General features: G+C 41.6%; 8 protein-coding genes and 1 non-coding gene across 9 annotated transcripts; 7 read left to right on the top strand and 2 right to left on the bottom strand.

Annotated features, from left to right (window-relative positions):
• Window positions 1-16,997: 16,997 nt before the first annotated feature.
• Window positions 16,998-160,863, bottom strand: LOC139452728 (uncharacterized). The gene is made up of 88 exons (XM_071234304.1): window positions 160,687-160,863; window positions 135,754-136,054; window positions 132,740-132,862; window positions 131,810-131,878; window positions 130,973-131,082; window positions 129,658-129,725; window positions 127,596-128,881; window positions 124,266-124,375; window positions 123,441-123,508; window positions 120,746-121,072; window positions 119,306-119,451; window positions 117,156-117,306; window positions 112,170-112,336; window positions 111,528-111,642; window positions 109,987-110,135; window positions 108,291-108,435; window positions 107,950-108,074; window positions 106,809-106,935; window positions 104,585-104,757; window positions 104,278-104,416; window positions 103,683-103,822; window positions 103,175-103,298; window positions 102,026-102,183; window positions 100,927-101,041; window positions 100,054-100,196; window positions 99,480-99,597; window positions 97,948-98,105; window positions 97,453-97,570; window positions 96,638-96,783; window positions 96,222-96,339; window positions 95,160-95,317; window positions 94,665-94,782; window positions 93,850-93,995; window positions 93,434-93,551; window positions 92,372-92,529; window positions 91,842-91,959; window positions 90,150-90,295; window positions 89,853-89,976; window positions 87,227-87,384; window positions 86,196-86,316; window positions 84,234-84,391; window positions 81,129-81,255; window positions 80,630-80,769; window positions 79,812-79,923; window positions 78,693-78,826; window positions 76,456-76,573; window positions 75,987-76,159; window positions 74,118-74,259; window positions 73,157-73,305; window positions 70,583-70,817; window positions 69,393-69,538; window positions 68,457-68,571; window positions 67,998-68,152; window positions 67,078-67,330; window positions 65,613-65,755; window positions 64,239-64,377; window positions 63,031-63,170; window positions 62,079-62,196; window positions 60,883-61,031; window positions 60,624-60,708; window positions 59,201-59,334; window positions 57,493-57,774; window positions 56,291-56,644; window positions 54,649-54,963; window positions 52,886-53,191; window positions 52,044-52,397; window positions 50,868-51,194; window positions 47,876-48,175; window positions 45,743-46,075; window positions 43,557-43,874; window positions 42,219-42,542; window positions 41,243-41,590; window positions 39,336-39,653; window positions 38,068-38,373; window positions 37,208-37,549; window positions 33,752-34,063; window positions 32,705-33,007; window positions 31,738-32,082; window positions 30,713-31,030; window positions 29,383-29,500; window positions 28,735-28,892; window positions 27,965-28,082; window positions 26,873-27,012; window positions 25,908-26,031; window positions 24,840-24,994; window positions 20,902-21,016; window positions 19,940-20,085; window positions 16,998-18,130 (listed from the first exon to the last, which is right to left on the bottom strand). Exons 2-87 carry the CDS (start codon window positions 135,908-135,910, stop codon window positions 19,941-19,943), a joined length of 16,401 nt encoding a protein of 5,466 aa, XP_071090405.1. The 5' UTR covers window positions 135,911-136,054; window positions 160,687-160,863; the 3' UTR covers window positions 16,998-18,130; window position 19,940.
• A 24,538-nt stretch (window positions 160,864-185,401) lies between these two features.
• On the top strand, window positions 185,402-190,471 carry LOC139452884 (uncharacterized). The gene is made up of 6 exons (XM_071234520.1): window positions 185,402-185,603; window positions 186,625-186,735; window positions 187,293-187,427; window positions 187,773-187,823; window positions 189,300-189,407; window positions 189,825-190,471. The coding sequence occupies exons 1-6, from the start codon at window positions 185,513-185,515 to the stop codon at window positions 189,947-189,949; spliced, it is 621 nt and encodes a 206-aa protein (XP_071090621.1). The 5' UTR covers window positions 185,402-185,512; the 3' UTR covers window positions 189,950-190,471.
• Window positions 190,472-193,068: 2,597 nt separating this feature from the next.
• Window positions 193,069-203,128, top strand: LOC139452767 (uncharacterized). Its single transcript, XM_071234377.1, has 7 exons — window positions 193,069-193,170; window positions 194,544-194,654; window positions 195,810-195,944; window positions 196,599-196,649; window positions 198,699-198,809; window positions 201,635-201,766; window positions 202,976-203,128. Exons 1-7 carry the CDS (start codon window positions 193,074-193,076, stop codon window positions 203,077-203,079), a joined length of 741 nt encoding a protein of 246 aa, XP_071090478.1. The 5' UTR covers window positions 193,069-193,073; the 3' UTR covers window positions 203,080-203,128.
• Window positions 203,129-206,969: 3,841 nt separating this feature from the next.
• On the top strand, window positions 206,970-215,561 carry LOC139453211 (uncharacterized). Its single transcript, XM_071234839.1, has 7 exons — window positions 206,970-207,103; window positions 208,163-208,273; window positions 210,179-210,313; window positions 211,935-211,985; window positions 213,490-213,597; window positions 214,335-214,469; window positions 215,376-215,561. The coding sequence occupies exons 1-7, from the start codon at window positions 207,043-207,045 to the stop codon at window positions 215,543-215,545; spliced, it is 771 nt and encodes a 256-aa protein (XP_071090940.1). The 5' UTR covers window positions 206,970-207,042; the 3' UTR covers window positions 215,546-215,561.
• A 3,225-nt stretch (window positions 215,562-218,786) lies between these two features.
• On the top strand, window positions 218,787-226,265 carry LOC139452858 (uncharacterized). The gene is made up of 7 exons (XM_071234496.1): window positions 218,787-218,920; window positions 221,900-222,007; window positions 223,015-223,137; window positions 223,776-223,826; window positions 224,567-224,671; window positions 225,448-225,585; window positions 226,045-226,265. The coding sequence occupies exons 1-7, from the start codon at window positions 218,857-218,859 to the stop codon at window positions 226,191-226,193; spliced, it is 738 nt and encodes a 245-aa protein (XP_071090597.1). The 5' UTR covers window positions 218,787-218,856; the 3' UTR covers window positions 226,194-226,265.
• Window positions 226,266-230,525: 4,260 nt separating this feature from the next.
• LOC139453137 (uncharacterized) lies at window positions 230,526-239,064 on the top strand. Its single transcript, XM_071234765.1, has 7 exons — window positions 230,526-230,609; window positions 233,188-233,298; window positions 234,482-234,616; window positions 235,034-235,078; window positions 235,621-235,728; window positions 237,472-237,609; window positions 238,773-239,064. Exons 1-7 carry the CDS (start codon window positions 230,558-230,560, stop codon window positions 238,844-238,846), a joined length of 663 nt encoding a protein of 220 aa, XP_071090866.1. The 5' UTR covers window positions 230,526-230,557; the 3' UTR covers window positions 238,847-239,064.
• Window positions 239,065-264,143: 25,079 nt separating this feature from the next.
• On the bottom strand, window positions 264,144-270,936 carry LOC139452826 (uncharacterized protein ZK673.1-like). The gene is made up of 6 exons (XM_071234451.1): window positions 270,814-270,936; window positions 267,180-267,290; window positions 266,168-266,305; window positions 265,218-265,265; window positions 264,779-264,907; window positions 264,144-264,263 (listed from the first exon to the last, which is right to left on the bottom strand). The coding sequence occupies exons 1-6, from the start codon at window positions 270,872-270,874 to the stop codon at window positions 264,244-264,246; spliced, it is 507 nt and encodes a 168-aa protein (XP_071090552.1). The 5' UTR covers window positions 270,875-270,936; the 3' UTR covers window positions 264,144-264,243.
• Window positions 270,937-271,151: 215 nt separating this feature from the next.
• Window positions 271,152-271,223, top strand: Trnas-gga (transfer RNA serine (anticodon GGA)). Its single transcript has one exon. It is a non-coding gene; the product is annotated as a tRNA-Ser (tRNA).
• A 2,832-nt stretch (window positions 271,224-274,055) lies between these two features.
• Window positions 274,056-276,624, top strand: LOC139452818 (galactose-3-O-sulfotransferase 2-like). Its single transcript, XM_071234442.1, has 2 exons — window positions 274,056-274,099; window positions 275,355-276,624. The coding sequence occupies exons 1-2, from the start codon at window positions 274,056-274,058 to the stop codon at window positions 276,622-276,624; spliced, it is 1,314 nt and encodes a 437-aa protein (XP_071090543.1).
• The last annotated feature ends 11,734 nt before the right edge of the window (window positions 276,625-288,358 follow it).

Consider the following 288,358-nt stretch of genomic DNA (forward strand, 5'->3'; position numbering starts at 1 on the left):
ACATCCTATGTGTGTCTGGTTACATGTACGTCCTGTGTGTGTCTGGTTACATGTACGTCCTCTATGTGTGTCTTGTTACATGTACGTCCTATGTGCGTCTGGTTACGTGTACGTCCTCTATGTGTCTGGTTACATGTACATCCTATGTGTGTCTGGTTACATGTACGTCCTGTGTGTGTCTGGTTACATGTACGTCCTCTATGTGTGTCTGGTTACATGTACGTCCTCTATGTGTGTCTGGTTACATGTACGTCCTGTGTGTGTCTGGTTACATGTACATCCTATGTGTGTCTGGTTACATGTACGACCTCTATGTGTCTGGTTACATGTACGTCGTCTATGTGTGTCTGGTTACATGTACGTCCTATGTGTGTCTGGTTACATGTACGTCGTCTATGTGTGGCTGGTTACATGTACGTCCTCTATGTGTGTCTGGTTACATGTATGTCGTCTATGTGTGGCTGGTTACATGTACGTCGTCTATGTGTGGCTGGTTACATGTACGTCCTATGTGTGTCTGGTTACATGTACGTCGTCTGTGTGTGTCTGGTTACATGTACGTCGTCTATGTGTGGCAGGTTACATGTACGTCGTCTATGTGTGGCTGGTTACATGTACGTCCTATGTGTGTCTGGTTAAATGTACGTCCTATGTGTGTCTGGTTACATGTACGTCCTATGTGTGTGTGTCTGGTTACATGTACGTCCTCTCTGTGTGTCTTGCTATATGTACATCCTCTATGTGTGTCTGGTTACATGTACGTCCTATGTGTGTCTGGTTACATGTACGTCCTCTCTGTGTGTCTTGCTATATGTACATCCTCTATGTGTGTCTGGTTACATGTACGTCCTGTGTGTGTGTCTGGTGACATGTACGTACTCTGTGCGTGTCTTGTTATATGTACATCCTCTATGTGTGTCTGGTTACATGTAACTATTTCTATTTCTGAGTAGGGTTCTCTTGCGAACACCAGAATTCAACCCTTCCTCTAAAACCCTTCTATTTGTAGGGCCCGCTGCGCTGATAATTGATATGACTTTGACATGCGCCAGGTATATCCGCTTGTGCAGAGAGTGTTAAATGTTGAATGTTGCACAAAGCGATGTGCTATGGAAGGCACTCGGGTCGCTGTTTGCAGACCAAACACACCGCCTCCATGAAAGTAGCGGATTCATGTTAACTCACACCTCAAATCGTGTGCGAAGCCCATGTTACGTTTGCGCGAATCTTCACAATTGTTTGTAAACAGTGTTTTCAAACCGTTTCAATAATATCTGCAAATGATACATATCGGCTTTACGTGAAAAGCATGTCAGACTTTTCAGCCAAGCGACACCAATCCCTGTAGAGCCAGGTATAATCTAAACTTCTTTCTGAAGTTAAGGTGAGGTGGGATGAGGTGAAATGGGGTTTAACGTCGCGTCCAAGGTTATTGCACTTATAAAGCGACGTGCATGCACGTGTGTGTGTTTGTGTGGCTGCTTGTACGAGTCCGGACCGATGCCGATATATAGTTCTAGCTCACTGAGATACCATGTCGCAGTTTAACATGAATACCCCACTCAGACACAGTATACTGACTCCGAGCCGACCAGTCCTTGTTTTAGCCCCTTAATGCCGAGCGCCAGACAGGGTAACAACAGGTACCATCTTTTAAAGTCTTTTGGTATGACGCGGTCGGGAATCGAACCCCGGACCTTCCGCTCTCCGGGCGGACGCTCTACCACTAGACCACGGAGGCGGTCTGGTCGCGGACAGTAGCTGGATGGGTGACCCTTTGCAAACTTGACTCCTGAGAGTTTCTAGAGCTCTGGCTCAACACTGAAACACATGTTCCATGTCACCTTCGGCAGAAAAGCCATCGGTCAGCATCAATTGAATTGGGATGAGATGGTGTTAAGGAAATTGAAGCATTATAATTATACATACTTTTATACTTATATTTTTTTTATAATGATATCAACAACTGGTTTGCCTGGCTTAGACTCATTCATTACAGGTCGTCGTGATATAGCTGGAATGTAACTGACTGCGGTTTAAAACAACATTCATTCACGCACGCTCTGATCGCTCACTGAAACGACGACTCACACAACGTCGCCCGAACGCACCACTTATCGCCAAGGCGGACACACCAAAACTATGTGATAATCACTCGCGTAAACATAGTCTTAGCAGGGGAGAACGTGACGTAGGAAAGCAAATTCTCCTTATATGGTGTCATGACGTAATAGTTGCATGACACTGGGAATGCCCTTTTCTATCTCGGTGAGGACAAAGTGAAAGAGTCAACATTAATGTAGCCTTCTTGTTGATTTCCACATGAATAAACACGTGGGGTGTTATATAAAACGATAAAGCTTAGTGGTATATTCGTGTTCTACCTTACTGCACTCGGGGTTTGGGATGGGTAAGGTCGTCGTGTCTGACAGAAAGGGTGGGACGAATTACATTCCGAATACACAATAGAATGTTCAGATACTTATTTACAAGTCACGTATTTTCTAGAAAGTTCGATAGAAAAACCGGATAAATTTACAGACAGCTCGTGTTGATCTATAGTTTTAATCCATATTTTGCATTAACGAAACTCCGATTATCCGGAAACCTCCTATTCCGGACGATGATGTATGCGAAGTGTTCAACTATAGGTGGAATCACTTCCTTTTGATTCGTTAATCTGGACACGTGTTAATCCGAAATATTTATCTTGAAACGATACCGTCCTGATTAACGAGGTTTTGTACAAATGTTCGGTCATCGTGACATCTTTTTACAAATAAGAAAACCATACTGGTATGAACACTATGTTCAGGGTGCGGTGCTCGACAATGTAACATCGACTTCATCTCGTGGCCTCATACAGGACCAGCGAGAATACGATCCGAACTGCTTATTCTCTGTCCAAATAAATAATCAACTTCTCACACAACTAAACGTTTTTGTTGCAACAAGGAGTTACCAATCGGGCGCCGCAATCCGCCCACACTTTAATGTCCGCTACACCAACCCAGCTAACTGACTGCTCCTAGAAATAGAGCTTTCTTTACAATTGTGCGCAAAACGCGTGACAAAGCCGACCAGTTATTCTCGTATCCGCGTACCTGTTCATAGGGAGTCACACTCCAAACATACCTCCGCGGGTCGTTGTGTCGTCTGCACGTTCTACCTTCTGACAGACGACAGCGAAGCAGACGATAGCTTTACCTAACGACGAATTGAATGACAAACGTTTGGATTTTGGCTATTAATCGGATTAACATCGTACATACCTAACCTTACTGTGTGTGGGAGAGGATACCTCAGTGGATTGAATAGTTTGGTGGCTGCATTTTCTTGCTGACTTCCGTGATTACATTGAACGCGATGAACGGAAATACAAGGTGTGACAGTAGAAAGAGATTGTTGTTAGAAAGAGAGTGTTAGACTACATCAAACAGGATACTTGAGTTCATTGTTTCTGTGGATAATACATCTTTATTTCACACAGTCTCGCCACGTGGTCGCGAGAAGACTTAGTGGATGTTCAGTAAAACATTGGATATGTTACAAAGTTATGATGGTTGATTGCGTGTCAAGACACTAAAATACCGACTTAGTGTATGAGTCCGATTGGATCAAAAACGTGGAGTTTACCTTCATACGTGGAGTAACATCGCGTCCTGTCATCAAGAAAATATACCAGCCCAGGGAAACGTCATAAACTTCCTTTGAGCGAGATTAAAATTGTAATTCTTTTTAAAATGCCGTACGGAAACATTACCCGACACCCATCGTACAACAACAGATTCCGCTCCTCAGGAGAGCCAGGGAGTCCCGAGGACAGGGAGACCAAAGACGAGCAGATCCTCAGCGTCAGCGAAATGGTTTCCCACGGAGATCAGAGTCCCAGATCTCCAGACCCCTTCATGGGCGCCAAAGCCAAACGAGCACGATACATTGAAACAAGGAGTTTCTCGAGCGCCAACCGACCGATGAACCAGTCTACAGACTCGTGTACGGATGAGGTGTTTCTTGACATGGGGGACGACATCATCACCAACCCAAGTGATATTATAAAGATTGTTGAGAAGAGGCAGCTGGGAGCAGTGTTGTCCAACTCGTCCACAGCCTCCATCCTCCCCAACCCGTACAACAGGATCAACCACAGGATCCATTCTTTCTTTTGGTGCACGTGCTGTTTGTATTTTGTGTTTATTTGTTGTTTACCCGGTGTACATTACATGCAGGAGTCTGACAAGGAGTTCCACCATGGCGAAGACAAGAAGGCACAGCGACTTGGTAAAATGGCAACTTTGATGTTCATTGCCGGGGCTCTCTTCTCTGTGGCCTGCTATGCCGCCATATTGTTTATTGTCATTTTTTTCACGACATATAACTGAACTTCTTGAATGAGAGACAATATCAGAGTGCCTGTTTGTTTAGTGGTGTGTTTCTTGGCTTAGAGACCACTGAACATCCTTTTATGACAAAGAAGTTTCGAATTGAAGTTGTTTCACATTCGAGATACCATCCTCTCGAATCCAGGGTGAATAATTCTGCCTCTTGTTTACATCAGCCATTAAAAACGACTGAAGGATCATCCTCTTGAATGAAGGGTGGTTAGTACTGTCATGTTGAAAACTCGATTCAAGGCGTGCATTCTACCATGTTTATATTTTATAAGTGTTTCCGTTGTCCAGGGTTGCGTCCCTTATGCGTGTCAGAATCCTATGATCGTTAGGACTATGTTATGTATTCGTGTTGCATTTACAACAATCACGTGTGATGGCGGATAAAGACAAGGAATACAGAGACACCTCGTTAGTCCAGACGTTTCTATAACATTTGTCTGGATAAATGAAACCCGGGCTATCAAGATTTCGATAGATGTCGATCATGACCCTTTAGGGTCAGATTTGTATCATTGCCTTATTTCCACTCTATGTTGCTGTTATATATTCCACAAATGTGCGAGCTGGAGACGACTGTTAAGTTAATTTGTGAGACAGATGTCGTACTCTTTAAGAAGATTGGTTAAGTTGTTCGACACATCCGTAGTATCAACAAAACCATCTGTGGAAGATTGTAATGTTCTTTCCTTGAGTCTCCACGGTTGTTTACTTTAATTTATTTTTTAAACATGATCATACAAACAAACGTAGGTATCTCGTACTGGGGAGGGATGTGCAAAAGGAAGTATACACCTAAAATTTGGATTTGAACAAATGTTTTGAAAACGTAGACACAAAATATTCGCCTGTACGCTGCAAACCACAACTGTGATACCCGTATCAAATACATCACCACTGACTAACCATTTCTGGTTTGTTTCAGTTTAACCGCCATCAAAGATGGGTGTATACTTTCTTTTGTCCGGCAGTTTACATCGAGTTATCCCTGGGGATTTAACCATAGTGCCGAAATGGTTTGATCGTCTAGAACGATTTGTCGAATGAGGGGTGTTCGGACTAGCAAGGTTTAACTGTTTTACTGATGTTGCACTTTTGTGCATGTTGTTGCTTTATGATCAAGTAATTAAAACAACTTAAAAAAATAAGTATCCGGAAACGAACCGTTTCTAAGGGAAATAAATGTTAAGTCTGGGGAAGATTAACTTTCATTAAAAAAACATAATTTTTAGTTCCGTGTGATTATGAGTTTTTTAAGTGAGCCAGATTTCTTTAAATTATATATCCGGGAACTAAATTTTTGGCTATTGAAAGAACACAGGTGAGATCGTCATGTTAACGAACCCCGACCCAGCCGTGAATATGTGCTTTTGTTTACATGCGAATCTAACGATTGTTACTTTGTATTTAATTGTATCTATTTCTTTCATCCAAATCAGTGTTTAACCCTCAGTACGTGACCGCCATATCCCTCGCTGTCCAATCCTGTAGTTGAACAATCCTGTCACGACAAACATACCTTTTCCTTGCCCAAAGTCTATTTTCGTTGCACTTGATGAATTATGCGTGACTTTAACTCTGAAAATGGATGTTGGTAAAGTGTCCTATTAATACACTGTTTTTTTTTCATTTTACAATATTCTGTATGCTTATTGTGTATAAGTTATTATGAAAACACATTTATGTCCCAGGCGAATCCATTTGTCTTATTTTTGGGGCGCTCCCTTATGGCTTCAAATGTGATATTTAACAGTCAGCACTTTTTGTAGGGCACATGCATTCATGTTCATAAATGTTCATCAAATTTTATTTTAATTTTGGAATGATTAATTAAGGCAACACAAGCAAATGAGCTGTCATGACATTTTTCCAGAAGTACCGTTATTTGTTATAATTTCAGCTATTTGTATAAAAGAGCGTTTTTCAGTTTGATATTATAATAATTCAAGTGGTGGTTCATACAACCGATGTTTGATTATGATGCTGATGATGGTGATGATGATGATGATGAGGAGGAGGAGGAGGATATCAACGATGATCAAATCAGTGTAATGTGCCCTTGTGCAGTCAGCGTCCATTTCTTGCTTTCATTGTTGCTATAACTGTTGATATTATTTTTTCGAATGCTGCAATAAAAGTATTATTTATTTATCAGTAATCTCTGATTGTATTATTTATGAGGTTACAATTTTAAGAAAACACCTCTCGAGTATCCCCCATGGGGATTCCTGGTTTAAACTGGTGCCTGACAACGTGGTCCCCGACAACGTGGTAGCTTGACTTACAAGTGTAGTTGTCGGCGGTCAGTCTCATCAAATACTCCTTTACTCCGATACGATACATTTCTGCTTCAAGATCTGACACCACCTCCACAGAAAGTCGCGTCAAGCGAACCCGGTCGAAATTGGACCGCCCAATCACAATGAAGGATATGTGGGCTCTTGGGCTAATCAGATGTCAGCTTTCTAAAACAATTCGGCTGCATTTCCGTACCCTATCAATACGAAAATTCGATATCTACCACAACCAAAATGCCACATAAAAAAACATACCCTGCATTTTGGGTGTAGATACCACGACGGTCACGGACAAACAGGCTGTATAACAAATACACAACACAATAATACCACAGTATTATTTTCTCGCATTCGGATTTTATCGATTACATTCGTATTCAAGATACAGAAATCAGATATGGTGATCTGAATTCATCGCTCACTCCAACCGAGAATTTTGAAGTCTCGACGCTGATTATCTGATTAGAAAGGTCACCATCCTCCTTTTTAATGTCGCCCGTTTTTAACACAGGGAGATACCGTACAGAGGTATAATATATTATTTTAATGAGACAGCGGTCAACTCACACACGCCAAACCCTTAGGACATACGATTGCTTTCACATTTTTTATTGGAAAAATAGGGAAGCACTTTACTGATGGGTTCTTTCTTGTAGTCGTGAAGATGCACATGTATATGTATAAGAATATGTTAATATTCTCTGCTGTCAAATGTCAATAACCCAAGAAATATTTACCCATGCACTTGGACGCCATAACACATAACACAACACAATCTTTCTTTGTTGTTTAATGTTCAGCAATATCCCAGCTGTATGCCGGCGGAATGTAAATAATCGAATCCGACTGTCCAGTGATTGATATCATGAGTATCGATTCACGCAATTGGGATAGGATGACATGCATCAACCAAGTCAGCGAGCCTGACCACCCGATCAGTTAGTCGCCTCGTACGGCAAGCATGTTGTGTTGAAGACCTACTCTAACCCGGATCTTCACAGGTGTTGTCAATGTATCTAAAAAGGCATCGTACAATTTACTCTGATAAACATCATCATAAGTGTTTCATTCAGTCAGCCTACAAAATATTCTGGATTATCGGATTCACTCGCGTAAGTGAGTGAAAGTTGTTTGATGCCACAGCCAGCAATATTCCATCTGTACTTCTCAATCCGATCCTTTAATATTACAACAGTTAAAGTATCTGTAGGCGACAGGTGTCGACAGAGGGACCCAGTCAGTTGTGTAAAAATTCTTGTTACTTCTCGCCATGCATAGACGAACGGATTACATAGGGAAGTAACGTTTATACTTGCATGTTAAAAATGGATTGGTTCAAATCTCAAAATGTTTTACTGATGCTGCGGAGGTTATTCAAGGTCAGAATAGGTTCGCTGTGTCTCATCCTTGTCGTCATGGTGAACTCGTGAGGACGGAGGCTGCTGTCTAAGAAGCACCTGTCTTGTTCGGCTATGTAATCCGTTCGTACATGCATGGAGAAAGGTAAAACGAACTTTTACACAACTGACTGGGTCCCTCTGTCGACACCTGTCACCTACAGATACTCGCCTACCAGCTGTTAGGAAAAGGCATGACACACTCACGCCTTCTTTAAACTATGGATAGGTACTTGAACATTGAAAATACGCGTCGCTTGTTAACCTGACCATTGAATGATTTTAGACTGGGTTTTCGGTGACTGGGTTGTTAGAGTGAACTGAGGTAGGGGTATTTGGCGGGAACACTTGAACATTGTGTTGAAGAACCGCTTTTTGGTTTTGTGTGTTAAAACTTGTGTTTTACCGATGTATAATGTTATGAAGCAGACATAAGTAAAACAACCGTGAAGTATAATTATTTAATTAAAACATTTGGTTGTATATACATTGAGTCTAATTTAACTAATTTCAACACAAGGTCTTTCGAAAGTCACACATATGATAATTTGTTAGTAGTCCAGTATTTATAACTCATCTGTTGATAGGAGATGGTGTTTGAAAGTTGTGTGTGTGTGTGTGTGTGTGTGTGGGGGGGGGGGGGGGGGGGGGAGAGGGGGGGGGTGTCTGGGGTTGTGGCATCCCATTGTCAAATGAATTAGTGTTCTGTCTTACAAAGCTGTCTGGTACAGAATATGACAGTTGACATAATACTTTACTCCGTGGGGATTCCAGGTTAGAATAGAATAGGAATGCTGGTCGTACGATGCGATTTAATGGATCGGGAGGTCAGGTGACGTGTTCGAGGCGAGGGACCCGTGAAGATTCGGAGTAGAATAGGTCTTCAGCAACCCATGCTTGCTATAAAAGGTGAGTATGCTTGTCGTAAGAGGCGACTAACGGGATTTGGTGGTCCGGCTCGTTGACTTGGTTGATGCATGTCATCGATCCCAATTGCGTGGATCGATGATCATGGTATCAATCACTGTATTGTCTGGTCCAGACTCGATTATTTACAGACCGTCGTCATATAGCTAGAATATTGCTGTTTGCGGCGTTATAGGGCGGACAAAACAAACAAGAACAAAACGATGGCGAGGATCGTTGCTCACAATATCAATCACTGGATTGTTTGGTCCAGACTTAATTATTTAGAGGCCGCCGTTATATAACTGAAATATTGCCGAGTGCGGCGTTACACAACACACACACACGTTTCAATGATTGTTGGTATTGATTTAATAATTATAACGAACGAACGCTATGTTCGACTTGTCACACCTGTGAGACGATGACAGGTGTGGTATTGGGAGTGCTCGTGTGGTGTTCTTGGAACTCTGTAGGAACGTCGCTAGATAACACAGAACCGAAATAATGACATAAGCGAGCGGGATGGTATGGGTTGGGTCTACAGTAATTCAGGTCTCGCTACTTCTATCAGTTGTTCTCGCAGCTTGAAATCAGTGCGAAGTCCGGTATTCAAGCGGACATTGGTGTGGTGGTGTTCGTCACGTATCTAAACAATCTCCGGATAACTTGTGCATCCGATGTCACTTATCGTACTGAATAACAAACATGCAATACATGTGGTATGATGGGACGAAGGAAACTTCCGCTGTTTACTAAAATAACGTTTAACGTTTTATGTACGGTACTTTTACATCTAGGTACGATAGATACAATTTTACCTTACAAAACCAGTAAAAGTGGTTTACAAATAAAAACCTCATGAGATGGCTGAATTGACACAATAATTGTTTTCTTTCGAACTTTTGCATAAGTTGGTGACAATACACAAAAACATTTATCGGAATTGACACAATAATTGTTTTCTTTCGAACTTTGGCATAAGTTGGTGACAATACACAAAAACATTTCTCGGAATTGACACAATAATTGTTTTCTTTCGAACTTTGGCATAAGTTGGTGACAATACACAAAAACATTTCTCGGAATTGACACAATAATTGTTTTCTTTCGAACTTTTGCATAAGTTGGTGACAATACACAAAAACATTTATCGGAATTGACACAATAATTGTTTTCTTTCGAACTTTGGCATAAGTTGGTGACAATACACAAAAACATTTCTCGGAATTGAGGAATGTTCACACAATCAAAAGAATAATAGAACAAATGGTGTATTGTGAATTTAATAAACTAAGACATTAGAATTGCTCATTTAGCCAGGGCACATTAAGAATACTGTTTGTACCGTGTTTACCTACTTATCCAATGGAGTCCAGGCTCGGTCAAAGACCTGCTGGTGATTAAATGTTTGAAAACGTTTTCTGAAAACCGTCAAATCCAATTAATTTGACTTTTGAAACTTATTTTGTTACCGTATACATTCAGAGAAACGGGTGCTATAATTTCAAAACACGCAAGTGTTGAAAAGATAGTCTGACTCAACAATAACACAATTAATCTGCCTTTTAAAACTATTTAGACATCGCATACATTCAGAGAAACGGATACTCTAAGTTCGAAACACGCATGTGCTGAAACGAAAGAGAAAGGACTCCACAATGACACATTATTCTTTAGAGCAATTTTTACACATCTTTTGTCTTAAAGTAAACAAAAATGGTTCTGCAGATTGGGCCCGCCACACATAAGCACAAATACCACGATTTGCTGATGCAACCTATCTGTCACATAACATCTAACTGAACTAGTTCGACTTGTCAGGGTAAGATTTATCTTCTTTTATTTTTTGAGACTTTAAATTAAGTTTGGGACACAGTTTCGACACATACGGGTAAATATAGAGACTATATCAGGACCGGACTATGAGTTCAACACAACCGGGGTTTTGACACATCCGATTTCGAGACAACGGGGTTAGACCGTATATGCTATGACCAATAGATGTATCTAATAAACCTACATCTGCTCGCTCACAGTTCCCACATCACCTAACATCCATGCACATCTTCCCACATCAACTTATATCTAGGAACACCTTCCAACATCACCTAACATCCATGCACATCTTCCAACATCACCTAACATCCATGCAAATCTTCCAACATCACCTAACATCCATGCACATCTTCCAACATCACATCACATCCATGCACTGTGACATCTTTCCACATCAGGGGCGGTCGAGTCGCCTAGTGGGTAAAGCCTTCGCCCGTCACGCCTAAGACTCGGGTTCGATACAATGTGTGAAGCCCATTTCTGGTGTTCCCCGCCGTGATATTGCTGGAATATTGCTAAAAGCGGCGTAAAACCATACTTACTCACTCACTCTTTCCGCATCACCATGCATACATTCCCACATCACCTAACTTTCCGCGCACGTATTTCAACATGATCCGACATCATGAACACACATCTACATTCAGTATATTTTACTATAAAGTCGATGTGGTCTGACCCTGGTTTAAGCCACCGAGCCTGACCACCCAATCCATTTAGTCGCCTCTTGCGACAAGCAAAGGTTAATAGGGACCTATTCAGCAGAATGTGTTCCCAGCTATGGCGAAGAACATACAAAACAAAATCCACATTTGTGATAGTTTGAGTGAGTAAATAAAACATGCATTCCTTGCTCTCTCCACCTGTATTGACATTCAAAACAGGTTTCAACGTACTCAACATTAGAAACATATATCAGGGCGTGCTTGATGAGGCGGAGTGTCGACGCACCCTCCAGTGCATGCGAAAACCACATCTGCAGTAGTGAGTGAGTGAGTTGGGTTTTAACGCCGCTTTTAACAGTATTCCAGTTATATCGCGGCGTGTCAGCTTAATGTGGGAGGAAAGCCCGAAGTGATACAGGTCTCAGACGTTTACCACTTCGGTGAAACCCACGAGCACGGGTATGGTGCTGACAAACCTAGAAACATAATCGGGGCCAACCGGGATTCGAACCCACAATCATAGGATTCTGGCATGCCCATGGGACGCAACTCTGCACAGCGAATCGCGGCGCCTTAGACGACTGGGCCACCCGTGCCCCCCACATCTGCAGTAGGTATTACGATAGGTGTCTTAACATTTAGCAGACTGGTGAAGACAAGTGTCATGCAACGGTTCACAAGGGGCACAGATGACCTTATCAGAGGTTCCGTTGTTATCTTTGCAGAGGTGTGTCCCTGAATCGTTCCAGAATCTGCTGGGCGGTCGGGTAGCCTAGTGGTTAAAGCGTTCGCTCGTCACGCTGAAGACCCGGGTTCGATTCCCGACATGGGTACAATGTGTGAAACCCATTTCTGGTGTCCCTCGCCGTGATATTGCTGGAATATTGCTAAAAGCGGCGTAAAAACAAACTCACTCACTCACTCCAGGATCTGCTGATTTTGGTTTCGACTCTCATATTCGCTGCGATTACGAACCTTGGTCTGTCAGGTCTTTACCCGTATACGTGGGTTTCGAGGACTGGGACCACTTTCATAATTCAACCTTAGCGCTAAGGTTCGCAGCTCCTTTATCAATTATGCTTACCTGGCTTCGCGAACATGGACCGTGGCTGCAAACACGCAAGAATCAGGAGAGCCCACTTCGTAGTCGTGGTCACTTTGTTAGTAGGTCACATCGGACTAAGTCTCATATTTGTCATGTAACGAAACACAGATAACTAAGCCAGGGAAACCATAACATGTACCGATTCCGTCAGTGAAAGATATCTTGTTCGTTTGCTTGTTTGTTGTTTAACGCCGCACTCATCAATATTCCAGCTGTATGACGGCGGTCTGTAAATAATCGAATAATCTGTAAATAAAATTGGACCAGACAATCCCGTGATTGACATCATGAGCATCGATCCACGTCATTGGGATACGATGACATGCATCAACCAAGTCAGCGAGCCTGACCGCCTGATCCCGTTAGTCGCCTCTTACGACAAGGGGGCATGGGTGGCCAAGTCGTCTAAAGCGTCGTAATTCGCTGTGCAGAGTTGCATCCCTTGGACACGCCAGAAACCTATGATTGTGGGTTCGAATTCAGGTCGTCCCGATTATGTTTCTAGGTTTGTCAGCACAATACCTGTGCTCGTGGGTTTCACCGAAGTGGTAAAGGCCTAAGACCTGAATCACTTCCGAGCTTTCCTCCCACATTGAGCTGACACGCTGCATATAACTGGAATACTGTTAAAAGCGGCGTTAAACCCAACTCGCTCACTCACTTACGACAAGCATAGTTGCCTTTCACGTCAAGCATGGGCTGACCTATTCTACCCCGGATCTTCACAGGTCTAAAGATATCTCACATGATCGTGATGTATGGGTGTGGATGTGGGTACTCGTACGGTTACGAAACAGCCTATCACGTTATAAACCTGCAAATGTGAAAGCATTAATTATTGCAGCCGACATGACGCGACAGCAAACAAGTGTACTCCGAGCCTTTGTTCCGGTTTTTATGGTTTGATATCTTGACCTTTTGAGACGCCATGTTTCTGTCTTCATAAGGCCGTGAACAGCGTCATAACAGTGATTTACAACTCGTGGACAATTACTGTAAACATCACCAACATACATGTCTGCCTTCTGCTCATGCAACTACCGTGCTGTCACCACGTTCTTCTCAGACATTCCAGGTGAAGCGTTTATAACCTGGGTCAAACAAGTTCCTGTTTGTTTTGTTTGTTAGTTGTTTAACGCCGCACTGAGCAATATTTCGGCTATATGACGGCGGTCTGTAAATCATCGAGTCTGGACCAGACAATACAGTGATTTACATCATGAGCACCGATCCACGCAATTGGGATAAGATGTCATGCAACAACCAAGTCAGCGAGCCCGACCACCCGATCCCGTTAGTCCCGCCTGTGCTATCACCGCATCAACAACTTCTCAGCCATTCTAGGTGAAGGGTTTATAACCTGGGCCAAACAAGTAACCCAATAGCATCGCGACGTTTGCTGCATTATCATAGGGTGGGACTAAAGTATTGGATTCACACGTTGTACTGAGTGAGTGTTATTTTACGCCGTCACTTCCAGCTTATAATTATTCCAATTTGGACCGAAAGCATCAACATCGACCAGCTGTTTGAGGACACTATGGCACAGTCAACAAACCTGTCCACCCAGTCAACTACTCTTTGCCAAAATGCTAGTGAGTGAGTGAGTGAGTTTGATTTTACGCCTTTAGCAATTTTCCAGCAATATCACGGTGGGGGACACCAGAAATGGGATCACACATTGTACCCATGTCGGGAATCGAACCCGGGTCTTCGGCGTGACGAGCGAACTCTTTAACCACTAGGCTACCCGACCGCCCAGCCCAAATGCTAACTTGGGAATCGAAACCGAATCTACCCTCGCATATGTCAGTTGTGTTTGTTATAGACGAAATGTTTCAGAAACATAAATTTCGTTTTGGCTCCGAGTTCCAAAATGTTACCACATGTATGCAGCATCTTACTTTCAAAAACCGATCCCACCAAATGATATGAGACTTAACATTTGTTTGTTTGTTGGTTGGTTAACGCCGTACTCGGTAATATTCAAGCTATATGACGGCGGGCTGTATATAATCGAGTCTGGACAAGACAATCCAGTGATTGACATCATGAGCATCGATCCACGCAATTGGGACATGCAACAACCAAGTCAGCGGAGCCTGACCACCCGATCCAGTCCGTCGCCTCTTACCACAAGCATAGTCACCTTTTACGGCAAGGGCCGGGGGGGGGGAAGAGAGAGACAAGCATGGATATTGCAGAAGACCTATTCTATCCCGCATATTTATGGGTCGAGACTTAACATGGCACCATCAATATTTCAGACATGAATCAACAATCGACACCTTTGAATACGGGCAACCAATGATCGCTGTTGTTTGACGTCTGATAGCGGTAAGTCCCCATGGAAAGACGTTAAAACGAGATCGGATCTTTCCACAATTGCACACTTCCATATAGTTCTTCACAATAGGCGGTTTATCGTCAAGGTCACCTTGAAACCCTTTTCACAAGAAGAGAGATTTACAAGACGATATCATCGCGGTAATCTGGTAGGTCTGGAAAACAACACGGCTTTAGGAACCTGTTTTCACAAAACCCCAGTTATTATTGTACACACCTGGCGGTCCCTTGCGTGAGGTTTATGAGGCGTATATCCCGGAGCTTGGTGTATATAAAGCCTGGCACAGACATACATGTTTTGTTAATGGTCCTCGATACCGCCGCAGCAGCAGTATTCAGCTGCTGCTGGTGAAATATCTGTCAAAAGTCAATACAAGACCCGTTTTTCACTTAGTTGGTTAACTGATGTGTTTCTCAAAATGTTGGTTAATACTGTTCGAATTAATATATAAGCTTATATTAATTTACTTTGATCCTTGTGAGAATATATGGTCACTTTGATGTGAAAGGTACACATATATGATTTTGTTTGTCAAATGGTCAAAAGGTCAGGAATGGCAACAATTTTCTTGCAGCGTTTACAAGGGAGTAAAGCCACACAGAAGTGCCGGTGAAGCTACAAATATTGTCGTTCAGCGTGTTATCCTTTTCATATATATAGGTATGGTATCAATTTGTAATAATATAAGTTTTTCACTTTCCATATTTTTGCGTCAAAGGGTCTGTAATTGAAAAATAAAATGCCTAAACAACAACCTTGAAATTGAAAAAAAGACATCAAAGAGAACTAGAACACATTCATTCTGGTACCTAGAGTGCTCTTGACATGTTGTATACTCGACACATTTACTGAAGAGTCACAGGGTCCGAGTTTGCACTATGCTAAGGGTTCTGCAGAAAATCTTAGGGCGGTAGATATGAATAGTAGTTCAATAACGTGTCACCTTAAGGTGCAGTTGATACTGGAACAGCCTTAAAACATTTCAATATGGTCAGAGAATACTAAACGTTCACTGTTATATTAGCCGCGTACCATAGAGCGATCTTGGCGCTACGTCGACCGTGACTCCCATACTTTAACATAGGCTTACGACAATCCCAGCCCTGAGATCGCTTTGTGGAACGGGGTCATGGCGGGGCAATGCAACAATTTGTGAACTATAACAATCACGTTAGGGGTGTTCGCAATGGTCGAAAGTCAAGTCAAGTTTTCACGCCAACATCGAGCTTTGTCGGCGAACCTTCAATTCTTGTGCTGAACATTTTGCTCAACTTGACAACCCTGGATATACACAATGTAACTTTATGAGCGGGTGAATTTAGCTTAATGTTTTGAACGGAATTGCAGTGCGAGGAGAGACGAAAATGAGGCAGGTCTTCAAGGTTTACCACATTGGTGCTCCCTACAAGCAGGTATAGTGCTGACAAAACAAGAATCATAATCAGAGTGAATCTGGTATTCAAACCAATAATTATAGGTTCCTGGGACGCCTAAGGGACGCAACTCTACCTATTAAATGTGTCACCTTAGACTGGCACCTGACCATGTAACTTCATGGTCCAGGTAGACTGCCACTAATATCTGTAATAATTACTCCAGTGTCACAAACTACCATTCTCACAAGTCAGTTCCAGTGTTTGTTGTTTAACACCGAACTCGGTAATATTCCAGCTATATGACTGTGGTCTGTAAATAATCGAGTCTGGACCAGACAATCCAGTGATTGACATCATGAGCATCGATGCACGCCATTGGGACACAATGACATGCATCAACCAAGTCAGCGTTCTACGTCAAGCATATCGCCATTCCTGGAATGTGAGGTTTCATGGTATCATGTCAGACATTATGTCCAGCACATCATCATCATAGTGGCTATATGGCTCGGAAAATGCTGATGCGATGTTAAATTTTAACTCACTCACTCACTTTAGGAAAGTGATGCTCTGATGAACATAAGTCACGTGTTCTTCATCTTGATACCACTAAGATGATCAGGCAAACATCGAATCACATAAAAACAAACAGAGAATTGTGTATAAAACCACTGTTTATTGTATAAAAATATATATAAAAGTTTGATCTTCATTGTACAATGATGCTTCTTCAAATAAAAGATTTCTTTTTTTGATACCCGGGCAATAAGTAATCCAAATAAAAACTAAAATCTGTTTCAATATATACATACAATACGTATATCACGGTTTTGTAACAATATTACAATCTTGAATACATAAAAGGACTTTTGGACACAGATATTTCAAAAATAAAGTTTCAATTCCCTAACACATATTAGTGTGTGTTACTAAACTGCAAAGAGCCACTCAGTAAAACCCATAAGTTGACCAGCAACATGGTAGAACAATAAAACCCGGCCAAACAATACTAACAGGCACAGTATGGGTAGTTTAAACATCTTATGTTACAGCTAGACCTGGCGGCAATGGAATTAATTCAGATTGAAACCATGCACATTGATAGGACAGGTGACACACGTGGAGCTGAGCCTTCAAAGGTAAAAGTTATACATGTCTTTACACCTCACCAAGTCCTTGGTGTAAAGCTTCTAGATTGTCAACGTTCTCAATTCAACAGCACTAACATGACACAAACAATACTAAGGTGAAATTAATGGATTTCATAATGTGTAAAAGTTGAGCAAACACATTTTCAAAGAGCTTCTTCAGTTACGACCTTAAACATGAAACACACAAAATTTTCAAAAAATGTCTAAACCTTAAATTGACACATAGACATATACTAGCGAATGGGTACCTTGCACAGTCACACCGGAGTCCAATCCCATGATCCCCACCCCCTTTCAATCTTTGTCACTATGGTAACACAGAAATCACTGTCACTATGGTAACACACAATAATCACTGCATCACCATGGCAACACAAATCACTATCACCATGGTAACAAATTCATTGTTGCTATTATCTTGTTCCTGGCAATAATTTGCAACACCAATGATTAGGCTCAATAACCTACTGACAGAATGCAACTGCACTCTACAAGAGCATGTGGGCTAACAGGATTGGAATGACCGATTGGCACACACAGGAGCCCCTAGTGTGTTTTCTGAATATACAACTATAATGATAGTCTATACAGTTATTTAAAGATCCCTTGCAACCGTTTTTAGTCTTTGTGCAAATTCTTCTTGAAGCAGGACTGTCCTGGAATAGAAATATGATATTAAAAGGTAGTTACAGTATATCTTCTGCCAATGATATTGTGTGAGAACTTACTTCCAAAATTTTCAAATGCTTTATCCATTGGTTCTATCCATCATTTGTGTTTGTTAGTTTGTTTGTCTGTTTATGTTTATCGCTGCATTCAGCAATATTCCAGCTGCTGTATTTGCCTTACTGTTCTATGAAACAGCCCCTGACCAACTTCTTGACCATTCTTGTTATTCATCTTTATTAGTGCCCCCCTAATAAGACCAAAAATGTTCATGACAGTCCATATTTTCTTTTGTAAATTACATATTTGTTTTTAAAATAACATCAAAAATAGCTCAGAAGGTGTATTTAATTGTCCAGTACTATTATTGAGTTTCTTTACGTTTCATCAACAGTTTGATCTTCTAAACAAAATTAAGTTGTGTATAATTTTAATAAGCACCCTCTCACCCTGTTTGTCATTTTTCTAGTGAGTGAGTATGGTTTTCCCCTGCTTTTAGAAATATTCCAGCAATATCATGGCTGGGGACATCAGAAATGGGCTGCACACAATGTAGTCTTGTGGGAAATCAAACCCCGGCATTCAGCGTGATGAGTGAACGCTTTATCCACAAGGCTATCCCAGAGCCCTTTGTCATTTTTCTAAGCACACATTGCACATGTAACTGCGAATACGGTATCTGATAGTGGCCTGTAAATGATCGAGTCTGGACAAAATATTCCAGTGATTGATAATGTGAGCAACGTTCACCGCCATCTGGGTGTGGTAACACGTCATCAACCAAGTCACCAAGCCTGACAACCCAATCACCTTTGTCAACTCTTAGGACCATCATTGGTTGTCCTGGGACAATTCTAACCCAGAAACACCACAGGCTTTCTATTAGTGGCCCGCTTATAACTAGCTCCAATCGGAGAGTGGAGGCATGGAACAAAACATGTGACCTTGCTACATGCAATATGCAAAGGTTCCATGAATGGTCTTTCATTATGGTCTTTCATTATTGTCATCATTTTAATAGTCACACAAAAGTTACCCCCCCCCCTTAAATTGTCTCCCTTTATCGTAAGTGTCTAGCCGGTACACAAACTGTTGACGTTCTTTTTACGATAGTTCCACATTGACAAGGCAAAATAATCATAGATGGTCATTTTTGGAGTTAATATCACTTCTTGCAGTTTGTTATTCTCTCAAAAATGCTTCCTTATAAACTGTAAATTTCTCATTTAACTCGTCAATCAAGACTCTTCGTTTTGCAAAGCGTCTTTTTAAGTTACTTGACCAGCATATAATCTTTCACTACCAACAGCAGTCTCCAAGTTTTCAAGAATATTTTTTTGTTAAAGTCGATTTTGTACATAATCATATCTACACGTAAGATAAAGAATTTTTATGACAAAAATACTTGTGAAAATATCTCCTTTCTCTCGTCACTTGATGAGAGAAACATGATATTTCACTGGATACATGATATGTCCTCTATATGTCCATGAAATGTTATGTATGTTAATGCCCTCCTTCCCACAGACGCCATGTTGATGTAGGATATCAGGGAAAGCTGCTTACTTGCTGTTCCTCCTTGTCTTTCCCTGTATTATCCTTAGCCTTGGCCTCGCTTCTCATCTAGTATACTTATACATGTTTACCATTGCTATTCATGAAGTATCTCTACCGATTTTGACCACTGTTTGTCATCAAGTGTCCTTATGAGAAACAGAAGTTTATTAATAATGTAGTTTCTTAATAATTTATTGTGAATCTAAAGCTATGTTTCTCAGAGAAATGTTCAAAGGTCTTACTTTATGGTTTAAGACAAGTTGACAAGTCCAATTTGAACGCAGTTTGAGCAATCTCACTGGTCACTTTCCTGATCCCATCTTCACTGCATGTCTTCCCCTTAGCAGATAGTGCAGACAGCGTGCAGCTGGTCATCGAACTCCACACACTGGAACCCATCATTGGTAGGAATCAATATACAATTTCTGTGGCGTTCATAAAAAGTAGTTACCAAAATTGGTGGCATGGAAAAGATGCACTTTTGTGGAAACAGACCCTCAGTGAAAAGAGATGATCAACTAAGGCTAGTGACACTGTGGAACTGTCAAGTCCTTTGTTTTATGGAGATGACATATAGACTTTACTTCTCAAAGTCTTGGATAGAGACTCAGTTAATTTTGGGGCTTGTTCAGCACCACATTCAGCACTATCCCAGCTATATGAATATTGCCAGTAAATAATCACAGGTGGATCTGAAAATCCAATGATTAATAATAGCAACAATCAAACCAAAATTCTCATTTCTGATGTTTAGGGTTAGTGAAACAGCAAAAGCTAAATTAACAAAATACAAACAGTTAAGTACGACTATTGGAAGCATTTCATTACATGTGCTAGGATATCTTTGACACTTTAATAACCCGATATATGCTATGACTTTTAGATTTTTACTTCAATTTTGAAATCATCCCTTTTGGGACTGCCACCAAATCTCATCATTTGGGCCATGTTTTCTCATATCAAAAAACCTTGCAGTTTCTAACATAAGTTCATTGTAACATCCAGATGATGTTATGAATGTCTATTTACTGCTTGGGAGAAATCCCCTGCATTGGTCAGGTGCTTGGGCCAAGGTTGAAGATAAGGCTATACTTGGCACCAACAAGAAGGAAATCTGGCAGCCATGGCCTAGGGTAAAAATCTGTAAAGTGAGCAGAGAAGGAAGGAGCCATGGAATATGAATGGTATGTCTGTGGACTATTACCTGCACTTTTGATCTAATGGCAGAAGGGCGAATTCCTCAGGTGTTCTGGGACTGCAGGCTTGGAGTTGGCAGGTGAGAATGTCCACATCTTCACAGACACCACTGTGAACCATGCCTAGGGAAACAGAAGTATACACTTGACATCTGAACAGACATTGCATGCAAGGGCCAGACATTGCAAACAAGGGCCAGACATTGCAAACAAGGACCAGGCATTGCATACAAGGACCATACATTGCATACAAGGGCCAGACATTGCATACAAGGACCAGACATTGCATACAAAGGCCAGACATTGCAAACAAGGACCAGACATTGCAAACAAGGACCAGACATTGCAAACAAGGACCAGACATTGCATACAAGGGCCAGACATTGCATACAAGGACCAGACATTGCATACAAGGATCAGACATTGCATACAAGGACCAGACATTGCAAACAAGGACCAGACATTGCATACAAGGGCCAGACATTGCAAACAAGGACCAGGCATTGCATACAAGGGCCAGACATTGCAAACAAGGACCAGACATTGCATACAAGGGCCAGACATTGCATACAAGGACCAGACATTGCATACAAGGACCAGACATTGCATACAAGGGCCAGACATTGCAAACAAGGACCAGGCATTGCATACAAGGGCCAGACATTGCAAACAAGGACCAGACATTGCAAACAAGGACCAGACATTGCATACATGGGTCAGACATTGCATACAAGGGCCAGACATTGCATACAAGGACCAGACATTGCATACAAGGACCAGACATTGCATACAAGGACCAGACATTGCATACAAGGACCAGACATTGCAAACAAGGGCCAGACATTGCATACAAGGACCAGACATTGCATACAAGGACCAGACATTGCATACAAGGATCAGACATTGCATACAAGGACCAGACATTGCATACAAGGACCAGACATTGCATACAAGGACCAGGCATTGCATACAAGGGCCAGACATTGCAAACAAGGACCAGACATTGCATACAAGGGCCAGACATTGCATACATGGGTCAGACATTGCAAACAAGGGCCAGACATTGCAAACAAGGACCAGACATTGCAAACAAGGGCCAGACATTGCAAACAAGGACCAGACATTGCATACATGGACCAGACATTGCATACAAGGACCAGACATTGCATACAAGGACCAGGCATTGCATACAAGGGCCAGACATTGCAAACAAGGACCAGACATTGCATACAAGGGCCAGACATTGCAAACAAGGACCAGACATTGCATACAAGGACCAGACATTGCATACAAGGACCAGACATTGCATACAAGGACCAGGCATTGCATACAAGGGCCAGACATTGCAAACAAGGACCAGACATTGCATACAAGGGCCAGACATTGCATACATGGGTCAGACATTGCAAACAAGGGCCAGACATTGCAAACAAGGACCAGGCATTGCATACAAGGGCCAGACATTGCAAACAAGGACCAGACATTGCATACAAGGGCCCGACATTGCATACATGGGTCAGACATTGCATACAAGGACCAGACATTGCATACAAGGACCAGACATTGCATACAAGGGCCAGACATTGCATACAAGGACCAGACATTGCAAACAAGGACCAGGCATTGCATACAAGGACCAGACATTGCATACAAGGGCCAGACATTGCATACAAGGACCAGACATTGCATACAAGGACCAGACATTGCAAACAAGGACCAGACATTGCAAACAAGGACCAGACATTGCATACAAGGGCCAGACATTGCATACAAGGACCAGACATTGCATACAAGGACCAGATATTGCATACAAGGAGCAGACATTGCATACAAGGACCAGACATTGCAAACAAGGACCAGACATTGCATACAAGGACCAGACATTGCAAACAAGGACCAGACATTGCATACAAGGGCCAGACATTGCAAACAAGGACCAGGCATTGCATACAAGGGCCAGACATTGCAAACAAGGACCAGACATTGCATACAAGGACCAGACATTGCATACAAGGACCAGACATTGCATACAAGGGCCAGACATTGCATACAAGGACCAGACATTGCATACAAGGACCAGACATTGCATACAAGGACCAGACATTGCATACAAGGGCCAGACATTGCATACAAGGGCCAGACATTGCATACAAGGACCAGACATTGCATACAAGGACCAGGCATTGCATACAAGGTCCAGACATTGCAAACAAGGACCAGACATTGCATACAAGGACCAGGCATTGCATACAAGAACCAGACATTGCATACAAGGGCCAGACATTGCATACAAGGGCCAGACATTGCATACAAGGACCAAACATTGCATACAAGGACCAGACATTGCAAACAAGGGCCAGACATTGCATACAAGGACCAGACATTGCATACAAGGGCCAGACATTGCATACAAGGGCCAGACATTGCATACAAGGACCAGACATTGCAAACCAGGACCAGACATTGCATACAAGGACCAGACATTGCATACAAGGACCAGACATTGCATACAAGGACCAGACATTGCAAACAAGGGCCAGAAATTGCATACAAGGACCAGACATTGCATACAAGGGCCAGACATTGCATACAAGGACCAGACATTGCATACAAGGACCAGACATTGCATACAAGGACCAGACATTGCATACAAGGACCAGACATTGCATACAAGGACCAGACATTGCAAACAAGGGCCAGACATTGCATACAAGGACCAGACATTGCATACAAGGGCCAGACATTGCATACAAGGGCCAGACATTGCATACAAGGACCAGACATTGCATACAAGGACCAGACATTGCATACAAGGATCAGACATTGCATACAAGGACCAGACATTGCATACAAGGACCAGACATTGCATACAAGGACCAGACATTGCATACAAGGACCAGGCATTGCATACAAGGGCCAGACATTGCAAACAAGGACCAGACATTGCATACAAGGACCAGACATTGCATACAAGGACCAGACATTGCAAACAAGGACCAGACATTGCATACAAGGGCCAGACATTGCATACATGGGTCAGACATTGCATACAAGGGCCAGACATTGCATACAAGGACCAGACATTGCAAACAAGGACCAGACTTTGCATACAAGGGCCAGACATTGCATACAAGGGCCAGACATTGCAAACAAGGATCAGACATTGCATACAAGGGCCAGACATTGCAAACAAGGATCAGACATTGCATACAAGGACCAGACATTGCATACAAGGATCAGACATTGCATACAAGGGCCAGACATTGCATACAAGGACCAGACATTGCATACAAGGACCAGACATTGCATACAAGGATCAGACATTGCATACAAGGACCAGACATTGCAAACAAGGATCAGACATTGCCTACAAGGGCCAGACATTGCATACAAGGGCAGGACACTGCACAAGAAACATTATCAGGACAAACTGGGATTCAAACCCGTGATCATGGTTTCTGCACGCCCAAGAGATTCAACTCCGCATAGAGAATTAAGATGACATTAGGCATTAACTTGTGAAACCCTGACAGTCAGATCCCAATTAATCCAGACACCAGCAACTGTCTGGAAAGTCTTGACATATATTCTAAAGGCAATATCACATAACATAACACTGATTTGAACAATTTCACTGGTAACAGTCCCGCCCTGATAACCAGGCTCACTGCAAATGACAACTATAGTTGTGACAATGTTTCTGCGGTGTTCTGTCATGTTTGTGTCAGGGCCCTGGAGTGAGTGAGTATGGTTTAACGCCGCTTTTAGCAATATTCTAGCAATATCACGGCGGGGGACACGAGAAATGGGCTTCACACATTGTACCCATGTCGGGAATCGAACCTGGGTCTTCTGCGTGACGAGCGAACGCTTTAACCACTAGGCTACCCGACTGCCCCGTCAGGGCCCTGGAGTCGATCCTGGGACACTTCACAATCCAACCTACCATCACATTTGTCTTTTGCACCATCCAGTCCAAGCCAGTCACGTGTGAAGTTTCCGTTATAGCGGAACGCCAGCATCATTTCGTCCTTGCCACACAAATGTGTTCCGTTTTCACACATGGCGCCGGACAGACATTTGGCAACGTTTGACAGTCCACTGCGAAAAATAAAATATTTTGAGTGTATTGCTATAAACAAGCTGTTGCATACTTATATGGAATATCTATCATTCATAAATGGAATGGAAGTGTCATTGCCCTGCTTGTGTAACCTGGTATAAAAACACCTTCAGTCAAACAAAGGCCTCTAAGTGGAGAGACTAAACTTAACATACATGCAGTCAAACTATGCCATGTCGTAACCCATACGAGTTGTGAAATGAAAACTTTTACAGTTCAGGCCAATGTAACATTGTTTTGATAAATATCACACCATGTGAATGAAAGCTTTATTGAAATAAAGTGGAATTAAGTTGAACAATGGTCCCCGTCTCTCTTAAAGAAGTCTATGTGAACTAATCTGATTAAGAAAATTGGGTTTGACGCTGCTTTTAACAGTATTCCAGTTGTATCACAGTGTGTCAGCTTAATACGGGAGGAAAGCCCGAAATGATGCAGATCTCAGACGTTTACCACTTCAGTGAAACCAATGAGCACGGGTATGGTGCTGACAAACCTAGAAACATAATTGGGGCAAACTGGGTTTCGAACCTACAATCATGGGTCTCTGGCGTGCCCAAGGGACGCAACTCGGCACAGCGAATCGCGCCACCTTAGACGACTCAGCCACTAGTACCCCCGGCCTGGTTTGGAGGCCTAGATGGGCACAATAAGTCAGGGACATTCTTGGTGTTGCAAGAGATAATGGGTAAGTTGCATAAACCTGCCACTTCGGTGAAACCAACGAGCATGGGTATGGTGCCGACAAACCTAGAAACATAATCCGGGCGAACCTGCATTAGAACCCACGATCCTAGGTTTCTATGTGGAAGGTTCATAAACTGAAGAAACTGTTATTTCCATGATAATGACACACAGGCCTTTAGGGGTTCCAGAGACAGGTATACTCACACACAGTCTGGTGATTTCTGCATTGCTGCGACTTCATCACTGCACTTCTGTTCAAAGTTCCTATACATCCTAACATCGGAGCAGTAGTTACCATCACTGGTTGGTGCAGGAGAAGAGGTTGATTCTTAAAACAATCCAAAGGACAGATTTGTAAAGTGGTATATAAATTCTGTCAACTACATAAAAAAGCACACTATCAGAACTTGCACCACTGGGTGACCAAGTCAATGACCCATAACCATGCCTACCCTGGAAAAGTAACGTATATGTTAAAGTATGGGAGTAATGAGAACTTTTGCTCTACGATAGCTTCCTGGTATGAACCCCTGGATGATAATGAACTTGAAATATGGATTGGCACCATTTCAAAGAGGTTGCTCTGGTGCAAGGGGCAATGTCCCAATATTCCAGGTGTCTGATGGTGCAAGGGGCAATGTCCCAATATTTCAGGTGTCTGATTGTGCAGGGGGCAATGTCCCAACATTCCAGGTGTCTGATGGTGCAGGGGGAAATGTCCCAATATTCCAGGTGTATGATGGTGCAAGGGCAATGTCCCAATAATCCAGGTGTCTGATGGTGCAAATGCAAAGTCCGATTATTCCAGGTGAACAATGGTGAAAGGGCATTGTCCCATTATTTCAGGTGTCTGATTGTGCAAGGGCAATGTCCCAATATTCCATACATTATTTTTATAACTCCCCCACCAAGTTCGTTTTTAGTAAAAAAAAGTATTGCCATAGACACAGGCCTATTTTTGAGGCCCATAACAAATGGTCTTGCATGCATGTATGCGTTGAGTGAGTTAATATTTACGAGCATGGATGTATGCATAAGTATTGGATAATGACAACATTCCTCGCATCAGTGGGAGTCAGAGAAAGTTATAGAATTTTGGGCAAATTAAATCATTGTGGTGATTAAGATTAACTGTATATTGTGATTATGATTCCTTTTGGAAAACTTACTTCCTGAGCACTGTTTCTCATCAAAGCCTGTGGTTTCCATCACCACCTTTGTCATGGTCGGCTGCATATCGTCCAAGCTGCAGCTCTGTCCCTGGTTCCTCAGTGAGGTCAGAACACAAGATGACATGTTGGCCAGGAAACTGAAATAATGAAGTCAGCGAGTGAGTGAGCATTTTTTACACCACTTTTAGACCTGTGAAGGTGCAGGGTAGAATAGGTCTTTAGCAGCCCATGCTTGCCGTAAAAGGTAACTATGCTTGTCGTAAGAGGCGACCATGGGATCGGGTGGTCACACTAGCTGACTTGGTTGATGCATGTCATCGTATCCAAATTGCATGGATCAATGCTCATGATGTCAATCACTGGATTGTCTCGTCCAGATTCGATTATTTACAGACTGCCATCATATAGCTGGAATATTGCTGAGTGCAGCGTTAAACAACAAACAAACAAACACCACTTTGAGTAATGTTCCAGCAATATGACAGCAGAGGACACCAGAAATGGGCTTCACATATTGTCCCCTATTGGGTAACTGAACCCAGGTCTTCGGCATGACGAGCAAACGCTTTAACAACTAAGCTACCTCACCGCCCCTAATGAAGTTAGTGTCACTCCGATGACAAGCAGAGCCATCACTATGTTGCATTCATACTGAGCTGCCATTGTGCATCTGACCCATCATCTCATCGTTTACAGGGAAAATGTCTGCTTATTAATTTTTATTTCCCATTTATAAAACCACTTCCAAACACAGTTTGGACCAGAGTCAGTTGTTTTAAAATTATGTCTATTACACTTTATAACCAGACAATGATTAGTTTGAGAACTTCAGTATGAATTTGTTGACCTGGTATTTCTGGTGTTAGGTGCTCACATTAATACATCTCTTGTGTGTGTGTGTGTGTGTGTGTGTGCGTGCGTGTGCGTGTGCATGTGCGTGTGCGTGTGCGACCCCCCTTGAAAGCCCTCTAATTCTTGGTACAAAAAAACTTGCCTTACACACAGATATATACGGTATATTGTACTGATAAGAGAAACATGAAGTGAGCAGTTGATTAACACAAGGAAGTCCTGTGTCACACCACCTACCTGCACTTTGTGGGCAGGTCTAGATTGACAAAGTCCCCCTCAGACCCGACAGCACATTTCCCCATGAGGCAGGTGAGGGCAGTCTTGTCTTCACACATGCTGCGGGGCGTCGCCATACCTGATGAACACAATGAATTATATGTGTTACATTCAAGCAATTTTCTTCCTTCTCCTCATCTGACAGACCCAATATGTCAAAAATGTGAATGTCTCCAATTTACTCATGGTAGCCATAATGGCCTATTCAGTTTTCATGAATATAGACAATGTCACCCGAGTGTCTTTTGTTATCAAATATATCAACACGAGTTGATAAAGTGGAAAAACTCTGAGGCTTGCTGAAGAGTTTTTCCACTTTTATCAACTCGTGTTGATATATTTGATATCAAAAGACACAATGGTTAGATTCTATTTATCATCCAATATCATTCTTCCAACTTTTTCATTTTGTAGACAGTAATAAGCAGTGTCTTAAGTGTAAAAAGTAGTGTAAACAGCTTCAGCAGTGGAGACATTAGGGATGTCATTTGATTGTGACGTCATGGTAACCAGTGACGTCACAATGGTCTGCAAAGCATTGTGATGTAATTTCATTGCAGCGATATCTACAGTGTAGATATCGCTTGATCTCATCCAAGCGATATCTCCTGTGGGAGCCAGTTTTGGATGATAAATTAATATCCTTACACTGAAGCCCTCTCCAAGGTTTACAGTTTGACAAGAACCATAATGACTTCACACTGATATGAAGGTGAGCTACAACAACATACCATCACAGGCATCCTTTGCATCCTGCAGGCCCAGCCAGTCTCTGGTGGCGTTCGAGTTATATCTGAAGGTCATCATGATGTCCCCTACAGAACACTTGTAGTATCCAGTCTGGTAACACAGATTGGTGGCCGCGCACTCAGCTACCTCCAGGAGTTGGCTGTTCAACAAGACATCATCATGCACAAGCTTAATGACACCAACACCACAGTGCATACAAAATGTAGGCCACTAGAGGACAAGGTATGATAGGGATGCTTTTTGGCTCACTGAATATGCACTATTTAAGAATTAAGCAAACCTTTTAAAAATTGTGAATACACAATAGAAAGTGGTCAAATGTAACACATGTTATATTTGGGATAACACTTTCTTAGTAAAGTACAGATTCAAGTACTTTTTTTTAAGTTAAAGTTACTTTTATAAATTGTTTTGAAAGTTTTCAGACTAATTCAAATATATTCTCATATATTTAAATGAGAGCTAGACTTTGGTCATTTCAATAATTGCATGTTTGGTACTAATGACAATACAATATTCATAGGTAAGTGTAAAGTGTGTGAAAATGGCTGATTTATATAGTACAAAATTATTAGTATCCTTATCAAGCAATGTGTCGTAATCTAACTGACCCATGACAGAAAACTTACTCGCATGATGGCTTAGTTTCATTCTGTATTGCGCTTATTTGAGAACCACATGTAGACGCCATGTTCCTAACATAATGGAAGTTGGAGCAGTCGTTTGCTGGGGCCACGCTGGTCGAGTCTGATAACAGGCAAAACAATGGATGACACAATCTCCTGGAACAACTGAGTCAGTTATCTTGACTTCACATGCACACTTCCAGAACAAGGAACAGGAGCCTCATGGTTAATGTCGTGGTCAGTTGGGCCAAAGGGCCTGGTTTGAGTGAGTGAGTGAGTGAATGAGTTGGGTTTAACGCTGCTCTTAACAGTATTCCAGTTATATCACAACATGTCAGCTTAATGTAGGAGGAAAGCCCCAAGTGATGTAGGTCTCACAAGTTTTCCACTTTGGTGAGACCCACGAGCACATGTATTGTGTTGACAAACCTAGAAACATAATCGGGGTGAACCAGGATTTGAACCCACAATCATAGGTTTCTGGCGTGCCCAAGGGACGCAACTCTGCACAGCAAATTGCAGCGCCTTAGACGACTGGGCCCCTCGTAACCTGGCCTGGTTTGTAGCCCCAGATGGGTACAATGAGTCAGGGACATTCTTGGTGTTGCAAGAGATAATGGGTAAGCACAACACTGTACACATTAGAGCAACAGTTCTCACTAAGTCAATTGTATCGTAAGGTGTTTTGGATTTTGTTCAGATGAAAGATCATGATTTCCAAGGGTTTGCATGTCTTACATGTCAACAAATTCCAAAAAGGGCATTCAAAGCCCAGTCCCATACAAAATCAGGCATTAAACAAAAGGTTGGTCATGACATGGCTGTTGGCATAGAACAGATTCATGAGAAGATGGATCAGCAACAATCTGTCCACACTGGGGCGGGTCGACAAACCAGACATGTCAAAAAGACACAGGCGACAGAAAAAGGGGGAATCAAGTAATACCCTAAAGTAATTATTAATATTATAATCATGATGTGCAGATTAAAATAAAAAATGCAGCAAAGAGGGTTTGGGTGATCCTGGCAGAGTCAGGCTGGTTAGGCTCATCATCAGGTCAGGGCCCTTGCTCCCTCTACACACAGCCCAATGGGACATCATCATCAATCATCAATCATCAATCATCATCAATCATCATCAATCATCATCATCATCATCATCATCATCACACATCATAGTCATCACACATAATTATCACACATTATAATTATCAATCATCATCATTATCCTCATTATTATCATCAATTATTATCAATTATCATCAATTATCATCAATTATCATCAATCATCATCAATCATCACCAATCATCAATCATATTCTTTTCTCCTGACCTGGTTGATTGCCCTTCTTGTAACAAGACACAGTTGCTTCTCTGTCATTGTTGCACATGGCGTAGGACTTGGTCATCTCTCCTGGGCAGTCTTTCAAGGACTTCTCTGCACCTGTGCACATGACATTTCTAAATTTGTTGGAGAATCCTGAAGCAGGGTAGCTTGATGTCATTACTCTCCCTCCAGCGTACCCCATCTCAACACAGGCAACCATAGCCGAGGTGTCCGTGAACCCATCCATGCAGACAGCGGTCCAGGCATTGTCGTTATTGATCACCAGGCTGCCCACAGAAGCCAGGCTATTGGGGTACAGACGCACTGGAAACAGAATTGTTTATCATCAAATACTTATCTCCCCAACAGTTACAAACTTGACATCAAGATCATCAATATTTAAGGCAATTGGGTTTAATGCCATGCTCAGCAGTATTTTACCCTGATACACTGTCAGCTGGAGTTTGGGAGTACCAGTCTAAAGAAGACAACAGGTAAGCAACAACATGAACATGTTTATAAGTATTTGGTAACACACCTAATACCTGTTGAAAAACTGACCACACCCATCTCAAACTTGTTGGAAAACTCTTAGGAGTGACTGAGTGAGGTACTATTTCACGTCACATCGGCAATATTTCAACCATATCGTGACGAGAAGTTATACGTTGAAAATGCATATATTTAGATTTAGTAATAAGAACCTGATGAACAGTAAAATAACTTGAATATCACAGATTAAACTTTAAAACTAGCATACAACCATAAAAAGATATCACTATATGTAACAATACATAATAAAAAAGGGCTATAGATCGCCAGCAGCTGAAGGTGGAACCCAATGCTGGGGACTTACAGTACCATCGCTTCCTGCATCATGTGCCGGACCCCAGCAGGATTTAAATCATCCCTTCAGGTGTTGGCAATTATTATCAAATTTAACCAAAGTTAAATGAACAAATATTCTACGATTACAATGGAGGGAGGGCAAAGATTAGAACATTGTGCCTGCAGGACAGACTAGTACTTACCCTCGCGGAAACATTCAACATGCACCGGTCGACAAGAAGTGGAATTTCTGTTTGAGTCTGACATGAGACTCCAGTGAGTGATGCAGATGTCGGCTTGTTTCTCCGTGCCACTACAAGCCATGGTGACTGACCAGTAGTAGTCGCTACTGCCAGTGATTGTCAGGTTCCCATAGTAGGGCTGGCCACCCACGAACCCTTGACCGAGACTCTTGCACACAGCGGAGGCGTCATCATTACTGAAATAATGGCTGAGACACATAGGTTGGGTCGTTCCATTCTTAGACACCACCACCTGACCCACACGGTCTTCACCTGCTGGCTGCTTAGTCAAGATGAATGTGGCAACTGAAAAGAAAAATATTGAAAGACCTGTGTTTCCAAACACTGTTTCATTGCGTATTTGACCAAAGTCTGCCACCTGATGTATGGAGTAATATTGAGAAAATATTAAAACGAGGGAATTATGATTTATTTTCTGATATCACTTTTGTCATGTCTTTTGTGACCATTCTATTCTAACAACTCCAATACATAATCAGACTGAATAAACAAGATAATTAATGCCAAAATACTCAACAATACCCAAGCTTGTAGACTAGTAGAGATCCAAAGAATTCAAACAATTGGTCAAAAGACCTATATAAACACAAAATAGTTGCGATGCAGAGTTGAGAGAGAGAGAGAGAGAGAGAGAGGGAGAGAGAGAGAGAGAGAGAGAGAGAGAGAGAGAGAGAGAGAGAGAGAGAGAGAGAGGAGAGAGAGAGAGAGAGAGAGAGAGAGAGAGAGAGAGAGAGAGAGAGAGAGAGAGAGAGAGAGAGAGAGAGAGAGACTGACTGACTGAACCCTTAAAGTCAAAATTATCGGACACAACAAACACACTGATAAGTGATTATCTCAAGCTCATTTGGAGAAGTGATGAGGGCAATTTTCTGCACAAACACTATGATCTGAAAATGGTAAAACTTACGGTCTTCTTTCTGGAAGCAGAAAACACTGGCATCCTTTCTGCAGGTGTCTGTGTCAACTGTTGTAGAGAACGCGCAATCCAGCAGGGACTTCTCGGCGCTGACACAGCCGACATCGCTGATCCACTGCGGCACATCCCTGTAGGCGTACTGGCTGCTGCTGAATCCATCCTGGAACCCCTGCTCCATGCAGTACACTCTGGCATCCAGGTCGTCCCAGCCGGAGGAACACACCGTCCCATTAATGCCATACTTGTTCACTATTACACGACCTCTGTTACCAAGACCAATGACCTTCATCAATGCTGAAATGATGGTAATAGTACACTTGTCATATCATAATGATAACATGTAGCCAAACCCTTAAAAATGTCAAATTTCAACTAGTCCTCATGTGTCGTTTAGAATTTGCAGTTTGACAAGGATGTTTAATGTTTTTTGGGTATGACATGGCCATGGGATCGAATCACCGACCATCGGCTCTCTGGGCAGACATTCAATCCACGAGACCACCGAGGTGGCCGTGACTTGGTTGATTGAATGTTGTCAAGGATTGATGCTCATGATATCAATCACTGGACTGTATTTACAGACAACCATCATATAGATGGAATAGTGCTGAATGTGGCATTAAACAAACTGTGGCACTTCATCATCATGGCTAACCACTGAAGCTTACCACCACTGTCACATAGCCATGACTTGGCTTACTACCGCCACAGCTTACAATCTCTAGTTATCACTCTGACTTACCACCACTGTCACACAGCCATGACTTGGCTTACTACCGCCACAGCTTACAATCTCTAGTTATCACTCTGACTTACCACCACTGTCACACAGCCATGACTTGGCTTACTACCGCCACAGCTTACAATCTCTAGTTATCACTCTGACTTACCACCACTGTCACATAGCCATGACTTGGCTTACTACCGCCACAGCTTACAATCTCTAGTTATCACTGTGACTTACCACCACTGTCACACAGCCATGACTTGGCTTACTACCGCCACAGCTTACAATCTCTAGTTATCACTGTGACTTACCAGCACTGGAGTCCCTGCACACCACAGTTGCTGGTCGTCTGGAGAGGCAGGCATATTGGTCTATTTCTTGACTGCAGCTGAGGAAGGATGTCTCTGTCCCTATGCAGGAGGCATTTCCCCGGGAGTACCTGCTGGAATAGTAGCCCGGGAAAGCCACTGGTTCGGCCACTCCAGTGGCCGACAGTCCCAGCTGCCTGCACACAACTGTGGCAGCGTTGTCATCAAACCCATCAGAACAAACAGCCAACCACTCATTATTAACTTGAAGTTGTACAATACCAGTCTTGTTGAATAAGCCTGTATGCAAACGTACTGAAACAAAAAGAATTGAATCAAAACCATCTGATCCTAATTAGAAACAAAAGGATGCTGAGCATCAGCAATTGCAGCAGCAGAAATAAGACTTGGATTTTGCTCAGCTTATCAATATACCTATTCAGGGCAATGTACCATGTGGCATTAATATAAATGTGTTAAAACTGAGAATTGTTCCAAGTGGTCCTCACTGCCGGTAACACACAGAAGTATGGAGTGAGAGAGACCAACTGCTCATTATTGAATTATATTTAAGAACATCCAACATGTCAAATTGTCTGCAGTTTCAATCATTAACCCATACAGTACTCAACATTTGATAGACACATTTCTGTTGCCATTATACACTATATGACAAAGATTACATTAAATGGTATATTTACATACTTATCCTATCTCACATTGTGCATTTCTCCTTCTAGTCTTGGCGTGGAAGTTACCAGCTTAAAATATACACTACACCCGAAACACATCCCAACATCATCATTGTCTTTACCTAAACATAGGGTCATGCATTGTAATCCCATGCATAGTGACCCGTGAAGATTCCGGGGTAGAATAGGTCTTCAGCAACCAATGCTTGCTGTAAAAGGTGACTATGCTTGTCTTAAAAGGCGACTAACGGGATCGAGTGGTCAGGCTCGGTGACTTGGTTGATGCATGTCATCAATCCCAATTGCGTGGATCAATGCTCATGATATTAATCACTGGACTGTCTGGTCCAGAATCTATTATTTACAGACCGCCGTCATATAGCTGAGTGTGGCGTTAAACAACAAATCAACCAACCAACCAACCAACCATAGTGACCCTATACAAGCCAACACCTGAATTGGCTTGATAAATCAGTCTTTCTTACAGCAGCACTTTGTTGTGCAGCGCCATTGTGGATGCAATGTTGCAGGGGGGAGGCAATGCAGCCAAGGTGTAGGCCCAAAGAATCGTTGAGCGTAGCCAAAAGGAAATTGCGGTGCGGGAGACTTCCGTGGTGGCAGATGTAAAGGGATGAAAAGTCTCTCCTGGAGGGACGTATCATAGTAGATGCCTTGAGGTAAATACACAAGGCTCTAACCAGGCATAAGGAGGTGCCTTCCTAGTCATCTGGGTTCAAAATGGATGCCAAGGAAGGAATGGTGAACAACCCATCTGGTTGGCCCAGAAGTTGATTCTTCAAAATGAACTCCCAACGAAGGTATAGTTTCCCATGGTGCTGCCTTTCAAATCGGACACGAGTGACTTCATGAACATGGATCCCGCTAACTCAAGCAGCCAACTTGTTGGAAAGAATGAGATCAAATGTATAACCTGTATCGGAGATGAGATGATGAGATAGTCGTGAACTCGATTCAATGAAACCGGTGACCTCAGCACGTGGGTTTAGCAATGGTGCGAAATCTACACGTGAGTCTCGTAGACTGTTCATAGTTTTTGTTCTATCAAGGGTTTACAATGATTGTAAGCTCTCCTGCGAGGTGTTACAATCGTTGTAATACCTCCTACAAGGTGTTACCACAATTTCAAAAACTCCATATCGTGTTACACAAACAGCCAGTAGGTTTATAAGAGCAGAAGTGATGCTTTTGGCTACTCTCAAAGAATAACCCTTGGCTATGAGTGACTTTTGGAGATGAGCCCAACGCAGAGATGGAGGGTGTCTGGCAAAGAGTGCAGCAGGTGGGAGTCAGGCTGCTGGAGAAGATATCTTCGCAGTGGTAGATGATGGTACCTTGTTTCTGTGATTCTTACCAGAACTATGAACCAGCTTCTTGATGGCCAAGAAGGTGTGACCAAAAGCAGTCGAAGCTGGTTGGTTGTTGCAGCCTTTGAAGAACCTGAGGTAGAAGGCTGGTTGGGGGAAAGGTGTAGGTTTCTTAGATTCTCCCACAAGATTGCAACAGGGTCGTGGTTCCATACTTTTGGGTCTAGGGTGGATGAGACAAATTCAGTATTTGGTTTTGAAGCAGGTTGCAAATAGATCAAAGTCTGGGCTGGCATAAGGCGGAAAATCCACTGAAAAACCTCGGGTGGATGGTACTATTCTGTCAGTGATGGTTAGTCTCATCAGGGCAGCTATTCCATCAGTGATGGTTGATCTGGTCAGGGCAGCTATTCTGTCAGTGATGGTTGATCTGGTCGGGGCAGCTATTCTGTCGGTGATGGTTGATCTGGTCAGGGCAGCTATTATGTCAGTGATGGTTGGTCTGGTCAGGGCAGCTATTCTGTCAGTGATGGTTGATCTGGTCGGGGCAGCTATTCTGTCGGTGATGGTTGATCTGGTCAGGGCAGCTATTCTGTCAGTGATGGTTGGTCTGGTCAGGGCAGCTATTCTGTCAGTGATGGTTGGTCTGATCAGGGCAGCTATTCTGTCGGTGATGGTTGGTCTGGTCAGGGCAGCTATTCTGTCAGTGATGGTTGGTCTGGTCAGGGCAGGAATTCAGTTGCTATGACGTGAATCCCTTGGATGTGTCTCGCCCGAACTTGTATGCAACAGGGAGTCGACCACATGGGAGAACAGACCCATCAGCAGGAAGGACTCTGACTTAGTTTAGCCCATCTTGTTGATGTACCATATGACCGAGGGTTTTCTGACTGAATCATGATTTATAGTACTAGCTCACTGAGATACCATACCGCAGTTTAACATAGATACCCCACTCAGACACAGCATACTGACTCCGAGCCGATCAGTCCTTGTTTTAGCCCCTTAATGTAGAGCGCCAGACAGAGTAACAACAAGTACCATTTTTTAAAGTCTTTTGGTATGACGCAGCTGGGGATTGAACCCCGGACCTTCCGCTCTCTGGGTGGACGCTCAACCACTAGACCACGGAGGTGGTCCCCTGCCACTTGAAAATGTGGAAGATCAGCTCCCCAGCCCACTGTTGAGGCAACAATGACCAGTTGATTTATTGGACAACGATTGATTGACCCTTTGTTTAGGTAGTGACCATGGTTATGTTGGGATGTGTTCAGGTGAAGTGTTGTTTTTTTTATCTGGAAACTCTCTTCTATGGCGTTACAATGCCAAGATCGAAAGGAGGAGAAGAAATGCATTGTGTGAGATAGGTATAAGTATAAAAATTTGATATCTTGATAAGGCTTCAATAACTTACAAAAGTTAAGTTGTCAAGAAATACTCACATTCAGCGTAACAGAAGACTTTGACGGGTCCTTGTGTGCATGTGTAGTTTGCCGATGCCTCATTACCGACCTTGAACATCTCCCAGTCACCAGTCCGACACATGTCCAGAAGCGTTGCATGGCTGTTACAGTCAATGTTGGCAGCCATGACATCCTGGATGGTTGGTTTATCCGTTGGGCCAAAGTAGGCCTGTCCACCAGCGTACCCAAGCTGTTTACACACAGTGTTGGCACTGGAAGACGACCACACAGGGGAACACACAGTGGCCTTCGTACCCTTGTATTCTGCGACAAGGTACCCATAATTTTTTGTGGTTCCGCCTTCAATGGAGTAGATTGTCACTGAAAATAAACATACATGCCAATTTCTTATTTGGTTCTCTTAAAGGAATAACGAAAGCAATAAATGCTGTTGAATCATAACAGAAAGACATAACAAACAATGTGGTATCCGATGTGTATGAAAAACAAAAACATTTGATTTGCGAGCTTGGTGTGTGTTAGCAGAAACTGCCATGTGAAAAAGTGAGGTACCTGAATGTTTTGAAAGCTGGACTCAAAGTGGATATTTTTGTTGATGAGGACAGTGCCTTTTATTTTAGCCTAACATTTCTGGTATTCTTCACACTTAAACAATTATTCATCTCAAGTTTAAACCATTCATTGCATGTTCTACTAAATTGGCTTGTGATATCGACCTGTGACATTTTGTCTAATGCTGGCAAAGTCTGCTCTTATCAATATTCCAGCATTGTCCTTGGGAGGACACCAGAGCTGGGCTTCAAAACAAGACTTCAGGGTGATGAGTGAACACTTTAATCAATTGGATACCCAACGTCCTTGAGGTACTTGAGACTTACTGTCCTCTTTGTTTTGACAGAAGACCCCAGCAGCGTTGTTACAGTAATCCTTGGGATGTGGCCCAGTGTTATGTTTGCAGGACTTCAAGTCTGTGTTGGCTTCGGAGCAAGACATATCAAAGATCCACATCGGTACATCTTCAGCACTGCTGAAAATGTTTCTTGAAGCACCAGTTTCAAAGCCGAGAGATTTGCATACTATCGTCGCGGCAACATCATCAAAACCAGCAGAGCAGACCTCACCGAACACACCAAACCTTGAAATGAGGACCTTGCCTTGGTCAGCACGTATTTTCCAGTCTGTTACTTGAAGGTAAAAAAACATCAGGTTTCATACTTCTTAAGAAAACAATACAATCAAGTCTCAATGATCCACACAGTTTTCCACATTAGTAGTGAGTGAGTTAACGCCGCTTTTAGCAATATTCCAGCAATATCAAGGCGAGGGACAACAGAAATGGGCTTCACAATTTGTACCCATGTCAGGAATCGAACCCGGGTCTTCGGCGTGATGAGCGAACGCTTTAACCACTAGGCTACCCGACGGCCCCACCACATTAGAAAAGTAGGACAAGTTGGCATGCTTCACTGTGTGCATATAAGGTGTATTGTCAGTGGCTGCTTGTAGAGACAAGGAGCAAGGAACCTTATCACGTCTCAAACATATTGGATGAGATTACCTATCAAAGTTTTGTTCAATACCATTTATGAATTTGTTCATGTCGTTACATCTCATTTAGTTGCATGTAACAATTAGTCATTATCATGGGCTTAAAAAAATACAAGAAGTAGTTCTCAGGCAATGATTTTTGAAAATATAGTGCAGGTGGGCATTGCTTTTGGTTGTTGCTTGTTCAAACTAGTATGAATACAAATAAACAGTTGTGTACCATCAACCTAAGAAAGGGCCTCCCTGCATAAACACGTGTACATACTCCTATTGCTGCCATTACCGTAACATGAGATGCACAGTAAAGCAGTGCGCATGTCCAGGAAAGTAACTGTGTGCCATATTGGAGCACATTGTTTTAAAGTAATTTTAAGAATTTTAATTTTTTTTTAAAATGGAAATAAAAATAAAAAGTGCGGCAGGCTTTATGATGATGCGGGCGGTGCCTGAGAACCAAGACTATTATTTTATTTAGCCATGAATTAAGTTACTACATATGACCCGTCAGTGTTTTATTGAACACTATCGGAAAATTGAGCAAGAATGGTGCAATGGCACATCTGAGAATGTACTCTGAATTATGGAAAAAGTTCCTCACTTTCATCTTCGCTAGTGTTGCACTTCACGACAGCAGGTACACCCGATGGACAATTGTACATGTACTTGTCCGACATGACACAAGATCCCAGAGCCTTCTCGCTTCCTGTACAGGTGACATTGCCAAAGCCCATGGTGTGGTCGCGGTGGACAAAGGGGTTGTAGCCAAGAGCACGACCACCGTTTGGGAACCCAACTTCCCTACACACGACATTGGCAGCTTTGTCATCAAAGCCTTCAGCACATATGCTGTAGCTCTCCTTGTTGTCCCTGATGAGCACGACACCAAGTGAGGAGTTGTAGAATGGTTGCAGCCGAACTGAAGACAAAAAAGTTAGTTCAGGCTGGCAGCAACTCATGACGGGCCGAGACACATATTTTCACACATGAGAAAATCAAAACTTCTGTGGAAATGTCATTTCAGGTACCATATTCGACTAAATAAGCGCCCGCTCTAATAAGTGCCCACGGCGATATTTGCTATTATATTGGCTAGTGAACAATCCCAATCAGCACCCCTTCCGACTGATCAATGTAACAAGACTTATTTATTTGTGTATAATACACACTCATGTGTTATATCACCCTTAATAATGGGCAATTAAATTCTTGAAAAATATATCTGTCGTATGCAAACATTTCATGCTATTAGCATAAACCACGAAATTTATGATCTTTCAACTCAAAATGATATTCTAATAAGCAACCCTTATTTCTAATTTTGAGAGCGCCCTAGGCACTTATTACGTTGAATTTGGTAAGTCACTTGTATAGATGAAAGTGTTATACACAAGAAAAGGCAAATTTCTTCAGCATACTTATGTCAAAGTGTACTTAAGTTTCTGACAAACAATATTGTGTTATTTGATACTTTGACCTGCCCAATAACTAAAGGCCTGAAAAATTACTTTTTACGAGGAATACCACAACACACTTTTCAAATGATGTTTTTTCTGTGTTCTTGTTTCTTTGTTTGTTGTGTAACGTCGCACTCAACAATATTCCCGCTCTATGACGGCGGTCTGTAAATAACCAAGTCTGGACCAGACAATCCAGTGATCATGAACCTCAATCTACACAACTGGGATACTTCATGTATCAACCAAGTCAGTGAGCCTGCCACCTGATCTTGTTAGTTGCCTGTTACGACAAGCATCGAAACGGGAAACATGGAAGTGATTTTTCTCTCACATTGTTGTCTCCCCTGTATCGGTCAACAAAATGGCTGACCATGCTGACAGGTGTCAAACACTTCAGCTCCAAATATACTGCAGTACGTATCACAAAACAGATACCTGTATCACAATATATTACAATACAACTTGTCTTGCCACTACACAGCCCATCTTCCCGAGGCAAGAGAGTTAACCGACTTTAAAAGTCCAGTTTCCACCATTGCCAAACTAGACTGGAATTCCTGGGCTCAATCGTAGCGCCACCAGTGGCTATTACGAGTTATGTCCTTTCTATGCCTCTCCTATTGACCAATCAGATTCAACCTCTCGTATTACTTGCATTTGCTTCAAACAAAATGGTAATCAAGATCTATATTGTGATAAAACGAGTCTTACATCGTGAAGTGCATCAAATCACGTGAGCACCTTGATTAAAAACAGGAAAAGATTTAGAAAATATCTTATACGATTTTGATTGAACTATGCATAGACTCGTTAGTTCAGCTAAAATGTAACTCCATAATACCAGTCTAGTTCGGCAAGGGTGGAAACTGAACTTTTATAGTCAGTTAACTCACTTGCCTCGGGAAGATGGACACAGCCCTGCTGTCTCCATAACGACCACCCCATCTGGAACCTGTGGAGGATGGCAGGTTCAGTACAATGGTTCTGACTCTATTCATTGCATTTCCTGCAAACACATTCACCAACACAAACTTCTGGATCACTCTACCTTTTCCATAACAGCTGGCTGTTGCGGCAGTCCAAGAATTGCAGGCAGTGTTATTTTCAGATGTGAAGAAGAAATACGTCTCATTTGGTTGCTTTCTGCTGCAGGCATTGATATTAGTCTCAGAGCCACTGCAACGGAAGGTGGTCATCAGAATGCTGTCTGTAGGTTTCTTCATTGGTGGTGCTGGTAGTTTCTCTCCCCATTCATATCCTTGAGACCGACACACTTGTCCTGCATCGTCATTGCTCCATCCATCGTAGTCACAGATGATGCCGGATCTATCCCCATCAACGGCTAACACCCAGCCAGATTTTCCATTGATGCCTCCTTGGATTGAAAATCCAATTCCTGGACAAGAAAATTAATTTTATATGAAGTGATGTCATAATCAGAACTACCAAAAAAATGTTGACTCTACCACAAACATGAAAGAAGTGGGGTACCCCTCATTGTGCAAGCGCAGAATCATTGGGGTAGAAGAAGACTTACCTGTACAATTGATTATAGATAGCTGACAGTGAAGAGAACGTATCTTGAAAACTTTTATTATAGAGTGATGACAGCCAAAATACCGGGTTATGACAATGATTTTTGTATTGTTTGTTGTTAAATGCCGCACTCAGCAATATTCCAGCTATTTGACAGTGGTCTGTAAATAATCGAGTCTGGACCAGACAATCCAATGATTGACATCATGAGCAATGATCCACAAAACTTGGCTACAATGACATGCATCAACCAAGTCAGCGAGCCTGACCACTCGATCCCGTTAGTTGCCTCTTACGACATGCATAGTCGCTTTTTACGCAAGCATGGGTTGCTGAAGACCTATTCTATCCCGAACATTTCACAGGTCCATAGCAATGATGAAATAGAGGTTGGGTATTCATGGAATTAAGATGGTTTGTGCGTGACTCGAAATAAGTCTTACTTTCTAAAATCTTAATAATGCAAACTCACAAAGAGTCATTCTTACGTTTATTGAGACAGGTCGCTACAGCGGTTTGGGAACAGATCTTTTGTTCATAAGGATTGGTCCAGTATAAGCAGCTGCCAAGACTCGACTCTGATCCTGTGCAGTTGAATCTGTACTTCCATATGGGCATGTCGGCATTGGCATAGGACTGGCTGGCCAAACCCTCCTTGTAGCCCATGTTTCTACACACGACCGAAGCCTCGTTGTCGCTCCAGTTGTCACCACAGATGCTGAACCAGATGTTGTCTCTCTGGATGACCACGACGTTGTTGATGCCCCTCAGCTTCACAGCCATGTCTTGTCCTGTTGTGTTGCCACTTCCATCTGCAAGGATTAGCATTGTCTCGTTTGTTTTGGGGAGTTTGTTTCGTTTGTTGAACACCACACTCGGCAATATTCCAGCCATATGACGGCTGTGTGTAAATAATCGAGGCTGGATCAGACAATCCATGGCCAGTTATTGACATCATGAGCATCGATCATGGCAATTGGGATACAATGACATGCATCAACCAAGTCAGCGAGCCTGACCACACGATCCCGTTAGTCGCCCCTTACGGCAAACATGGGTTGCTGAAGACCTACTCTACCCTGGATTTTCACAGGTATGTTATTGGGAGTGAGTGAGTGAGTGAATGTTGTTGTACGACGCGGTCAGCAATATTCCAGCATTATGAGCGTGGTCTTTGCATAATCTGGGTGGTTGACTGTATGAGCAACAATCAACATTGTCAGGGTAGGACACATCAGCTTGTTCTCACATTGTGACCAGTCAACCCTCATTTTAGTAGCTTTAGAGAAGCATGTGGTGTGATGTGAATATTCAGGTGAGGTGAGGTGAAATGGGGTTTAACGTCGCGTCCAAGTTTATTGCACTTATATAGTGACGTGCATGCACGTGTGTGTGTGTGGGGGGCTGCTTGTTCTTGTCCGGACTGATGCTGATTTATAGTGCTAGCATCAAATAACATCAACAGACACTTCTTATTGATAGAAGCTAAATACAACTGTCAAAGTGTACTGAAATAAAATTACAATTATCTAAGCATTTGTTCTGTATTGATAAGGCAAAATAGAAGATCATTCTGCCCAGATAATTACTGACAATAATCTTTAAAAAGTGGTGGGGTCTGATTCTGACCTTGAACCTGGACGAGTAACAATCAAATAGTCAAGTATAACACATTAAGCAGCAAAGGTTTGGCTGCTCCTGGCAGTGAAGGTGAACGTTTGTTGAAAATCTAAAGATTTTATTGTGTGAGGACATCAATTGCACAGAAATAATTGCTGTGATGTAACAGCGGTCATGTATTCAAAGGAATTGGTCAAGTATAATACCTGGTCCATTGCCATGGGTACACTTTAAAGACACAAAGTTTTTGTCACTGCTGCAGTAGATGTATTCGGGTTTTTTAAGACTTGAGCACTCCTTGATAGATCTCTCGCTGCCTTTACAGTCCACGTCCGTCATACCGAAGGAGTAGCTTGGATGATTGTACTCCACAGACGATATCATGTAACCACCCTTGAAGCCCATTTCGCGGCATGCAACATCAGCAGCTGTGTTGGTGAAGTTGTCGGCACACACCTTGTAGCTGCTCTTCCCAAAAAATACAACCAGTGGTCCACTACTGCTGGAGTCCGGATCGAGGGATACTGAGGAAAGAAATAGGAGTAAGTGGGCTTCCAAATTGTAAGAGTGGAGGTACATAATCTTTCACAAACAAGTTTCCGGGAGAGGGACAAACTAAAATGTGAGCATCTATTAGGGCTGGGACGGGTAACTCGGGTACTGGGGTCGGTTGGGTACTGAGTAGGACCCGTGTACCCACAGGACTACCCGGACCCATGGTTAGTCATGTGATTATATTGTTTAATGGCAAACATTATCTAGAAATCTATGGTTACACTATAAGGGACAAATGTTCGCATTTCTTTCCGACGATGCACACATTCCTTCTGACTTTATATGTTTGCATAAAGATAAAACTTCAGTCAAGTTCAGTGTATGCATGACCAGATCATTTTATACCTGTATCTAAATACATTTTGACAGGGGTACGGTCAAACGTTTGTACCTATCTCTTGAGACCTACAGCGGGTACCCGGGGAGGGTCGGATACCCAGGTAGTAAATTTGGAATCGTCCCAGCCCTAGCAACTTTGGATGGATGTACATGCATTAAGTACATTCACAAACACGAAGGAGCAGTGAGATTGACAGCAGAATATTCTGGCTTGAAACACGAAGTGTGATTCAACTATGTGATTTGTCACAAGAGGATCATAATGACATCTCTCAGTGGCTGGCTTGAAACATCCTCTTCCTCCTTGATCTAAAAGCCCCTTTCACAAAGCAAACATACCGTTATGCCTGTCGTAAGTCTATGTTAAACTATGGGAGTTATGACATTCGTAAAAGTAGGATCGCTTGGTGAAGTGAACTTTTAAAACCAGCATGGAATAACTGGGACCTTTGACTGGTAGTCCTCATGAAGATTAACATATTAACATATAATCAATACGGTAAAAATTTACAAATTTCATTTTTTTTTAAACAAATCATAAATTACCATTGTATCTCGTAGAAAGTGTTAGATGAAGAAAAAAGGTGAGTAGAACATTCAATGACATGTGTCTTTATATTTAAAACCTATTCTGTCTACACCACTACAATGTCAAATAAGGAAACTCTTGTGTGTGTCCTCAATTTAAGTGTAAAACAATAACACAAACAAAACTAACATATAATGAGTGAGTGATTTGTCCTTAACACCGCTTTTAACAGTATTCCAGTTATATCACAGTGTGTCAGTTTAATGTGGGAGGAAAGCCGTAAGTGATGCAGGTCTCACAAGTTTTCCACTTCAGTGAAACCCACGAGCACGGGTATGGTGCTGACAAACCTACAAACATAATCGGGGCGAACCGGGATTGAAACCCACAATCATAGGTTTCTGGCGTGCCAAAGGGACGCAACTCTGCACAGCGAATCGCTGCACCTTAGACTACTGGGCAACCCCTGCCCCATTCGAATGCACTAGATTCCAAAGATAAATTTTATGCATTATTTGTTCAGGTCAGTGTGTAAACAGTCATGTCCTGTTCTAGAGCAGCAAATCTCAAACTGATTCAATTCGAAATATCTGTCATAGTCTGAATTTTAAATAAGCAATGCACAACAATAATTACCAATCAATGTTAGCATAACCTACTAAATGGTTTTAATGAACATAATCTGTTGCATTATATTTTATCAGCCAAATATGCAAATCTTCCCATCACATTAAGACAACTCATTACGTACAACTTGATTATTGATTGGTCGTAGATATGACAATGACTGTAGATAGGATAGTAACTACTACTTTGATACAAAGCCAGGTTAATATCCAGTTTAAATTACTGCGAAGGTGTTTGGGGCATATTTTTATATATATCACAACTCGTAATTGTGGAATTTGGTTCAAAGTAATCCTTCCACCAAAATCTCAATGGCTGTCATCTCGGGTATTCCAATCTCACCTCCCTTGGTACAAGACAATTCGACGAGGTTGTTGTAACACCGTCTGTACAAGCCTGAACTTTCTACAGTCCAGTTCTGTGCACATGCGTTAGGGTCTGTATCAGTATTACTGCAGGCAAAGTCTGCAGCCCAGGCATAGTCAAAACTGGACTGGTTTCGCTGGCCTTCCAGTTTCTTTCCAGTGGGGAACCCGAAATATCGACACAAGACTCCCGCATCCTCATATGACAGGTACTGCCAGTCACACATGGGGTATGACATACCCTTGTAGTCCACCATCACATGACCAATGTTAGAGGAGCCAGCTCGGGGGCGGAACGTATACTTAGCCACTGAAATGAATATGGAAAACAAAAAGATAAGACACAAATCTAACCTTTTAAAAGAGTCCCTCTTGGGCAATATGCTATGTCAAAATGGAGGATGTCAGCAGAAAAGTTTGGTTACCCCTAACTTATGGTGTAAAGGTTAAGCTGAGGTTCCTTTCACAAAACAATTCTTTGAAAAAAAAGTTAAAAGTAAACTATAAAGTGAAAAAGTCTTCCAAATATGCAAATTTACCTTGGCAACATTCAGTACACAAAATCTTGTTAATGAGTGAGTGAGTTGGGTTTAACGCTGCTTTTAACAGTATTCCAGTTATATCACGGCGTGTCAGCTTAATGTGGAGTCACTCAGGAATCTTGTAACAATTATATTTGGCAACGCAATTTGTCACAAAGCTGGGCCTGGCAGCGTTCGCTTCCACAGCTTTGGTCGAGTAGCGACGCTTCCGCCATTTGGGCTTTAGCATTAATTATATATTAACAATTAAATTTGGCCTGGCGGCGATTGCTACCATTTAGACCCACAGTTTTGGTCAGGTAGGGACATTTCCACCATTTGTGCATTAGCATTAATTATCTATTAACAAATATGTTTGGCAATGCAAGCCGCCACATTGCTCTATATGGCGTGCTATGGTCATATCATTTAGCCTTTGATAGTATTTATTCCATTTCTAAATTGGGGTAGCCCTTTAGAACCTCCAAGCCCTTGGCCATTAAATCCACAGTTGCATCATGGTCATTCTCTCAACATAGCCCAACTTCCTCTGGTAGGTGGGCTCTCGCTGTATTATCATACAATAATTACTTTTAGCACGAGCGATTAAATGTTGGTATATCTTGGGATGTTTCACTATCGAACAGCAGAAAGGGAAATGCTTTCAGTGACCTAGAAATAATAGGTCAAGGTCATTATGTTCGTCCACCGTGTGTGGACATGTTTTATTTAAATAAATCTGTAGCGTTTTGTGTAAGGAGATAAACAGGAAACAAACAGCAAACTAGTCTAAACCTTCCAATGACCTTGAAAATAACAGCATGGGACCTGCAATATCCCTAAAACACCTTGTCATCAGTTTGAACCAAATCCATGCAAAATTCTGGGGATAACCTGCTAGAACCAAATGCATGCAGAATTTCTGGAGATACCCTGCTAGAACCAAATCCATGCAGAAGTTCTGAGGATAACCTGCTAGAACCAAATCCATGCAGAATTTCTGGAGAAACCTGCTCAAACCAAATCAATGTAGAGTTTCTGGGGATAACCTGCTAGAACCAAATCCATGCAGAAGTTCTGGGGATAACCTGCTAGAACCAAATCCATGCAGAAGTTCTGGGGATAACCTGCTAGAACCAAATCCATGCAGAATTTCTGGGGATAATCTGCTAGAACCAAATCCATGCAGAATTTCTGGGGATAATCTGCTAGAACTAAATCCATGCAGAATTTCTGGGGATAATCTAGAACCAAATCCATGCAGAATTCCTGGGGATAATCTGCTAGAACCAAATCCATGCAGAATTTCTGGGGATAATCTGCTAGAATTAAATCCATGCAGAATTTCTGGAGAAAACCTGCCAGAACCAAATCAATGTAGAGTTTCTGGGGATAACCTGCTAGAACCAAATCCATGCAGAAGTTCTGGGGATAACCTGCTAGAACCAAATCCATGCAGAAGTTCTGGGGATAACTTGCTTACAACAACTACCTGAAACAACTATAGTGTCTAATACCAAGTCCTGAACGAAGTTCGTAAGGACAGTGACCTTTACAAAAAGCATTGACAATGATGATGCACCACTTACAATCACTGCTGTTATAACACTTGACACCAGCAACCATGCTATTAGTCCTGCAGTCCTGCTCAACAGCCTTACAGTCCATCAGGGACTTCTCCAACCCAGTACAATTGACCTGGCCGAGCCACTGTGGAACGACACTGCTCCTGTACATTGTCTTGTTAAAGCCTGCATCATAACCAAGAGCCCGGCATACAACGCTGGCGTCTGTTTTGTTCCATCCGCTGCCACACACTGTTCCCCAGTAGCCATGCTTCTTCACAAGGACTCGGCCATCTTCCGCAACCTTGGTTTCTGTGATGGGTGCTGAAACACAATCAGTGGCAATCAAACGAAAGTTTAACTTGGTGTTTTCCACTGCATGCAGAAACAGAAGCAGACAAATCACTGCGTGCACCATTGTCAGTTTTGTATACAGAGCTCCTGATAACTTTTTGAGCAATTGAGCTTTTACTCAAAGGTAATTTTATTTGGGCTATTACATTTTTCACTGGGTAACCAATATTTATTTACCCATCGATTCATTACTCTATTGAATTTTTCCCCAAATGAGCAAGCATTTTGAGATTTCCAAAAAAAATATGAAACAATGTTTTAGATGTATATAACGGTCCTAAATATAAACTTGACTCATAAAGTAAATTAGATCATAATTGTGTTTCAGAAATTAGCTCCACAGTACGCATTCTATAAAAGTTTCTTGGGTATTTACGAGTGCTTTTTTCAAACATTTGAGTTTTTCATTTAATGCATGCATTTCTGTATGCAAGTAAATTGAGAGTAATTGGGTTTTGAATAGGCCAGACAATCCGGTGATCAACATCATGAGCAATGATCCATGTAATTGGGATCGATGCTATGCATCGACCAAGTCAGCAAACCTGACCACCTAATCCCACTTGTCGCCTCTTATGACAAGCGTAGTCGCCTTTTACAGCAAACATGGGAGTGAGTGAGTGAGTGAATGAGCGAGTGAGAGTGAGGTTCATGCCACTTTTAACAGTATTCCAGTTATATTGCCATGTGTCAGCTTAATGTGTGAGGAAAGCTTAAGAGAGGGAAGTCTCACATGTTTACCACTTGGGTGAACAAGATTGGGTATGGTGCTGACAAACCTAGAAGCATAACCTTGGCAAACCCTGATTTGAACCCAAGTGTGCCCAAGTGATGCAAGTCCATACAGTGAATTCTGTTTGCTTCTTTGTTGTTCAAAGTGCAATTGGCAATATTCGAGCTATATGACGCCTGTTTGTAAAAAATCGATGATGACTTCATGAGCTTTGATCTACTAAGCTACAAGCATATTTTTACAAAATTCGTAACAAAAGTAATATTTGGGGCTGGAAGGAGTAACTCGTGTAGCCACAGGACTATCCGAACCCGTGGTTAGTTATGTGATATATTGTTTAATGACAAAAAGTATCTAGAACTTTATGGTTACACTATAAGTTACTGATTTCTGCATTTCTTTCTGACTATGCACCCATTCCTTCTGAATTTTATATGTTTGACGATAAAACTTCAGTCAACTTTGGTGTATGCATGACCAGATCATTTTACATGTGTATACATCTGAATACATTTTTCCAGGGCTACTGTCAAACTTTTCTCAATCGGACATTTTGAACTGATCTCGTGAGACCTTCAGCAGGTACCCTGGGTATGGGTCGGGTAATAGGCGGGTGGGTACCTGGGTAGGGTCGGGTAATAGGGGGGTGGGTACCTGGGTAGGGTCAGGTAATAGGGAGGCGGGTACCTGGTGTAGAGTCGGGTAATAGGGAGGCGGGTACCTGGGTAGGGTTGGGTAATAGGGAGGTGGGTACCCGGGTAGGGTCGGGTAAAAGGGGGGGGTGGGTACCTGGGTAGGGTCGGGTAATAGGGGGGTTGGGTACCCGGGTAGGGTCGGATAATAGGGGGGTTGGTACCCGGGTAGGTTCGGATAATAGGGGGGTGGGTACCCGGGGAGGGTCGGGTAATGGGGGGTGGTTACCCAGGTTGGGTCGGATAATAGGGGGGTGGGTACCCAGGTAGGGTCGGGTAATGGGGGTTGGTTACCCAGGTTGGGTCGGATAATAGGGGGGTGGGTACCCAGGTAGGGTCGGGTAATAGGGGGGTGGGTACCCGGGTAGGGTCAGGTAATATGGGGGTGGGTACCCAGGTTGTAAGTTTGAACTCGTCCCAGCCCTAATTCTTTCAAAATATTGCAATGGTTGGCATCTGTGATCGTACCATCTGCTTCTGGCTTGTCATCACACAGGATTGATGCATGGTTCCAATAGGAACAAGAATAGAGGGCAGACGGCTTGCTGCAGTTAAGGATGGAGGATTCAGATCCATCGCAGGTCACATTTCCCCTCCCTATACTTGAATACATGCTTCCGTATGTCGCAGCATACTGATCTCGTGAGACCTTCAGCAGGTACCCTGGGTATGGGTCGGGTAATAGGCGGGTGGGTACCTGGGTAGGGTCGGGTAATAGGGGGGTGGGTACCTGGGTAGGGTCAGGTAATAGGGAGGCGGGTACCTGGTGTAGAGTCGGGTAATAGGGAGGCGGGTACCTGGGTAGGGTTGGGTAATAGGGAGGTGGGTACCCGGGTAGGGTCGGGTAAAAGGGGGGGGTGGGTACCTGGGTAGGGTCGGGTAATAGGGGGGTTGGGTACCCGGGTAGGGTCGGATAATAGGGGGGTTGGTACCCGGGTAGGTTCGGATAATAGGGGGGTGGGTACCCGGGGAGGGTCGGGTAATGGGGGGTGGTTACCCAGGTTGGGTCGGATAATAGGGGGGTGGGTACCCAGGTAGGGTCGGGTAATGGGGGTTGGTTACCCAGGTTGGGTCGGATAATAGGGGGGTGGGTACCCAGGGTTGGGTCGGGTAATAGGGGGGTGGGTACCCGGGTAGGGTCAGGTAATATGGGGGTGGGTACCCAGGTTGTAAGTTTGAACTCGTCCCAGCCCTAATTCTTTCAAAATATTGCAATGGTTGGCATCTGTGATCGTACCATCTGCTTCTGGCTTGTCATCACACAGGATTGATGCATGGTTCCAATAGGAACAAGAATAGAGGGCAGACGGCTTGCTGCAGTTAAGGATGGAGGATTCAGATCCATCGCAGGTCACATTTCCCCTCCCTATACTTGAATACATGCTTCCGTATGTCGCAGCAGGAAGAGCAATGCCGCTGTTGGCCAGACCCAGCTCCCGACAAGCGACCGCAGCCGCTGTATCTGTGAAGTTGTCGGCACAGAATGTTCCGTAGGATTCTTTACTTTCATTGGTCGCAACCTGCAGGACTCCTGTCTTGTTGAAGTAGCTTGTGTGAAGCCTCACTGAAACAAGTTAAAAGTTCCGTTGTGATTTGCAAGCATTGGTTGAATTATCAATGTCACCTCCTTGAATGCCATAAACTTACTCTCAGAGGAGGGCACGGCTCACACACTGGCAAACAGCACTCTCTTTTCGTGACTGCTACCATGAAGCTATGACATATGGTACTGATTACTGTGGGTGGCCATTTGGTTAAAAAATACAAAGTTGAAATAAAGGATAAAAGTATGCATGTTTCTAATAAAGGTCAACATACAACACAAACAGATGCCAGTTAAATATGACAAAGCAGAAAAAAAGTTCAAAAGTATGCAAAAATAGTCAAATGTTACTGATAAAGGTCAACATATAAAACAAATAGATGGCGGTTAAACAAATACAAAGTTGAAATAAAGGTCAAAAGTACACAATATTAATAGTCAAATGTTACAAAAAAACTTCATATCAAAAGAAAGAACAAAGTGTATGAAAGAACGTTGGTGAGCACGTAAAGATGTTGACAATAAAGAATCCTAGATAGCACTGCAATTTGTAAAACATTGCGAGTTTAATCAGCTTGTCTGCCATGCACATAACTGCATGCTGAGGTTCACAATGTATTATGTTCGTTTTTACACCAAATCTATTGCGCTTGTTTTCATCTAGACCATTTATATTCATGACAAAGACAAGTTGTAAGTTGATGCTAAAATGTATGCCTAATTCAGGGATACATCTCCAGGGATGGTATAACATTAAACATATGACATACAAATACCTAGAACTAGGCCTAGGTTCTTGACCAGGAAGCAGTACATATTTATTGCAAAAAGTTGAAAAAAGAAACAATTATCCAATTTAGAGTTACTTACCCTCTCCATAACAGAATACACTGAAAATATTGCTCAGACAAGATGACGCATAATACACGTTCGACGAGTTTTGTTTTCCACTGATATCCTGCTTTGTCCAGTTCCCATCATTACAGATGTCCAGTGAAGCCTCGTCTCCGTTACAGTACACGGTGTCGGAAAACCAAGCAGAGGTGGTCTCGGGAGCAGCATGGGGGCCAGTGAAGATTTCTCCCGAGTTGAAGCCGAGGCTGCGACACACGACACGGGCGTTGGAGCCGCTCCAGTAGTAGCTGCTGCAGACCACTCCCTTCTCTTTCTTCAGAGTGGCCATCACATGGCCATAGTGGCCATTGGTCAGCGAGTAGCTTGGAACTGATGCAAACATTAATTGTCAGTCTCTTTGGTGAGTGGGTTGAGTTAGGCACAGCTTTGAACAGTAGTTGCATCTAAATGCTTGTCAGCTTAATTTGGGAGGCAAGGTTATTATTACCCCTGAACTACCACCATTAATTATACAATTTAATCATTTTAATTCCTTGTATTTGGTATTAATCTTCCCTATCACAACAGACTTACCTTGTTGAAGTTTACGAACACCAAGCAGCATGATCACTTAATGATTGTTAATTCATAGTAGAGCCTGGGCTTTAAGCACTAATTTTCCCTATCACAACAGACTTACCTTGTTGAAGTTTACGAACACCAAGCAGCATGATCACTTAATGATTGTTAATTCATAGTAGAGCCTGGGCTTTAAGCACTTAAATCTTCCCTATCACAACAAGACTTACCTTGTTGAAGTTTACGAACACCAAACAGTATGAACACTTAATGATTGTTAATTCATAGTCATATCTCACCATCAGACTTGTTAAAGCAGAAGACACCAGCATCTTGTGAGCAGCTGTCGACACCTGGTGTCATGGAGAAGTTACAGTCAAGGAGGGACTTATCTCCATCAGCACACTTCACATTGTACAGCCATTTGGGAACACTGGACCCTTGATCATACAGGCTCCTTGCATAGGCTGCATCACTGCCCATGCTCGAGCAGATTGTTTCAGCCTCCCTGTTGGTCCATCCCTTGTGGCAGATTGTTCCGAATATCCCGTAACGGGAAATCATGACACGACCATCAGCATTGACCTTGACCTCCATGTCAGGAACTGTAGGACATAGAAACATGGGATACTAAAAGACTTTCTTCTTTTTGTGGTCATCAGAGATGTCATAATGATACTGGACTTCCTTGAGGTATGCTATCATCAACACAAAACTTCAGTCTTCATCAATTTGTCAAAGATGGTCTGGGTAGGAAATTTGAAATCATTACCTTCTAAGTGAATTAATGTATATGAGGGGATATCAGAAAGTTTTGAGGCAAGAAAGTATTGGTTTTCAATAGTAAAAGATGAGAACACTTAGAAAATTATCCAAATTTTGTAAAATTATAATGCTGCTAGTTAACCCAATCAATATGTAGCGTCACTGCTCGGTAAATCTGTTGATATATATCGTATACTTGTATATAGTGCTGTATATGTATCAATGTTGTACCTCTAATGCTGCTCATAGCAGCCTGAGTGCAATAAAAATCAGTTCAGTTAACACAGTTGTTATGAGACCTTCTCCTTAGCACTGACCGAATCTGAGGGACCCTTCTCCTTAGCACTGACCGAATCTGAGGGACCCTTCTCCTTAGCACTGACCGAATCTGAGGGACCCTTCTCCTTAGCACTAACAGAATCTGAGGGACCCTTCTCCTTAGCACTGACCGAATCTGAGGGACCCTTCTCCTTAGCACTGACCGAATCTGAGGGACCCTTCTCCTTAGCACTGATCGAATCTGAGGGAACCTTCTCCTTAGCACTGACCGAATCTGAGGGAACCTTCTCCTTAGCACTGACCGAATCTGAGGGACCCTTCTCCTTAGCACTGACTGAATCTGAGGGAACTTTCTCCTTAGCACTGACCGAATCTGAGGGACCCTTCTCCTTAGCACTGACCAAATCTATGGGACCCTTCTCCTTAACACTGACCGAATCTGAGGGACCCTTCTCCTTAGCACTGACAGAATCTGAGGGACACTTCTCCTTAGCACTGACTGAATCTGAGGGACCCTTCTCCTTAGCACTGACTGAATCTGAGGGAACCTTCTCCTTAGCACTAACAGAATCTGAGGGACCCTTCTCCTTAGCACTAACAGAATCTGAGGGACCCTTCTCCTTAGCACTAACAGAATCTGAGGGACCCTTCTCCTTAGCACTGACCGAATCTGAGGGACTCTTCTCCTTAGCACTGACTGAATCTGAGGGACCCTTCTCCTTCGCACTAACAGAATCTGAGGGACCCTTCTGATCATACCCAGATATAAGTAATTTGTACAGGTCCTATGAGAATATTTGTTGTATGGGCTATAGGACTGATGAATATTTCTGATACTGGAAATCAAAAAGCCAGTAATCCAGATTGTTAGCTATTTTCTGCTCCTATAGGATATGTTACGATACATTCACACTGTGTCAATCACTGAACTTAGTGGAATGATCAAGATAAATCACCTTCTGTCACACTCTGAAATACAAATGATTCTTTATCAGATCGCATGACCTTGACCTCTCACCTTCCTCCTTGCCCGTTGTACATTTGACTACAGCAGGCTTTGATGAATATCTCAAGTATGCCCCATTGTGCTCGCAGTCCATCAGATTGGCCTCATCACCATTGCAGGTCATGTTGGAGAAACTGTAAACCTGGTAGAAGTAGTAGTTGAAAGGGTTGAAGCTTAGGGAGATGCCACCTTTCTGGAACCCGAGCTGTCTGCATACAACACTGGCAGCTTTGTCGTCAAACCCTTCACCGGAGACAGGGGCGGATAATGTTGCATTTTTGAAGATCACAATACCAGTAGAATTGCTATATCTCCTGTGAAGTCTCACTGAAACAATGAACATTACAGGTTCAATACTGATTATGAAAATACCGTTCTTGTAAGAGATGACATGTGCCATGGTTCTGTAGCTCACCTGGATATGTACTCAGCAGTCTAAATTGTCAACAGAGACACACACTTCACAAAAGTTGCTGCCTGAGTTGCTAAACATGCTGAAGACAAACATATCAAAAAGCATGAAACAAGTAACTGAGTTACAATGTTTCCAAATCAACAAGAAAGAATGTACTATTTCAGACCATTGTTGTGATACTTAACAGTTACATCTATTTTACTGCAAGTTTCAACTATGAACCTTCAATACCTACAAAGAAAATAGTATTGCTGATGGCACACAATTTTCCCAAATGTTTCACATGAAAACAGTAAAAAGCCTAATAATTTGACCGAAAGATGAAGACATCATGAGAAACTAGGATGGTAAAGTTTTAGCTTCCTCAGATGTATTTTGCGAGACTTTAAGAACATTGTCCAAAATCGTTTCAAAGGCATACATTGATACCCATAAGGAGTGAGTGAGTGAGTATGGTTTGATGCCGCGTTTAGCAATATTCCAGCAATATCACGGTGGGGGACACCAGAAATGGGCTTCATTGTACCCATGTCGGGAATCAAGATACCCATAAGGAAGAGGATTTACGGATGTCAACTTCTTTCTTAGGAGGAACACAATGTTTTGGAGTATATACTTACTCCTTCATCAGGCGTATACTCCGAGATGTTGTGTTCCTCATAATAAAGAAATTTACATCCATAAATTATCTTCCTTACTGTCCAAAATAAAGGTCAAACTTCAGAATATCAAGGTCAAGTAGTGGGGCTGAACAGGCATTTTCTGTTTTCCGGAACACACATGTTGAGTCCCATGACAAGCAACATGTATACCAAATGTGAAGATGACCCCATAAACGGCCATAGAAAATGTTCAATACGACTGCTGGGGTTGTTCCCATATTGAAAATGTTCCCATATTGAAAATTAGATTCAGATATACAGGTGTCATCACTGTTGGAAACAAGCATGTGAAGTTTCAGTTTTATTGGTGCAGTGATGGGAGTGGGTTAAAGAAACTGCCAACAACGACACCAAGGACGCCAAACTAGTAGGCCATTTAAGGCTTATTTGACTTTCAGTCAGGTGAGCTAAAAAAACTTGTTTTATATATTTATGTCATCAACCAAAACGTCTTTGACCATGCAATGAAAACAAGACCTGCGATGATAAAAATTACCAAATATTTGTTCCTGGTGTGGACAGAATGTTTGATTGGACCTCACATCAGCAGCTTCACCGCAAGAACACCAACACTCACCTTCATCATGACAATACACCGTGGCCATATTGTACATAGAGCATCGTCCATAAGAGTTCTGGTTGAGCTCGGAGATGTCCAACAAGTCCCCTTCCCAGGTTCCCTCCTGTTGGCAGGAGTCCAGTGTTTTTTCCTCTCCCTTGCAGTTTAAGTATGTCTGGAAGGCAGATACATGTGGGAGAGGCCAGGTTGCCCCATCCTTGAAAGTCTCCCCGCTGGCGAAGCCCAGGCTCCTGCATACTACTGAGGCTTTGGATTCATACCAGCCACCCTGGTCACAGATCAAGCCAACTTTTCCGCCCCGCACAGCGACAACCCAGCCTGACCTGTTGCCTGTTAGCTCTATGTGGGTTCCTGGAAGAGGAGTACACAAGGTGGGGTGAGGTGAGGTGAAGTAAGCGAGGCGGGGCAGGGCAAGGCAAGGTGGGCGGGGCAGTGTGGGGTGAGGTGGGGTGGTGCGGGGCGGGGCGGGGCAGAGGTGAGACAAGGTGGGCGGGGCAGCAGTGTGGGGTGAGGTGGGGATGGGTCAGGGCGGGGCAGTGTCGGGTGAGGTGGGGGTTCGGGCAGAGGTGAGACAAGGTGGGCGGGGCAGTGTGGGTCGGGGCAGAGGTGAGACAAGGTGGGCGGGGCAGTGTGGGGTGGTGCGGGTCGGGGCAGATGTGAGACAAGGTGGGCGGGGCAGTGTGGGGTGGTGCGGGTCGGGGCAGAGGTGAGACAAATCAAGGCCTCTTTGAACTGTATTGCAGTCATATCAAGGTATTTCAGCATGATGCAGAAGGCAAGGCAAGGTTTTATGGGGGTTTAAAGTCATACGCTCTTATAACAAGGGAGATGAGGATCTTTCCTGTCATGGATTAGGTACGAAAAGACATGAAGAATAGGCGAGAAAATCAGAGGTTTTCAAACACTCTCAACTGCCCTGGTTTACAAAGCAGCCAGCTATCACATGTTCACACCCTGACATCACAGAGACACTACATATTCAGATGAATACATGTAATTATTATTACAAATGACAAACATGATGAAACACCCTTGATATCATTAGATGATATTTCAAAGAGGTATTTGAGTGGTAATTTAAAAAAGTAATTCCTAGGATCATTGATGATAAAAAAATATGAAGCAATTGTTCGCAATTCAGGGTGACTGTTGTATTCTACAAAGAATCCACATGTTAGCGGTCTTTGAACTGTGCTTACTGTCATCTAGGCAGGTGATGTGGGCTTCCTCTTGACAGTACTCCTTGATCTTGTGAACATCACACTTGCCAAACTGTTCTTCATCCCCCGAACAGTTGACATACGTACTGACTGGTACACTGCTACTCCTGTAGTTTTTTCCAGCGATACCATACTTGTAGCCCAGTTGGTTACAGGCAAGACCTGCAGCATGGTCAGTCCAGCCCTCTCCATAGCAGAAGCCTTCCCATCTACCATCCTTCCTTACTTCGATTCGACTGCCATTCAGCCTCAGGTCGCCCTCTACAATGAGTGAGTGAGTAAGTTTGGTTTTACGCCGCTTTTAGCAATATTCCAGCAATATCACGGTGGGGGAGACCAGAAATGGACTTCACACATTGTACCCATGTCGAGATTCGAACCCGTGTCTTCGGTGTGACGAGTGAACGCTTTAAACACTAGGCTACCCGACCGCCCCCCTCTATAATGTGAAAGGTGCGGTGAAACAGGGTTTAATGTTGCGTTCAAGATTATTGCTCTATTAACATAGCAACATGCATGCATATGCGTGTGTTTGTGAGTGTGTGTGTGTGCCTGCTTGTACTAGTCCAGATTAATGCCGATTTTACGACAGCAGGGTGACCACTGGTCACTGACCAGTCCTTGTTTTGAATGTTTTATGCCAAGTGCCAGGAAGGCTAACAACAAGTACCATCTTTGACTTCTTTTGGTATGACGAGGCCCAGGATTGAAGCCCCGATGTTCTGCTCTCCAGGCAGACAATCTACCACAAGACCATGGAGGCAGTCTGCCTTCTACGATGGTCAAACATTGACTTCATACAAATAAACTAGGGTTGTTCATGACACCCATTTCTGATATTGTTGTTTACATGTAATCTGCCCCAGGTATGCACATGGCATCTTATTTAGCATCATGCATTGGTTGGAGGAAATAGAATTTACAAGTGGTGGGAAAAAAGATCAAATGTGAAGAGCACCTTTTCCTTATTGCACCTAAAGCACACTGACGTGTTCACTTGGCGTGGAAAGCAAGCCTCAAGTGATGTACGTCTTAGACATCTACCATCTTGGTAAAACCCAGAGGTTTCGTGCTGACACACCCAGAAACAATCAGGGTGAACAGGGAATCAAACCCAGGATCATAAGTTCCTGCCATGCCCAAGGGATGCAACTCTGCACAGCTATATGCAGCCCATTAAAATGACTGGGCCACCACAACACTGCTCAAATGAACAATAATAGATCAAATGACAGGACAAACAAATATCACTGCACACAACAACATACAGTAAACTACAGTTATAGCGAACTCGAAAGGACCACTAATATTAGTTCTTAATAACCGTAGTTCGTTATAAGCATATATACAGCATTTATACAACAGCGGAGCGGGACGAAAAAATAAGTTGGTTACATTGGTCAGTTCGTTATAAGCATGTTCCCTATAAACGTAGTTTACTGTATTCATACATCTCTCTCATGAACATTATCCAAAATGTTTTTCATTCAATTGCTTTGCCACCGAGCAGCACATTAACGTGCAAACAATGGTGCCGTTGTACAAAACAACCTTAGCGCTACGACTGTCGTAAGTCTATGTTAAGGTATGGGAGTTACGATCACCTTGGCGCTAAGATCGCTTTGTACAACGGCACCCACTACTCCAACCACGTCTGTGTTGTAGCAACATGACAAAGAAGACAGACCTGAACACAGTCTGTGTCCCCGCTCGCCCAGCACCAACAGCACATTGCCGCGAAGCTGTGGCAGAGAACAGTAGACAGAGTAGGTCTTGTTCTGCAGCTGTGACTGTACACACCGGGTCACCGACTCTTCTTGTCTGAAACAGTGAGTAAGTTTGATTTTACGCCACTTTTATCAATATTACAGCAACATCATGGCCGGGGACACCAGAAATGGGCTTCACACGTTGTACCCATGTCGGGAATCGAACCCGGGTCTTCGGCGTGACGAGCGAACGCTTTAACCACTAGGCTACCCGACCGCCCCTTGTCTGAAACAGTCACACATTGTATGTAAATCTCTAACGATGGAGGCATGTTCCATCCTATCACTTGCATACCACACAGTTGGTTATTTGGATCATAAGACCTGATTAATAAATCTAATTTTGTTTTGTATACTTTTGATCAAAATTAAAAGGCAGGAGACAAAATAATACTGAAGTCTCTTTCCATCACAAGAAGATACATTTTTCAAAATTTGGAAAACTTGAGTAGGCTTGTCCATAAAATAAGGAAACATACTGTCTGGACCAGATTGAAATAACAATACCTGAAAGCCCAGTCTTTCTTTTCCCACAAGCGTACCCACTTGCTACACTGAGTTAGTGGTTCCACAAGATATTAAATATTTTGCAGGCATATGATCGACTGAGTCAGTGTATATAATTCGAGTGACAAAAGTAAGAATTAGTGGCTTTATTAATTATGTCAAGGCTAAAGAACTTCTCTTTGATCACCAACACAGGCCTAAGTAAGAATTAAGAGATTCTTTTATCAATCTTGCAATGGCGAGAGACTTTCTCTGTAATCACTGACAGGCTCAAGTAATAAGGGATTCATTCATAAACGATGTGATGTGAGAGTTGCTCAATCTGTAGTGAGATTCTGCATGGAGTCAACATTGCGTGATATTGGCACCTACCCACACTTCTTCAGGTCAACATTGCATGATATTGGCACCTACCCACACTTCTTCAGGTCAACGTTGTGTGATATTGGCACCTACCCACACTTCTTCAGGTCAACATTGCATGATATTGGCACCTACCCACACTTCTTCAGGTCAACATTGCATGATATTGGCACCTACCCACACTTCTTCAGGTCAACATTGCATGATATTGGCACCTACCCACACTTCTTCAGGTCAACGTTGTGTGATATTGGCACCTACCCACACTTCTTCAGGTCAACATTGCATGATATTGGCACCTACCCACACTTCTTCAGGTCAACATTGCATGATATTGGCACCTACCCACACTTCTTCAGGTCAACATTGCATGATATTGGCACCTACCCACACTTCTTCAGGTCAACATTGCATGATATTGGCACCTACCCTCACTTCTTCAGGTCAACATTGCATGATATTGGCACCTACCCACACTTCTTCAGGTCAACGTTGCAATCATCAACTGCCATGGAGGTTATATTCTTTTCTTCACACACTGTCGAGAAACTGAACGCTGCAAAAGATTTTATAAGTTAGTGAAGTGAGTCGTCCAATTTGAACTGTTCTAGAACTGTATGATGGTGTCAGCTAATTTGGGAGGAAATTAAGCCTGAAGTGACATATGTTTACAGTTAGAAAAGGCAACAGAATGACAATGACTCGCTTGGTATGTAAGTGAGAAGCTTACCATTACAATTGTACAGACTCTCAAGTCCCTTTTCCTTCAGAAGTTGAGAGCTGTTGCGGAGTCTTCCTACAATGTTGTTGCCATCGCACACAGCCCCGCCCTCGTACAGCCTCTTCTGTATACAGCTCACCAGCATCGGCCAGTACGTGCTGATGACATACACACAATATGACAATATCTGGTTGGCCAGACACACTGTCTCTCAACACAGCATGTAATCTATGTATGGTAATTTGTCTCCAAGAAATTGAGTAAAGAGGGCAGCTACCATATTTTCTTAGTATAGTGCACCTTTTTTTTCAGAAAATGAAACCGCGCAGAGAGGGTTGGGCATTATACACACCACCCTAAGATTTCAGGTATGTTTCCCCCATGGGTAAACAAAACATCTAGCATGTATACCGGACATAAACTGTCAACATCTGGAATAAACTACCGATACATGCATCTGTACCATTTTTGTATTAATATGAACATTATTAGAATAAATGAACATTGAATACTATTATATGAATTATTACATATGTATGGAGGAACAATTACTTAGTCTTTTTGAATATAAGGAAATAATTTCTTCATATGTTAACCTTTTCACATAGATCGTATGAAACATTTATGAGCATGTTTTCTTACTAATAGGTTTTGCTTTTGAGGATACACAGAAGCTCTAATTGTGTAACATAATATTCTACTCAATGTTCGAAATTAAGTATGACATCATGGTTATACTTGTCTCACCCTAATGTTGAAAACTCAGCAACTAAGAGGTCACTTGATTCAAACACTACAGCAACAAATCAAAGAACCGAGGACACCCCTTAATTTTCCTCCTCCCTTTTCTTACTCTTGCTTTTATGATGAAATGACATAGCAAGGTCACGATACGCTGCAATCACGATGCATATATCACTATATGCAATTTAACGTCAAGTCACGTGGAAACTTCTTGACTATAAATATTTCAAAGCAGGTTCAAAAGGAATAGCTACCTGTAGACACATTAATAGCAGCTAATATCATAAGTAAATTTGAAACACAAATTGCAACACTTTTTGCGATATCTGACTGACTAAAACGCTGAGGTCATAAAACTTGAAGCAAGTGATTTATTTTAGCAAATATATCATGTTTTGTATCGTGGCATGAAAACTCATGATGTATCGTTTCACCCCGACTTGCTGTTCCAGACCACTCACCTGCACTGGTCCTGTAGTCCGGCTCCACGGATCATGCTGACCTTGTCCGAGCACAAGGACAGCTCCTGGGTGAGGGGCGAGTAGATGGAGCAGGAGCTCCTGTAGTCCGGCTCAGACTCTGCAAGCACAGATTAGCATGAGTGAGGGACATAAGTCTTCACTTAGCAACAGTGTCTCAAATTTTTTTTCAAATTTTTTACGCCAGACTCAGCAAAATTCCATCTATATGATGGCAGTCGGTAAATAATTGAGTCTGGACCAGACAATCCAGTGATTGACCACCTGATCCCATTGCATAGGTTTCTGAAGACCTAATCTAACCCAGATCTTCACAGTTCAGTATCTCAATTAACTTTCAGTTATATCCCAGCATGTTAGTCCTGTGTTGAAGTAAGGCCCAAGATAACTGGAGCACTCTCAAACACATGACAAACGAATCCTTGGACAATTAAGGTCTTAATGCTGAAGGATGTCATATCATTGGTGGAGCAGAGGTTTCTTGTAAATGCTAAGTCAGCTATCCTCCCTTCTGGTTGGGCTGACAAATGGCCATGGATAATAATCAGGTGAATCTCAGGTTTAAACCCATTACCAGCTAAACAGGCACAGGAAGACAACTCTGCTCATGCAACCAAGACCCTGAGGACCTCTACATCACACATTCATGCCGAGAAAGTCTGATTTAACATTCCTTTGATGTGTGTATTGTTTGTTTGTTGTTTAACGCCGCACTCAGCAATATTCCAGCTATATGACGGCGGTCTGTAAATTATTGAGTCGGGACCAGACAATCCAGTGATCCTGAGCATGGATTCACGCAATTGGGATCAATGACATGCATCAACCAAATCCGCGAGCCTGACCATCTCGCCTCTTACTACATGCATGGGTGTCTGAAGACCTATTCTAAACTGGATCTTCACAGGTCTGATTGTTAAGTGAGTTCTCCTACTTTTGTGGCACTCGTCCAGGCATCCGAGGTACTCCAGACGGGGGATCCCTTTGAGAAAACGTCCAGCCTCCTCTCTGGAACAGGTTGCCCCGAACGAGGCCATCATGGTCTGGATGCATTCTGTGGTGGACGCCACTTTCCTTAACACATGGAAACGTAGAACGTGTCAACATTTCCAACATAGCTACAGAACATATCAAGACTCAGCGAAGGAAAACCAATCAATGCAAGAATCACTACAACTGAGCAACTGCAGCGATTGAATAGGTATTAATTTCTTAAATTTCATCCTTCAAACAAATTTAACCAATGCTGAAAAACCCAATATAATATCAAAGTAAATCCATAATTCAATTGATCTTTTCACAACTTAACACTGAGGTGAGGTGAAATGGGGTTTAACGTCGCGTCCAAGATTATTGCACTTATATAGCGACATGTATGCACGTGTGTGTCTGCTTGTACTAGTCCGGACTGATGCCGATTTATAGTGCTAGCTCACTGAGATACCATGCCGCAGTTTAACATGAATACCCCACTCAGACACAGTATACTGACTCCGAGCCGACCAGTCCTTGTTTTATCCCCTTAATGCCGAGCGCCAGACAGGGTAACAACAAGTACCATCTTTTAACGTCTTTTGGTATGACGCGGTCAGGGATCAAACCCCGGACCTGCCGCTCTCTGGGCAGACGCTCTACCACTGGACCACGGAGGCAGTCACTTATCATTGACATAACACAGGGTATAAGTTCCTTGATGCCTTTATCATCTGAATCTGGTACAGTTACACTTGAGATAATCACATCACACAGTCAATTCTCAAAGACAAAGCTAAGTGTGTTGTTGTTTATCATGTCAGGGTTTATTCAGAGCCCACAACTGTAAACTCAAATCTATTGCTTTGACCACAGAAAGAAATGGTATTATTGTTTCAATTTTGAAAGAAATTCATGTGTTAATTTGTAATTTTGACTTGCCATAGTTATGTTGTTTGCAAGATGTACAGCATTTTGAAAGAAAAGTAACTTTGAATAATGACACTATCCCAATATGAAATAAAATAGCATCTGGCAACCCAACTCTTTCTTGACAAATAGCTTGTTATGTAAAAACTGAAAAATCAGAATCCATGAGATGAATATTTTCAATAACTTGTTGTCAATGATACAGTAGAGAGTAGGTGGAGAGAGCTAGCTGCTTCCCACCTGCAGAAGTTGGTTGGTGTGACATATTGGATGTTTTCCTTGCTGAAGTTCCTGCAGCCATACTTGAGGACATAGTCTCTAACCACTTCATCAGCACACACTGACTGCTTCTCTGGGTGGCGCAGCTCCAGGGGTGCCACTGAAAGCAACACAGTGCATAAGGGGGCGGTCGGATAGCCTTGTGGTTAAAGCATTTGTTCGTCACGCCGAAAACCCAGGTTCGATTCCCGACATTGGTACAATGTGTGAAGCGCATTTCTGGTGTCCCCCCTACACCCCAACAAGACAGTGGCTACACCCCTCCCCACGCACCCCAGCAAGATAGTGGCTACACCCCTCTCCGCACACACCCCAGCAAGACAGTGGCTACACCCCTCCCCACACACCCCAGCAAGACAGTGGTCTACCTGTATTCCTCCCCATACACCCTAGCAAGACAGTGGTCTACCTGTACCCCTCCCCAAGCACCCCAGCAAGACAGTGGTCTACCTGGACCCCCCCCCCACACACCCCAGCAAGACAGTGGCTACACCCCTCCCCACATACCCCAGCAAGACAGTGATCTACCTGTACCCCTCCCCACACACCCCATCAAGACAGTGGTCTACCTGGACCCCTCCCCATGCACCCTAGCAAGACAGCGGTCTACCTGTACCCCTCCCCACACACCCCAGCAAGACAGTGGTCTACCTGTACCCCTCCCCACGCACCCCAGCAAGACAGTGGTCTACCTGTACCCCTCCCCACACACCCTAGCAAGACAGCGGTCTACCTGTACCCCTCCCCACACACCCTAGCAAGACAGTGGTCTACCTGGACCCCTCCCCATGCACCCCAGCAAGACAGCGGTCTACCTGTACCCCTCCCCACACACCCCAGCAAGACAGTGGTCTACCTGTACCCCTCCCCACGCACCCCAGCAAGACAGTGGTCTACCTGGACCCTTCCCCACACACCCCAGCAAGACAGTGGTCTACCTGGACCCCTCCCCACACACCCCAGCAAGACAGTGGTCTACCTGGACCCCCCCCCACACACACCCCAGCAAGACAGTGGCTACACCCCTCCCCACACACCCCAGCAAGACAGTGATCTACCTGTACCCCTCCCCACACACCCCAGCAAGACAGTGATCTACCTGTACCCCTCCCCACACACCCCAGCAAGACAGTGGTCTACCTGTACCCCTCACCACACACCCCAGCAAGACAGTGGCTACACCCCTCCCCACACCCCCCAGCAAGACAGTGATCTACCTGTACCCCTCCCCACACACCCCAGCAAGACAGTGATCTACCTGTACCCCTCCCCACACACCCCAGCAAGACAGTGGCTACACCCCTCCCCACAAACCCCAGCAAGACAGCGGTCTACCTGTACAGGCCTTGTGGTCCAGCTCGGTGAGGTCAAACATGCTGGAATTCTGCTGATACATCATGATGATGTCATCAACACTACAGTTGAAGTTGTTGTAGTTGGCCACAAGGGTGATGCAGTTGACCAAATCAGTGTAGATGCTGGGGATAAAGAGTGAGTGAGAAAGGTTTTTATTCTGCTCTTAGCAATATTCAAACGATCAGGACAAGGGACCCCAGGAAGGGGCTCCAAACCCATGATGAGCAAATACTTGAACCATCAGGCTACCCCAACACCCCAACATTCTAAAACAGAATGAGTGAGTGAGTGAGGTTGCATGCTGATACAAGCCATTTTGCACACATTTACGAGGGCCATTCAGATGCCCTTGCCGCCTTACAATAAACACGTAAGTTGTAAGGTTGTGACACAATACATATTTTCACATAATCGCTCGACCCGTGAAGATGCGGGTGTAGTAAAAGGTGACTATGCTTGTCGTAAGAGGCGACAAACGGGATCGCATGGTCAGGCTTGCTGACTTGGTTGATGCATGTCATCAATCCCAATTGCATGGAATCGATGCTCATGATATCAATCACTAGATTGTCTGGTCCAGACTCGGTTATTTACAGACCGCCGTCACATAGCTGGAATATTGCCGAGTGCAGCGTAAAACAACAAACCAAACAACATAATAGCTCAACAGTTATTCGACAGAAATCTGAAACAACCGAATATTTTTTAATGTGACATTAATAACAATGTTCCTACATCATACTTCCAGACAGGGTGCCATGTTAATACACCAAGCAGAATCCTACATAATCTTTATACATGTATTTGTATACTTGTCCTGCATTTTACACGCAAAGTGAATTGAGGTATGGTGAAATTGGGTTTAACGTTGCATCCAAAATTATTGCACTTATATAGCGACATGCATGTACGTGTTACACGCAAAGTGGCAAGTAAACTTCCCCAGGTATGCTGGGTATTATTTAACAAAATCCATTACATAATAGTAAATATTATCGTAATACCATTATTCTTAGATTAAAATTGTAAGGATTGCTGCAAAACTGTAATGGTTAACAAGGCCTCTACAATGTCCCTTAGTGTTGAGTCCTAGACAAATCCCAGTAGCAGTATGGGGACAACTCGGTAGCAGTCATGAGTTGAATGGTATGATAGGCATTACTTAGAAGTTGACAGATGTCAAAGTAGACACAATTTATGGATAGCAACTTCTTTAATACTGTAATAGCGACGTTTCGGGATAGATCCTTATATGGTTGTCAAGCAAGTTCTCGTCCTGCTTGACAACGGTATAAGTACCTATACCAAAATGTCGCCTTTACAGTATTAAAGAAGCTGTTATCCCTAAATTGTGTCTACTTTGTCAGTAGTGAGTTGTGGTGAGATCCAGCAGTGAACATCCTGAAACTCTCAAAAGTAATTGTTCTCGGGTTTTCTGCAATACCTGCATGTCATGTTGTCCGCCTGGTGGCGGGCGAGCAGGAAGCCGCTGTGACGGCAGTAGGGGCCCCATCTGTACAGGGTGGACATGGAGCAGGGCTGCATGGGCTGTGGGTACGAGGGCGTGGGTTTCCACGGATAATCTGTAACCCCTCTTGTGGAGATGCCTTGTGAGTACTGTGAACTGGGTAATGGCGGACTAGTGGTCGGATACACTGGGCCTGTGTTCATGGTCCATCCTGGTGTGGAGGGCATCTCTGTGGACAATGTGAAAATAAAATAAAATAAAATATAGTGACATAAAGAAAGCACTTACCGTTTTCGACGTAATAAGCGCCCAGGGCGCTCTCAAAATTAGGAATAAGGGGCGCTTATTAGAATATTATTTTGAGTTGAAAGATCGTAAATTTCGTCGGAAATGTTTACATACGACAGATATATTTTTCAAGAATTTAATTGCCCATAATTAAGGGTGAAATAACACAAGTGCGTATTATTCATGAATAAATAAGTCTTGTGTACATTGATCAATCAGAAGGGGTGCTGATTGGGATTGTTCACTCGCCAATATATATTAGCAAAATATCGCCGTGGGCGCTTATTACGTTGAATACGGTACTTGTCATTTGGTCAGGTTGGTTTTTTTAACTCCTATTTTTTACGGATATTTTTATTCTTCAATATTTTCTCTGAATTTATTGCCATGTGTGCCATGTTTGTCAAGTCAAGTGTTGCAGTTTTACATTTTTTATGCATAATTTTATTTAAATACAACTCAGAAGTACTTTTGTTTAACATTGCTGTTCAGACTACTTTTCCCTTCACTATATATTGCCATACAAATAAAGGTAAAAATGCATAGGCTTAATGTGACTGTCTTCACATTTCTAGTTCTTTGGTTGAGGATGGTCACTACAATATCACCTCCAGGAGTGGCCCGACAGTTGGAGAAATCCGTGAAGGCTTGGGCAGTGATGTCAGCTCTTGAGATGAGAGCATTCTTGATGACATCACGGCAACAGTGGATGCTGGAGGTGTTCAGAAGACCCAATACACATTCTGCCACATTGTCCAAAATACTGCAACACAAGAATATTCAGTTACACACTTTCACTTTGTCCAATCTACTGCTACAGTAAAACAATCAGTTACACACTTCCACATTGTCCAATCTACTGCTACAGTAAAACAATCAGTTACACACTTTCACATTGTCCAAGCTACTGCAACAGTAAAACAATCAGTTACACACTTCCACATTGTCCACACTACTACAACAGTAAAACAATCAGTTACACACTTCCACACTGTCCAAACTACTGCTACAGTAAATCCGTGAGTAACACAATCAGCCACAAGTACTGGTTTGCCGACCACACGCACCTGCACCCTCCTCCCGTGTATCTGTAGTAAGGCATACAGGACACATTGGCTATGGTGGCCAGTAGCTCAGGGTTCTCACACAATGCTGCTTGTGATGAGTACTTCTTGATGCTGCCTGTGAAGACAACCAAACCAAGCACTTCAACAAAGCAGCAAAACAGAAAATGCTAGATCTGTGTACAGCACTGTATAGTAACAGGACATTATTCTGGGGAGACTTTGTCATCTTAAGTTAATGTTGGCAGCTGCCAGAGACTATGATGTGCTTTCCATCATTTCTCAAAGTGAGATTTGTATTATTTGTATCTTTTTAGTTTTCTGAACTATCAAAAATGAGTGAGTGAGTATGGTTTTACGCTGCTTTTAGTAATATTCCAGCAATATCACGGCAGGGGACACCAGAAATGGGCTTCAAATATTGTACCCATGTCGGGAATCGAACACTTTAACCACTACGCTACCCGACCACCCCGAAAAAAAATGGAGTGTTTGTGTAATTAACATAAGTTAAAAATATCATCATTTCTTTTTCCACTCTGTGGTTAGGGGCTCCAGTGGGTCACTCCATAAACCCAGAAATTGAAACTTCTCAGGTTTATATTTTACTTTTTAAGAGTACACAAACTCTTGTCTTGCCCGCAACACTTTAATTCAAACGCATAATCACCAGATATCAATTAGCGCTGATCACAAGTAAAACCAGTGTGAGTGACTAAATGAGCGTGTGTTCAGCAATATTCCAGCAATATCACGGTGGGCAACATTAGAAGTAGGCTTCACACATCTTACCACATGTGGGGAATTGAATCCAGATCTCCAGCGTGACAAGCGAATGCTTTAACCATTAGGCTACCCCACTGCTCCCAAATCAGACATTAAGTTTACTTATATTCTATAGACAGGAAAGAATGTTAAAATCGTGTCCCAAGTCAATACCTGAGCACTGATCTACTTGAAACATGGAAGTGGCATTTGCCAAGTCTAGGTAGCTCTCAAGGGCATCATGGAAATCTTCAATCATGCACTCGTCTCCATATATGCTCCCTTTCACTGCCATACATCGTAGGCCTTCCGTGTACAGCCTGAAAGAGAATCAAACGTAGGATATAACAAAGTTCTATACACTGGATAACTGAAATACAAGACCTGCATAGCGTCTCTTGGAGTGCCGATGTCTGGATGATGGTGTACTTACCTGCACAGGGTCTCTTGGGGAGCCGATGCCTGGATGATGGTGTACTTACCTGCATAGCATCTCTTGGGGAGCCGATGCCTGGACGATGGTGTACTTACCTGCACAGCGTCTCTTGGGGAGCCGATGCCTGGACGATGGTGTACTTACCTGCATAGCGTCTCTTGGGGAGCCGATGCCTGGACAATGGTGTACTTACCTGCATAGCGTCTCTTGGGGAGCAGACGTCTGGACGATGGTGTACTTACCTGCACAACGTCTCTTGGGGAGCCGAGGCCTGGATGATGGTGTACTTACCTGCACAGCGTCTCTTGGGGAGCCGATGTCTGAATGATGGTGTACTTACCTGCACAGCGTCTCTTGGGGAGCCGATGTCTGGATGATGGTGTACTTACCTGCATAGCGTCTCTTGGGGAGCCGATGCCTGGACGATGGTGTACTTACCTGCATAGCGTCTCTTGGGGAGCCGATGCCTGGACGATGGTGTACTTACCTGCACAGCGTCTCTTGGGGAGCCGATGCCTGGACGATGGTGTACTTACCTGCACAGCGTCTCTTGGGGAGCCGATGCCTGGACGATGGTGTACTTACCTGCACAGCGTCTCTTGGGGAGCCGATGCCTGGACGATGGTGTACTTACCTGCACAGCGTCTCTTGGGGAGCCGAGGCCTGGACGATGGTGTACTTACCTGCACAACGTCTCCTGGGGAGCCGAGGCCTGGACGATGGTGTACTTACCTGCACAACGTCTCTTGGGGAGCCGATGCCTGGACAATGGTGTACTTACCTGCATAGCGTCTCTTGGGGAGCCGATGCCTGGACGATGGTGTACTTACCTGCATAGCGTCTCTTGGGGAGCCGATGTCTGGACGATGGTGTACTTACCTGCATAGCGTCTCTTGGGGAGCCGATGTCTGGATGATGGTGTACTTACCTGCACAGCGTCTCTTGGGGAGCCGAGGCCTGGAAGATGGTGTAGAGGAAACTGGTACATCTGAGGACACTGGGCATGTACGATGTCTGGCCTTTAAATGGATAGTATGTCTGGTTGGTGGTCACGGTGCTGGAGGATGTGTAGTTGGTGCTGTTGTAGGAGCTGGAGGATGTGTACGCAGGGTATGGGGCATCAGGGTCTGTTCCTCTGCCAAGGAGTGAAGGGCAGTATTTTCCTGGAATGACATTAGACATTGTCAGGGAGTGACTGAGTGAGAGATATTGAATAAGCAGGTTTCCTGATTTCAGGCTACCAATAACAACTAAGGATTCTTATTTGACAATTTCCCTTGTCAATTTGTTCCCAATGTTTGCAGTTTGGTCAATATGCTAACCTGTAGGAGGTAAAAAGATGAATTAATACTAATGAAGCAATGGCTGACTGTCATATAGTGTTTACTTCCTTAGATATCTGCCACTTTTAGCAATATCTCTTGATCATCACATTTGGTATGTGTCATGAAACTACTCATTGTCTTTATTATGCACATAAAGTTTACACTCTGGGCTTTTTATATTTATATTTTTATTTTTATATTTATATTTAATATTTTTGATGTTTTAATATTTTGCATTCTTCATTCATTGTTTTAAATCATTTTGATGACATTAAACTTTTTCAACTGCATAATGGCGACAAACCTTTATGCTGAGATTCAAAAGATTTTGGGAAATCTGATCTCAGGGGGAAAAAAATAACAAAGCTTTCAATCATATTAGCTAAACTTGGTCTTACCAAAAGTAAGCATTTTGGGATAAATGCAATGCATTTATACTCACCTGATGCTACACAGTGCTTTAGCTTCCCTACCTTATACAAACCAGACAGTACTGGAACAGAGTGATAGTTGAAACAGCCTATAGAGCCCCAGATACCCAGGAGTTATCCACCTTGGCCCATACTCCCTCATTCTCCATTGTGTGGCAGCAGTCAAACAGGGTAACAACAAGTACCATCTTTTGGTATGACAAGGTCGGGGATCGAACCCTGGACCTTCCGCTCTCCAGGCGGACGCTCTACCACTAGGCCATGGAGTCATGTCGTGATGAGCAAAAAGCGTGAAAATATCATAACCTGACATAATATAGGCAGCGATTGGAGGAGCGATGAGCCTTGGAAACTGCTTCAGCAGAACAGGCTAAGAAATCCTTGGCCCTCCAGGACCTTTGGAGATAAGCCAGATTGTAGACTTCACGGTCTGGATGAGGCTGTCTGGTGTAGGGGTTGAGAAGGTGTGGTGAAATGAGGTTTAAACATCACATTCAAGATATTTTGCACACTTAAGTAGAGATGCGCATGCAGATGTGTGTGTGGGTGAGTGGCTGCTTGTACTTGTCTGGACTAGGCCAATTTTAAAGTGCTAGCTTTAGATACCATGCCACCGTTTTAAATGAAAACCCTATTCAAACACCGTATACTGATTCCAAGGCCTTGTTTTAGCCCCTTAATGCCAAGTGCCAGGCAGGGAAACACCAATAACCTTATTTAACAGTTTTTGGTATAAGGCGGCCGGTGATCGAATCCTGGCCCTTCTGCTCTACCAATAGACAATATCACACGACAGCCGGCAGGAAGGATAAAGATATTGGGGGATCTTTCTCCAACTTGGGGCGTGTACAAAAATCACACCACATAGAATACATTCTGCAAAAGACGCAAACAGTGTAAAAGATTACCAATGTAAAAATAAGGGCCATAATATGCTACAGGAAACGTGGTGAACCATGCACCGAAACACAACCAGAGTGTGTAGAGTGCCAACAAAGCCTAAATAAAACTATAGCAAGAAGTGTAAGATGGCGACCATGACTTGAACTTGCAAACTTACGCACACACTGAAAAGGGCAGAATTAAACTAGTAAAAGCAGAAATATACCGCAGAGAAGTGTATATATACACATATGCCAGAGAAAGGATATACCTGTAGACTACCAACTTGAAAACGCCAAGAAACACATCTATCATAGGCAGACAGGGAAGAATATGAGCGAGTGCGGCCAAGGCGGATAACTCCTGGGTATCTGGGCACGGCCATTAGTCTGTTTCAACTGTCTCTCTGTTCCAGTACTGTCTGCTTGTGTAAGCTAAGGAAGCTAAAGCACTGTCATGCCAGGTAAGGTAAAACATGACATTTTGTCAACTAAAAGACACGATAAGGGAGTGAACAATGCCATTAAGAAAGTGGTCAAATGTAACAAATGTCATATTTGGGATAACACTTTCTCAGTAAAGTACAGATTCTTGTACTTTATTGGTTTGAAACCCATCCGGGATTAGAAACCCACACTGCCAAAGTGCACTTAATAGCCAGCGATCTAACCCACACAGCCACTGTGGCTTACACAAAAATGAAAATCCGGCCACTTGTAGTCTATATCACATACTTTGTGTACCCCTCTGACAAGTGTAAATTGTGAGGTCAGGCTACTGTTAGTGCTGAGTAGCTTACCATATTAAAACATATATGAAAGAAAAAATACAATTCAAAGCATATTGAATGAGCCTTATACATACCACAGTTTGACAAGTCTACATGTGGGTATTTCTCCCTGATGATATCACTGTTATTGACCACCAGTTGTACCATCCTGTCCGTATCACACGGCAAGCCCACAAAAGAAACCATTGTCTGCAATGTTGACTGTATGGCCGGCAGCAGGACACTGAAACAGAATCACACGTTCTCCTTGACATCCAGTTTACTCCAATATTGGTCACATTGGCAGTTAGTTTCTGTCAGTCTTCACTTGTGGTAACACTTAATTACAATAGTAATTTTTCACTTTTCACATAAATATACTGACAAAATTAAGGAAGGTTTGTTTGTTGTTTAACACCGCGCTCAACAATATTCCAGGTATATGACGGTGGTATGTAAATAAGTAGACCAGACAATCCAGTGATTGACATGGGAATCGATTGGGATACAATGACATACATCAACCAAGTCAGCAAGCCTGACCCCCCAATCGCCTCTTATGACAAACACAGTAACTTTTTACAGCAGGCATGGCTTGCTGAAGACCTTTTCTACCCCGGATCTTCACGGGTCAAAGGAAAGTGATCATGTGGTATGTTCTTACTCAAGTAACATTCCATTGGGAGGGGATGCTAAGGAGCTCAAATAGCAGAGCATTTTGGTACAAACTAACAATTTATTGTTTAACCCACACTCAGCAGTATTCCAGCAAAATGACGGCATCCCGTGAATAATCAAGTCTGGACCAGATAATCCATAATATGGGCAACATCTCATTCTGTATGGGTACGATGACAATGAACCACCGAGCTGGACCACATGATGCATTAATAGCCTCATTCGGCCAGCATTTGTTGCTGGGGCCTATTCTAACCCATGTCCCATGGGCGACATACTTGTCATGGTAATGTTCTACCCATAAAACACTTCCCTCTGGGTTGTTATGAAATTTAAACCTTCATCCTCGGGGTAATCCCTCCAGATTGTCACACTTACAAGCAGGATGGGATGACTCCATTATTTGCACTGAATATTCCTGAAACATTGCTGCCGCCAAAGGTCATGAGGATCCTCATGATGGCTTCGACGTTGTCACAGAAGTCCGGTAATGTGCTTATATCTGTTGTCATAATTGATTCTGAAACAACAATTAAATGTGTTACTGCCTTAGACAACACAATACATTGATGCTAATGTTTACAGCAGCACCAGTAAAGGGCTGAATCCCCCCTCTTTCAATTATCCTCAAATATCCAGTGTAATATCATGTCTCCATTCCACACAGTACAAAAAACAGGGATTGTGAATATTTGTGGGGATATAATCCATTGTCCCTACTTGCTACTTGATTAAATCATATAATCCATTGTCCCTACTTGCTACTTGATTAAATTATATAATCCATTGTCCCTACTTGCTACTTGATTAAATCATATAATACATTGTTCCTACTTGCAACTTGATTAAATCATATAATCCATTGTCCCTACTTGCAACTTGATTAAATCATATAATCCATTGTTCCTACTTGCAACTTGATTAAATTATATAATCCATTGTCCCTACTTGCTACTTGATTAAATCATATAATACATTGTTCCTACTTGCAACTTGATTAAATCATATAATACATTGTCCCTACTTGCTACTTGATTAAATTATATAATCCATTGTCCCTACTTGCTACTTGATTAAATTATATAATCCATTGTCCCTACTTGCTACTTGATTAAATCATATAATACATTGTTCCTACTTGCTACTTGATTAAATCATATAATACATTGTTCCTACTTGCTACTTGATTAAATCATATAATACATTGTTCCTACTTGCAACTTGATTAAATCATATAATCCATTGTCCCTACTTGCTACTTGATTAAATCATATAATACATTGTTCCTACTTGCAACTTGATTAAATCATATAATACATTGTCCCTACTTGCTACTTGATTAAATTATATAATCCATTGTCCCAACTTGCTACTTGATAAAATTATATAATCCATTGTCCCAACTTGCAACTTGATTAAATCATATAATACATTGTCCCAACTTGCAACTTGATTAAATTATATAATGCATTGTTCCTACTTGCAAATTGATTAAATCATATAATCCATTGTCCCAACTTGCTACTTGATTAAATTATATAATCCATTGTTCCTACTTGCTACTTGATTAAATTATATAATCCATTGTCCCAACTTGCAACTTGATTAAATCATATAATCCATTGTCCCAACTTGCAACTTGATTAAATTATATAATGCATTGTTCCTACTTGCAAATTGATTAAATCATATAATCCATTGTCCCAACTTGCTACTTGATTAAATTATATAATCCATTGTTTCTACTTGCTACTTGATTAAATTATATAATCCATTGTCCCAACTTGCAACTTGATTAAATCATATAATCCATTGTCCCAACTTGCAACTTGATTAAATTATATAATCCATTGTTCCTACTTGCTACTTGATTAAATTATATAATCCATTGTCCCAACTTGCAACTTGATTAAATCATATAATCCATTGTCCCAACTTGCAACTTGATTAAATTATATAATCCATTGTCCCAACTTGCAACTTGATTAAATTATATAATCCATTGTCCCAACTTGTAACTTGATTAAATTATATAATCCATTGTTCCTACTTGCAACTTGATTAAATTATATAATCCATTGTCCCTACTTGCAACTTGATTAAATCATATAATCCATTGTCCCTACTTGCTACTTGATTAAATTATATAATCTATTGTCCCTACTTGCAACTTGATTAAATCATATAATCTATTATTCCTCATGGGTAATTCTGAAAGCGGGCCCCTTGGTAAATTCCAATACTCACCAGCACAGGTTATCACAGGTGTTGCTTGTGCTGACAGGAAGTTGCCAGCCCCCACGGAGATCACGTCAAAGTAGTTCTTTAAAGATGTATTGATGTCCATGATTGTACAGTTGGTCTGAACCTGCCTCTTCATACACCTCAAACTGGTTGCATACAGCAGCATGTTAGTTTCGCTGTAAGGAAGTGGGTTCAAATAATTATATATCTTATTACCAATAGAAAGTGGTTCTATATTTTTCTAATATCTAATATTCAGAAAATATCTAATCAATAAATGATCAGACTCTTAGCCATTATCCAAGCAAAGGATATCTCAGACAAAGAATATAGCTAAACATAACTTCTCAGTCATGTCTTTATATTGACGAAGATGTCCAATACCAATTGCTGAAAATATTTACACGCTTGTATATGTGAGATTTGCATTATCAAATTAAATACAGTATTTATGTCAGCAAAATATACCTACTCGCAAGTACTTGTGCCTACAATCCCATATGTGGAAAATGCGAGACAATTGGCCGCACTTCCAAAAGCAGGATTGGTCATCAGCAGACAGCGGTCGACAATCAGGGACTGTATGTTATCTGCAATGTCAAAATAGACATGTGACACAGAAGAAAAGAAGAAAAGAAAAATAGTTTATTTACGTGGCACATATTGCACGGTAACAATAAATAACATATAAAGCAAACAGTGTAATATCCAGCCACAGGGCCTATGAGAGGGTCGTGATGGGTTTTAATGCTTAACGTAAAACACCTTTCAAACACTATCGTAAACATAAAAGTCATCTTTTTTATCTTAAATGCTTACCGTAAAATACCAAAAGATAACTGCTTAAGATAAAAAAATAATTTACTGCTTATCGTAAAATGAATAAAATGGTCAAAAACAGTCTGTCTTCAAGACCCAAATGCTTCACCACAGAAAGCAGGCTGCGCAACTGACGCAGGGACCAGTCTAGAATGTTTAGCGATTTGAGATTTTACCAGGTATTAAAAATATGAATTGTCAGGATGAAACGAAAGCAGAATTAAAAGTCCCATGTCCTGTAATGGCTGATTTAGGAATTTTTCGCGACGATTTTATTGAAAGAAAAGAAAAATTACTGCTTAATGAAAAAGTACCCTAAATTTTAATGCTTACTGCTTATGGTACCCACCCATCAGGACCCTCCTATGAGACACAAACAGTTACTATTTACATTTCTTTAAAATTTTTAAAACATATTTGACCAATGTTACCTTGTGAAAACAGCTGATATGGGCTTAACATTATACTGATAAGTTTATCACACACAGCGCTGGAGGCTTATTTCATTATATACTTCTTCCATACACAGCGCTAAATGCTTATACAACTTCCTTGCACACAGCGTTGAACGTTTATTGGATAATTTGCATCTTTCTCTCACACAGCGCTAAAAACCTCTTGGATGATTTACAACAACTTCCTCACACACAAAGCTGCAATGAAGACTAAAACCCATCTTACTCTAGTCATCAGACAAGGTGGTAAGGGTCTTCTTCCTCCCACAGGATCTCCATAAAGTGAGAACAGAGCGAAACATTTAGAGTGAGTGAGTGAGTTGGGTTTATCGCCGCTTTTAACAGTTTTCCAGTTATATCATGGCGTGTCAGCTTAATGTTGGAGAAAAGCCCGAAGTGATGTAGGTCTAAGACGTTTACCACTTCGGTGAAACCCACGAGTATGGTGCTGACAAACCTAGAAACATAATCAGGGCAAACAAGGATTCGAACCCACAATCATAGTTTTCTGGCGTTCCCAAGGGACGCAACTCTGCACAGCGAATCGCGACACCTTAGACGACTGGGCCACCCGTGCCCCCAAAAACCTTTAGATATTTGCCATAAGTTATTATCTATGTTTACACAGACCTGAAATGAGAATCAGAATTTGCTCATTTCAACTCTTGCATGCTTGGAACTTCAACGTGCAATGACCAGATAATGGTTGAAAGCAAAAAAAGAAGAAACCGGTTCTATAGAGGATTTCAGGAACTGTTCTTCTAATATTTGAACATGAGCAAGGTCATAATACAAGCTTATTTTCTTTGGTCGATGTAGATACCAGTACAGACATTGGGTCCAAAAAATTACCGTTGCTCATATTTAGGTTTCTCTTGAAGATCAAAGTATCAGCCTTTTCACACATTTTAGCCACACTTGTGTACTTGATCAAGTCCAAAACAAGTGCATGAAAAAAAAGAGCCAAGAAGTCTGCCATTTGGACAGGCCTATCATGTTTATGCCAATGTCTTCTGCAACTTTATAATCTGATATTTTCAGTGATCAAAAAAAGGGCCCTTATCCTGCATCCTCCTTCATTGTGGTCCAGTTAAGGTGGATTAAACAGTCAGTTAAGTTCAGACAAACTGCAACTGTAATTAGTCAAATCTAAATATTTTTTACATTCTATACCATATTTCCTTGAGTATACTGCACACTTTGTTTCCCCAAAAAACCCAGCCGTGTAGAAGTCGGTGCGCATTATACACGCCATAATGAGTCTGATGTTTTTTCCCCCAATTGTTTTTTCTTCTCCAAAATACTCAATCCACTGGAGGGGTGTGCGCATTATACTCAAGAAAATACAGTACTTATCCTGCATTACTCCTTAAAGCATTTACTGCATTAAGCTTAAGGCATTTAGATGTGTGCGACTTTCCATTGCTATACTCACCAATGCAGGGTCTAAACGCAGGTGGGAAGCCATCCTTGTTTCTCTGTAGGTAGGCAGAGAAGTTACTCATTGTACATTGTGTGGACAGAATGGAAGAGACGTTCATTGCACACATGGTCAACTGGTAGGGAATGCTGCAAAACAAAAGTGAGTGAGTGAGTGAGTGAGTGAGTGAGTGAGTGAGTGAGTGAGTGAGTGAGTGAGTGAGGTATTATGCTGCTTTTCGTAATATTCCAGCAATTGGGGACTTCAGAAATGAGCTTCATACACATTGTGCCCATATGGGGAACTGAGCCCAGGCCTTCTGCATGATGAGTGAATGCCTTAACCACTGGGCTATCCATGCAACACAGGAAGTGTGAGAAGAGAAGAAGCTTTCAACAGTACTTCAGTTATATCACAGCATGTCAGCCTAATGTTTTCCAGGATGATCCAGGTCACAGACATGCCTGAATTGGGTGCAACTCTGGAGCACCATAGGTTGGTTGGTTTGTTGTTTAACACTGCACTCATCAATATTCCAGCTATATGACAGCGGTCTGAAAATATCGCTCAACGATTCTTTGGGCCTAGACCTCAACTGTATTGCCTTCCCCCTGCGACATTGCATCCACAATTGCGCTGCACAACAAAGTGCTGCTGTAAGAAAGACAATGATATATCAAGCCAATTCAGGTGTCAGCTAGTAAAAGGTCACTATGGTTGGTTGGTTGGTTGGTTTGTTGTTTAACGCCGCACTCAGCAATATTCAAGCTATATGACGGCGGTCTGTAAATAATCGAGTCTTGACCAGACAGTCCAGTGATTAATATCATGAGCATCGATCCACGCAATTGGCATCGATGACATGCATCAACCAAGTCAGCAGCCTGACCACCCGATCCCGTTAGTTGCCTCTTACGACAAGCATAGTCACCTTTTAAAGCAAGCATAGGTTGCTTAAGACCTAATCTTCCCCAGGTCTTCGCAGGTCCTGGAGCACCATACACAAATGACAGACCAAGCATTATAATGTAGGCAGTCACAGGCAGTCACACCACCAATGTACAGCTACTATTTCTGCTAGCACCACTGCAAGCAAGCACCTTAGAGACTGGTGATCTAGCTTGAAGAACATACCTGCAATTGTCCTCTGTGGGCTTCAGCTTGTCAGCTTCACACATTACACTCATGACAAACCCATAATAGTTGTCCTCCAAACATGGGGACTTGGTGGTAAATGTAGGAGCACCTGCAAATGAAATAGATATTAAGAAATGTTGGAGGGATCTATTCTCTGTTGTGAATGGTATGATTTGGCCCATCTTGAGAAACAAGGGGTGAAATTTGTGAGCACCCAAACCAATCTCATGGATCTAAGTCCAAAGTCTTCCACCACTTTGGTGAAAGTTGTGGGCAGAATAAAAAACTATTCTTTTAGCACTAGTCACTGGCTATATCCCAGCTATATCATGGCAGCATTTGTTTGTTTGATGTTTAACGCCACACTCAGCAATATTCCAGCTATATGATGGCGGTCTGTAAATAATCAAGTCTGGACCAGACAATCCAGTGATTCACATCGTGAGCATCAATCCACGCAATTGGGATACAATGACATGTATCAACCAAGTCAGTGAGCCTGACCACCCGATCCCGTTAGTCGCCTCTTACAACAAGCATAGTCACCTTTTAGGGCAAGCATGGGTTTCTGAAGACCTATTCTACCCCGGATCTTCAAGGTCCGGCAGCGTGTAAATAATCAAGTCAGGATCAGAAAACTTATGATCGGTCTTATGGACCATATCCATGTGATTGTAGTTGAAGTACCAACAACCCAGTCACTGAGCCTGGCCAATGGATCCTGTTACCTACCTCTTACAGGGTTACAGGGGACATATTCAAACCACAGGGTCAATAAGCCAAGGAAGACTGTTCTCCATGGGACATGAACTCACCACAACTGTTTGGATTGAATTCTGACAGTTCATCCCTCATAATCTTGGAATTTTGGATAGCAATGTTGTGTATCTTCATGGCAGTGCAGTTGTATCTGTGCAAGGCGTATATTAGGCACTGCACCAGGTTTCCGTATGCACTGAAACAGAATGACAAATATGAACCAAGACATGTTGTCATGATAGCTAAAGCAGAAAGATGTGAGTGAACGTGTTTAACGCCACATTCCGGCTGTATCTCTGCAGCCTGTTCAGCCTGAGTTTAGACAAGACAAACCAGTGATTGAAGGTATGAGCAAGAAGCCATGACATTGGGGTATGATCACAAGCAATCAGCCTCACACATCTAACCTGGTTCCAATGCATGATGAGAAAACACTTTAACCACCTTCCACTAACATACCTTATGGTCATAAGTAAATAAGAGAGGAACATAGGCAATAGAAATTGAAGGCAAATCTGATCTTGCCCATTTTACAACATGAAATGTGAGTCTCACCTGCACGAGTTGCTTCCCTTGGTGTCATTCAGCTTCCGTACAAGAGGCATGCAGTACTCCTCTGCGCTGTATCTGATGGAGTTGTAGTCCCTGCAGGGGCTGTAGTAGTCAGGGGAGGTGGGTGGCACTGATAAGCAAATAGTGGCAATCATAACTACAGAGTCGGTCAGTGAGAGAGTTTGATTTAATGCCACTTTGAATTTCAGATATCTCTATATATATATATCTCTATACATATATCTCTACACATATATCTCTCTCTATATATCTCTATATATATATATTTCTCTCTCTATATATCTCTGGATGCACGACTAAGACCATGACTACTGGATGCACGACTAAGACCATGACTACTGGATGCACGACTAAGACCATGGCTACCAGATGCACGACTAAGACCATGACTACCAGATGCAAGACTAAGACCATGGCTACTAGATGCATGACTAAGACCAAGGCTACTAGATCCATGACTAAGACCATGGCTACTGGATGCAAGACTAAGACCATGGCTACTGGATGCAAGACTAAGACCATGACTACCAGATGCAAGACTAAGACCATGGCTACTGGATGCATGACTAAGACCATGACTACCAGATGCCCAACTAAGACCATGGCTACTAGAGCATGACTACGACCATGGCTACCAGATGCACCACTAAGACCATGACTGCCAGATGCACGACTAAGACCATGACTGCCAGATGCACAACTAAGACCATAGCTACTAGATGCACGACTACGACCAAGGCAATGACTAGCTATATGGTGCTGACAAACACGGGAAACTATTACGGTAAATCTGGGATACCAACCATGTTTGTTGTGTCACAACGGGTGCATGAGCACACAACGGTTGCATGAGGACACAAAGGGTGCATGAGGACACAAAGGGTGCATGGGGACTCAACGGGTGCATGAGGACACAACGGTTGCATGAGGACACAACGGGTGCATGAGGACACACAACGGGTGCATGAGGACACAACGGGTGCATGGGGACTCAACGGGTGCATGAGGACACAACGGTTGCATGAGGACACAACGGGTGCATGAGGACACACAACGGGTGCATGAGGACACACAACGGGTGCATGGGGACTCAACGGGTGCATGAGGACACAACGGGTGCATGAGGACACAAAGGGTGCATGGGGACTCAACGGGTGCATGAGGACACAACGGGTGCATGAGGACACAACGGGTGCATGAGGACATAACGGTTGCATGAGGACACAACGGGTGCATGGGGACTCAACGGTTGCATGAGGACACAAAGGGTGCATGAGGACACAACGGGTGCATGAGGACACACAACGGGTGCATGAGGACACAACGGGTGCATGAGGACACAACGGGTGCATGAGGACACAACGGGTGCATGAGGACACAAAGGGTGCATGAGGACACAACGGGTGCATGAGGACACAACGGGTGCATGAGGACACAAAGGGTGCATGAGGACACAACGGGTGCATGAGGACACAACGGGTGCATGGGGACACAACGGGTGCATGAGGACACAACGGGTGCATGAGGACACAACGGGTGCATGAGGACACAACGGGTGCATGGGGACTCAACGGGTGCATGAGGACACAACGGGTGCATGGGGACTCAACGGGTGCATGAGGACACAACGGGTGCATAAGGACACTCAACGGGTGCATGGGGACTCAACGGGTGCATGAGGACACAACGGGTGCATGGGGACTCAACGGGTGCATGGGGACTCAACGGGTGCATGAGGACACAACGGGTGCATGGGGACACAACGGGTGCATGAGGACACAACGGGTGCATGAGGACACACAACGGGTGCATGAGGACACAATGGGTGCATGAGGACACAACGGGTGCATGGGGACTCAACGGGTGCATGAGGACACAAAGGGTACATGAGGACACAATGGGTGCATGAGGACACAACGGGTGCATGAGGACACAACGGGTGCATGAGGACTCAACGGGTGCATGAGGACACAACGGGTGCATGAGGACACAAAACGGGTGCATGAAGACACAACGGGTGCATGAGGACACACAACGGGTGCATGAGGACACAACGGGTGCATGGGGACACTCAACGGGTGCATGAGGACACAACGGGTGCATGAGGACACAACGGGTGCATGAGGACACAACGGGTGCATGGGGACACTCAACGGGTGCATGAGGACACAACGGGTGCATGAGGACACAACGGGTGCATGAGGACACAACGGGTGCATGGGGACACAACGGGTGCATGAGGACACAACGGGTGCATGAGGACACAACGGGTGCATGGGGACTCAACGGGTGCATGAGGACACAACGGGTGCATGGGGACACTCAACGGGTGCATGAGGACACAACGGGTGCATGAGGACACAACGGGTGCATGAGGACACAACGGGTGCATGAGGACACAACGGGTGCATGAGGACACAACGGGTGCATGGGGACACTCAACGGGTGCATTATGACACACAATTGGTGCATGACAACACACTTTTGGCGCACAGCGGCAAATAATTGGTGCATAAACCCACTTCACTGGTGCACACAATCTTTGCACGGTGACACAAATCTTTTGTACAGTGACTCACAATCGCTTCATGATGACACACAGTTGCTGCAGGATGAAATAATAAGTGCATCCATGAATCCTTCATTAACCCACACAATGAAAGTGAGTGGTTGAAGGTGAATAGTTTACATCTGTGTGAAGGCCATAAAGTGATCAGTTTGGGGCATAGGGGATCAGATTTTAGGTGTCTCTGATTTCTAATGTGTGTGAGTAAAACCTCAAAAGAATGTATGACTGCCCTGGAACCCCACAAGAGCTATATGTGTCAGTGCCCCAGAATCCCCCAAGAACCTAAAGCATGACTCCCAAGACTTTCCATAGAGCAGAACTTCAGTGACTGCCCCAGAATACCCCCAAAACCTGAATGTGTGAGTGCCCAAGTATCCCCCAAGAGCTGAATGTATGACTGTCCTGGAATCCCACAAGAGCTGTATGTGTCAGTGCCCCCAAATCTGAATGCATGACTCCCAAGACTCCCCATAGAGCAGAACTTCAGTGACTGCCCCTGAATCCCCCCCAAAACATACCACTGTAGCTGTCACACATGTTAAAGTTGAGCATGGAGTTGTATCTCTGTAGGATGTAGGAGTTATAGTAGAAGTTGTTGTGGAGCTTCCATGTGGGACATTTCATCTCAGATTTGTGCAGGACTTCTTTTACACACTCCACCAACCAGGTCAATGATCTGCAGATGGATAAAACAAAAGTACTTTCATGAATGATTAAGTTCAGTTCTATGCCTCTATCAGCAACACTACAGCCAAATGGGGCGTACAACAAGACCAGGCTTCACACATTGTACCGGTGTGGGGACTCATACCCATTTACTGAGGGTTGAAAGTGGGAATTTTCATATTTTCAACATACTTAAAACGTCCTCAAATACATTACATTAACCAAAGTTACCATGTTGTATTTCCTTTTTTCATGGGTAAATTAAAACAATATTACATGCTAACTACATGAATTAATTTTAAAGCAATTGCTGTATCGAGACACCAGTATTATCTTCCACAAGATTGTTGTGATAGTTATCAGAATTCTTCATAGAAATACGTGAAAGTATATTATTCTTAAACAGGTAAGATTTTGGCAAACATTAGGTTCAAAGGTATGCTTAAAATGTCTCAAAAGTCATCATTTTCACAAGCTTTTTCTGATATTCTAACATATGCAAATTATTTACTTAACCTGATTCTTAAAAAAAGCGAAGATTTTCACTTTGGTCACTGACCTGCTTGTGGTATGGCCATAGACCTTTCTTACCCGCTAGACCATGCCAGACTATTTGAAGTAATGGGGAAAATAGATGCTAGTTTTCATTTGTCAGAATCTTGGTATCTGATCGAGAGCAAAAACAGAGGTAGAGAGTGAGTGAGTTGGGTTTAACGCTGCTTTTAACAGTATTCCAGTTATATCACAGCGTGTCAGCTTAATGTGGGAGGAAAGCCCCGAAGTGATGCAGGTCTCAGACGTTTACCACTTCGGTGAAACCCACAAGCATGGATATGGTGCTGACAAACCTAGAAACTTAATCGGAACGAACCAGGATTTGAACCCACAATCATAAGTTTCTGGCGTGCCCAAGGGACACAACTTTGCACAGTGAATCGCGGCGTCTTAGACGACTTTGCCCCCCAAAACAGAGGTAACAATCTCTTATTATCCATAAATAGCTCTAGAAAAGAAGTACTGGTGGTAATATACTTTTAGGAATAAGTTTCGAGAATCTCAGTGTTCAAAAGACATCAACTGTGATAGATCGTGACATAATCCATTACGGCTAACCCTCTTGTCAGCTCTTCCATGGGGAGGTTTTGGCCTAAGATAGTTCTTCCCCAGCGTGAAATAGCCAAGTTCACATATTTCCCAGGAAAGCAATATCCTTGGCCACGATTTCCCTCATTCTGGATTTCAGACATATACTGAACCAAAGAGAGGGATGGTTCATTCTTGGCCAGACACTCCCTTACTCGGGATTTCTGATATACTGAACCAAAGAGAGGGATGGTTCATTCTTGGCCAGACACTCCCTTACTCGGGATTTCTGATATACTGAACCAAAGAGAGGGATGGTTCATTCTTGGCCAGACACTCCCTTACCCGGGATTTCTGATATACTGAACCAAAGAGAGGGATGGTTCATTCTTGGCCAGACACTCCCTTACCCGGGATTTCTGATATACTGAACCAAAGAGAGGGATGGTTCATTCTTGGCCAGACACTCCCTTACCCGGGATTTTTGATATACTGAACCAAAGAAAGGGATGGTTCATTCTTGGCCAGATCTTCCCTCCAATGGATGTTAGATATCCAGTACATATGAGGAGGAAGCTTCAGTCTTGGCCAAACCTTCCCCAGGAAAGAACTGGCCATAGGGGCCTATCAGCCTGTTAAACTGGCACTTGATACAGGCATGCTCCTTTGTACAGGAAATGCTGAAGTGAAGTGCTGAAGTGAAGTGCTGAAGTGAAGTGCTTGTCACTGACCCACAAGTGTAGTTGTTCTGTCTAATGAGTGCCACGGTGTTGGGGGCACACTCTAGGGAGGAGCCAGCGAAGTGAGACAGAGTGCCGTCATTGGAACACACATCGCCAGTTGGCCTGTTGGCTGAAACCACAAATACAACAGTGTCTGAGTAGTGTGACAGTGTCTGGGTTCGCTGTTGACATTTGAGTGTGTGAGCTGTGTTTTAATGTTGCAATGCTTTAATTAAATCATGGAGCATCAAGGTCAAATGTGTCTTGTAAATGTGGAAGCCTCCAAAGGCACTCACAGAATGGAAATGTATGCAATGCATTAACATGATATCAAATATTTCTGAACATATCAGGTAGGGAGGCAACCCAAAATATTAATGTTATTTCAGCTCAATGGCTTAAAAATGGTTAATGTAAAAGGTGTAGGGCTCAGATACCTGCATTCTGGGAACACTAAAGTTTGTTTATTTGTTGTTTATTGTCACACTCAGCAATATCCAAGCTATATGACATCGGTCTGTAAATAACCAATCTGGACCAGACAATCCAGTGATTGACATCATGAGCATCGATCCATGCAATCGATGACATGCATCAAACAAGTCAGTGAGCCTGACCACCCGATCCCGTTAGTCGCCTCTTATGACAAGCATAGTCGCCATAGTCACAAGCATGGTCTGCTGAAGACCTGTTCTACCCTGGTTCTTCATGGGTCGGAACACAAACGTAACTTCATTAATCATATGAAGTTTTTTAATGTTTGCTTTTCATAAAAATTATTCCTATGGAACCAGGCAAAATATCTCTTCGTAAACAATTCATGTGAACAATCAAAATTCTGCACAGATGTTATATCAATATTGTATTTCATGAAACAAGTCAGTCTTATCCCTATGTATTGTAAATAGCATTATGACAAATATGATGCATTAACTAAGGAAATGAGAAAACAGACATGGAGTGTGTCATGTGGCTCACATGAGCATGAAGGAGTTCACTGGCTATTTCTTGTGTATTGACACCTGTGAGAGAAAACGTACATTGACAGTTGTTGAAGTTGTAGGGCACCACATCCTTTAATTCCTTGTTCTTGGTGTCGAGGTAGTCCTCCAGGTAGGTGATGATCTGCCCGTCACACTTGGTATATCCTTTCTTTGACATCTCCTCCATAGTACAGTTGACCACGCCCCAGTAAATCCTGCAAAGAGTCGTCAGTGAGTCAATGATATTAATCTGGGCATCCTCAGATGCCAACACATAACCTCAAGTCTGAAGCAAATGTCTGTATTCCCAACTTAGAGTAAGAATAAGGGCCTTTTGGTGAGTGAGTGAGTGAGTGAGTGAGTGAGTGAGTGAGTGAGTGGGTGAGTGAGTAAGGGCTTACGCCGCTCTTAGCAATATTCCAGCAATATCATGGTGGGGGACAGCAGAAATGGGTTTCGGACAATGTACCCATGTTAGGAATCGAACCCAGGTCTTCAGCGTGGTGAGTGAACACTTTAACCACTAGGCTACCCGACTGCCCAAAGGATATGAATAACTTAAAGGGCAAGTCAAGTCAACACAAGAACATTGAATATTATTTATACTTTAGGGCATACTTAAATCACAAATGTTTGACAAAAATTAAGTTTGAAAAATGGAAATAGCGTAAAATGCATGATAAAAAAGTGACAGGTGAAATTGTCCCCCAAATGTGGGGTATAAAAACGGTCAGTGTTTGATGCGCAGGGCAAGTTCAATGATGATGATGAACAGGCTGACGCCCAGTCTGCCTGCTTCTGCCTCAGATTTTGTGTTACATCACATCTTTTTTTAATCTGCCCATCCATTTGATTTCAGTGTCCACAACTTGATGTCACCTTAACTGCACTGATGATCCCTTCAGATACTTAGTCTGGGGATTATTCAATCCCTGATAGGTATTTATTGTGTGGAATACAGCCGAGGGCAGCAGGTGTTTTCTCACCCAAACAGGGTGTTAGTAATAAATCACTAGTCCCACAATTGTCAATTGTTATTTTAATTATTTACAATGTCAAGACCAAAGCTTGTTACACACTTTCAACAATGCCTGCAATGTCGTTATTTTTGTAGGACTCACAGAAATTGCAGAAACAGTGAAACGATTAAGATTCACAAGATGTATAAATGCAGCAATTATATCAGCCAATGAAAATGGTTGTCACCGCTGCGCGAGTAGCTTAAAGACCACGCCCCCTAATAGGTTTGGTTTGGAAGCTGATTACAGAGTGTGTGATTTCAGCATTCACTTGGACATTTAAATCCTTTCTACAATTATTTTGAATTTTTCTCTCGCAAACTGACTATGTGTAACTAGGAAAATTAATATTTTTTCGCAATCACTTTTCTCAATTTACTTGCCACTTACAAATGAGGAAAGTGTTTTGGCATTATTATGAAAGTTACAAATGCATCAGTAAACACATATGTCTTGGTCTGACAGCAATACTAGATGAACAAGAAGCTCAAAATGTGATTTAAGAGGTTTTCAAGAAGCATTTTTTAAATATGTGAAGAAAATGATCTTCTCAGAAATATAGAAACATTCAAACCAACCTTCTTCACTCATTTTAGCAGTACTTTTGTATTTCATAATATCAAAAATTCAACATTTCCAAGTGTACGGAAGAAAAAAAGGCTTGTAGTCAGCTATTTCAACATGTCATATAATTTTTACACCAAAATGCAAAAGCTTTCAATAGCTAAAGTAAAGTATCAGCTGAATTTATATCCTGTCCGTACCATTTTGGAAAAGGGAAATCAGAGTGTTCGACAAAGCCATTCATATTAACTGTACCACCCTATACTGAAGACGTGAAAATCAAACAACTCAAGTCTGTTTGAATGTCAGTGACAGCTTCAAACGAAGGGCAAGGTCACCACCGGAATAAGAAAAAACAACCATGATCTACGCAAAGCGGTTTACGTTAGAGGTAGGGAATGTTATTGTTCACATTTGGGATGTTTTGGATCACATAATCAGAAGTCAGGCAAACTTCTATGGAGTTTTCGATTTATTTGTATCGGAAATGTTCACCTTTAGTGATCTGGTCGTGCAGTCGTGTATGTTCATTCATGAACAAACACCTACGGAAGCAATGTCACAAAATACGCTTTGAATGACGACACTGATGGCACAACCGGAGCATCAAACGTAGGTCTAGATATCTGTCCAGATAGTTTAAATTGACTACATTTCACCACGCTTAACATTTTACATTAAATCAAATTGAAAGTTGTGAAAGTGGTCGTGTGTGTCCCGCTCATTGGGACCCTCGATCCATCGGTAGACATTGCATATGGATATGCATGGCTCGATTATATAATGTCTGCAGTAGCTCCATGCATAACTAATACAGAATGCAAAGCAAATTTAATGCATGTGACGATCTTGTTTGGTTTAATGGAGTGTGTGTAAATGTCTCTCGCTTTCGTGAGATTCCTTTAGTTCTGTTTTGTATTTGAGAAAGCGAATGACGTCTCGCGATTTTTTTATGAATGAAAAGAGTAGTTAGGGTGTTCACGGTTATCCAATCAAAACGAATAAAATTAGGTAACTTTGTACGACACACGTGTGATGTACGGATTTAGTATCTTACCACCTGTATATTCACCACGTGGGTAATAACAACAAATACAAACCTGCATGCATGCTCCTCTGGGATGATAGAAGCATTGAATTTTCCAAGAATAGCCCCGCATTCTGCAACAACGTCCATTGCAAAGCTGAAGTTCTCATCTCCTTGCAATGGGCACGGATTGTTGTCTGAAATATAACAGTGAGGCAGTTAGTGGATGTCGTTTAAAGCAACACTTGCAAGTGAGTGAGTTGGTTTGAGCTAAATGCCACTTTGAACATTATTTCAGTTATATCAGTTTCTATCTTTTCAAGAATTATTGGGGACAATTTATTTTTTTCGCTAAATTCATTAAGCTTACTTTCCACTTCTTTGGGACATCCACTGTAGTTCCTTCCAATACGTCTGACTAGGACATCGCTGTTGGTGATGAGGGCGTTGGTGATGGTGCTGTCATCACTACAGTTCAGGCTGCTCTGAACACAGTTGACGACCCCTCTGAAGACTCTGGATTGAAAGGTGGAAACTCATGGTGAGTCAGTTCATAAAACAAATTTCAACATTTACTGAAATGCAAAATAACCCCTCTTGAAACATATTACATTGAGGAATACTCTTTTGAAGACATACATTTTACATTAGAGGACATTTGGTTTACCACCAGAATTCAGCCACTATGACCAAATCCCTAATTCAATGATTAAGTGAGTGAGTTGGGTTTGACAGCTTCAATTCATAAACTGCTGTTTCAAATAGCTTATAAAATCAATATTTAGAATTATGCAATATATCGTGATATGTATCGCAACATGGGATTGTGCATTGTAAAATATTGACACTTAGATTAAAAACTCCAATACCCATCCCTAGTCCTGACCGACAGCCTCACTATTCTTTTCATTAACATTGTCAAAATCATGTATGAAGTGATCTCCGTTATTTACACCTACCACCATCAGATAACCGTTACTGACCCCTTGAAGTGAAAGTTTATTGATAGGGAATCGATACATATATCCTAAAGGCCGTGCTGTGACTCAAGTTATATTTGCTGTAATTCAACTTTTATATGTCAACATAATGTTTTCATGATCGAAATAGCAAGACAAAGGGAAACTTCCATGGTTACTAGTCAAATTGTTCCATATGTGAAAAATATCTGGCAATAGCAATTAGTTGTACCAAACTGATATGCTAGTGGTTATTATCATTTAATATATGTATGGCAAAAGCTACAAATGAAACAACACGACATTAACATCTCTTCAGCAGGACAAATCACAGCTTCACTTCTGTCAATAGGCGAGCAGTGAATGCATTCAGGAGTAATGCGAGAGAAGGTAAAAAAATAATGTATGTACAGTTGATTTCTACTTCTGGCTCAGTTTATGAGAACATACACACAGTAATCTTAATCTCTGCCTGTAATAACAATCCCTAGCAGAACCAGAAATACAATCTAAGTGGTTAATCATCATGCCTAGTGATATTTTATCTCAAATTTCACATTTCTATAGACCAACTTAGTTTGTTTGTTGTTTAAAATATTTAACATATTAATGTTATTTCAGTTCAATGGCTTAAAATGGTAGAGTGTAGGGCTCAGATACCTGCAATCTGGGAACACAAATGTTTGTTTATTTATTGTTTATCGCTGCACTCAGCAATATTCCAACTATGTGACGGTGGTCTGTAAATAAAAGAGTCTGGACCAGACAATCCAGTGATTGACATCATGAGCATCAATCCACGCAATTGGGATACGATGAAATGCATCAACCAAGTCAGCGAACCTGACCACCCGATCCTGTAAGTCGCCTCTTACGACAAGCATAGTCACCTTTTACGGTAACCATGGGTTGCTAAAGACCTATTCTACCCTGGATCTTCATGGGATAACTAACTTTGTTATCACCTATTAGTTCATTTCACTGAAGGGATAAAACATTTTCTACTACGCATTATACTCGAACGGGGTGTGCATTATGTTTGGTTATGCTATACTCAAGAAAACAGACTATAGTTCTTAGAAAAAGGTAAAGCAATATCATACCCGCAATCATTGGAATAGGCAAGCATGGCACAGTAACTGGTGGAGACAAAGAGTGGGATGATGTCTTCATTGGAGCACAGATCTTCAATTTTCCCATCACCATCTTTTGCCACTATAGCTGAAAATAGCCAAAACAAAACATGGCAGACACAATATTCTCTTGGAAAACATACAGCAATGACACAAGTCCACAGCACAAAAAACAAATAAGCTACTCACTTATCAAGACAATCACAAGTCGCTTCCATAAATGGAAATTTTTACAATAAACTGTATATTTATTTACTTATCCTATCTCACACTATGCATTTCTCCTTATTCTTTCTATCTAAGTGGAAAAGTGCCTAAACAAAGGTTTCCTGTTTTAAAAAAAAACAAATCCACATGAACACCCCTAGCATCACCCAGACACATTTGAGAAATGCATAGGCTGCATAAGTTTTATAATTTAGTATTAAGAAAGACATAAAATCACAAACATCTCTGTAAGAATCTAGCACCTCTATAAGGGTTCTTTGGAGAACAATTACCTGCACACTGTGTAAAATCAAAGGGAAATATGGTTGTGTTCTGGGAGGCCAGGAGGCGCACATAGTTGAAGTAGTCCTGGGCCAGTCCTCGTATTGAACAGGACTCACCCACTTTCATGAGCTCTCCTTGCACGCATGCAAGGCCACTGAGGAAGAACCTGACAAAACAAGGAGGCATGTGATGTCAACCAGTTCAGCACATAATAACACTTCATAACTCCTCAACACGTGTGCTGAATCAATGTTTCTAGGTTTGAACATGTACACCAAGTAAGTATTATTAATAATGCACTGCTGCTAAATGAGGTCTTATGTATACGGTAGACCACAAGGACACAATGTCCAATCATTGAAAAGGTTAATTACACCACAAGGGCCTCCTTATTTATTTAACAATTTCAACGATTAGACACCCGGGTACAAGTGCTGTAACAGTCTTAAACCATGTCCAACATTTATAGCACCTAAAATGCTTACAAAATATTGTTTCGTTAAAGATATATCGAAAGATATTCAGGAACTCTATGCTCAACTGTGAGAACACTGTCAGTCGGCCCTACACAAAGCACGTGAAATATGTTTCCCGTGCCTTTTGTACATGCACATGGCAAATTGCCCATTTGGGTTATGAAATGCATGTCCCGGGCAAGTTTACCATTCATTTTGGACCATTTTTTGCACATTTATCAGTCACCTAGATATTTAGTTGTCAATTTCATACAATTTCTCCCATGTAGCTGTGGCAGAAGACCATATACAGTAGCCTTCTGTGCGGACTTCGCCGGTTTGAATCCAGCTGGCGACAAACGTTTTTCATGAAATTGTTCTATCGTCAAATCAAGGACAGGGGAAAAATAGAAGATTTGTCATTGCCAAGTGGTGATTAACTAACAATTCAGTTAGTTAGACCACAGTCTAAGACAAAGGAGCCATGGTTTAATATTTTACAGTAAACTGTGTGATAATTATTGAGGTGGACATGGGTACAGCTGATGCCATGAAGCACAATCCTATTTCATCATCAATGAAGTGAGTGGCAGAAGTGGGGGTGGGTCATCTCACTTGCAGTTCTCCTCCAGAGTCAGCAAGGTGGTGTTCTGTACAAACATGTAGGCGAAACACTTGGACCCCGCTGCTGTACCCTCGGGCCTCATCAGTGCACTTGAACACGAGTCCACTCCTGAAACAGATTCAGCGGTCTAGTTAGAGAACAGGGGAGTTCTTCAACATTGGGGAGTGTAGACCATTATGCCTGGCTACAACAAATACTCTTTATCTGCATCTAAGGGATCGTTATGGCCAAAACAAGTTGCATTTATTCTAAAATTTGATACAGTGTCCATTATATATGGAAACACGCATGAATTTTGGACCACCTAAAGTTCGAAAATATTGTTTAGTTTCCCAAGGTAATGCCTCCCTCACCATAAATTTCCATTTCAGAGGTGAAGAAATTTGTGAACAGACATTGTGCTTACCTTCCACTTCTTTGGGACATCCACTGTAGTTCCTTCCAATACGTCTGACAAGGACATCGCTGTTGGTGATGAGGGCGTTGGTGATGATGCTGTTATCACTACAGTTCAGGCTGGTCTGAACACAGTTGACGACCCCTCTGAAGACTCTGAAACAGAAATGTGATGTGAGTGAGTGACTATGGTTCTACGCCGCTTTTAGCAATATTCCAGCCATATCAAGGCAGGGGACATCAGAGATGGGCTTCACACATTGTACCCATGTGGGGAATCAAACCTGGGTCTTTGGCATGATCAGCCAACACTTTAACCACTTGGCTTCCCCAACGCCCCAAATGTGATGTGAAGATTTATCCCTTGAAGGTTACGACGATGTCTGTAAGACCAGGAATGAATGGGTCCTGTTTGTTTCTTTAAGGCAGCACTTAGCAATATTCCAGCTATATGACGGCAGTCATTAATTAACCAAGTCTAAACCACACAATTCAATGATTGACATCATGAGCATCGATCTATGCAAATTGGATATGATGACATGCATCAACCAAGTTAGCCAGGCTGACCACCCGATCCCTTTAGTCGCCTCTTACAACAAGCATAGTTGCCTCATATGCCAAGAATGGGTTGCTGCAGACCTATTCTACCCCGGATCTTCATGGGATAACCAACTTTGTTATCACCTATTAGTTCATTTCACTGAAGGAATAAATCATTTTCTACTGCACATTATACTCAAATGGGGTGTGCATTATGTCTGGTTATGCTATACTCAAGAAAACAGACTATAGTTCTTAGAAAAAGGTAAAGCAATATCATACCCGCAATCATTGGAATAGGCAAGCATGGCACAGTAACTGGTGGAGACAAAAAGTGGGATGATTTCTTCATTGGAGCACAGATCTTCAATTTTCCCATCACCATCTTTTGCCACTATAGCTGAAAATAGCCAAAACAGCAATGACACAAGTCCACAGCACAAAAAACAAATAAGCTACTCACTTATCAAGACATCACAAGTCACTTTCAATAAATGGAAATTTTACAATAAATTGTATATTTATTTACTCATCCTATCTCACACTATGCATTTCTCCTTATCCTTTTGATCCTAAGTGGAAAAGTGCCCAAACAAAGGTTTCCTGTTTTAAAAAAACAAAACACATGAACACCCCTAGCATCACCCAGACACATTTGAGAAATGCATAGGCTGAGACAGGAGAAGTTTTAAAATTTAATATTAAGAAAGACATAAAAACACAAACATCTCTGTAAGAATCTAGCATCTCTCTAAGAGTCATGTGGAGAACAGTTACCTGCACACTGTGTAAAATCAAAGGGAAATATAGTTGTGTTCTGGGAGGCCAGGAGGCGCACATAGTTGAAGTAGTCCTGGGCCAGTCCTCGTATTGAACAGGACTCACCCACTTTCATGAGCTCTCCTTGCACGCATGCAAGGCCACTGAGGAAGAACCTGACAAAACAAGGAGGCATGTGATGTCAACCAGTTCAGCACATAATAACACTTCATAACTCCTCAACACGTGTGCTGAATCAATGTTTCTAGGTTTGAACATGTACACCAAGTAAGTATTATTAATAATGCACTGCTGCTAAATGAGGTCTTATGTATACGGTAGACCACAAGGACACAGTGTCTAATCATTGAAAAGGTTAATTACACCACAAGGCCCTCGTTGTTTATTTAACAATTTCAACGATCAGACACCCGGGTACAAGTGGTGCAACGGTCTTAAACCATGTCCAACATTTATAGCACCTAAAATGCTTACAAAATATTGTTTCGTTAAAGATATATCGAAAGATATTCAGGAACTCTATGCTCAACTGTGAGAACACTGTCAGTCGGCCCTACACAAAGCACGTGAAATATGTTTCCCGTGCCTTTTGTACATGCACATGGCAAATTGCCCATTTGGGTTATGAAATGCATGTCCCGGGCAAGTTTACCATTCATTTTGGACCATTTTTTGCACATTTATCAGTCACCTAGATATTTAGTTGTCAATTTCATACAATTTCTCCCATGTAGCTGTGGCAGAAGACCATATACAGTAGCCTTCTGTGCGGACTTCGCCGGTTTGAATCCAGCTGGCGACAAACGTTTTTCATGAAATTGTTCTATCGTCAAATCAAGGACAGGGGAAAAATAGAAGATTTGTCATTGCCAAGTGGTGATTAACTAACAATTCAGTTAGTTAGACCACAGTCTAAGACAAAGGAGCCATGGTTTAATATTTTACAGTAAACTGTGTGATAATTATTGAGGTGGACATGGGTACAGCTGATGCCATGAAGCACAATCCTATTTCATCATCAATGAAGTGAGTGGCAGAAGTGGGGGTGGGTCATCTCACTTGCAGTTCTCCTCCAGAGTCAGCAAGGTGGTGTTCTGTACAAACATGTAGGCGAAACACTTGGACCCCGCTGCTGTACCCTTGGGCCTCATCAGTGCACTTGAACACGAGTCCACTCCTGAAACAGATTCAGCGGTCTAGTTAGAGAACAGGGGAGTTCTTCAACATTGGGGAGTGTAGACCATTATGCCTGGCTACAACAAATACTCTTTATCTGCATCTAAGGGATCGTTATGGCCAAAACAAGTTGCATTTATTCTAAAATTTGATACAGTGTCCATTATATATGGAAACACGCATGAATTTTGGACCTCCTAAAGTTCGAAAATATTGTTTAGTTTCCCAAGGTAATGCCTCCCTCACCATAAATTTCCATTTCAGAGGTGAAGAAATTTGTGAACAGACATTGTGCTTACCTTCCACTTCTTTGGGACATCCACTGTAGTTCCTTCCAATACGTCTGACAAGGACATCGCTGTTGGTGATGAGGGCGTTGGTGATGATGCTGTTATCACTACAGTTCAGGCTGGTCTGAACACAGTTGACGACCCCTCTGAAGACTCTGAAACAGAAATGTGATGTGAGTGAGTGACTATGGTTCTACGCCGCTTTTAGCAATATTCCAGCCATATCAAGGCAGGGGACATCAGAGATGGGCTTCACACATTGTACCCATGTGGGGAATCAAACCTGGGTCTTTGGCATGATCAGCCAACACTTTAACCACTTGGCTTCCCCAACGCCCCAAATGTGATGTGAAGATTTATCCCTTGAAGGTTACGACGATGTCTGTAAGACCAGGAATGAATGGGTCCTGTTTGTTTCTTTAAGGCAGCACTCAGCAATATTCCAGCTATATGACGGCAGTCATTAATTAACCAAGTCTAAACCACACAATTCAATGATTGACATCATGAGCATCGATCTATGCAAATTGGATATGATGACATGCATCAACCAAGTTAGCCAGGCTGACCACCCGATCCCTTTAGTCGCCTCTTACAACAAGCATAGTTGCCTCATATGCCAAGAATGGGTTGCTGCAGACCTATTCTACCCCGGATCTTCATGGGATAACCAACTTTGTTATCACCTATTAGTTCATTTCACTGAAGGAATAAATCATTTTCTACTGCACATTATACTCAAATGGGGTGTGCATTATGTCTGGTTATGCTATACTCAAGAAAACAGACTATAGTTCTTAGAAAAAGGTAAAGCAATATCATACCCGCAATCATTGGAATAGGCAAGCATGGCACAGTAACTGGTGGAGACAAAAAGTGGGATGATGTCTTCATTGGAGCACAGATCTTCAATTTTCCCATCACCATCTTTTGCCACTATAGCTGAAAATAGCCAAAACAGCAATGACACAAGTCCACAGCACAAAAAACAAATAAGCTACTCACTTGTCAAGACATCACAAGTCACTTTCAATAAATGGAAATTTTACAATAAATTGTATATTTATTTACTCATCCTATCTCACACTATGCAATTCTCCTTATTCTTTTGATCCTAAGTGGAAATGTGCCCAAACAAAGGTTTCCTGTTTTAAAAAAACAAAACACATGAACACCCCTAGCATCACCCAGACACATTTGAGAAATGCATAGGCTGAGACAGGAGAAGTTTTAAAATTTAATATTAAGAAAGACATAAAAACACAAACATCTCTGTAAGAATCTAGCACCTCTCTAAGAGTCATGTGGAGAACAGTTACCTGCACACTGTGTAAAATCAAAGGGAAATATAGTTGTGTTCTGGGAGGCCAGGAGGCGCACATAGTTGAAGTAGTCCTGGGCCAGTCCTCGTATTGAACAGGACTCACCCACTTTCATGAGCTCTCCTTGCACACATGCAAGGCCACTGAGGAAGAACCTGACAAAACAAGGAGGCATGTGATGTCAACCAGTTCAGGACAAAATCTACTGGTATCTAGAAAGGTATTTGCATTACATGCAATCACAGATGCAGTCTCTGCCTTTTCCAGACAGACCCAAAACATTTCTACAAATAGTTATGATAATCCATATTGACTTTGCCCAACAATGTGACAGTCAATCTCACTAATGTCTATTTATCTTTGATCCCAAATAATGTCCAATGCAGTACAACATAGTCCCTTTCCTCGAGTTTCTCTAAAAGCAAGTTATAAGCATTTCCAGTTTAACATGATGTATGCGACTCAATGAAAGTAGGTCACTGTGACCTGTCATCACTTGTCATATACAGGTATTCAAATAAAATAATAAAGAAATGGATTACACTTTAAAAATATCCCAAGAAAAAAGCAAAACAAAATACACAAATATCCTTCATTGTGACCACAATTATTTTCTATCTCAGCTCTACCTTATGAATGACATTCAGTAGTTTCTTCTCGAGGGAGGAGGTAAACAATCTTCTTTTCATGCTATGACCTTGACGATAACCTTGACATATTAATGCATAACATAACAACAAGCATAAGGCTTTGGAAACATGCAGCAAATGGCATCTTGGTGAAAATGGAACATGTACCAGCAAATGCCTTTCATTGTGACCTTGACATAACATGTTGGTCACCCATGACCTTCTGCTGATTTTGACCCCATCCTAAGGATGAGAAGTACTTCTCATCCTTAGGATGGGGTCAAAATCAGCAGAAGGTCATGAGTTTCATTGAAAATTCTTCTTGAGTTAATTTGTTTCCGACTATGACCTTGAGGAACACTCAGATGACAGATAAATATAAAGATACAGATAAAGGAGGTGTACATTATATGATATCCCTTAGATGTCAAAGCGCCAGATAGCTCCCGTGGTCTAGTGGTAGAGCGTCAGCCTGACCGCGTCATACCAAAAGACGTTAAAAGATAGTTTTTGTTGTTACCCTGTCTGGCACTCGACGGCAAAAAGCAAAAGCAAAGTGTGGCTGTGGGGGCAATGAGATTCCATGGTTTGCTTAAAATACACTTGAGGAACTCAACATTTGTGGTGAATCAGTGTGTCTTGGTTTGAAGGTGACCACCAAGTTATTACTCTTGGTGCACTGCAGACAAATGAGGAACAGTCAACCAAGTTAGTCATCGATGGAGGAATAATTTGACCAAGAAGGCTACTAACATCTTCAGGTTATCATGACTGAATTTTGTTTCACAAATAAACTGTGATAATTATTGAGGTGGACATGGGTACAGCTGATGCCATGAAGCACAATCCTATTTTATCATCAATGAAGTGAGTGGCAGAAGTGGGGGTGGGTCATCTCACTTGCAGTTCTCCTCCAGAGTCAGCAAGGTGGTGTTCTGTACAAACATGTAGGCGAAACACTTGGCCCCCGCTGCTGTACCCTCGGGCCTCATCAGTGCACTTGAACATGAGTCCACTCCTGAAACAGAATAGACATAGTCTAATTAAAACGGAGGAGTACTGCAGAATATAAAATTAAAACCATCATATCATACATCAGTTAAGGTAGAAAACTAAATTTGATGTGCATGCAAAAGATGTGACAAGAGTTCAAATGTTGTTAAACTTATTCTCTTTCTTTTGCACTTTCAAAACAAACAAAAAGGAAATATTATCCCTTTCACTATTTTAAGATATTGGGAAATATCACTGTGAGGAGTTTAGGACATTCAGTGTGCACATAGAAAATGAACACCTCTGAATGCGTGTCCTTCACAAAATATCTACAATTATGAGTATATATTTCTCCACAGTACAAAAAACCCACAAGATCCAATAGAAAAAATCATTCCTATTGCAAATCTGCATCTACAAATCTTACAGGCTGAGAACAATCCAAGAATTGAATGATCTGTATAACCAACTCCCTCCTTACCTCCCCCTGGGGAACATTTGCTGTAGTCAATGCCAAGCCGACGAATGAGGACGTTGCTATTAGAGACAAGTGTCTGGGAGATGGCGGTGGTATCATTACACTGAAGGACGAGCCCCACACATTGAACTAGTCCTGGCAGGGCACTGGATTGAAAGGTACAACACTTGTCAGCAATCATTCCAAAAGAATCAAAACTTCACAAATCAATATACCAAGGGAATGAATCAAGGGTACAAATACAACTGAATATGTGAGTGCTATATATATATATTTATATATACTTAGACATATAGATAGATAAAATACAAAAGTCTAAAGATGAGCTGTATAACTTACTCAACCAGTTTTACGAATGTGATTTTCAAGATATAAAACTTCACACAATGAGTGAATACTGTTCAATGCTGCAATCAACAATATTCCAGCTACATCATGACAGTTTATAAATAATTGAACTCGGAACAGACAAACCAGTGATTGAAAGCAGATACTGATACAGTCACATAACTCTGTAATTCAAGTTCATTATCAGAGTGAGTGAGTGAGTGAGGTGGGTTTAACGTCGCTTTTAACAGTATTCCAGTTATATCACGGCGTGTCAGCTTAATGTGGGAGGAAAGCCCGAAGTGATGCAGGTGCCAGATGTTTACCACTTCTGTGAAACCCACGAGCATGGGTATGGTGCTGACAAATCTAGAAACATAATGGGGACGAAACGGGATTCGAACCCACAATCTAAGGTTTCTTGCGTGACCAAGGGAGGCAACTCTGCACAGCGAATCACAGCGCCATAGACGGCTGGGCCACCCATGCCCCCTCATTATCAGAAGCATGTCCTTGTAAGACCTGCACAGATGACTGAGACATACATACGTGCAACTTCCTAATGCATACTGAGCACACACACTGGTAGACGTGTAGAGAGGGATGGTGGCAAAATTAGAACAGTGATCTGAGGTAGCTACATCAACTGCTTCAGCAACTTGCGCTGAAAACAATCAAATCGTGTGAATGAGCAAAAACAACCACAGTCTCTATAGCTCACCTGCCTGTTCTATATTAATTATTGCAGAATAGCCAAATTACAAGGTGGATACCATCAGACTGTTTCACAAAGTGACTATCACAAAAAGTCAGCAATATCCAGGTTTATCATAGAAGTCAGTAAATAACCAAGTCTGGTCCACACAAACCACTGGTAGATGATCACATGATGAAAGTTCACGGTGTTGGTTCAAGATAACATGCAATCAGTCATGTCACTCTATTCTGACCTGGAATCTTCACAGCAGCATTGATCGTTGAGTCTATTAACTCGTTACAAAGCTAAATCAACATTAGGTAATCAAGAGTCAGTTAAAATACATACTGCTGATCAAAGATGTTACCATAGTGAAAAAAAACACGCACTATGTATGTATGTTTACCAGGTGAACATTGCATGCATGCATGCATGCACGCAAACACACACGCAAACGCACGCACGCACGCACGCATGCACGCACACACACACACACACACAGAGAACATATTACACTCAGATCACATGTCAAAGAAATCTATGTGTACTTCATTGAATATATTTTGTATTTGTTGTTAACTTTGCACTCAGCAATATTATAGTTATATGACAGCGGTCTGTAAATAATCAAGTCTGGACAGACAATCCAGTGATTGATATCATGAGCATCGATCCACACAACTTGGATATGATGACATGCATCAACCAAGTCAGCATGTCTGACCATCCGATCCCATTAGTCACCTCATACAACAAGCATAGTCACCTTTCATGGCAAGCATGGGTTGCTGAAGACCTATTCTAACCCGGATCTTCACGGGTGACATTTGCATGGGATTTCATGGCATTTGATTGGCTAACCAAGCAATTGTTAGGAGTCATTATTGCAACAATTACCTGTAAAGGAAGTGACATGAAATGAAATCTACGAGTCGTCATAGCAACAGTTACCTCTACACTGCATGACATCATACACCAGGTAGGGTAGTTTCTGTGAAGCCATGTACGGCACAAGTTCAAAGATCTGGCTGCCAAGTTGCTTTATAGTACAAGTAATGTTCACTTCCAAGAACTCTCTCCTCAAGCATGCTAGCGCACTGATGAAGAGGCTGTGACAGAACAAGAAAAATAGATAGTACTCAAATTTTATCTGGACATTTTATCATTGAATGATAAACCAACCTTCTTATAGACCCACCATTCGATATTCGGAGGCGGCAGGGGGATTATTGTTTGAGACAGGACATTTTGGTCACTCCTTCAAAACATGTAATGTTTCTTCTGTTGTTTCTTTGTTTTTTGTTTGTTGTTCAAAGCTGTACTCAGCAATATTCCAGCATATGAAGGGTGTCTGCTAATAACCAAATCTGGACTAGACAATCAAGTGATTGACGTCATGAGCATTTATCTATGCATTTGGGACATGCGAGCCTGGCCACCCAATCCTGTTAGTCGCCTCTTACGACAAGTACAGTCGAGTGAGTGAGTATGGCTTTATGCCGCTTTTATCAATATTCCAGAAATATCACGGAAGAGGATACCAGATATGAGCTTCACACATTGTACCCATGTCTGGAATCAAACCCAGGTCTTGGGCATGACGAGCGAACGCTTTAACCACTAGGCTACCCGACCGCCCAATTTTTTTTCTCAATTCACAACATAGTCACAAGAATAAAATACCTTGTTACCTAATAATTTAGTCAACATAGTATCAGTCAGTATCATTACCAGTCAAAGCCATCAGCAATCTTGCACCTTTAACGGCGACCAATTTGAATGAGTGAGTGAGTTGGGTTTAACGCCGCTTTTAACATTATTCCAGTTATATCGTGGCGTGTCAGCTTAATGTGGGAGGAAAGCCCAAAGTGATGCAGGTCTCAGATGTTTACCATTTCGGTGAAACCCACGAGAACGGGTATGGTGATGACAAACCTAGAAACATAATTGGGGCGAACCGGGATTCAAACCCACAATCTAAGGTTTCTGGCGTGTCCAAGGGACGCAACTCTGCATAGCGAATCGCGGCGCCTTAGAAGACTGGGCCACCCGTGCACCCCCAATTTGAATGAACAAAGGACATAAAAACTGAAAACTCACTTGCAGTTTTCCTCCACAGTTAAGAGGGTGGTGTTCATGGTGTACATGTAGGCAAAACATTTGGCAGAGGCTGCATTACTCTCATTTTTCGCTACAATCCCTTCACATTGTCCAGGATATTCACCTGAAAAAAACCGAGAGATCATCTACCATTGTAAAATGACACCACATTCAATAGGTATTAAGTTCGATCATTACAATGAAGACAACTTTGATTTCATTTTCTTTCCACTTACTGCTAACCAGATGACTTCAGTTATCACATATACATCATCCAATGTATCACAGCATACCATTACGACATTTATACCATTCAATGGTAATGTGATATCTGTCTCAGAACTATGACAGTTCATGCAGAAAAAGATTTTGCATTTTACAGTATCATAAATATTAACGCTGCCGGTTCCAAATGAAATTTCCAGGCATTGAACATTCAAGGAAGTTCGGACAGGAAGAACTCAATCACCCGATTCCCACAATAACACAGTAACAAGGCAGACTGTACCTGAACAGCTGTTCGCTGCAAGAGGAAAGACTGTCTGAAGGTCATCCAAAGTTGAATTAATGGCCTCTCTGACCTGCTCAACAGTGCAGCTGGCTCGGACACTTTCATACATGGCCGTCTGAACGCATTGTACTATTGCTCTGAAATTTAAAAAAATTGGACATGATTTTAATCAGACTCAAAATATGCAATTAACAGTAGTGCCACTGAGAGTGGGGAGTTCATTTTAAACAGCCAACGCTTTGGACTGAAACTTCAGGCATATTCTCCCATCATCAAGGGTTATAGCAGCTACTATGAACTCGGTCAGTGTGATCACGGAGTCCCCAGTTGGCTACAGCAGTAGCTACTATAAACATGGCACTACTGTCAGTGTGATCACCCAGTCCCCAGTTGGCTACAGCAATAGCTACTATAAACACAGCACTACTGTCAGTGTGATCACCGAGTCCCCAGTTGGCTACAGCAGCAGCTACTCTAAACATGGCACTACTGTCAGTGTGATCGCCCAGTCCCCAGTTGGCTTGTATAGTAGCAGTAGCTACTATAAGCACAGCACTTCTGTGAATGAAATGATAGATCAAACTTGACTTACTGGCATCGACTGAACTTAGGAAGTGTTTTATCCAGAACATTATCTAAAAACTTTCTGCAGACTCTTCCTAGAATGACCTTCCCCAGAAACTCCTTGTCCAGACAGGGAACCTTGATGTCAACAGCATTCTTGATGTAATCTGGTCCAACACAAATATATCATCAAATGAATACTAGTTGGTGTAATTGAATTGTTAGTAGAGATTCTAGAAATCACTATCAGTCAGTGAGTACCCTGTGTACCCTTCCCAACAAGCTGTGTATTAATGCAGCTTTGAATAAACCACAGATTATCAACTCGTACATACCTGAGCATTTTGGTGCAGCTGGTAAAGATGTCGTTTTTAATGTTGCTAAAAGATCTGGAGTTCGTATCAAAGCAGTTGTTGCATAGTCAGGAAGAACTTTGTCAAAAGCCTCCATGTTGCAAGTTGGATCAGCATGAAGATTCTCCATACAGCGCACAGCCTCATAGTACGTCCTAGAACAGGGATATGGTGAATGTATATTTACGCAACACAAGTCATTATTCATGGTTCATTAACAACTTTAGCCACTACATTTAAAGCCTCCTTACAACCTCTGCAAGTCTGTGTGAATATTAGAATCATCACAGCTCTTTCATTGCTGTGAAGGTGAAATGGGGTTTAACGTCGCGTCCAAGATTATTGCACTTATATAGCAATGTGCATGCACGTGTGTGTGTGTGTGGCTGCTTGTACTAGTCTGGACTGATGCCGATTTATAGTGCTAGCACACTGAGATACCATACAGCAGTTTAACCTGGATACCCTACTCAGACTCCAAGCCGACCAGTCCTTGTTTTAGCCCCTTAATGCCGAGCACCAGCCAGGGTAACAACAAGTACCATCTTTTAACGTTAGCTGACTGAGGACTGAATCTGGACCTGTCGAATAATAGAGTACAAAACCTGACACTTTTCTGGAGGTAACAAATCAAATTTTATTCATTTTTTCAGCCACTGTGACCACTAAGCCCACTTGTTCGTCACCCCTTATCGATAAGCATGGAGGCTTATGCTGATGGGCATAGGTCTTCTTTTAAAAAAAAGAAACCTTGAAAGTTGTCCCATATGTGCTAAATATCTGCTACTACTTTATTTCTTCATCTCCCATAATAAGTTGTCAGCAAATGGATCACAGGCTCAAGATCGAAGGTCCACGTTAAAGTGAGTGAGTGAGTTAATATTTAACGTCACATCGTCAATATTTCAGCCACATTGTGACGATCCACATGAAAGTAAGCAGCCTGACCCTTCAGACAATAACTAAAACATGGAGCTTCCAATCAACACCGACATTAACAGTGGTTTCATACAAAGGTTATTTCAGGTTTATCCATGTGATTGGTCTACATTCAGTCATTTATTACCAACTTTCTTCCATTTCCGGCTACCTCCATATTGGCACAGAAACTCAAACACGCAGAAATGGTGTTGACTATGGTTGACCAAGTTCACAAAACTACAATAAGAATCAAATTTTATTTATTTGATGGTTCATATACAGCAATGTCAGGGAGCCCATTTTATGGTTGTATTTTTAAGTCAAGCATTCTCTCACAGGAACATGGTCGTCATGTGTATTCAGCTTGGTATCAGAAATGAGGTTTAGGTGAGATTTCTTTATGTGACTACAGCCAAAACAAGACTTTATGGCCAAGATGTAATAGAGGTAAGGTATTCAAAGGAATTACAAGGTTCAGGTAGTAAGGGACACAAGATGATCGCGTCATGGTGCATCTGACAATGAGACTGTTCCCTGAAGTGAGCGAGTTACTGTTAACATCTCACTCAACACTATTCCATCCATCCATTGTCAGCCTGTGAAATGTGAATAATGACGTCTTCACCAAAGAAACAAGTGATTGATAACATCCACCTGCTCGCCTGCCTGACCAACAGCCCGCCCACCCACCCTGCCCATGGCTGGTAACTTTTGTGTCGGGCTGCATGAAATTTTCCTCAACTCCTTGTAGATTCTCAAGTAATTGTTTGCATTGTTTCAACAGAATCAGACATGATTTGTCGCTTATCTTTTGCAATTTTTCAATATTCAAAATGCCTGAATGCATGCAGGTAACTTTGAAGATGGTCAGAAAACACTTATGGGCCACCTAGTCCACTGTCATGTTGGGTTTTAAATTTATTCCCAACCTTGTGCAGAGGAGGAAGAGATGGGAACACATCTGATAGCAGGACTTGTGCCTGTGGCCTACCTGCAGGAGAGGTGTTAGGTCATGTCGCTGGACAGAGCAGACAGTACCATACAGAGGAGATGGGAACACTTCTGATAGCGAAACTTGTGCCTGTGCCCTACCTGCAGGAGAGGTGTTAGGTCATGTCGCTGGACAGAGCAGACAGTACCATACAGAGGAGATGGGAACACTTCTGATAGCGAAACTTGTGCCTGTGGCCTACCTGCAGGAGAGGTGGTGGGACAGACCTGACAGTACAACCATACACAGGAAATGGGAACACCTCTGATAGCAAGACTTGTGCCCGTGGCCTACCTGCAGGAGAGGTCATGGGACATGTCGTCGGACAGACCAGACAGAACAACCATACACCTGGTGAGTCCCTCCAGCTGGGGCTGTGTTGAGCTCAGGCATGCACGGCCATCAATCTGCTTCATGAACTCTACAACAGAAAACATATATTTGTAGAATGACTGTCAGTGTGCTGCAGATGGACCTTTCACAGCATATACATACTTTTCTCAATATCAAAACATTCAGTTTGGTGAAAAGTTTATGATAAATTTGATATCCCTATGTTGATCAACATATATCAGAATAACTTGAGTTAGTTGTTTTTTCTCTGCATTCTGCTAACCAGAGGCGTTCACATTTTGACCCTGTGTTTGTTTGTTTGTTGCTTAACATCGCACTCAGCAATATCCAGCTATATAACGACGGTCTGTAAATAATTGAGTCTGGACCAGACAATCCAGTGATTGATATCCTGAGCATCGCTCTACGCAATTGGGTTCAATGACATGCATCAACCAACTCAGCAAGCCTGACCACCCAATCCCGTTAGTCGCCTCTTATGACAAGCTTATGGGTTGCTGAAGACCTATTCTACGCCAGATGTTTGTGACACTGTGGGTTTTGCCAAACTAATAACATGGCTGACCTGCCTCCGGTAGGACTTTCCTCCAATTTTAAGCTGATGTTTTTTAAATACTGTTCACTGCAGCATTAATCCTGACAGAGTCATATAGTTATAAGGTACTTCTTAACCGAATCACCAATAGATTCTGGCTTAGTTTACGACGAAATACATCTTAATCTATGCATCCAAAACGATGCTTGGCAGAACTGGAAATACAATTTAATAGGTAAATCATCATGTCTAGTGATGTTTTATCTCAAGTTTCAAATTTGTAATGATCAAGTTTAATCGTATGATCTGTTCATTTCCCTGAATTCGCTGATTGGATACCATGTCATTTCTTTTCTGCAGAAGACAAACACATTTTCATTGCAGATGTTGGGATTGTGTATGCACTAGTTATGTGCTTCATTCCGGATCGCATTATAGACGGAATATAGTAATTAGCATCGATTTTGAAGGCTTGTACAGGGGGGTTGCCTTAGTGTAATTGGGGTCGCTTTATAGATCGTGATATATGGTAACCCAACCACTCACCGTGGCACAGAGTGAAGTTCAGTTCTGCTATAAAGAGGTGGCCGTACTTCTGGAGGATCATCGAGACGTTCTGGTAGGAACATCCCATGCTCTCCATAAAGCATCCCATAGTGGCTGTCAGTTGGCTGAAAGCCATAAATAACAGTTATTGATTACATAAATATACAAATCCTACAACTTTGCAGAATTATGCATTAAAATGAAAACAATATAACCCAAAATCATTTTTTACCAAGTCATAATTTAAAAGAAAACAGAAAAACTTTATTTAGAGTTCAAGATTTAAACATGTCTATGTGTTAAAAAATATGCCTTCCAAATGCCAACACTAATAATTTTACCTGCAAGCAGTTCCGTTCACTTTGTCGACTTTGTCGACCTTGACCTTGCACTTGTACCTCCAGATATAGTCATACTCGTTAACATTGAGGCATGATGGGTAATATGTGAATGGGGCCACGGTGGATAGTTCAACTTCTCCACCTTCTGAAAACACATGCACAACAGGGTCAAAACTACTGTAAGTATTCAAATATACATAACAAAGCATATCTGACAATGTTTGAACCAAACTAGAGACGGTGACTGAGTGAATGTGACATAAAAGGTGGCTCAAGTCAATGCTGGTTTTCAAAACTCACTTTCTTTGTTTGCCAACTCAAATTTACTGATGAATATTAAGCAGTTTGCCTATCCCCAGGGATTTATTTATCTGCACCTTTCTTATCGTTGTTTGGCCTTATATTCTAGCTATACAACGGGGTCCCAGACACAGATATGATTGTCTTGGGTGTCCTGGTCATGAATATGGGCGTCCCAGCCATGAAAAATGGGGGTCCCAAGGTGACCACTGACCCAACAATAACTAAGGCATAAAGCATTTGTAAAACTTACCTAAACTATTATTATTATAACGTCGTAATTCTACTTCCCATGACATCATCAAACTCTCTTTCTCATCATCACCATCGTTCGTTACGTTCTGTCAAAATTTTATCTTCCTAGTTTTGTACAGCAATTCTCTACTTTTGACTGCTCTTCATTAATTATTACTCTTCGGCTTCGATTCTCCTTCGCCATACATCGTTCATAATGCCACCTAAGTGTAAGGCATCTTTGAATCACTAGCTGGCGAGGACTGGCCGAAAACATCGGAGAACAACTGCATGTGGGACGTCATCTACAGCTACAGCACTGGGTGAGGGGTCCCAGGCAGGAATATAGGGGTCCTGGCAGGAATATAGGGGTCCCAGACAGGAATATAGGGGTCCCAGGCAGGAATATAGGGGTCCAGGCAGCAATATAGGGGTCCCAGGTGGGAATATAGGGGTCCAGGCAGCAATATAGGGGTCCCAGGTGGGAATATAGGGGTCCCAGGCAGCAATATAGGGGTCCCAGGCAGGAATATAGGGGTCCAGGCAGCAATATAGGGGTCCCAGGTGGGAATATAGGGGTCCCAGGCAGCAATATAGGGGTCCCAGGCAGGAATATAGGGGTCCCAGGCGGGAATATAGGGGTCCAGGCCACAATATAGGGGTCCCAGGCAGCAATATAGGGGTCCCAGGCGGGAATATAGGGTGTCCAGGCAGCAATATAGGGGTCCCAGGCAGGAATATAGGGGTCCAGGCAGCAATATAGGGGTCCCAGGCAGGAATATAGGGGTCCAGGAATATAGGGGTCCAGGAATATAGGGGTCCCAGGCAGGAATATAGGGGTCCAGGCAGGAATATAGGGGTCCCAGGCAGGAATATAGGCGTCCCAGGCAGGAATATAGGGGTCCCAAGGTGTCCAATGAGCCAACAATAACTAAGACAAAGCATTTGTAAAACTTGCCTAAACTATCAATGGGATTTATCCTGTCATTATTCAAAGGCTCTGAGGAATAGTTGCCATGAATATACTGTGACCCCCAAACAGGAACAAGCACCTAAGCAGGATATTCTAATTACTGAGGAATGTCAAGAATTAGTTTCTAAGGATAACATTTTCACAGACAACATTAATGTAGCAGAGTGTCAGGGTTTCAATCCCGCCTACCTGTGCACTGCATCACATCAAATCCATTCATATTGGCCTGGAAGAACGTCCTGTTTTCTACAGCCATGGTGTTCAGCTGGGACCTTTTACAGTTGTAGTTCATTCTGTTGAGAACCATGACCCCACAGCCCAACAGGTACTCATAATGCCTGTAAGGAACAGAGTTAATGTCAAGATTAGTGAGTGAGTATTGTTTTACGCTGCTTTTAGCAATATTCCAGCAATATCACGGCAGGGGACACCAGAAATGGGCTTCACACATTGTACCCATGTCGAGAATCAAACCCGGGTCTTCGGCATGACGAGCAAACGCTTTAACGACTAGGCTACCCGACCGCCCAATGTCAAGATTAAATAAAACAACACATTATTCAATTCGTGTGTGGCTTAATTGGGTCAGCTTGACATGGGTCTCTGGAAAGAGTCATGGTTGATACAGGTGATTCCTATAGGCCACTGTGATGTCAGGCTAAGTACAGCAGAAAATGGATCTGATGAACTACACGGGACTGGAGAAATCAGTTTGTTATAGGCCTATACGTTTTCGCTCCGAAACGTCCACCATCTTCGATAAAACAAAACACAATACACGTACTTGACTTGTATTAGCAGTGATCATTTTATAGTATTCAATTGATAACAATTCATCACATTCATTTAAGAACATTCAATTCATTACATTTTTAGAACATACGGGGAGGATGTATAGTTGGTCATTTTGCTGTGGGTTTCTTTTGCTGACTGCATTCGTGAAACTGCATAGGTTTAAAGTTTGTTTTACAGACAAGATTAGTCCAATTACATGTACAGGTAAGATTAACATAAAGCAAGTTTAACATGGTTAAATTGTCACCGCTAATTGCAGTCGGAAAGTGCTCGTAAAATCCCCAACCTCAGTCAGTCAGAGAGTTCACCATGTACGTAAATCTTAAATGATAATATAGAGGGGATAATTCAGGGATTTTGTAACAGTTTGTTGTGTCCATGTGTTCGCTCTCTCTGTGTTCGTTATATCTGTGTTCTGCTATAATGGCGCCAGTGATACCCAGTAGGGATTAAACAAGGGTGTGCAACTACGTGCCTAATGGCTGGCTACACATCGATGGACACAAATTTGGGATCTTTTTGAAGTTATTCATTTTCTTCAAATCAGGTGTTTCATTCAGCATTTCATGAATCATGATAATGTTAATCTCACTATTTTTGAAAAACAAGAGACCATTGCAAAACTATAACATTACCAAGTTTCATAAATCTATCACCTTATTTAATAACCTGAAAAGGGGAATTTTGAAATCCAATTTGAGGCTTAGAAATTCCTGTATTGCAAAAAATAGGTTAAGAGAGCCAAAGTTTGTCTGGGGTTTGTTAGTTGCAAATTCAAGCACATCAAGTTGTGAAACCTCAAAAAATAGAAATGGACGAACACATCAAACGTTGTCTGAATTGGAAAATACCCGAGGGTAAGGGCCAGGGGTACAAGATTCCTGTTACCACATCAATGTCTGTCTAAAGTTACTGTCCTTCTGATTTGTACTTACTTGCATCTCGACACAACATCAGTTTCTGTTGAGATTTTGTCGATGGCTTCTGGACAACTCTCCGCAACAAAGCCAAATAACTCCAAGAATGAAGGACAAGCTTGTTTCCCTTCACCTGTGAAACAATGATGGAAATGGTGAAGGCTCGGCAAAGGTTGTGCTGATAAACTTGTCAAATACTGAAGGAAATGTCCACAAAATGATAAGGGACAATCATCAATACTCTTTAATGAATATGATGTGCATATTTGTTAACACTGCAGAGTTTTATCTAGGATTCTACACGAAGTGCCCTTGGTGGGCAAATTGAGAAAAATATTACTTATTTTGTTAAAAATTATGATTTTTTAAAAGTTATTTTCCCAAAATCTGAGGTATTTTAACTTAATTTAAGTTAATGTTGAAAGATTTTGAAAGTTTGAGTTGTTTCCTGATATCAAAATTAAACAGTATACGGTACACTTAACTCGAGCACGAGCAAACTGTTAGCAAATGTACTTAAGGTCGAAATATTTCTCTGCTTCCTGGCTTACTTTAAAAAGCGAATAACATTCCCATCCAGTACTAGATAACATAGTAGTCCCTTCTTACAAGATATAACACACTGGATACTCGAGGATGGCCATGACTGTGTTGACTTACCTGTTTTGAAGCATATTTCTGGGAGTTTTGTCTCCTTGAGAATGTTGCCTTTGTAATGTACTACATTGTTCTTCACATCCTTCATGGAACACTCAAATTTCTTGCCGTTAGACATGGCCAGCCCTTTCATAGCTTCATACACACAAGAACTGAGGCCGTCCAGTATGCTGAAAGTGGGACAAGAATTTAGTCCACTTGAATCTGCATCAATTTCAGTAGATTTCCGGAATAATTGAAAATGTTATATTAACTTGTATATTCACATACTTATCTTATCTCACACTATGCATTTTTCCTTTCAGTTTTAGTGTGGAAAAGTTCTAGAACAAATCATGAAAAAAAACAATACACCCAAACATATCCCAACATCACCATGGTCACCACCTAAACAAATGGGTCTAATCCCGCGCACAGTGCCCTACACAAGCTGACCACCTGATTTAACAAGACATATCCTTCTCTTTCTTTGGGCAGACAGGCAAAGGTAACTGTGATACGGGGATAGTCAGGTGGGCATGTAGCATGTGAGATAGGATAAGTTAAAGTGTATATTGATATACTTATCCTATCTCACACTATGCATTTATCCCACGGTTGAAAAGGGGGGCACGGTTAAACCTAGCCTGTATTCGACTAAAACCTTGAGCCATACACGAGGAAGATGGCTTAAAACAATGCTTCGTCCTCAAGATAGTTACACAATTTAGCAACAAAAAGACATGACTATGTGAGCGGGTAAAACACTGTAAAAAGTGAGAAAACCTCTTTACGTAACTAGACCATAACAGCATGATATCGAGTATAACGTGTGTTATGTGTCATCATGGAAAAATGACTAGTTTTGAAGTAGGGAACCTATTCAACCATCACTTTATAACTAATTTGGAAGAGATCTCCAGTCAATAAGTTCTTCAAGACAGCCCTCTACATATGCTCAAGGATGTAAGGTGCTTGGCATCTTCTTTAACACTTCGTCAAAAATATAAAATACCATGAAGCATGCTAAGACGAGTAGAACAATACAATATCCATAAGAGGATCTTCCAACAAAGACTGAGACATCACAAGCTCAAAGCAGAGGTGAGCAGGTAAGAGTTCTTGGGACACTGTCGAAACAGCTGTACCTTGTGGCAACTTCTATGTTGAAGACTAGAGTCTCTACAGGAGAGCTGCTTCACCCTCCTATGAGGTCTAATGACAATAACCAGAGGATGACATTACAATATTTATTCACTTTACAGGAGACGGTGTACAAGTCCGCTGCAGAGCATACACTGTATCATCTGCACTTATGGACTTCCGTCAACTGTTGCGCCAAGACCAAACTGGCTAAGGCCTTGAACATCAGTGACTGATATGTCTCGTTTTGTTTGTTTGTTTGTCCACACTGAGCAATATTCCAGCTATATGACGGCGGTCTGTAAATAATCAAGTCTGGACAAGACAATCCAGTGATTGACATCATGAGCATTGATTCAGGCAATTGGGATACGATGACATGCATCAACCAAGTTAGCGAGCCTGAACACCCGATCATGTTAGTTGCCTTTTTCGACTAGCATGGGTTGCTGAGGACCTATTCTCTACCCGGGATCTTCAGAGGTCGTCTTGTTGATAGTGGGAAGTGAAGACTGTGTTGGACTTCAGGGGGCAACCTATGTCTGCTGCAGTTGATGTGCAGCACCATCGTGGATGCAGCTGCTCTAGTCTTGTGTGGATTAGATGTCGCAGGGAGTGGCACACTACAGCGAAGGTGGTAGCCCCAAACATTGTTGGCGTAGTCGGGGATAAAAGGGCATCATAACATCGTAGAAGCTTTGGGGTAAATATGCAAAGTTCTAACCGGGCATAATGAGATGTCTTCATGGTCATCTGGGTTCAAAATGGAGGTTAAGGAAGGGATGGTCAACAGTTGATCTGGTTGACAGTACCCTTCAAAGGCTTTTCACTTATGGTCGTACAAGGCCTTGGGAGGGGTGTGATGAGCGGCACTGATGGTCTTGGCTACTCTCATAGAACAACCCTTGGCTATGAGTGACTTTTGGAGCACAGCCAAACACAGATGGAGAGTGTCCGGCCATAGGTGCAGGAGAGAATCTCTTTGCATTGATAGATGATGGTACCTCTTTTCTGTGATGTTTACCAGAACTTTGAACCAACTTCGTGCTGGCCAATAAGGTGCGACCCAAAGCAGTTGAAGCTGTTTGTTGATTGCTGCCTTTTGAAAACCTGACATAGAAGGCTGGTAGAGTGGAGGGCGTAGGCATTGAAATTTTCCCACAAGATGGCCATAGCATCATGGTGATTGTACAAAGAAGCACGATGGAAATCATGCAAAAATTTGGCTGATCTTCAAGATACTGCGTGTTGAAAGTCTTCATCATCCAGAGCTTATCCCAGACTTTCTTTCGGGACCGGCTTGGTCGACTCTCCAGTGTGCCTGCCGGGGTGAAGGAGACTGTCCAGGGATTTGATGACTTGCATCCCTATTGTCCTTGGCCACATCCTCTGCAATGGCGACCGATTGCAGTCATGGTGCCCATGTGATGTGACAGTAAAGTCCACAATGCCTTGGAACTTATGTTGAAGTATCGTGGCACCTCTGATGTAGGCTTCTTATTCTAACTTGGCATGAGCAACAGACATGGCAAGCACCTTTGTAGCCTATAACACTGTGGATATGAGCGGACAAATGCATCAAATTGATGTATCTATCCCGATATTCAATAATGGAACTATAGAAGATCACTTTGGATTGAATGTGGTGATGTCGCCATACAGTTCTGGCGCTGTGGAGGAAGTAGACACTCCATACATGCCGGTACCTGTCAGATCCTCGGAAGAATAGGTCTTCAGCAACCCAAGCTTGCCATAAAAGGCGACCATGCTTGTCTTGAGAGACGACGAACGGGATCCGAAGGTCAAGCTCACTGACTTGGTTGATGCATGTCATTGTATCCCTAGACGCTCTCTACCGTATTTTCTTGAGTATAGTGCGCACCCATGTATAATGTGCATCCCCCTCTAGCGGATTCAGTATTTTTAAAAAAAAAAATTCGAACATCAAGCTCAGAAAAAATGACAACGTAGATCTACCCCTTCAGCGAATTCCGGTAAACTAACGGGTGATGAGAAACTTGGTCAATACAAATTCGATATTTGAGATAAAAATCACCAGACATGTTTATTTACCGTTTAAATTGTATTTTTTGTTCTGCTAGGCATTGTTTTACATCCAGGGATGAAGATTACCTTGTGCATTTTCTCGTAAACTAAGCCCGAAACAGCAATCATCTGTACACACATTTTCTTGGAATCTACCGGTGATTTGCTCAAGACACACCCAATGATATAACTTGACAGGATTTTAATGCAAAGATCGGCAAAAATTGCATCTGAAACTATTTTTTTATCAGGAATAATATATTCCAATATCTTGTTTATTTAGTTGCAGCTTTTACTAAACATATTTTAAATAATAATAACCCTAAGCGAAGCAGCTGATCGCTATTGCCCGTTATTATTTTTCACATGGAACCAGTCTGACCAGTTACCGTCAAGGCTCACGCGCACGTGATCGCGTGAACTACATGTTGACATAGAATCGTCAAACTATAACAAATATGACTTTTAACGAGTCAAAGTATGGCATTTATGATATATGTATTCATTCTCTGTCAACTAATGTTCGTTTCAAGGCGTCAATAGCGGTAATCTGACCAGGGTGGCTGTTAATAACAGTGAGTTGTGCGATCTTCCGATCGCTTCACATACGATTTCACCGAAATAAATGAAAACAATATTAAAAGGAATTTTGAATAAAATCAATGAAATAAGTTACATACATAAGTCCAGATATACAAAGAAAACTTTTTTATAGCCAGACAGTGTAATTACATGATTAATTTGCATACTTCAGTATGGATTTGTTGACATGGTATTTCCGGTGTTACGTGCTCACGCTAATATCATTCCATGCGGAAAAAAACATCAAAACTACTTATTTTGTGTATAATGCGCAACACCTTCTACACAGCTGTGTTTTTGGGGAAAAAAGTGCGCACTATACCCAAGAAAATACGGTACTTCTGACGTCTGAATGAAACAAAGGCCTTATCCAGGTTTGAGGCGAGATCGGACATGACTGGCTTGGGGGGCCGGGTTAGGGACGACATAGGAATTATGACAAACACCCTGTAAAGACAAACGCCAACTGATGATGTAGCAGGAGGAAGCTCACAAAAATACTCAAAAATGTTTTTTCTATCTTCGAACATATCTCCACACTGTGGCAATGAGAAAGAGAATGATATGTCAGGTGAAATCAGGTGAAGTCAGTTTGTGTAGGGTCGCTATGCACAGGATTACAATGAGTGACCCATTTGCTTAGGTTGTGACCATGGTGATGTTGGGATACGTTTATGTGTTATGTTTTTTTAGGCATGAGGCTTTGTTCTAGGGAGTTTCCACACCGAAATCGAAAGAATGAAAAATGCATAGTTTGAGATTGGATAAGTTCAAAAACTAAGGAACATTACAAAGTTTATCATATTTGTTTCTTTCAAGGACATGTATTCTGAAATCATTTTTTACTGGTCAGTGTATCATTATTGCAAACATAATCTTTGACCGTGTGTTCAGTTATAATAAACTTGGCAAATACTTTCGAAATTTCCCATAATTTATAAAATGCAAATTAATTAATCTTTCAGATTAACTAAGATCGTGGTTAGTTCACAGTTACCTCCCTTCTAGGAGCAATTGCATAATTTCCTACATTCCGGGCCTCAACATGGCAATGTTCACAAGCTTCTAAAGAGCATACAATGGCTGACCCCTAAGATGACTTGAACCAGACACCTTCATTCAGCAAAGGGTCACAGAAACAATTTCTCTGGAATTTTTTATTGATCAAACAACAAACAAAGACTAGGAGAAGGCTCTGTCCTGAAACCCCATGGGGACCTGAAAATAATGAGAACTTACTTGCAGTCTCCTTTGGTCTCATTTGAGTGTACTTGGTCCAGATAATCTGGACAGTTGAAGTGAGCCATGTAGTTGACAGCATTGCCATCCAAGCAAATGTTATCTGCTCTGGTAGGTGCAAAGTTGATATTTTTCACCTGACCATTGCCATCTGCATAAGACACAAATAAATCATAAATAATGTCAGATCACTTAGGCCAGAAAAACTTTCTTCCTCACTACCAAATATCCCACCTCAAGCCATTTTGTTGACCCTCAAGTATCTACAGGCAAAGAAAAATTGTGTGTGTTCTTTTATTTCTTCACTACGAAAGCCTAATGGTGCCACCTTGGTAGCATACATGGAAATTATTTGTTATTTTAATCATTTGTTTGGTATCCTCAAAATCACAAGTTTTTCCTCATTACCTCGATTACATTTTCATAATTTCAATTATTTCTCATTATTTCAAGTTTATTTCAAAAACTCGAAATTTTGAGAAAATAATTAAATGTATGAGAAACTAATCAAAGTAATGAGAAAAAACTTGTAATTTTGATTTTTAAAAGACGTTTTAAATAATGAGAAAACAATTGAAACTACAAGAAACTATTTTGAAATTTTGAGTTTTGGCAAAAGGACTCAAAATCTAGCATTAATGGACATTAGTGACTTTGGGATGTGTGTTTCTCTTTATTATGACATCATAATTTGTTCAATCCATTAGATTTTGTGCGAATTTTAAGTATTCATGCAGATTATATTTGAATATAAAAAGCAGGTTTTGTTTAGTGTGTGTCTTTTGTTTTCAAACTTTTGACATTTTCGCCTGATGATTACATATCCAGGTGAGCTACAGTGCCGTTGCCCTATTATTTTTAAAACTTCTTGCAAGAGGTTTACAGAGGCAAGTATGCATTATTAGAGAAGTAAGAGCATAGTCAAAACAAGTTTAATGAAAACAAATTTAAACATTGCAAAAACAAACACATTTTGTGTTGAATCCCATAATTAAGTAAATTAATATCAAATTTCATTAAAATTTGTACAAAAAAAGGCAGAATAATGATCATAACCATCTCTGTCAATATTGAAATTCGGATTCGAACCTCTTGAACATATTCAGGAGTTATCATTGGTGGGAAAAAGTAACAGCTTCATTGATCGAATTGTTTTTTGAGAAGACATTGTTTACAGTACAAAGGGAAAGTATTATAACACGAGGCAGGTGCATGGCCAAAATGCAAAAGTATAAAGTTAACAATTAATAATATCGTGAAAAGAGAACATGAGTGTTGAGTTCCACTACTAACTATACAAGTACCTAATTTCAAGACATTTTGAAAGAAAATGGTTTAATCATGGTCAAAGAAGTTTCAGCTTTCAGTAAAGTCATCTGCAATGGTCAAATCAAGGTTAAACTTTAAAGTATCCCAATAACTTGGAACATATATACATTTTGAACTCCACAACAAGCTACACATAAAAAACAATTTCATTATCAATTTTCAAAATCAGATTCAAACCTCTTGAACAAATGCGGTCATCAATGGGAACAAGTTCTCAGCTTCATTGGTGCAGAGGTTTCTGAGGAGATGATGTTTGAGATGGACGAAGCACAATTCACGTTCAAACGTCAGACATGACATATGCTCACACGACTTACAGTCAGGTGTGCTCAAAATTGGAAGAAGTTGGTTGGTTGGTTTGTTTGTTTGTTGTTTTACGCCGTACTCAGCAATATTCCAGCTATATGACGGCGGTCTGTAAATAATCGAGTCTGGACCAGACAATCCAGTGATGAATATCATGAGCATCAATCCACGCAATTGGGATTGATGCCATGCATCAACCAAGTCAGCGAGCCTGACCACCGATCCCGTTAGTCGCCTTTTACGACAAGCATAGTCACCTCTTACGGCAAGTATGGGTTGCTGAAGACCTATTCTACCCTGGAATCTTCACGGGTCTGGAAGAAGTCAAATGATTAACCAATGAAAGCAATCAGGTCACTGCCAGAACTTCATGCCATGGAGGGTAAGGCACTTTATTTTCCAAACATGGCTCCCGCAGGATATACAGCTTCAGTTCAAGCATTATCACCAGAGAATATGCTCTTATGAGCACAATCACCAACTGTTTGACCAAGGCAAGCACAGCAAGAACATACCTGCACACTTGGATGTAAGTGGTGCCATGCTGGGATCCTTCTGGGAGACAAAGTAGTTGGCAGCACTGGACACATGGTACACATGGCAGTCCTTTCTGAAGAAGTTCACCATGAACTTCAGACAGCTCACATAGAACTCATAGGGGCTGTAACAAGAATACAGGAGTACACATGCATGTGAATATAGGGTTTGGACTGCTTTACCACATAGTTTATGAATATAGTCAAATTAACAGAAAGGATAGACAGGTTCTGTGACTCACCTGTATGCTTTCATATTAGATGTAACATAATGCAGAATAGTCCTACTTAGAATATTTATGCCTTATGTAAGTTTATTCATTGAGAAATGTTTTTTTCGCTTGTTCTCCATTGTAATCAGCAGTATCAAAGCCAGATGACACAGCAGCCTGAGAATAATCATGCCAAGTCCAGGCACACCAATGGTCAAATAATATTGGCTTAAATATTTATATATCTAACTTATTTCTCAAAGAGTTCCATTGTAAATTTTTTTACAGTTAGAAAGGCTTTAATAATCAGGAGGAAAAAGTTTCAAAGAAGATATGAGTGAGTATGGTTTTAGGCCAGTTTTAGCAATATTTCAGCAATATCACGGCAGGGGACACCAGAAATGGGCTTCACACATTGTACCCATGTCGGGAAATGAACCCAGATCTTCGGGGTGACAAGCGAACGCTTTAACCACTCGGCTACCAGACCACCCCTCAAAGAAGATGTGAGTCAAATGCAGAATAATCAACATACAGGCGCTGCAATTCAACTTGGAGCGACTGAGGAATACAAAGAATTCATTTAGATTTATTACCGTTTGGCCAATGCAAACATATAAATTGTTTACGTGTTTCTCTCTATATTATTAGCCTATTTCATCAATCAATGTTGGAGCAATAGTGATTCAGTGTAAAAAATCATAGCAATTCCTTAGCTTGTAGCTATATGGCATTAACACAAAACTTGGCATCTTTTGTTTACTATGCGGGCTGGTGTATCTACACACATGACCAACATTAGACAGTATGATTCACTCTTAATACACAACACAACTATCCAAATAGGAGACTAAAGTAAGAACAAATTCAAACAAATGACTTGTAATCAGCTTTCTTATTTCTGTCTAAAAGGTTGTTTGGTTGGTTTGTTGTTTAATGCCACACTCAGCAATATTCCAGCTTTTTGACGGCAGTCTGTAAATAATCGAGTCTGGACCAGACATTCCAGTGATTGATATCATGAGCATCGATCCATGAAATTGGAATCGATGACATGCATCAACCAAGTCAGCCAGCCTGAACACCCGATTCCGTTAGTCGCCTCTTACGACAAGCATAGTCGCCTTTTACGGCAAGCATGGGTGGCTGAAAACCTATTCTGCCTCGGATCTTCACAGGTTTCAGTCTTAAAGAACATATAACTTACTTGCAATAGTCTCCCTCTTTGGTTGCCATGTCCACAAACTTTTCATATGCAGCCTTACAGTGGGACGCTACGTCCATAACGGCTGATTCACATGGTGAAGGCTTGTAAACTGGTTCAAAGTCTAAGCTTTCTTCATCCAATTCTATATCAGATACGGGTTCTTTGTCAGGGTTATTCTTAAGCTCTTCCTTCATCCGTTGTATCCCCTCTTTGAAAACCTCTTTCATTTTTGTTGGCTGTTTAATGATGACCAAGATATCTGGTTTTACCTCAGCTTGGGGCACAGGGTTGAAGATGATGATGAAGATAACGATGACACTTCCTTGGCTGTTGAGGAAAAATACTGGTATTGTTTTGTTTGTTTGCTTGTTTGTTTGTTGTTTAATGCCACACTCAGCAATATTCCAGCTATAAAACGTCAGTCTGTAAATAATCATGATGTAAATCACTGGATTGTCTGGTCCAGACTTGATTATTTACAGACCGCCGTCATATAGCTGAAATATTGCAGAGTGTGGCGTCAAACAACAAACAAACAAACACACAAATACAGTTGTAAGTAAAAAGGGTTTATGTTTTAGAACCATTTACAGGTTTCAGATCAGAATTTGTTTGAAATGAAAAACACAAGAATGAAAAATGTTGTTTTTTAGGTTAAACAGTTCTGACACCATCCAGAGCCAATTAAAGGTTTGTTTTGTATAGAAATGCAATGAAATATCAGTTCATATAAAAACACTAAAATCTACAGAAAATGATTGACAGAAAAGTTATAGTTCTAAAAAACCTACAAAAGGCTTAGCTATATATGGTTAAATAAGAACATCTTAAAATTACCATAAACGTCATAAGGTGTTTCTCAAATTGACAGACATGATGGCATATTGTGGAACAGATCTGATCTGACCTGTTGAGATCTTTTCAATTGACGGAACAGGCATGTAAAGTTTCAGCTTCTGTGGTCCCTTGGGTATTTAGATTTTTTTATCTTATTTGTTATTTAATGTCACACTCAGCAATATTCCAGCTATATCACGTCGGTGTGTAAATAATCAAGTCTGGACCAGACAATCCAGTGATTGACATCTTAAGCATTGATCCATGCAATTAGTATACGATGACATGCATCAACCAAGTCAGCAAACCTGACCACCCGATCTGACGCATGTCAGCGATCCAAATTGCGTGGATCGATGTTCAGGATGTAAATCAATGGATTGTCTGGTTCAGACCAGATTAATTACAGACCGTCGTCATATAGCTGGAATATTGCTGAGTGCAGCGTAAAACAACAAACCAAAACCAAAGCCCTATACTTTCATACTGTTTGCGAGAGATGTTGGAAGGATCTTATCCCAGTTTTGTCACAGTCCTTCTCTTGGCTGTCCAAAAAGTTATCCACAGCTGCAATGATGTCATTGTTCCAGTTAAAATGGGTTCCAGCTAGAGCTGTTTGGGAACAGGTGGAAGTCAGGAGAATAGAGACAGTGCTAAAGGGGTTCAAAGCCTTACTCTTGGATTGTAGTCATGCCTACTGAACTATAGTAATATGATGCTCAGTCAATCACCAGTCGGTCATCACAAAATTGTGGATTCTCTGGACCATTTCTGTTTTTGCTGATGTGACAGGTCTTCAAGGAATGGGGCAGTCTTCAAGGCTCATCTGCCATGCTTAAACTTTGCTACCCACATTCCCTATGTTCTCATATTTTCATTGATGGCTTATGGCGTTAAGCCCTTTCTTTTGCAAATACTTGATCATTGTATATTCCAACACCGAGTTAAGATCAAATGCTGAATCGGCATAAATTCTGATACCACTGCTCCTTGACTGAAGAAGAAGCCTCTGTAGTTGACACCCTCTCTCAGGGGTGCAAGGCTGGACAGTAAACTATAAGTCACCACTGTATCACCAGTTACTCTCAAAGAGCACTGTGTTATCGATGTTTATAAAGACATGGTAGAAACACAAAACCAGTCTTACTTCATGAGTTACAACAGTAAATAGATGGTATTCCTGTAAAAGCACAATGTGCTATCTACAGAAACACAAAGAAAGGCTTATTTTGCTATAGTAAAAAAAATCCTGAGACTAAGACAATTTATCTAGAACTAGATGACTACAAGAAACCCACTAATCTAGATCTAATTCAGACCTTAGAGTAGTCTCTACTGTAAACATAAGGTTTGGACTTCTAACAACAGTGTAGGAATATCTAGGATATGTAAACACTAATATGTATAAACTAGCATCGAGCCCCTATAGGTACTTCCATCCTGAAGAAATACTCACCAAGACGTTCTCTCACTCGTAACATTACAGCTGGCAAATAACCATGTTCAAAACATGTCACATAAAAGTTACTGCAACTAAACACACTGCTGACACAAATACTTTATCAATGATACTCCAGGTGAAAGAATCTTCTAAACATACCAAAAAGATTTGGTTTTTCCTTTTATATATTTAGGCTGTGAAAACAACATGCTAGTTTGCCATTTTTCATTCAAAATAAGACATTTTGAAAATAATTCTTTGAACAAAATAAACATATATGGTAAAGTTATTTTAGTGTTACAATGCTTGATGCTTTTTTCACCTAAAATATCTGAAACCAATAAACAAACAGGAAAGATGACATAAAACATGAAGCTGGTACAGATGATGGATTGAGACAGAGAACAGTCATCTTACCTCATGGATGAAACCTCGGTGCGGTTGTACAATTCACTCATGTTACTGTTCTTCATGACTTCATCAACCTGAAATATACATGTCGCTACTGAAGTTGCAGTCGGTGATCATTGGTCATCTCCATTGCAGCAAAGTGATATCACAATAAAGAATGGACTTATAAATCTTCAGAGTGATAAGCACATGCTTCCCTAACATGGCTTCCCAACCAATACCCTAAGCAATCAATAGCAATATTCCAGCCATGTGAAAACAGGGGACAACAGTGATAGCAATATTCCAGCCATTTGAAAACAGGGGACAACAGTGATAGCAATATTCCAGCCATGTGAAAACAGGGGACAACAGTGATAGCAATAATCCAGCCATGTGAAAACAGGAGACAACAGTGATAGCAATATTCCAGCCATGTGAAAACAGGGGACAACAGTGATAGCAATATTCCAGCCATGTGAAAACAGGGGACAACAGTGATAGCAATATTCCAGCCATGTGAAAACAGGGGACAACAGTGATAGCAATATTCCAGCCATGTGAAAACAGGGGACAACAGTGATAGCAATATTCCAGCCATGTGATAACAGGAACAACAGTGATAGCAATATTCCAGCCATGTGACAACAGGGGCAACAGTGATAGCAATAGTCCAGCCATGTGACAACAGGGGCAACAGTGATAGCAATAGTCCAGCCATGTGACAACAGGGGTCAACACTGATAGCAATGTTCCAGCCTTACGACAACAGGGGTGAACACTGATAGCAATGTTCCAGCCATGTGACAACAGGGGCAACAGTGATAGCAATATTCCAGCCATATGACTGACCTGGGCAACAACTTTAGCAGACATGTTCTTGAACTCCTCGCTGGTGGTGTCGTTGAGTGCGTTGTTCCACTGCTGGTTGGCCACGGTCAAGGAGGCATTGTAGTCAGGCACTGCAACAAGTCTCAAACCAGTTATCACACATTTCATTTATTCATCTTTACCTTTGGTTTCACATGATCATAGTTAAATGTTTGCCTGTAGTTCTGATGAACAAGCACTGTTCATATTAAAGTAAAGTGATGTCCAAGTGTCACAATCTGTAAGTTGAGAAATATTGTTCTGTGGATGCAGTGATACGATTGCCCTGCCAATACACATCAATATCAGTATTACCCATGAAGGTCCGGGGTAGAATAGGTCCTCAGCAACCCATGTTTGACGTCAAAGGCAACAATGCCTGTCGTAAGAGGCAACTAACAGGATCTGGTGGTCAGGCTCGCTGACTTGGTTAATGCATGTCATCGTATCCCAATTGCGTGGATCAATGCTCATGATATCAATCACTGGATTGTCTGGTCCAGACTTGATTATTTACAGACCGCCATCATGTAGCCAGAATACTGCTGAGTGCAGCGTTAAACAACAAACCAACAATAACAGTGTAAGCAATGAAAGCAAATATGCCAAGTCTCGAGCTGAACAAAAATATTTTCCTATTGGTCACCAGTAGAGTAACTATTCATCCTGGCAGCCATTGTTGACCTTTTTATCATCATCTTAACCTGCTCTTTGGACAAAGATTAGGTAAGTAGCATGTAGGACTTATTAAGCGATACCATATTCCAGATATATAACATTGTCAGTTCTCCACAGGGGTGCATACACTATTTTCCTCAATATGAATGGATGAATTTTCAAGGGATTAGGTGGCTTTCTTAGATACATGGGTCATTTTTAAACAGAACACACACAAACCAGAATTTGACCTATACTGCAAGACAACAGATACGCTCTTCTATCTGCCATACACTTCTTGCAATCCACATCTGAGATCTCAAGGTCAAAGTACCTCATAGCCAATTACTATGACTCAAAATGATAAGCACCTTGCAATCGTAATAAGAGTTCCACAGCAATAACTTGGTCATGTATACCTGAGGAGAGGCTATCCTATGAAAATCTTAATGGATAAAAAACTTAGAGCAAACATCAGAGAGAACATTCCTCTTAACAAAAAAACCCAAACTTTCTGAAGACACTAAACCAGCTATCTTCATCATAGATTACTGCACAATTCAGTTCCACAATCAAGAACTGGCTTGCTTGTTTGATGTTTAACGCAGCACTCAGCAATATTTCAGCTATTTGACAGCGGTCTGTAAATTATTGAGTCTGGACCAGACAACCCATTGATTGACATCAATAGCATCGATCCACGCAATTGGGATACGATGACATGCTTAACCAAGTCAGCAAGCTTGACCACCCGATCCTGTTAGTCGCCTCTTTTATGGCAAGCAATGGGTTGCTGAAGACCTATACCAAGCCGGATCTAATGATCTTGCACCTTCTAGCAGGGTCAGATGCTTGCACACATAAAAAATGTCAAAGTCCCTCACATCACAACTATACAGGAAGAACCACACACAAAGAGATATCACCGGGAAAGCAGCCATGACATACCCACCACCAAACCCACAACTACAGTATTCCCGCTGGCTTTTGAAACTGCCAGTCCTTGTGGACTGGCAACTCTTAAAATTACCAGTCCCTCCTAATTTTTGCCAGTCCAAACTTTCAACAAATAAAAAAACGCATGAAAATTATTTGGTTTCAATTCTTTCAACATCATGTTCAGTGCGAAGATGTCATCTCTGAAGTAACTTAGTTTGATCTATATGTCATTTACACAAACTTCAGTCACAATTTTCTCTTCTTTTTTTTTAATATTCGAGACGAAGTTGCTATAAATGGATATTTAACCTAGAAACAGACAAGGAGAGACCCTGATGGTAACAGACATGCAGACTTTGTTTGAAAAAATGTACTCATATGAATATCACAGATGTTTTGTTCAACAACAAAGATTTATAAGGTACTTAATTTGCCGGTCCACAGGGACTGGCAGTCACATGAATTACCGGTCCAAGCCTAATTTTACCGGTAAAAAACTGGTAATTACCGGTAAACGGGAACACTGAACTAGCGGTCAAACTGTCACTAAACTGGATGACAATTGCCAAAAAAATCTGCCAAATCTGCATGAATGTTCACAAACGACAGGCAAGAAATACAAGTGCTCCACACACTTTAGCTGCAAGAGTAGAAACCTAACCTACTTACTCAACTGCTCAAAACGTGGTAAACAATATGTAGGAAAATCAAAACATCATTTCTACATTCTACTTAACGAACGCTTTACCAACCAGAGAGACAAACTTGTCACCAACCATTTCACCTCAACTGGGCACTCCACCAGAGGCCTACAATACCAAATCATACAACTGCCAAAATCAGACCCTGTGTCAGAACAGGGCACAACCAAGCACCGACCCACCAAACTGGAATGGACCATCGATTTCAAAACTACAAAAATGACAAGATCTAATCCTGGAGTTCCCAAACCCCTCCTATTGCCCATTGTCAAGTAGAAGCATTAAATCAGAATCTTGTCCCCTTGTCTCAGATCATATAGATATGAGGTTAGGTGAGATGAAATTGGGTTTAACGTTGCCTCCAAGATTATTGCACTCATATGTGCATGCATGTGTGTGTGTGACTGCTTTTACTAGTTTGGACTGATGCTGATTTATAGTGCTACCTCACTGAGATACCATGCCACAGTTTAACATGAATACATCTCACAGACACAGTATATGACTCCGAGCCAAACAGTCCTTAGTTTTAGGCCCTTAATGCCGATGGTAACAACAAGTATGACGCGGCCGGGGATCGAACCCTGGACCTTCCGCTCTCCAGGCGGACACTGTACCACTAGACCACAGGGGCAGTCGATATAGATATGAAGATGAGCAGTCAAAACAGCAAAGGCTGTTTCATATAGTTTTATAGATATTCTGCCTATCTGTGAATTTTTGGTTTTTTTTAACATTAATAGCAAGAGCAACTCAACACGTAAAATAGCAAAGGGTCCAATTGGATGTCTTGATGGTCGAGTCAATGAATGTAATATCATCTCGACGGTCGAGTCAATGAAAGTAATGATGTCTTGACGGTCAAGTCAATGAATGTAATGAAGTCTGATGTCTCCAGCAGATTTTTTTTTTTGTTCAACAATGAAACTGGAAAAGTGGTTGATGGCTACAAACAGACCGGCCCTATCTGTGACCCCTGCTAACTCCATTGTATTGTCTACAAAACATTACTCACCAACTTCCGGCTCTGGAGGTGGAGTTGTGGTTGGAGCTGCTATTGTAGTTGTAGTTACAACTGACTGGGTTGTTGTTACTACATCTGGCTGGTTGCTGGTTGTTGATGCTGTCTGGACTGTTGTGGTGGCTTGTGTAGTAGCTGCTTCTGTTGCTGCTTGAGTTGTTGCTGCTTGTGTAGTAGCTGCTTGAGTTGCTGCTTGTGTAGTAGCTGCTTGTGTTGCTGCTTGTGTAGTAGCTGCTTCTGTTGCTGCTTGAGTTGTTGCTGCTTGTGTAGTAGCTGCTTCTGTTACTGCTTGAGTAGTAGCTGCTTGTGTAGTAGCTGCTTGTGTAGTAGCTGCTTGTGTAGTAGCTGCTTCTGTTACTGCTTGAGTAGTAGCTGCTTGTGTAGTAGCTGCTTGAGTTGTTGCTGCTTGTGTTGCTGCTTGAGTTGTTGCTGCTTGTGTTGCTGCTTGAGTTGTTGCTGCTTCTGTTGCTGCTTGAGTTGTTGCTGCTTGAGTTGTTGCTGCTTGAGTTGTTGCTGCTTCTGTTGCTGCTTGAGTTGTTGCTGCTTCTGTTGCTGCCTGAGTTGTTGCTGCTTGAGTTGTAGCTGCTTGTGTAGTTGCTGCTTGAGTTGTTGCTGCTTCTGTTGCTGCCTGAGTTGTTGCTGCTTGAGTTGTAGCTGCTTGTGTAGTTGCTGCTTGAGTTGTTGCTGCTTGTGTTGTTGCTGCTTGTGTTGTTGCTGCTTGAGTTGTTGCTGCTTCTGTTGCTGCCTGAGTTGTTGCTGCTTGAGTTGTTGCTGCTTGTGTTGTTGCTGCTTGAGTTGTTGCTGCTTCTGTTGCTGCCTGAGTTGTTGCTGCTTGAGTTGTTGCTGCTTGAGTTGTTGCTGCTTGAGTTGTTGCTGCTTGAGTTGTTGCTGCTTGAGTTGTTGCTGTTTGAGTTGTTGCTGCTTCTGTTGCTGCCTGAGTTGTTGCTGCTTGAGTTGTTGCTGCTTGAGTTGTTGCTGCTTGAGTGGTTGCTGCTTGTGTTGTTGCTGCTTGTGGGGTTGTTGTTGGTGTGGTGGTCATTGTGGTGGTTGTAGTTGTGGTCACAACAACTGTTTCTACACTTGAGCTGTCAAATGTTGGACCTGTATTGATATTATTTCTGGCTCTCTCTTTGGCCCTCTCTGCAAAGGCCTCTTTCACCACCACCTGGAATGTCTGTGGGTTGGCCTTATAGTTGGCTACCTGCTGTTTCTGTGACACAGTCATTTCCACAGTCTCCGTCTTGAAGAAAACTTCAACCTTGGCTATCACACTACCAGAACTGTAACATTTGGAGATATAAATATAAAATATATAAGAAATAAAAAAATGGTTTTTTTAGCCATGTAACAACTGAATATAACAATGTCTTTTTTACCATGTAATGATTGAAGATAACCTAACACAGAATCTGAGATTGAAATACATGAAAAATATATAGTGCCATGTCGTTGTAGCTCACCTGGATATGCAGTCAACAGTTCAAAATGTCATCACTGCAACTAAAGCTATTCAAATATTTTCAAATGGACAAGTGTCTCAACAAATACTACAACAAATAATAAAAGTGGGATTGTCAGTCAATGGTTTATTGCATCTATGTATCGAGCTTGAAAGTAGTTCCTGCTAGGTGCCCTCATTTGCATATTTATAGGATTGTGATACCAAGTTTATCGTATTGGTTTATTGCAATGTAACACCAGTTATAATATGATAAATAAGTTTTCAATATCGCTGGTGAACATATTCAGATGCCACCACTGGGTGAAACAAATATGTGGAGGTTCAGATTTAGTTGTCCAGTGCTTTCTCGTGAGAACATTTTCAGGCAACGTGTCAACACTTAGAATGGCATGGTATGCTGTTCATGATATTAATCACTAGTTTGATTGGTCCAGGTTTTTTATTTACTATCCGCTGTCTGCCGGAATATTGCCAAGTGTTGTTTAAACTAACAAAAGATTTGTTTTGGTCGATTTCCTTGTCAACGTCTTAGATAAGACAGCTCCAGTTAATCCAGTTTTCCTGTATCACATCATGCATGAAGTGTTCACTTACCTGAGACCTGACACCATGCTGAAGTTGTACACATCTTTCACAGGACTGGCAAGGAAGACAGAATCAAGCTGAAGTTGAAAGAAGGGACAATAAAGACTATTTTCCAACAAGGAGGCCCAGGGTGGCAAGCAGGCTTCACAGCAATGCACACTCACTCACTCACTCACTCACTCACTCACTCTCACTCTCACTCTCTCACACACACACACACACACACACACACACACACACACACACACACACACACACACACACACACACACACACACACACACACACACACACACACTGTTTGGACAACTAAAACTGAAATTCGTCTGTACTCTGCTTCCATTCTTGTGATCGGAGATTTTGTCATCAAAAGCATATTTTAGATTTTCTTATTTTGGGGTTTATGGACATGATTGACCGGAGCCAAAAGCCACAATTATAAAATGAAATACAAAATAGTTACAAGTTATTCTTTTTGCCCCACAGCCCATTCTTTGATGGAATAGAAAAAATGAAAATATATAATTTCAAAATCATACCAAACTAAATTGGCTATTCACATGATTAACCAGCTGTAACCCTATAAATAATCACAACTGATCAAATGCACTGTATGTGGTGTCATCACTGATTTTCAATGATCCATTCATATTATTTTCACAGCTATTTTGCCCTTTACGCCAAATGGAATCTGTTTCGGCGAATAATCTACACTGGTTATTTTCTTGCATTGACAGTTATCAGTATAAAGCGAAGAAAGCCTTCTCAAGAGCACAAACATAATACATGTTACTATAAAACTACTAACCATCCTGCACTTTCAAAAGTATCAGCAGCTACGTATTCTCACCAAACTAATAAACCCACAAAACTCCTTCCAGATCAAATAAAAGTATCAAGCAACACAAAAATTTACTATATTTTGGGCAGAGGCAAGCAAACATCTGTGCAATAAATATAAAAAGTGTGGCCATAGTAACATACAAATCAATCCTTAGCAATTGGAGACACTGATCCCTTACAATAATGATTATCTAGGCTGTGTATGATGGCCAAGTGTCATCATGAAGTCTGTGCAGAATATTATAAACATGTCCATACCTAAAACAAAATTGTTATGGATGAGCAACTTCTTTATTACAATTGGGCGACGTTTCGGTGTAGATTCTAACACCATTATCAAGCAAATGATGATTTGCTTGATAACGGTGTTAGAATTTACACCGAAACGTCGCCCAATTGTAATAAAGAAGTTGCTCATCCATCAATTTTGTCTTAGTTACCATTCCAACTTCTAAATGCCACTCAAAGAAGATGTCCATACCTCCTTTTCAAACTCCTTGGCTACCTCCTTGAACCGGATGCTTTGGGTGTCTGCCATCTGATTTTCCCAGGTTTTATCTCCGGCTCGAACGGTCAGCTTTGCATCCGGTGCTAGGATTGCAAAATGTCTAGTTTTATTGCCAGCATACCAAAACGCTCTTATGAGAATGATCATGGCAACTGCCTGTCTACACAATAGTCAATCTTGGTTGATTATTCTGGTCTGTATTCGTGGCAGTGTTGACAGGAAGTCAAAACCAAAGAGACAACTTTGAAATGCATGATAAGTACATCATGTTAATGAGCAAAGACTATTTACTTAGAAACATTTCATAAAATATATTTCAGTAATCTAACCTTACCCGTAAGACTTCATAAAAAAGTGGTCCTTTGTAAGAGTGTAATGATATATCAAACTGTTGAATTATCACAATGGTTTAAAAATGCCAAAAGTATGCCTAACAATCGACAGTTTCAGTGGTTGCAATTAGTTGTTAATAATACATTATATTATGCGCATTTCAAGCCTGTCTGTGTGGTTGGTAAGCGAGGATTTTAACAACTCCAGATTAGAGTTACTTCCCTTTGGTTTGAGTAGTGATAGGTAGGAAAATGTCCGTATTTGAGATTGTCAGACTTTAGTTATTTCTATTACATTGACTAATATAATCATGAAGCCATAAAGATGGTTTACTACCATCGCAATACTACTGCATAGTTTGGGCTACTATTGAAGTGCAATTGCAATAGTGAAAATACCCCAATAGTCACCCTCGTCATTCAGACTTATTACAGCTGGTGATATCATCACAAGTTTGTACATAGTTGAACAACTCACGTTGATTGCCTGAATGGGTCTCTAGTCTGGACGCACTTGTATCGAGATTGCCTTGCGTAGATTGGTTCACTGTAATTCAACAACAGCATCAATAAGATTTTTGTCCCATGAAGCAATCACACAAACATTGTCGTGATTTTGGAATTCAAGAACTGGCTTGATACCAATTTTTTAGATGCACGAGTTATTCTAACAAGTGATTGTTTGTTTAATGCCGCACTCAGCAATATTCCAGCTATATCACAACGGTCTGTCAATAATCAAGTCTGGACCAGACAATCCAGTGATTGACATCATAAGCAATTGGGATACATTGACATGCATCAACCAAGTCTGCAAGTCTGACCACCCGATCCCGTTAGTCGCCTCTTGCAAAAAGCATGGGGGGATTGCCAACACCATTCATGATTCTATCATGAATATTGATAGCTATTCCTTATAATTACTAACTTTTTTAACAATAAAAATGGGCCAAACTGAAATGCATGTTACAAAGGAACTTCCATTCTGTAAAACTCAGATGCAGTTTTGCTAATGGTTGGTTGGTTTGTTGCGTAACGCCGCACTCAACATTATTACTGCTATATGACAGCGGTCTGTAAATAATCAAGTCTGGACCAGACAATCCAGTGATTAATGTCATGAGCATCGATCCACGCAATTGGGATCGATGACATGCATCAACCAAGTCAGTGAGCCTGACCACCCGATCCCGTTAGTCGCCTTTTACAACAAGCATAGTCAACTTTTACAGCAAGCATGGGTTGCTGAAGACCAATTCTACCCCAGAATCTTCATGGGTCTTTTGCTAATGGCTGCTCTGCTCTCACCGGGGTAGTGTGTATGGTCTCCAGGACTAACATGCTTCCTACTGTACATAACATACTCTTAATAGCAAAAATACAAGAAAGACTAAAGAAATATACATACTTGAAAAATATACGCCCACTCCGATGGCTGCCACAACCAATAAAACAACAAACAATATGACTCCAGCGAGGAAGTAGTGGCTCTTTTGGCGTTTTGATAATCGGCTAGTTCCATTGCTGGAGTCTGAAAATAAAAATGTTTAAATTTCTCAAGCTCACAATGAGAGACATCAATGGATGTTCAACAATCGCAATGAAATCAGATTTTTGAAACGATACAATATCTGTGCATAAAGATCTGAGGACAACTCCATAGACGATTGTGTCAGGAAAACTTTCCAGTTAGCAAAACAACATCAAGGCTTCAAAATTCTCAGACAAGTACCTTGAAAACAAATGTAATTAGGTAGTTGCACATGAAAAGAAATAAAGCCTGTCCTTTCTGAGAACCGTGCCTTCTACAGGCAAGAGGGTGTTCTGAGAACCGTGCCTTCTACATCCAAAAGGGTGTACTATTGATGGTATATTAAGGTGTACTGTTGAGGGCATATTGCTTTGTGCTTTCTTTTGCCAAGATCCAATGGTGGAAGTAATGAAACAAAGACAATTGGTTTTAATAAGTTGACACTGATTGGCTCAAATAAGAAATATATTTGAAATTGGAATGTTATTTATTGGGCCCAACATCTGTAACCCCACCCCAAAGGCTGGCTTCAGGGTTCACCTGAAGCTACTCGCTATGGAGGTAGATGGTTTTAGACCTTCATCCAGAGAGGTATGGCATCAGAGTATGAGATGATTTCAATGAGATTGGGATGTTAAAGTAAATCATTCAATATTTGTACATTAGACCAGACCAATTTGATTAAAGGATAAGCCAGAATGAAATTCAAAAAAAAATTAACCAAAATTATATAGGGGTCTCATTGTGATAGACTGAAAATATGTTTGCTCTGAACACCCCTTTAAAGGAAATAATGTTATTTAAAAAGTAACATTCAATTACAGTGGCTTATTTATCATTTTTATCCTGTATTTAACCATATTGAGATAAGAAATCTGTATAACATGAAACAAAACACGTCTAGTGTAAGTATACAGTTTAACAAATTTCCCGTTTAGGGGAAGGAAATTAAATCAACCTGTTTGTTCGAATCATATCAAGTTTCCAACATAAATCCATTCATGCACTGTGGAACACTCTGCCAGATGAACATTGTGTAAAGTCACAGTACCATAACAAATACACCATCTTTGGTTGAACTTTTAGACATTCTTATCATAGTGAGTCAGTAGCCATCTGTCTTAGTGAGTGTGTCTCATTTCCACTTGGTCATGAACTACTGTCCCGATCAAACAAAATGAAAACTGTTCTTACATGCATGCATTTGACCTCGTAAACATATTCTACTCAAAACAAGTTAAAGAACACCCACAACTTGAAGACTGTATGTTGCCATACCCACCAGCCATGACAGACATAGTCATATGAAAAAGTTTGATGTCCTATTAACTTATTGTTAGAAGTATATATCATACCAACCTGGAAACTATGTACTGAATTTTCTCTTTCTTAAACAAAAAAAACATGCTGTATCCTGTCCTAAGAAGAGTTGAATAAGGGAAGTAACTCTGCCTTTTGTTTTTTCCATCGTTTGAGCCCATGTCAGATCTTCATGCAGAAGGTATGGTTTTGGTGTAAAAGCATGTTATAACAAGATGGGCAGTAATGGTACATTCTCGGCATGGGGAACAGGCCTGGATCCTACAACTGGTACAGTTCCTCCCAGAAGCATGACTATATAGGAGAACGCATGATTTGTTCAGGGTTTGGTCTAGGGAAAAATATTGAGGAGTCGGGTGTTTGGACTGAATGCCGCTTTGTACAGTATTCCAGTCATATCACGAGGTGTCAGCTTGATGTGGGAGGAGAGGCCGAAGTGACGTTGGTCTCAGTAGTAAAACCCAGGAGCACGGGTAGCACGGGCACTAATAGGGTAACTATAAGTGTAAGCATGTCACAAGGGCGCAGCAGCCAAGTTTGAGGGCATGCCCACCAGAAATTAAAAAAAAATTAGATGCTCTTAAAAAGCTATTTCCTGCATTTTGTGACTGTTTATGTCAGATGTTATTTGTAACAAATATTAGCAATTTATTTATCTTTATAATTTTCCATTAGTAGTATGTATAGGTGTTTCATCAACACATTTACGACTTTCATTCAAGAAACATCCATGGAGACAAATGATATTTGAACATTAAAACGAATCGGTAATATTTCTTTTTTGTGTTTTCACAAGTTCATTAGTAGTATGTGATGGTTATTTATATTTTCATATTTTAACGTGTGACGACCTATTATTATTATGAAAAAAAAACTGTGAGAGTGCGGTTTGTTTATGTCACAAACCATCTTACACTAAAATTCTTAAGTGTGTAAAGAGTCCGATTTTCAAATTGGACACTCAATATCAGGTTCGACCAAGTTTAAATTAATGATTTACTGCATAGGTGGTAAATTGAGTTTTACTTACAAAAAAATGTCCTTTTTAAGGTGTAAAAAATTGTGCTTTTTTTCTAAGGTGTAAGCAATTGCTTTTCTGCTACAATGTGTAAAAAATTGTGCTTTTTTTCTAAGGTGTAAGCAATTGCTTTTCTGCTACAATGGTAGTTTCGCCCCTGGTAAAGGGGATGACCAAGCATTAAACAATCAACCCAAGATCATAGGTTTGTGGCTTGCCAAGGATTCAACTCTGCACAGTGAATTGTGGCCCCTTAGAGGACTGCCCGCACAACAACCCCCCCCCCCCCCCCCCCCCTCCCCATCAAACTTTAATGACACCTAAAAAATCCCTAAACCTAGCGCATTTTATTAACTCCAATGATGCATGCAGCTTACGTGTTTTCACGTCATGATCGTGAATGCTCACATTGGGATCACACCATAAACAATATAACAGTAATGCCACAGACACCACCTTACCGGAACTAGAAACGAAATAACAGTAACGACACAGACAACACCTTACCGGAACTAGAAACGAAATCGAAGTAACGCCACAGACAACACCTTACCTGAACTGGAAGCCATATGATATGGACGCTGCTTCTGGCTCGTGTCGTACACGAAATTCGGGTTGTCGTACATATGGCGCCCGTACCCAGCAAGCTGCATCCTTGTCGGGGTATAGAACTCGTCGTCCTCCCTGGTGTAGTATTTCTTGTCGGACATCCTTGCCCCCCGACCGGAACTCCTCGCCTGTCGTCGGCTTTGGGACCTTCTGCTCGATCGTTTACTTCCGCTCAATGGGTATATGTAGTACCCTTCCGAATAAGGGCTTCGTATGAGATCGACTTTCTTCCAGTTGTCTTGTTTCTGAGGCACAAACAGACACAAAAACAATATTTACAACAACCATGCTATAGACTTGACCATTAAATTACTGTATAGTTAAACCTCCCAAAGTGCCTGTTGGCCATCTCCAAATGAACATTCATGCAGACGACAGAAGGAACACGTCGCTATACGCATGCGCTGAAATTGACTTGCACGTACAGCACGTGCTAGTACTGACTCACCCGTGTTGTTTGGGACAGCGCTTCCCGCGCGCGAAACAGGCCTGTTTACTCCGTCGCGACTATCGAGTCGGACGAAGCGTGGTGAAAAGGAGACGGGCAATGGTGCGACTCTAGCCTAATGTGTGAGAAATATAAACCAGGGATCTAATCTTAGTTGAGATGAAAATGAAAGCATAATGGGTGCTACAAACTGATTCTTATTACAGAAGACACAAGAAAAACAACCCAAGCAATTCGACAGCAAAGAAATATTAGATTAATGATTGTTAACACAAAAGCAAAACAGCGCCGATACCCACAAACTACATCTGTGTACTTATACGGGATAGAAATACGCTGACCCGTGAAAATCAGGGGTAGATCTAGAATAGGTCTTCAGCAACCCATATATATATATATTATTATTTTTGTTTAACGCCGCACTCAGCAATATTCCAGCTATATGACGGCGGTCTGTAAATGATCGAGTCTGGACCAGAAAATCCAGTGATTGACGTTATGAGCATCGATCCACGCAATTGGGATACGATGACATGCATCAACCAAGTCAGCGAGCCTGACCACCCGTTCCCGTTAGTCGCCTTTTACGACAAACATAGTCGCCTTTTACGGTAAGCATGGGTTGATGAAGACCTATTCTACCCCGGATCTTCACGGGTCAGCAACCCATATATACCGTAACAGGCCACTATGCATGCTTGTCGTAAGAAGCGACTAATCGATCAAGTGGTCAGGCTTGCTGGTTGATGCATGTCATCGTGTCCCAATTGCGTGGATCGATGCTCATGATGTGAATCACTGGATTTTCTGCTCAAGACTCGAGTATTTACAGACCGTCGTCATATAGCTGGAATATTGCCGAGTGCGACGTTAAACAACAAACAAACAGGCCTGTGCGTAAACAGTTGGTTTTTTGAAGTGGTGAGAGCCGGGTATTGGGTGGCAAAAATGGCTTCTGAGTATGGGCTGTATAGATGGTGACCGGCGGTAAGATCAACTGTCAGCCGATAGTCGTCTTCGACACTGGCTCAACCCCGATTCCATCTCAGCCCGCGATATCTCGGCGTCATTTTGCGAGAAGCTCACTCGCTCGCCCACTCACTCACTCACTCAAGTCATTCGTCACAACTCGCCCCTTTCCGTAACCTGCCAGAAGAATCGTCCCCCTATCGATGAATGTTTTGCGCGACAATACGACAAGCAAACCAAAATGCGCGTATGATTTCAACTTCTTCGGTCAAAGAATCCCTCAAGAATAATTTTTGATTTTACACATGTCTTGTCTAAAAATATACCCAAGATACGGTTATATGTGTTCAATCATGGTTTATAATGCCGCATGTCCCGATGTGCTTTTATTTTCATCCGAAATGATAAAATATATGGGGAAACATAAGTGAATCAGTACGCAACGAGTAGACAATTCTTATAGCTATGCCCGTTTGCGCTTAGACGGAACCTCGTCGCAAAAATGGCCACGAGAGGGGCACGAGTCGCTATTCGGCTTGTCCCGGAATAACACGAGTTGGTCACGAATGTCAGTGAAGTGTGGCATTATGACACAGTAAGCGAAATGTCTGAGACCAAAGACACTGATATCCCGTTACTCCACAACCAAACATCCGGACAACTTGTGTATATGACGCAGGGCCATCTTCATCTTGTCAGCATGCTGACGGGGTTAACATATTGATCATGTGAACGTGCAGCACGCCTGAGAACAGGGCGTCCGACCTCGGATAAAAAAATCCGTGGTTCGATTCCTATAACGCGAAATGTACATGTTAAAGCCGATATATATAATAAACAATATATGTTTAAGCAGCAGCAGATACAGTAGCGGAAAAAACGAAGACGAGCACATACTTCATTAGTCTGGTAAGTTTGATCATCCGGACGATTTCATAGTGAACCACATCGTCCGGATTAACGAGGTTTTTCTTTAAGATGAAAATGTTTGACTAATATGCTTTTAAATACCCTATAATTGTGTTTGTTTGTTTTTTAACGCCGCATTCAGTAATATTCAAGCTATTTGAAGGCGGTTTGTAAATATTCGAGTCTGAAACAGGCAATCCAGTGATTAACATTATGAGCATCGATCTACGCAATTGGGATACGATGACAAGCAATTTTGTATTCATATAACGTGTTTCTGGATAGTAAAACCTGTTCTCGTCGCTATATGGCCGAAATAATGCCGATGCAATGTTACATCTAAACTCACTCACTTTATTTCCCCTATCTCCTCGACCTGCGCAAATGTGCACATGCACACGACAATTTGAACCCATACCATGACAATGTATAAAAATATTAAACATTGAAAATACGATTCTAGCTTAACACACCCAGGTATTGTACATTTATCGATTTTAAGATATCTATGATTTTGAAATTAAAAGAATATGAAACAGATAACATGTGACGAGAAATGGGGTTAAACGTCGCGCGTGTGTGTGTGTGTGTGTGTGTGTGTGTGTGTGTGTGTGTGTGTGTGTGTGTGTGTGTGTGTTTGGCTGCTTGTACTATTCAGGACTAATGCCGATGTTTTGTGCTAGCCCACTGAGATACCATGCCGCAGTTAACATGGATACCCTACTCAGACACAGTATACTGACTCCGAGCCGACCAGTTTTAGCCCTTTGTGCCCAGCGTCTGACAAATGCTCTATCCTCTACATCAAGTAGGGTGTCGAAACAGACAACAGATTCAATAGTTTATGTCAACAACATAACCCCGGCGATCCTCGCAACCCAGGTCGCCATGCAGTTTTATGTCAGTTCGGTGGAGCGGAAACTCATATATATATATATATATATATATATATGTGTGTGTGTGTGTGTGTGTGTGTGTGTGTGTGTGTGTGTGTGTGTGTGTGTTACTTCTAGTAAACTCATGTAGCCACGATTTCAACGAATATGGCCGCGACTGAAATACAACATGAAACGCGTGACGCCATTTGTCGAGCAGATTTTCGAGAAGATTGTCGAGAAATCTTTATATGTTCATTCTTGATACATTTGATATTTGATATAAACTGTTTGCATACGTAAAGGGCTTGGGTTGTAGTTCGGGTTGAAGTAGCCGTTAGTATTATATTAGCATCAACATTATTAGCATCAGCATTATATTAGCATCAGCATTATATTAGCATTAGCATTATATTAGTATTAGCATTATATTAGCATTAGCAACATATTAGTATTATATGAGCATTAGCATTATATAAGCATTAGCATTAGCATTATATTAGCATCAGCATTACATAAGCATTAGCATTAGCATTATATAAGCATTAGCATTAGCATAATCACGCCCGGGGGCACCCATCTTCCCGAGGCAAGAGAGTTAACTGACTTTGTAAGTCCAGTTTCCTTGCCGAACTAGGCTGGAATTCCTGGGCTCGATCGTAGCGCCACCAGTGGTTATTACGAGTTATGTCCCTTCTAAGCCAATCCTATGGACCAATCAGGTTCCACCTCTCGTATCACTTGCATTTGTTTCAAACAAAATGGCGGCACCGAGTCAGGACGATCTGATCAATAATCAAGATATATATTGTGATAAAACGGGTGCATCAAATCACTTGAGGACCTTGATTAAAAACATAAAAAGATTTGGAAAATATCTTTTGGCTTTGCAAATCTTGTAATCGACCGAAATCTGCACGAAAGTTTACAAACCGGATTTCGATTTCGTTGCACGATTTTTATTGGACTATGCATAGAGTCGTTAGTCCAGTTAAAATGTAACTCCATTATACCAGCCTAGTTCGGCAAGGATGGAAACAGGACTTTTATAGTCAGTTAACACTCTTTTTCTTCGGGAAGATGGAGGCACTAAGAATCGGTTTCACACTTTGTATAAACATCTGAAATAAAACGCGGGTTTTTAGTTTGAGATGTTAACAGTTTAACCACTAGGCTACACGATCACCGCCACGGGGAATTACCTAGCCCACATAATGGGGTGTTATATATGATGGGGGATTAATCAGATGATCTGATAGGGAATTCATATTTCAGCAGGGTGGGGAATAACACGGTGGTTCATGGTGGGAATTATCATGATTATAAATGATACGAGATAACATGGTGATACATGACGGGAATTATCACGGTTATACATGACGGGAATTATCACGGTTATACATGATGGGAATTAACATGGTTATACATGATGGGAATTAACACTTTTATACATGACGGGAATTAACACGGTTATACATCATGGCAATAAACACTGTTATACATGACGGGAATAAACACTGTTATACATCATGGGAATAAACACTGTTATACATGACGGGAATTAACACTGTTATACATGATGGGAATTAACACTGTTATACATGATGGAAATAAACACTGTTATACATGACGGGAATTAACACGGTTATACATGACGGAATAAACACTGTTATACATGACGGGAATTAACACGGTTATACATGACGGGAATAAACACTGTTATACATGATGGGAATTAACACGGTTATACATGACGGAAATAAACACTGTTATACATGACGGAAATAAACAATGTTATACATGATGGGAATAAACACTGTTATACATGACGTGCATTAACATGGTTATACATGACGGGAATTAACACTGTTATACATGACGGGAATAAACACTGTTATACATGACGGGAATAAACACTGTTATACATGACGGGAATTAACACTGTTATACATGACAGGAATTAACACTGTTATACATGACGGAAATAAACACGGTTATACATGACGGGAATAAACACGGTTATACATTACGGGAATAAACACTGTTATACATGACGGGAATTAACACGGTTATACATGACGGGAATAAACACTGTTATACATGACGGAAATAAACACTGTTATACATGACGGGAATAAACACTGTTATACATGACGGAAATAAACACGGTTATACATGACGGAAATAAACACGGTTATACATGACGGGAATAAACACTGTTATACATGATGGGAATAAACACTGTTATACATGATGGGAATAAACACTGTTATACATGACGGGAATAAACACTGTTATACATGATGGGGCATTAACACGGTTATACATGACGGGAATAAACACTGTTATACATGATGGGGCATTAACACGGTTATACATGACGGGAATAAACACTGTTATACATGATGGGAATAAACACTGTTATACATGATGGGAATTAACACGGTTATACATGACGGGAATAAACACTGTTATACATGATGGGAATAAACACTGTTATACATGATGGGAATAAACACTGTTATACATGACGGGAATAAACACTGTTATACATGATGGGGCATTAACACGGTTATACATGACGGGAATAAACACTGTTATACATGATGGGGCATTAACACGGTTATACATGATGGGAATAAACACTGTTATACATGATGGGGCATTAACACCGTTATACATGATGGGAATTAACACGGTTAAACATGATGGGGCATTAACACGGTTATACATGATGGGGCATTAACACCGTTATACATGATGGGAATTAACACTGTTAAACATGATGGGGCATTAACACGGTTATGAATGATATAACAACATGGTGGATAACTGACATGGCCATGAGTTGATTATTCCCATTACACGTTAGTTTTTTGTTTGTCGCCGCACTCGGCAATATTCCAGCTATATGACGGCGGTCTGTAAATAATCGAGTTTGGACCAGACAATCCAGTGATTAATATCATGAGCATTGATCCACGCAATTGGGATCGATGACATGCATCAACCAAGTCAGCGAGCCTGACCACCCGATCCCGTTAGTCGCCTTTTACGACAAGCATGGTCACCTTTTACGACAAGCATGGGTTGCTGAAGACATATTCTATCCCGTAATCTTCACGGGTCCATTACACGTTAGTCTGTGGTTCTTACGTTACATGGTAATCACGAGGCAGTGTTAACATAAACTACAGAAGGTGCGAGGCGTGGTCACAGCCATGGAAACACTCGAGATCGGAAAACCAGGACAGACATCTTGTTTCACTGAATAACCACACAATAGAGATTCATCGCAAATTAAATAATTATTAAAAATAGATACATTTTTAAAGAAACAGCGTGATCTTATACATTGGACCATTGTGATCAGAGGTTGTACGGTCCTTGGCCCACTTGCACAAAGCGATCTTAGTGCGACGACTTTTGTAAGCCTATGTTAGAGTATGGGAGTTATGATCATCATAGCGCTAAGGCCGCTTTGTGCATGTTGGCCATGGTGCTTTGAGGGAAGCATTTCTCCTATGTAAGCTTGTCCACAATTGCATGGGATGTGGTAAACTGCTCCTGATGGTTCTAGTTTGTGGCTGGATGGATACATCTAGGCCCCTCCAAACCCGAATAAAAGAACATCAAAGCTCAGTCTCCAAAGATGACTCTAAATCAGCTCTATCAGACCACATCCTTGACAACCCAAGCCACAACATCCAGTGGGAGAGAGTCACAACCCTCGCCACCAACCTCAAAGACTTCAAGATCAGGAAACTACAAGAAGCCATCAACACCAAAAGACTCCAGTCGTCAATCAACCGTGACCAAGGCTATTACATACCCCCGGCGTACCATCAACTCACCAAAGACCTCAATCACCCATAATCCTGTTGTTTATATTACTGGCTTCATCCTTTGTTTATGTCACTGACTTCACCGATGATTGTCATCACTGCCCTTGTGTGTACGTAACAGGCTTCTCTACTCCAGTATAACAATATCTTCTCTACTGTATAAACATCCCAAAACCAAGCTCTAGCTCGTAAACACCCCTTACTTACCCCAATATCCCAAAGAATAACAAACTACCTAAATGAACACCAAATTAAAAATCTTAAACAAAACTGCAAACAATCAAATATCTTCACCCCTAAACTCAAAATACCCAAAATAGACACAACACTAGCTAGCCAAATAAATAAACAAACCGACCCAAACATAGCTAAAATCACTACACTAGCATACATACACGAAAATTGGCCAAATTGGTGTCACATTTACACGAACGGATCTTCAGATCCGACCTCCAAACACAGGTTTCGGAGTCCATACCACACAACCAACTAAAACCACACAATCCTTCCGACTCCCAAACAACCAATCAATATTCACGACAGAACTAATGGGCATGGCCTCAGCCCTCCATAATCAAGAATCCAAAAACCACAAAAAAATCCTAATACTGACCGACTCCCTTAATGGACTGCAAGCCCTCCAAAACAAAAATACCAAAAACCGACCTAAATTAATAAATCAAATACTTAAAAGCTCCAACGACCTAACTAAGACAGGCAAACAAATAACCTTCTTGTGGATACCCGCCCACGTAGGAATATACGGTAATGAAAACGCCGATAAGGCAGCAAAACTATCCCTCAAAATCCCAGAAATAAGCTTAAACTTACCCATCTCAAAATCAGAAATCTAAAGCGTAAACAAGCAAAAATTCACCAAAAAATGGCATAACCTATATCTAAACTCGAATAGCCAAATCAAAAAAGTACTCAGCAAACCACTAACCAAACCAAAAATTCTCCATCCATCAAAAACAATCGACAGAGTAATCACTAAACTCCAAACAGGACACACCAACCTAAATAACCACCTAAAAAAAATATAAAAACACACACTACAGGTAACTGCCCATACTGCAAACAACTAGAAACCCCAGAACACGCACTCATCCACTGCACACATTACCTAACAGATCGAACCGCATTACAAACCACCCTCTATCTAAACAAGGCTCTCACTCTAGAAGCAATACTAAACCCACAAAATAAACTAGAAAACTTCAAGGCCTTAGGTGTATTCTTAATCAAAACGGAACTAATAAAACGCATCTAAAAACACTATAATCTACCAAATCGACAACACATAAATAAACAAACATCCACCATACCCAGCTCCCTTAGTTCTACTCCCCAACCCCATCGGCATCTATTCTAAATCTCAAAATTCCCAAATTCTATATAAGCAACCCCTAAAGCCCCCTCTTGGGTTGCACACACCACTTTCGCCCCTTTCGGAAACACATTAAATGGCCTGGTCGGGCCCGTGTGCGAAATACGCATCAGTCGGAAAGCGCACGTTAAATCTCCAAAGTAAGTAAGTAAGTATGTACAAACATTGCCTCCTATTTGTATAATTTTTATACTTGCCAACCACACTCTGCAAATCATAGTGATAGAACCTACACCGAAACGTCGCTCTTAATAAAGAAGTTGTTCAACCATAAATTCTTATCCTTATTCAGTACTCTAACTTCTAAATGCCTATCAAAGAAGTTAAACTTGTAAACACCTTACATCTAATAACAGGCGTGTATTTAGGTCACATATAAACTAAATAAAAACCGTGTCGGTCACATCCCCCGAAGCTCGTGACATTGGCATCCCCGCGGTTTCACGTGACACAACAAACACAATGGAGAGAACCAGTGTTGCGAAATCCCCTCGTCTCAAATACCTTCCCATAGTGAGACAGCAATTGTATTGTATGGACGGTGGACTGAGGTCAGGGACGTCAGGCATGAACACTCGGTGAGAATGGATATTCCACACAACTCATAATGGGTTTCTGAAATCTAGTATTGAATTATTTATGTTTCAGACTATTGTACATGTGTAATATTCAAATGTTGTATAAAGATTTATGGTTGGGTAAGTTTACCAACGCGCACGGCTTGTTGTACAGGGGTAGCCAAGTGGTTAAAGCGTTCGCTCGTCACGCCGAAGACCCGGGTTCGATGGGTACAATGTGTGAAGCCCATTTCTGGTGTCCCCCGCGGTGATATTGCTGGGATATTGCTAAAAGCTGCGTAAAACCATACTCACTCACTGTTGTACAGGGTTGCGTCCCCTAGAAGACGCGATCCGTGACTATGGATTCGAATCTTGGATTCGACCCGATTGTGATCGTTGGTCTATCCATGAGTGGTGAATGTGTACGACCTGCGTCACGACCTTTCTCCCACGTTAAGCTGACACGCCGTGTTATAACTGAAATACTGTTCAAAGCGTCGTTATACCAAACCCACTCTTGACCCGTGAAGATTCGGGGTAGAATTGGCCTTCAGGAACCCATGCTTGCCGTAAAAGGTGACCATGATTGTCGTAAAAGGCGACTAACGGGATCGGGTGGTCAGGCTCGCTGACTTGGTTGATGCATGTCATCGATCCCAATTGCGTGGATCGATGCTCGTGATATCAATCACTGGATTGTCTGGTCCAGACTCGATTATTTACAGACCGCCGTCATATAGCTGGAATATTGCTGATTGCGGCAACAAACCAACCAACAACCAACCAAACCCACTCACTCACTCTGAGGCATGTGCCACTTTGGGCTTTCTACTAACACCAAGCTGACCCGCCGTGGTTACTGAAACACTGCTTATAGGACGTCGTGAAATCCAAGTCACTCACTCACTCACTTTAAGGGGTCGGTGGGGTAGCCAAGTGGTTAAAGCGTTCGCTTGTCATGCCGAAGATCAAGGTTCAATTCCCAACAAGGATACAATGTGTGAAGCCCATTTCTGGTGTTCCTTAGATATTGCTGTTATTGCTGGAATATTGCTAAAAGCGGCGTAAAACCAAACTCAATCACTTTAAGACAAAAACAGAAATATACAATCCGAACTTCTTAAATTTATTTAATGTATTTTCAAAACCCAATTGGAGAGCGGAAGGTCCGGGGTTCGATCCCCGGCCGCGTCATACCAAAAGACGTTAAAAGATGGTACTTGTTGTTACCCTGTCTGGCGCTCGGCATTAAGGGGCTAAAACAAGGACTGGTCGGCTCGGAGTCAGTATCCTGTGTCTGAGTGGGGTATTCATGTTAAACTGCGGCATGGTATCTCAGTGAGCTTGCACTATAAATCGCCACACACATACATACACGTGCATGCACGTCGCTATATAAGTGCAATAATCTTTGACGCGACGTTAAACCCCATTTCACCTCACCTCAAAACCCAATTTAAATGACCTGGCCTACACAATACGCCTGTCTGACGCATCTTCAATAACACAACATGATTAATGCTACACGTACTATAAATACCATATGTAATGCTGGTCCGTGAGAATTAACACCTGGCTGTCGGAAGTATACGTTACAAACGACTTCTGTTGTCGTTGCGACGTACGTATATGTCTCTGATAGAAAACTTTGATCCGCTACTTGTTTAGCCTTGGCTGCATATGGTACGGATTGAGTGAGTCTGGTTAAACGCCGCTTGAATCAATTATTCCAGCAACATTAATGCAAGGTTTTCATATAATATACCCATGTTGGAAATCGAACCCGGAGCGTAAATGTAAGAGGCGAGCGCCCCATCCACACGGCCTTAGTATATACTGAACAAACAAAGTTACAGAACATGAATATTTTGGAGGATATTTTCATGAAATTTTGTGCTCCGTCTTCACTACAAAAAGTCCATTAAGATAATCAGGATTCCTAACTTGTTTTGTTTAGTAAATATGCAAGGAAAGACAAGGATGCATATCCCAACTCTCACTTTTCCAGTGACAGTATTGACATTTAAATCCCTTATATGTAGTACTTAAATAATCATTCCTAGAATTTGTCTTTGAAAAGTATGCTAGAAAAAGAAGTAGTGAGCAGCAATTATGGTGTGATGGCCCATTTAAACTAAATCAATTTCACGTAGCCCCAAAAATGCACATACATATGACGTGGCCCTGATACATTGTTTGTCGTTGTTTCAAATTACCCAGGAAGGGTCGTTGAGGGGTCGGAATTCGCTGTACAGAATTGCGTCCCTTTGGTGTGACAGAATACTGTGATCGTGGGAGTCTTAGATTCGCCCTGAGTATGGTTGTCAGCATCATACCCATGATCCTGGGTGTCACTTAAGGCTTTCCTCATCACTCACTCACTCACTCACTCACTCAAATTACCCGACATTCCTTTCAACTCGGTTATGACGCACATACCGTTTTCCGGTTAACAACGCATGCATATTTCGCATCCACTATGAACATAAAATAAATAATAGGAAAAACAAAATTTAACCATTTTTAAAAATTTATTCACCCTCCTCTATAAATTGTTTTCTGTTTGTTAATAATCATATAAACATATGTTTGCTTGTTTAACGCCACATTCCAGACAATATTCCAGCTTCACGTATAACGAGGGCGACTTCTAAATCATTAAAATAAAGTTGGAAATATCGTTTAAAAAATGATAAAATGAGACTGTTACCATCAAGATTTTAAAATGAATTTGGAACAACACAGCGTCGAGAAAAAAAATTATACCTCGTATCTTTAGAATTACTTTATTTATCTATTTTAAAAACCGGGACGGCTTTCATTGCAAGGTTTACACGCCAGAGATATATTTGGTAACAGGTATCGATCGATCTGGTAGTCATAACAACAAGCCATACGCAGGTATAATTTACGTGTCCTGAAACGATATATCTAAGTGCCGAGATCTCCCACCCAGCAGGCTTCATTCCAGTGCCTGCCGATGACATTTCGTTGTGAATCATTTACGAAAACACTATCGTCGTAACGCTATACGATACCGCCTTCCTGCGCTTATGAAACCGACCTTGCCCTGACCTTTCATTCTTACAAAACGAGTGAGTGAGTGAGGTTTTACGCCGCTTTCAGCAATATTCCAGCAATATCACGGCGGGGGATACCAGAAATGGGCTTCACACATTGTACCCATGTCGGGAATCGAACCCGGGTCTTCGGCGTGACGAGCGAACGCTTAAACCACTAGCCTACCCGACCGCTCCCTTACAAAAGGCTGGGTCATAAACAATGTTCCCAAAAGCTTTTCTATTTGACAAACACACGTGTGCGTGTTACGTGTTTTTTGTGTCGATTCGCAATTTCATCACAAGCACAAACAGTCTTTTGATACCTGAGGAATATCTCGGTCACGTCCCCACATCAATAACGACATCATGGCATACCAGGAGGTTACTAAGCTACATTGAATGGCTACATTAGATTTCACCATACAGCGTAATGCCTATTCAGTGTATTTCTTGTTTAACGCCACACTCCGCAATAATCCATCTTCATGACGGCGGCCTGTAACACTCGCGTCAGAACTAGACAAGCCAATGACTGATATCATGACACGTTATCAAACATAGGAACATAGCCTGACCACCCGATCCACTAAGACGCCTCGTACGACAAGCATAGGTTACTGGAATCTGTAATCACTACTGGGTGGGGTAGTGGTTTGCATTCCACTGTCCGAATACCGACCGATGTTGTTCGTGTAGAAAGACGCCCGATCTTGAGAAAGGCTTTTGTTGTGGTTTTAAGTTAACAATTTTTCAAATTAGCGTAACATTTGTCCAAGGGTCACGCCTGACGCTAGACTGTCATGTGATTGTCACGTGATCTGACGAAATTATTTACAAAATGGATTCCTATCAATGCAGGACGAGATAACCTGTGGGGTGGAGATTCAGCCGATTGTCGTAATGACAAGAGACATAAGAGATGTGCAGCATTTTGAGTGAGTGAGTGAGTATGGTTTAACGCCGCTTCTAGCAATATTCCAGCAATATCACGGCGGGGGACAGCAGAAATGGGCTTCACACTTTGAACCCATGTCGGGAATCGATCCCGGGTCTTCGGCGTGACGAGCGAACGCTTTAACCACTAGGCTACCCGACAGCCCCTGCAGCAGTGTGAAAGGAGAAAACAAATGTGGGATGTGGTTGAATGTTATACTACAGTAAAGGACACTCTGGTCTGTCGTAACAAATGTTTGGTTGGTTCACAGACGACTGATCAGTATATATGTATACAGCCTATACCATATAAATATGATTCATTCACTAATGTTAGACATTTAGTCCAAGAAATAAAGTTATCTTATTTCAAAAATATATCTAGAAAATGAAAATAATGATATCCAAATGGAGCCAAGAACAATCCTTCTAGAGATGAGGAAATCTAGACTTGCCAAAACATTCTAGACTTGAGTTGGACTCCTTTTTATTTTTCTCTCTAGGCTCTCCCACACAGACTACACAATTATCAAAAGGGGGGTTGGTGGTGTAAACTCCCTTAATTGGTTGTCAACAAATCGATATAATCTCAGTTACTTTGATTATATATTGTATACATAAAAATAACGTCACACACCCTGTCCCAGCCATGTCGAGTGATGTCGCCTTCCGCAAGCATATCGGATGACCTCCACAATAACCTACATACCACATTCGTGTTATTCCGGGACAAGCAGAATAGAGACTCGTGCCCCTCTCGTGGCCATTTTTTGCGACGAGGTTCCGTCTAAGCGCAAAGGGGCATAGCTAAAAGAATTGTCTACTCGTTGCGTACTGATTCACGTATATTTCCCCATATATTTTATAATTTCGGATGAAAATTAAAGCACATCGGGACATGCGGCATTATAAACCATGATTGAACACATATAACCGTATCTTGGGATTATTTTTAGACAAGACATGTGTAAAATAAAAAAATATTCCTGAGGGATTCTTTGACCAAAGAACTTGAAGTCATACGCGCATTTTGATTGGTTTGTCGTATTTTCGCTCATAACATTTATCGATAGGGGGACGAGTCGTCTGGCAGGTTACGGAAAGGGGCGAATGGTGACAAATGCTACACACCATTCTTGACCTACCCGAGAACACGAGCATGGCTGGTCGTGATAAATGATACCCGACACCAGTTTCCCGTATTAAGCAGCTTGAATCACAAAGGCGAATATGCGGGGTTACAGATACCTGCTTTTGACTCATTCAGTATACACTCACAAGTTAGCCTTCGCATTTCCTTGGGTATTCAATATATTTAACTCCCATAGGTCCAGTCCATTGTGCATCTGTACATCATTGAGTAGGTATTTGATTTTGAAATAATTCTTCTCCAATCCTGTTTCAGATGAATTTTAATTTGTACCTATTCGTGGACTGCGCCAAGTGTGTCTATGTCGCATAAACACACAATAGCGATACACATGCTTGCATTCAACCAGTAAATAAAGACCTGTATAAAGAAATGCAGGCACTTAAGTTGTAAAGGATACATTGGATAATTACGCAGTGTTGTCACACGACTGTTTTTTTAAAAAATTTTTTACGCGAATTTGTACGCAACGAACTCAAAATTTAGTTAATGGTGATACATTTTGCGTATTTCACTCAAATTCGAAGCTTATCCGGGCCTCATATTTTTTTTAAACCTCATGTTGATGTTTTGAATAGATGTTTGAACTTCTTATGGCTTTTGAGATGAGACAGTTGTTTCTTTTGATACATGTAATTATTGCTTTTTTAGCCAGCGCACATTAGAAAATAGCTTTTTACATCATTACCTGTGACGCTGCTTTGCGGTAGTGTCTGGTGTCAAGGGGTGTATCGATTGTTCAAGCAATGGCCATGTTCCGGTGGTATTGTATCAAGTTAACATATCAATAGTTCACACTGATACCGTTTCTGACTATTTCGACCAAACACTACAGTTAGAAATTTTTAATAATATTTCGTATACAACGTTCCTAGCTACCAAACCTCGGGTCTTGATGTATTTGGGCCAAATTGTTTCATATTTTTAATGAAAGAATGCAGTACGTAGGCTTCTAAACTTTAGAAAATGTATATTTTATTGACAATTACATACATGGTACATTTATTGAGGTTGTGTACATAAATTTAAGTCATTTCTGAAAACCTATACATCCAGGATAAACTGATGGGAAAAAGTATATTTTTTCATGTACAGTAGACTACGCTTATAACGAACACGCTTATAACGAACTGACGGATATAGCGAAAATTATTTTCAGTCCCGGCCATTTGATGTAAGTATATATTATGCTGTATATATGCTTATAACAAACTGCGGTTTACGAACTAAAATTAGTGGTCCCTTTGAGTTCGTTATAACCGTAGTTTACTGTAATTGAAAACTGAATGAACTGTTGTTACATTTGATTCTGTTTATCTAACCATCACTCATACCTGCAACAGTTTGTAAAATGTAATCGCTGCCTGGGTAGCAAGAGTGTATAATATATTGGCTCAATGAAAACTAGGGTAAGAAATGAATTTGCAACCACATGCTTCAACACTTGTGTATTATGTAAAAAAAAATAATAATTATTTTTTATTTTTTAAATCCAATTATATTTTAAAAGTTTTAAAAATGTAAATGTTTTCTTTGAGCGCTGACTAAGCCCCATATCAATATTCAAAAATGTTCGGAGTGGTTCAATGTATTAGTGTGTCAAGTTTTGGTGCTTTTAACCCAAAGTGCACAAGTTTATCCTTAATCGCTCAACTACCAGTACAATTAATCTTATTTAATATAGTATACGTATATTTTAAACTGAAAACAAAACATGATAAACTTAACTGAGAGGTATAGTCTCTTTTGGCCCTCAGTTTAATTAGTTTATATATAATTAAAACATGCCATTTAATTTTTATTTTCTTGTTTTGTGAAAATAATGATGACGATCGTATCCCCTTCAAAATAGTCAACATATAATTTGTCCACAGGTTTTACTTCAAGAAAAAATATAAGTAAGCAGGATGTCCTGATAAATGTGTGAATAAACATAAAAGTGTTTGGATTCTCTTGTCACAGAGTTTTTGAAGCAGTGACCAAAAAATATCCTGCCTGTAACAGAAATCCCAGGCCATTACAATTGTTCTTACTATATGGGATAGACTGAGGCTTAGTCTCTGAAAATATATAATTTTGATAGAATCACTGTTTTAAGCAACTACATTCAAATTGAAAAGGAATCCAAGTGAGATAGGAGTGTCAGATCCCGTTGACAATCTAGACTTGCTTCATTTAGAGTTTTAGTATTACAGGAAGGGCTGGGCGGAAGGGGAAGTAATATGGTTCAGGGACTGTAAGACAGGCTACATCTGGGATAAAATGACAGATCAGTCAAGTGAAGCCTGCGTCACCACGGAAACTGGCGAGTTGATATGATTGAGTACTCCCACATGGTTTTTCCCTGGATTTGCCCAGGAACGCAGGGTTTCAAATTACAAGCCGTCTTTTGTGGCTGCAACGACACCGATTACTGTTAAGTCACTGGACTTAAGCCTGGGTAGCCGTGTACTTGGCACATATTGTAACTCGAGTCTCGCCACTTGCCAGAAGCATTCTCCAGCACCACCAGCTAGACTATTTATAACAGCCAATTTATAGCTGGCTTTTGCCATGAAAATTTCTTTCTCGAACTCATAAAGCATACGGAGCTTATGGCCAAGGTGTTCTCGGGTCAGTTTGAATATAAATATTAACCTATACATATTTGGGTTACTGGTTGGAGTGAGTGGGTGAGTGGGTGGGTGAGTGAGTGAGGGAACGGATTCGACCTTGATGTAGCACAACGGTTAATGTGGGTAAACTTGTCTAGGGTTCGATTCCCCACAACAAAGAAGAGCGAAAAGCTATCTCAGTGATGATATGATTATTCTCAAATGTTACTCAAAACGAGGTCAGATAGCATTAACTCACTTACTCACTCTTTATGGATACCCGACTATCAGCCATGGTGTATGCGTTCTTGAGATACCCAACTTCCCGAAAGTAAACCATGGCAAAACGTCCCTTTTATAACGATTTTACAATCTTTCTATAAACCCAGCTCCAAAACTGTAAATCATGGTATAAACTCCATCTTCCCGAGGCAAGAGAGTTAACTGACTATAAAAGTCCAGTTTCCACCTTTGCCGAACTAGGCTGATGTCATGGAGTTTTGGCTGGACAAACGAGTCTATGCATAGTCCAATCAAAATCGCGCAACGAAATCGAAATCCGGTTCGTTAACAGTCGCGCAGATTTCGGTCGATTACAAGATTTGCACAGCATGTCCACCGCCAACTCGTTGTCAACAGATATTTTCCAAACATTTTCGTGTTTTTAATAAAGGTTCTCACGTGATTTGATGCACTTCGCCATGTGAGACCCGTTTTATCACAGCATAGATCTTGATTATCGATCCGATCGTCTTGACTGGGCGCCACCGTTTTGTTGGAATTTGATTGGTCCATAGGAGAGGCTTAGAAGTGACATAACTAGTAATACCCACTGGTGGCGCATCGAACGAGCCCAGGAATTCCAGCCTAGTTCGGCAAGGGTGGAAACTGGACTCTCTTGCCTAGGGAAGATGTATAATCTCTTGCTATTCTCAACCCTAATGGTATAATCTCTTGATTTTCCCAACCCCCATGGTATAATCTCTTGATATACCCAACACACAGCAGTTGACCACCATGGTGGTATAATCTCTTGATATACCTAACCCTAGTAGTAAACCATGGTATAATCTCTTGCTATTCTCAACCCCATGGTATATTCTCTTGCTATTCCCACCCCCCATTGTATAATATCTTGATATTCCCAACCCCCATGGTTTAATATTCTTATATTCCCAACCCCCTTAGTATAATCACTTGATATTCCTAACACCCGATGTATGAAGCCCATTTCTCATGCCCAACTACACCGTGATATTGCTGATAATACGCTAAAACCGACCAAACAACAACCAAATCACACTTATTTGCCTTCGCTACAGACACTCATTCACCTCAGGTCAATCTGACCACCCGAATGAGACCTGTTGGATCCACCAAATGACTGAAACGACGACCATTATACCAGGGCGGTGTGGTGACTATATGGACACATAAACCTTAGAACATGAACAGGATTAATCTTTTACTAAACATGGCTTTAAGCTGGCACTGATTGATTCTCTAGGGAATCGCCCGAACACGTCGATAATTGAGGGTGTATTGACCGGCATGTGTCAATGAATGATGATTGATTTCTGACCGATATAAATGTGTTATTGTTAACATGTATTCCTCGTGGATCAGATCGATCAACTGCTGATTTCTAGATCAGGGATTTGGAAAACAACTTGCCTCTAAACACCTACCCTTTAGGGACTGCGTTTAGAAAGACACACTGTGAAACACGGCACCCGGGACATATATACATTGTTTAACTAGATACGTCCAAATACACACTAGGTCGTTAATAATTATATACTACTCATTATTGATAGGAATATTCTGTGTCAATGGTCTGTTTGGAATAAAACGTGACTGTACGAGTCATACGAGTGAGTTTGGTTTTAAGGCTGCTTTTAGCATCCAAAATGGGCTTCACACCTTCTATCCAAGTGGGGAATCGAACCCGGGCATTCGGCGTGACGAGAGAATGCTTTAACTACTAGGCTACCCCATTGCCCCTTTGTCGTACGAATATGTGTTCCTTATTTCAAGTCAACCCTTATGCTATACTAATATATGTATCCCTATCAACAGTGAGTGAGTGAGTGAGTATTTACGCCAATCATAAAATCATAAAATGTCGCTTCTTACAACAAGCATAGTCGCCTCTTATGGCAAACATGGGTTGCTGAAGATCTATTCTTACCCGGATCTCAAAGGGGCACCTTGAAAAAAAACAACCAAAAAACAACCAGCGTGTCTGTCCCTAAATACAAGTGTGAGATCAAAAAGGACCTATAATATTCTTCCCCGGAATCCACGTGGAGTGATACGAGTGAGTGGGTGAGTATGGTTTTACGCGGTTTTTAGCAATATTCCAGCAATATCACGGCGGGGGACACCACAAATGGGCTTCACATGGGGGGTGTGTGTACATGTTAACAATCACACATTAGTAGGGATCATCACTTGACATAACGGTCAATACATCCTATATAACATAGACCTTCTGTAAGGAGCCTGGGCCAGCGTTGAATAGGCTTGTCTTCAGAGACAGATGCATGTAGGGTATGATTTAGAAACAGAAGCTTTCTACAGCCGGGGTCGACCCGTGAAGATCCGGGTTAGAATAGGTCTTCAGCAACCAATGCCTGTCCTAAGAGAGTACAATGCTTGTCGTAAAGGGCGACTAACGGGATCGGGTGGTCAGGCTCGCTGACTTGGTTGATGCATGTCATCGTATCCCGATTGCGTAGATCGATGCTCATGATATCAATCACTGGATTGTCTTGTCCAGACTCGATTATTTACAGACCGCCGTCATAGAGCAGGAATATTGCGGCGTTTCATATTTGACTTTGATCCCGTTTCACGGCATAGTCGCCTCTTACAACAAGCATGGGTTGCTGAAGACCCGGATCTTCACGGGTCCCCTGGGACTCCTTTAGCCCGGGGTTGTGTTATGCATTACCCCTCCCGAAAGACATGAGACCGGGAATTTCAACTTTTCACCTTCTGATCGCGATGTTATCCGTTTTGTATCTGACATGTTAAAAGCAACAGGATGCCTTGTCCAGAGGTGTGCACACTGACAGGAGAGAAAGGTTTAAAGGTCACAAGATATGTCCGAAGGCGATTCTAGTCGCCCACAGTTGACCACGAGCTCGGTACAAGGGCGTGAGGGCTAAATGTTCATTATCGGAGACATGAAAGCGAGAGGTTCGTGTCCTTCGCCAGTATACACAAACACGATTCCACGACATAAGGAAGCCGATACGCTTCATTGACGCTTATATATGACATGGTTGATTGTAAAGACACCACACAGGGGAATGTTTCAAACGTTTCTACGTAAACAAGTATTGTTTGTATTAGTGTTCTCGTACGGGCTATAAGCAGCATATATTATTCACTACAATTATCATATTCATCAGTGTACACATTTAATCTCAATATACAAGTAGTTAATGATGAGGTCAGACAGTGGTGTGTTAAGTTACGCCCTGTTTGGCTTTGATATTTACGTCTGTTAAAAGTTTAATGTAAACAAGTTGTCTCGGTGCAAGGTGATCGGCGCGCGTTCAACAACAATGTTGAAAAACATTTCGTAAATAAGCAAAACCAAATATGCATCACTTTAAGTGACGACAATTCTTCAACAAAATCAACTTCGAATTACTCCAGGGGCGGCCGGGTAGCCTAGTGGTTAAAGCGTTCGCTCGTCACGCCGAAGACCTTGGTTCGATTCCCGACATGGGTACAATGTGTGAAGCCCATTTCTGGTGTCCCCCGCCGTGATATTGCTGGAATATTGCTAAAAGCGGCGTAAAACCATACTCACTCACTCACTCGTATCACTCCACGTGGATTCCGGGGAAGAATATTATAGGTAGTTTTTACCTCAAACTTGTGAGAGGTGACTATTTAGGAACAGACACGCTGTGTTTTTTGTGTGTGTTTTTTCCAGGTGCCCCATGAAGATCCGGGTTAGAATAGGTCTTCAGCAACCCATGTTTGCCATAAGTGGCGACTATGCTTGTCGTAAGAGGCGAAATTCTATGATTTGTTGAACGACATACACCCTTCACCACATAGTGAGTGAGTGAGTGAGTGAGTGAGTGAGTGAGTATGGCTTTACGATGCTTTTCGCAATATTCCAGCAATATCACGGCGGGGGACACCAGAGATAGGCTTCACACATTGAACCCATGTGGGGAATCGAACAAGAGATTTCGTCGCGACAAGCGAACGCTTTAACCACTAGGCTACCTTTTCTCGCCCATGAATAACACACTGCATACGTCAAACAAGACACTGCAACCTAAACGAAGGTTGTCTTCAATTACGAATTAAATCTTGACTTGAAACTTAGAAAACACAAACATCTTATTCTCTCGCCTGTAACACTAACAACCCAATATATATATAAGTTCCAATCTAATATTAAAGTGATCACATGCAGTATGCATATTAGTTTTGAACGTTTTAACGCATAATTTGCTGTGTCACATCATAGGAATATTAATATTAAACATTATACCCAAAGTGAGAAATGCTTACCTGAACGTACACTGAACTACCCGTGTCAGTCTATCCGCCATACACATGGTGAAACCCTACTGTGGGTTATACCAGGTTAAGTCAAACAAGCCACGCCATGAACCCAGCAAGACAGACGTATAGAACCGAAACACGTTCATATAGACCGATATTAGGTAATAACACGCAGCTTATTTAATGAATTAAAAGGGCAAACAAACTGCCTGTCGATATAGCTGGTGTTTGTACAGTTAAGATCGATGTAGCATGCGACTATGTATATTTAATCAGCCCATGTAACGCCTCATACTACAGATTGTACATATCCCCGCTATACCGCCATTGTCAGCTGGGAAGGAAATCGAAAATATATCGAATAGAAAAAGAACGGCGCAAATGAAGCCTGGTATTTGTTAAGGCATAATTTGTTAAGGCATAATTTGTTGAGGCATGTATTTGTCATACCTACCGGTTTCGTACCAGTAGTTGTATTGACACGACGATTATTTTGAATCCACATTTCGATGGACGTGTTTAACGACAATTCATCGTTTACACAATGCGTAAGTGTCTGTGCGCTATAGTTCAATTATTATCATCATCATCATCATCATCATCATCATCATCATCATCATCATCATCATCATCATCATCGTCATCATATTATTACTATTTTTATTAATTTAGTAGTAGCAGTAGTAGTAGTAGTAGTAGTAGTAGTAGTAGTAGTAGTAGTAGTAGTAGAAGTAGTAGTAGTAGTAGTAGTATTTTACAGTTGGGCAATGAGCAGAATTTCTGCAGCTTAGACTGGACCCATGGTACACCGGATTGAAAGATTGAATCATTAATAAAACCTGAAAATATTCCATTTCCATATGAAACCATACACATGTATGAACTTGCACATAATAACTAATACAATAGCGTACAATCATCCTACATTTAGTGGTTCATTTCTAACATGTACATTTGTATTTTATAATGACTGACAATTTCAAACAAACCTCAGGTAAAATTAAGTATTCGCTAGAAGTGTGACTTTGTAAAATTTGCATTTTGTTCCGACCTTGATTTTTTCAATATACACTATTGGAATTCAAAGCTGCCTCTTATGACGTCACAAACACTTAACAAACCTAAGGGACCTTATATATCTATGGTTTAATATTTGAAAGAGTGAGTGAGTTGGGTTTAACGCCGCTTTTAACAGTATTCCAGTTATATCACGGCGTGTCAGCTTAATGTGGGAGGAAAGCCCGAAGTGATGCAGGTCTCAGACGTTTACCACTTCGGTGAAACCCACGAGCACGGGTATGGTGCTGACAAACCTATAAACATAATCGGGCGAACCGGGATTTGAACCCACAATCATACGTTTCTGGCGTGTCCAAGGAAGCAACTCTGAATATTAGAAAGAGAAAACAGGTAAAAATAGTACGTAGGGAAGTCGTTGGAAACGAATATTAATTATCCAAGTGTGCAATTTGCCTGAGCTAACAGGCTTCTAGTGACTCATGCTTCTAGTGTAAGCGTCATTGCATTGTTGTAATTTATGTCGCTAGGTTGTCTTGATATGTTGCAATGAATACACAGTGGGATATACACTATAGCGTTAAAACTGCTTTAATGGACATTAAATATCACATAAGGCTATTTGGCAATAGTGGTTGTGTGTTGGTTGTTGTTTAACGCCCCACTCCGCAATATTCCAGCTATGTATATGACGGCGGTCTGTAAATAATCGAGTCTGTACAAGACAATCCAGTGATTTACATCATGAACATCGATCTACGCATTTGGGATACGATGACATGCATCAACCAAGTCAGCGAGCCTGACCACCCGATCCCGTTAGTTGTCCCCTACGGCAAGAACGGATTGTGAAGACCTATTCTGACCCGGATCTTCACGGATTGTATTTGGCAATAGACTTATGACTGTTGATCTACTATCTTAATTATAATAGGTTTTTCGGCTTTACATACAGATGATTTATACCCCAGATAGTTTTATTCCTTTAATAAATATTAACATGTCGTTATTTTGCGACAATTACATGTGATTATGTAATATCATATTTTCTCGAAATCCAAAGAATATGGAAAATGCAGTGACATGAAGCTAATGTGGAAGGAACTGGTTAGGTTGTTCCAATTCTATCCTTAAATCATTAATAACATCACACTCGTCATAGACATGGAATATGAATTTACTTAAAGCTTTACAAAAACATCAACACATTTCATTTTACACACTTTTTAAAAAATATATGTTAATTTGGTGTCTCTTCTATTCTATAGTCATTATTATTATATATATCCTTACAATCCTTACAAACATGTCCTTGCCATTTAAGTCACACGTCGATTACCAGTTTCAGTTAAAATATAAAATGGTCTACCTTCTTTACTTTGATGTTAATAAGAATGCCAGACATGTTTAGTACATTTAGCTAGGATTTTTATTGGTGGCTGGAATATGTACAATATTTACATCACGTTGAACTGTTTACATAATAAACTGACAAATCTGAAGCTGTTGCTGGAAATCAATAGTTCCATTATTATGATTAAACAAAGATATGCAAGCTCCCAAGAAGCTCCCAAGAAGATCTGAAGTATTTTTAACACAAATGAATACCCTGTAGGAAAAGCTTGATGTATGTAGAATCATGTCACTTAAATTTTGTCAGCAAATGTTAGGCTTAGTCTTTATTACAGGGATATATCTCATTCGGTGTACATTCTTTATACCCCCCCCCCCCCCCCCCCCCCCCCCAACACATCATACCATGGGTCGGGCTGTCGTGCCGCTAGCGTGACACACAGATTCGTAACATATACATATACCTTGCTGTTTTATGGCGTTTTACTTGGGGCTCAAGTTAAGATCAGCTTTGGGATGGGATAGGATAGGTTTTGAGTTATTGCCTTGCGTTGACCTTCTATCTCACGCAAGTTGCTATACTGAACTGATGCTGTCTTACAACGCTGACTAAAACATGCTCTGTCTAAAAAACACCGATTGATATTGGTTCGTGTGAATATGCGAATTCGGTCATCGAGTGGACTATTGATTCTTACTGTACGTCATATGTGAAAACTCTTGTAGCACAATGGTGTAGTTCAGTATACAAATATCACCTGGCAAGCATTCACGCCTCCAGAGGTTGACAAACAACTGTAGATTTCCCTTTGGATATTAATGTTACTTAACTGAACGATGCATCTCAAAATAGATAGGTATAACATATTTACATTGGAAGGGTACACGAACACGTTAGTCTCTCACACATACACACACCCGTCGGATACCCGTTACCGATTACACGGGACGGGCTGAGCATGTTATGCCAGCACGCGTCTCTAATCCGTTACCGGTTGCTCTGTTATATCCAGCACATGATAACAGTGGATTTCACGATTACAAATCTCATACATATCAACACCGCCGTGTACAAGGGAATACCTTTATGCCTGCACGAAACTAACAGAGCTTGTCTGAAAAGCTTACATCCCAGTACTTCCCGAACGCGACCTACATATCTACCCGAAACACTAGCTATATAACAACGCTTCTTACACACAATGTCACCATCGACATGAACCAGTGTCTTACCTGTCGTCGAAATGGTTCCCGCAATTACAATGTCCTCCGCTGCCCGACAGTTGCCGGTGAGATTGAAGACATGCCCTAGAAATTCCTTGGTCTAGAGCTAACGAATGAACGTATCCGTGACAAAGCTCAAGTTACTCGGGTGGGGCAGTGTCTTATTGTTCGAGAATCATCCACCGTGTCACTCTTGGTACATATTATGCTTTCCCGACTGACGTTGTACCCAAAGCGGGGTTGTGAAATACTTTCGTGCCACCTAGGGCTTCAAGGTTGGCCGAGCAGAGATTTTCTTCCGGCGTTGTTTAAACTCTGAGTGTTTATCGTGTACTATCCTTTAGGGAAGCAGAAAAAGTGCTCACCATCGATCATGAATACACATGTAAAAGTCATGGACCATTATTATAGAGTTGTGAAGTGTGACATGTTAATGAACTCCGGGTATTCCAAGACTGTGTTGATTGTTATACCTTCGGAGGACATTCGCTCTCCCCCCCCCCCCCCCCCCCCCCTTCCAAGTCCCAACCCTGCACACACACACGCACACACTCACACGCATGCACACACACAAACGCACACTAATGAAATTATCATACTGAAATAACAATTATAACGCATTAAAAGTAACTTAAATACAAAATGATTAATCATGTTAATAATTATATAAATCTTATTGATTTGTAAAAAATGATTTTATATATACAAATTTAACTGAAATAAATGCATTTAAAATGCATTTTTGTTTTGTTTTAGCAGTGGCAAAAATTGACGTCACGGTGATCAGAAAAATTAAATTTGCAAATCATATAAAGCACCAAAATCCAGTCAAATACAACCTACTAAGTATTTTAAATCTGCATAGAAAAAGTTCTTAACTTAAGGAGGTGTTTGAAATCTGTTGACTTATTTAGAAATATACTGAAGTTCAATGAGACAACACTATTTCATGTGTTACACTGAGGCCTGTATATAATCCAGTCTGAAATCAGGCAAACCAGTGATTGAAATCATGAGCAACGATCCACCCCCTCTAACGGCATCGGGTGGTCAGACTCGCTGACTTGGTTTATGCATGTTATCGTATCCCAATTACGTAGATCGATGCTCATAAGGTCAATCACAGGGTTGTCTGGTCCAGTCTCGATTATTTACAGACCGCCGACATATAGCTGGAATATTGCGGCGTTAAACAACAAACAAAAGAACAAACACATTTAAGTCTGCTCTAAGAACAAAAGCATAATTAGGACCAGGGTACCGTTGTAGAAAGGGATTTTAGCACTAAGGTGATCGCAACTCCCATACTTTAATATAGACTTACGAGCATCGTAGCGCGGAGATCCCTTTGTACAACGGCACCCTGGGGACCTACCCTGGCCCTGAATCCCCAGGGGGCGTACTACACGGTACGAGGGGAGGTACTATTAGAGCGTATTGCTGTACAAAATAAAATATTAATAGACCAGTGTCTTAACGTACGGGCGGGGTGAACTGTTGTTACTGTTGTTTTACGATTACCGTATTCGACGTAAAAAGCGCACACGGCGATTTTTTCCAAAACATGTATATTGGCTAGTGAACAATCCCAATTAGCACCCTTTCCAATTGATCAATGTACACAAGACTTATCTATTCGTGTATAATACGCACTCGTGTATTATATGCACCTTTAATTATGGGCAATTAAATTCTGGAAAATATATCTGTCGTGTATAATACACACAAATTCTTCTTTTATATCATTTCAGGCTGTCAGCATAAACCACAAAATTTACAATCTTCCAACTCTGTTTTTTCTCTCACCAAAATTATATTCTAATAAGAGCCCCCTATTTCTAATTTTGAGAGCGCCCTGGGCGCGTAGTACGTCGAATACGGTATATAGAAAATGCGAAGCGACTTCCTAAAAGATCCTCACAAAGGAGCGATTTCCAGAATGTTAGTTTAAACAAAAATATATATTTGAAAGTTCTACAAAATATTTTAATAAATCATTCATCCTATTAAACGTTGAGATATCCAAACGTTATTTGTTAAGGAGTATTGCACTTCGTAACCCACGGAGCATGCCAGGGTATTAACAGTTAATCGGTGTTTTACCGATAAACATGTTTTATGTCAGAAGGTGACAGAGAAAAGTACTCTACACATTAATACTAATAGGCCTTTTCTTTACACATTAATACTATTAGGCCTTTTCTTTACACATTAATACTATTAGACCTGTTCTTTACCTTAAATCCAAGAAAGGATAATGAGCGAGTGAGTATGATTTTACGCCGCTTAAAAGATAGTGCAGCAATTTCGCGGCGGGGAACACCAGAAAGGAATTCTTAATCACGAAAACCTTAAGCGCGTCTAGAGTTTTAAATGGCACGTTGTATGTGGCAAATCCCCACCCCCGCTCCCTCCACCCCCCAATACAAAATAATAAATAAATATAAAATAAATGAATAAATAATCAGCGTAGGTCGTTGTGCATCAACTACTGGATTGCGTAATCCAGACTCGTCTATGCTCGTCGATACGCGTTGGATATAAGTACAATACCATTTACTGCGACGTCACTTACGCTAGCAAATCTGTGTATCAACATACGGAAACATAAAGACGATACAACCAAGGTAACAGCAAACATTATACAGTAAACTACGGTTATGACGAACTCAAAGGGACCAACAATCTTAGCTCGTAATAACCGTAGTTCGTTATAAGCATATATACAGCATATATGCAACAAATGGCCGGGACTAAAAAATAAGTTCGTTCTATCGGTCAGTTCGTTATAAGCGTGTTCGTTATAAACGTAGTTTACTGTATTGAAAATGTGTCAAGTTGATAATGATTCCCCTACACCAAGTATAATATATTCAATATGATCAACCCCTATTTCATATCTACTAACCTCATTACAAAACCAGTGCTCCACCCATCCAGGCATTGAATCAGATTGATGCTGTCGAGATCCGAACTTGCAACCAGTGCATCCCGGCTCCTCCATGACGAGAGCTAGCGTTAACAATATAAGGTTGTAAAAACCATCCCTGGTGCGTCGCTTTACTTGAGACAGACTACAGCCACTTGGCCAGATAACATCACGGTCGCTAACAGAAATAGAGCACTTTATGACAAGTTATTGGTATCTGTGAACGTTAACGCTCGCGGCCGGCAGGTTACACATGTAGCGTACATGTAGCTTCGTTATGTTATGCACAGGGAGAGGTCAGCATGACCTGTTATGTAACAGTTAAGCCCCATAATAAGTACTCTACCTCATATAACATTATACATTTTTATGGTAGCACGGTTGTATTATGTAATTGCTTTATGAAAACGATTTTTCCTCATTTGCATACGTAAACAAACTGCCGGGGAAAAGAGATTATTATTTTTTTTTTTTGGGTAAATAGGATCTGACCCCAAAATTACAAACACCACGAAACGTTACACGTTACAACACATTATTTTTCAAAACAACATCCATTATTATCTCCAGTGAAGGAAATTATTTATTTTTTTTGTTGTTGATTGTTTTTAGTTTAAAATATTTTTTAAAGTTAATATTTTATTCTAATTGTTTATTTTTTATTATTTATTATTTATTTTTTGGGGTGGTGGGGGTGGTGGAGAATATTTGTTTCATGCTTTCTCGGGACTAGATTTTTCTCAGTTTTACATCTGGGGCCTCTGAGGACATGGAATGATCGTCCCCCGAGTTTTCAATGTTCATGCTCACTGCATCAATGATTTATGAAATAAATAATTAATGACAAGAAAAGACATAAATGTCAATGATGATTATCATTTCGAGCTGGAAAAAACTCGTTCGTACGAACCCCTTCAGTCCGGAAACCTCTCCCAACGGACTGTTACAGGTGGGAACGTCTACTCCATACACAAAATTCGATAATCCGGATAGGATTACCGTCCGGATTAACGAGGTTTCATCTGCATGGCAGATGCGGCTTTGATTAATAGGAGAAGATGGCGTGATTAATTAATCATGGTTTCGTGTCGCTTGTATTAGACTTGCATGGATACATATTTTATCTTCCGGAAATTCCTGAGATAGGTTTTTCTAATCCTGTACAAGTCACGCTATGTAGCGTGTTGAGCGGTGTTGTGCAACATGTACTGTCCTGGTGCGACCCGTGAAGATCTGGGGTAGAATAGGTCTTCAGCAGCCCATGCTTGGTGTAAAAGGAGACTATGCTTGTCGTAAAAGGCGACTAACAGGATCGGGTGGCCAGACTTGGTTGATGCATGTCATCGTATCCCAATTGCGTGGATCGAAGCTAATGATATCAATCATTGGATTGTCTGGTCCAAACTCTTTTATTTACAGACCGCCGTCATACAGCTGGAATATTGCTGAGTGCAGCGTTAAACAACAAACAAACCAAAAAACTCTCCTGGTGCAGAGGTAACCTCTCCTGATTGCTCATCATTAAACATATCATGTTCTTGTTGTCACTTTGTTGTTTCTATTACCACGTTGGTATATATATTTCTGTGTTGTTTATATTACCGGCCGCCTCCGTGGTCTAGTGGTAGAGCGTCCACCGGGAGAGCGGAAGGTCCGGGGTTCGATCCACGGCCGCGTCATACCAAAAGACGTTGAAAGATGGTACTTGTTCTTACCCTGTCTGACTCGGCATTAAGGGCTAAAACAAGGACTGGTCGGCTCGGAGTCAGTATACTGTGTCTGAGTGGGGTATTCATGTAAAACTGCGACATGGTATCTCAGTGGGCTAGCACTATAAATCGGCATCAGTCCGGACTAGTACAAGCAGCCACACACAGGTACATGCACGTCGCTATATTAATGCAATAATCTTGGACGCGACGTTAAACCCCATTTCACCTCACCTCACCTCACCTCACCTCACCTCACCTCACTGGTTTATATTACCATCTCGTACTTTCCTTCATCCTTTTGTTGTTTACATTCACTTATATCTTTACTGTTGTTGTTGTTGTTTATACCATAACATTGTGGTTAATAACCTCACAGTGTTAACATTTTCACTCTGCTTATAATTTCTCTTTCTTAATAATCTCACCATGTTGTGTAATATGTCAATACTTTTATTCTTACTTCTGTTCCGCTTATAAAATAATTGTTTTTGTTGATATTTTTGTTTTCATTTTGTATTCCATTTATTCAATGTTTATTCCCGAAAATGGTTAGGCGGACTTAAACACTTATTTAACCTAGGATGCATCTCAAATGTACAACCCACTTACAAAGCCTCACCCTTGTACCAGCGTCTTTGATCGGGACTACGTGTATTTTCCCAGAGTACATTGTGTAGATTCGAAATATAGTGTACGTAATTACCGTGTTCTAACTGAGACGCATCTGATACACCGGATGACTGATTTCACAATACAACCCACTCTAAATCACAGGCAATTACTAGATCTGTATAAGCCACACCTCTGTGTTAGGAGTTCTTACTTCCCGTTTCTAAACAACTGTGGATACGTGCCGCAGTGCATATTTTCAATTCATCAAAACAGAAAAGAAATTATTTTTAACACGCGTCCTCACATTCCCCGTCGTACAAATATTTTTGAATGATTTGTATGGAGCTTGCGTTTGACATGAGGGAGAGAGAGAGAGAGAGAGAGAGAGAGAGAGAGAGAGGGAGAGAGAGAGAGAGAGAGAGAGAGAGAGAGAGAGAGAGAGAGATATGGTTTTACGCCGCTTTTATCAATATTCCAGCAACATCACGGCTGGGGACACCAGAAATGGGCTTCACACATTGTACCCATGTCGGGAATCGAACCCGGGTCTTCGGCGTGACGAGCGAACGCTTAAACCACTAGACTACCCGACCGCCCCCTTACAAAAGGCTGGGTCATAAACAATGTTCCCAAAAGCTTTTCTATTTGACAAACACACGTGTGCTTGTTACGTGTTCTTTGTGTCGATTCGCAATTTCATCACAAGCACAAACAGTCTTTTGATACCTGAGGAATATCTCGGTCATGTCCCCACATCAATAACGACATCATGGCATACCAGGAGCTTACTAAGCTACATTGTATGGCTACATTAGATTTCACCATACAGCGCAATGCCTATTCAGTGTATTTCTTGTTTAACGCCACACTCCGCAATAGTCCAGCTTCATGGCGGCCTGTGACACTCGAGTCTGAACCAGAGAAGCCAATGACTGATATCATGACACGTTATCAAACATAGGAACAGAGCTTGACCACCCGATCCACTAAGACGCCTCGTACGACAAGCAACCGCCCCAAGAGAGAGAGAGAGAGAGAGAGAGAGAGAGAGAGAGAGAGAGAGAGAGAGAGAGAGAGAAGAATCATATTTCCTGTACTTGAGACGGGTTACTTGACACATGACTAATTATATATATTAAAAAGGCTTTTACAAAATTAACATTACATAATTCCTAAGCGGCCTTCGTGGAACAATGGTGTTGTTCTAAACGGCCCCACCCAACATAAATAGAATTCAGTCGATGATCACTGTTGATGAAACAAGCCCCTTATGATGGCTAATGATTATGCACGTTTGTAATGGAAGCAGTATTGTGCTGTAAGACGACAGAATGTCTCGGCGGTTGTTTTATAACACGGGGATAAGGCGACCCAGTCGAGAACAGCTGTGCCGGAAACAAGAAGCACAGATTCGACCATCTTATGCTTCCAGGTTTGTCAGCACCAACCTAGACTGTCTCATAGTCGTTTCGGTGTAGATTCTAACATTAGATAAGAGATCACTTGCTTGATAACTGTGTTAGAACCTACATCGAAACGTCGCTCCATATTGGAATAGTCCCGTGAAGATCCCGGGTAGAATATTCTTGTCGTAAGATGCGGCTAACGGGATCGGGTAGTCAGGCTCGCTGACTTATTTGATGCATGTCATCTTATATCGATTGCGGGGATCAGCGCCCATGATGTTAATCACTGAATTGTCTGGCCCATACGCGATTATTTACAGACCGCCGGCATATAGCTGGAATATGAATGAGTGCGGCGTTAACCAACCAACAACCAACAACCGGACACACACACACACACATGAAGACATTATCTTAAATCAGGTGAGTTAAATGGTTATAATATCTATATTGTGTTGTATTGAAATAATACAGATTGTTTAAAGTGTTATATTAAGTGAATTAAATGTATGTAATCTAATATAAATGTTGATTATGTCTAATTATTCAAGGATAAGCTAAACAACTATACTTTATCACTAGAATATATTCTATCACTTCAATTAAATATGTGTAAAAGTGTTTTACTTCAAGAATGTTTTAAAAAGCCTTATAAGGTACAGATTCAGAGGTGATACATGCGAATCATTGTTGATTTCTGTCGTGTTTTTCTGCACGAAATGTATTGCCACACATCCTTTGAATATTGTAGTAACCGCATCTGTGCATTTTGTAACCTGTAATTGTATATATAGTTATTTAAATATGCCTACCGACAATGACTGAAAATAGTACTATTCTATGAATATTAGCTTCCGCGGTGATGCGGCCGCCAAACCAGCTGTTTCAATCAGAGGGGGTTTATTGTGATTTAATAGCCTCTGATTGACCAATCAAAATCGAGTAAATTCCAAATTCATGGTAGAATTAATGTTAAATAGCGTTTTAGTTTGTGTATTATTTATTCAGATCATCTATGGTGTTGCCATACGTGTGGCAGTGGGGATACACACCCTTGTATCGTCCACAGGGTATGCATTATTTATATTTGTCTAATACTAAAGATGTAATGTAAATGTTATGACCACATTTAATGTAATATTATAATATCATTCATTTCTGTCTTGTATTGTATATGTTTATAGAGAATGTGTAAGCGTTATTGTGTATATATTATTGTCAAACGGAAGTCAAAGAGTTATCTCCCTAGAATGTCGGTCTGGCGGATCATGTATATTACTGTATATGTTTAAGGTTCAGTCTATCTAGTGTTTAATGGATGACTGATATATGTAATACTTCTGTAATACCTATGCTTTGTATCTAGCATTAATGATGATGTTTTACTTATTTATTATGTAATTATGTGTTTCAGGGTGTCTGATATCTCAGATTCTTGATCTTTGGCATCTGCAATGAAGACCTCAACCCCGTAGTGTGTGTTGTTGCATCTAAAAGGACATGCACTAAGCTGCTACACTAGCACATGAGTGGGTATTTACTGTTATTTAAAACATCGTCAAGGAATTAAGATGCATTCGACCGCCTCCGTGGTCTAGTGGTAGAGCGTCCGCCCGGAGAACGGAAGGTCCGGGGTTCGATCCCCGGCAGCGTCATACCAAAAGACGTTAAAAGATTGTATTTGTTGTTACCCTGTCTGGCGCTCGACATTAAGGGGCTAAAACAAGGACTGGTCGGCTCGGAGTCAGTATACTGTGTCTGAATGGAGTGTACATGTTAAACTGCGTCATGGTATCTCAGTGAGCTAGCTCTATAAATCGGCATCAGTCCGGACTAGTACAATCAACCACACACACACGTACATGCACGTCGCTATATAAGTGCAATAATCTTGGACGCGACGTTAAACCCTATTTCACCTCACCTCACCGGATGCGGTCGGCTTTATTCCATTACCTTCATAACACCTCACGGAACGAAGGGCTGGTGGTTATGCATGACTTCACTTTAAACCGCATACCGACCAATCCCTTAGCTTATTGTTACATTGCGTTGGGTTCTGAAAATGCCCCTTTCGTGGTGAACAAAAATAAGATAAATATGTTTTTATACTGCGCAGCAGTTATTTTATCCAATGACTCTCAGCAGAATAATATGATAGCCACGCGAACAGGCGAAACTAGTAATTACAAGTCCTCCTAATGCTAGCCAAAGTTAGACGAAAATTCTCCAATGCAATCAGTTGTGTAAGATGATTCTCAAGCCGCTTCATACACTTCCGGATGGCGGATTTACCCGACTACAGCATTGATCCCGTACGTCAATTCAAACAAACAAGCCTTTGTAATATGATATACTGGTATTATTTTTTTTATATAATCTTGACTACCCACAATATAGAAGGGACTTCTCCACTCAATCAACTGCGATTCCATTGCAATATTCTCAACATTTGTCACGATATATGAAGAAAGTAAATAACAGAAAGTGGAAAAGGGATTGGGACTGTAAGGCTGTATTTGTCTGTATTTTACGCCTGTACTGAGTAAATATACTTAAAGGAACATTCAATTTTGTTTAACTGTTAATACATTTGATGCTTATATACAAACAGTACATGTGAAATCACGTGGTAGGACCACAACTAATTAAATAATTTGATCTTGGGATATTTTCATTTTTTTACCGTCAGTATACTGACCATCCTTTTTCGCGAGTTAGTGAACTTAATATTGTCTTGGTCAGGAAAACAGGCGGTTAATAGCATGAACATCGATCCACAATGTGCAGGCATGACGGCAAACAGCCAGCCCGGACCCACGTTGTAGCCACCCAATCCTCATTAGACGTCTCTTACATCAAGCATGTGCCCTACTCGGGCATGGGGTAATCATAAGAAAGCCCATTTCGTTTCAGCTAACGATAGCTCATGTATATCGGAAGCCAAAATTTTAATGTTTGTGAGAGGGCCAACGTTAGATAATACTTGCGAGTATATCATCAACATGAACGAGACAAAGTCAACAGTGCAAACCCAACATGAACGTGTGTCTCTCTTTACAGTCTACGTATTCCTACAGACAGACAGACGTACAGACAGACAGACGTACAGACAGACGGACAGACGTACAGACAGACTTACAGACGGACAGACAGACGGACAGACGTACAGACAGACGGACAGACAGACAGACAGACAGACAGACAGACAGACGTACGGACAGACGTACGGACAGACAGACAGAAACATGCACACACAATAGGAGTTTTTACATTAAATAATAATACAGCGCCACTCATATAAGATTAGAGACGATACAAAACTAAATGATATATACAGATAAAAATGTTTTATCCATATAACAATAGCCTTCTGCGTCGTAATATTTAATAGCAGGTTTTGGCAGTGAAATATACCTCATGTCTAAAAAAGGACACACAATTTCTCATTGTTAGACAGGTTTAAAAAGTTGGACATTTTAGCCGTTATACTTTAAATAATGTAGATCTTAGATCATCGTATAATGGACATTGGAAGAAAACATTTTTTTTCATCTTCAATAATTTATTTTTATGATAATTACAGTTTAAGCACACTCTGTTTTCAAACGTTAGGTTAATACATCTGCCTGTTTCGGTTCTCTAAGGTTCAATACCCCATCTAAAGTTTGCAATGGCAGGACAGTAACTCCGGGGAATAGCGCTCTTAACAAAGTTTGCACAGTCAAAAAAAAAGTGCCTCCTTTGTCCCATTCGTGACCAACTCGTGTTATTCCGGGACAAGCCGAATAGCGACTCGTGCCCCTCTCGTGGCCATTTTGCAACCGGGTTCCGTCTTAGCGCAAAGGGGCATACCTAAAACAATTGTCAACTCGTTGCGCGATGGCTCACATATATTTCCCAATATATTATATATATTTCAGATGCAATTTAAAGCACATCGGGACATGCGGAATTATACAGTACGATTGAAGACATTTAACTGTGTCTTGGGTATATTTTTAGATGCAAGACATATGTAAAAACAGAAATTATTTCTGAGGGATTCTTTGACGAAGAACTTGAAATCATACGCGTATTCTGATTGGTTTGTCGTATTTTCGCACATAACGTTCATCTATAGGGGGACGAGTCTTCTTGCAGGTTAAGGAAAGGGGCGAGTGGTGACGAATGCCTTTGTCCTAAAATACTGGAGCAAGTATTCCAGTGTTAAACAAACAACCCGTCCCTCGCTCTACCCGGGACAGGCTCTACGGACGGCGCATTATGCACGCTTGTAATATGGATATTTATAAACCTTCTGCGTATTTGCGTAACCCCGTGATGGTTTTTTAAATGGTTGAATTCCCCCCTAGAGGGCATTTATTCAAATGTATACGTAATCCCTTGCAGTCTGGTTTACAATGATTGTAAACCCTCATATGAGGAGTTACTTATACTTCTATTCTTGTAAATTTGTACATGGTGTTTCAAACGTCCAATGTTCTAAAATCGAAGACAAGAAATGAAAGTTTTCATTATGAATGACGGGAATCGAACCTGCAAGCTCACATATTGTGTTTAGTTTTGTAAGCCACTGTCTTCCCACTAAGCCACCGGAGCAGGTGGAAAAGGTGTTCAATTTTACATGTCATTAATCCAGTTTGTCCATGCTGCACGTGTTTTTTTCTTGCACGCTTTTCGAATTCATTTTATACCGCGACAAACTGTATTGTTTCACTATAAGGTATATCGATGTTTTTTTATTACCGATGCGACGAGTCGCTTTAAAATATGGATAAACCACTTCGGGAAAATACCTTGGGGGCCTACGCTCGCCTCGGGACGTTCCCTCCCGCCAGGGTTTACAATCTCAAGAAACCCAAGGGCAAGTGGTTTCTCTTCTACATATGTCTGTGTCAAATATTTGTGCTTTTAATTCGTTTTGTTTGTAAGTGGGCTTGGCGTGCAGGCACAGGTGTCGTCTATAACCATACAACACGCATATCCACTTTATTTAAGACGTCCCTTTGTTGATCGCAAATGTTGAGTTTGCTATACAAAATCAATCCCCGAGCATTAAATGTCATACTCCTATTGTACATTAAAATTTTCGTTTGTCTTTTGTTTGACATCGCGCTGTGCCATATTCCAACTTTACTTCAGCTTGTAAATAATCCAGTCTGGACTCGACAAACTAGTGATTGATATTACGAACAAATTCCTACCCCCGCGGGGTAAGTGACGCGTAATCAATCATAGGTTGCCGGATACCTGCACACACACACACACACACACACACACACACACACACACACACACACGAGCGAACGCTTTAACCACCAGGCTACTCGTCGGGACTGTAACTGTGATGGGGGCACGGGTGACCCAGTCGCTTAAGGCGTCGCAATCAATCGATTGTATCCCATGGGCTATTGTTATTTCATATTCTCATAAAGAAATACTTCGGTTTTTTATATTATGAAAGTGAAATTTTTTTAATAAACGCCTCTGGTGTCATTTATTTGCGTACGTCATTATTCATGACGTCTTCGGGTGTTGTGTACGCATAGCGATACGTCACTATGGCCAAGAGTGTTAACCTCTAACATAGACATATGCCCGGGAGTCTTTGCGCTGTGATAGCATGGCGGGTAATACTGGTCATGAATCTGTTCCCAAGAAAACTCCTTCGAACACACACACACACACACACACACACACACACACACACACACACACACACACACACACACACACACACACACACACACACACACACACTCACTCCCTTGTATACACTGTCTCACATCCATTAAATCCCAACTCATAACTATCCGATATTAAGTTGGGTTTAAGGCCGCTTTTAACAGTATTCTAGTTATATCACGGCGTGTCAGCTTTATGTGGGAGGAAAGCCCGAAGTGATGCAGGACTCAGACGTTTACCACTTCGGTGAAACCCACGATAACGGGTATGGTGCTGACAAATCTAGAAACATAATCGGAGCGAAACGGGATTCGACTCCACTATTATAGGCTTCTGGCGTGCCAAATGGAAGCAACTCTGCATAACGAATTGAGGCGCCTTAGACGACTGGGCCGGCCACCCGTGCCTCCATATATTAGAGAATTGACTTCCATGTTGGGTGAGTTCACTGGAGTTCGCTGCGGTCACCGTTTCTCCGTAACGCGCCCATACGATTTTGATATAGATTCCTTTAATAATTACGTAATTCCTCGAATAACCCCTGGAAGATCCGGGGTAGAATAAGTCTCCCCATGCTTGCCGTAAGAGGCGACTATGCTTGTCATAAAAGGCGACTAACGGGATCGTATGGTCAGGCTCGCTGACTTGGTTGATGTATGTTGTCGTATCCTAACTGTGTAGATCGATGTCAATCACTGGATTGTCTGGCCTAGACTCGATTACAGGCCGTGTTTACAGACCGCCGTCATATAACGGGGTTATTGTTGAGTGCGGCGTTAAACAAACAAACCTTATTCTATCTCTTCCATTGCACGAAATTACCGAGAAGACACACACACCGACATACCGAAAATCACAGGAACTAATACGTTGTGCAACTTGCTCGGGATATTAAGGTGGTAGTCAATATCTTGCTGAACGCTGAGTGCACGGCTTATTATCCGTCAATACAAATATCCTGCTTGTTCCAACCATTAAGTAATTATAGGATAATCACAGAGCTACGAAGACTTAGGGAGTTTACGGTTATATCTCCCTTCTGAATGCTTGCTGTTAGTCCGAGCATAAGCGATGAACTGAGGGAGAACTGAGTTTCAATGAATTAGGCAGAGAATGAGCTGTCAGGGAATACGGATTAACGGCGGTTAAAGGCTTGGGATTTACGTCATACCACCACCCCCACCCCCCGAACTGTAATTGTAACATGTGGGTAGTTTATTTATAGAAATTATTACCCGAGTATGTTTCCGTATAGTTTGGTAGTGATACTCTGTTCGTTTGGAGACGTTGAAACTTACTCTTTTTCATTTAGCGGAGCCCAAACTAACTCTATTTCTGAGATGGACAGCTACTCGAGCGTGTATATAAAGATCAGCCACAGATAAAAGTGAAATGATATCAATATACGAAAATAGAAATCTTATCAATACAAAAACAGAAATTTCATGAAGATTAAAACTCACAATAGATATGTGTACCCTACTCACACAGGGTCCCAAAGATGGACAGGTCAGCCGAAACTTGTAAGACATCATTACAAAAAATAAGTAATTTATATAATAATCCCTTAAGTTTCTGTAACAGTATGAATGATCTCAGTATCCCTACCAAAGGCTGAGTGGTATATTATGTATTCCTAACACGTGATGTTTACGATACGGAAACACGTGGGGGTAATAATCTCTTGATCAAATAAGGTCATTCTCAAAATAGTCCATGATTAAGATGTATCTTTACGCGATGATTATCTCCTGAAGCCGCGTATGAATACGTTTGAGTGACCTGGCCAATTTATCAAAAAGTGCCAAATGATTGAGAAGCACGTTTGTCTACAGAAACACCCACACTGGAAACCCCTATCTAAACCTGTTGTGAACATCAGATAACATCTTACTACAAAAATCCGTTTGCTGCATTGGTTGATTGATTTGTTGTTTAACGCCGCACTCAGCAATATTCCAGCTATATGACGGCGGTCTGTAAATAATCGAGTCTGGACCAGACAATCCAGTGACTGAGATCATGAGCATCGATCCACGCAATTGGCATCGATGACATGCATCACTCAAGTCAGCGAGCCTGATCACCCGATCCCGTTAGTCGCCCCTTACGACAAGCATGATCACCTTTTACGACAAGCATGGGTTGCTGAAGGCCTTTTCCACCCCGGATCTTCACGGGTCGCAACATTTATAGAAATCCTAAAGCAACAATTCGTCTTAATTCGCGTGAAAGTTATTTTTTTGTCCATACCAACTCGTCATCATACTTTCAGACTTTGTCATGAAGTAGAGAAAAATTTGTTTTACAAACTATCATGTAATTGTTGCCTGGGGGTCTGCGCAAAAAAACATAACAGCTGAAGAGTTTCACGGAACAAAGGGATACTCTCAAAACTTCTATTGAAAGTAGTTCTTGTCAGGTGAGCTCATTTTTATCGACATTTATCGGATCGTGATACGCAGTTTATTGGATCAGATCGTTAACATTTTTCATTATATGAAAATATATAATATCCATTATTAGAAGCAAATATGTTTAAAAACACTATAAAATCCATTCAATGAGTATATTGTTTTTGTGACGTTTCTCGACGTCATGCATATAGAAAAACGTATTTCTTTTACACACAACACTGTACCAGTATGACGTCATATTACTTCAACTAACCAATCATGTTTGAGGATCGTAAATTGTGAAAATGTCTAAATGTTACCTCATAGGTCTTGCAACTCAAATAGGTAATACACAGCCGGACAAAAGAAAGTATACTCTCATGTTTGGTTGTGGTTAACAATGAAACAAACAAGATCGGTTATTCGATATGATAATGTATTCGATACGGGAATGATAGTCAATATTACACATATCATATCAAAGAGTATCTTACAACAGGTGACGCGCACAAGCCATCTCATGGAACACGGGGATCGCCATTTCACAGAAAACAGTACTGACCAGAGTGAAGTGTGAATTTTCAAGTGGATACTTTCTTTTGCCCGGTAGTTTATGTCGATTGTTTGTGTTTATTGAATCGTGTTTATCTTCCACAGAACGGGGTTCTTATGAACGTCATTATAACGTTTGATACAGTCAACAGGATGCCAGGTATAGTCCAGTTTAGGCCAGACAAACCAGTGGTTGATAGTATGAGCATCGCTTTCTTCCAAATCACCGAGCCTGACTATCCGATCTCCCTCAGTCGCCTCTTGACACGTAATAGACTTAAGTAAATTTCTGTTTTGTACTAATACAATTTACCCATAATCCTAACATAAACCGTCTAAGGCGCCACTATTCGGTGAGCAGAGTTGCGTCCCTTGGGCACGCCAGAAACCTATGATCGTGGGTTCGAATTGATTATGTTTCTAGGTTTGTCAGCACCATACCCGTGCTCGTGGGTTTCACCAAAGAGTCAAACATCTGAGACCTGCATCACTTCGGGCTTTCCTCCCACATTAAACTGACACGCCGTGATATAACTGGAATACTGTTAAAAGCGGCGTTAAACCCAACTCACTCACTCACTAATAGCGCGTCGGGGAGCATTGCCTCCCCGGATCTCCATTGGGTATCCGTTACTAATACGTTCCTCAAACAAGGAAAACGGGTCATGTTGCATAATGCGTATTTCAAGATAGCATTGTAATACAAAGCAAATTCACATTTTGTGCTTAATATGATTTACGCATATTCCTAACTTAATTTATTTAAACTTGAATACACTCTCTTTGAAAGGGCGCGTTTGCTTCTGTGTCTACAACAGTAAACTACGGTTTTAACGAACTCAAAGGGACCACTAATTTTATTTCGTGGTAACCGTAGTTCGTTATAAGCGTATACGAGTATACAGCATATATGCAACAAATGGCCGGGACTAAAACATAAGTTCGTTATATCGGTCAGTTCGTTATAAACGTAGTTTACTCTATGTTTTGTTCATTACAACAAATAAACAGTATATCCTCAATCATTTTAGATTTTAATCGAGAAACTTATGTTGGAACACAATGGAAATATGACGTTAGCTAACGTTAAATGTCCAGTAAATATTCAAGTTCAGCAACAAACTGCATGTGTATAGCAAATGAACTAAACACCGAATGAAATACAATGCATACATCGATTAAAAGCCCATGGCAAAGTCTGTATCATTAACACATACTTCACCGTATCAACATCAGTAATGTTCAACTCACCGAACGCCGTGATCCCCGTACTTGTTCATCGTATTCCATGTTTCAGTCACGGGTAAAAGTCAACTAAATGTACAGGGGCTGTTATCTCATAACGCCGAGGTCCGCTTCAGCAGCTGATCCCTTGGCCACACCTTGACACCACGGGGAGAAATCCGTGTTTCAGGTCTGGGCGACAATCGATCACATGTAATGCACATACATGGTTTTGCTGCAATGATTACTCCCTGATCAATGTCCACCGTCTCTTGATTTCCGTTGCTATTCAATTTAGCTTTGTTGCTAGGCTCCACATCATTTGCAGAGTATTAGAACCAGGGCAGGGTCGATACACCATCAGATGATATCACTCTGAAGGGTGGTAATATATTATGCAATACTTATGACATAATCTTTTATCACAACACTGACAAACTGGTATGTAATTTTCGAGGAATTAATTACCTCCCCGATTAATCGATACCATCTACGTATGTATAAATTCATCGAATTACTTATATAAGTTGGATGGAGAGAGTGATGATTGAGCGCCGGTTAAATCTCACCATCCTCACCAACGATAATTAAATCCGTTATTAATATATGTTGGTGACAAATAATTTGCTGGGGTACCAAAGCTACCCCCGTCTTCTATGGGAAACCTTAATCTCCCAATTGCTTTGAAAAAATATAATAATGGTGAATATGACTGCACACTTGTTTCAAAATATGAAACTAAATATTTTCAAAAATCCGTTTTAAATTAAGGATTAATGTGATTCGGGTAATTAAGCACTTATTTGTATATGTAACGCGACATAAAGAAACAAATTTAATGTAAACCATACACCAGGAAATAAAACGTTAAGTACCATTCCACTATCTGAATATATTCCCAACGTCCATCTAAACATTTTGAAAATATCAATATTTTATTAATTTTATAAAATGTCTAAAACCCGTGAAGACCCGGGTTAGGATTGGTCTTCAGCAACCCATGCTTGATGTAAGACAATTTTAAGGGTTGTCAAGTAGCTACTGCTATGGAACAATCACAAATCACGACTTTAGATAACTGATTTCTGTCTCTGTGTTTTAATGTATGTATGGCACTCTGTTATCTGATAGTGAGTGACTGAGTGAGTGAGTGAGTTGGGTTTAACGCCGCTTTTAACAGTATTCCAGTTATATCACGGCGTGTCAGCTTAATGTGGGAGGAAAGCCCGAAGTGATGCAGGTCTTAGACGTTTACCACTTCGGTGAAACCCACGAGCACGGGTATGGTGCTGACAAACCTAGAAACATAATGGGGGCGAACCGAGATTCGAACCCACAATCATAGGTTTCTCGCGTGACCAAGGAACGCAACTTTGCACAGCGAATTGCGGCGCCTTAGACGCCAGGGGCACCCGTTCCCCCTAATGTGGGAGGAAAGCCCGAAGTGATGCAGGTCTCAGATGTTTGACTCTTTGGTGAAACCCACGAGCACGGGTATGGTGCTGACAAACCTAGAAACATAAGCACAGCGAATTGCGGCGCCCCTAGACGACTGGGCCACACGTGCCCCCTGTTATCTGATAGCATGTGTTTCACAAGAAAACCACACGATTTCATATAATTTGCCTCCGATTCAGATGTCCCATCAGTCAGACAGCTTATAACCACAAACTGTATGACTGAATAATCTCATGTTACCTGTAATAACAATAACAACAACAATAATAATAATAAGAAGAAGAAGAAGAAGAAGAAGAAGAAGAAGAAGAAGAAGAAGAATGATGATGATGATAATAATAAAATAAAATAAAATAAAATAAAATAAAATAAAATAAAATAAAATAAAATAAAATAAAATAAAATAAAAATGATGATTGATGATGATGATAATAATAATAATAATGCAATTTAATAGGTTATAATAATTAAACCTGTGTAATGACTATTTACCTGAGCAGAGAGATTAAAAACATGAAAGGAAACAGATTAAATGATTCTCAAATTGGATGTTTTGCTAAAAAACCCAACACATTGCACAGAGATCCAAGCCTTTGTTAAAAGTTATTACCTGTGAGTAAAAAGATCAATAACTTTGAACAGAGTACGAGTTGAACAAACAAATGTTTTCTTTACAAAAACATGGCCTAATTCATTGACCTGATGCTTAGCTGGGATTATGTATTGTTAATTCCCAACCTGTCTGATTATTCCATCGAGTCCAGTTTGGGACGGTCTCATTCAGGTATGGGTGTTGGCCTTGTCTCTCCCTACTCCAGTGTCTGATCATAACTAATGGGGCAGGTAGCTAGAGGGACATCTGACTAATGGTAGTAAACCAATTTGCTATTTTATACAGAAATATATAGAAAGAGGTGCTTAATTATCTACCTGGTGCATCTGTGGCGAGAAATAACTGTCGTTTGTGGTCCTTATTGGATATCAACTCACATGTCACTGAATAACAATTTACAATAGCTCTGACACATACACCTGCCCTAGTTATATTGATAACGTTCGTAAATTGATTTTCGCAGCTGGTGTCGTTTTCTGTGTAAGTTATCATAGTAACTGCCCTCAATTTTTTCGATTATGAAGTTGTAAAATTTGGTGGAACTAGTATTTCTATGGAAGGCCTAGCGCGTCCACACCTTTGTCTAGTGTGTACATTGTAATCCCGTTTTTATTCCGAAATTCCTTTGGTATAACACATTCGTTTTGGAAACAAATTGGCTGTTAATAGTGGGACCTGGCGATTTATTTACCGTGGAGTCAGCAGATGCCTGTCGTACATTCCACTGACTTAATGTGATATATGAAATATACAGAGGGAACTGTAGACAGTGTTTTGATCGTTCAGTTCTGACACAACGTGGATACATACATGTATTTATTGATAGGATGATGATGATGATGATGATAATTGTTGTTGTTGATGATGATGATGACGACGACGATCATGATTCAATACATGTTCATGGGTAGCGATGAACCGGCTATACTTTTTATAAATGTACGACTTAAGGTACGTCAAGCAAGGTATAACAAGGGATTATACTAGCATTACAATTTAAACAAAATAACAGCAGCAAATATGTACCCTGATTATATCAGTAAAACAACACTGACCCAAATGATCTGTGAATATTCAGAATGAGACGACCCTTTTACGGATCCATCATCTTGTCAATATCTGCTATACATATTGGCGAGAATCGCTGACAGCAGCAGCATGTTACAATTATTAACCAGACAGACAGACAGAAACACAGACAGGTACTGATAAAAACAACATATACAACAAAATATAACTGAGCCATCCCCTCGGGATACTATACTACTATCATACTATCGCGTACTCCTAAAATCTAAAACATACTAGGGGCGGTCGGGTAGCCTAGTGGTTAAAGCGTTCGCTCGTCACGCCGAGGACCCGGGTTCGATTCCCGACATGGGTACAATGTATGAAGCCCATTTCTGGTGTCCCGTGGTATTGCTGGAATATTGCTAAAAGCGGCGTTAAGCCATACTCACTCACTAAAACATACTTGCAGGTTTGGCACAAACGTTTATAATATTTGGGCAAGACAGGAATGTTTTAAATGTTTCTCCGTCAGGGGCTGTAATAAAATCAGGATAAAACTGACAATATAGTGCCAACATATCGATTGTTAAACGGGTGTAAGATGGACACTGGAGTGTCACATGCATCTCATCCTCCACAGAATCCGGGCAGTTTAAACAGGTTCGTTCTTCAACCAGTTTGTTGCAGTACCGTCCCGTTTCTATATGGAGGGGTGCTTTTCCACATCCGAACAACGAGAGAGCTCGCCTGTGGATATACGTATTATGCAGCTAGAAATATTCATTACCCGAAGGCGGATATATAGAGTCACAGGGTGAGATGGGATTAACGCCGATTTGGAGGGAATTTGAACTGTTATATCACGGTGTTACTGTCGTAGGTTGCAGGTCGCAGATCTTAAACGTCGGGGAAACTCACGTAAAGTCAGGTGAGTGAGTGAGTGAGTTTGGTTTAACGTCGCTTTTAACAGTATTCCAGTTATATCGCGGCGTGTCAGCTTATGTGGGAGGAAAGCCCGAAAGCCCGAAGGTCTCAGACGTTTACCATTGCGGTGAAACCCATAAGCACGGGTATGGTGCTGACAAACCTAGAAACATAATCGGGGCGAACCGGGATTCGAACCCACAATCATGGGTTTCTGGTGTGCCCAAGGTACGCAACTCTGCACAGCGAATCGCGGCGCCTTGGACTACTGGGCCACCCGTGCCCCCCTAAAGTCAGGTGAAGATACGTCTCATTGCCAAGTTCGCCCCTATTATGTTTCTGGTTTTATCAGCGCCAAACCCGTGCTCGTGGGATTCACCGAAGTGGTAAACATTTGAGACCTGCATCCCTTCGGGCTTTCCTCCCGAATTCAGCTGACACGCCGTGATATAACTGAAGACTGTTAAAAGCGGCGATACTCAAACCATTTTGTGGCAGCACTTAAATTAATAAAAGAGAAATAGTTCGGCAAGTCCTTTTCAAGTTTGAAGGACAACTACTGATGATTTGTCCCATATCCGGCCTTCACTGACACTATAGTACGTCAGTTATCTGTTGTGATTCAACGCTTTTATTTACATACCGCCGCCCACATTCTAGATTTCTGTCAGTGTATTGTTTGAGTAAACCGACCTTCCTGTGCCCGCATTGAACGCTAGGATTATCCGTGATATATGCACGAATACTGATATACCCCTGATGGCGATGCTGTAAAAAGCATCCCCGATAAGGGTGTCTTCACGGGTAGCCCCAATGATGTCCGTACCATGTCTCGGGGCGGCATTCACTCACAAAGTGTCACTCTCGCGCCGTCAGTACAGCATGGCGATGCTCTCTAATGTTTTATAGCTTTGTTGACCTCAAGGAAGCTTTTAACAGCAAAGAGAAAGAGCCTGTGTTTATGACGAAAAACACTTTTCATAATTTCTCAATCAAACGAAAACTTATATGATGTTGAAACCAATTCCATCATTTGGGTGTGGAACTGACTTTAGAGTGAGTGAGTTAGTTGGGTTTAACGCCGCTTTGAACCGTATTCCAATTATATCACTTTGGTGAAACCGACGAGCACGGGTATGGTGCTGACAAACCTAGAAACATGATAGGAACGAAGCGGGATTTGAATCCAGTCTGTCCTCATGTGTCTACGTGTGTCTTCATGTGTCTATGTGTAGCTACGTGTCTGCATGTGTCTACGTGTGTCTTAATATGTCTATGTGTAGCTACGTGTCTGCATGTGTCTACGTGTGTCTTCATGTATCTATGTGTAGCTACGTGTCTGCATTTGCCTACGCGTGTCTGCATGTGTCTACGTGTGTCTACATGTGTCTACGTGTGTCTACATGTGTCTTCATGTCTGTGTAGCTACGTGTCTGCATGTGTCTACGTGTGTCTAGATGTGTCTACGTGTGTCTTCATGTGTGTATGTATAGCTACGTGTCTGCATGTGTCTACGTGTGTCTTCATGTGTCTATGTGTAGCTACGTGTCTGCATTTGCCTACGTGTGTCTGCATTTGCCTACGGGTGTCTGCATGTGTCTACGTGTGTCTACATGTGTCTTCATGTCTGTGTAGCTACGTGTCTGCATGTGTCTACGTTTGTCTACATTTGTCTTCATGTTTCTCTGTGTCTAGCTACGTGTGTGCATGTGTCTACGTGTGTCTTCATGTTTCTCTGTGTCTAGCTACGTGTCTGCATGTGTCTACGTGTGTCTACATGTGTCTACGTGTGTCTACATGTGTCTTCATGTCTGTGTAGCTATGTGTCTGCATGTGTCTACGTGTGTCTCCCTGTGTCTATGTGTAGCTACGTGTCTGCATGTGTCTACGTGTGTCTTCATATGTCTACGTGTGTCTGCATGTGTCTGAGTGTAGCTACTCGTGTCTACATACGTCTACATGTATATACATGTGTCTACATGTGTCTTTACGTGTCTACGTGTGTCTACGTGTGTCTACATGTGTCGATGTGTAGCTACATGTGTCTATATGTATCTACATGTGTCTTCATGTGTCTACGTGTATCTAAATGTGTCTACGTTTGTCTTCATGTGTCTATGTGTAGCTCCGTGTCTGCATTTGCCTACGCGTGTCTGCATGTGTCTAAGTGTGTCTACATGTGTCTACGTGTGTCTTCATGTGTCTACGTGTGTCTAGCTACGTGTCTGCATGTGTCTACGTGTGTCTTCATATGTCTATGTGTAGCTACGTGTCTGCATGTGTCTACGTGTGTCTTCATGTGTCTATGTGTAGCTTCGTGCCTGCATTTGCCTACGTGTGTCTGCATGTGTCTACATGTGTCTTCATGTCTATAACTACGTGTCTGCATGTGTCTACGTTTGTCTACATTTGTCTTCATGTTTCTCTGTGTCTAGCTACGTGTCTGCATGTGTCTACGTGTGTCTTCATATGTCTATGTGTAGCTACGTGTCTGCATGTGTCTACATGTGTCTGCATGTGTCTACGTGTGTCTTCCTGTGTCTGAGTGTAGCTACGTGTCTACATGTGTCTTCATATGTCTGTGTGTCTGCATGTGTCTGGGTGTAGCTACTCGTGTCTACATACGTCTACATGTATATACGTGTGTCTACATGTGTCTTTACGTGTCTACGTGTGTCTACATGTGTATACATGTGTCTACGTGTCTACATGTGTCGATGTGTGTCTTCATGTGTCTACGTGTGTCTTCAAATATCTACGTGTGTCTTCATGTGTCTACGTGTGTCTTCATGTGTCTAGGTGTAGCTACACCTTTCCACGTGTTTCTACATGTGTCTTCATGTCTATACGTGTAGCTACGTGTGTCTACGTGTGCCTGCGTGTGTCTACGTGTCTTCATGTGTCTACATGTGTCTACATGTGTCTTCATGTGTCTACATGTGTCTTCATGTGTCTACATGTGTCTACATGTGTCTACGTGTGTCTACGTGTATCTACATGTGTCTTCATGTGTCTACGTGTATCTTCATGTGTCTACGTTTGTCTACATGTGTCTACATGTGTCTACGTTTGTCTACATGTGTCTACGTGTATCTACATGTGTCTACGTGTGTCCTCATGTGTCTACGTGTATCTACATGTGTCTACCTTAGTCTACATGTGTCTACGTTTGTCTACATGTGTCCTCATTTGTCTACGTGTATCTACATGTGTCTACCTTAGTCTACATGTGTCTACGTTTGTCTACATGTGTCTACGTGTGTCTTCATTTGTCTACGTGTGTCTACATGTGTCTACGTGTGTCTACCTGAGTGTACGTGAGTCTACTTGTGTCTACGTGTGCCTATGTCTGTCTACGTGTGTCTACGTGTGCCTACGCGTGTGTACGTACCTCCACCTGTGTCTACGTGTGTCTACCTGAGTGTACGTGAGTCTACTTGTGTCTACGTGTGCCTATGTCTGTATACGTGTGTCTACTTGTGTCTACGAGTGTGTACGTACCTCCACCTGTGTCTACGTGTGTCTACATACCTGCGAGCACGCCAGCAACAATCCGGGTTAGAATTGGTCATCAGCAACCCATGCCTGCTAGCGGCGACTAACCAGCTAGGGTGGTCAGGCTCGCTGACTTGGTTGATGCATGTCATAGTATCCCAATTGCGTAGATCGATGCTGGGGATGTCAACCACTGGTTTGTCTGGTCCAGACTCGGTTATTCACACTATCATTCAATTAACATGTTCAGCAAAATTTGAGTGCCGCTTGCTACGCCAGATAAGAAGCACTATAAAACCGGCACACACACACACAGACAAACACAAAAACATAGCATGGCGGGTAATACAAGTCATTAATCTGTTCCCAAGAAAACTCTTTCGAATACATACATGCATGCATACATACATGCATGCATGCATGCATGCAGACACACACACACACACACACACACACACACACACACACACACACACACACACACACACGCAGAGAGACGCACACACACAGACACACACACACACACACACACACACACACACACACACACACACACACACACACACACACAAAGGCTGGTAATGGCATAAATTTCATTTATCGAAAATGCAACATTTTAAAAAATAAAATGTGACTTTCTTGGTAAGCCGACCACAACTTAAACAAGTGTTCGCGATAAACACTCCTACTCCGGCAATGTACTAACGATAAGCGCCGATGGCAGCGACCTTTGCTAACAGGCGTAGACCATCTGTGTCACGGTGGAAAGATACTGACTCCGACATCAGTACTTTCTGACCCTTTCTACATCCATCATGATGTTTATTTATTATTTTTTCAACTGTATTTATGTATTTTCTTCCCTGTGGTTAACTGGCAATGCATCCGCATACGACATTGACCCAAGTAAGTAAAATTTCACATATTTTTAGATTTTAAACATCATGGGATTTTACAGGTGTCGCCTTATCAGTTAACACACTATCATGACACACTGGGGTTTAAAAGAGATGCGTCAAACATATCGATAGTGGTTGAAGCGTACGTACAATCAACGTAACGTTGACGAAAACAGGCGTCGTCATTTTAAAGGGAGATAACTTCATATTCTTTCTTGAAGCTTATTGAGAGGTCGTAGCAACTTTGCGATATGGCAATTCGCATTCAGTACTAGTGTAATATTGTTGAAAATATATAACCGGATGCATAGGTTGCAATACGTGTTGTATGGTCGAGTAGCGAAGTCCGAATGTACAAATGATTGACATATATGTTCAAAAGAGAGAGTGAGGGAGTGAGTATGGTTTAACGCCGCTTTTAGCAATATTCAAGCAATATCACGGCGGGGGACACGCGAAATAGACTTCGAACACTGTACCCATGTCGGGAATCGAACCCGGGTCTTCAGCGTCACGAGCCAACGCTTAAACCACTAGGCTACCCGACCGCCTTTAAAAGAGAGAAGAGCCTAGAGCGGGTTTCGAAGAGGACTCAAACCAAGCTATGGTGGCGATGGTCAAATGGTCCAAAATAAATTACCATAACAAAATGGTGATATGATAAACGAAGATGTGACTCTTCTAGATCGAGGCTATTGTGCCCCAAGACAACCTTTTGATTAAACGTCTTACGACTGTTCTGGCCCAGTCGTCTAAGGCGCCGCGATTCGTTATGCAGAGTTGCGTCCTTTGTGCACGCCAGAAACCTATGATTGTGGGTTCGAATCACGGTTCGCCCCGATTATGTTTCTAGGTTTGTCAGCACCATACCCGTGCTCGTGGGTTTCACCGAGGTGGTAAACGTCTGAGACCTGCATCACTTGGGGCTTTCCTCCCACATTAAGCTGACACGTCGCGATATAACTGGAATACTGTTAAAAGCGGCGTTAAACCCAACTCACTCACTCACTCACTCAAGTCTGTTCCAGATTGCCAAGACCGGCTAGACAACTGCCACCATTACGGAGAGTCAGCCTGCAGTCAGCCATTCGAGGCCTGGGCAAGGCATAACTGTGCTAACTACTGCAATTTCTGTTCAGGTAAGTTACGCTTAATAACTATGATACGTTTCTGCATACTGATCTGTTTGTTTGTTTGCCGTTTAACGCCGCACTCAGCAATATTCCAGCTTTATGACGGCTGTCTGTAAATAATCGAGTCTGGACCAGACAATACAGTGATTAACATCATGAGCATCAATCCTCGCAATTGGGGTCGATGACATGCAACAACTAAGTCAGCAAGCCTGAACACCCGATCCCGTTAGTCGCCTCTTACAAGCATAGTCGCCTTTTGCGGTTCAAAAAGAAAAGAGTTCGGGGAAGCCTAATGGTTAAAGCGTTCGCTCGTCAGGCCAGAGGTCCGGTCTCGATTCCCCACATGGGAACAATGTGCGAAGTCAATTTTAGTGTTGCCCACCGTGATTTTGCAGAAATTCTATAAAGCGTCGTAGAACCATACTTACTCAACACTTATAGACAAGAACGGGAATAATTTATTTTGTTAAATTTGTTCACGATACCTCCACGATGGTTATGTTGAACTCCACTGATTATGAATGTAACACCCCCCTGACTAACCACTGCATCTGTGACAGGCCCGACAACCCCAGTGCCTGAGTGTCGCGACACCGCCGACGACTGCGAGACCTATGTGAGGTCATCCTGTACTAACCCCGAGTTCGCCACGTGGGCGAGAGAGCAGTGTCGCTACTACTGCCGACTGTGCCCGAGTAAGTTGGAAGGCCCACTTAAGAATAAAAATATCAAAACTGCCATATAATCAGTGAGGCGTAATGATATTATATATTCAGCTGAAGTGGTACTCCAAGCGCTGTGTGGCTTTTGTTCCCATGTGAACGCGATACATTTAACACTCCTCACATTTCACCAAAAGGAAAAGAGAATATTTGAATTTATTTTTTTCATTCTACCGGCACTTAACAAAAATAGATTAAGAGTCTCGTTCTATTTTTATTATTATTCAAAAGAGATTTTGAGAAAAAAGATAATACAAAAATACGGTCTTACGGTAAAAATACTCATGTTTCAGATATAGTCCAATTGTTCTTTTTCAGAGCAGGTACTTTCGGAAATTGATTCTTTAACTACAACACTGCCACCCGAAAGTGAGTTTCGAAATACACAATTTACACAATTTTCAATAAAATAGAAGGTAATTTAAGGTACCGACGTTTACAACAATATCTGAAAAACTATTGGACCTACTCCATTCAAATCGAAAGGTTGCACGGGAATCACGCACGCACGAATACGGTGTCAGCGTTGGGCGTTTCAACGTGCGTGATTCCCGTGCAACCTTTCGAGTTGAGTTGATTGGTTCAACTGTGTCATATGGCCCTGTGACGCAGGGGTAGCATTATGCAGATGGCTGTTACAATGAATGCTCGTTCCACCCGTGACGAACAGGTCTGGTTGTTGATGAAATATAGTGATAGCTAGATAGACAGATTTTTTATTCATGCACCGATTGTCTATAAAAGTAATATCCAGTTATGTATGACTGTTTAATAATCTCAAACCAACTTTGACTGGAGTAGGTCCGATAGTTTTTCAGATATTGTAGTAAACGTCGGTACCTTAAATTACCTTCCAGACTATACATGCCACATAGGCCTATGAGGATTCTGTAGCGGAAAGGTCCTAAGGTCTCACTCTTGGCGTTAAGTGGGGATCCATTACCATGTGTCGACAAGATGATTATTTGTCATCGAACCAAGTGATTGAATCGTTGTTCATTATATCGGCCACTGGTTTGCTTTGACCAGATCTGATCATTGGTGTGCGGCTGTGACATTGCTGACCATGACGTAATGGGGCGGAGTGGGCAAGCGGTCAAAAGTGCCATGCTAGCAAGCGCCAGGTGCTGAGATCGTATCCCGCTAGTCACCGGGTTGTTTGGGACCAGCAATGTTTACAGTTCCTTACAATGTTGTCACTACCCCTAGTGTACAGTACATACACCCTGTGCAAGAACCCACCCATCCGACGGTAGATGACCACATGGTGGAAACACGAATACAACATACACCCGAAACACAAGTGTCAAAACGTGTGGTGTCACCTTGGGCAATTGAGTTCAAATGTGCCTCTGCCCAGCAGGGAATGGGTACCCGATATGTGAAGTCGATTAACAAACCTTCTAGCGTCCCTGGGCAGCTTGGGTTGTATACTCCCCAGGGAGTTGAGAATGATAAGTGGAATGCAAACGGATCCACTGGTCGGAGATAAAATGAAACAGCACTTGAGCAGATACTAGTTCCTGGATACTTGCGGTATATAAATGTTCAGTTTAAATTTAAAATTTAAAAACAACATAATTCAATAATTATTCTAACCCGTAGGCTCAGCAGTGGATTTAAGGCGGTAATATATAACGATACATTACGTTTTGTTGAATAGTAGATAAATGTTTTCTTGTAGAAAAACATGCACGCACGCACACGCACACACACACCTCTCACACACACACACACACCTCACACACACACACACACACACACACACACACACACACACACACACACACACACACACACCACCACCATCACCACCAACATTTAATTGTACCTGTGTGTTTGTAGAGTGCGTGGACAAGGTGAAGTGTTCTCTCTTCGGCAACTCCACGTGTGAGGGGCAGTACCTCCACTGGGCCAAAACCAACTGCCCTGCCTTCTGCAATTTCTGCACGCGTACGTACAAAAGTGCACCCCGTTGAGCAGCTGTAGTTGTCGTTGTCGCCGTGCAAACAAAAGCTCAAATGAGAGCCTATCATTTCAGCATATTGTATATATCAAGAAAAGGAATATGTATTTTTTCAGCCATTCTGCTTTACCATAGAGAAGTGATTCAAAACTAGAAATAAGCACTTAAGTTAAGCCATGTGCAGTAGGTTGAGAGCAAGCTATGTTTGAGCATGTTGTTTGTACTAAATCTTACATACGGGATTTGACTGTATTGTCTCAGTACATATTTTCAGTATTCCATTTATCTAATGGCCACCACTATTTTGCCTTTTTCGATCATTGGAATCTGTTAAGGAGGGTAATCGAGACTGATCGTTATCTGGCATTGACGTTGTACACTTACATACCTGACCGTGTTGGCAGCGCCCCCAACTCCACCGTCCCCCTGCCACGACATCGTCCCCAACTGTATCAATTACCACGGCGATATCTGCACCAACCCGATCTATTCCCAGTGGGTCTTGGACAACTGCCGACTGTTCTGCTAGCGTTGTTGACACACACCAACAACATGTATTCGGGGATTGTTCCAAATATATCATGATAAAAAGGTTGTGTATGTGCTTGATTGATTATTTGTCATGTCTATGCACGAGGCTGGCTGTGTTTGTGTGAATTTGTACCCCGGCTTCTGTTTCCATTGGCTTTATCGCATGCAATGGTATTTCGGGTTCGAGGTGGCTCAATTAACTTAATTCATCTTCAATATTTCACGGGTATGCATACACAATGCGTTCGTCCATCTCTCGTGAAGATCCGGGATGAATTATTCTTCAGCAACCCTTGTCGTAAGACGCGACTAACGGGATCGGTTGGTCAGGTTTGCTGTCTTGGTTGATGAATATCATCGTACCCCAGTTGCGTAGATCAATGCCCATGATGTCAATCACCGGATTGTCTGGTCCAGACACGATTATTTACATACCCCCGACAAATAGCTGAAATATTGCTGAGTGCGGCGTTAAACAGGTTTAACAAACAAACGAATACATGTATATACGACTTCATGGCTGTGTAGTACTGACTGTTAATTCGCTCAATCAAAAATAAACATCAGCAGATCTTACGAGGCTGTATAAACATGTATCATGATTATTTACTTTCGTAGTTAAGGATTCCACGCATGCGTATCTACAACGGATATGGTGCATATACGTGTCATCTAGCGTGTCCAGCTGACTCGTTCTGTCACGGAATATTTTCTTATTGGAAGGTGTTAGGGCTGATTGCTTTTCTCTAACGAGAAGCCCGAACAATAGGTAGGACGGCAGATGAATACCTAAGACAGGTTTACGACAAGTCAGACCCTGTCTTAATTTTTGTCTTAAACTTAAGATAACTTAGCGCTAAAACAGCTTCGGGAATAGATTTCGCTACGCCAGTCTTAGCGCTAAGACAGCTCCGTGAAAATGCCGCCAGTTTTGGACGTCGCCTGTTGGCTAAAAGGGCTGATTAAGTTAAGCAAGCTGCCCGAACTAAGAATAGAACCAGTTTATAGTAACTCGGTCTTATCTTGTTCAGCCAGATTATGACACGATGTCTTTATAACTCATACCCCCACCGTGATAGTGCTGGAATATTGCTTAAAGTGGCGTAAAACCATACACACTTACTGTAACTCACTGACGCCAAATGAGTTCAACTCTGTGCATGAGTTCATGCGAACTTTATGCGAACCCTACCAGTGGCCCTATGCCATTATTCAAAGCTCGCCCCTTTCCTTTAACCTGCAATAAGACTCATTCGACACATATTATTGGAAACAGACGGTGTCCAATCTATATTTGACAAGTCCAGACAATAGGCTGGGAAAGTGTATGTGAGTGACATACTTATTTGGTAGATCTGTGACTTATCTGAAAGATAACATTTGTGCACAGAGGAGCGTGTAGCGTTACGTCTGTGCTGTGTCAAAGGTTAGAGTTCAATCCGTGCTTGTCTTAGAGGTCGACAGGGTGGACGGACTTGGCGACTTGGTTGATGCATGTCACCGTGTCCAAATGCTCATGATTTCATCCACTTGATTGCCTGGTCCGGACTCTATTATGTACAGACCGTCGTCACATAGCTGGACTAGAACAAACAAGAACAAGAACAAAAAGACGGTCCCACGATTTCGTAACATGCACGTTGCGACCTCAAGGTATAAGTGATCTGAATATACCGTATGTCAACATCGGCACGTGATCTGAATATACGTCAACGTCAGCATCAGATCTGATTATACGTCAACACAAGTATCAGATCTGATTATACGCCAACACCAGCATCAGATCTGAATATACGTCAACACCAGCATCAGATCTGAATATACGTCAACACCAGCATCAGATCTGAATATATGTCAACACAAACATCTGATCTGAATATACGTCAACATCAGCATCAGATCTAAATACGCCAACACCAGTATCAGATCTAAATACGCAAACACCAGCATCAGATCTAAATACGCCAACACCAGCATCAGATATGATTATACGTCAACATCAGGATCAGATATGATTATACGTCAACACAAGGATCTGATCTGAATAAACGTCAACATCAGCATCAGATCTGAATATACGTCAACATCAGCATCAGATCTGAATAAACGCCAACATCAGCATCAGATCTGATTATACGTCAACATCAGCATCAGATCTGATACAACGCCAACACCAGCATCAGATCTAAATACGCCAACTCCAGCATCAGATCTAAATACGCCAACACCAGCATCAGATCTAAATACGCCAACTCCAGCATCAGATCTAAATACGCCAACACCAGCATCAGATCTAAATACGCAAACATCAGCATCAGATATGATTATACGTCAACATCAGCATCAGATATGATTATACGTCAACATCAGTATCGATTAAGAAATGCCAGTGGATATGATCAATATTTTTAAGCGCTTTTAAAAATATTTTAGCAGGGCAGGTGAACAAGGGATCGTTTTTCAGATAACTTCCCAATGTCGTAATCGAATACCAACACACCCCCCCCCCCCCACCCCCACCCCACCCCCACCCCCCACCCCCCACCCCCACCCCATTCAAGAACAAATGGACACCATTTTCGGATGTAACATTTTACGAAGGAAGGGGTCAAAGTACAGCAGCTGTTCTTGTGGTATAAAGGATCACCAGATCCATTTTAGATTTGAGATTGACCAGAGCATCATGCTGTGCCCTATATAGTCTTATCTTATTAGGGCCGTGATTTAACGGTGTTTAAAATATGTAAGGAGCGGAACCACTTATTTCAAGTATACATTAAAAATATAACTGGAATATTTTTTGGTAACTACTCGAAATAATTTTTAATATATTTTAGGAGCCTTACCATTTATTTCAAGCATACATTCAAAATATAACTGGAATAAATTTTTGGCAACTACGGGAAAAAATGCTATCACGACAAGTAGGAAACCTAATATTTACACTACTTAGTTTGACATGTGTTAAATAACATAGGAGGATGTTCTTACACAATAAGGCATATGCAAACTTAACCTTTGCACGTCTTTAGAAATGTAGGTTACGTTTAAGAATTTTGAAAAAAGTTATCGCATTGCATGCTGGAGGCGACTCTGTACGCCTAATCTGGTTGTCTTGGTACATGACGCAGACGCTGGTACTCTGCACAAGAACAAACATGTGGCCTCTGATCGTCTTCGCCTCAGCTGTATGTATCTCCGCACAAGTCTACGACCCAAGTTTGTACTTCTGTTCATGCATTTTCATTTCTACTTAAGCATGTAATAACTGATTTTGAAATAATTGAATAATTGAGATGACGAAATCTATGAAGGAAATTAACATATCTGAGCAACTTGTGAATACCAGTTTGAAATGTAATATTGTTTGTTTGCTGTTTAACGCCGCTCTCAGCAATATTCAAGCTATATGACGGCGGTCTGTAAATAATCAAGTCTGGACCCGACAATCCAGTGCTTGACATCATGAGCATCGATCCGCGCAATTGGGATACGATGACATGCAACAACCAAGTCAGCGAGCCTGACCACCCGATCCCGTAAGTCGCCTTTTACGACAAGCATAGTCACCTTTTATGGCAAGTATGGGTTGCTGAAGACCTATTCTACCCCGGCGTCTTCACGGGCCCTCTTATGTTATAAATAACGCCAGGAGAGCAGAGTGGGGATGTGCGATGTGAGCCACATGAAAGTACCCTTGAATCCAACCCGACTTCGGTGTGTTGAGCTTAAGACAAGCATACCATACGGCACGGGTTTCTGAAGACATATTATAACCCGGATCTTCAAGGGATTGATATGTAATAATGTGTATTTGATTAGTGCAGGGCACCAAGAAATCTGAGTAAGACAAATACATATACCATCTTCATTCATCAAGGGTATTATGTCCCCATTCGATAGCATAAGTGCCCTGGACCAAATCGATGTCATGGCTTGATTTGGGAAGTGAGATTACTATGTCCCTCTCTCTTATGATTATCTTCCACAGAATTTGTCTCGCACATGATTGAAATTTGATTGGCTGGCTATTTATTAGCGTACTGTCATTGGCGGTGGGAGATGTGAGATGTGAGTTTAACGTCGCGTCCAAGATGATTACAGTAACATAAGAACGTAAACTACAGTGTGGTTTATGAAACACTGGCATGTACATTAGTGTCTCGCTTGGGAACATCCGAAACACACATGACAAGATGGTGATCTGTATACAGTCCTGAAAACAGGTGAAATGGTGTTTGACGTCGCGTTCAAGATCATTGCACTTAGCGTGTGTGTGTGTGTGTGTGTGTGGATGTGTGTGTGTGTGTGTGGCTTGTTCTAGTCCGGACTAATGCCGATTTTAGTGCTAGCCCACTGAGATATTATGCCGCAGTAACACCCCACTCAAACACAGTAAACAGACTCAGAACCTACCAGTCCGGTGTAATATTATACTCACTCACTGCATTGATCAGTCCTGTTGTTTGATCGACAGGAGGCGATACATTTTGTGTGTAATGGATTATTCTGGACTAAGGTACGCACGCGCCTGCATTTTACGATCCTGTCGTGTTTCAGCACCTGTCCTATAAGATCCTGTCGTGTTTCAGCGTGCCTGGACAAGTTGCCGGACTGTGAGAGGTACGGGCACGACTCCTGCGTTGGGAAGTATGCAGACTGGGCCAGGGACAACTGCAACAACACTTGCAGATACTGCATAGGTACGTCGTTACAATCAGCACCTGTCTAGTCTTCGATAGATATATCTGTTACACACGTGGTACCGTCATTCACGGTTTCTTTGTTAAAAGGCCGATCAAACGTCATCCACAGCATCTTTCTTAGAAAGCCGATCAAACGTCGTCCATTGCGTCTTTCTTACAAAGCCGATCAAACGTCGTCCACTGTGTCTTTTTTACAAAGCCGCTCAAACGTCGCCCATTGTGTCTTTCTTACAAAGCCGCTCAAACATCGTCCGCTGTGTCTTTCTAAAAAGGCGCTCAAACGTAGTCCACTGTGTCTTTTTTCAAAGCCGTTAAAACATCGTCCACTGTGTCTTTCTTAAAAAGCCGCTCAAACGTCGTCCACTGTGTCTTTCTTACAAAGCCGATCAAACGTCATCCACTGTGTCTTTCTTACAAAGCCGCTCAAACGTCATCCACTGTGTCTTTCTCACAAAGTCCATCAAACCTCATCCGCTGTGTCTTTCTCACGAAGTCGCTCAAACGTCGTCCAATTTGTCTTTCTTACAAAGCCGCTCAAACGTTGTCCACTGTGTCTTTCTAAAAAGGCCCTCAAACGTCGTCCACTGTGTCTTTTTTACAAAGCCGCTCAAACGTCATTCGCTGTGTCTTTCTTACAAAGCCGCTCAAACGTCATCCGCTGTGTCTTTCTTACAAAGCCGCTCAAACGTCATCCGCTGTGTCTTTCTTACAAAGCCGCTCAAACGTCATCTGCTGTGTCTTTCTTACAAAGCTACTCAAACGTCATCCTCTTTGTCTTTCTTACAAAGCCGATCAAACGTCATCCGCTGTGTCTTTCTCACAAAGCCGATCAAACATCGTCCATTGTCTTTCTCACGAAGTCGCTCAAACGCCATCCACTGTGTCTTTCTCACGAAGCCGCTCAAACGTCGTCACTGTGTCGTTCACTCAAAGCCGCTTAAACGTCATCCACTTTGTCTTTTTTACAAAGCCGATCAAACGTCATCCACTGTGCCTTTCTCAGAAAACCGCTCAAACGTCATCCGCTGTGTCTTTCTTACAAAGCCGTTCAAACGTCTCTTTTATAAATCTGCAAAAACATCTTCCACTATGTTACGTCGTCCACTGTGTGTCTTTTACGAACCCCCTCAAACCTTGTCCAATCTGTTACAGGCCCCACTAAAGCACCACCCCCGTGTGTTAACACTCTGGCAGACTGCGAGAAGTATGGGACAGCAGCCTGTTCGGATCCCAAGTATAAAGATTGGTCGGAAAACCACTGTCGCTATTTCTGTAGAAAGTGCTCATGTAAGTGCATCAACTTTCGACTAATGTCCTTAACTTCCTTTACAGTTCGTCAGACATTCGCATAAGTACAGGGCGGCTGGTCAGAGGGGTGGGATGGGGTGGTGTGTGGTGTGGTGTGGTGTGGTGTGGTGTGGTGTGGTGTGGTGTGGTGTGGTGTGGTGTGGTGTGGTGTGGTGTGGTGTGGTGTGGTGGGGTGGGGTGGGGTGGGGTGGGGTGAGATATCCAATAGTTAGTCCTTTAACAACATCATCATATTTCGGACCGCCTCCGTGGTCTAGTGGTAGAGCGTCCGCCCGGAGAGCGGAAGGTCCGGGGTTAGATCCCCGGCCGCGTCATACCAAAAGACGTTAAAAGATAGTACTTGTTGTTACCCTGTCTGGTGCTCGGCATTAAGGGGCTAAAACAAGGACTGGTCGGCTCGGAGTCAGTATACTGTGTCTGAGTGGGGTATTCATGTTAAACTGCGGCATGGTATCTCAATGAGCTGGCACTATAAATCGGCATTAGTCCGGACTAGTACAATCAGCCACAAACACACACACGTACATGCACGTCGCTATATAAGTGCAATAATCTTGGATGCGACGTTAAACCCCATTTCACCACACCTTATCATATTTCGCCTTATGTTTTGTTTTGCAATATATGTTTCAGCTGATGTGTTGGCCAAATTGGACGCAATAGTTACGACCATGTCCCCCGCATGTAAGTACAGTTGCCTCCCTCACGTAAGTATAGTGTCACCCCCTAAAAAGTGTAAGTATAGATATAACTGCATGTACGCATGGACGTAACCAACATGTCAGTATTGCCGCCGCCCCACGTAAGTACAGTCGTCATCCCTCGATAAATATACTCACCGCAAAAAGAAACGCGAGCCATGGAAACATATAGAGGTGAGGTGAAATGGGGTTTAACTTCGCGTCCAAGATTATTGCACTTATATAGCGACGTGCATGTACGTTTGTTTGTGTGGCTGTTTGTGCTAGTCCGGACTGATGCCGATTTATAGTGCTAGCTCACTGAGATACCATGCCGCAGTTTTTAACATGAATACCCCACTCAGACACAGTATACTGACTCCGAGCCGACCAGACCTTGTTATAGCCCCTTAATGCCGAGTACCAGACAGGGTAACAACACGTACCATCTTTTAACGTCTTTTGGTATGACGCTGCCGGGGATCGAATCCCGGACCTTCCGCTCTCCGGGCGGACGCTCTACCACTAGACCACGGAGGCGGTCTGGAAACATATAGAGCAGTATGTAAGCCAAGAAGAGATTTTCCCAATGTGCAACACTTACTGACAAAACTAACAATCAGTCAAGTGTTAGTACATTGTTTGTATTTTTATCACGATATGCTGCACGTGATTTCCAAACGTTACACGCTAATCCTGCACGAGACAAATTGTGCAACACGAGTCATATCTATGACGTCACACGGGATGCGTTCATGAGCATCGGTACAGACAACATACCAGAATGTTCGTTTGTGCATCGAACCAAACTAATATCTGTTGAATATGAGTAAGTCTTCATATATTAACCAACATGTATGGTATTCGCGTTACTTTTGGCGATGAGTATATATTATCACCCCCATAAACCCCACAAATGTAAGTATAGTCACCCGTACATAAGTATAGTCGTCACCCAACGTGAGTATAGTCGTCACCCCACGTATGTATAGTTGTCACCCAACGTAAGTATGGTCGTTACCAAACGTATGTATAGTAGCCATCTGCATATAAGTATAGTCGTCACCCCACATATGCATAGTCGTCACCCAACGTATGTGCAGTTGTCACCGAACGTATGTATAGTCGTCACCTGCATATAAATATAGTCATCACCCCACATGTGTATAGTCGTCACCCAAATTATGTATAGTAGTCACCCAACGTGAGTATAGTCGTCACCCCACATATGTATAATCGTCACCTGCATATAAGTACAGACGTCACCCCACATATGTATAGTCGTCACCTCATATATATATAGTCGTCACCCCACGAATGTATAGTCGTCACCCAACGTACGTATAGTCGTCACCCCACATATGTATAGTCGTCACCTGCATATAAGTATAGTCATCACCCCACATATGTATAGTCGTCACCTGCATATAAGTATAGACGTCACCCAACATATGTATAGTCGTCACCTGCATATAAGGATAGACGTCACCCCACGTTTGTATAGTCGTCACCCAACATAAGTGTAGTCGTCACCTAACGTAAGTATAGTTGTGACCCAACGTATGTATAGTCGTCACCTGCATGAAAGTATAGACGTCATCCCCCGTATGAATAGTCGTCAGCCAATGTACGTATATTCGTCACCTGCACACAAGTATAGTCGTCACCTGCACATAAGTATAGTCGTCACCCGAATGTAAGTATAGCCTTATATGTCACTGAATGTCAGTCACTGTGATAAGGTTTATTAGACTTTAACAGTGTGTGTGTGTGTGTGTGTGTGTGTGTGTGTGTGTGTGTGTGTGTGTGTGTGTGTGTGTGTGTGTGTGTGTGTGTGTTGGTGTGTATCTCTCTGTGTGTGTTGTACTCAGTATATGTTTGTTTGTTTGTTGTACATCGATCTACACAATTGAGATACCAGTATATGATACATATATCTGATCGTATGTACCCAAAATATGATATATATTTATCTGTTTTTGTGCATTCAGTATCTGATGTATACGTTTGTGTGTACTCTGCATATGATATACATCTGTTTGTGTGTTCTCAGTGTGCAGGGACAAGGTCAACTGCCGTGAATACACAACAACTGCCTGTACAGGACAATACGCGCACTGGGCGAAAGAAAACTGTCCAGTCTTCTGCGGCCTGTGCACGTCTGGTAACATCTATATAAATATTCAATCTATGTTATAAGTAAACCTAGTTGTTACTTTGTAAAGATAGATTATGTATTACTATGTTAAATGGGGTTTAACGGCGCGTTCAAGATTATTGAACTTTCAAGCGACGTGCATGCACGTGTGTGTAGCTTCTTGTACTACCGGTGTAGGAGTCCCAACGTATCCTTGAATCACCCAAGAGTGACTAGGGCCTAGGCTGAAATTACTCACGAGTGACTTTGGCCAAGGTCGGGATCATTCTAGAGTGACTTGGCTCAGATAGATCTAGAGTGTTTGGAGCTTAGGCTGAGATCACTCTAGAGAGACTTGGTCTTAGGCTGAGATAACTCTAGAGTGACTTGGTCCTAGGCTGAGATCACTCTAGAGCGACTTGGTCTTAGGCTGAGATCACTCTAGAGAGACTTGGTCCTAGGATGAGATCACTCTAGAGCGACTTGGTCCTAGGCTGAGATCACTCTAGAGTGACTTGGTCCTAGGCTGAGATCACACTAGAGAGACTTGGTCCTAGGCTGAGGTCACTCTAGATTGACTTGGTCCTAGGCTGAGATCACTCGTGAGTGACTTGGTCCTAGGCTGAGATCACTCTAGAGAGACTTGGTCTTAGGCTGAGATCGCTCTAGAGCGACTTGGTCCTAGGCTGAGATCACTCTAGAGAGACTTGGTCCTAGGATGAGATCACTCTAGAGTGTTTGGAGCCTAGGCTCAGATCACTCTTGAGCGACTTGGTCCTAGGCTGAGATCCGTCTAGAGTGACTTGGTCCTAGGCTGAGATCACTCTAGAGTGACTTGGCTGAGATCCCTCTAGAATGACTTGGCTGAGATAACTCTAGAGTGTTTGGAGCCTAGGCTGAGGTCACTCTAGGGTGACTTGGTCCTAGTTGAGATCACTCTAGAGCGATTTGGCTGAGATAACTCTAGAGTGTTTGGAGCCTAGGCTGAGCTCACTCTTGAGCGACTTGGTCCAAGGCTGAGATCACTCTAGAGTGACTTGGTCCTAGGCTGAGATCACTCTAGAGCGACTTGGCTGAGATAACTTTAGAGTGTTTGGAGCCTAGGCTGAGATCACTCTTGAGCGACTTGGTCCTAGGCTGAGATCACTCTAGAGCGCCTTTGCCCCAGGCTGAGATCACTCTAGGGTGACTTGGTCCCAGGCTGAGATCACTCTAGGGTGACTTGGTCCTAGGCTGAGATCACTCTAGGGTGACTTGTTCCTCTAGAGTGACTTGACTGAGATGCCATGCCGCATTTAACATGAATACCCCACTCAGACACAGTATATTGACTCCGAGCCGATCCGTCCTTGCTTTTCCACTTAATGCCGAGCGCCAGACAGGGTAACAACAAGTACCATCTTTTAACGTCTTTTGGTATGACGCGGCCGGGGACACCCCCCTCAGACATAATATGCTGACTCGGAGCCGATCAGTCCTTGTACAACGTAAACGTACAACCTTTTAACGTATCTTTAGTACAACGCGGCCCCCGACCTACCGCTCTCCGGGGGGACGTTATATTCGCTACCCCACGGGGGACGTTGCGTATTGATAGGGGCGGTGGAGGGGCCTGATGGTTAAAGCGTTCGCTCAACACACCGAAGTCGGGTTGGATTCAAGGGTACATTCATGTGGCTCACGTCGCATATCCCGAATCTGCGCTCCTGGCGTTATTTTCAACATATGTGCCTCTATTTCAAATATATGTGTGATATTTATTATATATGTGCTTTTATTTATATTATATGCGTGTTTTTTTTAAGTATATATGTGATATTATTTATATTATATGTGTGTTATTTATTATATATGCGCCTTTATTTAAATATATGTGTGTTATTTATTATATATGAGCCTTTATTTCAAATATGTGTGTGTTATTTATTATATATGGGATTTTATTTCAAATATATGTGTGTTATTTATTACATATGCGCCTTTATTTAACATATACATGTGTTAGTTATTATATATGTGCTTTTATTTATATCATATATGTGTTATTTATTTACTATATATGCGCCGTTTTTAAAATATATGTGTTTTATTCATTATATATGCTCCTTTGTTTAAAACATGTGTGTGTTATTTATAATATATGCGCCTTTATATATATTTTTTGTGTGTTATTTATTATATATATGCCGTTATTTAAAATATGTGTTATTTATTTATTATATATGTGCCTTTATTTATAATATATATACTTGTTATTTATTACGAGTATATATAATATCATGTTGTACACTAGAAACCATGGTTTAGCCAATAGGACAAATGTTACAGAACCTACGTATACTAGTCTTAAAGCTATTTTGACAACTAGTGATCAAAGGGGTAAATTTATATATATCAAGTTATTTATAAATTGGTGACAGATTATTGTAAATGATTCACCTCAAAGATTAAATATTAGGTGCCCTTCAACAAGAACATCTTTTTCCTGAATTTTTCTTAATGCAGGAAAATACATTCGCGATACGAATCCGCCTGTAAATATTAAAATAATTGTCACAACCAAAATTCATCCGGCAACCGGCCTCTGTACCAGGGGTTACGACAGACCATGTGAAACAGTCGTATTGTTTAATAAAGGACACATTTCTGTGCGGAAATTGGTGAAATCGGTGTAAAGTTTGAAATTGCAGTTATTTTAACGTGTGTTTTTTGCTGTTGTATCAAGTCGTTATTGACGTGGCAAATAACATTTTATTAAAAATGGATAAAACTAAGGGCCGGAGAAATGTATCATTTCCAATACATCACGTTTAAATGTGGGTCTGAGTGACACATTTTACATATTTCAACAGGCCCTACCGCTCCCACGGTGTGTGCCGACACCATCCCCGACTGCGCGCGCTACAGCAGCGTCTGCAGCGACTCCCACTACCTTCTCTGGGTGCAGGACAACTGCAGGAAGTACTGCGGACTCTGCCCCGGAGGTGAGCCATTGATATTAATACGACTACGACTACGACTACGACTACGACTACTACTACTACTACTACTACTACTACGACTACTACTACTACTACTACTATCAGACAATAGATAGCTCCACCCTCGCTCTTCCCTAATCGCTTATATTTTCCAATCATAATGGGAGGGCGTGGTTTGATTAACGTGGGGGCTCTTCATGACAGAATTGTATTGTGCACTTTTGCACACATTTATTTGTCTGATGATCCTCTTGTGAAGCATGTCAAGACTCATGATGAAAACAAGGTATTCCACAGTTTTCTTAAACGAGCCAAGGATGTTGGACATTATCTTCAATGTCAGTGTTGATTTTGTTCTGAAATGCTGGACTGTACAGAAATGAGTGTCAACCAAGCGAGATGTCATATCAAATCGGCCAGACTCAGTTTTGCAAGTCGGCTGGCCTGAAAAAGGAAACAGAAGGCTTTAATGAGACTGTCCAAGTGGATGTCCAGTTTTGGCACATACACGGTATCTTAAGCCACATGATGGAGTGGCTCGATCATTTTATTGCCGTCTTCGCCATGCTTGTGGTTTTGACACAGAAGTCTATCCATGGTGCGACCCAGAATATGTAGAGGGCGTTATGGTAAATGATAAATACAAAATTCTTTGGAATATGCCTATATACAGCCTCAGGCATATCCAGGCCAACAAACCTGATCTTGTCCTTTTTGATAAATCCAATGAAATTATTTTTATCATTGAATTTTCTGTCCCTTTTGACACTTATGTGATAGACAAGATTGAGGAAAAACACGGCAAATATGCGGACCTCGGATCATTATTTATTATGATCTGTAAATAATTAAAAAAAATCATCCGGAGTGAGTCGTCGGTTATGTCAAAGCCATTCATAATCTCCCGTTAACGGAACAGTGTTCAAGTAAACGAACATCGGATATAACGAAGAGGGCTACATCGTCTGTGTTCGATATATACGAAGCTGAAGGTCTGGTTAGTTGGGAGGACTATCTCGGACAGTGTTTCTATTGTAACACCTCTCCTTTTGTGAACAAAACTCACTCACTCACTCACTCACTCACTCACTCACTCACTCACTCACTCACCCACCCACTCACTCACTCACTCACTCACTCACTCACTCACTCACCCACCCACCCACCCACCCACTCACTCACTCACTCACTCACTCACTCTGTATGTTTCAGGGGGACCTGTACAACCAGTGACCCCTGGCCCCGGGGCCCCGACTGTACCAGCCATCGTCACCCCTCAACCACACTTTGTGACACCGGTTCCCCCGGGCAAGTGATAGTTTCAAGGTTGCTATATCTGATGCAAATAAAACAACTTGTGATGAACTGGATGTTTGTTATTCCTTATTAATCAGTAATGTTTGTAACACCGCACGCAGCAATATTCCAGCTCTATGAAGGCGGTCTGTAAATAATCGAGTGTGGACCTGACAATTCAGTGGTTGATATCATGACCACCGACCCACGCAATTGGGATACGATGACATCATAATAAGAAGACGGAAAGAGTGTTGGAATGAAAAATTGGGCATGTTTCATTGAATGAGACATGTTTGTTTGTTTGTTAACTCCGCATGTAGCAATAAACCAGCTGCACAACGGCGATGTGTACATAATGGAGTGTGGATCAGACAAAACGATGATTAATATTATGAGCAACGATTCCCGCCGCCAGGGTACGTTGACACGCCCTCAACCAAGTCACCTGACCACCTTATCTATTACGTCGCCGGGTACGACAAGTATAGCGTGCTGGGTGCCAATCGTATAACCCAGAATCCCCACTGCTACTACTACTACTACTCTACTAGTACTACTACTACTACTTCTACTACTACTAGCATAGCGCATCAGTTTAATTCCTTTTTTATTCTCAGCTCCCTGGGGAGTATACCACCCAAGCGCTACACTTCAGTAAAAGTATACACCCACTTCAAGATTGCCCCTGGCAGAGCAAGGGATTACCCACAATACTGTTTTATGATTAAGTCGCCACAACACAGCGGCTGTATCGTTAAAAGATGCTGAAACTTCGAACATATACTTTACACTGCAGCCAGAAACTTCCCTCAGTAACGCAGCATCAGGAATGGATGAATAGAATTGCAAAAGCAACGGATGCTACAGTTACCCACATTGTAACCACCCTATCCCCATTTTACGAAATCACCATGGAACCTGATGTACTCAAGAAAACCCAAGAAAAACAAAACAAATATATTATACATTATACATTCGGTGTCTTAATTCATTTAGACACAGTTTGATGTCTGATAAGGTCGGAGTCGGACGACTGAGATGTCTGACAGTGTTAGAGTCTGGTGACTGATATGTCTGACAGTGTCACAGTCTGGTGACTGAGATGTCTGACAGTGTTAGAGTCTGGTGACTGAGATGTCTGACAGTGTTATAGTCAGGTGACTGAGATGTCTGACAGTGTTAGAGTCTGGTGGCTGGGATGTCTGACAGTGTTAAAGTCTGGTGAATAAGACGTCTGACAGTGTTAGGGTCTGGTGAATAAGACGTCTGAGAGTGTTAGAGTCTGGTGACTGATACTTCTGGCAGTGTTAGAGTCTTGTGACTGAGACTTCAGACGGTGTTAGAGTCTGACGACAGAGATGTCTGACAATGTTAGAGTCTGGTGACTGAGACGTCTGACGGTGTTAGAGTCTGACGACCGAGATGTCTTACAGTGTTTGAGTCTGGTGACTGAGATGTCTGACAGTGTAAGAGTCTGGTGACGGAGATGTCTGAGAGTGTTAGAGTCTGGTTACTGGTGGAAGTCACGATATAACTTTGTCGTACGGCGAGAGCTGACGTTTGAACGATTAATATTGTTACAAACTCATTACGACATAATTACTTGATGAGATGTTGATGTTGAATATTGATGTTCACTATTTTGTAAACAGCTTCTTGCCGCTGGGCTACGGACAATAACAACATCTTATTGATCGATTAACACTTGCAGATGAACAACGGGGCTATAACACATATGGCTATGTTCATGTATGTGAGTGAGTGAGTTTGGTTTAACGCCGCTTTAAACATTATTCCAGTTATATCACGGCGTGTCAGCTTGTTGTGGGAGGAAAGCCTGAATTGATGCAGGTATCAGACGTCAATCAATCAAATGAATCAATAAGAAGAAGAAGAAGAAGATGAAGAAGAAGATGAAGACGTCATTAATAAACAAATTCACTCTCGTTTACCACTTTGGTTAAACCCACGAGCGTGGTGCTGACGAACCTAGAAACATGATCGGAGCAAACGGTAGTCGAACCTAGAAACATAAGTCTGTTTGAGTTTAAGCGTGTTTCTAAAAAAACCCACAGTGGACGACGTTTGAGCAGGTTTCCAAAACAGGCACATTGGTCGATGTTTGAGCGGGTTTTAAAAGAGATAAATTGGAAGACGTTTGAGCGGGTTTCTAAAAGAGACAAAATGGTCGATGTTTGAGCGGGCTTTTGAAAGAGACATATTGGATGAATATATATCATTTACTGAGTCCACACAAACCTATACATCATATACTGAACGCACACTAACATTACCCGTGAAGATCCAGGTAGAATAGGTCTTCAGAAACCAATGATATCCAATATCTGTAATGCTCTGGGTGAAGATCATGTGCCGCTATGCACGAAGATCATGTGCCGCTATACATGAAGATCATGTGCCGCTATACATGAAGATGAGGTACCGCTATACATGAATATCATGTACCGCTATACATGAAGATGAGGTACCGCTATACGTGAAGATCATGTACCGCTATACATGAAGAAGAGGTACCACTATACATGAAGATCATGTACCGCTGTACATGAAGAAGAGGTACCGCTATTCATGAAGATCATGTACCGCTATACATGAAGAAGAGGTACCGCTATACATGAAGAAGAGGTACCGCTATACATGAAGAAGAGGTACCGCTATACATGAAGATCATGTACCGCTATACATGAAGATCATGTACCGCTATACATGAAGAAGAGGTACCGCTATACATGAAGAAGAGGTACCGCTATACATGAAGAAGAGGTACCGCTATACATGAAGATCATGTACCGCTATACATGAAGAAGAGGTACCGCTATACATGAAGATCATGTACCGCTATACATGAAGATGAGGTACCGCTATACATGAAGATGAGGTACCGCTATACATGAAGATGAGGTACCGCTATACATGAAGAAGAGGTACCGCTATACATGAAGAAGAGGTACCGCTATACATGAAGATGAGGTACCAATATACATGAAGATGAGGTACCGCTATACATGAAGATGAGATACCGCTATACATGAAGATCATGTACCGCTATACATGAAGATGAGGTACCGCTATACATGAAGATCATGTACCACTATGCATTTCTGGTGAAGATCACGTGTCTCTATATGTCTCTATGTGTCTCTGTGATGATCCTATACTGTAGCGATAATGTGTGTTTTGGAGGTACTACGGTATTGAAGTACACGTGATTCTCTCGTGTTCCCGCAGCCCAAATTGTTGGGTGCATAATCACGTTTTACTAGAGTTGAGGTCACCAGATATATGTCTATTATCTAAAATAGGCCACGTCGCAAATAAACTGCCGGGCAAAAAAACGTATTTATTTACAAATTGGATATGACCAACGTCACAGTCGCTGTAATACCGCAAAGTTTAGGTCCAAAACACAACCATGACACTCGTATCAAATACATCGCCCGGATTCTAGCTCTTTTCCTCACATATCTCACGCCGTGATATTGCTGATAAAAGCAACGTCGATCCACTCACTACCCCAACTCATTGACGTTTGATATATATAAACCCTTTAGGTTTAACTTGTTAAAAAATAAATTGTTAATAATATATATACAATTAACAATGTAAACCTAAATCGTGTTTAGAAATAAAAGTTTTAGATTAATTAATTTTCGGATTAACACATTTTACAAAAATATGCATAATTATTTAACATTTAAACTATACGGAGGGTTAAAATAATTAAATAAATGCCCTTTTGATAAGTTAAAATGAAGATGTATAATAGCCCAATTTTAAAGCTTTGTGGTCCATATGTAATCTTTAAATGTCCATTACAGATATATCTTACGTGATCCAGGTTGAACAGTAAAAAACTGAAGCGTATATAAGTTAGCCCTTGTGATCGGCACCGTCTGTTTTGTGGACTTCACCTGCTCTATCTGTCGACTAGTTGACGTTGCTGTACAACCGGTGCACAGATGTTGTCTCTTGTAGTCGCTGCCGTCGTGTTTGCCTTTGTCAACGCTCAGATTGATCCAAGTGAGTACGCTGGAAACGTCTCCTTTACGTTCGCTTGTCGTGGGTACGAATTCCCTGTGCACCTTAATTGTTGCCCTCCGGGAGTGAGTGAGTATTGGTTTACGCCGTTTTTAGCAATATTCGAGCAATATAACGGCGGGGACACCAGACATAGGCTTCACAGATTGTACCCATGTGGGGAGTCGAACCCGGGTCTTCGGCGGGTCTAGCTTTAACCACCAGGCTACTCGTCGGGACTGTAACTGTGATGGGGGCACGGGTGGCCCAGTCGCTTAAGGCGTCGCAATCAATCGATTTTATCCTATGGACTATTGTAATTTCATATTCTAATAAAGAAATACTGCGGTTTTTCTAATTTTGAAAGTGAAACATTTTACTAAACGCCTCTGGTGTCATTTATTTGCGTACGTCATTATTCATGACGTCTTCGGGTGTTGTGTACGCATAGCGATACGTCACAACTGTCAAGAGTGTTAACCTCTAACATAGACATATGCCCGGGAGTCTTTGCGCTGCGATAGCATGGCGGGTAATACAAGTCATGAATCTGTTCCCAAGAAAACTCCCTCGAATACACACACACACACACACACACACACACACACACACACACACACACACACACACACACACACACACACACACACACACACACACACACACACACACACACACACATACATATTATTAAAGCGACAAAACCTATGGTCGTGGGTTCGAATCTCAGTTTCTAGGTGTATCAGCACCATACCAGTGCTCGTAGGTTTCACAAAAGTGGAAAACGTCTAAAACCTGCACCACGTCGGGCTTTCCTCCCACATAAAGCTGACACGCCATGTTATAACTGGAATACTGTTCAAATCGGCGTTAAACACAAACTCACTCACTCGCGGAAAAGTTCTGAAGGACCTCACATTTTTCTGTATTTAATCTGACAAAGGAATAACGTTATATTTCCCTGATATATATGACACGCCGTGATATAACTAGAATAAGAGCGACGTTTAACCAACTCACTCACCACATAGCATGTTATGTTCCAACTTTGATTTATTTCAGCATGCGTGGATAAGCTTCCCAACTGTGACGTATTTGGGGAGGACTCATGCAAGGGACAATATGAGTCATGGGCGAAGGAAAACTGCAACAACACGTGCAAACTGTGCATAGGTACAGTGTGGACATACAGATGTCTGGCAGTAGAAACATGCATTCTCCCGTAACAGTTTCTCGTGACCCTTTCTAAGGTTTCAGAATAATATAAAGCTTCCTTCAGACTGATAGATGTATGCCATGTTATTTGTTTGATAAATAGTTGGTTGGGTCGTTGATTGACAGATGTATACCATGTTAATTTTTTAGAAGTGGTTGGTTGGATCGTTGATTGACTGACAGATGTATGCCATGTTATTTGTTTGAGAAGTGGTTGGTTGGATCGTTGACTGACAGATGTATACCATGTTACTTGTTTGAGAAATGGTTGGTTGGGTCGTTGACTGATAGATGTATGCCATGTTATTTGTTTGAGAAGTGGTTGGTTGGATTGTTGACTGATAGATGTATGCCATGTTATTTGTTTGAGAAGTGGTTGGTTGGATCGTTGACTGACAGATGTATACCATGTTATTTGTTTGAGAAATGGTTGGTTGGGTCGTTGACTGATAGATGTATGCCATGTTATTTGTTTGAGAAGTGGTTGGTTGGATCGTTGATTGACTGATAGATGTATGCCATGTTATTTGCTTGAGAAGTGGTTGGTTGGATCGTTGATTGACTGACAGATGTATGCCATTTTATTTGTTTGAGAAATGGTTGGTTGGATCGTTGACTGACAGATGTATACCATGTTATTTGTTTGAGAAGTGGTTGGTTGGATTGTTGATTGACTGATAGATGTATGCCATGTTTGCTTGTATCACAGATATACCATACAAATAAGAACTGTCACAGAGTATACCCCCATTCCACAAAGCGGCGCTTTGTGGCGCTCTTACAAAGTGTCATAGATCGCCATATAGAGCGCTAAGATCTCCAAAAGCGTTAATGGATCGCTATCTGATCTCTAACTGATCTCCATGATCGCCTGCCGACTCCCTTGTACAAAGATCCGTGGCACTCCGTCCAGAATGCCGTCAGGTCGATACTTGGTCGCCGAGATTGCCATCGGAGCGCTACTTGATCGCTAAGGTCGTAATCAGAGCGGTACTTGCTCGCCAAGGTCGCGCTATGGTATCATCTTATAGGGAGAAAGCAATAAAGCGAGAAAGCGATAGAGCGAGAAAGCGATAGAGCGAGAAAGCGATGTCCCCTCTCGGCCACCATACCTTAGAGCACCGCCGATCGACTAGGACCTACCCATCTGCTACCAAACGTAGAACTGATGTGCGCCTCAGAACGCTATGAGTTTTTAGAGGATCGGACCCACAATTCGCCGACCGGGTTGCAATAGGATCCTATTGAACGCTGAGTGCTAATGGATCCTCATCGCCTAGCTCGCTGTCGGATCGGAGTGGAGCGCATTAGATCGCAATGATCGCCATCGGAGCGCAGATAGAGCGCCGTTGGATTGCATCCTGATCGCCTTGGATCCCAAAAGGAACGGGAACTGATCGTGCCAGATTGCCATATTTTGGGTTGTTTTGTTACGATCAAGGGTCTTCAAATCGCTATCGGATCGCATAGATCGCTATTGGATCGCAACAGGAGCGCTATCTGATCGTAATCAGATCGTAAGTGCCCCGAGATAGCCGAAAAAGGAGGAAACCTATGGCGCTCCCTCAGAGCGCGTAGAGCGTCGCCTAGTGGAATTGGGGTATAATGGACAAATAAAACCGTCAACTATGTGAGGTACCTTGAAGGTGGGAACTCCTGTCTGACAAACGATATGAAGGGCTGGAATGGTTGCATGCATGTCCTCCCGAAATGTTACAGTTCAGGAGACAACAGGCACTCCGCTATTTCGTATATTTGTGGGGTCATGTAGTTTGGCTAATAAATGGTTGACCAGCTGGTCGGTTGGTTGGTCAACCTTTCCTCTGCTTAGTATTCCATACAACTGCACATTTCGCTATCCAGGACCAACAAAACCACCTGTGCCTTGTGAGGATTCGATCAGCGATTGCAACAACTACGGCGAGTCCACGTGTACCGACCCCCAGTTCGATCAATGGGCACAGCACAAATGTCGATACTTTTGTAGACGGTGTACAGGTCGGTATTTACATTGAACCACTTGATGTATAAGACAAATGTTAACACTTTTGTAGACTGTGTACAGGGCGGTATTTACATTGAACCACTAGATCTTAGACAAATGTCGATAGTGTTGTAGACTGTGTAAGGTCGGTATTTACATTGAACCACTCGATCTTAGACAAATGTCGATGGTGTTATTTATAGTGAACCACTTGATCTAAGACAAATGTCGATATTGTTATTCGTAGTGAACCACTAGATCTAAGACAAATGTCGATAGTGTTATTCATAGTGAACCACTTGATCTAAGACAAATGTCGATTGTGTTATTCATAGTGAACCACTTGATCTAAGACAAATGTCGATAGTGTTATTGACATTGAACCACTAGATCTAAGACAAATATCGATAGTGTTATTGACATTGAACCACTAGATCTAAGACAAATGTCGATAGTGTTATTCATAGTGAACCACTTGATCTAAGACAAATGTCGATATTGTTATTCGTAGTGAACCACTAGATCTAAGACAAATGTCGATAGTGTTATTCGTAGTGAACCACTAGATCTAAGACAATGTCGATAGTGTTATTGACATTGAACCACTAGATCTAAGACAAATGTCGACAGTGTTATTCATAGTGAACCACTTGATCTAAGTCAAATGTCGATAGTGTTATTCATAGTGAACCACTTGATCTAAGACAAATGTCGATATTGTTATTCGTAGTGAACCACTAGATCTAAGACAAATGTCGATAGTGTTATTCGTAGTGAACCACTAGATCTAAGACAATGTCGATAGTGTTATTGACATTGAACCACTAGATCTTAGACAAATGTCGACAGTGTTAGTCATAGTGAACCACTTGATCTAAGTCAAATGTCGATAGTGTTATTCATAGTGAACCACTTGATCTAAGACAAATGTCGATTGTGTTATTCATAGTGAACCACTTGATCTAAGACAAATGTCGATAGTGTTATTGACATTGAACCACTAGATCTAAAACAAATGTCGATAGTGTTATTCATAGTGAACCACTTGATCTAAGACAAATGTCGATATTGTTATTCGTAGTGAACCACTAGATCTAAGACAAATGTCGATAGTGTTATTCGTAGTGAACCACTAGATCTAAGACAATGTCGATAGTGTTATTGACATTGAACCACTAGATCTAAGACAAATGTCGACAGTGTTATTCATAGTGAACCACTTGATCTAAGTCAAATGTCGATAGTGTTATTCACAGTGAACCATTTGATCTAAGAGAAATGTCGACAGTGTTATTCATACATTAGTGAACCATTTGATCGAAGACAAATGTCGACAGCCTATAACTATATTAAAAAATTGCTAGTGATTATGTAGTATGTAAGCGGCTAACCAAGCTAATTGTTGCGTTTATGTTTAAATAGACCTCTAGATCATTAAATCACGCCCACCACCGGACTCCTGTCCCAGATTGGCTGACAATTGATTGGGAGGGGCTTGCGCTGATTTGGTCCGTATTGCTTATGTAAATGATTAAATGAGCAGTTTGTGTATTCATAAGAATTGACTTTATAGAGGTATTAACGTAATATTAGGGTACATAGTTACGTAACACTGCAATGTTTAACATATTTCAGCTCAGGAACTCGCACTGAAAGACTCTCAAACAACAACAATAGCTCCAGCAGGTGAGTATAATGTGCTAAGATGAACAATAAGAAGTTAATGATAGAATAATAAATGTTTAAGTGAATAATCAAATACGGATTGCAACAACGATGTAGGTGATCTGCGTAGCTAGGACATGCCTGTTAAATTATTTCATACGGAAGGTCGTTGGTTCGATATCCGGAGAGTGGAAGGTCGTTGGTTCGATATCCGGAGAGTGGAAGGTCGGTTGTTCGATATCCGGAGAGTGGAAAGTCGGTTGTTCGATATCCGGAGAGTGGAAGGTCGTTGGTTCGATATCCGGAGAGTGGAAGGTCGTTGGTTCGATACCCGGAGAGTGGAAGGTCGTTGGTTCGATATCCGGAGAGTGGAAGGTCGGTTGTTCGATATCCGGAGAGCGGAAGGTCGTGGTTCGATATCCGGAGAGCGGAAGGTCGGTGGTTCGATATCCGGAGAGCGGAAGGTCGGTGGTTCGATATCCGGAGAGTGGAAGGTTGTGGTTCGGTATCCGGAGAGCGGAAGATCGTTGGTCCGATCCCCTGACCGCGTTATACCAAAAGACGTGAAAATAAGGTACATGTTGTTATCCTGCCTGACCCTCGGCATTAAGTTATAACACAAAGATTAGTCGGCTTCGAAACAGTATGATAGCAATGGTTGAGTGAGGTATCCTTGTTAAACTGCGGCATGGTACAGGGGGTGATTGATAAATAATTTCTGTTTCAACACTATCCAATTCCACATTGATACACTTTTGCCGACGCTGTTGAGAAACTCTTATCCCAGTTTTGTAGAATTCCTTTTCGTGGCTGTCAGAAAAGTTCTCCACAGTTGTTAGGACGTCATCGTTTGAGTCGGTTAGATTTGTCTTCGTGTATGGGAACAGAAGTTCAAAGCCACACTCGTGGACTGTAGCCATGGCAATGGCTGATGTGTGCACGTTTGCTTTGTCTTAATTTAGTGACATGAGATGTGATGACACCGAGGTCATAACCTTTCCAGCCGATAGGACGGTCTTTGACTTCTGTGGTGGTGGTGTCAAATTCATCCACTCTTTTGTTTGTTGTTTGAACCCAGGTTTCATCGATAGTCACAAATCGTTGCAAGAACCTTTCTGAACCAGCTTCAAACAGCTAGATTATCACGCGACATGCTGTGTCGTGTCCGTTTTTGATGAGTTGCCAGAAGCTCTGGAACTAACGAGCTAATACTGCTTCATTGCCACAGTTTCTGTGATAATGAAATGTACGCTCTCCAGGGAAATTCCTACTGTACGGGTAATGTAAAGCGCAGCTATTCGCCGGTCCGTCATCGCCATATCGTAGATTCTCTGGATAATTTCCGGTGATGGGGACGTCATAGGCCTTATCTCAGTGGGGTAGAACTATTAAACCGGCCTTAGTCCGGACTAGTTCAAGCAGCCAAACACATGTACATGCACGTGGCTATAAGAGTGACATATTCTTGAATATGACATTAAACCCCATTTCACCTTACTCATATATACATGCATTTGTTTTTTAGATTGTAAAGATAAACTTAACTGTAAAATGTACGGGAAAGACTCGTGCCATGGAAGTTACGAACCCTGGGCAAAGAAGAACTGCATGGAGTTTTGTGGATATTGTATAGGTACGAATCTTGAAACATGCTACACAGCTGCGTCCCTTTAGTCTGTATAGGGAAATATAGGAAATGATTTAACCAATCTCAGTTAATTCAGATCGTTTACTCAGTTATGATAAGTCTCTGAGTTAAGAGACTCGTGGAGGTCCGGGTCTTCAACAACCCATGCTTGCCGTAAGAGGCGACTATGCTTGCCGTAAGAGGCGACCATGCTTGCCGTAAGAGGCGACTATGCTTGTCGTAAGAGGCGACTTACGGGATCGGGCGGTCATCTCGCTGACTTGGTTGATGCATGTCAACGTATCCCATTGCGTGGATCGATGCTCATGATGTCAATCCCTCGATTATTTACAGACTGCCGTCATATAGCTGGAATATTGATGAGAGCGGAGTTAAACAGTAAACAAACAAAAACAAAACTGAGTTAAGATCTGAGGACACCGCCACAGAGGATTGCGTCATCTGAACTCTGAATGACATGTGGTCGTTTAAACTAAAAGAAGGATCTTAAGCCAATCAGCAGTCAGCTTTCTAAACCGATTCGGCTTCGAAATTTTACCTCCTCGATCCTGAAATTTCGATTTATACAAATGAACACAAGACAAAAATATTCGTTAGATCGTACACAGTTTTGTTTGTTTGTTGTTTAACGCCGCACTCAGCAATATTCCAGCTATGACAGTGGACTGTAAATGATGTCTAAAAGAAAGATCCTTAATATTTTGATTCACCGTTCTTTCCAGGCGTCCCGACCCCACCCGCTGCCTGCATAGACAAAGTTCCCAACTGTGCTCAATATGGCACAGATGTCTGCTCGGATTCCAATTATGATCTGTGGGTGGCAGACCACTGTGCCAAATCCTGCAACGCTTGTGGTGGTAGGTACTTTGAAATGATCACATCACGTGAAGTCGTCTCCGTCTAAGGTCATATTACGAATCTTCTCAGTATCCACAATTAGCTGAGCACAGTTACGCCCCTTGATCGTTCCAGGAACCGTGGACCTGGTTATGGTTCTAGGTCTGTCAGCATAAACCCGTCCTCGTGGGTTTACCCAAAATAGTAAACGTCAAAGATCTGCATTAGTTCGGCTTCTGCCCCTCATCAAGCTGACACGCCATTCAATGCAACTGAAATGTTGTTGAACACACACCGTTGTTATATTTTATTGAAATACTACGTTTATAACGAACACACTAAAAACGAACTGACGGATATAACGAACTTATGTTTTTGTCCCCGCCATTTGTTGTATATATGCTGTATATATGCTCATGACGAAATATGGTTATAACGAGCCACAATTAGTGGTCTCTTTGAGTTCTTTTTAACCGTAGTTTTCTGTAGTAATATTTTACTGAAATAATATCATCACCGATATCATCACGTGTTTGTTTGGTCTATATTAAAATCTTATTATCGCTTGGTGATTCGAAGGAAATGACTATAATATATGGCCTTACTTCATACACTGTTCTCAGGTGTATATGTAAAGATTCTTTGTCAAATATTACAAAAACTCGATAATGTGTTTTCAAAGTGTTTTAGTGTGCACCAAAACACTTTGTTTACGCATAATCTATTGTTTCTAATATTGATAAAATGACCACAAAATCAAACTAAGTTGTTCTTTGTATTTAGAAATAAGTATTTTGAGATAATCAAACATAACAATGTCATTATGTCACACAATCATCGTTCATTGTCAAAGCCAGTAAATCTGTACTGCGGTCTCCGTTCTCATGAAGTGTTAGTTTTGTTAATAATCAAGTTTTCAATTCCAGGTGCAGTGAGTCACGTCACGTCCGGCCCGGGCCCCATCACTTCCGGCCCAGGGCCAATCACTTCCGGTCCCGGGCCAATCACTTCCGGTCCGGGGCCCGTCACTTCCGGCCCGGGACTCTTGACCCCACCAGGCCCTCACTTGCTGACACCACCTATGCCCGGAAAATAAAACCAATACAGACTAATTCCGTGGAATATTGTTCTTGTCTCTGGTCAGTGAATGTTCCAACCGTTCCCCTCTAGACTCTAGATTATTTTGTGTGAGTCGAGTATTTCATCTGCATACATACACGGAGACATATTTGGTTCTGTAAGATGTATGCAGTACTAGATCTAAATAAGCAACCAATTTGAAATTCTGTCTTTACCTAGTTATTTTCTTTTGTCTTTGAGGGCATTTAGAAGCGATTCACATAAGGAAGAGAATTGATGGACGTCAACTTCTTATTTTGAGCAACACAACGTTTCGGAGTATATATTTCCACTTCCACCAGGTGAATGACCCGATGAAGCAGTTATAATATACTCAGAAACGTGGTCCTCATAATAAAGAAGTTGACTCCATGAATCACTTCCTTAGATTCTTTTGGTTGATTGTAAACAGAAAGGCGTTCAAGGGCTAATAATAAACATTTATCTATGTAATAATACCAATGGCTATGTCCTCTTGCCTTGGTAATCTCACGATAACTCAATTTGATTATTCCTTGTCACACTGAACAACTTATTTGTTATTTGTATCATCAGCATCTGTTCCCCAGGGGAGGGATCAGTCTGTTATTCCGTCCTTGTCCTCACTGCAATTAATTGCTTGAACGACAAAGATAGGTGGGGAACCTAGGGTGTTGTACCTGCAACATTGGTTGAATGACAACATGGGTAGACTATCTTACGTGGCATCTCTGTCACATTGCGCTCCATATGAGATAGTTGGGTTTTATGCCACAATTTTGTATCATTGTAACTATATCAGGACACGGGACATCATGAATGGGGTACGGTGAGTGAAAACCGTTATATCATACTAAGCAACGTGCTGAGGGGCACGGGTTTCCTAGTCGTATACGTCACGTCTCTTGACTCAAAGGGCGGTCGGGTAGCCTAGTGGTTAAAGCGTTCGCTCGTCACGCCGAAGTCCCGGGTTCGATTCCCGACATGGGTAAAATGTGTGAAGCCCATTTATGGTGTCCCCCGCCGTGATATTGCTGGAATATTGCGAAAAGCGGCGTAAAACCATACTCACTCACTCACTCACTCACTCTTGACTCTAAAAGCCTTGCACATTGCACATCATCCGTATTCACCAGATTTGAGACATGCAAAAAAAGACAATAAAAACACACGCCAAATACTAAACAGTATATTATTCACGATACTGCAACGGCAAATCCAAAACCCTGGATTTGCGACACTGAAACAACCAATATTAAAAACCCATTATTTAAGAATGATACAATAAATTTAAAAGACAACAACATAATGTGCAGTAATACAGATATAGACATACGTTAAAAACGTAAGCATATCATAAATTATGTGATACAAACGCAAACAAAACTTCATTATTTACCATCATAAGCCCTGTACAAACGCAAACAAAATTTATATTTATACTACCTGTTTTGCGGTTAGAAAGAAATGCAAAACAAAACACATTATTTACAATTATAAAGGAACTTCCGACGAATGCAAAACCAGATATATGTTTTAATATATATGATGCTTTTTAACAATAAAGACTCATATTTTACAAACGACAAACAAAATCCATTATTTACGATGCAGCTTCTCAAAAAATAAAAAAACAAACAAACAAAAAACCAAAACTAATGGACATGTATTATAACTAGATCGAGGGAACAATTACATTTTCCGTAAAACACATGACAAATTATTATCATTTTCCATTTTGTTACCTGGAACAAATTTGGAAAAAATCCGGTTACGTTCCTGATCAACGAATCATAATGCGACTCTGCCTTCACGTAACCGCACCCGGCACTAATAGCCTGAAGACGGTATGTAGACGTTGCATTTTGTTTAACCCCGCATGCTCGACATCGTAAGCATCGACCTTCGCAATTGGGATACGATGACATGCATCAGCGAGTCGGACCACCAAATAGAGGTTCAAATGAAACCGTGTAGTGTTTACATGAAACATGCTATGTACCCCACCTAATGCACGTTATTTCCAGGCTATTATTCATGCCACAAAAACGTAAACAAATTAACGCAAAATTATTTCAATAAGCATAATAAGTCCTTCGCACGATTCCGACCATATCAATAGACGATGTTTATGAATCACCATCTGCTGGTAATGGTACCAGGTGTTCACGAATAGAGAGCGTATCCTGCCCCAGTGTTGCCATCCGTTGCAAACACGTGCAAAGGCAGCTCAAGTGTTCACCTCAACACGCGAACATTATACAGTAAACTACGTTATAACGAACTCAAAGGGACCACTTATTTTCGTTCGTTATAACTGTAGTTCGTTATAAGCATATATACAACATATATACAACAAATGGCCGGGACTAAAAAATAAGTTCGTTATATCAGTCAGTTCGTTATAAGCGTGTTCGTTATAACCGTAGTTTACATTATAGTACAAACTAGGGAAAGTCATCGGACGTATTTGAAAGACAAGTTGTGAAATATAGCGACCAAAGGCTGGAGCTGCTGGAACATGGCTCCACATCAAAATGAAAATGACTCCTTATCTAAATATGAAACGGATAAGGTGGTTTGACTTCTCCTTGTTCTAGTTTTAGGTCCAGGTGTCTAAATAATGGAACTGGCAATTTAACCATTATAGAACGATATCAGATCATGAACATACATGAAGAAAAAGTTAAACGACTTGGCTAGTTTGGCTAACTTTGATTTTGAAGAAATTCTGACTCGCGTGCATGGAGAAACAGATCAGCAAGACGGGGAGTATCATTGGTGCCCATTAGGATACATTCTTCTTGCTTAAATGTCCTATACTCAAATTTCACACGAATCTTATCCAGCAGAAAGTCCTTCATTTCACACTAGTCACCAATGTAATAAAATTGTTAACACTGGTCGAGGTTCTTTCACACGCCAATAAAATTAATGTATGAGTACAATAATTTTTTTAGGAATTAAACTCACGCTACCAACGCACAGAAAACATTAATCAATTCATTTTTAAATAATAACATTTGAGTATATTGCGGTTGCTTCCCGAAAGTCCATGTTAGAAGCCTCATTGCTTTACTGAACGTTTCAAAATATTAAACATTTATTCAATGAATATGTCAATTGCCTTAAATGTGTTCTCGCCTTCTCTTATCAGGACTTTTGTCCCAGTTGAACTGCTGGAATCTCCTACGCAAGTTTTCACGAAATAAAAAAACTTAGATAAAGACTCGACCTGCACCTGTTATTCTTTCTTTTGACGAAGGATTTATCGGGCTCTGCAAATCTACAAGGCATTTTCCTGTACAAATGGATCGTCTTTTGATTCTTTTTTTTCTTGGTTGTGTCCGAGGACAGTTACCTTCTGCTGAACGTAAGTATTGCAATAGTCCCCATGAATATGTGGGTGACTCTACATGGTAGTTTATATAATGTACTATTGTATATTACTGCATGCACATATTGTTAGTGGGGTCGTGTATGTGTTCATTGTCTTGGATTTTTGTTACAACTAAATAGATAATTTTTAAATCAGTTTCATATATGTTATCTGTTGACTGTACACTTTCGGTAATTTTTTAACCGTGGCCACTTTTGATAAAGACATTTCATGTTTCCTCAGAGTACTTTCTTTAAATTTAAAGTCACTAAGGTGTATTTATTTCTCACAAGCGAAGTCTTCAGGACACTTCTTTGCAGATAATTTTAGAGGTAGTCGTAGTTTAATGTGAAGCAGTGGTGACGAAAGTAAAATGTGGACGTGTGTATGTGCTCTGGTCCAAGCTCAAACGTGATTGATCCATCGTGCATTTGCCTTGATGGTGCCTTGTTAATGACAATTTTAACTTAATTATGTGGCTGTAATATGTATCAGCAAAACGAGGTAGTCGTAGTTCAATGTGAAGCAGTGGTGACGAAAGTAAAATGTGGACGTGTGTATGTGCTCTGGTCCAGGTGATTCTTGAATACTATTATACGCTATTATTTCTTTCGAGGTATCAATTTGAAATGGAACATGTTTAATGAGTACTGCTGTACCGCGTCAGGCAAAACGCTTATTCTGTTTCTAGAGGCGGGTGCTGCCGGGTGAGGTGAAATGGGGTTTAACGTCGCGTCCAAGATTATTGCACTTATATATAGTGTGTGTGGTTGCTTGTACTGTTCCAGAACAATGCCGAGTTTATGGCGCTAGCCAACTGAGATACCATTCCGCAGTTGTAAATAAATACCGCACTCAGACACAGTGTACTGACCCCGGGCCGTTTAAACTCCCTAATGCCGAGCGCCAGGCAGGGTATCAAGAAGTACCTTCTTTTGGTATGATGCGGCCCGGAATCGAATCCTGACACTCTACCACTGGACCACGGAGGCGGTCTTGGCGCTATAGGGGTGGCATGACATGTTTACCCTTTCCGGGAACACACGATGTCAGCTTTGTCAGTGATCCATTCATATAATTTTCACCGCAATGTTACCTTTTACGCCCAAACTGGTCTGTTTCGGCAGATATTCGTGACTGCTTCGTTTTATATTTATAAGGAAAACGACGTAAGTGTCACAACGTGTCAGATTAATTTGTCACAGGCAGCTTGGATTGTATACTCCCCAGGGAGCTGAGAATGAAAATCGAGTGCACATTGATCTATTGACTTGATTCAACTCACTCGGGTCCATTTGGCTTCTTGCGCTACCTACATAACACCTCGGGCAGCAATGGAGTAGGGATAATGCACAAGTGCCCTGTTCACCGTGTTGCGCTAGATCCCGCCGCATATAGTTCGTATAACACGACGCTCGTTTTTGAAGACGGGTTATTCTGTGCTTTACATAAATAAAGTACACACAAGTACTTTCTGATCAGTCAATCAGCGTCAAGGCTTCTACGTTCTCGGTATGAGTTTGCGAAGCATTCAAATATACCTTATTTCTGTATCTCGAAAACGAATATAATCGAAGAGTTCCAAATGCAATTAAATAAAACCGCACTATTATAGTGTTTGATATACGTCTTCTGATAGTTCTGGCATATTAATCCAACTATCGAGGTTAAATTTGTGTTCTGTGGCCGTTTCTTTTGCTAAGATCAACATTTTGGAATAGAGGTTGTGAAGAAACGTGTCGCATGCGTGTGGTGCTAGACAAAGCTGCGTGTGTAACTTTTCTATTTAATGCATGTTAAACGAAAAGAAAGTTCAAAATGATGCCTAGAACACCAAACAGTATTGCAATATCCCCCTGAAAGTTGCTTTGTTTTTTCTTAAGTATATACATAAAAAGTTGCATATCTGAATACATATAGACAAACAATGCATAGCTCATCATATTCATGAAACTGCTTTGATTCATGATTGAATCAATAAATGAAACTGATTTGACCCCGAAGCAGCTAACCAGAGTAGCGCACCCTGCGGTTCAGCAAATTTGGCAAACCAAAGTGTAACATAAGTCAGTTAACATGTACTAACAGTAGTTGAACAAAGGTAGCTTGGGTTGGGTTCCCCAGGGCATCGACCGTTTGAAATCGAACGCGAGCAGCATTTTCCCAGCTCTTTCTCAAAGTCAATTAGGTTGTCCAAGTTAAATACTCTCGGGATATGCTCCTATTACTTCATTCGGATATTTGAGGTTATGTATTTTTAAGGGAGCAGCGATATTGACATAAGAAAGTGAAGTAAAATAACGACATTTCGGGCGATTAATAATAGGTTTGAATAGAAAGGACAAAACCTCAGAGTCATTACCCCTTAATCTGTCGTAAAGATTTCATTCAAGGTTTCAGCGCCAAGGGCCTTGTCAAGTCATTCAGAATACATGACACTCTTTACGGATAGCAACGTCTTCTATTCTCAGTCACGACGTTTCAGAGATACACCATCAGATGAAGGAGCAAGGAGTAGCTCTGAATGGTCGTGACTGAGAATAGAAGAAGTTGCCAATCCAAAATATGTTATGTATTCTGAATGTCTACCATAGCATGTCCATGTATTCACTTTCTTCCTACTTTTCAACGCCTATCAATGACTACATTAGACATTCAGAGTAATTGTCTAAATATAACACGTTGTATGTACCATACAATGACACCAGGAGTTTTCACAACTACTTTCTCACTGGCACTTACGATTGTAACGAAAATTAGAGGGAGCTAGCGGTACATGATGACATGCTTACCCTTGTCGCGAACACCCGATGTCATACCAATGTTCAATGCTCCATTCATATAACTGTTAAATGCCACTATTTTGCCTTTTACGACCTATTGAATCTAGTTCGGCAGATATTCAAAACTAACTCTGGCGTTGATGTCTTGAACTTTTACCAAAATGGTTCACTGTCTGCCTCCCTCCCCCAGCCTGCCAGGACAAGCTGCCTAACTGTGCTGCCTATGGCCAAGCATCCTGCACTTCCTACACCGATTGGGCCAAGGAAAACTGCAACAGCTACTGCAAGTTCTGTACAGGTAGTATTTTACCATCACATTACGTTGCCTTCTCGTAGGACGCTATGGGACTGGGTTAGACTAGGCTCCATCACCATATTATCGGTCGTAGGAAGCAACACAACTTATCACTAATACAGTGTGCAAGATGGTGTGGGTCGTTTGTCTGGTCCGGACCCGACTATTTATAGATGGAATATTACTGACTGTGGCGTAAAACAAACGTCACTCTCACTCAACTACAAGGCACGGGTTGGTGATTCATGCATAAGATCTGGATATATTTTAGCACAGCAAGCAGAATAAAACAGACTGAAGTTTATTAATTTTAGCTCTTACCAAATTCTTCTGGATGTAATGCATAGACGTAAAACAACATTCCTTTAATCACGTTACCATATTGAATTATTCGTTGAAATTAAGGTTGAATTATTTGTGTAGAATATTTTCTCTATTTGTACACGTTTATGAAATGAAACAAACAAAACGTGGTTATACCATGGTGAGTGTGAGTGAGTATGGTTTCACGCCGCGTTTAGCAATATTCCAGCAATATCACGACGGGGGACACCAGAAATGGGCTTCACACATTGTACCCATGTCGGGAATCAAACCCGGGTCTTCGGCGTGACGAGCGAACGCTTTAACCACTAGGCTACCCGACCGCCTGTTATACGATGGTGATATGTTTAATACTGTGTTTGCGGTGTTTCGGCGACTGTTTTAGCCTAGAGATGTTTCAATAGCGTTTGTGATATTTTGGTCAACTCCAATGTTCAAGTGTATGGTTTTATTTGGACATGACTTTGCACAGAACATTATCATTCGCGTGACAAGAGCGTTGTACGTACAGAATGAAATAATTTAATGCATGTCAAAGATGACAAAAAATTGACTGTTCATGTTCTTTATCAATGCGGCATTTCGAATAAAATCGAAAATGCTCTATGGAGTGAATGTGACGTTCCTATAATGCATCAGTAAACACATTTGTATCTAGGGGCTCTTGAACATGTTTCTTGCCACAGCTAACATACCATGTGAAGACAAATCCAACGACTGCGCCAGCTACGACACGGCCACGTGCAACAATCCACAGTTCAGCCACTGGGCCGACACCCAGTGTCGCTACTTCTGTCGACGTTGTTCAGGTGAGAACCAAATGACCCCGATAACTCGAAGTCATGTGTTGATAAGTTAATTATAAATGTCGAGTTGTCCGTAGTTCGAGACAAGCGGAACACTCATTTGAGACCTTGGACTGCCGACCCCCTGTAGTTACATCGACGTAATCAGCATATCGAGATAATGGTATTCGAGTTAACGAGGTGTTACAAGATGTGGGGGATTTGCGAGTGTCAATGCGAGTGTCAATGTCACACGGATCATTTTGCGAGCATAACACATATTTTATTCCATATATATAATATTAACGATCCGATGGATGTAATGCTATTTTATCATATAATGCGATCCTTAACATACGGGATGTTTAACACTTATTTGCAAGAAGTGGAGTCTTCGAAAAACGCGTATGAATACAATGTTTGAGTAAACCGGTCAGTTTATCATATAGTGCCAAATGACAGCTATGTTTGTCTGCAAGAACTCAGGGACACATCGGGAAACCTCATTTACAAGCATATTGGGGAAGTTAGTCAACAGTTTATCGAGCAGGAAGGCCTTACATCGATGTGTGGAGCTTAAAAGTAGTGCCTGCTGCGTGATCTTATTTGCATATTTATCGGATCGTGATTTCCAAGTTTATTGCATTGAATAATTGTTTCAGCTGCGGCTCTGGCTGCAAAGGACGCCTTGCAAACAACACTCCCTCCGTCAAGTAAGTTTCATACTTCGCATATTGTGTCATGTCTAGATAATTAATTGATTAATGAATAAACTAAACAAACACATTAATTATATAATTGTAAAACAACATGTAGTTTCGTTGTATCCATAGATACAATAATAAAATGTTTCTAAAGACATTACGAAAACAAGGCACCGACTTGATCAGAAATGAATGCTTGGAGATTATGTAGAGAGTATATATACATCATCTCGATGGTGACCACGACTCACGAATGTCCAAATAACTACTCACAATACTGGATATCACGAATGTAGAGGTAACTTCTCACAACTTCGGATATAAAGAATGTACAGGTTAATACTCACAACACTGGATATCACGAATGTAGAGGTAACTTCTCACAACTTCGGATATAAAGAATGTACAGGTAACTACTCACAACCCCGGATATCACGAATGTAGAGGTAACTTCTCATAACTTCGGATATAACGAATGTACAGGTTAATACTCACAACACTGGATATCACGAATGTAGAGATAACTTCTCATAACTTCGGATATAACGAATGTACAGGTAACTACTCACAACATCGGATATCACGAATGTAGAGGTAACTACTCACAACGATATAACGAAATATGTGATACAATCGAAAGTTTAACATGCGATATACATCCACAAAGAGTTACTGTAGAAGTCAGCAGTATTTGCAATGATGGTAACCAAGAAGTGTATTCGTTTCGTCCGGAGCTGTCTCTATTTCAGTGTGCAAGGACAAAATAGACTGTCGGCCTTACAAACAGGATTCTTGTACTCAGTATCCAGGATGGGCAAAGGATAACTGTATGGCGTTCTGCGGTATCTGCAAAGGTAGCGTATTTGTATTTTCTTGGAAATAGAACTAAAACTTAAACATAATGCATTCTTTGTGTGTTTCCATTTGCCGCCGGTTTGTAAAGAAACATGTTATGATATGCACATATAGCAACACGCTGGCTTCAACAGAAGTCAAGGGTCATCCGGTACTTTCATATTTCTTTCGTCTACGAACGAGTAGCAGAACGAACCAGAACAGAACAAAACAGAACTTTATTTCTCTCAGGCTGAAGTCTTCGGCATATGAGATACAATTACATGTACAGTATGTGCAATGTGTGGTGATGCATACGGGAATAACATGAAGATATTACATCTCCCGCACTGAAAAAAAAGACAATTTAATTTCATAAAAAAATCCGCGCTGTATTTTAGTGTGAGGATATTGTATTAGGGGAAGTAACTCTGTCTACAAATTTGTTCTTTACTGAGTGCCTGAGTGCCTCGAATTGAGGTTTAACCTCTAGACAAAACGGTTCACAAACGCCCTTCTCAAAATTATTCTTTTTTCTGTTCTGTATTTTTTACATGGCAAAAAGAGTGAGAGAGTGAGTATGGTTTTACGCCCCTTTTAGCAATATTCCAGCAATATCACGGCTGGGAACACGAGAAATAGGCTTCACATAGTACCCATGTCGGGAATCGAACCTGGATCTTCGGCGTGACGAGCGAACACTTTAACAAATGGACTTCACGATGGCAAAAAAGCCTCAAACTACTTACATCTAAATCTAAACTAGTTACTAGTTTATCCAAATCAACCATTTCAGGGGCCCCTACACCTCCGCATGTGTGTGCAGACGCAATACCCGGATGTGCAGCTTACGACAAAGAAAAAACCTGCAAGGACTCGAAGTTCACCCTGTGGGTTCAGGACAACTGTGCCAAGTATTGTGGTCTTTGCAATGGTAGGATACTTCACCGAAGTCAAGTATCATAATATTTTGTAAAATAAAAAACACAATTAAAAAAGAATATGTTGTTTATGTATGTTCTTTAAAAACTGCAAGGTCAGGAGTACTGAAAGCATGAAAGAAATATATATTTTACCAGTATGATAAAATGTCACGTTTGCTGCCCAGTATCCATTTATATTTATGAACTAATTGATAACGATTGAATACCGACTTAAAAAATCTCTTGACGCCACTAAACAATAGTCCAGCTTTATCGCGACGGCCCGTAAACAACACAGTTTGGATCAGACAAACCGATGATATGATATTATGAACAACGAGCCTTGCTATCCGATTATGGTCTTAGGGACCATATTCTAACCCAGAATTCCCATAACGGATGACGGAAACATGAAATATTTTCAGAAAACATTTTTCTGTTTTTTCATGCTGATTTTTTGTTTAATTCAGATGGAACCGTGACGTCAGGGCCAGGCCCTCTCATTCCAACAGGCCCAATCATGACGTCAGGCCCAGGCCCGATCATGACGTCAGGCCCTGGCCTTCTTATCCCACCGGGTCTCGCTGGGTTTTCCCCTGCTCCAATAGCTGGGAAATAGTGCACTATTCCTTACAAACTATCGCCCAGGAAACTGTGGGCGTTATTGCTTGATTGTATGGAGGAAAGTCAAGGTGATTAAAAGCTTTGATCCTCTGATGTCGTTGTGTTAAGTTTGATTCTTTTGGGTTGGAGCACATGAAAGGTTTCATCCAATGGGCGTTCGTCACATGAGGCACTTGCATACATTTCCATTTCCATATGAACTTCACCCTTACACGTCAACGCTGCACTGTAATATGTGTTTAGATGCTAAACACAAAACATAAACATGTTCCTTGTCCCATAATGTTCACATGGTTAGGATAGTGTAGAACAGCTAAACGTGTTACGGTCTAAATGTGGGAAGGACTTGAATACCCCCTTTAAATTCTTTATAGATAATATCAAAAAGGGGCGCTCCCATGTTTTGGGGATACAGAAGTGCGTATGTATGTGTGTCTTTTGGGTTGTTTTGTTGCTTTTTTTGGTTTTCTTTTGGGGTTTGGGGTTGGGTGGGGGGAGGAGGGGAGTGTGGTCGTGGGGAGATAAAAGAAAATTTGAGAAACATATATTGACTCAATTTTCCAATGGAAAAGCTGAAGTACGTGTTATATTTTTCATAATAGTCATATTTCAGACAGCCATGTTACTAGAAATGTTCAGGTCTGTTTCTAATAGTACTTTATGTAACGTATGCAAAAGAATAATGTATTATTCATAATTCTGTCATAAGTAAAGGAACAAGCGAAATGGAAGGAACTGAAGCAACTATCTGCAGTCTTCGGGGAGATCCGGGTTAGAGTTGATTTTCAACAACCCATGCTTGTAGTAAGACGGGACTATTATTACGTGAATTGGGAGGTTTGGGGTAATTTCTATATAATCCCAATTTGATACAACCCGTGAAGATCCGGGTTAGAATAGGTCTTCAGCAAACCATACTTAATTGTTTAAATGAAAATATTTAGAAAACCTGCTGTCAGTCCAAATAAACGTCAGCAAAATTAAGATTTCCAGTGAAAACGGAAAGGTTTTGAGTAATTTCTATAGAATCCCAATTTGATACAACCCGAGAAGATCCGGGGAAGAATTGTTCTTCAGCAACCCATGCTTGTCGTAAGAGGCGACTAACGGGATCGGGTGGTCAGGCTTGCTGACTTGGTTGATGCATGCCATCGTAACCCAATTACTTAGATCGATGCTCATGACGTCTATCATTGGAGTGTCTGGTTCAGATTGTCTCGATTATTTACAGACCGCCGTCGTATAGCTGGAATATGCTAAGTGCTGCGTTAAATAACAAACAAACCAACAACAGGATTGAGGACCGGTTCCTGCTCCAACCAATATCAAATATTGTACGACATCATTTTACGATGTCCATACATCTTCAAAGAGCACATTTTCTCAAGAAACATTGGAAATAAAATAAATCTGGGAGCTTATCAGGCCATGAATCTGTTCACATGAAGTCTAAGACGTGATTCCGATGGATGGATATTCCACCAAACGGACAGGGAAGCTAAGAAAGATATCATTAGGGACGGTCATAAAGGGTCATGTCAAATTTAATATCAAACTGAATGGGAAGTAAAAACGTGAGTGAAAATGCTTTTACTCCGCAATAGTTCAGCCCTATGTAGAGTTGGACGTCAGACGTCTTTGTAGGGAATCGAACCCAAGCCAGCGCTACTTGTGGGGTTCCGCTCCGAAATCCTATGTACTCGACTCTGCGTATACCAGCCATGGGAGCAGCTCATTAATAAGTAGGTAAGACCAGGCAGTTATATTCGCACTTGACTGGTCTGTCTGACGATTGGGTCGTCTGATAAATGGGATGTCAGGAGTGAACCCTATAACCACTTGGCTACCACACCGCCCCAGGTTGATAAGATACTCATTACTACTACAAAGCTGACACACAATTGGGAGTGAACCCTATAACCACTTGGCTACAATACCGCCTTAGGTTGATAAGAGAATCATTACTACTACAAAGCTGACAAACAATTGGGAGTGAACCCTATAACCACTTGGCTACCACACCGCCCTAGGTTGATAAGATACTCATTACTACAGTTACTACAAAGCTGACACACAATTGGGAGTGAACCCTATAACCACTTGACTACCACACCGCCCTAGGTTGATAAGATACTCATTACTACTACAAAGCTTACAGACAATTGGGAGTGAACCCTATAACCACTTGACTACCACACCGCCCTACGTTGATAAGATACTCATTACTACTACAAAGCTTACACACAATTGGGAGTGAACCCTATAACCACTTGACTACCACACCGCCCTAGGTTGATAAGATACTCATTACTACTACAAAGCTGACAGACAATTGGGAGTGAACCCTATAACCACTTGACTACCACACCGCCCTACGTTGATAAGATACTCATTACTACTACAAAGCTTACACACAATTGGGAGTGAACCCTATAACCACTTGACTACCACACCGCCCTAGGTTGATAAGATACTCATTACTACTACAAAGCTGACAGACAATTGGGAGTGAACCCTATAACCACTTGGCTACCACACCGCCCTAGGTTGATAAGATACTCATTACTACAGTTACTACAAAGCTGACACACAATTGGGAGTGAACCCTATAACCACTTGACTACCACACCGCCCTAGGTTGATAAGATACTCATTACTACTACAAAGCTTACAGACAATTGGGAGTGAACCCTATAACCACTTGACTACCACACCGCCCTACGTTGATAAGATACTCATTACTACTACAAAGCTTACAGACAATTGGGAGTGAACCCTATAACCACTTGACTACCACACCGCCCTACGTTGATAAGATACTCATTACTACTACAAAGCTTACACACAATTGGGAGTGAACCCTATAACCACTTGACTACCACACCGCCCTAGGTTGATAAGATACTCATTACTACTACAAAGCTTACAGACAATTGGGAGTGAACCCTATAACCACTTGACTACCACACCGCCCTACGTTGATAAGATACTCATTACTACTACAAAGCTTACACACAATTGGGAGTGAACCCTATAACCACTTGACTACCACACCGCCCTACGTTGATAAGATACTCATTACTACTACAAAGCTTACAGACAATTGGGAGTGAACCCTATAACCACTTGACTACCACACCGCCCTACGTTGATAAGATACTCATTACTACTACAAAGCTTACAGACAATTGGGAATGAACCCTATAACCACTTGACTACCACACCGCCCTACGTTGATAAGATACTCATTACTACTACAAAGCTTACACACAATTGGGAGTGAACCCTATAACCACTTGACTACCACACCGCCCTAGGTTGATAAGATACTCATTACTACTACAAAGCTTACACACAATTGGGAGTGAACCCTATAACCACTTGACTACCACACCGCCCTACGTTGATAAGATACTCATTACTACTACAAAGCTTACACACAATTGGGAGTGAACCCTATAACCACTTGACTACCACACCGCCCTAGGTTGATAAGATACTCATTACTACTACAAAGCTTACAGACAATTGGGAGTGAACCCTATAACCACTTGACTACCACACCGCCCTAGGTTGATAAGATACTCATTACTACTACAAAGCTGACACACAATTGGGAGTGAACCCTATAACCACTTGACTACCACACCGCCCTACGTTGATAAGATACTCATTACTACTACAAAGCTTACACACAATTGGGAGTGAACCCTATAACCACTTGACTACCACACCGCCCTAGGTTGATAAGATACTCATTACTACTACAAAGCTTACACACAATTGGGAGTGAACCCTATAACCACTTGACTACCACACCGCCCTAGGTTGATAAGATACTCATTACTACTACAAAGCTTACAGACAATTGGGAGTGAACCCTATAACCACTTGACTACCACACCGCCCTAGGTTGATAAGATACTCATTACTACTACAAAGCTTACAGACAATTGGGAGTGAACCCTATAACCACTTGACTACCACACCGCCCTAGGTTGATAAGATACTCATTACTACTACAAAGCTGAGGGCATGTTGGAGGAACATGCTATTTTCTTATCTGGCGGGGAATAGTGAGGATATGAAGTAGACAAATGTATTTCTGTAATCTTAAACTAGCTTTGCTCCAAGGCTCTACTGATAGAATTCAATGTGTGTGTAGAAATTCGATCCTACTAATAGGCAAGTCTAGATATGTGGAAAGTACTCCAGTCTTTTACAGGGACATCTTGATCTTAGTATTTACATAATTTAGAAATTATGATTTATCTAGAAAGTACTGCTTTAAAGACTTGTGCAAGTCTATGTTCAACATATGGTTCCTGTTTTTGACAACGAGTGTGCACGGGGCTAGAGATGTGGAATCTGGTTCTCATTCTCCTTGTGTTTCCATGTGTCCAAGTTGACCGTAAGTTACGTTTTATAACAGTATGCTTTATGTAATCTGCTCAAAAGTTGAACACCCGAACCGTTCATTACTATAAGTAATGTCATGGCATATAAAATATAGTAATATGAAAGGATCAAAAGACATTAAACAACAACCTTTGTGTTGCATATATTGTAATGAAAATCGTTCGCTGTTTAATTCAGTCAGTTCCAGTATTAAACAATGGACATGTGAGAGAAGTAACATGGAAACAGATAATTCCTTGTCACAAAATCAAGCAACATGTTTTAATTATCAAAATAGCCAGGTGCACGCCGTGCAATCCTTATCTTGGAAACATGTATTTTCAACACTGACTTTATCGTTTTGGTCTTTTTTTTAAAAGATAGGTGCACAAATAAAGAGCTTAGAGCTAAAAGGGGCCAAAATGCACTTTGGCCCTTTTTGCATATTATTGCATAAATAACATCTGTGAGTTCTTGTCTACCTGTAGAAAAAATATTGTATGTTTTCATTGATGCGTTTTTTAAATATAGCTACTTAAATTTCTATAAAAGGTGCCAAAGTCAAGTTTCAAAAGGGCCAAAGTCACTTTGCTAGATTTTGGCCCTTTTAGCTCTCATTTCCGTGTGTGGATGAGACTGGTTGTCTGAGAGAAATTTTGAAAGTTGGTCACCTTATTATCATATTTCATCTATTGCAACAAAGTTGGCATTAGTTTAAATCATTTAGAAGTACTTTAATAGTATGTGTTTGTACTTTCAGTAGTAGTTAATCAATCTCACATGTTAAATCCCTGCAAATGCCTGACGGTTAGAAAGGGCCAAAATACAGACATTGGCCCTTTCCACCCTTACACAAATTAAAAACGTAAGATTATTTCCTTTTTTGCATGTTTTTATAACAACATTTATATCTCTGCTGTCAGAATGCGTTAATGTCTTGGAATTTATCGGTAAAAAAGTTAACATACATAATATTAATATGTGTATTCATCACTTTTCATCACAAAACAGACTCCTAATGACATTGGCCCTGATGGCTCTTAGCTCTTCAAAAAATGGAACCTCTTTAATCTGGAATATACGGATAAATGGACGTCCTGACTTTCAAAATAGGAAATACTGTATGCAGACGTAACTGTTCAAGCTCATGTTTCAACTTGTTTATTTCTTGTTTAACGCCGCACTCAGCAATATTCAAGCTATATGACGGCGGTCTAAATAATCGAGTCTGGACTAGACAAACCAGTTATTGACACCACGAGCATCGATCTACGTAAATGGGATAGTATAGTAAATCAACCAAGTCAGCCAAGACCACCCGATCCCATTAGTCGCCTCTTACGACAAGCATGGGTTGCTGAAGAACTACCCTTACCCGGATCTTCACGGGTTGTATCAAATTGGGATTCTATTATAGAAGTTACTGAAAACCTCTCTGTTTTCACTGGAAATCGTAATTTTAAATTTTGCTGGTGTTTATTGCTGGTGTTTTTGTTGGTGTTTATTTGGACTGACAGCAGGTTTTCTAAAGATTATCATGTAAAACAAATGAAAAACTAATCAGAAATTTCAAATTCAAATCTTTGCTTGGGGTATTTGTGCGGATTTATAATTTTCATAAAAGTTAATATTTTAAGTTAGAGCACGGGGTGAGAGTGAGTGTGTGTGTGTGTTGTACTAGTCAGGGCTAATGTCGGTATTAAAGTTCTAGCCCTCTGAGATACCATGCAGTGGTACCCCACTAAGACACAGTAAACTGACCCCTAGCCGTCTTTTGGCACGATGCCGCCGGGGATCGAGCCACCGAACATCCTCGCTCTCGACAGACGCTCTATCCACTCATCTTCCCGAGGCAAGGGAGTTAACTGACTATAAAAGTCCAGTTTCCACCCTTGCCGAACTAGGCTAGCATTATGGAGTTACATTTTGGCTGGACTAACGAGTCTAGTCCTATCAAAATCGCGCAACGAAATCGAAATCCGGTTCGTAAACTTTCGTGCAGATTTCGGTCGATTGCAGGATTTGCAAAGCATGTGCACCGCCAACTCGTTATCAACAGATATTTTCCGAATCTTTTCATGTTTATAATCAAGGTGCTCGCGTGATGTGATGCACTTCGCGATGTAAGACCCGTTTTATCACAATATAGATCCTGATTATCGATCAGGTTGTCTTGATTGAGCGCCGCCATTTTGCTCGGAACAAATGCAAGTGATACGAGAGGTGGAATCTGGTTGGTCCATAGGAGCGGCTTAGAACTCGTAATAACCACTGGTGGCGCTACGACCGAGCCTAGGAATTCCAGCCTAGTTCGGCAAGAGCGGAAACTGGACTTTTAAAGTCAGCTACCTGTCTTGCCTCGGGAAGATGCTATCCACTAGACCCCATTCATCAGCAGACTCAAACTAGACACGAGTCACGGTTATAGACACCGAGACCGTGTGTACTCACGAGTGATGGAAGATCGTGGTATATTCATGCAAACCTGTGAAACATATAGCGGATACTCGTTGAGTATGCATGGACTTATTGACGACAAATTACAGGTAGCTAAAGCGGACACTCGTTAATCCGTAAGAGTTACATTTCAGCATGCACGGACAAGTCGGAGAACTGCGAGAGTTACGGAGAAGCGGTGTGTGACGGACTGTACCAAGTGTGGGCCGTCGACAACTGCAGGAGAACATGCAACCTGTGTCACGGTCAGTTAGCATATGCTGCAACAAACATAAACATTGATGATGATGATGTAATTATGATGATGATGATGATGATGATGATGTTCGTCATCTTATTATTTTGAGTACTTAAGGCCAGTGAGCAAGTGATTTTGTTGTAAAGCTGCTTTGGACAGCCGTAATGGAACGTAATAAAATGTATGTTTATACACCTTTATTTCAAGTTAGAGGCGACAGGCGCATAGAACATAACATTACAGAAATACAATTACTGATAATGTGACTTATTTCATTGCATTCAATATGAATTTCGATAGCTGTACAATAGTAGGTTTATGATTAGATGACATCAGACGAACAAAGGATTCCAGTGACGGATTTACAAAGTATTTAGGATCAATGTATCGATATCTTAAATCATTAAAAGCTGTGTGACAGCCAATTAAACCAAAACCATGAGACAATAGTAGATATCTGATATTGGAGCCCAATTATATACCCTATCTAAATAAAGTAACATGTATGCGTTTGGGGGGAGGCGGTCCTCATGCATTGATGATATTTCACACCAGAATCAAACACTACGAAGAAGTCAGTTGACATACATTGGATATCGGCCACATTCACAATAAACTATAGCATTAGATGTTTGTGGTCCTATTTGTAAGAAGTTTTTACAAGCCAGTAGGTGGATTTTCTCTACACACTCAAATTTATTTATATATAATCCGAGCCTTTAGCTCTTAAGCTATTCTCTAATTAATTCGACTGAGTGAGTGAGTGAGTGAGTGAGTGAGTGAGTGAGTGAGTGAGTGATGTTTTACAACGCTTTTAGCTATATTCCAGCAATATCACGACGGGGGACACCACAAATGGGTTTCACACATTGTACCCATGTCGAGAATCGAACCCGGGTCTTTTGCGTGACGAACGAACGCTTTAACCACTAGGCTACCCGACCGCCCTAATTAATTAATTCGGGGGCACGGGTGGCCCGGTAGTCTAAGGCTGTCTTATTCGTTGTGCATAATTGCTTACTCCCACATCAAGCTGACAGGCCGTGATATAACTGAAATACTGTTCAGAGCGGCGTTAAACTCAACTTACTCTGATTATTTCACCGATTTATTGTATTATCTTTAACTTATTTTATAAAGGAATTTTTGTTAATCCTTTCTTTAATTCATTGTTTTTAAACACACATCAGTATCGCCAAGCGCCTCCTCACTATGCAACGACGTGGCCGACGATTGTGTGGATTACGACAAGTCGTCATGCTCGGATCCCAGTTTCGCAGATTGGGCGAAGTACAAATGCCGCTACTATTGTCGTCTCTGTACTGGTACTGCGCTCTTGGAACGGTATCTTTGTTTGTTTGTTGCTTAAAGCCGCACTCAGCAATATTCCAGCTATATGACGGCGGTCTGTAAATAATCGAGTCTGGACCAAACAATCCAGTGATTGTTATCATCAGCACGCAATTGGGATACGATGACATGCATCAACAAAGTCAGCGAGCCTGACGTTTCGATCCCGTTAGTCGCGGATTATTTACATACTTCTGGAACTTCTGCTCACAAAAAGCACCCTCCGTGTATCCGATGCAGATTGCCAATAATGTGTCATTGAGCATCTGACATTTTAGTTTACAGTTTGCAAACATGGTATCGTGTTTTGCTCAGGATAATGAAACACTTCTCTTATATTAAACTAGTTCAACGAACACGTTATATAATTACATTTGTGTGAATAATTTCAGCTGATGAGTTGGCTGCAAAAGATTTGGAATCGATCCCGCCAGTACGTGAGTATATACGGTTATATTGGACAACCCAAAGGTGGGGTGAAATGGGGTTTGTCGTCGCGTCTATACAAAGTGCGCGTGCGTGCGTGCGTGCGTGCGTAGCTGCCTGTACTAGTCCGGAACTAATGCCGATTATATTGTGCAAGCCAACTGAGGCCATGCCGCATGTTAACATGAATAGCCCACTCAGACACAGTATACTCTGAGCCGGCCAGTCCTTGTTTTAGCCCCTTAATGCCGAGCACCGAGCAGGGTTACAACAAGTACCATCTATTAACGGCTTTTGGTATGACGAGGCCGGGGATCGAACCCGATACCTTCCGTTCTCTGTGTGGACGCTCTACCACTAGACCACGGAGACGGTAGACAGTCATAAGGAGTCAAACATCAGATATCCTCGGATAGGTTCACACATTGTGTTGGGTGTTTTGGTGTTTTGGTTTGGGAGTTAATAATCTCTTCCTGAAAATCCTTGAAAAATTGCATCTGTGGAAATAGCAAATTGCAGCGGCCTGGCAACCCATGCTCCTGATCTGCTTCAGTTTGCCGAGACAAAGTAAACTGTCATGACTACGGGGCGCATGCGTGCGATGAAGACTTCCAGGCCTGGTCTAGACTGAACTGTCTGGAATACTGTGGCTACTGTAGAGGTAAGTCACAGCAAATTAATTTGTTTGTTGGATCAGAGCATTTTTGGGTTGACAAGTTTGTTTGACAAAAAATAAGTGAGGAGTATGGTTTTACGCCGCTTTTAGCAATATTCCAGCAATATCACGGCAGGGGGACACCAGAAATGGGCTTCACACATTGTACCCATGTCGGGAATCGAACCCGAGTCTTCGGTGTGACGAGCGAACGCTTTAACCACGAGGCTAACCAACCGCCCTTAGAAAGAATAAGGTGTCAGTGTGCTCTTCTTGATCAATAAAAGCATTTATGAAAACAATTACCAATAACGCTTTTCACAAGACCATACAACATATTCCCGGAACGATCTTCGTTGTAAAACTGGGGGCATATATATATGGAATCCTGGAGGGGATATTGTCGTGCATCTTAGCTCTTTTGTACACAATTTTGATTCGGCGTTGTCGCATTGTTGCCCTTTGGTTGAATAAAAGAACATATTAATCAAACACAACAATGCGATACATGGCTAAAATGTCGCGTTGTCGTATTCTATTGCTTTGGTTAACAGTGACACTTTTTGTTTGTTTTTGTAACGCGACAATGCAACGACGCCACGAGTGAGTGAGTATGGTTTTACGCCGCTTTTAGCAATATTCCAGCAATATCACGGCGCGGGACACCAGAAATGGGCTTCACACATTGTACCCATGTCGGGAATCGAACCCGGGTCTTCGGCGTGACGAGCGAACGCTTTAACCACTAGGCTACCCGACCGCCCCTCGACGCCACGATGACTATTTTTTGATTCCATATATAAACGCCAAGAAACCAAACAGAGACTGCCAGAATTTCATCAGGCAGGCAATGGAATCTGGATCTTCCTTCATTGTTCGCGATCACCTGATTTTCAGTGATCCATTCATATAATTTTCACCGCTATTTTGCCTTTTACGCCCAATATAATCTGTTTCGGCGGATAATCAAGACTGATTGACGTTATATATTTACGTTGGATACTGGAAAAGTTATGTCAGAAAGGTATTGACATAATAAAAACCGTTCCATACTGACCATCACAGGTTTTTTTTGTTGAAGGCTCTCCGGGAGATGGGTTTCAATATTTGGGTGTAAAAAACAATGATGGTTGGCTTAAAGGGCTGTGGTGACGAGTGGTCAGTGTGTCCAGGGTATGGACATGGTGACCAACACTCAGCTGTGATCTGGTTCACGTCATCTTGCCCTGACACTGATCCCGGTCAATATCTCACTTACCACGTCAGTGACCTGTGCCGGCTAGGTTACCGTAATCTTGTAACTAGTTGTACCTTATGAAACCCATAATTTATAACCCATGTACATTATTAAGATACATATACGACACACTGACGTTGAATGACAAGACAGTTACAAAGGTCAACACTAGAGCAAGAGGTTTGAGTCGGCTTCAAGTCGCATTGGGGTCGTAAGGTGGCTAACGTCCGCTGGTCCCGTCAAAGATCTGGGTTCAATTCCCCAAGTGATCATCCAGTCTATGTAATAGCCGGAATATGTCTAAAGGCTGCTTATGAACAATACTGAATACTCGCATTTAACAATATTGCAGCAGTTTATCAACAAGGGACACATAAACGTGCCAGGCACCATCGTGGGAAACAAACCCCAGGCAATCAACCTGTCAAGGCCATGCTGTGTCCAATAAGCTCCCCAAACTCCCCTTACACAAACACTTGTTCTGATTTGACTTGGGCAGTGATAACTTGCAGGCATCGCCCATCCACCCCGAGGCTGCAAGGACACAGTGAACAACTGCAAGGACTACGGCCGCAGCCTCTGCAGCAACGACACCTACTCAATTTGGGTCGACGACCACTGTAGAAAGACATGTGCTCGTTGTCAGGACGGTACGTCGGCAGTTTACGTTAGACAAGACAATGTGAGGACATTATTGTAAGAATATTTAAAACTGAAGAGTACCCAGTCTCTTCCCACAGGAAGAATACTGTATTCGAGCCCAAAGCTTATATAAGTCATTGTGTATTTCTGACAGTTGAATTGTATAATAACGGGATGATATTCTTGGATATCTGACAACAAAAACATGAAGTATTAATGCCATAACTACATGCGTATGCAGTGTTATTTTTGTAACCTAACAAAAGACACTTGATCCTTGAGATGATCCTAAAACTGATGTCATGCATATGTCACCTCTTAACCAGACTACTATCAACTCTTAAATTGCGAATTTTCTACCCTAACTATATCAAGTTAAAATGAAATTAATTCTGAATGCAGGATATTATTTTTAAAATGTCTGATAATTATGAGGAAAACGTCATTCCGACACTTGTTCTTAAGATATACTCTAAATCAAAGAAACATGTTGTTAGGAAGGATTTACAAAAGCTTTAGACTTGTATCACAATATCAGTTATATTGGAACGTTCATCTGTAACCATGCTCTATATCTCGCATTTCGGTAAACCTACATAAACTTCTGGATCTATTCTCAAGGTTTTCGCGATCTTAAATTACCCGCCCTTGAATTTCATTAACATTTTACCGACCAATCAAACGTCGAGATAAGGAAAAAAAAAAATGGGTAAGGGAGGTAACTCGTACTGCCTAGAAAATCAAAGGCACCGCCAGCTTTTATTGAAACTTTTTAAGACATCCTTTCCGCCAAAAAAAATATCCGAGGGCTTTGTTTTGCGTGTTAGTCAGTCTTTCAACTTTGAATTTCTTGCAAACTCTATGGTGGTCAGTTGCTGGTCGCTATGTTGTTGAAATTGCCAACCCCTCATTGAGGCTGGTTTGTAACTCGCATGCTGATTGGTCCGTTAGACCTAGTAGCGTAGCCAATCAAATTGGCTTAAAGAAATCAAGGGCAGGTAATTAAAGATCGCGGAAACCTTGTGAATGGGTCTTGGGGTTGGTGTAGGTTTAGCGAAATGCGAGCCCTGGAGATATAGGGGGATGATCCGTAACAAACGAAAAGTGACCTGGGATTTAAATATCATAAATGCAGTTCAATTACGTGTACACGTGTATATGTGCTTTTCAGTTGACGACAACGTGCTGCCTTCTATACAATCATCTGCAGAGTCTTTTCGGGGACCAGCGGTCATCCAAGACTGACCATTCACGCGACCATGTCCATGTGTTGTTTCAGGAGCTAGGAATGAACAGTGAAAGATCCAATGACCACTGAATGCTCGAATTTTCATGCTATGTCATCAACCAATTCCTGATGTTTCCAAGCTTCGACTACACATTAATACATTTTCTCAGCACCGTCGAAAAGAGGTGTCATTGTTTTATTGTCAACGATTCAATTAAACACATCTGTGACGTCATTCTTTTGTTTCAGCCCTCCATTATTTTTCAGGAATGGAGTGTTTGTCAATTATACATTCTTGAACTAACAATTTAATTAATTTGCACTTGGAATTGACGGAACTATTTTTAACTATTTTGACTAGTGAAGAATGTCAAATTTTGTCAGAAAACTGACCTTTCCCCCGGGGTTATTAGTTGGGACCTCAACAATGGCTATAGTACCACGAGTGCATTACGAGAAATTCTGCTTCACCAATGTACGTTGTCCGACTTAACGTCGTAACCCATACTGATCCCGCTGTTGGCTCGCCCAGCAAGCTCAGCTTTTAGCCAACAGTTGGCGGCCAAAACACGTGGTACAAATCTGTACCACTTCCGGTTGTAGGTGCGCCAGCGTATGTCTACACCTGAAAAATAGTCACTAACTTTTTTGTTAATGTGCCCAAGAGCAATTTTACTACACAAACAAACTTCAGTTTGTCACTGTTCGTTTTCATTCGCTACCGAGGAATAATGAATGCTATACTACATTGTAGTGAGTGAGTGAGTTTGGTTTAACGCCGCTTTTAACAGTATTCCAGTTATATCGCAGCGTGTCAGCCTAATGTGGGAGGAAAGCCCGAAGTGATGCAGGTCTCAGACGTTTAGCACTTCGGTGAAACCCACGAGCACGGGTATGGTGCTGACAAACCTAGAAACATAATCGGGGCGAACCGGGATTTGAACCCACAATCATAGGTTTCTGGCGTGCCCAAGGGACGCAACTCTGCCTTTGGCGACTGGAACACACGTGCGCCCACGTGCTCTAAATGGACACTCCTGTGTGTAATACGCATGGAAAAGGAAACAATTATTGCGTTTCATATAATGAAATATATCGAAACGCGATGCTCTAGCACGATATCGATGTCAGCTATTGATTTTATCGTCATCGATGTGTAGCCATTGGCCATAGATACTAAAACCGATAGTTCGATCAACTGTGGGGGCACGGGTGGCCCAGTCGTCTAAGGCGCCGCGATTCCCTGTGCAGAGTTGCGTCCCTTTGGCACGCCAGAAACCTATGATTGTGGGTTCGAATCCCGGTTCGCCCCGATTATATTTCTGGGTTTGTCAGCACCATACCCGTGCTCGTGGGTTTAACCGAAGTGGTAAAACGTCTGAGACCTGCATCACTTCGGGCTTTCTTCCTACATGTACATTAAGCTGACACGCCGTGATATAACTGGAATACTGTTAAAAGCGGCGTTAAACCCAACTCACTCACTCACTCGATCAGCTGTTGAACCCTAACCTGCGCTCAGGTCATGACGGACATTACGTAATCGTGTTGGCAGGCACTGACCATATTTTCACATTTCTATATTTGGCACCAGTAAAGAAGGCAGTCTTTGAGTTGGCTCAATACACTCCGTGTATTTGAACAATGACAGCAAATGTATGGTGTCTCTGTTCTTGACCTACATAGATAGCTGTATATCTGCCCCACGCCGCCCACACACTGTGCCCATCTCCAGCTCATCACGGTGTGACCCCAGGTCTACAGTCGTGTCAGGAACACGGTACATTATAGATAGTCGGACGATATTATTGCAACATTCAGGTGCTGTTATCTAAATGTTTCTTTTATATAACAAAATATACAATGTGATACAGGGTGGGCGTTAAATATATCGCATTTTTATAAAAAAAATTAGTGTGGGAGTGAGTGAGTTGGGTTTAACGCCGCTTTGAACAGTATTCCAGTTATATCACTGCGTGTCAGTTTGATGTGGGAGGAAAGCCCGAAGTGATGTAGGTCTCAGACGTTTACCACCGTGGTGGAACCGACGGGTATGGTGCTGGCAAACCTTGAAACATAACCGGGCGAACAGAGATTCGAACCCAGTTATGGAAATGCTACAAAATGGGGAAATAATGGATAATAATCAATTGGAAAACATCCCAAACAAATCTTTTCTTGGTATACGTGATGACGATTTCAGTCGAAAACAAAATGGGTGCGTCGGGTTAGCTTAATGGTTAAAGCGCCGACCCTCGCACCAAAAGTCTGGGTTCGAAACCCACATGCATACACTGTGTGAAGTCTATCCCGCCGTAATATGGTTTGAATAATGCTAAAAGCGGTGTAAATCGAAACTCATACTCTTACAAATTCCAACTGTTTCTTGAGAAATTCAGTGTTGTGTAGGGGCGGTCGGGTGGCCTAGTGGTTAAAGCGTTCGATCGTCACGCCGAAGACCCGGGTTCGATTCTCGACATGGGTACAATGTGTAAAGCCCATTTCTGGTGTCCCCCGCCGTGATATTGCTGGAATATTGCTAAAAGCGGCGTAAAACCATACTCACTCACTCAGTGTTGTGTCAGTATATTATAGTTATTATGGAATGATGCTGACATCGCATTTCATGTTGTCCCATGTAATGAACGTACACTTTGTGATATCTTAGTTTCGGTTTTCGTTTTAAAGGTGCAACATGAGGTTTACTGCTCATTCTTCTCTTCGTATGTTTCATTTACCGAACAAAGCACCCACCCTCATTAACGCACCCGGAAAAGTGACGAGTCACAGCACGACCCTACACAACACCTCGCTCCTGACCGTAGGGGGGGGCGGGGGGCCCAGTTGTACAGGTTCTCCCTGACAAGACTTATGTTGAGAGCACTACAGCTGTATCTTAGGACAGGGGTATGTTATTCGTCCTATATGTATAACGGTAATTTATTGTTGTTGTTGGGGACACGGGTGGCCAAGTCGTCTAAGGCGCCACGATTCGTTGTGCAAAGTTGCGTCCCTTGGACACGCCAGAAACCTATGATTGTGGGTTCGAGTCCCGGTTCTCTCCAATTACGTTTCTAGGTTTGTCAGCACCATACCCGTGCACGTGGGTTTCACCGAAGTGGTAAACGTCCGAGACCTGCATCACTTCGGGCTTTCCTCCCACATTAAGCTGACACGCCGTGATATAACTGGAATACTGTTAAAAGCGGCGTTAAACCCAACTCACTCCTGACCAAGGGTGGAGCGACGACACTCACATATGATATCCCATCTTCAAACAGGTCAGGGTATTAAATGCCATATGGCTTTACAGAACAATAAACTATTTATATGCCATTGCTCATGACATGCTTACCCTTTTCGCGAACACCTGGTGTCATCGCGGATTTTAAGTGATCGATTCATATAATCATCACTGCTATTTTGCCTTACGCCAATTGGAATCTGATGATCGAGACTGGTTACTGTCTGGCTTTGACGTTTCATATTCACCATATTAGGAATTTGGACCTATACTACACAAATGAAGTTAAGGAACACTCGATGTTTTAACATGACTTTAGATAATTTAACATGGCTGGTGAGTATTGCAACACAGTCTTCTGGTTGTGGATGGTCTTTAACTTGTTTTAAGTAGACTATTTTCAGTATAAATGACTCAGTTAATCATTCAATCAATCGAACAAATTAAAAACAAAGAAACACTACTGACCTATATATCGTTATTAAAAAAAAGTCTTATCTGTGTGTGCCTAGCGACATATGGTCATCGAATCACATGTGACCCTTCCTGTAAATGTGATCTTTCTGACCAAGTCAGCAGCCGGTCACGGGATGAATTTGTCTGCGCTCCTCTTTGTCGCGGTTGTCGGGTGTGCCTCGGCACAGTTCCAGCTTTTTTTCAACACCCCCGGGATCCCCACATTACAGCCCGTGGGCCCAACACTGGCCCCTGTCGGCCCCGGGGGATTCGACCCGAGTAAGTATTGGCAGGACATATGAAACGAGCTGTTCTCCATGGTGAAATGCATGTGTTAAAAAAACTGCTGTCTGGAGAGGTTGTTCAGAAATATTAGTGCTTTGTTCAGGAATATTATTGCCGATATATTTGTAACACCAATGAAATAACTCCTGAATGGAATGAATAAAAAAATATGTCTCGCTTCATAAATTAAACATTCCACGTACTTCCATTGATATAGACTACAGTTGAACAACTCTTTGAGTGTTTCTATTTTCACAAGTGTCGAATCTACGAGTGAAAAAGTCAACCTTTTTCAGGTCAAATATTTTTGACAACAAAAGCAAAATGCATGTTTTAATTTGAAAGCCACAAAGTCAATTAGGCAGGCGTAAAGTAGTTCCTACAAGAAATGAAACACACAACATTTTTATCGAGTTTATATTGTCACAGTGTTAATCTGGAACTTCAAAGACATACATGGACGGAGACCGCCTCCGTGGTCTAGTGGTAGAGCGTCCGCCCGGAGAGCGGAAGGTCCGGGATTCGATCCCCGGCCGCGTCATACCAAAAGACGTTAAAAGATGGTACTTTTGTTACCCTGTCTGGCGCTCTGCGTAAAGGGGCTAAAACAAGGACTGGTTGGCTCGGGGTCAGTATACTGTGTCTGAGTGGAGTATTCATGTTAAACTGCGGCATGGTATCTCATTGTGCTAGCACTATAAATGGGCATCAGTCCGGACTAGTACAAGTAGCCACACAAACACACACACGTACACACACGTCGATATATAAGTGCAATAATCTTGGACGCGACGTTAAACCCCAATTCACCTCACCTCATAAAGGGACGACACCCTAACATGAAGCCTGTCTTGTCAACAAGTGACTGGAGATGAGTAGCGAAACTGTTTACTACATGAACAATTGCGTGAAGCACGTGCGGGAGCCAAGGTCTGGTGCCTTTGTGCGAACTACTTCACGCAAACAAGCTAAGGTCATTCACAGGGAATTGACTAGACAACCACGATAAATGCATACATGTATATATACAATCGAACACCATGACTGAAATTGCATTTGTGTTTGTTGTTAAACGTCGCACTCACAAATAGTCCAGCTATAGCTGCTATTTGGTGGCTGTCTGTAAATAATCGTGTCTGGACCAGACAATCCAGTCATCGATATTTGTGAGCAACGACCCTCGTCGTCGGGGGATGAGGACACGCTGCCAACTACATCTTCCCGAGGCAAGGGAGTTAACTGACTTTATAAATCCAGTTTCCACCCTCGCTGGACTAACGAGTCTCTGCATAGTCCAATCAAAAAGGCGTAACCAAATCGACATCCGGTTCGTAAACTGTCGTGAAGATTTGGTCCATTGCAGGTTTTGCAAAGCATGTGCACCGTCAGCTTAGCGTTAACAGTTATTTTCCAAAGCTTTTCATGATTTTAAGCAAGGTGATTACGTGTTTTGATTCACTTCGCGAAACAAGACCCGTTTTATTACAATACAGATCTTGATTATCGATTAGATCGTCTTGCCTAGACGCCGCCATTTGTTTGAAGCAAATGCAAGTGATATGAGAGGTGGAATCTGATTGGTCAGTTGGAGTGACGTAGAAGGGACATAACTCGTAATAGCCCAGACATTTCAGCCTAGTTCGGCAAGGGTGGAAAATGGACCTTTACAGTCAGTCCCTTTGGTTGTGTCAAACATATGGTTTATACATGTATATTGTGTATCTGTAATTATACGAAGTACATTGGAAGTCGTTTTCGGAGAAAGGTTGCGTCTCTTATCCGTGACAGGATCCGCTGATCATGGGTTGAAGAAGGAGGAAAACCCAAGATGTCGAAACTTTACCTTCTAATGAAATCCACGTGCAAGGGTCTGTTGCTGACAGACCGTCAACACTTCAAACCCATGATCAGCGGATTATGCCATTATGACAATGTGAAGTGCAACCTGTTTGTTTCTTTATTTACAAGTTGATAAAGCTGTGAAGTTAGTATTGTTGACATAATTATTTATAAGAATCGACATCGATATCATTTTATTTTTACGGAGGCACTCGTAACAATCGGTGTGCACACTGCGTTAACCCACAACGTGGATTCGCAGTGTCTTCCCCGGTTTTGACATTTATACCTCCATAAACGCAAAACTGTTGAAGTCGATTCCTAATATGAAATATCTACATTGTAAAGCCTACGACAAATATCAATCATATTATTCCCTTTTAATTAGAAAAGCCCAAATCCTTTCGATAATCATATTAAATCTAGCCTAAAAGACATTTTAATGTGCGATTCTGACTGTATGCGTGTGTTCATGAATCACTATACATAAATAAAACTATTACTAATTTTGTCTATATAAATTCATCACCATACATGTATATACTCACACAAACTATGAGTTGAAGTACAACAACTATGGAATATGCACAAACCTGAATATGATTCTTGTTTTTGATAATCAATAAAGACTAGCTGTTACTATAAACATACCGCATGATACCTGTCACATTGGGGGCACGGGTGGCCCAGTCGTCTAAGGCGCCGCTATTCGTTGCGTCCCTTGGGCACGCCAGAAACCTTTGATTGTGGGTTCGAATCCCAGTTCGCCCCAATAATATATCTAGGTTTGTCAGCACCATACCTGTGCACGTTGGTTTCACCGAAGTGGTAAACGTCTGAGACCTGCGTCACTTCGGGCTTTCCTCCCACATTAAGCTGCGCGCCGTGATATAACTGGAATACTGTTAAAAGCGGCGTTAAATTATAAACCCAACTCTCTCTTACACACACAACTTCTCACATCAGACAAAATATGATCATGAATTGTGTTTTAGCCACGATTTTGTGTGAAGAAAACACAACGTGCATGTATATTTTTGTACGTGTGGCCTGAATGCAAAAAAACTGTTTTTGTTTTAGAAATGTAGCCATTATGTACTGTTATTTCCACAGATTGCAAAGACAAATTGGACAACTGTAAGCTGTTCGGTGCGGATTCGTGTAAAGCTCCCTATGATGGCTGGGCTAAGGAAAACTGTGCCAATTTCTGCAAGTATTGTAAAGGCAAGTTTACAAGCCTCCTTGATACCTTGGAAGCTCGTCTTTACTAAATGTTGTGAACTCCACTTTTTAGTTCACGGAGTTTTGGCCCACAAATTTAGGTCGGCAGGTCGGGAAAAATAATTCCAATTTCAAAAATTGATTTTGGTTTCCTCAAAATGTTGAAATGTGTGGGCGGGAATTTTTGGGGATAATTCTTTGCAGGTTTCGATGAGAGTATTTAATAATCTATTTATATTGTTAGGGACAGTAAATGAGTTTAAAAGTTTTTTAAAATTAATTTTTAATCGGCGGCATAGAAAACACACTGCTCTTTTTTATTCATTTTTTTAGTTTGGTTTTTCGTAATTTAAACCAAGTTTGATAACATCTGGCCTCAGTGATATATACTACAGTAAAGTATCTTTCGTACTGTGATTATAGGAGGTAGGAGTAATGCCCCTTTGTAGTCATTCTGGCTGGATCTAGTTAAACGAGGTTCCACGTCATGGGTAACTGTATACCGATACTTAAAGATAGTCGGACGATGGATACATCGAAGAGTAGATTTCATGTTTGGTCAACAGGATATTGATTAATCTTTCTCCCCATAGGACCGACACAGGCCCCTCCCCCGTGCAAAGACGTCCTGCCAAACTGTGACCAGTATGATTTAAAGTCCTGCACGGACCCAACGTTCAAGCACTGGGCAGAGGACAATTGTCGGTACTACTGCAGACTCTGTTCTCGTAAGTAAATACGTTGATAAAGGGACGACCATATTCCAGGGGATGGGGACTTTGTTTGTGTATCATATTATACATTTTCCTCTTTGGAAGGTGCAGGCAAACGCAATGTCTTTTAACAACAACACTTTTTTAATCAGATCTTTAAAACATACATTTTCCTTTCTGAAAGGTGCAGCCAAACGCAATGGCTTTTAACCACAACACGTTTTTAATCAGAGCTTTAAAACATACATTTTCCTATCTGAAAGGTGCAGTCAAATGCACCTTTTAACCACAACACGTTTTAATCAGAGCTTTAAAACCTACATTTTCCTATCTGAAAGGTGCAGTCAAATGCACCTTTTAACCACAACACGTTTTAATCAGAGCTTTAAAACATACATTTTCCTATCTGATAGGTGCAGCCAAATGCATCTTTTAGACACAACACGTTTTTAATGTACATCCAATCCCTACCGTTAAACGACATTGATAAACACATACCCTGGTCGCGTTGCATGCAGAATCAGATTCAGAATCAATTTTGTGTTTAATACCTGTGATCGTTTTGTTATGCAGCTGCCGAACTGAGCATGGTGGATTCAATGACAACTCCGATACCTGCTTCATGTAAGTCAATGTTGTCGCGTGTAACTCAACGTGCGTGAGTTGTGAATGTTATTTGTGTGATTTTAAACTAAAATGCATGTAATAGTGGCGGTTGTCATTTGTTACGAAATGTTGTGTCAACATTAGATTTTGTTTGTTTGTGTGTTGTTGAACGTCGCACTCCAGCTTTATGACGGCGGTCGGTGAATAATCGAGTCTGGACCAGACAATCCAGTGATTGACATCATACTCATGAGCATTAATCTACGCAGTTGGGATCATCGTCTCGAGGCAAGCGTGTCCACTAGCCTGTATCAAAGCCTAGTGGAAACAAGACTTTGATGAAAAGGCTAGTGGACGCTCTTGCCTCGCGAAGGTGAATTGGGATACGATGACATGCATCAGCCAAGTCAGCGAGCCTGACCACCCGATTCCATAAGTCGCTTCTTGTGAAAAGCATGGGAGGCTCATCACGGATCTTCACGGGACGTGCACACTCAGAACAAGATAAAGTAACTGTTGTTCTTCTCACAACATGTGTTGTGGTCATGAAATCGCTGCTACACAAATTGTTTTAACAAATCAAACAGAAAAGTAACTTTATCAATGCATGAATTACTGATATCAGTGTATGTGTAGTTTTATTTGTGATTACTGATAATTGATTATTCGTCTTCGTGGCACAGCCATTTTGACGAGACCCTTTACTTCTCCGAATTCTCGTCACCGACCATTTAAAAACATACTTCAACCTTTCTAAAAAAACTGTTCACACAAATGTATTGAAACTGTATGTGGATATCTTTCAACATTATGGGGCGTATTTTGTGTGTGGGGGGGGGGGGGGGGGGGGGCAATGGAAAGCAAAATAATGAAAGAAATATTTATCACAACTTCTCAGGAGTCGGAGGATCAAATTTAAAATATGACCTGAAAGGAATTTATAATATATATAACTTACTTCAATCATTGCAATTTGAATATTTAAGCCAGTTATTCAGAAAATATGTGTCAATCAGTTCTTAAACGTGTTCAAAACATCGTATTCTTTGATGCTGTTTTTGTTTACATTTAAAGATGTAGATTATATAGGTGAACTACCAGTATCGTAGCTAGTTCCGAGGACTATGTATATTTCAGTATGTAAAGACAAGCTTGACTGCCGCCTGTATGGTAAAGACTTGTGTACCAACCCAAAGTATCTCCACTGGGCCAAGGAAAGCTGCCCAGCATTTTGCGGCATATGTACTGGTGAGATTATGATCATTATGTTTGTGTCGATTGTAATATTTGTCGTAACAATAACAGTGATGATGGTGATTTTAATGTATGTAACATGTATTTGGTTATTTTTGCAATGACATCGATGATTATGATGGTAATCGTGTTGTTGCTTCATTTAGAAGACGAAGATGATAAAATGTATTTACTCGTCATTACACTACAAGTATTGATAAGGATGAGTGTGAAAATGAAAATTGTGACACCTGATGTCGATTGTGACATTCGTTATGTTGCGTATATTGCTCAGAGTGATGCTTACATTTATGGCGATACCAATAATGGTGATGTTGAGACTAAAATTGATCAAGACGACAAATATACTGACGACGACGATGATGATGATGATGATGAATCCGACGACGATGACCATGATGATGCTGTCGACGAATACGACGATGCCGATTATATTGAGACTAAAATTGATCAAGACGACAAATATATTGACGACGACGACGACGATGATGATGATGATGATGATGATGAATCCGACGACGATGACCACGATGATGATGTCGACGAATACAACGACAAAGATGATGACGATGATGATGATGATGATGATAACGACGACGATGATGATGGTGATGATGATGATAACGACGATGATGATGGTGATGATGATGATGATGACGATGACGATGATGATGACGATGATGATGATTTAGGTGTCGCAACCCCACCACCGACTTGCGCTGACAAATCCCCCGACTGCGCGAGGTACCAGAAGTCGACGTGTACCAACCCCGCCTACACAATCTGGGTAGAGGACAACTGCATGAAGTATTGCGGGAAGTGCGGCGGCGGTAAGATACAGAAACGTGCAGTTTAAAGAACAAATACGTGGAGCCACCACAAATTGAGTTTTTTGGTCAATATAAGTACGTCAGTTATAATAATAAAACTGTTTTTATTCTCTCTGTTGTGGTTAATTAATAATGCATCTCAAATGATTATGTTAAAGCCAAGTTGAATTATGTTCTTCGTTGCTGTAAACTTTGCAATAGTTGAAACATTCATCTGACGAAATGTTTTATTGAAGTTAACATTCTTTTCACAGATTTGTGTTTAAAACCATTTTATGCCCATAGTTACTTTTAAAGCAACGTATTATGAACCTCAAAGAATATCAATGTGTTCATGACAAATCATTGGCGTGGCTACGTGTAGTGATATCAAGACGTTATTGAAAGTAGCGATGACTCAAAGTCTCCACTCACTCAGTCACTCGGTCACTCAGTCACTCACTCTTACTTTGAATTATCTGGTGTTTGCTACGTATAGTCATATCAAGTCGTTGGTTTGGCCCCACGTAGTCATGTCAAGCAGTTGGTTTAGCTCCACTTAATCGCAGCAAGCAGTTGGCTTGGTCCCACTTGGTCATGACAAGCAGTTTGTTTGGTACCACTTGGTCATGACAAGTCGATGGTTTGGCTCCACGTTGTCATGGTAAGCAGTTGATTTGGCTCCATATGGTCATGGCAAGAAGTTGGTTTGGCTCCACGTTGTCATGGTAAGCAGTTGATTTGGCTCCACGTAGTCACGGCAAGTCGTTGGTTTGGCTCCACGTAGTCATGGCAAGTCGTTGGTCTGGCAAGTCGTTGGTCCGGCTCCACGTAGTCATGGCAGGTCGTTGGTCTGGCTCCACGTAGTCATGGCAAGTCGTTGGTCTGGCTCTACGTAGTCATGGCACGTATTTGGTTTGGCTCCACGTAGTCATGACAAGTCGTTGGTCTGGCTCTACGTAGTCATGGCACGTATTTGGTTTGGCTCCACGTAGTCATGACAAGTCGTTGGTCTGGCTCCACGTAGTCATGGCAAGTCGTTGGTCTGGTTCCACGTAGTCATGGCAAGTCGTTGGTCTGGCTCCACGTAGTCATGGCAAGTCGTTGATTTGTCTCCACTTGGTCATGGCAAGAAGTTGGTTTGGCTCCACGTAGTCATGGCATGTCGTTGGTTTGGTTCCACGTAGTCATGACAAGCAGTGGATTTCGCTTTGTCCCTACAAGATGCTGGTGTGCCTTCACTACCGGAGGCTTCAAATCAGCCATAACTCAAATTCTCCACTCACTCACTCACTGACGTATTATGCAGGAGGTGCGCCTGTCATGCAGCCTGTGAACACTGGCCCAACGCTGAAACCAAACTTCCCAGTTCCCCCGATGAGTGGGAAATAAAGGTAGGTCGACGCATTTTGCTCGAGGATAGACTAAAGTTTCATCGCACGTGAACACATACCCGTCAGGTTGCGGTTTTACTATAACCCTCCTTAATCTCCATGCAGTGAACATGGTATTTTATGGCTAACTACTTCTTTATGCTGTCATGATGCAACGTTTCGGTAGAGATACCTATACCGTTGTCAAGCAAGATTGAAGTAGGACAATACAGTACAGGCAGAGAACATGGCCATTAGATTGAGCACTTCTTCTACCGTATTCAAACCTGCGCAACTGTAAGAATGGTATGTTCTTGACTAGGCCGATGTGTCATTTCTCACAATTTAATTTCAAGTTCAGAATTAAGATAATATGATTGTTATTAATACTAGAATAGGATATGAAGTTTTTGTTAAATCAACTAATTTGTGAATACATATTTTTTATAATTAACATATTTCCCAGAGTAAGAGGCTAATTAATCATCACTCATTAATGAGTTACACGTCACTTCAGCAACACGAAACAGGCGACTAACGGGCGACTAACAGGCGACTAACGGGCGACTAACTGGCGACTTATGGGCGACTAACAGGCGACTAACAGGCGACTAACGGGCGACTAACGGGAACGAGTGGTCAGGTTCGCTGACTTGGTTGAATTATGTAATCGTATCCCAATCGCGTAGAACGATGCTCATGATATCAATCACTGGTCTGGTCCAGACTCAATTTTTTACAGAATTCTTTCACATAGTTGGAATGTCGCTGAGAGAGGTATTAAACAAACAAACATTTTTTGCTAATAACTCACTTCAAAACGGCACGATGCCGGTGGGGAGTTTATCATGTTTTAATGTCGAGGTCAGACACAGGTGGAAATACTAAATCAAATTAAACAAACATGAAACATGCATGCATGTTTTGATACATTTCATATGAACTTCCTGTTTCAATTCAAATTAAACAAACTCGCATACAGCTTGTACCTCTCCTATACGTTCGTTAAGGATACGCATATCGATGTGAGGAGCTGCTATTAAAACAACTTCAGCGAAATCCATTGTTACATATAAAAATACCGTAACCTATCTCAAAGGCGTTTCATACATATGAAGCGCACGAAAAATCTGCTAATTGTGCTCATATTCCCAGTTGACACCACTCGGCTCCTTTCGCTCAAATAGTAGCAGACAGACATACTAAATAGTAGCTGACAGACATACTAAATAGTAGCAGATAGATATACTAAATAGTAGCAGACAGAAATAATAAATAGTAGCAGACAGACATACTAAATAGTAGCAGACAGACATACTAAATAGTAGCAGACACACAGACATACTAAATAGTAGCAGACAGACATACTAAATAGTAGCAGACAGACATACTAAATAGTACCAGACAGACATACTAAATAGTAGTAGACAGACATATTAAATAGTAGCAGACATGCATACTAAATAGCAGCAGACAAACATACTAAATAGTACCAGACAGACATACTAAATAGTAGCAGACAGACATACTAAATAGTAGCAGACAGACATACTAAATAATAGCAGACAGGCATACTTAATAGTAGCAGACAGACATACTAAATAGTAGCAGACAGACATACTAAATAGTAGCAGACAGACATACTAAAAATGCTATTTTTTAGTGTCTTAGCGAACATAGAATTGTGAATCCTTTAACTCGTTGCTGAATCATCTCTCGCTCACAAAAATAATCATTTTACATGTGCTTTAGAAATGCACACTGATTGTTATAACAATAATAAAACATCGAGATGGAAGAGAGAGGTGTTGTATTTTTCACGTTACAAATACATATGTCGGGAAATTCGTGTATTTCAGTTACAATTTGTAGGTGATAAGAGACCCTAAGAAATATAAACAAAATGTTTCACACTCTTTTATGTCACCTTCCTAAAAACAACAAGAAGGGCAGTTAATATTTCGCAATATGTGGTTACCAAACAAATTTCCATTTCATGCCGCGCTCGCTGTTAGGTTCTAAAAACATGACAGACTGACCCACAACAGTGCCACTACTGGAAAAAATTAACAACTGCCCCAGCTCCACCCAAACACACACCTACTAACCCCCATCCCACCTTACCAAGCATAAGACAACTGCAGCCGTACTTAAAGGCATATTTTTAAAGTATCTAATAGTCAATGATGCCATCATGATCAGAACAACAACTGTTATTTCCAGTCACTCATTTGTAGTTTGGTTCCAATATTATAAAAATACATGTCACCAATGCGTCATGCACATTCCTGCTTCTCCAATGTTTCCTTCGTCACCACACTCATCGGTACAATGATGTTTATTGTGCCACCGTGTTCTCTGATAAGTGTTTCCAGATGCACATGAGATAGATGATGTTTATGTTCCTTCCAGCTGCTGATGGTGGTTTCACTGAAGAAGAGAGAGGACACTGACCTTCCAATATGATAGAATTACCTTAGGGTATTCAAACATACATTGTTTTCGGAATTTCTGCCAATAATCTATATCTCCAAGGCTCGCATTTCTGTAAACCTACCCTAACCCCTTGATCCATCCCCTGGTTCTTGCGATCACAGATTAACTGCCCTTGGTTTTCATAAACATTTTACCGACCAGTCAACCATCGAGACAAGAGGGGGAAATTTGTGAGGGAATGGATGTGAAGACATCCTTTTCTTCCAGAAACACTGAGGGCTTTCTTTCTCGCATCAGTCAGTTTTTTCATTGTTAAATTTTTCACAAACTCGTAATCAATGGGATTGGCCGCCATGTTGGTGATATGGTCAACCCAACCTTGAGGCTGGTTTGTAACTCGAATTTTGATTGGTTCTTTAGACTGAGTAGCGTAGCCAATCAAATTGGCTTATGGAAATCAAGGGCAGGTAATTTGAGATCGCGAGTACCACGGGAATGGATCCAGGGGTTAGTGCAGGTGCACCGAAATGTAAGCCCTGGAGGATTGCGACGGGTGACTCGTGAGCTGTTGTGATTGCATTGAATACTTTCATTCATCCATGTACGGATTATATGTCAATAAAATAGCGTTAGTCGCAGGCTTATCGGGAGGGAAATACGGTCTGGCGTACCTTCTGTGTCCGTGTCGACAGGTGATGAGTTCACGGTCACACAGAGGACACATCAAACCGTTTCCGCAAGGGATAAGCCTACAACGAATCCTTTGTTACCTATATGTTATGGTTGTGTTATAATTTCTTCATCAGAATGCGATGCGAAGCCTTTGTTTGCAATCTCATTACAATCAGATCTTGGTCCTCGGTACCGTTAGACAGACCGGTGGACATCCATTTACTGAACGACCTTTCATCCGACCAATCAGAGCGTGGCTTAGGAGGTCGCGAAAGTGTTGGTCCGAATGTGTTTCCTAATCCTACAACCTCGACAAGCTTCACACGGCACGTTCCGAACGACAGTTATGATGACTCGAATATTTTGTCTGTTTGATTTTGTTTGTTTGTTTGTTTAAAGCCGCATTCAGCAATATTCCAGCTATATGACGGCGGTCTGTAAATAATCGAGTCTGGACCAGACAATGCAGTGTTTGACTTCATGTGCATCGATCCACGCACTTGGGATACGATGACCATGTCAGCGAGCCTGACCACCCGATCCCGTTAGTCGCCTCCACGAAAGGTCGTTCTGACATGACCCGTAATGAGATGTCCTCAAATCTTTGTGTAGGGGCAGCAAGCACCAATATCTAAATTTAAAGACATTTTGTATCCAGATTGCAAAGCGATCTCCAGATACAATTTGGTTATGTTTCGGCTCTCTGCATCACGTGCATCTAAAGTCAGTGTTAATAACCATTAGGCGATACCGTGTCCCTTATAAGGAGCTTGAACTGAAGTGATTACCAATCAGCGAAATGTCTGTTGCCATGACAATGTGTATACGATTTCCAGTTGTACAAAGCTGTAACGGGGTTTAGATGTAAACGTATCACTGACACATTAAATAATATTTTACATATAAGGTAAAATAAATGTTCTTTTTCTTATATTTTCATCTAATACTGTTTGGGGTTTCGGTCGCAATAGGTCTCATGAGAACTGGAAGGGTACATTTTGCACCAAGGTCCCGTTCCACAAAACAATTTTAGCGCAAAGACGATCATAATCCCTAACTTTAAAATACGACAGTCGTAGCGCTACGATCGCTTTGTGGTGGCCCTGGCTTTGTGTCATCGACATGGATGTTCGCTCATGCTGTCAACCACTGGTTTGTCTTTTGTATAAACGCGCCGTGACCTATTTGTAATTCTGCGACCTTCCGGTGTAACACAGTCTTCAATATAATAATAGTGTGCAGTTCGAATGCAGATGCACTTCGTTCTGGTGAGGTGAAATGTTTTTTTTTACGTCGCGTTTAAAATTATTGCACTTATATAGCGACGCGCGATTGTGTGAGTGTGTGTGAGTGTGTGTGTGTGTGTGTGTGTGTGTGTGTGTGTGTGTGTGTGAGTGTGTGTGTGAGTGAGTGAGTGAGTGAGTGAGTGTGAGTGAGTGTGAGTGTGAGTGTGAGTGAGTCTGTGTGTGAGTGTGTGTGTTAAGCGCCGTGATGTAAACTGAGGGGCAAAAGAGTTCGTTTACAAAAGAATTGTTGTTAAATTGTTATATTTCTATTTATGTAACCAATACCCATTCCTTCAACAGTTTGTGTGAAGCCCATTTCTGGTGTCCCCCGCCGTGATATTGCTGGAATATTGCTAAAAGCGGCGTAAAACTATACTCACTCACTCACTTCAACAGTTTGTAAACATGAAATCTGTAGATGAGTACTTATGTGTAAAAGCGAGAAATGATAAGAATTGGTAAGAAATGAACCACATTGCCCCTACCATGCTTAAAATGTTGTAAATTAATGTCGAAAAAAGCACATTTATTGCTTTCCACGGATAGGATTTTCAAAGATAAGATGTCAAAGATACCCATCTGCATAACACGTGTGATAAGCCCTGATGCACGTGTCCTTGTTCGCAATCTAGGTACCCGGTAGATTTCAATGTATATTCAGATCTTTCTAGCGATAAGCCACAGCCTGTGTTGTATACTTCCCAGGGAGATGAGATGGAAATGGAAAATGATCCGTTGAACGGGATATTAAATGTACACGCTGTTTGGGTTCAGCGCTGTATAAATGTACATAAAACCAGCATCAGCAACCAACAACAAAAGCCACTTCCACCATCAACAAACAACAACAATAAATTAACGTTATACACATAGGACGAATAACATACCCCTGTCCTAAGATACAGCTGTAGTGCTCTCAACATAAGTCTTGTCAGGGAGAACCTGTACCTCCAGGTTCTCTCAAACTCCAGCTGATCAGCGATAAACCTCAACATCTCAGCAAACGTCATCGCCGACAAACAGCGTTTTCTTTTAAATGGAGCATCTTCCTTCACTTTGATAACCTCCACACTTGACATGACAGAGGTCAGTCGTCAGCCTACTCTACACCCTGCGACTATTGACACTACACACAGTGAGCACTGGTATGACTACAGCTAAGGTTAAGCCCTATTATGTATAGCCCATGTAGGTATTTGTAATTAAGCTGCTTGACTGGCTTCTAAGGCCAAGCTTTTTAGAGTCTAGGTGTGCGGAATTATGCTAACCATTTAGAGTGGACCTACAAATGTTAAAATATTTATATAATGCAAAAAGGTGAGTGAGTGAGTTGGGTTTAACGCCGCTTTTAACAGTATTCCAGTTATATCACGGCGAGTCAGCTTAATGTGGGAGGAAAGCACGAAGTGATGCAGGTCTCTGACGTTTACCCTTTCGGTGAAACCCACGAGCACGGGCATGGTGTTGGCAAACCTAGAAACATAATCGGGGCGAACCGGGATTCGAACCCACAATCATAGGTTTCTGGCGTGCCCAAGGGACGTAACTCTGCACCGCGAACTGCGGCGCCTTAGACGATGTTTCACCCTCTTCATTAGGTGTTTGCAGTGGCCAGAGCTTATATACACATTGAATGAATTTATCACAAAAACGATAAGTTGCTTTTTGTTTGTATGTTGTATTCATCAAAGAATAAGTGGTCGGGCAAAAATATTTTTCGGCTCCAGTCTGTCGAATCCGGAAACAGAAAAGTCGTATCGCCTAATAAGTAGTTATTGTGTTTATTGATCTGTGTCGGGAAAGCCCATTGTTGTACCTGCCCCGAGTTCAGGTCAGTCGTCAGTGAGTAATGGTACAAGCTATTTACAGTAGAAGCAGCCTTGTTTATGTGCTAATGTCACTGAGCTGGGGCATGGATGATCAAGGATTGTTGAATACAAGAATGAGGTTAATACCCTGAGTTGTTTTTCACGTGCCTGTTGTACGGATGTGTATGTTGTAATCGCCAAAGTAAATATCTCCATACTTGGCTTGATTTCGCAACGGACACACCTACACACACACACACACCTACACACACACACACACACCTACACACACACCCACACACACACCCACACACACACACACCTACACACACACACCTACACACCTACACACACACCCACACACCTACACACACACACACACACACACACACACACACACACACACACACACACACACACACACACACACACACACACACTCACACACACACTCACACACACACACACATCTACACCTGCACACACCTACCAACACACACGTGCTCGTGGGTTTCACCGAAACGTCTGAGATCTGCATCACTTCGGGCTTTCCTCCCACATGCAGCTGACACGCCGTGATATAACTGGAATACTGTTAAAAGCGGCGTTAAACCCAACTCACTCACTCAAGCAGTAACATACATTTACAGACAGATGATTACGTCCTCTGTATTTTTATGTGTTTCTCATCTCCAACCAGCAGGATAGCGGACAGTCGAAAAAAAGAAAATATTAAAAGAATGATTTTCAGTAATTGTGTAACTTAAGTATGACATTTTAAAGTTTAAAACACTTGATGATAGTCTTTAAATTCGTTTAAATTCGAGTCACGAGAAAAGAATTTATAAAAGATATAGTATAAGAAATATTTAGCTGACCAGGGTTTTTGAAATGCGTGTGCAATGGTAGGAATATTTTTTTTAATTTTAATTTTTTTGCATGTGTTCAATTCAGTAGATCTATATGACATTACAGAGTTTGAATGGAGTAGCACGTCTTGCAGCATACTTGTTAGGTATAGGTTACCTATACAGCAGACAGCAGGTCAGCAAGTTTTAAGTTCGCTACAGGCCTAGGTGTCCATCAAAGTTTACACTTGGTGAAAACGGGCAAATGTTTGCCATATTTATTAACTAAGTGTGGAGCTAAATCCTTACAAATTGGTTGTGTAAAAAAATATATATATATCGGAATATTGTTTTATTATACCGGGGCATAAATTTTTCAGCGGCGGGAAATATTGAGGTAAAAAAACCCTTTATATTATTTCAGATCGGACTGAAGATTCAAGGCGGGAAGGACATGGGAAACACAATCAAAAACTGCAGACAGCCTAAAATGTCCCACGAAGATTTGTATGATCATATAGAACATCGGTAACGGCAGTGATGAATCCTAGAACAACGGAACCTCACGAATCCGGACCGTATTTAAGTGCTTAATGAATGGCTTGATTCAGGAATCACTGGCATGGAGTCGTGTCCAGTGCATTTAGATTTCATAACCTATTAGACCGGAAAGAATACATACCGGATTATGAAGGTTCGACTATATACGGGTTTTACTGTTTGTGGTGTCTGTGTGTGAGTGGGTTAGTCGGGTTGTGGTGTTTTATGCTGATGTACAAACGTACATGTATATAAACGAGTATCTCCGAGAATGGAGTTCACCAAATCTACCGCCCGTGGGGATTCAGGGTGTGTTATACGTGGGGATTCAGGGTGTGTTATACGTGAGGATTCAGGGTGTGTTATACGTGGGGATTCAGGGTGTGTTATACGTGGGGATTCAGGGTGTGTCATACGTGGGGATTCAGGGTGTGTTAAACGTGGGGATTCAGGGTGTGAATTGGTGATGGAATAGTCGACGCGTATCCCAATTTCGTGGTGCGATGTTTATAATGTCAATCACAGGATTGTCTGGTCCTGTCTCGATTATTAACAGGCGGCCATCATATAGCTGGAATATTGCTAAGTGCGGGTTAGACAAACACTCTCACATTTTAACCGTGTAGGTATTAATTTCCTTAACTAAAATTACTGACCCGACCCGGATTGTAACCACGTGATCAAAATTAAGTGATACTGGTTACTGCTAGCAAAATGGATATTTCATGAAAAGTGCACTTGGAATTTTTTTCATAACCAATCGGCGGAATGGCTTGTTTTCACTTAATAATTATTAACACACATGCAGCTATCTTAACTAATTAATCATCGCGGTATTTCGTGATTCTGTTTAAAGTAGCGAGGACTATAGTACATGCCTCAACACACACGTGCATGTATGTCGCTAGGTAAGTGCACTAATCTTGACGCGACGTTCAACCCCTGAACTGAAAGATCCATCTTCCATCCATGAAGTCTTGCTCTCTCTTTACCCAGTTAAAGCCTCGTATTTGTTATATATACGCGTCACACTAATGTACTGTTATACAAATAAAAAGCCTGGGCAAGTCTAGATCAAACCAAACCAAGTCTAGTTTCCAAACAGCAGAAGAGGAATGGATCTTTTGAAGAAGATAAATTACAATTATTTTACGTTTACATAGACTAAGACAGTGTTAGTCTACATCACTGTGTCCTTCGTCCAGTAGGCACCCCGTGTATCAGCCTCCAGACTTGGAAATGTTAAGTAATATACAGATAAAAGAGAGTTTACAACAACCAAGACTTGTTTGAGGGGGCGGTCGGGTAGCCTAGTGGTTAAAGCGTTCGCTCGTCACGCCGAAGACCTGGGTTCGATTCCCGACATGGATACAATGTGTTAAGCTAATTTCTGGTGTCCCCCGCCGTGATATTGCTGGAATATTGCTAAAAGCGGCGTAAAATCATACTCACTCACTCACTCACTCACTCAAGACTTGTTTGATTGCGGTATGCACACGATGTACGACCTTAACAAAGTTGCAGTAAAATCCCATGGTGCTTGTGGTAGCATGCAGACTTTATATGTGGTGATCGCACACAGTCGTCGAAACACCCGAACAAAGCTACACTCAAGTATTATAAATATACAATGTACAATGTAGGTGTATATTGGTAGTACAGTAAACTACTTTTATAACGAACACGCTTATAGCGAACTGACGGATATAACTAACTGTTTTTGGCCACGTCCATTTGCTGTAGTTATGCTGTATATATGCTTATAATGAACTACGGTTATTATGAACTAAATTTAGTGGTCTCTTTAGGTTCGTTATAACCGTAGTTTACTGTAGTTAGATGAATGACAATTTAATCCCTAATTCCTTATCCCAGCACAATGCGATCTGATATAGCCTGAATAATCGATGGACTTCAACTTCAGTCTGACGCGCCGTAATACAACTGTAATTCTGTTCTCACTCACTCTTCATAGTTTATTATTCATTCAGTTTGGTGTATATAATGTTCGTAGAGTATGTGTCTAGCAAATAAATCAATTATCGTATTGGAGTGGCCTCCGAAGGCGTCCACTTTACAAAAATCATGTAAAAATTAAAACCCAAAAATATATATTGAAAACAATCCAGCCTCTCATTTTGCGAACATGATACCACGTCTTCATATTCGCCTTGGTCGTGGTCCTCGGTTTATAAGCGCTATGGCCGTGATCATTGTTTCAATGAGTGGTAAGATCTACATCAAACACCAGTTCACTCGTATTTTTCGGCAAGCAAGTGACTATAGGTATTCTATTGAGGGATCTGTTTTAGACGCGAATCAGAGGACATGTGAATGCCCTGCTACAAACGGATGGATACGTTAAACTAAACATGACCTACTTATAATCAACATAACACATACATTTAGTAAACATTTATTAACGTTCCCAATAGGGTCCAAAACTAGTGAACAATATCCCGTCAAAGTCTTCACAAGCACTTGTTGGCCGGAACTAAACACAGCTGAGTCAATAGCACTTTTCAACAACATGATTTTACACGTATACTTTGATATTAGAATAGAAAAATGTACAAATGTTAAATACGATTTCAAACGGTAGAATCCTAGCTGTATCAATCCATTCGATAGCCTCCTTATAATATCAGTCCAATCGGTAGCCTTCTTATAATATCAGTCCAATCGGTAGCCTTCTTATAATATCAGTCCAATCGGTAGCCTTCTTATAATATCAATTCAATCGTAGCCTCCTTTTAATATCAGTCCATTCGGCAGCCTTCTTATAATATCAGTTCAATCGTAGGCCCCTTTTAACATGAGGCCAATCGGTAGCATCCTTTTAATATCAGTGCAGTCGTACCCTCCTTTTAATACCAGTCCAATCGCTAGCATCCTTTTAATATCAGTCCAATCGGTAGCATCCTTTTAATATCAGTCCAACCGGCCGTCTCCTTGTAATATAGGACCAATCGGTAGCCTCCTTGTAATATAGGTCCAATCGTTGCCTCCTGGCAATATCATTTCAATCGGTAGTCGCCTTGTAATATAGGTCCAATCGTAGCCTCCTTGTAATATAGGTCCAATCGGTAGTCTCCTTGTAATATAGGCCCAATCGTTGCCTCTTGGCAATACCATTTCTATCGGTAGTCGCCTTGTAATATAGGTCCACTCGTAGCACCCTTCCGATATCAGTCCAGTCGGTGTCCTTCTTGTAATATCAGTCCGGACGACTATGTTTGCATTCGAAATGCTCTGAAAACCCTCCTTGAACAATCTTAAATAACGGTTAGTTTGATCCCAACACGCGGAACAGATAGGATCGAGATGCACAATCGTCTGTATATCGGCTCTTGGAAACACAATCATGGACTGCAAAGTAGATAAAAAACTTCCAGTTCTCTCCAGAAAAACGTCACAATCTTGGCATGTCTCCCCTCACAGACCACCCGCAGCAAGCTCCTTCCCTCGGTATGTTCTCGTCGTGAACTCGTCACGAAGGAGTGGCCATATTCTCACCCTTGACCATCTGACCAGTCCAATTTGACCACCAATGCGTTTCCGCCTGGAATAGATAATGACAATGTCAATTGCTTTATATTTTCCATCTTTATTTTTATTGTTTGTAAATGATAATTAAAACGTGTCTCTCCCCATTAGATACTGTAAACATAACATTAAAATAATTAAGTGAGGGAGTGAGTAACGCCGCTTTTAGCAATATTCCAGCAATATCACGGCGGGGGACACTAGAAATGGGCTTCACACATTGTACCCATGTCGGCATTCGAACCCGGGTCTTCGGCGTGACGAGCGAACGCTTTAACCGCAAGGCTACCTAACCCCTAACATAATTAAGAAGCAATTACAGGCGTGGATCAGATGTTTACCACCACAGTCAGTATTATCACAACGGACAGAAAGTAATCGATTCTGAACCAGAAAAACAAGTGACAGAGTAATAGCAGCGATCATTAACATGGGGTATTGGGGATGAGGATGCATTCACAAAGAACAATTATAAAAAGTACCTAAGTGTACAATATCACCTAGTCTGTCACAAAGTCCCTAAACCATATTACTTCCCTTCCGCCCCGCTTTTACTGTACTGATCACAGCTCTTAATGAAGCAAGTCTACATTTTCCATCGGTAGTCTGCTCAGACCCTGATACATTACTTTCCCTTCCGCCCATCCCCTTCTGTCATTCTATACAGCTCTGAAACACAAAAAGCCCTAAATGAAGCAAGTCTAGATTTTCCACAGAATCTCACAACTCACAGGGCTCCTTTTCAATTTAAATGTAGTTGTTTCATGTATCAAAATTATATATTTTAGATTATATATTTCAGGCGTTAGCCTGAAAACCATCCAGAACCGTATTTAATATCAGTGTATCTAGATACGTATTTCAAAGTCAAATTGATTGATTAAACGATTGATTATGACAAAGTCATCGAACCAGAATCGATGATCAATTAACCGAACAGTCGATGATGTCATTGGAAATGCAATAAACAGTCTTTATACATGAAACCGGCGACATTACCTTGCGATACTCTTCATCAATACTTATGGATGAGCAGGAAGATACACATGGCAGACAGCAGCTGAAACACCGCGCTCCTAACGGATATACAATGACCATATCGACCGTATGGGTGACACACGGCACTTTTGTCTGGAGAGGCACCAATGGCCACATCTGAATTGTCTCTTGTCAATTCTTCATCAGTATTTTCCGTACTGTGTTCGACAAGCGGCAGTGACCATCTTCTAACTGGATATAGTTTTGTCCGATCCGATTGATCCTTAAATCCATAAGGATATATGAAATATAAACTGTTCCCGCTGTCCTTTGGATTTGACTGTAATCCGAATTGAAAAAATAACTTTCTTAAACACACCATGGTTGTTGGGCTCTGCATGCTTCTGTATATGACCAGACAGACTTCACAACGCTTGCCGAGAGTTCGGTTAAATATGACCCCGGCAAATTTACCTCAGTTATATATCCCTGACCGATTTTACCTTTTCTGCGTGGGTAGTCGTGAGGTCATCGCACGCATTGGTCAAGCTGTTGTTAACGCCTGACCAATGACGCCTAGAGACCGTGATCGATTTCTTCCTTTCAACAAGCCAGGCGCTGTGTGGAGCTCGTTATGTCACCTTGTTTGTCGAGTTAGTCTTCCAAACTCCACATTACGCATTATGTAATACCTGTTATTGGCCACCAAGCCTGACGCATGCATATTAGTGTGAGGTCATTCGCTCTCGGACCGTGTTGTTTTCGTTGGTTCTTAATTAGGGGGAATGACCACTGGGCAGGTAAACACGGAATTCGGTCAGTTACCTTCATCAGTACACACACCGACATTTCGTGAATGGTCACCTGTGTACAATAATACTGAGTTATTACGGACTTTTAACCTTAAACATCGCATCGTTTGTTGTTCAACGACGCACTCAGCAATAGTCCAGCTATATGACGGCGATCTGTAAATAATCTTGCCCTGACCAGACAATCGAGTGATTGACATCATGAACATCGATCTACGCAACTGAGATACGATGACATGCATCAACCAAGTCAACGAGCCTGACCATTCGATCCCGTTAGTCGCCTCTTACGAAAGCATAATCACCTTTTACGGCTGAACACCTATTCTAACCCGGATTTTCTCGGGTCCAAATTCGTCTTATGACAGCTTAGATAGAACTGTTACAATGATGCACATATATAAGCAGGAAAACCGTTAATTCTTCTTATCCAAATCGCTCGGATTAGTGTCGGTTCCATTTGAAACGCTGTAAATGTATCTCTCGTGTATTTATGTTTAGGACATTATAGCACATATTTTCTTTTCAAAATAAGCAAATGAGATATATGTTTCGTTTACAGACCACACAAAGCAGATGACTCGGGTGTACGTGTTACTAAGCAACGTTTATTAAATAGAGCTACACAATGCCATGATGATCGTTAGATACACTATTAAGGTCAGTGACCGAGGGCGCTGCGGAACGCCTACAGCGTTGGTCCAGAAACTGAAAGAAATAATCAATTAACTCCTATAATAATATATCAGTATATTTTGAATCAATTCACACACGGGGTGATTGAACTTGTGACCAATATAGACTATCACAACAAATCGATTACGTGCTTTCGCCTCTTTGTCGATGTTATACAAATGTGGAAGGTTTTTTTTGTTTGGGTCCATGTGAGTGAGTGAGTGAGTGAGTGGGTGGGTGGTTGAGTGAGTGAGTGAGTGAGTGAGTGAGGTACCATGCCACAGTTTAACATGAATACCCCCCTCAGACACAGTATACTGACTCCGAGCCGACCAGTCCTTGTTTTAGGCGCGCTGATTTGGTTGATGCACGCGATCTTCTCCCAATTGGGGGATCAATTCTTATGATATCAATCACTGGAGTGTCAGGTCCAGACTCGATTATTTACATACCGCCGTCATGTAGCTGGAATATTGCTGAGTGCGGCGCTTACCAAACAAACAAACAAACAAACAAACAAACAAATATTAACGTTTGCAATATCGCACCTGAACAAAATCCACAATATTTTTTGCAGGTGATGTGAGCCCTTAGCGCTTGGGAGGAGTCGGTACAGACTGATTTACCGCTAGCAGCACAGTCGGGGGCGAGGTCTCTGCAGCTTGGCAATGTCGATTCTGTGTAGATAGATATATACATCAGATAGATATATACATCAGAATAAAAAACAAATATTTAAGAAGAAATGTTATATTTACATAATATAAAAAAAATTATAGACAAGAAAACAACAATAATAATATCGATAAAATATGACAAAGTGTGTGTTAGTGAGTTAAATAGCCATTATATTCTGTATCATGTAACGTCAGTCTGCATTAGGTATATTATTTTCTCTTATGAATTTTAATTGATAATTACCTAATGATGATGATGATGATGATGATTATTGTTGTTGTTATTACTGTATGTGTTTGTGGTACGTACGTGGGTGAGATGTTGTCGTAGGGTGGTCAACTGCATACAACTGCTCCGCTTGAACACAGACCATGAGTGGAATAGAGTAAAATCGTTTGTTTACATGCATGTTCATTGTATAATAATAAGTGAAGACAAATAGAAAAATACGATTTTGTAATGAAAATAGGCAAGAACATTGTCAAAAGCTTTGACGGAATATTTGGAGAAAGTGTACCTTCTGCCGATTTGGTTTATTATAAATGATGTGTAAATATTAGCCAGCAAACAATAATTATTAAGGGATCGTCCATTTCCGCTTGAAATGTGAGATGGAGGTCATATAGATATTCCTTTCATAGAGTGAGTGAGTGAGTTGGGTTAAACGCTGTTTTAAAACTTCCAATCATATCACGGTGTGTCAGCTTAATGTGGGAGGAAATCCCCATGTGATGCAGGTCTCAGAAGTTTATCACTTCGGTGAAACACACGGGTATGGTGCTGACAAACCTAGACACATAATCGGGTCTAACCGGGATTCGAACCCACAATCTTAGGTTTCTTTCGTGTCCAAAGGACGCACATCTGCGCAGCGAATTGCGGCGCCTTAGACGACTGGGCCAGCCGTGCCCCCTCTTTTAATAGAAGAAATTGTAAGACAATATATGCACACATTTTCTGGAAACTGAGTCAAAGGTTGGAGGAGTTGGTGGGGTGGTCTCGAGTTGAAAGTGTTCGCTCGTTCCGGGTTCGATCCCCACATGTGTACAATGCGCGGAGTCAATTTCTGGTTTGCACCCTCCATGATATTGCGGGAACAATTTCAGGCCATTTTTAGCAATAGTACCGCAATATCAGGGGGACCTGAAATCGCCATGAAATATTTCATCCTTGTTGGAAATCAAACCCATGCTCCGGCGCGACAGGCTGACACTGTAACCACAACACCACCCACGCTTCCCTTGATGAGGGATACATACGTGTACACTTGCGGCAGTAAAGTCGACAGTGCTCTTCTACCCAGTACTTGTACTGAGGGTCATTGCAGGTGGAGTCGTGGTCGAAGTCGTCACAGGTGGGAATCTTGTTCCTGCATGAGGGCGCGGGGGTCGGTTGTCCTGGAAGGGGAAGTCAGAGAGTTGATATGTCGTGAATATATGAGTCCACCTACCTTTTTCCCCCGCACTCGCACGCACACACACACACGCACGCACGCACGCACGCACGCACGCACGCACGCACGCACGCACGCACGCACGCACGCACGCACACAAGCAAGCGCGCAAGCGCGCACGCACACAGACACAGGCAGACTCACACACATAGACTCTCTCACTCACTCACTCACTCACAAACACGTGCACACGTTTAAACACCACTCCTCTTCACCTCGCCAGTCTGACTGGAGAATGAAGGCTGCCAACAGCCTTTTGGTACGCGAAATTCGGGTGTCTATGTGGAGGGTATTCGGGACGGGAAGCAAATAAAATTGTATTTGGTACGCAGATTCAACATTGAAGAAAACACAATCTTGTAAATAAAGAATTTATATACATTATTTTTTAAATATTACTTTAATAATTTAACTTACAACAATGTTAAGTCACGGGATTCAGGTGTTCGCAATGATTCAGGGGAGGAATTCTCAGAATTCTTAACCATCCGATCCAAATTAGTCGCCTCTTATAACAAGCAATGTGAGTGAGTGAGTATGGTTTTACGCCGCTTTTAGCAATATTCCAGCAATATCACGGCGGGGGACACCACAAATGGGCTTCACACATTGTATCCGTGTCGGGAATCGAACTCAGGTCTTCAGCGTGACGAGCCAACGCTTTAACCACTAGGCTACCCGACCGCCTCAACAAGCAATATGATGCATATCCTAACACGTTATTTCGCTCGAGTCAATGTAATTATAGATGTCATATTTTAAGATAACTACAGTATTTCATCACCCACTTCGTAACAATACAGATAGCCAGTACTTACCTTGGCAGAAGCCACACGTGTTATTGCAGTTGACCTTGGCCCACGGCTCATAGATACCACGACAGGAAGTGGCGTCATAAAAGTGGCAGTCGGGTAGTCTATCTACACACGCTGCAACAGGCGCGAGTGAATGTTGTCAGTCTTGCTTGATAACGGTATAAGGGTCTATATGGAAATGTCGCCTTTTCAGTATTAAAGAAGTTGTTATAACACGTCCCATTTTAATTCTGGAAACCCAAAAGTCCAGAAACTCTACGGTCTTCTCCTAGTCTCGGTCAAAGGTATTTACAAAAATAAGCATGTTGTTTTCATGGGAACATACTAAGGAAGAAAAAATGAAAAAAAAGTTTAAAAACTCAATATTTACACCATTTACACCATATTTTCCTTAACTCAAAACTCATGTTTTTGTTTCACAAATACTTAACTTGTATTCCATCAAGTATCATACACAAAATTTAACTCATTTTAACTTAATTCAACGATTTATAGCGATATTGAAATAGTTCGCCCATGGGCGAGAAAAAGGTTTGGCCCATGGGCGAGCATATTTTCCTTTGCTCAACAGTTTTAGTTTCACAAATACATTAAGGGATTATAAGCATGACACATGATTCAACTCATTTGAACTTTATTCAACTAATTTTTGGCGTTATTAAAATATTTCGCCCATGTTTTCGTCAGTCCCTTTTAAGAATTAACTAATTGTTTACAAAGTATATTGTATCATGTGAAACACACTTTGTATTATATCATTACATTACTATTTTAAAAGGGCCTTTGGTTGGATGTTTCCTTTGCAGAAGTCTTACAAATTTCACCTTTTTTACATATTGCAACGATCTTTAATGAACCCGGCCTTTTCTCTCAAAACGTTTTGACAGTTTATCATACAAATTCATGCGCGTTTGTTTTCAACGAATTAAGGTTTAGTTTGTTTCTTTTTCTCTTCCCATTTTATGTCTCGTTAATACATCACACTGGGAAATTAAGTGAGTGAGTGAGTGAGTATGGTTTTACGCTTTAACCACTAGGCTACCCGACCGCCCCGGGAAATTAAGTGACAATAGATATGCAATATACAGGTACACGTGCGCGTATTTTAATGGGAAAAATACCGATTCGTCTTTCATTGCATAACGTCTTGCCGAATATCTCACATTCTAACGAAATCTCGAAATAATTATTTCATCATGTTTACAGGCGATTGAGTGAATATTATGACACAAAGGCAACTTTTAAATGCATTGTCACTTTTGGTATGAAAATGGTAACAGTACAGAAAAAAACAACAGCCTTCTTATGATAATTCTCATATTCTCATTAGTACGTTGTATCTAAGTACAGTGTCGGCATTATTTACAGGTGATTCTACAATACCTGCTCTCGGTCAATTACGATGTACCACACCACGCGCGAATAAACAGTTATACAGGTGTTGCTGTGGCGAGACGAGACGAGACATATCTTCTGATCTATATGGTATTGGCAAATGGAAAATGTAATGACATCGGCTGGGGAGTAGGCGATCAGATCTGATGGGTTCTAAAGGTTGGTGTGATGAGATGGTGGCACACTAGCATTCGTCACCACTCGTCCCTTTCCGTAACCTGCATGAAGACTCGTCCCCATATCGATGAATGTTATGAGCGAAAATACGGCAAACCAATCCGAATGCGCGTATGGCTTCAAGTTCTTCGTCAAAGAACCCCGTTGGAATATATTTTGATTTTACATATGTCTTGCATCTAAAAATATACCAAAGACACAGTTAATTGTGTTCAATCATACTGTATAATTCCGCATGTCAAGATATGCTTTAAATTGCATCTGAAATACATATGATATATGTGGAAATATATGTGAACCATTACGCAACAAGTTGACAATTGTTTTGGGTATGCCCGTCTGCTCTTAGACGGAACCCGGTCGCATAAATGGATACGAAAGGGACACGAGTCGCTATTCGGCTTGTCCCGGAAAAACACGAGTTGGTCACGAATGGCGCACAAGGTAGTTAAAAAGGTCGAGGTCAAGTTCGAAATTTGCATTTTGCAGCCACACCCACAACCTCGGCATGTACATGTACTCCTACACCAGTCGCCTGCTGCAACAGGTCCCTTATCTGAGTGGCAGTCTGCAACCATTTTCCAAATGCCATCGTTCTGACTAATCTGCCCTGGGATGGAGTTGTTGCCCTTTAGCATCGCTTACCAGATCAGAATAGTGACAGTGTTTTCCAATCACGCAACCCTGAAACGGTTACCACCGGGTGTTCCAAACGACGGGCTGTATAGTACGACTGATTATGTCACAAGTGTTGTCTATCTCGTTTCAATGGGGTACACATTTTGTACGAAAGCGACTTTGCATAGCCCGCGGGAAGTGCTGCCATCTATTATATGGTCTCTGCTGCCATACAATCTCGGCTTTCCGGGATGTTCCTTTGTTTAGTTTTTTAATTTTGAATCGAGAACTGTGTCAAAATACTTTTTCTAAGCGTGGTGTGGAAAGGAAGTCGCCAGCTTAAAATAGCTCGAAACCCTGCTTTCTGACTGGCTAGGTATGTCGAATTCTTTCTAGTCATTTCATTGGTCGGTCAAAGAGGTCGTTCTGAGGGGAACCGTAATTAATGAGATTACGGACGTGAAATCTACGGACGGCGAAAATGTTGGCGCGGTGCCCACAGCTTACCTCGATCTTTGAGGTACGGCAACTTCAGCTCAGTCCGTCGGCTCGTTACTGCCAGAACGTTGCGTTCACAAGTGCATAAGCGTCTCTTTACATTTCATCATTTTTTCTTTATTTTTGATGGCTTGGTCACGTTTGGGGTTAAAAAGGGAAGTAACTCGTTTCGCGCCTAAGTTATTCCAAACTGTCCGGTAGTGAGTTTTGCACTTGTATTCTGCCCCGGGAACTTTTGTTTGTAAATCAGAAAAATATAATTTGAAATTATAGGGTCAATGAATGGTTGAAGTTAGGGCTGGGGCGAGTCCATATTTACTACCCGGGTACCCACATCCCTATTACCCGACCCTACCCGGGTACACGCTGTTGTGACAAGCGACAGATACAAAATATCCGATTGGGAATAGTTTGACAGTAGCCCTGGCAGAATGTATTTAGATACACGTATAAAACGATGTGGTCATGCTTACAATGAAGTTGACTTAAGTTTCAGCTTTGTTCAAACATATGTAAGTCAGAAGGAACGTGTTCATAGTCGTGAAGAAATGCGAACATTAGAGACTTAAAATTGTTGTGTAACCATGTAGTTATATAGTGTATTTTTGTCATGAAACAATATATCACGTGACTAACCACGGGTCCGGGTACTCCTGTGGGTACCCGGGTCCTACTCAGTACCCACCCGACCCGAGTACCCGAGTTACCAGTCCCAGCCCTAGAAACTTAAAGTTGTATCAAACATGACATATTCCTGTATTCCTGTATTCTTCAGACACTATCGATAGCTCAACCACGCCACAATGTAGGTATCAGATAGGACTGACAGTGTACCAGATAACCCGATTCTACAGATAATATAAGAACGGGAACACGACATATGGCTTCCTAGTTTAACAAGAGCATATTCAGAGCACATCATGGTAGAAAATATAAGGTAAACACTTACTGGGATCAAAGGTGGCCTTGGAGGTCACAACGAAAACAAACATCGACAGCAAAACAAGCATTTTGATACAGGAAGAACGCGCACACGACGCTTAAGTGAAACCCGGATGTTCAGTCACGTGACTCTCTGATTTGAGAGATATGTCATTTTAAAAAAATGGCTCGTGAAGTGAATGTCGGACAACAATGTGTTGATATCCATACTATATTGCCGGATAAAGAACAGTCGGCGCCTTTGACCCTTCAACGAAGAATCTTAGAATATACGAGAATATGGTGGACATCACCTTGCCATGTCTTCCCAGAGAATAATATTCGTTTATTCGTGGAATATAAACCGCCTCGGTGGCCTAATGGTAGAGCGTCCGCCCGGAGAGCGGAAGGTCCTGGGTTCGATCCCCAGCCGCGTCATACGAAAAGACGTTAAAAGATGGTACTTGTTGTTACCCTGCCTGCGCTCGGCATTAAAGGTCTAAAACAAGGACTGGTCGGCTCGGAGTCAGTATACTGTGTCTGAGTGGGGTATTCATGTTAAACTGTGGCATGGTATCTCAGTGAGCTAGCACTATAAATCGGCATCAGTCCGGACTAGTACAAGAAGCCACACAGACACACACATACACGTGTATGCACGTCGCTATATAAGTGCAATAATCTTGGATGCGACGTTAAACCCCATTTCACCTGACCTCGTTGGATAAATCACCGTATGTGCAGTTTATGTTTTGTTTGGTGTTACACACAAAGGGACAGGTGGCCCAGTCGTCTAAGGCCCTGCATTTGCCCTGCAGAGTTGCATCCCTTGACTACGCTAGAAAGTTAGAAACCGATTCGCTAGGATTATGTTGCTAGGATTGTCAGTACTGTACCTGTGCTCGTGGGTTTCATCAAAGTAGTAACCGCCTCAGGCCTGCATTACTCACTCATTCACTCATTCACTCACTCACTCACTCACTCACTCACTCACTCACTCACTCACTCACTCAGACATAACGCAAGAGTCCAAATGGAAACTAGCATACCAAGTCTGTATATTACGGAACATCATCTCCACGAAAAGATAACCAAATTAATGAATGAAAAGTTGTGTTGGACTCTTTGAACAGTTTTGCTATTATGTACACCACTCTGATTCAGTTTATTGTAGGTGGAAAGCCTGAAGTGGTTCAAGTCTTTGACTTTACGTCTTTGGATACAACCACGAGCACGGGTCTTTGACTAGGACACGTCCAATCGAGGACTTTTTCATATACTCGTACATTGACAACACTGGGGTCAAATATTGAACAGTTTTAATTCAGATAGTTTGAAAAGCTTCTTTGGACATAAGGCTGCCCCGAGCCATCTGATACATAGGGACCGACCATTTGATATTCTGGACGGGGAGGAGGGCTGATATTTTATATCGAGATAAGATATGTTCTTAGCTACAGCTGCCAAACCAGGTATTTTTTATTTTAAACGTTGGGCCCGAAAGCTTTTTTTTAAGAAAAACACCTTGCAACGATGTAATTTTTGTGGAAGGCAATTTCTTTTTTTAACAGTCTGCGCCACTACACGCGTCCGCATTCGCTTTTGTTTATTCCAACTTTTGGGTGAACCGACACTTCCGGTTCGTCTGTCGATGTTATGGTTATGATGTTATTGAGTTGAGACTGCGGTGTTGACTAATCCTTGGCGCTGAAGCATAATTATTACCATCAAGAATTTTTCGGGACAATTTCTTATTGTTGATAAATCTGGGTGGTGGGTACCTGTATAACGTGGTTGAACGTGGAACAATACATATTGTATATTTCAATGCAACAATAATGGTTATTTAATTGTTTGTGAAGAGGTCACTGGTAATGTGCCAATACAAGACCAACTATCTTGTTTCATTCCGTGACAGAGACTCTAATCCACTTGTCGGGACCCCAACACGGGCCAAATGTTTCAAAGGCTATCTCGACATCATGTTTCTGTATCTTGGTTAAAGCGGCCTCCCGGAGTTCAGGGCCAAGAAGTTAAACTTAAGCTTCAGGTGTATCGATGATCTGATATCGTTCAATAACAATCAAATAGCCAATTACCGCGGACGTCCACTGATTTACCCACCTGGACGAGAAATAAAGTGACAAAAGACTCTCCACAAGATTGTATGACAAGAGGGGTGACTTCAACTGTCAACTGTTCGAATCACCAAAGTAGCAAACGTCTGGGACATGCATAACTCCAGGCGTTCCTACCACATGAAGCTGACATGCTGAGACAAACCAGTGGCTGATAGCATGAACACCCGTCCTCGCCGGGGTGCGATTGAACAAAAAAACCCAACTAATTACTGAGGGTGATGTTATTCACATTATGTTAATAATGTTGTCAACCATTGTGAAGACCGAAGTCCCATTTGAAGGCCCTTTCGACATGCATACACTAGGGCCTATTACCTTCGGAGTTCCCTCTAATTGCTCGTCCGTTTGTTGAGAGACCCGTGAAGCTTCAGGTTAGTATAGGTCTTCAGCAACCCACGCTTGCCGTCAGAGGCGACTGACGGAAACGGTTGGTCAGGCTTGTTGACCTGGTTGATACATGTCATCGTATCCCAATTGCTTAGACCGATGCTCATGATGTCAACCACTGGATTGTCTGGCCCAGACTCGGTTATTTACAGACCGCCGTAATATAGCTGGAATATTGCTGAGTGTGGCGTTAAACAACAAACAAATAAACAAACGAACACTTTATGGAGAAATATTGATGCTGATGCGACGTCAAAAATTAATTCACACACTCACTGACTCGTAATAATTGACGAAAGTAGTGAGGGTGTGAACTGGGTTTTATGCTGGCTTCAGTCATCTAGTTTTCTGAAGTTATACAGGCCTTATATAGGGGAGGCGAAATCTGGCTACCCCACTATTAGACGTTTGGTGAAACCCTTGCGCTTAGGTATGATGAAGACAAGAATGGAAACATTGCAGGTCGAATCCGCAATTTGAACCCACTTTCATACGTTTCTGACAGGCAGCGTTGCGCGATGCCTTGGACGACTGGCCAGTCGTGATCCACGTGACCTCCCTACCCCCACCCCATACCTCCCGAGCACGTATTGCCACAACTGTTTCTAATACAGACGAAACATAAATCACCATGTTGCGTCTGACAAGCTACCAGGCCGAGACAAGGATCAAGTCTGATCTACATTGTATTGTACGGAAGTTGACACGCAACCCTTGGTGATCTTTTGTATGTTGAGGGATAATGGCTTCAGGTTGGTTATGCAGACGATATCTGAAAGCTGAAAGGTAAGTACAAAGATTTATTCAATATGTAGTTTTAAATAAAAGCATTCATACGCATATAGATTATAGAATAATGGAGTTTTAAAACACTTGTATTGTTGAAAGTCAATGAGACGCACATGTGTGTGTTTTCCTCCCTTTATAATGTGGCATGGTACACCGTCAGTTCTTTGGGCCTTCGTGGCGTCATGTCCGATGAGATACATCGTCAGAGGATAAACCGCGCTATTGACTGCATACACTGCATAAACAAAAACAAAAACAACCCAAAATAAACGCATAGTGGTTTTCAAAAGATTTTGTGACTTCTACAAGGCTTTAAAAGCGATTAGTGGGACATTATTTGCGTTTGGAAGATCACTGAGTGAAACGTTAACGATGACAAAGCCTTTGCACGTCCTGGTTACGTGTCTGTGTCTAGCATGGCACTGGTAAAACCTGGTAACGCGTGGGTCCACCACTGCCTTGAATAATGGCACCTCCTGCACATGGTACCAGGAAGCCTGTGGATAAAACCTTGTGAAATGGCTGCCAATTCGTCCTGAAGTGTTTGGTGCAATTGCTGCAAATTGTGTGGCTCCGTTTTGTGACATGTAGACTTTTATTTCTTTATGTTGGGTGGTTGATTGATCAGGTGGATGGGCGAGTGGGTGAGTGGGCGATAGGACGAGTGGGTGAATGGGCAAGTGAGCGAGTAGGTGAGTGGGAGAGTGGGTAGGTTAGTGAATGTAACGCCACTCTGCACAGTGTATCAGTTACATGACGTCAGAGTCATAATCAGAATAATATTATCATGTGTTTATTAGAAATTACGTTAGTCACAGGTAATGACTTTCTTTGCATGCAAGAGTAGTTGAAAATAAATGCAGGCGTATGAATTATATAGAAGCCTTATAATAAAAACACCATTACGCAAACTTTATTGTGATAAAATGCTTCGAATAGATAGCGGGTATGTTTGTATTGATAAGGAAAAAAGTACTTTCTATAAGTAATAGCATCAGCTATGATGCGACGGTTAAATCCACGGATGTAGTTAATTGTTATTTTAAATCCTCTTATTGAGCAATCAGAATCATGGTAGAATTAAATAATAGTTTTCTTGTTAAAGTTGAATCCGGACATAACGACTTCGCTATATACACATTCAATACAACATCAAATTTAAAACATCATTTCACAAAAGTTGCAAACCTACTCTTTTGGCAGTAATAATTATATAAAGGTTTATAGTCAAAAACATTATTTATTTTTACAGGTTCATTTTCATAGCAGTAGCCCTGACTGAGCTCGCATGTATTTTGATGTTGGTGAGAGCATTCAGTAACGGATTTACGAGACAAGAACCAGCAGTTGAGGTATTTTTTCCAAATGCACAAATAAATCTCTCTTTGAGATCAGCAAGTGTAAGAGATAGACCAATTACAAAACACATCCCTCAACAGACTGATAGTGACAAGACACCCTTATCTGGCGACACCAGTCCGGAAGTCCAACACGTGTTCTTTCTGAAGGTTCACAAGGCTGCAAGTTCCACCATACTGAACATTCTCTACAGATTCGGCTACACCAGATCCAAGAACTTCGCTCTGCCGCGAAAAGGAAATTACATAGAGCTAGTGGATCACAGTAATGTTTTGCCAATACCACCTAATAACTCTTACGATATTCTATGCAATCACCTCCTGGTGTTCTCACATGCCAAGATATCCCAGATAATGCCACAAGACACTGTAAACATCGCTATCGTCAGAGAACCTTTTGAAAGACTTCATTCGGCGTTCGAATACTATCGCAATCAACTCAGTCGTGGGTATCTTATGAAAGCGAAAGGGGATGATCCTTTCAGAACATACATTCAAAACCCGATATTCTTCGAACCTCCTGATGCCATGAAATCCTTCACCAACAACCGGATGGCTTTAGATTTTGGCTATCCACCTGGTAATATCAACGGCGCAAGAACAATACATGGATTCCTTGACCATCTTGATTCGATATTCGACTTGGTGTTAGTTAGTGATGTGTTTGATGAATCTGTCATCCTCCTACGACGTAGAATGAATTGGTCAATGAAAGACGTATTGTACATGGCCAAAAATAGACATGGATCATCCTTAAACATTCCATTGCGGCGTTACAACAGAAGCGTGGTTGATTCTAACATTCTTAGACTCGACAGAATTGTATACGATCATTTCCTCGGAAAATTGGAAAAGGAAATCTTGAACGCGGGAGAAATATTTAAAGAGGAGGTGGCTTATTTTCAAATAGTCCGTGACCGTACGCTCAAGTACTGCTCCAGAATAGCCCCTGCCGAGAACCTGAAGGTCCAGGCATCGAAGTGGCACAGCGGTTTTGAAATTACCAACAAGGACTGTTGGCTCCTTGCTCAAGAGGAAAATCCTTTTCTAGAATTATTACGAAATGTTCAAAAAGACAAATTAGAGAATTTGGGATTGCATTTCCAGGAACCTCCTAAATTATATAATGCTAAGAAGATGAAGATGTTTCAGAAAAGAGCATAATAATCAAATAAGTTTTTATGTCATCTCCGTGGCGATTCCGGGTTAGGATTGATCCCCAGCAACAGCGTGCTTGTCGGAATAGATTGATTGCTCGGTGACCTAGTTGATTGCTCGGTGACCTGGTTGATTGCTCGGTGACTTGGTTGATTGCTCGTTGACCTGGTTGATTGCTCGGTGACTTGGTTGATTGCTCGGTGACCTGGTTGATTGCTCGGTGACTTGGTTAATTGCTCGGTGACTTGGTTGATTGCTCGGTGACTTGGTTGATTGCTCGGTGACCTGGTTGATTGCTCGGTGTCCTGGTTGATTGCTCGGTGACTTGGTTGATTGCTCGGTGACTTGGTTGATTGCTCGGTGACCTGGTTGATTGCTCGGTGACTTGGTTGATTGCTCGGTGACCTGGTTGATTGCTCAGTGACTTGGTTGATTGCTCGGTGATTTGGTTGATTGCTCGGTGACCTGGTTGATTGCTCGGTGACTTGGTTGATTGCTCGGTGACTTGGTTGATTGCTCGGTGACTTGGTTGATTGCTCGGTGATTGCTCGGTGCCCTGGTTGATTGCTCGGTGACTTGGTTGATTGCTCGGTGACTTGGTTGATTGCTCGGTGATTGCTCGGTGCCCTGGTTGATTGCACGGTGCCCTGGTTGATTGCTCGGTGACTTGGTTGATTGCTCGGTGACCTGGTTGATTGCTCGGTGATTGCTCGGTGACTTGGTTGATTGCTCGGTGACTTGGTTGATTGCTCGGTGACTTGGTTGATCGCTCAGTGACTTGGTTGATTGCTCGGTGACTTGGTTGATTGCTCGGTGACTTGGTTGATTGCTCGATGACTTGGCTGATTGCGTGTTATCAAAGCAGGACGGCGTGGGACGTTGCTCTTGACATCAATCATTGGATTGTAGGTCCAGACTGGTAAGTGAAGGTCGTCGTGATGTAGTTGGAATAGTGCTGTCTGCGGCATGGAACATCAAACAGAAAAATCTTTCGAATTCTTTCTTGTTATTTATGTTAATACCTGTTCAGTGTCTTATCGTACCAATTTAGGAAACATAACAAAAAGACTGTCAGTGGTGTATTTCCTTCAAGCGAAACTTTTGGAAATCAAAGTTTTAGGAAAACTACCAAACACAAATACGTTAAAAGAATAATTTCAGTCGGATATATTGTGTCAATATTCAGATTATATTATTGCCAAATTTAGGCCACAGGAGAAAGTAATTTTAATACTATCATTTGAACGGTATTATAGAAGCCCAACAAAACAATTAATACAAACTAGAACAAAGTTAAGTGACCTCAGCCTGACGCACTTTCTTTGCTGTCGGTAGGGAGGACATGCTCGTTTTACGGACATCGGGTGTCATGTTAATTTTGCAATGATTTGGGAATGTGAAATAATATGAATAATGATTGACTGAATAATAAAAACGTCTGGCGAAACATTATGGCATGTGCTTCCAAATGTTGGAAACAAAGTACCGGTAAATCAATCGATTTCCAAGGTATTATAGCTCAATTTTATTATGATACATATCCTGGACCAGTTCGACACTAATGCGTCACGCCGAAGACACGGGTTCGATTCCCCACATGGGTACAGTATGTGCAGCTTATTCCTGTGTCCCCTGCCGTGATATTGTATTGCCTGACTATTGCTAAATGCGGCGTAAAATCACACACTCACTCACAACTTCAGTACTTTGTTTTGCAAGGTTCAAATGGTACGACGCCTTCTTTTCGTTTTGGTTACCTAATGCATGGGTGAGTGAGTGAGTTGGGTTTAACGCTGCTTTAACAGTATTCCAGTTATATCGCGGCGTATCAGCTTAATGGGGGAGGAAAGCCTGAAGTGATGCAGGTCTAAGACGTTTATCACTGTGATGAAACCAACGAGCACGGGTATGGTGCTGACAAACCTAGAAACATAATCGGGGCGACATAATTACAACACGCACAGTCGCCTCTTACGACAAGCATTTTTTGCTGAAGACCTATTCTGACCCCGATCTTCAAGGGTCCAACTTGAAAGACGCTTCTATTATTGATACAGCTCATTTAGCTGTTTAATGTTCTCACTGGCAGTCCACTCGTAAACAAGTATAAAAGTTGTTAGTCAAGTAGTATATATATGGCGATTGGCTTGCGCGTTTGTTGGGCAAATAGTATTAGCATGTTCCTAAGTTTTCTTGACAATGTGACGGAAGGCCAGAGGTTCTGGAAATCTGTTAGAAAGTCCTGGAAGCTACATGTGTGTATGTAGATGATGGGATTTCGGTTAAATGAGATTTTAAACTTCACATTCACGATTTGCTTCTGTGTGCACTTTCTTTTCATCAACTGTCAGTAATTTATGTTCACACTATTATATCTTTATTGTACCACGTTTAGTTCATGTGAAAAGTGCACAAGTAATTTGTCTGTATTTTGTGGAATTGTCATTATTTCTATTCTTAGTTTGAAGACAGTTGATTCATTCTACCACCCTGGTGTTTTCTGTCGTAGTAAATCCATTCTGTCGGAGGAATAGGATGGTATGTAATACTTACTCACCTTGACCTTGAGGTTCAAGTGAGAAGGACACACGAGGTCAAGGTTACTAACTATTGTACACACTGGAAGAGAAGATCGACTTTCACTTTTCATCTGTTTGAACACATGTACACGTACGAGTGAATACTTTGACATGTGCAACTTCTTCTGTAAGGGGGAGGTGGGTAGCCTAGTGGTTAAAGCGTTCGCTCGTCACGCCAACGACTCGGGTTCGATTCCCCACATGGGTATAAAGTGTGAAGCCCATATCTGGTGTCCCCCGCCGTGATACTGTTCGAATATTGCTACAAGCGGCGTAAAGCCATACTCACTCATTCACTCTATTGTAAGACATCCACGAATATTTCACTTTGTCTGAGTAGGGTATCCATGTTAAACTACGGCATGGTATCTCGGTAGGCTAGCACTATAAACCCGGCTAGTACACACACACACGCACACACACGCACACACACACACGCACGCACGCACGCACGCACACACACACGTCGCTGTTTAAGTGAAATAATAACGCAACGTTAACCTTATTTCACCTCGCCTCATACTTTCGGTACCTACTTATTCGGGGTTATCTTTCCATTACATCTCTGGGTTGGTTAAGTCATGACCCTTGTCACACGATCACTCGATGCATGAAGAACGGGTCCTCTGTATTGTCTCCAGCTCATCCAGTCGCTTCTGATTATCTAGATTTAAAATAGGCTGGCGTGCGTGCGTGCGTGCGTGCGTGCGTGCGTGCGTGTGTGTGTGTGTGTGGTGGTAAAAAATCCAATAATCCGGTCGGTGCAGAAGAGACAAATATATAACTTTATTCATTAAGACCCGTGAAGATTCCGGGCTAGAATAGGTCTTCGGCAACCCATGCTTGCCGTAATAGGTGACTATGCTTGTCGTAAAAGGCGACTAACGGGATCGGGTGGTCAGGCTTGCTAACTTGGTTGATGCATGTCATCGATCCCAATTGCGTGAATCGATATCAATCACTGGATTGTCTGGTCCAGACTCGATTATTTACAGACCGCCGCCATGTAGCTGGAATATTGCTGAGTGCGGCGTTAAACAACAAACAAACAAAACTTAGGTAAAATGATTTCGTGCGTAAGGAAAGCTTCATAACAATACCATGGCCGCTTTGGAAATACACAGGCATGTCACGAACAGCTAAACACAGGGCAGTTTGAGAGCAATATTGACATTTTTGGACGTTTTTCAGTACGAGCGTATCGCTTTCTAAACAGAAAACTCCAGCCATGATTGGTTCGAAAATTCACACAGGACACGAATTGTTTAAAATTATTTTAAGCGTGCTTGAGACAATATGAAAATAGCTTCAAGGGACCCCCTTCTCTCTGATGTTTCGAAACACGTGGAATGCGACGGTACGTGGATACTGAAGACGTTTTTCAGACTGTTAGAGGCATCCATACATGTATTTGTAAAAGAAACACTGGTCACCTCTTTTGCATTTCATGGTGTTTTGGTATTTACGTTTTGATTGCGCATTAGTTTTGTTTTTTCACTTTGCATTTGAAAGGAGTTCGTTCATTAAAATGAAATGAAATTAAGTTTTAGTCGTGCTTGCATATATTCCGATTTAAAGCCCCGTGCTTAATGTTGAATGAAATATTTGGTACTGAAGGTGATTAAACCTAATTGTAGGCAATGGCCACGGGCGTGAATGAGTGCACTCTCAGTACGTTATATTTAACTAACTTAACATAGTTCCCATTGTATTTAAATCAAATAATCATATTCTCTGAATATTGCCGCAGCCAGAAAAAAATATCTTACATTTATCTTGTTTGAATTATGTAAACAATGTCAAGTTGGGATAAGATCGAGCACATGTAAGCAAGAATAGGTTTATGTCGTATTTAGATCTAACACAAGTAAAGTCAACAGGTCGATGTCGAATAATCAACAGTTACCGACTCGCGTGTTCATGTGGACAATGCCCTGTATTCTCCAGACACAAACTGGAATGGGGGTAATGAGCCTCCTTGACGCAGGCAAATCGCTAATGATGTACAGAAACCAACTCACACTCACTGTTCAAATTGTATCTTGTCATCATTAACAATAAATAATAATAATAACAACAGTAACGTAGTATTTGACGAATCTGATTAGGACAAGCTGAGAATAGCAAATGAAGATGTATTAGGGTCTTTTGTTGCTTGTTTCAGTCCAAGTGAGTCAGTGAGTGAGTTTGATTTTACGCCGCTTTTAGCAATATTCCAGCAATATCACGGTGGGGGACACCAGAAATTGGCTTCACACAATGTACCCATGTCGGGAATCGAACCCGGGTCGTCGGCGGGACGAGCGAACGCTTTAACCACTAGGTTACCCGACCGCCCCGTATCAGTCAAAGTCGGATGGACATGGTCACTATTTGTTGAGATGAAAATAATAGTATGCTATCTTACAATCGAAACAGTGTGGATGGTGAAATGTTAGTGGGTGACTGTTTTAGAGTTGATGCCACTTTTAGAAGTATTCCAGTTACAGTAAACTACGGTTATAACGAACTCAATGGGAGCAATAAATTTAGGTCGTAATAACCGTAGTTCGTTAGAAGCACATATACAGCATGTATACAGCAAATGGACGGGGCCTCAAAACAGTTCGGGGGCGGTCGGGTAGCCTAGTGGTTAAAGCGTTCGCTCGTCACGCCGAAGACCCGGGTTCGATTCCCGACATGGGTACAATGTGTGAAGCCCATTTCTGGTGTCCCCAGCCGTGATATTGCTGGAATATTGCTAAAAGCGGCGTAAAACATACTCACTTACTCACTCACTCAAAACAGTTCGTTATAACCGTCTGTTCGTTATAAGCGTGTTCGTTATAAACGAGTTTACTGTATATGACTGCGTGTCAGCTTGACGTGGGAGGAAAGCCCGTAGTAATGTGGGCCTAAGACGTTAACCACTTTGGCACGGGTACGGTGCTGACAAACCTAGAAACATAATCGGCGAGAACCGGGATTCGAACCAACAATCTGGCGTGCCCAAGGTACTCATCTTTACACAGCGATCTGCGGCGCGTTCCACTACTGGGCCACCAGGGGCCCTTTAATACTAGTAACAAGCGATATTACTGTTTACAGAACTCGGTCGTATTTTTCAAGTGAATATTTTCTTTTTTGAGATGGACGAGTGAGTGAGTGAGTTTGATTTTACGCCGGTTTTAGCAATGTTTTTGCCATGGCACGGCGGGGGACAATTTGTAAATGATAAACGTGTCTCGCACCATTAGATACCGTAAACATAATTAAATGAGTGAGTAATGCCGCTTTCAGCAATATTCCAGCAACATCCCGTCAGGGGACACCAGAAATGGGCTTCACACATTGTACCCATGTCGGGAATCGAACCCGGGTCTTCGGCGTGACGAGCGAACGCTTTAACCACTAGGCTACCCGACATGGACGAGGAAGGTTTATATATTGAAACTCACAAGATAGAAAACTTATGATAGCCAGTCAGGCTTGCTAATGGATTGTATCGAAAAAATAGGTATTGTCCCCGAAAAATCTTAAAATCATGCTTCAGGCTGTTGAAAAAGAGAAGAAATGCCTGCCATGAAAATGCAATATTGCAATATTGTAGTCCTCCTTTAAAAAAAATCAGCCTCCTAGATTCAACTAAAAATATCATTTTTTCTGGTTTCGTTGCTGTAGCTGAAAAAATTATCTGGTGTCAATTCAACTAACCCCCTCCCCTAAATCTCCCCCGACCCTCCCCAGAATATCACCATACCGTTGCTTTTGGGTTTCGCCAAATTGGTAAACGTTTAGGACATGCGCGCCCACTTGCGAGCCTCCCTCCGACGTCAAAGTGACACACCATGATATACATGAAATACTGTTCAAAGTGGCATTAAACTGAACTCACTCTCTCCTGTTAAACATATGCCTTATAGAGAGCACGGGTGGCCCAGTTGTCTAAGCCGCCTTAATTAACTTTTGGAGTTGCGTCCCTTAGTCGTGCCAGGAACCAGTGGCTTGACAACATCATACACGGTGGTGGCATTTATAAAAAAATACGCATCATAATAAGCCTTCCATACAGATGAATCTGACACACCGTGATATGTTTCGGAAATGCCACTCCTTGTTCAAAGCGACGTTAAAGCAAACTAATTTTATCACGTGTACTCATTTTGTGGCATCATCAGTTACTCGCCCTCATCCTCGCTTTCCTCCTTTTCCTTCGTCGGTGATGTCTTTTAATCGCTCGGATCATGGTCCCAAGGTCCAGGGTTAGAACTACACCAACAATTCCTAAGATAATGCCGATCGCCACCGTCCCTACAAAGATGGCCGATGGTCTGGCGTCGTAAGCGCTACTGCTCTTCCTTCGCGTGCTTGACAAATCCCTGGTATCGAGTCTAAGAGCTTCGAAGGTGGTGTTTGTATCGTTAGAAGACGTGTACATCCACTGCAAACACGACATCGGCGACACTGTGGAAAACAATATGAAAAAATAATAATTGTCTGTCATAAAAATACATTGTTACAAAATATTAAACTCAAAGATTTAAAAAAGACTATATCTGGATTTGCAGGTGTAGCTGAACAAATATCTAGTTATCCATATCCATTAAAAAAAATGCACCCCCACACACCAAGCATCCACTCAACCAATCATTCCACCTCACACTTAAACACACGCTCAACCACTCAACCAATCACTCAACCAACATTCCACAACGCTCTCTAGCACCACTCAACCACACATCAAGCACTCGCTCAACCACTCAACCAATCACTCAACCAACATTCCACAGAGCTCTCTAGCACCACTCAACCACACATCAAGCACTCGCTCAACCACTCAACCAATCACTCAACCAACATTCCACAGCGCTCTCAGGCACCACTAAACGACACACTGAAGCACTCGCTCAAGTAGTCAACCAATCACTCAACCAACGCTCCACCACACACCCAACCAACACTCAACCACACACTGAAGCACTAGCTCAGCCACTCAACCAATCACTCCACCACACACCGAAGCACCCGCTCAAGTAATCAACTGATCACTCTATCACACATTCAAGGACTCGCTCAACCAATCAATCCATCACACACTCAAGCACTCGCTCAACTAATCAATGCACCACACACACAAGCACTCGCTCAACCAATCAATCCATCACACACTCAAGCACTCGCTTAACTAATCAATCCACCACACGCTCAAGCATTCGCTCAACAACTCAGCCAATTACACCACCACACATTCATGAACTCGCTCAACCACTCAACGAAACACTCACAGACTTACTAAAGCACTCACTCAAACACTCAGGAACCAATCCAAACACGCCACTCACTCAACCATTCACTAAACCAATCGCTGACTCACTCAACCACTGTATGCAAATTCCTTTACATATTACAGTTACCATTCCTCCAACGCAAGACCATCATTATACTAAAATTGAACATTACCGACACATAGGACATTTACCTTGTATTTGTGACTGCACTTGAGTGACTGTCTGGGTAATTAGGTGGATCCGGGTCACGGGCAACGTCTCGGTGAATGTGTTCGTCTGAGTTACGGTAGCGGTTACGTGTTCCGTTACGGTGGAAACATCCACCACATTTGCTATCTGCGTACGAAGCTCGACTGAATACTCCACTCGAGTTGTCAGTTGATATTCTGTTGTCGTCCGTACCTCTGTCACAACAGACGACGAATACACCCTTACGGTCGAAACGTCGATAATAGTCGAAGGTGAAGGACACGTTGGAGTGGCAAAAACCTCTGTCGTCATGGTAGTCGTCATAAGTAAACACGACGAAGAGGGGACAGGGCTTTGCAGGCTGAATGTATCTCTGTTGATGAAGGTGTTGGGTATTACGACTAACGATTTTGGACCCGCCGTTGCACAAGAAAGTATTGGGACGAACTCGAATGCTCGGTTTGGTATCGGTCGTTCTTCATTGATGTCGTCTGGAATTGAGTTGTTAAAGTTCAGTTTGCAGAATAAAAAGATTACCAACAACATTTGACCCTGGATGCAACATGGACATGCATGCCTTTGCTCTTCAACCATCATATTGAAATCTACACCACGCACAAAACATTATATTTACTATTATGTGATATCTTCCGCAGTCAGATTAAATATTCCTATTAACGACATCTTTGTGCGATTTCTTCTGCCTTATTTCATGTATGTTTTGAAATATAAATATCGGATGGTACTCAGAGAATACGATTACAAAAGCATCACAGTAGTAATCACGAGTGTCTGCACTTTATCAGACGCCAATCGTTATTCTGAAACGCCAACAATAACCCTGATATCGTTTAGTATGTGTTAGAAAATACGTAAACATGAGGTAAAGGTATCCAGTGCAATATGTCCATGGGTTCAGAATTACACCACGTGTTGGTCGAGGTTTCACCATGCAACATCCAAGTGAAAATGACCGATTGCGAGGCATAAGAATGCCAAAATGCAGCACTTCGTCAAATGACATTGCACGTCAACGCAATGTCCGCTGGAACATCATACGTCACTTATGACAACGTTAAAACTGCACAACCACATCAGAGAGGGTCCCGTAGTGACCGTCCATCCCTGCCGACTCCTGGCCAACACAGGTTGATTCGAACATATGCATCCCTGGCAACAGAAACGTTAGCAACGACGACGACGCGTCTGTCCGAGGCGCCCAGACAGAAGGTCATTCCTGACGGAAGGACACCAACGTCGACGACTCTATTGGTGCAGACCTGTGTAGATCCGGGTTGGAATAGGTCTTCAGCAACCCATGCTTGCCGTAAAAGGCGACTATGGTTGTTGTGAGAGGCGACTAACGGGATCGGGTGGTCAGTCTCGCTGACTTGGTTGATGCATGTCATCGTATCCAAATTGTTTGGATCGATATGTAAATGGCCACTGTTGACCAAAACAATCGTAGCTCTCAGATCACCTTGTGGAACGGACCCCTGGTGTGCAGTACTTTCGCGCCCAAAATGGTTATTCGTTTCTTTTCAAAGAGTGAGTGAGTGAGTATGGTTTTACACAGCTTTTAGCAACATTACAGCAATATCATGGCGGAGGACACCAGAAATGCTTAACACATTGTACTCGTGTCGGGAATCGAATCCAGGTCTTTGACGTGACAAGCGAACGCTTTAACCACTAGGCTCCCCCCACCCCCTTTTAAGGAGTATGTATACTATAAATCAACTCACGCCAGTAGCACCGTTTCACTTTAGTAACTGCATATTCAGTGTATGCAAAATCCGGGTCCCAAATACCCAGAATAGTCTGACCAATCAACAACCGACACCTTCCGTCAGCATAGAACGTTACCGCTCTACATTCCTCCTCCATTGCATCCGTGTAGTTCAGACAAACGGCAGCACACGCTTCCTCATCCTCTGCAGCGACATCAGTAGTGGTGTCGATCAGTTCAGCCTTCAGGATAGAATCGTACCAGCAACTATCTGGAGGACAGAACCGAAAATATCAATTAAAGGTGGACAGCGAGCGATAGATAAAGGCTGGAAGACTTCAAGTAAAACGTGACCTAAATTCGTGGAATTCTCTTCCAGCACACAAAACCAATTAGGGCGTACATGTATGTGTAGAAATCCCCAGTCACGCTGAATAAAATAACACGATTTGTAAGCCTCGTTTTGAGGAAAAGCCGCCCTTAGAATTGACAATCGACAGCAACCTTTAATATAAACTTTACTTATGTTCCATTTGATTTGATTCAAGAAGACTGAATGTGTATCACATTTGAATAATTTTTATTTTTATTCTATTTTTATTAGAATTAAATCTATTTTCATCAGAATTCATTAGAATTTACGTATCTATTGTTAAAAATGAAAGCCTACATTGCATCAGAAACAACACGATTTTGCAGAAGCAGCATTTTTTTCTCTGATTCTGGAAACTTTGCGATTATGATCAACCTGATGTGGTCGTCCCAACTAAACGTACGGCGTATATTGTACATTGTATAGGTATAATGAACACAATGTCACCATTGATATGTAATATGTTATTGAAAATCTCAACACTTATTTGCTCCTTTTGTTTTACTTAATAACACGGTTATAATAGTTTTTGCACTTTCGTCACAGAAAGAATGCTGAACTGTTTTCATGCTCATCTTTGAGTGTATCTGTATCACGGATAACCAGGTCGTCTAACACATTGCAATTCGCCGCGCAAAGTTGCGTCCCTTAGTCGTGCCAGCAACCGGTGATCGTTGCTTCGAATCGATATTTTCTGGTTAGTTTTTTATAGTTTGTCAGAACTATACCCCTTCTTTACCAAAGTGGTAAAAGTCTAAGAACTGTTATTTATAAGCGTATCCTCTACACTGACCTTGCAAGCGGTAACATAACTCACTTACTCATCGACGGCCTATCATTCTCAATACGTAACTGTAACACTAGTCAAAAGAATGTAAAGAACACCCGCCTCTGTCATTGCATGACAGAATAACTATAATCATAATTATGAAAAATCGTGTGTTATACTAACTATAGTCATGTGAAAATATCGGGTGTTCCTTAACTTATTTTGAGAAGACATCTGCCCACAGTTTCAACCAAAGGTTTGGCTGTATTTAATATCGTCTCACCGAGAGGAGCTTGACAGATGAACTGTTTGGACATCATACAACTGAATGAATGCCACATGAAACTGCTGCCAGACAGTGCCATGCATTTGTGATATGGAACATTATTTGGTTCCGAAACCCCCCAATGTGTCCATGTAGTTGATTCTAACGGCGAACAGTCGTTCCAGAAGAATACGGGGGGTGTACCGGTGGTGCTGTCGTGTAAACCAAACCAGATGTCGTCCACACTGCACAAATATAACGAAATTAATGTTTACTAAATGTACATAAATGTTCGTGCATATGAAGGATTTCGAACACCTGGTTGACAATGGTCAAACAGCGATTGTCCTGTGCGGTTTCTATACAGTTAACTACGGTTATAACGAACTTAAAAGGATTACTAATTTTAGTTCGTTATAACCGTAGTTCGTTATAAGCACATATACAGCATGACTACAGCAAGTAGTCGGGACCAAAAAGTAAGTTCGTTACATCCGTCAGTTCGTTATAAGCGTGTTTGTTATAACCGTAGTTTACTGTATTTGTTTTAAACGGTGGAAGCAGGTCCA

This window comes from Haliotis cracherodii, unplaced genomic scaffold (assembly GCF_022045235.1).
Source record: "Haliotis cracherodii isolate W230 unplaced genomic scaffold, xgHalCrac1.p SCAF_9, whole genome shotgun sequence".
Taxonomy (NCBI): domain Eukaryota; kingdom Metazoa; phylum Mollusca; class Gastropoda; order Lepetellida; family Haliotidae; genus Haliotis; species Haliotis cracherodii.

Coding starts and splice junctions, on each gene's coding strand:
- LOC139452728 (XM_071234304.1), bottom strand. CDS start 135,910: ATGTCCGACAAGAAATACTACACCAGGGAGGACGACGAGTTCTATACC. Junction 104,758..106,808: donor TCCCATGACCTCTCCTGCAG/GTAGGCCACGGG, acceptor TCCCTGTTCTAG/GACGTACTATGAGGCTGTGC. Junction 87,385..89,852: donor CCAGAGGAGCATGCATGCAG/GTTTGTATTTGT, acceptor GACTCTTTGCAG/GATTTACTGGGGCGTGGTCA.
- LOC139452884 (XM_071234520.1), top strand. CDS start 185,513: ATGATGTTTATTTATTATTTTTTCAACTGTATTTATGTATTTTCTTCC. Junction 187,428..187,772: donor CTACTGCCGACTGTGCCCGA/GTAAGTTGGAAG, acceptor GTTCTTTTTCAG/AGCAGGTACTTTCGGAAATT. Junction 187,824..189,299: donor TACAACACTGCCACCCGAAA/GTGAGTTTCGAA, acceptor GTGTGTTTGTAG/AGTGCGTGGACAAGGTGAAG.
- LOC139452767 (XM_071234377.1), top strand. CDS start 193,074: ATGACGCAGACGCTGGTACTCTGCACAAGAACAAACATGTGGCCTCTG. Junction 194,655..195,809: donor CACTTGCAGATACTGCATAG/GTACGTCGTTAC, acceptor AATCTGTTACAG/GCCCCACTAAAGCACCACCC. Junction 198,810..201,634: donor CTGCGGCCTGTGCACGTCTG/GTAACATCTATA, acceptor ATATTTCAACAG/GCCCTACCGCTCCCACGGTG.
- LOC139453211 (XM_071234839.1), top strand. CDS start 207,043: ATGTTGTCTCTTGTAGTCGCTGCCGTCGTGTTTGCCTTTGTCAACGCT. Junction 207,104..208,162: donor CAACGCTCAGATTGATCCAA/GTGAGTACGCTG, acceptor GATTTATTTCAG/CATGCGTGGATAAGCTTCCC. Junction 214,470..215,375: donor ATCCTGCAACGCTTGTGGTG/GTAGGTACTTTG, acceptor TTTCAATTCCAG/GTGCAGTGAGTCACGTCACG.
- LOC139452858 (XM_071234496.1), top strand. CDS start 218,857: ATGGATCGTCTTTTGATTCTTTTTTTTCTTGGTTGTGTCCGAGGACAG. Junction 218,921..221,899: donor ACAGTTACCTTCTGCTGAAC/GTAAGTATTGCA, acceptor TCCCTCCCCCAG/CCTGCCAGGACAAGCTGCCT. Junction 223,827..224,566: donor AACAACACTCCCTCCGTCAA/GTAAGTTTCATA, acceptor TCTCTATTTCAG/TGTGCAAGGACAAAATAGAC.
- LOC139453137 (XM_071234765.1), top strand. CDS start 230,558: ATGTGGAATCTGGTTCTCATTCTCCTTGTGTTTCCATGTGTCCAAGTT. Junction 234,617..235,033: donor CTATTGTCGTCTCTGTACTG/GTACTGCGCTCT, acceptor GAATAATTTCAG/CTGATGAGTTGGCTGCAAAA. Junction 235,079..235,620: donor GGAATCGATCCCGCCAGTAC/GTGAGTATATAC, acceptor GATCTGCTTCAG/TTTGCCGAGACAAAGTAAAC.
- LOC139452826 (XM_071234451.1), bottom strand. CDS start 270,874: ATGCTTGTTTTGCTGTCGATGTTTGTTTTCGTTGTGACCTCCAAGGCC. Junction 267,291..270,813: donor CAAGGCCACCTTTGATCCCA/GTAAGTGTTTAC, acceptor CGCCTGTTGCAG/CGTGTGTAGATAGACTACCC. Junction 266,306..267,179: donor CACGTGTGGCTTCTGCCAAG/GTAAGTACTGGC, acceptor TTCCCCTTCCAG/GACAACCGACCCCCGCGCCC.
- LOC139452818 (XM_071234442.1), top strand. CDS start 274,056: ATGGCTTCAGGTTGGTTATGCAGACGATATCTGAAAGCTGAAAG. Junction 274,100..275,354: donor CGATATCTGAAAGCTGAAAG/GTAAGTACAAAG, acceptor TTATTTTTACAG/GTTCATTTTCATAGCAGTAG.